The 278,830-nt window shown below is 42.0% G+C and overlaps 1 protein-coding gene and 1 long non-coding RNA gene across 7 annotated transcripts; both read right to left on the minus strand.

Annotated features, from left to right (window-relative positions):
• Positions 1-39,525: 39,525 nt before the first annotated feature.
• SVIL (supervillin) lies at positions 39,526-102,956 on the minus strand. 6 transcript variants are annotated; one of them, XM_061996407.1, is made up of 35 exons: positions 102,870-102,903; positions 97,380-97,437; positions 97,102-97,253; positions 96,124-96,808; positions 88,970-89,857; positions 88,467-88,637; positions 87,804-87,838; positions 86,595-86,656; positions 86,087-86,226; positions 83,724-83,976; positions 82,213-82,236; positions 80,527-81,010; positions 78,748-78,967; positions 72,543-72,672; positions 62,556-62,703; positions 59,885-59,974; positions 59,714-59,800; positions 58,532-58,709; positions 58,094-58,266; positions 56,736-56,891; positions 55,857-55,993; positions 55,218-55,365; positions 54,948-55,093; positions 53,911-54,086; positions 53,651-53,795; positions 53,040-53,316; positions 51,057-51,208; positions 49,838-49,943; positions 48,804-49,011; positions 48,031-48,164; positions 47,170-47,325; positions 46,633-46,776; positions 41,694-41,815; positions 40,615-40,770; positions 39,526-40,488 (listed from the first exon to the last, which is right to left on the minus strand). In XM_061996407.1, exons 2-35 carry the CDS (start codon positions 97,385-97,387, stop codon positions 40,402-40,404), a joined length of 6,378 nt encoding a protein of 2,125 aa, XP_061852391.1. In that variant the 5' UTR covers positions 97,388-97,437; positions 102,870-102,903; the 3' UTR covers positions 39,526-40,401. The 6 variants fall into 6 exon arrangements, with proteins under 6 accessions (XP_061852391.1, XP_061852393.1, XP_061852396.1 ...); XM_061996409.1 differs by lacking the exon at positions 97,380-97,437 and having other exon boundaries at positions 62,556-62,706; positions 102,870-102,956; XM_061996412.1 differs by lacking the exon at positions 82,213-82,236.
• On the minus strand, positions 102,949-179,997 carry LOC133625471 (uncharacterized). Its single transcript, XR_009818744.1, has 4 exons — positions 179,765-179,997; positions 151,541-151,629; positions 109,680-109,746; positions 102,949-102,961 (listed from the first exon to the last, which is right to left on the minus strand). It is a non-coding gene; the product is annotated as an uncharacterized LOC133625471 (long non-coding RNA).
• Positions 179,998-278,830: the final 98,833 nt, after the last annotated feature.

Below are 278,830 nucleotides of genomic sequence, written 5' to 3' on the forward strand. Positions count from 1 at the left end.
ATCCTCTCCTTCCAGGCTGCCCAGGCACACATCCATTTTGGCTGTGGCAGTGGGGACCTGGGTTCATCCGGAAAATCAACACAAGAGAAAAACCCAATAGTCTGGTTTTCTTCCAGTTGACTTATTCTTGCCCACGTTTCATAAATTGCTGACAAAATGGATATATATATCTATTCTTTTGTCTGGTCTCTAGATGAGGTGCACACAGCACTTTCACGTTAGGAACAGTGTTTACTGTGTACATGTGCACAATGGCAATGTTTTGTGGCCAGAGTTGCAGCTTAGCTGAAGAGGTGATACGTGCAGTGCTTGAAAAGACACATTTATGCTGGACAGAAGAGCCTGGTGATAGTTGAGCTCACACTCATCCATGTGCACGCACACTGCTGCTGCAGTTTCTCACCAAAGAGGCCAGACCCCACTCCAAACAGTACCTCTGTACTAGTGCAGTCACCATGGCTCAATTTCTGTAGCAGAGCAGGCACAAATTCTTGATTCCTCTTTCCTGGTCCCAGTTCAGGGTTCTAAAATGGTTTGGGCCGAGGATTTATTGTATTTTGTTGATTTGCCCCCTGCAGAGCCAAGTATTGGTACCTGCCAAAGAAAACCAGCAGATCCTAAGCCACCTCAATTAAGATTAAGAATGTTTCCTTTCCAGTTGGCTGAACTGTGTAACTAGGTAGGGCTCTTCTCTCTGTAGGTGCTGGGACTAAAGGATGGATATCAGTCTGAGCATTAGGAGGAGGTTTTTCACCCAGGGCTGTGTCACAGAGCCCATGTCACTCACTCCTGCTACTGCTGTGGCCAGGTCCTGCACCGCAGCGATGCCGGCAACCAAATCAGCCCTGCCAGCTTGGGAACACGAGCCACTCACCTTCCTGTAAGCTGGGCCACAAGACCACTTCTTTCCTGGCACTCTCTGACTTCTGATCTTATTCCACTGATTTTTCCTTTGCAAACAACAGGGGAAAAGCTGGGAAAGCTGTGGAAAACAGAAAGGAGAAATAGGTCACGCTAGAAATTCTGAAACCTCAGCAAAGCTCTTGTTTAAAGTGATTAATTTGGTGACCTCTGACCACAAGGCAGACCTTCAATTTGCCAGCAGAGGATAAAAGAGTCAAGATCTGAATGAGTAAAGAAGAGATGAAGGTTGAGTTAATCCAGTGACTGTGAAGGAATATTGGAAATAAAAATACTCAACATACATTCTTCTTCCCTTTAGTCCTTCTATTGCATGCAGTTTATTTCTGGATATACTGGAATATCAGGTACATTTATATTCTTTTTGATCTCTGCTGTTTGATCCGGATCCAGCCAGCTGAGCAGGCTGATGCCCTTAATGCTATTAAGCAGCACAGACTGCATTTATTTATATTTTAGAAAAGAAACTAAAAAACTACTTGCAAAATGGTACAGGGTTAAAAGAAAACAAAGTACTCCAGCCACTTGGAACATTTCTATCTGGGGTTTGGCTTTTTTTTGCCAAGGTTTCTCATCCTAAAATACACATATTTCTGTGATGGCAAGTGACATTGAACAATTTTGCCTGAGTTGCTTGCAAAACTCCCGTGTGGAATATAATCTTTCATCTACAGTCATAAGCCTATAAGCTGCTTATACTATTTTTATTCTAAATTCACCTTTCATTTGGTTAGTCTCCAGCAATTCAGACCAAATTTACACTCGGAAGTCCCCTAATAATTTCCAGTTAACATCATTAAAGTGAGAAAGGAGTCTTGAAATACACTGTCTCAGTAATGCACACAGTTTTGCTGCTGGAGAGTAAACAGTTACCTCATTTGTAGTATCTGATATCACAAAATCACAGAATCTTTAGGGTTGGAAGGGACCTCGAAAGATCATCTGTCCAGCCTCCTGCCAGAGCATAGAGTGGGTCACACAGGAACTCATCCAGGTGAGTTTGAATGTCTCCAGAGAAGGAAACTCCACAACTCATCTGGGCAGCCCATTCCAATGATCCCTCACCCTCACAGTGAAGAAATTCTTCCTTGTGTTTCTTTGGAACTTCTTGTGTTCCAGTTTATACCCATTGTCCCTTGTCCTATCATTGGCCATCACTGAGAGCAGCCTGGCTCCATCCTCCTCACACCTGCCCTTTACATATTTGTAAACATCAATGAGATCACCCCTCAGTTTCCTCCAAGCTGAAGAGCCCCAGCTCCCTCAGCCTTTCATCACAAGGGAGATGCTCCACTCCCTTCATCATCTTTGTGGCCCTGCACTGAACTCTCCAGCAGCTCCCTGTCCTTCTTGAACTGAGGGGCCCAGGACTGGACACAATATTCCAGATGTAGTCTCCTGAGGGCAGAGTAGAGAGGAAGGAGAACCTCTCTCAACCTAATAACCACAGCCCTTCTATCCTTAGTATGATAGCTTTGATTGTAAGAAGAAGACTTGTGTGAAACTTATTTTGAAAATACTACTGTCCAATGATGTTAGCAGCGTGAAGACCTCTCTGTGCTTGTTTATGCCAGTAGCAGTTTAAAATGAGAGAAAGACTCCTTGGAGTAACATAAACCACCTGACTGGTACCTCCTACAGTCCATTGCTTGGTTAAGGTTCATTCACTAAAGGTTCACACATTACTTGAACAATTTTCCACTTTCATGTGTGGTTTAGGTTCCATTTTGCAGCAGTAAAATGTCAAGCTATTACTGATTATTTGATTTTAATGTTAGGAATAAGTGAAGAAGTGAGGATAAAATAGCAATTAAAATCTCCTCTTCACAACATCATCAATGTTCTACACTTCAATCCTTTCCTTAAATAGAAAAACACTTCTTAAAGGTGTGTATTAACTCTCATTTCTTAAGTGCAGGGGTTTTTTATGGTCCTCAAAAAAGGATCCTGAGAGAACCAGCAACTCTGCACATCAAAACTACTGTTCAAGCTGTCTTTGATTAAATCATTATGTTATTTCTTCTACCTTATTCCCTCTGGAGGCATAAGAAGACATTAGTAGCAGAGATAAAGCTGTTGAGAATCCAAGAAACAAATATAGGAGATTATTTATATTCATCTGTCCAGTAAAAGGTTAGAAAACTGAGCAATTATTTTATAATATTCTAGTAAAAAATGAGGTGAAGTTTGAGTTTTTGACAAGTATGGTGTGATAAAACCAGAACTGCCTATAACTAATATTTATTGTTATGATTTACTGAGCACACTAAAGCGTGTACTGGTTTATGGGGACACACAGCTAAAATCCTCCAGACAGAAACTTTATGTAACAAAATAAATCCTTACAAAACTGATGAGGACAAGGAGTGTCCATGTGTCTCCCTCCCTTCCTGAGGAAGAACCCTGCAGCTCCTTGGAGTGCAAAAGTTCTTGCCTCCTGCTAATTAAGCCCCTGGCTGATGTGGGGTTGGTTGTGCTGGACGTGGATCACTGCCTGAATTGGAACACCACGGCATTACAGCTGCAAGGCACATTCTGCTTGTATCCAAAAAGAGGTGCCAGTATTGGATGTAATATACAGCATCCTGCAAACACAGTGGTAGGGATTGCACTGACTCTAAGTGCTGTGAGTGTGAGGAACAGAGAGGCATTAACACCATCAATCACAACAGAGCCGCAGCAGCAGTTAAGAGTTACAATGTCAACCCTATGATATAGAGCTGCTAATGAAAACAGAAGATGGAAACGATACTGATTGGTTGCATCAGGCACATGAAGGCTTTAAGGAGAGCTTCTTCCCACTGAATGGCTCCCCCAGTGCTGCAAGACCCTTGATAGTTACTGCCCTTACACATTGCCACTGTTAGCATTTTAAATGGAAAAGCTGAGAAGTTTGTGTTTTCCTCAAAACAACCCACCCCAGACTGTGGACATGGGGCTGCTGACCTTGAGATGTTTGCTTTGGGAGTTTAAAAACAATAGTAAAAGTTATAGATAAAAGACAGAAAACTGCCATTAGTGCTTAAAATGTGTGGTGGTCAGGACTAAAGTTAGCTTGGAAAAAAATGGGAGGAAAATCATCTATGCATAAAGCTGGCAGGCTGGAGGGCTTCTGTTTCCAGATATAATGATACTCAGGCTTCTGAAGTCCCCTGTTGCACAGCCAGAAACCTGTCTCATCTCAGCCCAATCTGATTCAGGAAAAGTTTGATTTGATATTTAGATCTCATTTGCACTCACTGCCAACATTAAATTCAGTAAAGAAGTAATGCCCCCTGCCTTAAAAAATGCTGAAAACCAGACAAATCCCCAATAGAGGCAGATGCCTCTCCCCTGCTTCCCTCACAGCTCACATGCCCTCGACTGGAAGGCCAAGGCAGAGCAAATGGCTGTGATCACTTTCAAATCCATTAAAAGAATTCAAATTAACAAAAAATCCTCAAAATTCATGAATTTATCAGCATAACCTGATAGTCTAAGAAGCTGTTTTCTTATTTGAAATACCATATTCCTAGTGTCAAATTTTATTCACCGAAACCAGGGAAGACACATCCTGCTTTTGAGTGTCTAATCATAGGTAGTGATAAATAAACACACCTGTCTCCCTGTTCCCCCAGAATTCATTACATATGGTGAGCAGAGTATGTGTGCACACTTGCAAACAATTTCTCAAAATAAGAGCCTCAATAGTCCACATCCACCTCATTTTGCATTCCCTTTGAGATCATACAGTCATACAACATACACAGGTCTGTAGCTAAGCACACATGCTCGTGCCTGCAAAGAGAGATATTAAAAGTGGGGCTCACACTTAAGACATACAACCCAGTAAAATGTGAGTGCTAGTAAAATGTTGTTAGTAGCCCTGAAGTGAAACATTTCTGAAGACTTAAAGCCCTGTGAAAGCACTGGATGTCCTCCATTAGTTTTGGATTATTCCAGGGGGATTGTTTTCCTGGCTGGTTCTTGCTCCCATCATGTGACTGCATTGTTAGCCTTTGGGCTCCTGAGTCAGCAAAGCAGCCCAGCAGTGCCCAGCAGCCAGAGCTCAGCCCATGCTTTCACAGACTGAACACACTGGGCTCAGGTTTGTACAACTCAGCAGGAGTCAGCACCTTGTGATTGCAGGGACCAGCGTGCTTGTTGGCAGCGTGTCTGCTTTGATGGAATGCCCCCCAACTGGGCAGAGCCATCCTGGTCCTGCTGCTGCAGGGCTGTAAAGCAGTTGGACTTTCCTCAAGCAGAGGTGATCTCCTGCTTTCCTGTGCTCAGGAGTTTCATCAAGTTTTGCCTCTGGTGTTGGCTCAGGGAAGGCTTTGTCACCTAAACCCAACATCAAGAGGACAAAGGCTCACCACCATGGACTCACCAGTGACCAGCTTACCTGCACCCTGATGAGGAGAGCATTCCCTGTGAGATCATTCCCAAAGGCTGTAGCTCACCAGGAATATGTGGACCGGTCAAGAGTTGCTCTCAAACCTCAGGTTTCTGTGTCCCCTCAGCTTTGTGCTAAGCAGCACACAGCTTTGGGCTCCCCAGACCGCCCTGCTGCTCCCCAGTGCACCATGGCTCAAGTTCATGTTCCAGCCCTGGCACGGACGAGTGTTACTTCAGGGAGCTGAGGTGCCTGGAGAAATGCTTTAGTGCTAAGATGTAATGATTTTCAAGGATAAGATCTACGGCCCCTGCCAACAAGATTCCAAACAGGAGGAACTGTGCTTGCCTTCCTCCTGCAAATCAGCACTGTAAAGACATGTCTCAGCACATAGGCCCAGTGTCCAGAGAAGAAAAGGAGAGCGTGTCCAAAGCAGAAGCAGCCCCTTTCCCCTCTGCACTGCTATCAGTGGTTTATCACTTGTACCTGCCTGTGATAGTGTCACTAATGTCTATCATCACATGGGTGCCATATCCAGCTTTTTAGACTGGAATCATAGAATCATTTAGGTTGGAAAAGACCTTCAATTCCAACCACTAATTTGATACCGCCAAGCCCACGACTAAGCCATATGTCTCAGCACCTCATCTGCATGTCTTTTAAATATCTCCAGGGATGGTGATTCCACCACCTCCTTGGGCAGCCTATTTCAGTGCTTAACAACTCTCTTGATGAAAAAGTTCTTCCTAAAGAAGGAAGAAGGAACAGAAATCCCTGGAGGCCATAGCACTCAAATGTTCATTTTCTTCCTTTAAATGTGTCCCTGTTGTGACACTTCTAGGAATCTCATGAGCTGTAAAGACCACTGCATGTCATGCAGATCACTGTTCCCTGACCAGTTCACACCTTGGTGCCCCAGGTAGTCCTGGCCACTGCCAAGGAGCAAGGAACCACTGGCAGGGAGGGCTGGCAGTAGTGGGAGGCCATTGCACACCCACAGGCCTCATGACTCAAAGATTGTTTTAAAGGAAAACCTCTCTGGATCAAGGTGAAGAATGGAATGTTTCCTTATTCCTCCATGTCCTTATGGGCACAGCAACTGCATGCAGCAGACTGGACACTGTTACGTTTGGCACCCTACACCCCGTGCCCCCTCTCCCTTGTCTCCATCTCAGATTTTACATGACTTCATGACTGTTTTCTTACCTTTAGAAGAGTCATGGTTAGTCTCACAGCATGTTTGGGGTGTTGGCTGTAACTGTGTTTGAAATGTGATGCTGACCTTGGAAGTAGCTGCAACACAGTTGCATCCCTGTAAAAGTGGTGTGACAGGCATCAGTGCTGTTATCTGCATTCAACAGCCACAGAGGTCGAAGCTGCAAAGACACAGAGAAACATGTACCTGATTAGACTTCAGCAATTCCTTCTTTACCAGCCTTACTATTAATTGTTGGACCAAGTTCTGCTCTACAACATGGTTTTTCATAGAATCATAGAATGGTAGGGGTTGGAAGGGATCTTTAGAGATCATTTAGTCCAACCCCCCTGCAGAAACAGGTTCACCTAGATCAGGTCACATAGGAACATGTCCAGGCGGGTCTTTAAGACCTCCAAGGAAGGAGACTCCACACCCTCCCTGGGCAGCCTGTGCCAGGGCTCCCTCACCTCAACAGTGAAATAGTTTTTTCTTATGTTTAAGTCGAACTTTTTATGTTCCAGGTTCATCCCATTACCCCTTGTCCTGTTGCCAGCTACTATAGAAAAAAGGGATGCCCCAGCCTCCTGACACCCACCCTTTAGATATTTGTAAATGTTAATAAGATCCCCCTCAGTCTCCTCTTCTCCAGACTAAACAGCCCCAGTTCCTGTAGCTTTTCCTCATATGAAAGATGTTCCATTCCCCTGATCATCTTGGTGACACTGTGCTGGACTCTCTCCAGCACTTCCCTGTCCCTCTTGAGCTGGGGAGCCCAGAACTGGACACAGGACTCCAGATGAGGCCTCACCAGGGCAGAGTAGAGAGGGAGAAGAACCTCCCTTGACCTGCTGGCCACACTCTTCTTGATGCATCCCAGGCTGCCATTGGCCTTCTTGGCCATGAGGGCACATTGCTGGCTCATATTTAGCTTATTATCAATCAGGACTCCCAGGTCTCTCTCTGCTTTTACATGCTTGGAAAACACATGGATTTTCCAATTGATCCTCCAGTACTTTGTCCTTGTGCACAAGACACGGCAGCGTGACTTGGGGATCGAGATGGATTGATTCCTTTTCATCAGCACTATTTACAAAACTGACTTCAGTTTCAAGGCACACACCTAGTAACAGTGAAGTCAAAGGGTGGACACGGGTAGGAAAGAAGTGTTTGATGTTTTGCTGATGTTAGGTTCTTCTATTTTAGTTACATTATAGCTTAGTTTGTTTTTTCAAATTCCCTTTATGTTAATATAAAAAGTAATTTGAGCTGAAATAGTTACCATCTGCTTGAAAACAGACAGAAAAACACGGTTACACAAGAATGTTTAAAGTGTAGACCAAAATATGGTCCTGCTAATGGCAACATTTCTGTCATTAACATTAAAGATTAAAGGCTGTAATATACAGGAAAATGTATTGCATGGCTTATCACATTTTTAATGAAGGGTTCAGTGTTACAGCAGGCAAGCCCTGGGAAGAAAAATGTACCTCTTGGGTTTTATTTGCTCTCTTGGGAAACTACCCTATCATGATTGTAGCCTGTAAGATCAGCCAAATGAATACCAGGCAGTAAGTCAGCAGTCCCCAAAAGGTTAACAGAGCTTCTTCCTAATGTTACAGCAATGATTAAAAAAATTAGCTCCCATTAACCTTTCACCTTTCAGTGGATGGTTCAGATCTGGGATGGGTTGGTAGTGATTGAGGACGGTTACCGTAAGCGTAATGGTTTTTTGGTGGCTTATGCAATGCGAGCGGGTGGTCTCGTGCTGCTTCCCAGGGGAGATGTGTCTGCTTGATTAAAACCCCAACATAACTTGCCTCAATTGGTGCTAATTGGAATCTTCCCTGGCAATTTCAGCAGAGACCCCTGCATGGGCACAGGCCAAGCTGCTACAGGTTATAGCTGCAGCAAAGGCTGCCCTTAGACATTCTGGCTTCCCAACAAGGTGTTGAAGTCCTGAATTTTTTATTAAAGCAAGTTTGCCCACCTTTGGTGCTGAGCCTCCCCTGGGACCTACTCTAGCTTTAGCCACTTCTCCCTCCTCCTTCCCTGCATTTCCCAGCTCCTCCCACAGGTGCTCCCTGACAGGTCAGACCAGACCTTCCTGCCTGAGCCTCACCAGACAGCACGTGAGGGTGAGGCCTGGCCATGTGAGATTAGAGATCTGCTCTCTTCAGCTAATGTAATTTAGTGTGGAGGTTACTTTTGCCCTGTTCTCACCGGCAATGAATGCAGCTGCAGCAACTCATTTACTCCCAGCATCTGTGCCTCTCATGCACCTCTAGCCCATGCCCCTCTCCCACTGCCCCAAACCACGATCCATGGTGAAAGTGTATCCATAAGGCAAGAGACTGCAAAGCAGCAGTTGCCATAAGGTAACAGGCACAGTATGGCCCACATAATTCCACAGCATGGAAGCTTGGCCCAGTGCTGTGGACTCAGAACTACAAGGTCCAACACACTCCCTAAGGCTTGCCATGATGACTGAGGCAACATCAGCACAACCCAAGGATGTCCTGATTCCCTGTGTGCCCTCAAAGCCTGTACCGACTGTAAATACCTAACCAATTACATATGCACAAGCTCTCTGCAGATCATGCTTGTTTGCCATGGAAAATCCTTTACCTGGTCTAACAAATCCCCCTTCCTCTTTGGTTGTATTTTGCATCTAGAAAAGAGTTATCCAACTCTGGCCATGTGTATTGCTTGCTTGTTGGGTGAGAAAGAAAGCAATCAGCACTCAGGGTTTCTTTCTTGAGTAAATAGTTCTTCTTAAACCAACCTAAGTAAGGTGATTTGCAGTATGGATTTTTCTCATCTAAGTTATTAGAATAAGTTCAGTCAGCACATTCAACCCTAGTCTCTAGTGGTACATAAATTTAATGCAACACTCAACTCTCCTTCAGTATTTTTGGTGTATATTCGAGTTTTTCTTGGCACAGAGAGAAGTGGCAGGTGGAATGATCAGAGACTTTTTCCTTCAAAGTGAGATTAGGGTTTTGTTTTTTAAGTTCCTTTGTTCTGTAAAAGCCTTGGTCTCATTCAGTACAAGCCATCTAGGACTGAGAGTGCCATTTCTTTACTAATTTATATGTTTGGTTTAAAGCTGTGCTCTGATCTCGGTGGAGTTTCTCTATTTTTAGTATCCTGCTAAGATTCTTAACCAGAGGGTTTTATGCACAAGAAGGTCAGGTTTCTTTGGGATTTTGCATTACACTGTCAAAGGCAAAAGGTTTTCTCAGTCTTCCCCCTGATAAAACCTTATCTCAGCAAGAGAAAGTGGGACACCCAGCCTAGCTCAAAGCACTTGAAACCCACCAGCATCAACGCTGGACAATGCTGGTTGGCTCGAGCCCAGGCTGGGATGGGTATCTTGAAGTTAAAATCCCCTGGTGCACGTGACGAAGGACAAATGGAAGGAGAAATAGGATTTGCAATGAGCTGTCTTCTCCAGGAATACACTAAATAGAATTCACCTGGCAAAGAAAACCAGAGAAGGCATGCAGCTTTCTTGGCAGGTGCAGGGAAGGCCTTTGACATGATTTAATGATATTTTAAAAGGCAAGCACTAGAAACAAATGGGAGTGCACTGGGATGAATTAGATGGATTAAGATTCAATGCGATAACCTACAACCTCAGGAATAACTAATGACCCACCCTAACAGAAACGTCTGCTGGGCAGGGAACAAGGCAAAGCTGTTCACTTTAATGATTTTGCTGGCACTGAAGCCTCTCATTTGGGACATTCAGCAAGAACAGCTTATAAAAAGTATTGGCTGAAGTCCTCAATTTGTGCAAACTGCCTTGGTTCCTTTGGCACCAGACGTGTGACCCTCTGCCCCATTGGAGCATCTGCCTCGTTCTGGTAACAAGGCAGAAATCGATGCAGGCCTCAATGTGAATGATGTATTGGTGGCTGAGACACTCTATAGAAATACTTTCATAATACCAGGAACAGGACAGTCAAGAATTTAACATCCAGAGGCACTAGGGACTGTCCTAAATGTTTTACACGTGAAGAAGTGGCAACAACAGTTAAACACCTAAAAGGGTGACTGGTGGACAAGCTTTGGCCTGACACCAGCACTCCAGAGGAGGAGGGATGCTTTTTACCTGTGACTTTTGAAGTAAGAAATGGAGGACAATGCAACAAAGAATTGTCCTTAAAATGAGTGCTTTGCCTCAACTTCTTTTCGGTCTGATGATTAGTCATTGCATCAGTTCAGAAGGAAAATTATCATGATCTTGGCTGAAGAAACTAAAAAGTCTCATAGCATGTCAATTAACAAATTATATAAGAGCATTGTGACTCATTTGTTTAATTGAAATCCATATTTCCTAGTGGTGCCAGGCTGATTTAGTGCCTTGAAGGACACAAATACTCTACAGAAATGAAGGGAATGCGCCAGTATGGGAATGAAAATCCCCTTTCTGCAGTCCTTTACAGAATGAGAACGCTAGGACAAGTGTCCATAAATCTCAGGTTGACTGCTTGACTTGCCAGCAAGTCAGAGCTACAGAGAATACACCTGAAAGGCAGATGGCTGTTAACGATGTGGTACATTCAGCACAGCTCTGAGGGGCTATGGGTGCTCTCTGTCAAGAGACCTCTGGGGAAAACATGGTCTCCTCTACATTCAGTGTGGTGCATATCACAGTAGCAGGTAAATATGGCTTAAATCTCTCCCACAGCTTTCAACAGGATTAGAGCAGCCCTTGGGCTCTAAGTAGCAGTAGGCAGCACCACTCCCAAAGAACCCATCTTATATTCCAAACTCAAGTGGGGTGGGGTGAGGTCAGATCCTCTCTTGTCCTATGTTCTGGTCATGTATATGCCCTGTACCAGCATCAGCTCATATTCCCTTGCACCACTCTTTTTTTCCCTTATTACAAAACACATTAGTGAGCAATGAAGAGCTGCACAGTCATCATGCCCTCGCCACTGAAACAGCGTGTACGTGTGCAGATGTGGGTGTGAGGCCGCCAATTGCAAACCATGACTGTGTACAGCACACACAATTTAAGAGGGGTGGAAGTTCAGAGCCTGACCTGCACAAAGGCAGCATAAAAACGCTTCCCTTGATCAACCTGAGCTCAGGATTTCAGACGTGGCGCCTCTGAGGCACTGCCCTGGGTGTGGAAGAGGTCTCTGTCCTGCAGCGGGGCCCTGGGTGACACTGCTCTCTATCAGCTGTTATCAGCTCCTTTAATTGCTAACAGGTATGCTAGAAAGCATCCAAATTGCAATCAGGCTGAGATGGAGTTCGGTGATATCCGATCTGGGAATTTAGTCCAAAGCTTTCCTTTTCCATGATGGTTTTCATTTCCTGTAATTTAGAGCTGGAAGCATTTATGGAATATCACATGGGTTTAGTTTACACAGGAAATCAGCTGCAGTTGCGGGAAGATACTGACTTAGGGGTTTTAGGATTTGTTTGGTTGAGGTTTTTTAAGGAACGAAGATTGCTTCAGAGGAAAACATTGCAGGCTTGTACCCCTGCTGCTTGAAGCCTGCATTCTGCAAAGCAATCTGTGATTATGTAGGAACAAGCAGTTTATTTCTGTTACATGATAATCACTTAATGTGAATGAAGCAATAAATGACCTTCTTTTTTACAGTGAAGAGATAAACCAAGTGCAGGAAAAGACATGGGGGAGGGGGAGGGGAAGGGATGCTGGGCAGCTGCTGCAAGAAAAACCTCTGAAGCAGGAAGTATCACATAGAGTGTGCATGAAAAGCCTGAGATGATCAAATCAGATTAAAATGGGAATAGGTGGCTGTGTTTCTTAAGCCACAGCCTGACATTTTAATCGCTCTCTGTGTGACTCCTGGGGAGGGGATGGAGTACATCAGGAATAACACAGTGAGATGCTGCACCACCCAGACCGCGCTGTAAAAGCCACCTCCATTCCCGGGGTGAGGAGCTGGTTCTCCCAGGGGTGAAGCCAGGCACATTTCTCCTTTGGGCTGGGATGCAAGTGCTAAAGTTTCAGTCTGAGCAGGGAAAAAGCACTTTTGAACTGCATTCCTTTTGGAATGACTCCAAGGAAAGCGTGCGTGATGTGCCAGGGACGGAGGGCCAGGCTGGGTGGGCTGGCACCTCTTGGGACACAGGCTGCAAACTGTTGGCATGGAGGTATCCAAAAGGAAGAAAGGAGAAAGGACAGGGAGTGGAAGCCAGCAAGTTGCAGTAAAAATTCATCTCTTCCCAAAGGCAGCCCTGCCCACTCCAAGGGCCTCTTTGGTGACAGAGCAGAGACAGCAGGCTGCAAGAAGAAAGAGATGGGCTGCGTAAGTCAATAGCAACTAATGAACCGTGTTGGAAACGCCATCAAAAGCAAAGCGCTGGATTTACAGGACAGGGAGAGCAGAGGAGTGCTGGCTGCTTGCTTTTTGCACACAGAGGTACATTATGATTTTAAATGAAGCCAGAACAGCTGAGGCATTTGTGGACTAAAAGCCAACATAACCATGACCATCTTAATCATCCCCTTGTAAAATGAGCAGCCATATGCGTGAAATCAGCCCATACATTTTATGGAGTATCTGTTGTATGCTGGACAAGTACTTGGACTGAGGTTTATTTTCTCAGGGCTTCAACTCCTGAAATATAAACCATGTAACCTTTCTCTTCATAAAACCAGAATTCAGAGAGGGAGGGGGAATTGCATGGCATTGCTTCCCACATGTTGCACTTGACACAGTCTAGTGCTATATGGATGCTACAAACAATGATTCTTTACCATCCTGAGGGAACAGGACAGGGAAGGGTCTTTAAACAAAGGTGGCATGGCTTGTAATATTTGTTAGTGAGATATCAAAATGTTTATGTGCACATTATTTCTTTGCTATGCCTCTCCAAATGCTGAGGTTAATCAAAAGGAGCCTGTTCCTTGTCTTACACAAGATCTTGTCCCAAGATGCCTACTCCTTAATCCCCAGACAGCAGTATTGTATTTCCTTACTAGCTGCTTCCCAGCTAATTGACTTAGTATTGGAGGCAATGTTAGGCTGCATTAGGATTTTTCAGGGCAGGAAAGTTCCTCCTTGACGGCATCTCTCCTGGGCTCTGGCTCTGCAAGCCTTTATACATGTGTTCAACCATCTGCACCAGAGTAATGCCTTGGGCCTCAGCAGGACCGTCCTTATGCAACGTTAAGCATATGCACAGGTCTATTCAGGGCCGTGGTCTGAATGCATTTATGTTGTACCATATCCTGCAGGATATCATATTGTCACTGGCTTTTACATCACAAGGTCCTTCAGCTGCCAGAGCAAACTGCTGGAAGCAGAATGCTTCATGATGGGCAGAGAGCACTCTTTGCACTCAAGGTCTCATCTTGGGCCTTTCCACTTATTTCCTTTTCATCTTGTTCCATTCTGCTTCTGCAGTGTTTCTGAAGACTTCAGGCTTATTTTGCTCTCTCTTTTCTCCTCACTGAGGTCTGTACAAAAACAGCAGGGAAAATAGTCTGTGCTACCATGTCTCAGCATTTATACAACCTGGCCATCATCAAGACAGCCAAGTGGTCTGTGCTAGATGGAGGCAAGAGTGGTGCATGGGATTCAGCACTTCAGATGTGGCCATAATTGAGAAAGGAGGAATATTTAGGTGCCACTCTTTCTATTTCTGACTCTTTCCTTTCTGACTATTTCTTCTTTCTGGGTTGTTTTGGGGGTTTTTTGGCTCAAATCCCAGAGAGCTCTTCACTTTTCCAATTGTTCTAGTTTTTTCTGAAGCACATAAAAATCTCTACTTCTGACCATACAAGGCCATTTTCTAGTTTCCCACCCCCGTAAAGGAAAAACTGTGGTAGGCTGAGGCTTTCTGGCCACTTCCCTGACCTGTCTGCAGAGAGGTGTAAAAGTGTGTGCAGACCCAGAGCTGGAAGAAGCAGGGTCCTCTCATGGTGTGAGGCAAGGTCAGCAACAAAAGCAGCCTATAGCATGCCATGGACAGAACTGGAAGGGAAATGTGGCCAGAGGAGGAGATCACACTGCTTCTGTGGGAAAGGAAGATGAGATTTTGAAAGTCAGAAGAGGATTTGATTCATATAGTGAGGAATGATTTTCCACCTGTGGTTGGTGAAAGGGGAGCAGCCAGGAGGGTGAGGAAACCACCTCCCCTTCTACAGAAGAGGACTTTTTTCTTACAGTAGTCAGCAAAAAAAAATCCTGCTCGAACAAATATTTGATTTTAGGCAACAAGCAAAGAGCAAGAGAGAGGAGCTGATCCAGAATATACCATGCAGCTTCACTACAGAGAGATTTTTGAGATGATGTTGAGGCCTCCAGGGCATCCCTCACCGTCCTCACGTGATGGACATGGGCTTGCAGCAGCAGCTGCCTGTGGCACTGGGTGTCTCAGCCCTGCATCAGCCTAGGGACAGAGCCTGGAGACAGACTCCTGCCCAGATACAAACTGCATATTCAGGGAACAGGAGGTGGATCTCAAATAAAGATCAATAGTATTTTGTGGTTGTCAATTTCAGGTTTTTTTCACCTTAAGGAGATTTCTTGGATGCTGCAAATGAAGACAGACTTGTGGGAAGTTTAATCACAGCTTCTTCAAACACGAATTAGCTCCCACTTTGCTCCCTCCCTTCTCTTGGGATCAGTCTCAAAGCTGGAGCCAGGAGTCCACACAGGACCTCTCCACTCTTGTCTCTTTCTCCAAGACCTGTCAAAGCACCTTGTCTTTAAGTAGTCTCTGTGCAAACAGCGTCTGTTGGAACACGATGAATTTGTGCAGATGTATTTACCATCCTGAACTAGGTTTTAAACAAATTGACATTTTAATATGCAGTTATTCCTGTCACATTAAAAAAACCCCGCTGGTATTCTGCCAGGATGTGATATATAATGATGTTGTTTAGCAGCAGCTCTGTCATTTGGTGTTGTTGACAGTAAAATAAATTAACATAATAAACATAATTTGTGCAAAAACAGCTAAGTAAAAACAGATGGTTACAATATTTTGGCAGGACCCGTTAGCCCAGGTTTACATGTGTGTTTAGACATCAGTTCTGTTTGCAACATATGTTACATATTTTCTTGATCACATTTAATGTGCAAATACACACCCTCTTCCACAGTTGTATAAACAGGTCCTTTACAGAGTGAGCGATGGGGAGGGTGGGGGAACGGGGTTTTTGTCTCGCTTCCCTGTGTCAGGACCAATTCTTGACTACGTAAATGGCAGAGGAAAGTAGCCATAGTGCTGTAGGAAACAAATAGGAGGGAAAGCACAGCATAACAACATATTTGTGTACTGACACAATGGATCTGCTGCTGGCTGCTCATACCTACTTGTGCAAGGCGCCGGTTTGTTGCTCGTTCTCCTGAGCACGCGGGAACGTGCTGTCCCCAGCAGGCTCCACAGCCTCCCACTTACCTAATCCTCACTGCATTGGCCTGAGCCCCGGCAGGATTAATGGTCACATCTAGTCCCATCCTTCCCTCCCTCCTGTTTCTCAGGGCCAAAGTGAGAAAAAAAACAAACCCAGGAGAAAGCAAGCTGCTCCTTTGAGAGAACTTGATGTCGGAATGTAGTATCTTTCATTATGGATGTCAGGAGGTTGGGGGCATCCTTTTTTTTCTATTGTATCTAGCAACAGGACAAGGGGTGATGAGATGAAGCTGGAACACAAAAAATTCCTTCTAAACATAAGAAAAAACTATTTCACTGTTGAGGTGATGGAGCCCTGGCACAGGCTGCCCAGAGGGGTTGTGGAGTCTCCTCCTCTGGAGGTCTTCAAGAACTGTTTGGACACGTTCCTGTGTGACCTGATCTAGGTGGAGCTGCTTCTGCAGTGGGGCTGGACTAGATGATCTCTAAAGGTCCCTTCCAACCCCTACCATTCTATGACTCTATGATTCTATGATCTTTGTCCTGCAAAAAACTAGGCACATCTTACCTGGGCATATTTTTAACAAGCTGTGTATTTTATGTAAAGCACATGTGTATGTGTACATGTACTTCATAAGCACCTTTTAATCCACAGCTCCAGAACAGACGGACCATGGACATATCGATGTAACATGCACCATCGGTGTCTCTGAGCACATAAGCTGCTGCTGGAAAGCTCTGAACCAGCACGCAAAGGAGATCTCCAGTACCCTCCTGAGAGAGTCTGGATGGGCTCATATCAGACTGCATACATCAACAACACAGGTTGATTTTTTTTAGTGTGTGGATTGGAGATAAAGATGGTAGAGAGACTAGTGCCAGTGGTGTGAGTTCTTGTCTTTAGGTCAATAGTAAACTGCTCACACTTCAGGGTTTAGTGTATATGCAAACTTCAGTACTAGATGGTCTCAGTTTGTCCCTCTACCCAAATTTGCAACTGTCTTTCACGCTCATATTTGCAGAGGGAGAACATCTGTTCATATCCCCTTCTCCACTCATCCTCCCTAAAATCCCCTGTGCCCACCTTGGAGATCTTCTGCCTGTCCCCTCCAAACACCAGCAAAACATCACTGCCCATTTCTCTCTCCCCTCCTGCCCCACATTCCTCCTGTCCCAGCACCTCCTGGCACATTGGAGGGCAATGCTGTGGAGGGATCTAGGCCACCTTTCTGCCTCCAGAGCAAAAGGGGATGAGAGAGAGAGAGGATAATGTCATTACCCTGCATACCACCCATGCTGAGCCTGAAAGCAGTGACTTAGGGAATTCATATCATGAGCAGTCAGGGCCTGGTGTGGAGGAGGGCTCAGGGTGCCCAGGAAGCACGGGCTGCTCTCTGGGGAGGGATGCAGCCTGTCCTTGCAGAAATATGGCACAAAATGTGGCACAAGGGAGTGTTTTCAGAGGTTCCTCGAAATGTCACTGTCCCTTCCTTGCGTGGCTGTGCGACATACCTAACATAAAATACTATTTGTGAAACTTCCTTTTAATTGCTGTTTAATGGCTCCTAATATATTTCAAATAGGCATCTGCAAGTTCATTTTGACATTTATTAGAAGCCATTAGATACCAATTTGATGGTGATTTTATGACAAACGTCTGACATCATTAAAAATGTGACGGTTGATAAATTATAATGTGCTGTGCTTTTGAGCGTCAGGGAATTAGTCTGTTTCCAAATGTGACTGTTTTTGACATTGTAAATTAAATTTTATTTCTAATTGATTTATGCTTGTGGGCTCTGAAAGTGAAGAGCATCAGAAGCTGAAGTGTTAGTGGTGAAGCAGGTTCTGAAGAGGGCAAATGTGGTCAGTCAAACCAGCATAGGTCCTGATGGCTTGTTTTGGGTGAAGGAAGATGGTATTTGGAACAAATTGCTTCTTAGAGGAATTGCTTGATCTCTCCTGCCAGTGTTCCAGTAAGTGCTTTCCCCTGCATTAGTCTGATTATTTGTTTACCACTTTTACTATTATCTCAGAGAGTATCACTCCTCCTGGATGATCATCTCCTTGTACCAAAGAAAAGACAAGTATTGGTCCTGCCCAGGCAGTTTTACAGTACAGCTAGGTCCAAGGCTGAGGGAACAGGGAGACAGAAGTACCATCATAAACAGCAAACACTGGTCTTTAAAAAGCTTTTCACAGACATGTTGTACATTTTACACAGATATTTTACAGGCTGCCCAAGGAGGATGTTGAGTCTCCTTCTCTGGAGGTTTTCAAAAGCCCCCTGGATGCGTTCCTGTGCGACCTGATCTAGGTGAACCTGCTTCAACAGTGGGGTTGGACTAGATGATCTCTAAAGCTCCCTTCCAACCCCTACTGTTCTGTGATTCTGTGATATCATGGCAGAAGTTAGACAAAACTGGTAAATATTCATAGGAGGCTCGTCTTGAGCATCAGAGGATAAGCAGTAGAGGAGAGAGCCGTGCAAGCTAAAAATGGGTGATAGAAGCTGCCAAGGGATCCCAAAGCCACAGGATTCAAACAGGTCATGGATGTGGTTACCAAAGGAAACCTCTGTCTCAAGTTGCATGGAAACACCACAGTCAAATTAACATGTGCACAAAGCAATGAAGCAAAACCATAAGTATATCTCAGATTTCAAAGTGAGTACAAGACCTGCAGATGTGGGAAAAGGGCCCCTGGCTTTAAGGAGAACACATTTCTAAGGCCACTGTGTATGCATAGATGAAAAACAGGACTCCTTGGAGATGGAGGTAGAAGTCAAAGGATATGGTGTCAGGAAGGCCAGGTCACCTGGGCCACTAGAAGTAATAAAGAAACTGGATGCAGTAGGGGAAAGGATGTCTTTGGGATTTGAGGTGGTTGGGATGAAAGAGCTGAAGCAGCCCTGGGATCTGGTGTAGTCCTGGGCTCTCCTGGCCTCCCCCATCTCCATATATGGAGGCAGGTGCTGACAGCCCTGAGCTGCTCTGCTGATGGAAGTCTGAACCATGTCCATCTGATGGCCTCATGCCTAAGGCACTCATTCTGCCTGTCTAATGACTGTGCCCATTGCCAGGTTCGTTAGACCTCATGGAGTGGCACAGGAACACTGAAGAGCTGCCTAGAAAAGGTACCTGTGAACTGAAGGATTATGTTTCCTTGATCATGTTTGCAAATAATGCCCTGAAGCATTCATTTTGAGGCTAAATTTCTCAAAGAACTTCATTTTTGTCCTTCCTGGTCCAACAGCTTGGCAGCCTGGTAGGACTGGCACAGGCAGGCATGACTGAGCGAGGGAAAACGCTGATGGCATGTCAGCATCTGGTTTGGCTCTATGTGCCTTCTCCCACACAGGCTCACCGCTGGCTGGGGTGAGTCTTGCAGCCAGTTTGGGTGAGAGAGTCATCAGGTCCTTCCCTGGAGTCAGCAGGCAGTTGTCATCCTTCAAACCTGGGCTGTGAGCCTTGCTCAGCTCTCTTACACACAGTGTGCAATGTACTTGCATCTTAGAGGGTCTTACACAGTGTCCTCAGTACAATTGTGCATCTTCCCAACTCTAATCTTGAGCCATGTGGCTTTCTGAAAAACAAGATTTTTGTTAAACCAGATGTCCTTTTCCATAGGTTGCAAGCAGAAACTGGAAGAGCTCCACGAAGAAATTATGCTATGTCAGATTTTTTTCAAATTCTCCTTGGCAGGAGGACTGAAGAGTCCTTTCTGGCCCATACCAACTCATTTTCCTGCCTCCTTTTCAAGTCTTTGAAGATTTTGTTCGTTTTCCTTTGGGTAAATGTTGTTTTACCATTGCATAGTTAAGGGTGGGGGTTACTTGAGTCAAGCTAGAGCAATAATGCCCTGAAAAGAGAATACTTTGCATTTCTACCACTGAGGTGCATCTGAAGGTTCTTCAGGTTTGATGAAGCTGAGCTTTGCACTTCTTGACTAAGGGCTTACCTCTGTCAGGACCATTCTACACACAACTAAGGTGGGACTTACAGCACATTCAGCATGACACACGTGCCCACGGTACTGTGTGCAAACTGCCTGTATACAAGAGGTCTAAGCACCTTTGGAAGCAGCCACTCACAAGTGCAGCAACCTGCCTTGCATTTGGGCTGATCTGGAGAGTTAGCTCAAGGTAGCTGGCACATGTTAAACATGCACTTAAAAAGTCCTGCCAAAACCTCCCCCAGGCCAGTAGATACGGGCCAAAGTGCTAAACGGCTCGTTCCAGGACACAGAGAAAATGGAAGCAGACCCAGGCTGAGCCTGAATTCCCCGATGCTGAGCCATGGTGCCCTGCAGCTGGCTGGAGCCTGGCTCCATGCTGCCAGCTTGCCAGTCTGCCCACGGTGTGATCCTCCACGGGCTCCCATGCCTCTTCCTTGCCTTGTATGGAGGTCTTCTGCACAATGAAATTTTTTTTGGTTGGGATTCTCTGGCCTTTTTCTCCCTCTCTCCCTCTTACTTTTCTGAGAGAGAGGGAGAGAGAGGTGCTGGCCAAAGCTGAACACACTATTCCAGGAGAGGAAATACCATTATACTGGCATCATGAATGAGAGGGATCCTACTGCTGTATTTAAAGCATGAGCCTGGGTACATCTGGGTTCTGTTCTCAGTTGTGCTCCGGGTCTTCTCTGAAGTTTGCCCTAAAGTCTGTGCCACAGCCTCTCTCCCTGTGAAAACAGGGCTGTAATATTTTCCCTGCATCTTAAAGGCTTGGATACTTGAGTGCAGATGTAATTAAAAATGCAAGATAGGGTGAATTAATTATACCCCAGGCCTCTGGTAACAGAAGCCAAAAGTCTTGTTCTGCGGTTTTATAAGGAAGAAATATGTGTTTGGGCTGTGCTGTGTCATTGGGGCCTCCTCCCTGGTGCTGCTGCGGGAGGCTACGAAGGCTGCAGTGGGGACAGCAGGGACAGGGGCTGCCCCTGGCCCGTGCTGCAGCTGCAGGGGCTGCTGCTGTGGTGGGCTGAGGCACCAGGGCGTGATTCAGCAAGCTGGTGAATGCATCTGGAGCTGCTGAGCGAGCAGGACACTGACTCCAGCCTGGCTCATAACCACTTCAGCATCCAACAGCCCCACTCTGGTGTACAGGGCAGGTGTGGGGGATAGGAGTCACCCACAGCCATCATGCTCTTTGCATGTATGCACGTGAGTGCACGGCTGCAACATGCACACCCTTCTTGGCCAACACACCAGATGGCAAAGGATGAACCTGAGCAGAGATCCAGCACACCAGGGTTAACCTCTGCCTCGCTGGCAGCCGGCACAGCTCCAGCAACCTTGCTTGTTTTGGGCAAAGGGAAAAAAACCACCCCAACCCTGTTTGATTTGTTCCTGTAATAGCAGCTGATCTGGATTGGATTTTATCCAAGTCTTTCTGTGATTATACGGCCCAATCCCCACAGTATGTACACAAAGCTATTAAAAAAAGATGAGGCATTTTAAAATACAGTCAGGCTTTAAAAGGGCTTGCTTACATTGTAAGAAACACTGAACTTCTGCCAGGGATTTTGGTATTTGGGCGAAAATTGAAATCCCCTTTGCAAGGTTTGTTACATTATTGAGCAATTATGAGTATCCCTAGTTAAATAATCAAGAACTCCAGTTTAACTGGTCTTCTGCTAGTGAGTTTTCAAGCGAAAATCAAACAAAACCTGCCCGTGTAGGAGCAGTGAGGCAGAGTTCCTGCAGGAGGGAGAAGCCTGTGAGCAGATTGATGGCCGTGCTGCGTCTCTCTCTTGTAGAAACACGACAACATAGAGAAAAGAGAGGACAGGGGAGCTCACTTCAGTGTGCAGAAGAATTGGCTGAGCAGCAAAGCCCTTATTTTCTCTGGATAATTTTTTCCTAAGTGAGCAAAGGCCTGCTATAGAAATGTGAAATATTTTCCAAGCAAGGTTCCAGGTAGAGAGTGTTGACTTGCATATCTGAGAATTCACTTAAAGAGCAAACTTCATGAGCAGATATCAGTGTTTTGAAGCTGTCTGACATTATTAAAGGTGCAGGTGGCACATTGGCACTACTGACTCAGCTCTGGGCAGCGACAGGCATTGCCTGGGAGACACAGTATCTCATTACTCTGGTCCTGCTCCATGAGGAAAGCCAGGCTAGGACGAACCATAAATCTCAAAATACATATTTTTAGTAAAAATTACGTGTGAAGTCCAGTTGAAAAAAAATTAAACTAATATTGATGTTACTGGAGTGAATGTCATTTTTCACGTGTAACAGGAAACACATCAGATCTTTCATGTCAGCTCAGGCCAAAGGTAGTACACTGTGAAACCCAAGAGGAGAGAGGGATTTAAAAATTGCAGTTTTGTCTCCAACCTCCTGTTTTCTTGCTGCTCTCAGATTTCCCCAGGTGCCTTCTCATTTTCATCAGCTCCCAGTGGCCAGGACCTTGTCATCTAATATGTTTTTAGAGTGTATTGAGTCCAAATGACCAAAACATGTCTGGTCAAAGCTGCCTTGCAAGGCCTTGTCTCTATGCCTGGCCCGATCCTGCAATGTGCCCAGCCCCCTCAGTATCCCCTCACTGGCTCTCTGCTGCAAGTGTCTCTCAGTCATAAGACAGTTTGGGTTGGAAGGGATCTTTGAAGATGATTTAGCCCAACCGTCCTGCCACAGGCAGGGACACTTAGCACTAGACCAGATTGCTCAAAGCCCCATCCAACCAAGCCTTGAGCATCTGTGACAATGAGGCATTTGCAAGTTCTCTGGGCAGCCTGTTCCAGTATCTCAACATCCCCACGGTAAAAAATGCCATTCTTTATGTTCAGTCTAAACCTACCCTCCTTCCATTTAAAACCACTGTCCCTTGTCCTGTCACTTCAGGCCCTTCTTCTCCACTGGCAGCAGCTTCTCTTTTGGCTGCCTCTCCACGACAAGGGAGAAGAGAGCGTGGCAGAACGTGGTGCCCAAAGGAGCATTCATTCCCTTCCTGTGGGCCCCTGGAGCACCTAACAGTGAGGCTGTGCTCCTGATTCTCCTGACCAGGACTGCTCTAACTCGAGCTGGGGCAGTGGAACAGACCTTTGCAATTCCTAGACTGGTGGTTTGAACGTCGACGCTATTCCTTACACCTAAAACAACTCATAGTGTCTCTAAAACAGTATGTAGTGGGGGGGCTGATGGGTTAGCCTGGTTTTTTTTGGTGGTTGTTGAGGGTTCTTTTTGCTATGGCTTTTTAAAAATAGGAGTGCTTTATGTCCCAAGTACAAATGTTTGCAGGGCAACAGAGGCTGCAGTAGGGGCGTGCCTGTTTCTGAGCAATGCTAGGTGAGATGTGTGCTCACCCTCTGGTTCCTGTGCAGGGCACTGCTGCTTGGCCCTTGAGTGAAGATGGCCCAAATGGGAGAAATGAGTGTGTGTGTGCTGGGCCAGCTTTGTGCCAGATGGCAGCTAAAGGACTGGGGCAGATGCCTTTCCTTAGGATTCTTTTTGTGTCAGGGCTGATGGAGATGGAAGAGATTGCTAGAGGAAGAATGTGAGGAGAAAACTCTGGAAAGCACAACAGGATCTCATAGGTTTAATCTGAACCCTCTCAAACCGTGTGAATTTGGCAAGTTGAGTTTCCAAGTTCATTTGGCCGAGACACTGAGGAATCAAAGAGAAAGAAATCTCCTTTTCACTTGGTTCCAGGTGGAACAAGATAACTTGTTCTGGCAGCCTTTCAGTGTCCCAGAAATGTGTCATGATTTATACCGACGTGCCCATCCCTCCCCTGTGGGGGAGAGTTCAGCATCTGCAAGAACCTTGCATGGTCTAACCCATGCCCAGAACAAGAGGATGCTTTTCAAAAGAAGCTGGCGAGTACTCACCGTTGCCTTCAGCAGTTGCAGTTCAGCCAGCTGATTTAACAAGGGACTTCAATGTATGTTCTGGTTCCAAAAAAACAGATTCCCCTTCTCCTATTCAAAAGGGTAACAATCAACCTAGGGAAAGGGAAGAAAAAAGAAAATATGATATTTCCCTTCAAACTGTGAAGTACCTGCTCTCCTGCTCAGCTGGCACTGTGCTGACATGTGCATGCAAGTATTTAACATGCTAATTAAATGCCCTGTGCCACACAGGCGCTGGGCCCTTTTAGCACACACCTGAAACTTCCCTGGGGAGGTCGCACCAGGACCAAACCCACGCCTTGCCCATGCCCTCTGCCATATCCCGGAGCCCGAGTCTGGTCTCAGGAATGTCTGGTGCAGATGTCTGGTGCAGCTGAAAGGGCAAAGTCAAGTACAAGCATTAACTCTTTGCTTTTCTTTGGGGAAACTCCAGGGAGAATAATTGTTCCTCGGTAATGTTCTGTAAGAGTGGCTCAGCTAAGGGATGTTGAGCAGCGCTGAGAATCACACTTTCATACATGATAAATATTACAATGATTTATTACATGAGAAATCTTTTGATTATATTTAATGAGCTTCCATTTAATCCATTTATTAGGAGAGAGATAATCCTCATTAAAATCATTTCCAGAATTAAACTGGAAAAGTTATCAGACATATTTGGGGATATGAGAGTGTCATCCATGGTAAAGGCAGGTGTTTGTCTGAATGTGAAAGGACAAAGATTCTTTTAAATATGTGAGGAAGGTGACAGGCAGCAATTGTTCAGTTTCCCAAACTGAAATTGTAGCTCCAAAGAATGCTTATTTTCAGGCTCTACATTACTTCTGGGAGCAGTCTTGTTTTCCTGTTATGAAATATGTTAGATAAGATTTGGAAGCGACTAGATGAAGAACAACTGAGTTTGCATTTGCTGCTAACTCAATTCTGTAGTCCAAAAACAAAGGATGAAGGGGTTTTGTCTCAGAGAAGCAGAGTGACAGCTTTGTGCCCAGCTTTCAGATCACCTCAGGCTTCTCTTAGAATGATTAATTTTTAACTTTACTCTGTATTTATTCCATGTTTTGTGTGATGCACTAGAGAGGTTGGGAACACCTCAGCAGAATCCACGTTCCTCGTGTACTGCCGATTGCCGGCGACCTGAGAGCCGCAGCACGGCCCGTCGGCAGCGCATGGGTGAGTGTCACACACATTTCACTCCCAAGTCACCCCAGAAGGCAAAACTTATTGAAATGTTTGTGTGCCTGCATTGGGCTGGACAGCTTGACAACTCTGCTTAATGACACGAGGGGAGTTTAAGGTAATTTAAAGCTACTCTGATCGCTAATCTCATCATAAAGTTGAGGGCTTTTTCTCCTTCCCCATTTCCCACCGACTTCATTGTCTGTTGATATCAATAGGAAGGAGCTCCCTGGGTGTGCAGTGGTGAGTCTGACATTTTAATGAGCCACAGGACAGAATGTGAGTGGCACTGAATACTCTGGCCTCTGGAGAGTCCACAGATTTAGGGGAGTGGAAGAAGAAGAGAGAGAGACAGAGAAAAAAGAACCCCCTTTCTGTTGAGCTTTACTCTGACTGCAGTGGAAAGGGCCATCAGCAGGTGATAGGATTGTATCCAAGTCTTGATTCTTTTTTTGTTTTTCCCTTAAAAATGCCTATAAAAGCCAGAGCCTGCAAAGGTCTGAATAAAACATGAGAAAAATTGTACCTCACTTCTTCTGTGAAGAAGAATTAGTGGTGGAACAGGAGTGGCCCTTTCCTGGTTTGATTGTCGCTGTAGTCCCAGAAGGTAAGTACAGCTTGGCCACTGGAGAGATAACTGGCCAACAAGTACTTCCAATATGTTGTATGGAGAATTTATTTCTAGATTTGTTTAACTGCCTGAAAACATATTTTCCTAAAAGTACTTGCTGCATTTGAGTTCTAGAATGCCTGGCCATTGATGGTATTCAGAAAACAAACACAGTGGATGATCGTACTGCATTTGTTGCAGTATAGCTTGGGCACCTGAAGCTGAGCACCTGAGCTGTCTGTGTGGTCACAGGATAACCACAAATGGCAGCCAAATACCAACCTAAGGACATCCGAGCTAGGTGCTGAAAGGCAGGAGTTGTGACTTCACCTTCTGTATCAATTCAAGTGGGAGGTGAAGGTGGACTGACAGCCATACAGGATGGACCTCTCAACAGTACACTGTATGTGTCTCTAAACTGGTCCAGCCAAGCTGGGAAAAGCTCCAGGATCTCTTTCCTTCCATGGATGGGGAGGAGGCCAACCAAACTTTCGCTCTTTGCAGGAACAATACTGCAAACTCATTTTTTTTATGTGCCTGACCACAGCATGGATGTTCCTCCTGGAAATGTGTAAAGCCTGTTTACCTCATTTCCCAGAGTGCAATCGACTGCCATGGGATAGGTGAAGCATTCTGTCACTATCACCCTGACTTAATTCAGGTTTCATTTCCAGGAAGAATGCAGCATGTGATGAAATCACCTCACCACTGCAGTCACACTGGCTGCAGCTGACTATCCCTTTTTATGTCCTCCTGGCCATCCTCAACAAAACCCACAGAAAGAAAGATGCTGCACTTCCTTCCATGTACAAGCAGGGAAAGTTCTAGGTTATGACAAGCAATGTGGGAAGAATCTTGTCACTTATTTTTGTACTCAGCTTGCTTCCGGTGAGAATTTTAAGCAAGGTATTGAATACAAGTGTTTCTTTTGTACAAAACAGCAAGCCTCACAGCAGAAGACCTAAAGCTAGAAGAGCTAGTTCATCTACTTCTCCCAGGCTGGGCTGCTCCAACAGCACACAGCCTTGCTTTCTTTTCATAGCCGGCGCAGTTTCATATGTTCCAAGGCGACTTCCACCCCTGCTTTGGGAAACTCTACCACCCACTATTACTTTTGTACCTATGTCCTTGCATAAAACACATTTTTTCCTATTCATAAATTCATCCCATTACATCTAATCTTATCCCAAATAAGCCACCCTTGGTGTTTACAGCCTTCAAATACTTGCAGAGGGTTATCATATCCTCCTCTTTTAGTCATCATTTGGAAAAGCTGTTTATACTGAATTCTTTCAGGCTTTCCTCATCCAGCCATTCCCTCCCACCTTTCATCTTTGAAAGTCCTCTAGCCTGTCTGTATCACCCAGACATAAGGTGCCAGAGCCCAGGTGCAGCCCTGGTAGAGTGTGGCTGCAGCCCCACAGAGCCTTACTCTGCCGTGTGAGACCTCGGTGGGCAGCCCCAGCTCACATGGGCTTGTCCTGTCCCATGCTGCATCTGTTGGCTGACATGCCTGACTCTGGGTTTCCTTGTCCTATTGACTAGCAGCATTTCAGATTATTTCTCCCCAAATGTATTAACTTCAGTTTTCCCAGGCATACTCTAAATTCAGCTATTTCCTGCTCGTTTTTCTAACCTCTCCAGCTTCCCCCATATTATCACTACATCCTCCCTCGTTTGCTTTCAATTGCTTGTGTCAAATCACAAAGAAAGCAGAGATGAGCCAAGGTGTGTACCCAGGCTCTCTGCTAGCTATTTTGCAAAGAAATCACCCAGGCCACAAGATCAAACCTCTCTCAAGTCACAGAGACAGACCATGAGTTAGCAAATGGCTTTGCTTTTTCCAGCCAACCTGATTCAAGGGAGAGAGTCAGTAGTAGTTCCCAGCCAACCGATGTGGTCACAAGGGCTTGAAGTTTTCCAGCTCCTACGGGGACCTACAATCATAGAATCACAGAATCACAGAGTGGTAGGTGTTGGAAGAAACCTTTAAAGATCATCTGGTCCACCCTCCCTGCAGAAGCAGGTCCACCTAGATCAGGTCACATAGGAACCTGTCCAGGTGGGTCTTGAAGACCTCCAAGGAAGGAGACTCCACTCCCTCCCTGGGCAGCCTGTGCCAGGGCTCCCTCACCCTCATAGTACAATATCCCATGTGTTCTCAGAGGGTATCAGGTATTATTTCCAAGCAGTTATTTGAGGTTAGACACAAAAATGAACATGTCCCAATTTTCAGATGCCAAGTGCTTACAGTTTTCATTGGTGATTTTGGCCATCATGCTACCCAAATAATGGAGTTCTGGCTGTGATTTGACCGAGAGAGAAAGGTTCACTACCTTTGAATTTCACCTTTCAAATTGTTTCTATGTAGCTGAATGCAATTCAGCAATTTTGGAATCATTTGCATGCATGTGTGTGCATTTGTGTATGTGTGTATGTTGTGGCTTTGGAGGCACAGACCAGGCAGAGACACTAGTATGTCCTGAGAGCCCAGGGGTAATGACAAGGGAACCACTTGGGAGTAGGATGGCCTGCACTTTAGCCAGAAAGCTGTCACATATTTTCCCTCTTCAGAAATAGCCTGAATTGCCTCACACCTTCATAAGCTGCTTTCCAGGAGGTGACCTTCTTTCCTGAATCCAGCCGTTTAATCAAACCGGGCTTTATTTCTCTTTTGGTTCTTTATGTAAAGTTCCTCCTGGTTCACGAACACTTTCAGCAGCTGTTCATGGCCTTTCATCATTGCACCTCTCACTTCCTCGGGGCTTTTTCCCACTCTCCAGCTGAGGCATGGTGCCTGTCAGGGTGCCTGTCAGTGTGAAGTGAGTGTTCCTAACCTTACTGCCTTCAGCTTGTAGAAAAATGGCTCTTTGGCAGGAAAAGGCTTAAATTTCACCAGGCTCCAAATGATTCTGCAAACCAATATTTACTAAGTTGGACTCAAACCCGTGGGGCATTCTCGGTACTCAGCTCCCTGATGCAATCTGGTGTGCCTTGTGCAGAAATTGTTAGTAGAGACCCCTGAGCCTTGGAGTCCCTCAGCAAGGCGAGGAGGATCCCAAGCTCCTGCACAGTTCTGGGAGGGAAGGAGAGGAGTCAAGCCTGTAACGGCAAGGGCTTGGGGCAGAACTCCTGTGCAGAGCACTTATGTTTCTGAGAAAACTTCAACATCTCTAAACTCCTTCTTCCTCACTCTATAATGGAGCCACATACCCCAGGCTCCTTTGTGGTCAGAGAGGAGAAGGAAAATCTTTTTGGATACAATTCCCCTGACTTGATATGCCTGTCTCCTCTAGGATGAGGTGACTCCAATCCAGGATCCAGCAGCTGAGCCAAGTAGAGCCCTGCTGACTATAGATCTGAGTGGTAGTAATTGCTTCCCCAAAACCTCCTCTCAGCCCCTGGGTGTAGCCATGAGTTGGATTCAGGTGTAAGATACTCTGCAAGTCTGAAAATGGACAAAAGGCAGAGTGGGCAGGCAGGACACTGCAGAGGTCACAGTGGCAAAACCATTTGTATCTACTTCTGTGCCTTCCCTCAGCTTCCCCATTCCTGGCTATCTCCTCTTGTGGGCAGGAGCAAAAGCTGAGGAACTATTGGAGTTTCAACTTTAGTAAGTCAAAAAGAAGGGAGATGTTGAATGATGCAGCTGTCCTGGCCTTGAAGTTGCCTATGCTTACCCAGCACCAGAGTTGGAAGAAATAGCCCAGAGGCGTCCCAGTTTGTGGGCTGAGAGCCAGCACAGGCTCCTTGACGTTAAAGTGCTGTGCCCAAGCTAACAAACCCAGGGCTTATTAGCTCAGGTGCAACGCCAGGTGATGCATCAGTATTGCTGTCAGACCCACTGCTATGGCTCTGTGTGTGTGACACCAGGCTGCACACTGTGCCATTACCAACACCCTATGCACACGCAGCCCTAGGCTGCTGCCTGGTTCAGAGCCTATGGGGCTCATAACCACTACTTGCTTTAGGCTAAATGTGCAAGAACCACCTCTCTCCTCCTTCTATATATACACAGTAATAAATCCCATGAAAAAGTCACAGTAAGTGAGAGGGATGGAAGTCCAAGCTTGCTTTTAGTCACTGATTTGGATCCACGCCTTGGCAACGAGCACACTGCCGACAGCCATCCAGCACGAGTAGTTTGCCCTCACTCTGGTACTTCCCATGCCCTTCACTTCTCACTTGTTAGAGACTGCCTGTTTCCTCCTCAGTGTAAAATGTGTCTTACAGGTTGAACTTGTTGTGGTCCCAAAATGCTTTGCAGTGACAGGATGTATGCAGGTGACAGCACACACTGTCACTGGTGTAATGGGGCAAGAAGGCTGCTGTTGGTTAGTCCACTTCACCCTTCTTAATAGTGTTTGCACTGCAAGGTAAAACCCACTTGAGTATTCAGCACATAAAGCACTTAAAAATGATAGTTTTGTGTGTGTGTGGGCTCTGGGAGGTGGCTTCTCTGCAAAGTGCTGTGCTGTGATCTGGCTGAATATTTCAGCAGCAGAATAAAAGCCCCTCTGCAACTCTTCTCTCCCTGAGCACCCAAATAAGGGTGTATGTATTCAACACAAGCACTGCTCTAAACCCAAGCCTCAAACGCTAGCAGGTGCTTCTCCCTCTCTTTTCATCATCTGAGAGTGTATGCTGTCTCCTGCCAGTTTCAAAGGCAAGCAAACACAGGGCCGACGGGGGGCAAAGCAGCTGGGGGGGTGGCAGGGTGGGGGCACAGGGGGCCCTGCTTGGCAAGGTGAGCCGTGCCTGTCGGGCTGGCAGGCGGCCCTGCCAGCTCTCTTTGTGTGGCTCTGGGAGGAAAGGGGGGAAGGCAGAGACGAAAGCAAGTGAGCGAATTCAAAGCAAAGCGGCTGGGGCCAGTGAGCCGTGGCTGATCCGTGCCAGCTGCGAGCCACTGCTCTTCTACTCAATGTGCCAATTATTTTGCTGGAGTAGGGAAGAAAGACATGTGTGTGCGGAGGAGGGTGGTGTGGATATATCTCATCCATACCCACTGACACGCAGCCATCACAAATCCCCTAGCACCAGGCATTCAGAGCGCACTCTGTGCTGAGCCGCAGCCCCGCCAGCCCAAACTGCTGCGTCCTGAGGGAAAGGGCAACCATACTACCTGTGCCTATCCCAGAGCAGGGAATGCCACAAAACCAAGCTGGTGTCTGCCAGGGAGTTGTTCTCTGAGCTGACTCAGCAGACGGGACTGAATTGCTTAGACCAGCTACCAGATAATCAGCTGGCAGGGAAAATGTTTGGCCCCAAAACTGCTGCTGAAATGCCAGTGTCAGCGTGGAGAGTAGCCCTGAGCCACTGTCTCCAAGGAGCTGCTCCTGCCTCATGGCCAAACGATGGCTTTGCCTTTTCCATGTGCTTCTGGATAGAGGAGTTCATGTGGTTCACGTCAACCACAGCTGCTGTGCCCAGACTAAGATAAGCAATGCCAGCATGGAAACAGCCCTAACGTCCCAGCAGAATGTCAGGACAGAAATGTGGCAGCTAAAGGCTTTCGATGAAGGGCCTGTGCGGAGCGAAGCAAGACCGTGTCGGGCCCGGGACTCCTGTGTAACCCTGCCAGGAGGCAGCGTGAGCTGGGCACCGAGGCCCAGCACCAGCAGCCATGGCAGGTGGATGGCAACCGCTTGGTAAGGCGGCAGCAGCAGCCGGCAGCGCTTTCTGCGCACTCCCTCTAGTACGTGACTCCTCGTACGCCGACGCCGTGGGGCAGCCGGCCTGCCGCACGGATGAGTTTAACTCCCTTCACCACAGTAAACTCAGGCGGAGCCGCGGAGTGAAATGCTACAGCCTTTGCCGGGACAGGCGGCAAGCCAGGCAGCCCGGGCTCCCAGCGCCGCCGCGTCCAGCCGCAGCTCCCGGCCCGGCCCCGCAGCCCCAGGGCCCGGCCCGGCCCGACCGCGCAGCCCCAGCTCCCGGCCCGGCCCCGCGGCGGCGCGGCGGCGGCGCCACCTGCCGGCAGCGGGACTCCATGTCAGCGGGCGGCGGGGCCCGGGCCGGCGGGCAGGGAGCGGGCAGACCGCGGGCAGGGAGCGGGCCGGGCCCGGGCTGCTGGGGGTGGATGCCGTCCCGCTGGTGAGAGGGACGGCTCGCGGGCGGCGTGCGGGCAGGAGAGGGCCCAGCCGGGCAGCCAGGCGGCGCGCTCCTGCTCCGTGACCCCCGGCTGCCTCCCCCGCTTAGCGCTCGCAGCGCCGTGGGACGGCCGCGCGGGCAACGCCGGTCCTGGTAGAGGGCACCCGGGGAAAGCCTCTGAGGAGTTCGGCAGCGGCTCCCGGCTCAGGTTTAGGCAGAGGACGTGAGTTCCTACGGGCATGACGTTCTCAGGGCAAGCCCGGGGCAGGAGGCGGCAGCTCGGCGGGAGCATGTCCTCCGGCCCGGGCAGCAGAGACGGAGACGGGGCAGGAGCTCAGCGCCGCGCCCGCCTGACCCGCGTTCCCGGGGGCTGACAGGCGCAGCGTTCGCCAGCCGCGCTTTGCTTAGCGCAGCAGCCAGTCTTCCGCACAGCCCTCTGCCCTCGTCATCTGCCCGGCCCTCGGCCCTCGCAGGACCCTGCAGGCGTGCCTCACTTGTGAAGATGGAACAAGGACAAGCTATTCAGTTCAGACAAGCCTGGCAGCCTTCTGCCACTTCTTAATATAAAATGAAAAGACAATTTAATCACTCTGTGCTGGCATTTTCCCAATGTTCTTTTCCTTGTCTGTTCCCTTCCAAGAAGGCTCAATCATTATCCCATCTACCAGGAGCACCTTGTCATTAGCAAACATCCTCCCCTGCTTTCAATGGGCTCTGCCTGCCTCTCTGCTCACAGCTCACTCTCTTCTTTGGAAAATGCTGCTCTAAGGGTTTCCTAACTTTTCTTAATGAGTTTGGCTAAGAAAGGTGAAGCTTTGGTGTGTATCTTTCAGGAAAAAACAAACCCGTAAGAGATCCCTCAAGGGACAGAGTGAGGAAGCCGAGTGCTCAAGTGTGTTTCCAAAAGCTCTACTTTCACACTTGGGTATGACTGATAAGGGCCAGCTCATTCTAGAGATACGACCTGGAAGCAAATCTGCTGCTACCAGGCTCTCACGGCCAACATCCTGTCCTATGCCATCAGAAATGAGGCAGCTGCAGCAAGAAGCTCAAATACAAACCCACATATTCTAGCACTTGCTCTTCTGGTCCATGAATATCAATAAGTGAGGTGTGTTGGATAAGGTGGTATCTTATTTGTCCAACCAAAACAAGCTTCTCGTAAGCCTTACCTTATGGAATCTGCACATATTTTAAGGATAAACTGTAGAACTTCTTCTGTGGTATCTGCTCTGGCCAAACTAGTACCAAAACTACTGGTAGTTCTGGAGGATGTTGTCTTCAGGGGTCATTCATGAAGGGCTCCAACTTGTCCCTCCGTTGCTCAGACTCTGGGCTCCCAAAGTTCACTCCTGTTGCTGCCCTGTGTAATTTTGGCCAGTGTCGAGTGCTGCATCTGCTTCTGCAAAGTTCACCTCACCAATCCTCGCTTATTCGGCAGTCATGGGTTGGCAGGATGCATGGCTCACTCTAAATAAAAAAGCATTGCAAAAATAAAGTCTGTTTTGCTGGAAATTTAGATACTGAAGTAAAACAGAAGCTTCTGGATAAAATCAAAACTTCAGACTCTTTCTGGTGGTTTTGCATTTGTGAAGTGTGCTGTGTTCCTTAGTATTTATTCCACTGTTGTGGTATAGTGCAGCACAGTCCTGCTCTGGTCTACAGTGAGATTCTGAACATCTTTTTTGAACTAGGGAATCATCTTTCCCAGATCACTAATAAACCACTTGGAAAGACTTGGGAGGAAAAAATACCCTCCCCAACTGTGCAGTAAGGCACCAGCCATCGTATTCCTGAAACACAGAAGTTAGAACCGTTGAAAAAAACAACAGCTCACAGATTTGAATGGTTAGACTTCAGTGAAATGGAGGCACCAGTTAGAGTTGGGAAAAGAACAAGTATTAGAAGTAGCTGAGGTTTTACTTGGAAACTACTTACATAAATGACATGAGTTCAAACAAAAAAAGCTATGGAAGGGAAACGATAAAATATTGCCTGGGTCCCCATAAATAAATCAAGCTAAATCAATTACTTTTCTGTCTATAAGTCATGAGCAATTTATAAAGCATAGAGTGAATGAACAGGGCCACTTCTTATAAGTATTACCACTTCAACAACATTATATACAGCACCCGATGTCTGAAGCTGGGAAGCAGGTGCCTTTCCAGCAGGTCACTATTACCAAGAGTAGCAATCGTGTCAAGGCTCCTCTGTGTTTACTGGCTGCATAAAGACAATTAATAGTCCCACATGTAAACAGTCACCAGTTTATAAGGTGCGTTTCTAAAGGGAATAAATATCAGAGTGCTGCTATCTCAGCACAGGTGGCTCAGCAATTGCCACTGGAAAATGAATGTGCTGGCTAGCACAGCGTGGAACCCACATGCTGCAGAGGGGGAGGCTGGGTGAGCAGCACCGCTCAGGGGAGTGTGAAATTGAAGCTGAGTGAGTCATATGGACAACAGTGAGTCATATGGACAACAAGGACAATATAGGTTGCTTTCTTCTGCCTCCTCTTGCTCTTCCAGCAGTGTGTGTGCTCTAGGATCATGTTCTGGTTCAGTAACTTGCTGAGTAGTTCTACAGAGAGGTCTCTGCAGAAGAGAGAGAAGAGGTTGGGGGTGGCCCAGGCAGTGTTTGCAGCTGTGGTGCAGGCAGCCAGGCTGAATAGTCCCTCAAGGGCCCTTGCAGCTTGCTTGAATTGGTAGAGCCACAGGCACAGAAATGCACAAGTGCAAGGGCTTGCCAGCACAGTGTCTGGGCTGTGTGTGAGACATGAAGCACAGCCAGGGACCTCAGATGGACATTCAGTAGCTTTTACCATGAATCTCCACAACTGACTCTATTTCCTATTGGAAAAGATAGTTTTCTTCACACTGCTCCCCCCGTCCCGTTTCCTTATGGTGATGAGAGCAGAAAATGAAGCTGTTTCTTTTTTGCATAAATACTGTACCTTTAGCAACAGAATGTAAGGAATTTTCCCAGACTCTGGTCCTTGCTGTGATAATATATTCCTGTGCTAGTCTAAGGGGCTACACTGAGCAGAAGTTACTTGCAAAGCTTTACACAAGCTGCACCTTCTGGATTTACCAAGGGAGCAAGTGTTGCTTTCTGCTTTGTCACAGCATCAGGCCTGCATGGGCACAGCAAGGCGTGGGGCTGCCCTTATGACTGAGGATGGAGGAAAAGGATGGGGTCATCTTTGCCCCTCGGGCTGCAAACCAACAAGGTTTGGCATGAAAGTGCGTGGAGATGTAGTGTCTGCTGCTGATCTCACGTGCCTGCTCTCCGGGCACTTGGGCACACCACAGCGATTCCCCAAGGAACAAAGGGCAGGGAGCAGCTGAAGGCAAAGGAGTCCAGCTGCAGGAAGGATGATGGTATGCACACAGCCTACCATGCTCCTTCTTTGTCACCATTCCTCTGAAATATGCTGCACTTCAGGAGAAGCACAAGCCAGAGATGAAGATTTACTTTGCTTCAGCTCCAGAGCAGACAGCTATGCAGGCTGCTTGGGGTTGCTTCTTCAGTGGCTCTCCAGCTCTAGGGACAGTCACTATGTGACTGGCTCCCAGTCCACCCCACTCTCAGCCACTCCAGCACTCAGAGGAACATAGAGTAGGGCTGTGTTCTCCATGGGACAGGGCTGCCAGCTGGTGCAATGCTGCCATGGGGCTGCACACTCTTCCCATCTACCCCCAGTGCTCACAACAACTCAAAAACCTCACATGAAACTTTCCTGTACAGAGCAGGGCCCAGAGCTGCCAAATGGGGAGCTGAAGACCACTAAAGTGAGTCACTTTAGCTAAACTGAGACACACTGCTGTTAAAGAGGCAGGTAGCAGGTGTGTGAGCAGCAGGTTCCCGCCCAGGCAAGCAGTGGCTGAACAGCACAGTCCCTGCCATCACTCTTCTGCCCTGAAGCTGCTGCTCTGTCCTTTTCTTCCCGTGACAGGCCCTATTTGGGCTGTGCCTCTGTCTATGAAGAGCTTTTGCATTTTTTCACCTTCAAGTTCAGAAGTCAGCACCCAGAAAATTATTGCTAATAAGAAGCCAGTACAGCACACAATCTAAAGCTTGACATGAAGGGGAAAACATTAATTACACATTTTAGCTGTTTTTTTAAACCAAGGTAGTTGGATTAGATAAACTAACACCATGACAACACCATCCCATGGTCACAGGCTTCAACAAAACTCAGCCACAACCAGTGTGCATGAGGAGGGTGCACTGACACTCCAGACTGTTCCTTGGGCAGTTTTAGCTACTAACTCCCATGGAAAGCAGCAGAAAGAGGAGTTATTGATGAGGAGCTCTTCTTCCAGGTGCTCATCTTACTCCACTGATTAATATACAGAGCATATAAATATAAGATCAGAGAAGGCAGAACCAGTGTGGCATTTCAAGCACTGCAGCACAGTCTCCTTCATCCCCATCAAAGATCATTTCACACATTCAGTCTCAGGGGAAAGGCTAAAGGTGTTTATCTACCCCTGGCAGCACCTCAGGCCTGTGTGGTCAACCCTGTGCTGTTCCTCTGTGAGAAGCAAAGGGGACCACACATCCCTAGAGCCAGGGCTGACAGACTGAGCATGATCCCCAGGGCTCCCTGAGCTGATGGCTCCCAGCATCGTAGTGGGAGAGCACAGCAGGAGATGAGGGACCTTGTGTTTGAGCAGCAACTTGGGTGTAGAAGCTGCTTTATTCTACTTGTGGGCAGCAATGACTTACTACTGCAAACTTGCTTTAGTTTCCACACAAGGGGATGTGGAAAGCAGGCACTTTGGAGAATATTATTTGAGCTATTTCTCTTCGCTTGTTACTTGATCCAAAAGGGAAATTTAGACTGAGAGTTGGTCTCAGAGACTGGTCACATTGTTCTTCCTGCCCCTCCAGGCTGCCCTGTGCCTCAAAGCCTCTCCCAGAGGGCTCCACAGCATTCAGATGTCACCCCAGCACCCTGCCCTCTCCCACAGAAGGGAGCAGCTCAGAATCAGCTGTCACCAGCTGTGCACATGGGTCCACAGCTCCTGCTCCCATTTGGTGAGACAAAAATGGAAGCAACAGGCTCGTCCAAGCTGTTAAAGATTAGATTGGGGTAGTTCTTCCCCTACTTACCTTCCATTTTCCATTTTCTTATGGCTAAAGCACAGAGGCTGCAGCTTTTTCAGACATAATGTTTAATTTGCTGTTTTGGCATAATGATATATTCCCGCTTCCAGCCCCTGTCACTGCTAACAAATCCTTACGTGCGCAGGAATGCTTGTGTAATCAAAAAGCAATGCTTTAAAGTCAGGATTGAGCAGTTTAAAACCACAGGAGATAAGGATCATGGCTTCAGGCCCAGAAGCTTTGAGGTCAACAGAAAATGCAGAATGCCATGTTCAAGGTACTGGCCTCTTCACATACTGAGTCCCTGTACCAGATACTCCATCTCTGCATTTGCCCTAGACATTAAGTCTGTTCTTGGGGGTCTATTGGAAACAAACAAACATCATCAGACAACCCATGCAAAATACACCCCCCACCCACCTACCCATAGCAGACACAACTCATTTCAGCTGCATTTCCCGTGTAGGATTGTAAAAACAGCTCAAGATAATTTTAAAGGCCTTTGGCCAAGAAGGCCAAGGGCATCCCGGGGTATATTAGAAGGGCTGTGGGCAGTAGGTTGAGAGAGGTTCTCCTCCTCTTCCATTCTGCCCTAGTGAGACCACATCTGGAATATTGTGGCCAGTTCTGGGTTCAAAAAGGACAGGGAGCTGCTGGAGAGAGTTCAGTGCAGGGCAACCGAGATGATGAAGGGAGTGGAGCATCTCCCTTGTGATGAAAGGCTGAGGGAGCTGGGGCTCTTGAGCTTGGAGGAGATTGTAGGGTGACCTCACTGATGTTTACAAATATGTAAAGGGTGGGTGTGAGGAGGATGGAGCCAGGCTCTTCTCAGTGATGTCCAATGATAGGGTATAAGTTGGAACATAAGAGGTTCCAAAGAAATACAAGGAAGAATTTCTTCACTGTGAGGGTGAGGGAGCACTGGAAAAGGCTGCCCAGATGGGTTGTTGAGTCTCCTTCTCTGGGGCCATTCAAAACCCACCTGGACAAGTTCCAGAGTGACCTGCTCTAGGTGGTCTTGTTCTGGCACGGGGCTTGGACTGGATGATCGAGGTCCCTTCCAACCCTTAAGATTCTGTGTTTCTAATTTCCAGCCGTAAATGGCATCCCCACAGAGGAGAGGGAAGGGAGCAGCAAATTAAAGCATCACCCACAATTCTGTCTGAGATCTCACCCTGTCTTGCTTTGGGTTGTCAGATTCACATTTCAGGAAAGCATTTTGATAAACAACAGGAATATTAAGGACAATAAAACTATATTTTGTGTAAAACCTTTAAGCTTTCCTAGGCAACATAATGAGCAAAGCACTCCAGTAGGAACTTGTTTTTCTGTCCACCGCTCCCTGCAACTGACACCTGAACAAGATACCAGATTATGTAAAAAAATGATGAGAACTTGGATAGCCAACATCATCACATCATGTTTCAGTGCCTGCAGGTGTCCATGATGGCTCCTCTTGACTTTCAGCTGAAGTTCTAAAGGCTTTGAGGGTGGGTGGATGTTGTCCTTCAGCAGCACTTGGAGGACTGACAGTGTTCTCAAAAAAACCAAAAGCAAATGATGCTCTCCTGCCAGAGGGACAAACAAGGTCAATCATGCTATGCAAATCATCTCTCTGTTGGAGAGAGAAATCAAAACAGAGGAACCTGCTACCCCCACCTTACAGACTGAACAAACATAAATAAACAAAACTTAATTCCTGCTTGATTTTATCGCCACGGAGGGTGAAAGAGGAAAATGTATGGGTGCAAAAACACTCAGACGAATGCAGCAATGACTTTGGAAACTTCTCAGTGCTTGAAAAAAAACCAACTTGTCACTAGGAAGCCCTGAATTTTCCATCTGATAGTGCATCCCATGCAGAAGGCATAGCTGAGGACCTCTGAGGAGGTGTCAGGCATCTCAGTGTCCCTTTGCTGCAGGCTGTATAAGAAGCATTCTGGCTCTGAATACTGTTACTAACCTTTTTTTTGGGTTACCTAATTTCAGGTTTCAACAAAAACCAGTAATGAAATACTCTGATGCTGACAATTCACCCGTAGTACCTCAGGTCAGGCGAATAACACTTGGCTCTTTCTAAGCTTTCTGTTTACTTACTTAAAGGCTAGATTACAACATTAACCAACCTGTCAAAACAAGATTCATTTTAACCACAGAACAATACTGACTGCACATCTTGATGAAAGCTATACCTCACACATTCAAAGATCCTCCTTCCTTCCCCTGGGCCTAGGGGAAAGGTAAAGGCAGCAACAAGCTCCACTAGAAGTGACCACCTTTTACCCAGGCAGGAGAAAAGTTACACTGGCAGGAATTAAAATGTGAAGTCCATGAGGCTACCAAGAGGGGAACCACTTGAGATGTTAACAGAAACACCAAATGCCTGAAAAACATGCCAAACAATAGCAGATTTGTACTCAATTACTCTATTCAATGTCTAAATTAGCTGAATGAAAACGACGTTGGCTCTGGTGCTTATAGAAAGAACAGACACGATGCCATACTCATTTTCAGTTGGAGTTTTACTGCCAATTGCACAGAGGTTGAAAGGATTTTTTCAAAGTTTTAAAACCAGCACAATAATTTTGGTTTCATGTATAAAACAGGGAAAGCCAAAGGACACAGGAGTTGTGTGACTGTCCCAACTTTCAGCACTAAAGTGTCTCACAATCTAATTTTATTTCTTACACAGATCATTTCCCACATTATCTGCTTCTCAAATTCCAGCTGTATAACACCAGCAGATACCCAAGGTTAAAATACTTTGATAAAATACTGTGTTATGGAAGGTTCCAATGACTTAGTACAAGATTACAGTACGAAATGATGACAAGATAGAGCATCGCTAAGAGTTTATTCGGGAGCTTTTACTTTCGGTTGTTATATCACAAAAGACATGTTTAATGTTTACAACAAGTATTAGAAACTGAGATGTTTTTAATTTCTACTATTACAAAAGTAACATAAGAGACCATTCTAAGCCATCTTCAAAATGCAGACCAATCTTGGTTTGTTTTGTATATAAACTGTACACAAAAAACAAGGCACTATACATTTTTGGATAGTAAAGTATAAAGGTCGAGTCGCATAGTTTCTCAAGAAATCCATGCTATAAATACAAACACTTTGTTCAGTTTAGCACCTGAAGCAGCACTGAGAACAATTCATTAACTATTGCAAAGAGAAACTTTTCAGAATGCGGAGGAGATACATACTGGTGGTCTAGCTACTTCAGTACAAGCAACTGCCATACAGCTACTTCTCTGTAGTTTTGACATGAAAGTCTTGAAAGTGAATATATATTGCATTGTTAAATACATACTTGTTCTATGTGTTTATATAAATATAAATTCTTTGTAATCCACAAACTAACAAAATAACACTTTACAAAGAGAACTTCTTCAAAAACAAAAATGGCAAGTATTGTATATAGCCAAAGGACACCTGCAGCAGTAGCTCAAGAGACTACTGTTTAAGTGCATAGGAGGGCAGAGCTTAAACACGTTACCTTTCAGAGTCAAAACTGAATTCCATTTCCAAAGAGTTCTCTTGGCCTTTTATAATATTACACACCTCCAGATAGGTAGTCACTAGTAACTTCAGATTATCTCTATTTATTTTGTAAATGTGGGGTACAATTCTTCTAAAGGGCATAGAAAGTGAAGACAGACATCCCTTTAGTGCTCACTCAAAGAAACACAACTTAGAAAAGTCCTTTTGCCTTCTTCAGATTGACCTGCTTCCAAGATGGCAGTGCATTGTACTCTTCTCTCGTCATCTCTAATGCAACCTGCAGTTAAAGCAAGAGGATATGCCATTCATAAAAACACTTCTAATCAGCAAAACTGCCAGATGACTTCATGGTATGGTTAGACACAACATGCACAGAGTACCGGTGCCCCTATTCTCTCCTTACCTCAAAGTCTGCATCTGAAAGATAAATTTCAAGCTTCAGTGGATCAACTCCCTCAGGCAGAGGCCTAGCTACGAGGTCTGCTAATGGATACACCGTTTTACACAGCTTGGCCAGCACGTCCTCTACAAGGATTATCTGATTAGAGACATCAGCGTCCTGTAGGGAGGAAAGGAAAAGAGAATTGGATCCCAATGCTGAAAGCACCAGGTGCTCCCATTGCCACCTGCAGACAGTATGGGATCATCCATTACCCGCCTGGACACGTTCCCATGTGACCTGATCTAGGTGAACCTGCTTCTGCAGAGGGGTTGGACCAGATGATCTCTAAAGGTCCCTTCCAGCCCCTACCATTCTATGATTCTATGATCCTGCCCTGCCTGGCTCTGGAGCACACGGCTACACATCCAGCACCCAACTCAGGCCAGTGGCCCTGCCCTGGGACAATGCCACAGCTGAATAAAGGTCTGCACTTAGCCCAAGGACAGACAGTATTCTCAGAATACTTAGTTTCTGCGTCAGCCATGAAGCCAGCATTTTCCACTAAGGATGGCTGGAGAAGACTTGCAAACCAGAAAATGCCATTTGCCTTGAGATGCCCCTTTACTGATGGCTTTTGAAGCACATGAAATTTGACTGATGCTCCACTTCCCAGGTGGAGAAGGCTGTGCTGGACCTCTGGGAGCCAGCTGATCTTTCATAAGGCATTTTACTCCCCTGCACTTCCAGCCTGGAGGACAGACCAGAATTGCATGTTGCTGCTTGTTTCACATGATTGAAACTGTTCTGCTAAACTCTAGCACATGTCTAAGAGATGATTCAGATAATATTTGCCTTTTGTTTGTAACAAAAGAAGAATGTGAGGAGTTACACCAAAATCCAACCAGGAATACCTCAGGTATCCACACTCCAGTCAGAATTTAGCTACATTGTTGTTTTTCTTCTGTGTGGACTCCTGAAGTGTAACTTGTAAATTCAACCTCTGGATTTGGGGACTTGACAGCACAAACAAGCAACATTACTGACAACACAAGACACAACTACTGGCAATAAGAAACAGTCCATGCAATGAAAAGATTTACCATTTCTGTGATCTCTGCGATGTCTTCCCTGTGTTCCCAACTTGGGAACATATTAGTGAAGGTCAGAGGTTCTAGGCCAGCATGAATTAAATAGGATTTTGGGGGCTTCTTTACATTTTTTCCTAAAACCAGTCAAAATAAATTTGGAAAAAAAGAAAGGAAAAAGAGTTACCAACAGCACCATATTTTACAATATCACCCACCATCCAAAGCTAACTTGTAAGCATGTTTAATTGATCCTTTCCTGAAAAGCTGAAGTAATTTAAGGCAGTAGTGATAAATTTCACCAGGATTTTTTTTAATGTAGTATGGCACCCTTTAACATGTTTTTCAGTGTTCTTAAATCTGCCTTTTACTGTATCTGATGACAAAGATCAAACCATATATGCTGAAAATTCTCTTCCCCCCCAGTTACTTCCTAACCCAATGTTTTTCTTATCTTACAAAAATAAAGTAGAGTAAGCAGAGTGTGATGGTCTGCAATTAGCCAAATTCAGGCAAATGAAGCCTTCTGGTGTGATCAGCAGAAGTGTCCTGCCAGCAGCAAATCAAGATTAAGCTTGGCAGTTTAAGTGAGAATGTTTAAGATGTTCTTAACGTGGAATACTGAGGTCTAACATCATAGGTTTTTGTTGTTATAAATTCAAAGGAATGAGATCTGAAAGTTAACAGAGGTATTGCAATAGCTGCATGGCAATGACTGATGATTTTCAAAGACAGTCTTGCTGCTTTAAAACCCACACGTGTGCACGCTGTGTCGGACACAGACATAACTCTGCCCAGGAGTGAGGCCATATCAGATTAAATGGCTAAAGTCATTATACCAAGTATTGGTAGAAAAAGGCTCTGTTGACTGAACAATTTAATTCCCTCAAGACTCAAAAGCACTGATCAGCTCCACATATTATTGGAAAGAAGTGGAGAGGGAGTTGGGGGCTGTGAGAAGCTCTCATTCCAAAAAATATCATGCCCTTATCTTACTTGGATTCAAACTCAGTCTAACCAAATCTTTCTTCCAGATAGGTAAGGGAAAAACAGAAGATGTTGTAAAATCCAGAATGAGGTGAAACTAACAGAGCAACTTGACATCACCTCACTTCTGCCTGATAGAGAACTTCTGGAGAGAGTCCAGCGGAGGGCTACCAAGATGATCAGGGGACTGGAACATGGCTCTCATGAGGGAAGGCTGCAAGACCTGGGGCTGTTCAGCCTGGAGAAGAGAAGACTGAGGGGTAATCGTGTCAATGCTTATAAATACCTAAAGGGTGGGTGTTGAGAGGATGGAATGAGTCTTTTTTCTGTGATGCCCAGTGACACAACAAGCAGGGTAATGGGCACAAGCTGGAATGAAAAAGTTCCATTGGAACATGAGGAAAAACTTCTTTCCTGTTCAGATGAGGGAGCCCTGGCACAGGCTGCCCAGGGAGGATGTGGAGTCTCCTTCTCTGGAGGTTTTCAAACCTGCCTGAAAACGTTCCTGTGTGACCTGGTCTAGGTGAACTTGCTTTAGGAGGAGGTTGGGCTGGATGATCTCTAGAGGTCTCTTCCAACCTCCCACCATTCTGTGATTCTGTGGCTGTAGCTTCCCTAAAAATTGCTTCTTGCAAAATTCTGTTGTTCCCTCCATGCAACCTCAGAGCATTTTTAATGCACTAAGATTTGCTCCACAGCATACAAAGCCATTACAGAAGACCCTGTTTTATACTGCAGTCCCTACCTGCACTAGATGCCTGTAGGCTGTCAGGCAGGAGGGTCTAAAAGAACACGGCCCCCTCCTCTCCTTTGCTGAGGAGCAGCAGAGGGAAGTGCTGCTCTCACCAGCCTGTGTTGATGCAGTGGGGGTCCTTGGCTGGGCCTCTGGGCTCTGACTGCTCTACAAACCAGAGTGGTACTGGCTTGGCTCTGCATCAGGTAGTGGAAGCAAACCGATCAGAGAGAATATGTTCACCTAAAAACCGATACTAGAGATCAAAGCTCTGTAAATGGTCCAACAAAAGTATTAGAATGTGAGTGCTTCAACTACACAATTAGGTAAGAGATTTATCATTTAAAGCCTTCTCTTCCATATATTTTCACTGTGGTGTATGTGTTCATTCTACTAGGAACGACTCAACAAGCACTTCAAAATTCTGCATTTAAAAAAAAAGCTGTGAATCTGCTCTAGTTGTGCTGCTCTACTCTCAGTAATTCAGACAAGAAATAAAAGGAGAGTGGCATTTGCTAATGTTCCAGTACAGGTAAGATGTGTTTGTATGTAAGTGAAGAAACATTTTAATTGCATGAACTCTGTCCTCAGCACAAGCTGATCTCCTCACTAAGAATCACTGAAGGGCAAACGAGATTCTTCCCTCTCCTAGCAGTCTGCAGCTCAGCTCTCCAGACTGCTGGTTTACAGAATCACAGAATCTTAAGGGTTGGAAGGGACCTTGAAAGATCATCTAGTCCAAACCCCCCTGCCAGAGCAGGACCACCTAGCAGATAAAACTGCAGAAAAACTTTCAAGACATTTTGACAAGTTTAAGATTTATGGACAAGGAGAACTGCTATGTGTATTCAGTGGATGTCCAGAGCTGCTAATCAATGTTTCATGCTATCATGTAGTTTAATACTACAAGCCAGGACAAGAAAAAAAAAGCCCCAAAACAGAGGAGGGAGACACATAGATGAAGAAAGAAATGGGGATAGAAAAATAAAGCATTTTAATGCTTCTGATTCCTCAGCTATAGTCTGGTAGTCAAAATAATTGCAGCAGCATTAGTATCTCCTGAAATTCAATTTTCCCACCTTGATAAGTAACAACACACAAGAGCTGATCAGCTCTGACAGCTTGATGCAATGAAATTCTGAAGTGGTTGTCAGAATCCCAGATGGCAAAAGTGACCAAGCTTTCCCTGCAAGAGGACATGGTTTGCACCAATTAACCTCTAGTAACAGTGGGAAATTGCTCTGAACAGCATAGTCTGAACTGTAAAAAACTGCTAAAGAAGTTCACATCAATCAGCTTTAGCATTCAAACAGTATAAGTAGAATGGGCCTTTAAAAAACTTGCTCTGTATCTATCCAACCACACAGCACAAAGCTCTTGAGAACTCATGAGCCCACGACAAAATGGGTAAAAGCCACCACTGCTGCAAAGTCATGACCAGAGGCAAAGAGAGCACTCAGCAAAAAACCCTGTCCTATGATACATATGCTAAACTTCAGACCCTGGAGGAGTCACTGAAGAGCTTTCCACTGTGCATGAAACTTGGATGCAGCAAATTCAAACCCATGCAGAAGGCATTTATACTTTTTCCCATCATTGAACTTGAAGTTCAAGAAATCCAGAAATGTATCCAAAGCTCAGCATGTGTATCTGATTCCATCTCTGTTTGGGGCCAGAAAACATGATTTTCATTACCAGATTACAGCACTGCATAAGGAACACTGAGACTGGAATCTTCCGTCTCTCTCAGTAGCCTGCTGAGCAACTCTGGGCACTTCATTGCATGGGGCTCTGTTCCTCTGTGCTGACATTCACTTCTGCTGTGAAGCACATTGTATGAAATGTTTTCAAAGAAAAGCATCTTATCACTTCTCCTGGCTTGCAAAAGAGTGGGGGTGGTAGAGAACATGTAACTAGCCTCTTCTTTAGGAATACAGCAGATTTTGCCAAAGACTTTTCCAATTACTGCCCCATCTCTAGCACTCTGTTCCTAAGCAAATGCTGCTGTTTGGCAGGGCAGTGCAAGGGAAACCAGAGGATGAACCACACAGAGCAATAATGAAGCCCAACAAAAGTCACATTTCAGTGTCTCCAGTACTGGTTTTCAGCTCTCTCCTGCCAGATGTTACCACCTCCCCCAGTGACATGAGACAACTGAGTAGAAACACAACACTTGTTCCTATTGGATCTGCAGATTGTGAGGGAGAGACTGGTTTATCCTCTTAAAAGTGGAATCCAACTAGGGTATCTCTTTCCCTCCTAAAATACACAAATATCTACAGGAGAAGATGACAGTTGTCACCAGCTGTGTCGCAAGTACTAAAGTTGATTTGCTACAGAAGAAATGAGTGGCATCACAAGGCCTGGAGGTCTGTAAATCTTCCTTGCAAGAGGACACAGTTGGCACCAGTTAAGACCTAGTGACTTTTTCATAGCGGGAAACTGCTCTAAACTAACAGAACACGGTGTTACTCATGTCTGCTTTCTGAATGGTTATCCCTCCACCTTTCTTTATTCATCCTCCATCAGAAGACACCAGGTCTACTCCCAACCTCACAATAACCTCAGACCAAGTGAGAGAAAAGCATGATGGTGTCTCAAGGAAACTCTGCTAGTGCAGAAAATAATCTTGTCACTGTCTTATGTGATCATTAAAATAATCTTACATGACCATAGACTGCAGCTTGAATCACTGAACACTGAGTGGCAGTAACTCTTGTCTTGTAGGAATGAGCAGAGACCCTCAGGCTCTGTGAACTGCCATTTCCAATGGTCACTTGTTTCTACATGAGACTTGTTCTACATCTGCAAAGTCTTTCCACCTTCCCCACTAAATCAAAACCCAGTCACACCAGCAAACAGTATCTTTGGTCAGTCTTTTGGTGCAGAAGCTTATGAAATCTGAGAGGAGCCAGACAGAAAGCATTTGGGTTTAAGAGGCTGCGTTCTTAGAATTCACTTTTAGGGATCTGATGTCTGAACTGTTTTCCCACAGTGATGGCACAGAAGAGAAGGAAAACCTTTCCTCCAAGAAATGAGTCCGTAGAGTATCTTGGCAATTTGGGAAGAATGCCATCACTAAACAAATGGTTTGCTAAGAAAGAGTGGAGAATGTATCTTCAAATATACTGATGTTTATGGATACTTCTCAGGTAGCACCTGAGTGCTCTTCAGCTGGGGACAGTGAGGCATGGGAAGGTATGCACAGAACAGCCAGGCACAGCAATCTGTTACCTTTGCAGTACTGGAGCACTGTCTCCATGGCGCATTTCCTGTCTGTAGCCCACCTGATTCGCGCTGATCCAGCGATTTTGTTTTCCACAGGCCACCAGCCTTGCCACAGGTACACTTCATGGTGATTGTCAACAAGGAACAGTGCTATGTAGTCAAAAAGTAACAAATCCACCATCAGCCACTACGTAGTTCTTTAAATCCCCAAAACAACCCCAGTCTTATATTGTCAGCATCAGGACAGGATCTTTTCAAAGCTTACCAACCCCTTTTGTTATTCATCCAGATGAATCTCAGATTCTCTGACACAAACAATATGTTTTCATAGCAAGTTTGGGGGATACACATATGTTTGATTAGTTCTCAGCATCTTTATCACAGAAAAATCACTGTTACTGCTTAATGTTGTACAAGCATCACATGCACACATTATCCTGTGACAAATCAACTTACTAGTGATTATAGTTACTGAATCACTGCCCAGTGCAGGATATAGTTATCTGTATTTTTCTGGTTACTTAAATATTTCAAAGCACATACCTGGCTGTGGGGCAGTATAAAGATCCTCTTGCAAGAATGGCATGGAATTGATGACTGCAGGGTCTCTGGAAGGGTAAACGTACTCAGTGGCTGAGAATTCTCCTGAAGAACTACTGAGGCCAAACAGGCGGGGGGTGAAATTAAACTTTCCAGGATCTTTAAAGAATTAAAATTAAGAAGATTTTCAACAGAAAATGCCAGAGATAAATAAGAAAAAAGGTAAAAAAATGAAAACATTTAAACAAACCAACTTTTAGAGTAACCACAGAGTTATCTGTTTTTTTTTTTTACAAATTCAAGAAAGATGACCAGATGTCTTGAGGGACTAACAACAGCTGCAAAGAACTTGAGCTAAAAAGCTGTCTGCCATCAGTTTGAATGGGATATTGGCTAGTTCCTATCAGCCATTTCATGCCATTTCATAACTGGCTGCTTTGCAGCTTAAGTGAAGCAAGCCCATCGTAGAGTTCACTTTTAAGCTGACAAATTTTCCACTTGGTAAATCAATCCCCCTGCTACCTTTGTTGGCAGTTACAAAGCAAAGACTGGACAGGAATGCATGCAGAACTGCCTGCTAAATCCCTTCAGAAGAGAAGCAAAATACATTGGTAACAGCGTTAACTGTTGCTCTGTGCTGCATGAATACGGAGGGGCTGCAGGAGGGGGAGAGAACAAAATGAAACACTTCATTTTCCAGCAACTTCTAGAAGAGTATTACTTAAATGAGTATATTTTTGGAAGCACCTCTCTGAAGAGATCATCTCAATTCCAGGAAGTTCTTAAAAAGTTTTACATTAAATCTCACAGTACCATAAGAGCAGTAAAGTAAAACGAGTGCCAAATCCAGCAATGTGGTTCTACCTTGCAACATGCAATCATAGGCCTTTCGATCTCTCCTTCCCAATGCGTCCCAGAATCCCAAGGGCTCTGAACCTTCATCACATTCATGTATGGTCACCTTGCTGCTGCTGTGCAGCCCTGCCTCCAGCGGACACCTACAACACACAGAGACAGAGTGAACCCAGCTTTCCTGCTCACGACACAGCTGACACAAACCTGCTGGCCACTTGCATTATCAGAACCCCAAAACAACCTATAGGCTTCTTGTATGCTTCGTATCACCATAGGCTTTTTGAAACTTATGACAAAACTGATCAATAAACAAGACAGGGAATTTCAACAACCATTCTCATAGCGTTTCTGATCATGCACCCAGAATGGAGGAGGTGCTTGCATGAGCTCTCACTGCCTGCTTTGGTAACTACTGCTGTCCTCCTTGCCTGCTTTCCCAAACACATTTCCTCTTCTTTACACACAAGGCTTGATTCTAATCCTATCAAACAGAATTTAGTTTCCTATTCAGATACTAAGCATCTCCCTCTAAATGGAGACTGGTTTCTTGCAACTGGAATTAGTACAGTAGGAAGTATAAGTGCATTTGACCTTAACTGAAAGTGATTACAGACTTCCCCACTCCACCAAAACAAGGACCCATCACTCCTCCTCCTTACCACTCATGCACATGCTGCAGTTCAACTCAGAGGACAGCTTTATTTACTTCAACTTTTCTTTGAGGCAGAATATTTTAAGTGAAGCCTGTATAAACATCTCCAAAATATAGGTCAGACACTCACTGTTCTTTTATTTTATTGGCTGCTGTTCTTCCTACATCCTTGGTGTGAGACTGTGCTTTGCAGCCATGCCACAGGTAGATAAGAGCTTTACTTATATTGAGGACAATCATGGATGTCCGGGAGCGCAGGCTGCTGCAGTGACATGCTACTTCAAGTAAGTTTCCTTCACTGGGAACTTCTCCTCGCACGCAATACAGCCTCCAGTCACCTGGAGCAGACAGGAACAGGGCAGCAGTATTATACAGTCACATGGGATTGAAAATTCAAGACCTTTGCTCTGGAACAGCTCTGTTCTGTTCTCATATTGAGTGTATTTCACATATCACATGTCTATATCGTCACAGAATAAACTAGCTAAGCAACAGGTTTGCCTAACAATACTTGAAAAACCCTGTTGCAGAAAAGATGCCTTCTGAAACCTTGCTCCAAGTGTTAAGAGATGAAAAGCTTAACAGAGAAGAAGAGTTAAGTTTCTGCTCTGTTTCTTATGGAACAAAACAGAAACAAATACAGTATTCCTTGCATTCATCTTCTCTTCCCCTGTTCACCTAAGGCAGAGGAGGTCACACTCAGATGTGAGCCAAACACGTCCGAGCTACACCTGCATGGAAATTTTCCTTCCTCAACTGCAGCATTCAAGGAATATGTTGCAAAACGTAATGAAAAACAGAAGCTTAGAGTTCTCCTTGGAGCAGGAGAACTGCTCATAAAAATACTCTTTTTACCCAGACTATGTAGAAAAGAACAGCTTTTAAAGCAAACGGGTACTTTGCTTAATTAAAAAACAACTAGAACAATTTATATGGATATCAGTACAATTAAGTCAGTTTGCTCTAGGGGTGACAAAATCCATTCTATGCTCTAAGATGAAGCAAACTACCTTGAAACAAAGTGTTACAAAGCTGTCTCATGGGTTTCATGGCATTCCTTTCTCTCTTTTCTACAGAGTATGGTACTTGAGCCTGAATTCAAAGCCTTTCGTAACAGGTAAAAAAGGATTTTGGAGCAGAAGCTCTTAACTAACAGTAATTTACTTTGTGCATTTTCTTCTTCCTCTTCCCTTCTTCCAGCATGCACAATCATCCCTCCTTGGAAGCACTGCAGGAAGCATGGCGGTTCTTTCCCTTGAAGCACTTGTACCTGCAAATTGAAAGCACCACTCTTCATTAAAAAATGAAGCCAGTATACAGACTCAGGAAAACTAGTCTCTATGGATCATTAAAAGTTATATAGTTCCAGCCACCCAGGAAGGTGGCTTTCCTTCTACTTTACAACTGCTGACTATTGTTTAAATTACCATATATATATCAGCATGAAATGGGTTTCATATTAAAGGAAACCTCTAGCTGGAATCCAAGAATCAAGAGTTTCAGAGGATAAGGAACACCAAATAAGATTTAAGTAAGTTTAAACTAACCATGATTTGAATTCTTTACAAGACTGGGACATCTTGCCTGGTGTTCTTTGGAACTGTTATGGAGATAATGTAGGAACTGAAGTAGGTTCAATAAAACTGGTTTATTAAGATGCATATTCTTTGCTCATTGACCATTGCACTGTGATTATGAAACAGAATCCCACACTCTCGATCAAGTGTATTGATGTATCTTCTCTATGAAAACCTGTCATACTGGTCCTGTCTATGCTGACATTAAAAAAACCAATTACAGCATTATCAAGGTACAGAAACTAACTTTAAATCTTTCATCTTGTATGCTGCAAACAGTCAAGCCCACCTAAACAGAGCTAGCCTGTCCTCTGTTTGAGCTTCAAACCACAGTTGCTAGAATCTGTACAGAACAAGGCAATTTAAGATGTAATTACAGAGTAAACAGGTGGAAAATTGCCAATGTATTTTCATGCCTTGGCCTGGCAGAAGGTGCTTCCCCTGTTCTCAGCGAGAGGAAGACAGTCCTATTATCTGAACGTGCACTTGAAGTGAAGGCACAAATGTGTTTAACCATGCTTCACCTATTCCTGCAAGGAGAGAAGAGAAGAGAAAATCTTCTTCATTCTCAGAAATACCATATTTGCAAGTGGAATTTGTTAATGACAATCCATAAAGAAGCTTTTGTGTCTCTGGAAGTTGGAATAAAGCCAAAAGTAATTTTGAAGTCTGGGTATTTGTACTGTCAAGAACACCTTTACAGAAAGAAAGGAGGTAAAACAGAAAATAAACCCACATTTACTGTTAGTGGCTACTTGGGCAGCAAGTCTTACCAGGACTGCTGCCTAGGTCTGTAGGAAGCTCACCTGTGCTCCTCTCTCTTCATCAAGTTCCACTGTCATCAGTGCCGAGGTCCCCTTCTCACTCACTGTGGAGTGTCTTCCTTGCCAAAAGAAATACACGCATTTCTCTTTTCCAACAGCCCTTACTTGTTGCTCTCCCTTTTGCCTGCTTCCAACTGCAAAACAAAAAGCACATGTTGAAGAAAGCACTCTGGCTATAGGTTTAAACAGCACGTGGTTTAATCTCATCTGCCAGCTCAGCAGTATCCCAGCCAGAACAGGAAAGATAAAACGTCCAGTTGGAGGAACATTAGGTCTCTAAGCCAGTATATCCCCACATAAAGTTGGCATTATCTAGTCAGATGGATGTAAGCCGACAGACAGAGATGCCTGTGTTGGCCAGAGAAAGAGTTGTAGAAAGAAGTGGTGCTATCTGGAGAAAAAGAACTGACATTACTTGAGCCAATTTTGCATGTGAAATGGTATGTCCAGTCATGTTACCAGAAGAGTCCATTATGGCTCATTTTCCACGACACACTGTTCTTTGGCAGCAGGCGAGTAGCTGGCTGCTGAGTGGTACTGGAAACAGCAACAGTTGAGAAAAGCTACAGGCACTAAAAAAAGCCCTTCTTGGTACAATGATGTTAGAAAGGAAAACTACAGAGCAAAAGAACACCAAGGCAGTATTCTGTAGCCATAAAAAAGTACAGGATTAAGTAAGCTTTATTAATGAATTCAGTATTTCATGTTGGTCTGGAGAGTGGGTTAGCAGTAAATTTTTTTAAGAATCAGTATTTAGTTGTTACAATGAGCAACTCATGTTTACAGCAAGTGAAATTCAACACTCCAATGGAGTTATGGAATATTTGACTTTTTCCACTGAATACTGAAAAAGCAGATATAATTAAATCAAAGCTTTTAAAATACTCTGAGAGCTTTAAATCAGACTCTTAAAAAATACTAAAACTTCTCAATTTTGCAGTGCTGAGCAGCATCCAACTGAAACACTTAGGAGAAAATGTCCTGTTTTTCTCAAGCTGAAAATACTCAAACTCCTAGTCACTTCTAAAATTTATGGGTTTCACTCTTATCTGTACATTCAGCCCATAAAAGTACTGCTCCCTACATAAAAACTTACTCTCTTTTGGAGAGATGGAATATCATTTCCATCCAACTGGACGAGGAGTCTGTTTACAGTTCAGTATTACTGTTACTCACTTCTCCTAAGACTTACAAACTTGTGTATTTTTCTTGGATTTGCCAGTATCTGAACTCAACAATCCTGAAAAGGATCTACCTACATTTTTTGGCTAACAGCTGTAGAGCTGTTATACTGCTTTCAACCAATTCTAGTACTTTCTCATTTGGAACAATCGTTTATAGACTATTTCCATTTTACTTACCACAAAAGCCATCTATTCCTAGCTCAAGGCCAGAAAGGAGAGTTTCAATGAGCACGCTGAGCTGACTGATTCTTAACATTTTACCTGCTGCTCTCAGGCTCTTTGCTGGCCAGAAACAGCAAAAGGGACAGCAAGGGCGATGAGTTGGCAAGGGCTTTCCTGTCATTGTGACTGTTCACCACCACCCAGCAAAGGCTTTTCCTTCTTGCTACACCTGTCTCTCTTGTAAGACATTTAGGACCACTATCATTGGTTCAGCTGCCTAATTATTTTGGTGTTAAGCTGTAGGCACAATTCTGGCTTAAGGAGCTGTCCTGTGAATAGATAAGACATTACTGTTGGATAAAAAGAGAAACAGACACTACTACATTTGTTGTATGAAAAATAACTACAGATTGTTTGTGTTTTAATGCTTTCTTTGAAACAAACTAAAAGAATAAGTTCTATTTCTTGATGGCCTAGGAAGGCTAAGTTACCATTTCTAACTTTTAAAACAGTTTCACATCCAAGGAAGTCTTGGACTGGATCTCACCACTAACAGCAGCAGTTTTAGCTGCATTTCTCCATGTTTCAGCAGGATGAAACGGAGCAATTGTTCACTAACCTGTAGTGCTCACCATGTACTTCCACTTCACCACATAAGTGTCTCCCTCATGGAACTGCCCTATGCTTTGCTTAGGCAGTCTGCTATAATCAAATTCCAAGATGTGCCAGACATCCACAGATGCAGTGATAATTTCAAACTGCCTCCCATCTTCTCCTTCTACAAGTCCATAGCCCCGGCCAATATTCATTCCATCCAAGACTGTTCCTACAGAAGTTTGGGGCACAGCTACCATTAGCATGACATCATACGGCTTGGAATCAGATCTGGATTCTTCCTGTCAAAAAACACAGAAGAGATCTCTTTGAGCATAGCTTTTTTCTTCTTATCCCACCGCTCCACTCAAACAGTCCAATTCCTGCGTATTTCACTACTTTGATGTTTTGTCATCATTTGGTGCCTTATCCAAATCACCTTGTCAGTGTTCATTGAGCTGCTCAGCACTAACATAAAGCAACTCTGTGGGCTCACTGCAGGTGCTGATTTTCTGATCCCTAGGTCAAAGTGTGCAAGATAAAGAAAGTGCTGTGGATCCTTGAGAACAAGCTTCCCTGGATTTCATCCCAGCTATGTCACTAGGCTGAAATAACTAGTGTGATTATAACATGCACCTTATGGTGAAGGGACTCATTAGAATTCTTCTCATTGAGTTTCTTCAGCTCTGTCCAATCCAGAAATTTTTCTTTGAACAGTATGGTCTCATTATGTTCTGTGAGTCTGCCAAACACAGCCCAGTCTGGTCGTCCTTGGCCCTTTCTGTACAGGGTAACAAAAGAAACAAAATCAAATTAAACACTGTGATAAAAAGGCAAGAAAACTAAGCTTCTGGAATGAGATCAAACTTGATACCTGGGTATCAAACTTTCCATACCTGGGGATGAGGTGATTGCATTCTCCTGGGTCCAGAGGATTTATGTCACAATTGGAGTAGTCAAAGGTACCATTCCACAAGTGTTTTGCCAGCTGGAATGCCACTTTTCTTTGTGCTAAAGTAACTTCCTTTCCATGCCATACATATACTTCACTGCCAAAATCAAACACCAGTACCTAAAAATCAAACCAAAACAAAACCAATCCTCCCATTAGGTTAAGTGACACCCTGATCCTCCAGTTCCTTGGTGCTGCAAACTGATAGCATGTTGAACACAAACTCCTCCAAACACCTGAGTTTCTGCAGTGGCATTGTCAATTCAAGTAACGTCCCGCAATGCACGTAAAGGCAGGACAGTGGCCTGCACTGCGGTGTTTCACTGTTGAGGATGCCTGGAGGCAAGTATAGGGAATGCTATGAGGTGTATCTTTAGGTAGTAGTCAGGTCACTAGCAGATTGGACAGCTCTATATTACTAAACCCCCGATTCTGCTGCATGGCTGATGGCAGCCCAGTTACAGCAGCTTTCACTGACACTCAGGACGCTTCGCCCTGCAGCTGGGGACAGCCACAGTGTGGGAAACCACTCAAACAGCCCACAACTGCAGTGCCTTCAAGCAAATGCACTGCAGCTTTAGTTAGAAATCTGCTCTCATTTCTACTTAGATGGATGAAATGGTTGTTGGAAAGGGAAAAGTCTCCTAAGTATAGAAATAAAACGCTTGAAAGGGAAAACAGCTTTTTGTTTGGATTTGTTTTTCCAAAGTGGTACCTGTTGTGCACTTCATGACTTTGGAGTGAGCCACTGTTGACAAAACGACTTACATTTCCTTAAATAGCATCTCAACTTTAAAGATAACATGATCTAATTTCTTGAGACCTGCAGCAGGGCCTAGGCAGTAAAGCATTCAGAAGCTTTTCAGAAACACTGAGGACTCAATTTACAGTAAGCCTCTCCAGGAGCATTCACAGTTACCAAAAGCCATTCTCAGCTGTATATTCCTGCACTTACCACAGGAGCAGTAAGTGGCACAATACCTCTTTTGGTTGCAGGAGGGTACATTTTGGCACCTTTCCCCAGTAGTCATCCTCAGGAATGAGTTTATCCTCTACGAGGCGGTAAATGCAATTTGTTTCTATTATTGCCGCTTCATACATTTCATCTTCTTCAGGACTTCCAGCAGCTTAAAGAAAAGATTGGCATAAATCATAACAAAATTTAACATCCAACTACCTTTACTAAAGAGAATAGACTCAACTATTTTACTGTGGTAAAACATCAGATACTGTAACTGTAAGAATGCTTACACTGGTAATTTGTCTGTCCACCAAGGAGTTTCCAGAAGTCTTTGGCTGCATGGGTATGGGTATTTATTCCTTCTTCTATAGTCTGTATATAAGAAGCTCTACAGCCAAGTTCCCTCTTTGTCTGAATTAAAGTTGCAAGTTCCGAAGCCTAAGAGATTAACAGTTATCTGAACAGGATTGTTTAAGTCTTTGGAATACTTGTGCATATCTTGTTCAGGGAGAAGGTGAAAGTAGATATGATATAATAGAGTAAATAACAGGAGAAATTATTGTTATTTGTTGCATTAAACAGACACTAGAGAAAATGTTAAAGAAATGCATTAATTCTCTCATTTGCCGTAAAACAAGACTTGATCTTCATGAATATGGGAATAAAAAGGACATCCTGCAATTCAGTCTATTTTTTGTTTGAGTGTAAATCTGTTTCCTGAGGATATCCTCTTTTCTCTTGCAGCTTCACAACCTACACACTCCCACATCAGCTTTCATTCAGTGCACAGCCTAAAACATTTACAGGAATCCTGTATTTCTACCTGTCACCGACTATCAGTTACGTGCCACTTTCTGAGACAACTGGCACATCAGAAATATATGCTGTGACAGCCTAAAAATAAATAAGAAACCCCAACCAGTGCTAACCTTTGCTTTTTCTATGACATTTGCAAACTCTCCTATCCATAAGAAACAGAGATGGGGAGTTAATAACAGGAAACAGTCTCCGCTGTTGAGCGACGAGGCTCTTGGTTCAACTAATCTTGTTTGAACATGTCTTCTTCCTAAAGAGAAAACAAAGCTAATTATATTCCTTTGACTACTGCTATCAAATGCCAAGATCTAATTTGTTTTGAATGAAATACAAACAATCCCAGCACATTTATCAAAATACATGGAAACAGACTGTTAAAGAATAATTAAATGACTACTACTGTGGAAAAAAGGTTTACTCATAGGAAGCAAAAAAACTCCCCTGTTGCCTCCTATCAACTAATCTTTCTATTATTTCCTGTTCTTGCTTTAACAACTTTGTGTCCTTCTGGAAAGAAATGAATTCAATAAATGGCAGACAGCAGCCAAATCACAGAATCTTCCACATTTGCTTAAGTGAAGCTATGGCATGGTTTTATTGGGCTGTAAAACATTTTAAGAATTTTACCTTTCCCCAAAAAGTAGCTTTTGTTTTGTAGAATCAGCTACATTACTACACACAGTAAGGGGAAGTGGAGTAAGAAGACTGACATGTCACTTCCAAGTTATACTGAGCGCTGGAAGAATAGGAGAGTTCAAAAGTTTCCACAGGAGATGGCTACAATTCCTGAAATAGTTTATTTTTTCTTTGGAAAACACACAACAAAACCTCTTTGTAAGCTTCTGCATTTGTCACACTTCCCATTCTTTAAGGTTTTGGACCCAAATCTCAGGCCGGAGATTTAGAACAAGCTAAGCACCAACTGTGGTAGCAACTCCCATATGTTACCATCAGCTTATCGTGTAGGGAAAGTAAAAGCTGTCCTAGCATACCTTTAATTTGCAGCAGCATTAGCTTCTTGTATGGCACAGCACTGTTGTTAGAGTTTTGCTCTGTTAGATTCACACTCCGCAGACTAACGTTGCTGAAGTTCTCTTTGCTTGCCAGGCCAGCAAGTGCTACTTCTGAGAAATTTGAGTTTGTAGACACTTGTACACAAAAAGAAATTGGAGAAAAAAAAACCACACAAAGGGGCAAAAGAAAGAACAAAATTACAAAAAAAAATATGGTTATTGTCTTAAAAATAATAACTTCCCCCCATTACTTCCAGTTTTCCTCCTTCTCAACAGAAACGGCAGAAGCAGGTTGAACTCAGATTAACTGCTAGCCCAAAAGCTTTGTAGGTTTAGTAGTATCTACATTTCTAGACATCATCCAAGAGTAGACAAACTGCCAGTGTCAGAACTATGTTATTTGGCAGAATTACAGACTTTGCTAGAAACATGTTTTACCCAGTGTTTTGTAAAGCACTGTGTAGATCTTCAGTGCTTTACAATTGATTAAAGACAGCAGAGTGGCCAAGGCTAATTACTGAAATTCTCTTCAAATTTGTCTCAGCCAGTGTGATGCAACAGCCATGTTTTCCTGTAAACTTAAAGCCTAAATTCTTGGCTACCTTTGCTTATTTCTCAATCAAAGATGAAGCACTTTTTGAATTTACAACTCAGGCAAATGCTTCTCATCAAATGGCAACAAAGCATTGCACACATAATTAGTGTTGGCATCAATACAGACAACATTTAAAGATGATCTCTATTTAAATTATAATGAGGAAAAACTTGTGCCCAAAAGGGTCAAGTGGCTTCAAAAACCTTTGAATAAACCTTATAATAATGTCTCTTGCTGTTTGTCTGGTTGTCAGGAGAAAACGTTGTCACAAGTAAAACACAAAGCCCTTCCACAGGGCACTGATCCTTTAATGGGAATTAATCTTTTGGAGTCAAGAAGGCTAATTCCAGCTTTTGAGAGAAAACTCAGACCTAAAATTAAGATCAATGTACCTAACCAAAAGTTTCCCTCTTGTCAGCTCTCCCCCTCAGCATAACGTAACTCTCAATTTACTTTCCTTTCTCTTCTGTCCTCACCCTGCAGGCACGGTGGCACTCTGTCTGCACAAGGTGACTGTGCTGAAAATAACTCAACCTGCACACAGAAGGCAGCTGTATGCATCTTTCCTTGGGGAAAGCCACATGTGCCCTTTATAAGACCTCCTAGATGGTCTACATTCAACCTTTTGCCTCTCATAGAATATGTCCAATTCCTTCAGTTGTAGTTTTGGTGGTGGAATATTTTCTTTCATTTAATTAAAATAGCATGACAGTGTATTGTACAAATCATCTTGTTAACTTACTTTTTTCTACTTTCATCCGCTTTGACTCCATGAAGGCAACATTCAGTCTTTGTTCAGTGTATTCATGGAGAATATCTTCTCTTGCTGCCAGCATTTTCAGGGGGTTTCTTGAGGACTGAACTCTGCGTGTAGGCCTAACTGCACGTTTGTGCTCTGCTACAGAAGATATTAACCTGAAAGGCAAGCAGTGTTTATCATCATCAGCTCATTTTCCTAGTCAGGGTCATCAAACAACAAGAGATTTGCTTTCATTTTGGATGTGACATCCATTAGGAAGTTAGGACCAGTTCCCTGATTTCAGCAACATGTAGAAGTAATGGAGGTGCCCAGTACTAAGGTATCTACAGGGTAACTTAAAGCTGAACATTTTGATCACCACCCCTATGTCTGTATTCATAACAATGGTAAAAAAACCCACCCAAACTCAATAGCTCTTACTTTGGTGCGTAGGGATCAAAGATGGCATCAAAGTCCTCATCAAGGTCCAAAGGCACAGAGGAGGAAGGGAAATCCACACGGCGGTAAAATTTGGAAAACGTTTCATCATCATCCAGCTTCATCACCTCTTTCACAGATTTTCCTGTAACTGTCAGCACTGTCTCTTGCATCCCAGCAACTGCAGGAAAAAAAACACCACCTCACTCAACAAATCATCATACTAGAGTTTTCAACTCTAGAAAAAGTAAACATGGCTTGTTTGGTAGCGGTGAGGGTGGGGGTTTTGGGATGGTGGTATTTTGGGGTTTTTTTTAGTGGTTTGGTGGGGTTTTTTTTTCCTCAAACTGATGGAATTTGAGGAAGAGATGGTAGAAGAGTCTGTTGGAGAAGAATGATAACAATAGACTGTAATACAGATTGCTGCATATGAGCAGCAGTGAAATTGGCTTGGAAATATGGTTGAATAAAAAGTCAGGAACTATCAAAAATGAGTTGTTTTGGCAACATGACATAAGCATTTTATAGTCTTGCATATTCCATTCTTCCTTTGGAAAGACCTACAAGAGGAAAAGTGACTACTTCAGACTAGCGAGAATGGCATAATCACTACCCTATGCTGGTGCCTCCTCTGCTGAAAGGTGAATCTGTTTAAGGTATTTGACTCTGCAAATTACAAAAGGATTTTTGTCTTATACATAGAGGCAGAGAACTCTGTCCAGCTTCATAGGTAGCCAACAGGCCGTACAAGGAAGCTGTGTGAGCTCGTAGGGAGCGTCAGCTTTCAAAAACACAGGAAGGTAAATGAATTATGTTTGGGAGTAGCTTAGTGTCCCATCTTGATTTTGGTAAGGTTAAACTGCAATTTAAACTGCTTCACTGTATATTGCAATATGGTTCAGACTGGCTGTCTGGTTTAAGAAATTCTGCTCAAGAATGTGTACATCATGTGTACGAAAGATGAGAGTCATTTTGGCATTTGTGATTTATTCTATTGTACATGTGTAATATAACAGCATAAGGCTTTTTGTCAAAATTTAACAGACTGAATCACAAAAACTGTCATCAGTATGTGCAATCTGAACAAAGAAATATTTACTTTTACCAGACATTTTAACAAAGTAATTTAAGTGATATACTGAAGTTGGAGAGTGGATACATTGCCATCTGTGTTACTCTACAAACCTTTGTTATTCAGCCTTCCCAAGAACGACTCCAGCTTGTCAAGCTTCATATCTGATTCTAATTGCATGTCAGGCCTGGCTTCAATCTCTAGGCAAATCAGAAAGTAAAAACTTGTTAAGTGACAGGAAGTAAAAAATGCCTAAATGTATTTCAGCCATTTTTATTCCTTACCTTCCAAGGGCTTTGTCACTGGAGTGGTAGACTTCTGCCGGTTACTGAAAGGAGATGCTACTGGTGTTAGTGCGCTTGGGGAAGCCAGACCTGCATAACAACAGAGAACATAGGAAATGCATTCCTGGGTCAGACATGTTTCCAACAGTGATGACAGGGGAAGCTATTTAGGGAAAGCAAACGAGGCTGTCCACTTGCTACAGTCCCTCACGCTTCCCCAGACCTGACAACTGTTGTCTTAGGGATGGCAGAGTACATTGCTCTGGCCTGCTTCTTAAATCACAATGGCCTCAGAAACCATCCCACTCATAAGAACAAAGCTTTGTTTCCAAGTGTCTGCAAGCAAGATAACACGAGATCCACACCTTCTCTTGAATATAGTAATTTCGTTTGTTTTCAAGGTAGCAGCAGCTCACTTGGTCTTCACATTTTGGACTCCAGGTCTACCACAAGCAGTATTGTAAAAACATGCAACTGTTCTGAACAAAAACAGGATACTACCAAGATCTTGGCTCCTTCACTACCACCACCCCTCACCTCTCTTTTACCATTTAAACTCATCTCTACTAATAGACATAGCAGGATGCATCTGACATGTGAATGCTGTCCCTGGATTAAGCAGTAATTCTTGGGCTCTGTTGTGTTTTTAAGAACATGTGGAAATGAAAGTCAGTGTCCCCACCATATCAAGCAGTACTCCCTCCTTTTCAATAACTATCATAAAGCAATTAATTCTGGACTCAGTGGATAAAATAAGATGACTTTTGTTTAATTCTTTTCATGTGAATCTATGTTTCCCCAGTAAGAGAAATAGTATTCTACAGGTTTCATGGTTTTTGTTAGGTATAAAAGCATACTGGAGCAAAGAATTGCATCTATTACCTCTTGTTGCCTGGACTTTTAAACAAACGTTTAAACTTTCCTCTAGTAACTATTTTCCATTCAGCCATAGCTTACTAACTAGTAAGCCATATCAATTTAAGCCTTTAGCTATTTTGATCAGACTAAACTGATATTGTGTTCTGAGAATACATACTAATCACCTTTCCACTATTTTTACTGCAACTCCTAGCAAGTCATAATTATCAAACACCAAGACAGATTTAGAATATAATTGAGCAGCTTTTCCACAAACATTTTTTCCCCTGTTACCTAAGGGACTCAAAATTGCAGCAGATTTTAGTTCAACTGATAAAGCCTTCATCAAGACGTACTTGAGAGGTCACAGCTCTTAAGCAGCTCTCCCAGGACTTAATCCACAAGACCACACTGAGAAGAGATATTAGTAAAGGATCATCTTCCAATGAGGACTGGAAAAATTTTCTTCCATAAGAAGAAATTAAAAATACAGCATCTGTGTACATGTATATTACAATGATTTAATTTTGCATTGCTTCCTCATCATCTCTTAAACTCATCATGATAATTTATTCTTTTAGGCAACAAAAATAACACACACCTGAATAAAATCTCACTTAGGCTACTTTTATTGATGTCACTGTCACTGGATTACCTTGTATCTTTCAAGGTATTTTTCTTTGCTCATTAAGAAGCACAAATGCTATCATCTTCTACTCCTTTCAAAAAACACTTTATTGGGCAAGAAAAAGAAAATAATCTCAAAAAGCAGTCTGTGAACAACTGAACACTTTTTTTTTTGGCTACCCTCCAAAACATGTTGGTCATTAACCACTGACCACTGATGTTTCTAGCAGCAAAATAATGTAACCAGCAGCTAAAATAGACTACTAATAGATGTAGTTCCTAATACCATATATCTATCTATCTGCCACAGAATGTGTCTTGGATTGCAATGGGAGTTACTTCTTGTTACAATACTGTCCTCACTCCACAATGATGTTTTGGATGGTTATCATTTAACCCATGGTTCATTGTTGTTGTGTTAATAAGCAAGTTCTTGTAACTAAACAATTTAGTATTCATCAATCACAAGAGACCAGTTTAGGTGCCTTTCTCCCAAATCTATCATCTTCCCAGGCATATTGCATGAGCAGCCTTATTTGTACCATGTACAGCCTTCAGAGACTCTGATCCACTTCAGAAGAATGATTGCATCTGGAAACAGTGACTGAATTCAAGAGATCCCCAAAAATGTCAACATTGTCCCCTTGCCATTTCTACTCCCTGGTTCCATGCAGAAATCTGTTCAGTGGTTTATTCAGTCAAACACAACACTTCAAGTTGTTGTCCAAAACAACATCCACAAAAATAACACATTTGCTAAATATTCCCAGTGATCCCAGCAGTGGGGAAAGTGCCAGCAATAGCAAGGTCTAGGTTTCACAACTTTCTATAGACAGTGCACATGGGTTTTCAAAGGAAGAATAAATAAGAAAGAATAATCTAACTGTGTCTTCTGGGTTCCATTAGAAGGGAAAACAAAATATATGACCATTCAAATGATTGACTCTCACCAGACAGATCTCAGTAATAACTGGATGATAGTGCAACACTGCAGAACAAAATGGATCAGTACCAACAGCCACAAGAAGCTACAGCAGATGGCATCATGACAAGATACGCAGTTGAAGATAAACAGTCCTCCTCTTGCTAAACATGGATACTGTTTCTGCATAGCTTTAGCTTGACTTTATTTTGACTAGACAGATAAGCAGTGGCTTGTTTATATTAGGATCATTTCATCACTGACCTTTTTTTACCATTCGGCCAGCTACAGTGAACTGCGTGGAGTCATTGGCTGCTCCTTTACCCTTGGACTTCCAGGCTTCTTCTCGAGCTGTAATCAAGTGTTTCCTTTCTTCAATGGTCATCTGACTTTCCTGGTTATCTGTCAGTCTCTGCTTTTTTGGGGGGAAAGAGAGAAAATGATGTTACAAAACACCCCATAAACTGACTAGGATGTAGTAAAGGACTGGCTGAACATTTCAACTGCTAGCTGTAGAGGGAAGAGAATAGGAGAACGAGCTACTAAAGTCAAGTCACAGACACAGCTTAGTGACCCTCACAAGCTTCACTGCCTTGCTTCTCCATTGCACTGTGAAAACAAGGTTCTGGTCTGTGTTCTTTGACCTTTTCTTTGAAACTACCAGTCAAGGCAAATGGCATCCCTCTAGGCAAATCAAATCATTTACTCTGTATATGACATAATTTTCCAGACCTCAATCTTTTGAAGCAGGACTTGCTTCACTAGTAAGATCACTAAACTGACTTTCAGCAAACGTTTTCAAGTGTGAAAATCTGCAGGTGGCACAGGGAATAACAATGAAGTGTAACCTCAGTTTGTGATTTCTGAATCCCTCTTACAGCAACTCAATTCTCCAGTCAGAATGAGTAGCCTTATCTGTCCAGAGGCTGCTCACTTTAGTTCCTATGTCAGCGTGCTCTACTGAATGTTTTTCCAATGACTGTGATCATCTTAGGGGTTGTTTGTTTTTTTTTAAGGTCACACTCAGCTTTCGCTGCTTGCTTTAGAGAGTAGTAGCCAACAAGTTGAGTAATTAGAAGCAGATAAGAGCACTAAGTATCTTAGTGCCCTCCTTGTGAAAGGATCAATGATGGTATATGAAACAGGAAAGGAAAGAAACTGAATTTACATACTCTGCTTTAGTTAGGTCAGTCCAAAGAAACATTGCTCAGTGCACTTATCTTTAAAAAGTAGCAACATTTCATGGATTATACTACATAGAAACCAAGTATAGAAGTATTTTTAGTGCATGGGACTGTCAGCTCTCGAATTACTTCCAAGTTGTATGGCATTTGTGCAAAACTGAGCTGCTAGAATTAAAAAAAACACATGAAAAACTAAAGCTTTATCCCAGCTCTAGCTCATACAAGCAGAGGGGGGAAATGAAAAAGGATCCAAAAGCTTGTGAGCATAAATAAACACTCTTTTCTGTTTCAACACACAAGGATAAGATATAAACATTAGATATTTGTATTTATTTTCTTAAAAACAAATGGGCTAAATAAATAAGTCACTTTACCTAGAAACTCTTGTGACTGCAGAAGACATACCAAAATAGAGATTTCGTAACTCTCAGCATTTACCAGCTGAGAGATGGTAAATAATAATCAGTCAGAAAAGCAAAGACAAGCCAAGAAGTGGCTTGTGCAAGGACTAGGCCATGAGAGCCCTCCACTCCTTCCTCTGGCTCCACGTAACTCTGCAGCCTTCTGCAGCAATGCTTGCTCTCAGTTTATTAGGAAAGACAGCTGTGCAGCCAGACACTACGACTGCAAGTCATGATAATCAAGATAAAATTCTGATTTTTCACTAGAACTCCAAAACAGTTTTGTTCAGTCTATTCAATACTGTTTCCTCCTCTGCAAAAGCACCTGAATGCTTTAAATAAAAATGCTGGAAGTAATCAGTTCACTTCCTCCAATCTCTAGCCATTTCTGTGTCCGAAAAGGCAGGCACCTCTAGGATGAACAGCTGGTAGAGAAAAACCCACAGCAATATAATCAAGGAAATCTTGGCAGGAAATCAACATACACCTAATGAAACCACAAAGTGAAATTTCATACTCAAATAGTTTTAACTTTGCAAGGACGCCAACTTCAATTACAGTATCGAGGGCAAATGAGGGAAAGGCAGGAAGAAGTAGAGTCATATGGATTCTTTCATACTTTTGTTTTGTTTTTATAAGTGTAAGGGCCTAATTTTTAATTTTGTCTCCAGCAAGTACCCAAAGCTCCAATCTGTGTAGTTACTTGAAATTCTGAAGAGACAGACCTTGAATGTGTACGTGTTAAAACACTATGCACGTACATCGTGAGAAAGATTGTGTGTCATTCTGGAACCTTGTCAAAGGACAAGAGAGAGTAAGTAGTTGTCTAATGGTAGTTACAAATGTTTTTTATTTGAGTTTTTTTGTGGTTTTTCTTTTTTTTTAAATGGAAGATGTCAAGCTGCTCTATTGGACAAAATATCCTTGGAGTCCTAAAAAAAAGTCAGTCTAGATATGTATGTTACTCAGAGAAATCCCATATGAGATCTCCTTCCCAATGCACAAAGACTCCCCACTTTACTAATAAACAAACAGAAAAGAGTTATAAGCTGAACTGACAAATCAAAAGTATATACAGAGCTTAAAAGAAAGAATTCTTTTCTATAGCTGGAAAACTAACATGAGCCAGCATAATCATCAAAAGAAATTTCAGAACAAATACACCTGGTAATTTGAAGTAGTTTAGAAAGCTTTCACAATTGCCAAATGACACCAATTATGAAGGAATAAGTTGGTCAGAGTTGATTAACATTTTGACTGGGAGAAAATATGGCACAAAGGTAAAACTCAACAAGCTTTTAAGTGCAAATTTTATCTCCAAGTTAAAAATAATTAAAAACATTGAATAAGAAAAAAAACCCCTCAAATTTGTAGTTATGACATTTTGATAAGGGCAATGAAAGACTCCAATAAAAAAACAAAACAAGAATGATTTTACTGTATCAGAAATAAACAAAAGCTTAGGAAAACCACAGCTCAATGTTGCCTTTCCATTAAAAAAAATCAGTGAAATATCCTAATTGGTTATGAAAAGATACATCCATTTGTTGATTGATATCGCTTGTTTCAGACCAATGATAAATTCCTAAGATGAAGTGCAGCAGAAAAAGGGTCAGCATGAAATAACTGGGATAGGAGATGCCCCAAACTTGAGCAGTCATTAAAAAAAAAGAAAGACACCTTTGAAAATGAGACAATGTATACAACTCATAAAACTCAGATGAGGACAATATTTAGAAGCAGAACTAAAGCTTCTAAGTGCAGGTTCCAGTGTTGTTCCAGATACTCATGGGAAGACTGCTGTAAGACAATCAATAAAGAATCAAAGCAGAGGCACGTAATTAATGCCATTCCACATGGCATTATGGAAAACAGGTTTAATCAAAATGGCAAGTTTGATGAGATCAAGTATGATTAAATATGTTAACACAGTTACCTCTGATTTCTTTAATGTATTTGACTTAATCATAGATGACATTCTGAGGGTTTTTTGAGCAAGATAAAAATATCAGTGTAGCTTACAATCTGCAAAATAGTTGACTGACTGGAAAATCATTTTTAAACAGAAAAGAGCCATGCAGTGATCTGGTTCTTCCTGATTTTGATTACAATGTTTTCATGCACATGGAAAAAAGACTTTTGCTGAGAAAACCCTCAAGACGACATCAACATACAGAGAGTGATGAAGATAAAGAAGAAATAATCAGTTGAGTAAAAAACAGGTTATCAGTAAAATTTGGTAAAACAGGCATTTTAAGAAAAAATGCTATTTGAGATGGAAAACAAACAAAACCCAGCTAATTAGAGAAGATGGAAAAAAAGGAGGAAAAAAAATCCAGTTGAACAGTTGTTCTGAACAGATAGTCTATACTGCAATAGCTCATCCATTTCCAGCTGCTACACTTCCAACCATTACAAAAGCTTTCAGGAAAGGGCTAAAATATTTTTTCAAGATATGAAAAACACCTACTTCTAATTAAATCAGATGAGTATTTTTACTGAAGAGAAGATTAAGAGGTAAGTTTTACCCAGCGAGTAATTACAAATCAAAACCAACTTAATATTGTAGTGTATTTTCTGTGTATTGACAGTTTAGAATAAAGAGTGTGTATTTTTCCAAAAGCACTGTTTCAAGACTGAGAAGGAGTTATAGACTCAATGGAAGAAGAGCTAGAAACAGGGATTACTTTTCTCCCATTGCTTGGCTAGGTTGGATGATGATGTTTTTTTTCTAGCACTGCAAGACATTTCTTGAGGGTATGCACAGACACTCCACTGCTTTTGCAGTGTCAGTTCATAGAATCACAGAATGGTAGGGGTTGGAAGGGACCTTTAGAGATCATTTAGTCCAACCCCGCTGCAGAAGCAGGGTCACCTAGATCAGGTCGCATAAGAACATGTCCAGGTGGGTCTTGAAGACCTCCAGGGAAGGAGACTCCACAACCCCTCTGGGCAGCCAGTTCATGGTAAGGAAGAGCCCACATGTATGCCATGCTCCATCTTGTACCTTAAAATTTTCCAGTCCAAGTAGTCTCTCCTTTAGGTCACAAGAACAAAACAGAATAATCTGTTTAGCATACTGGTTTCTTGTTTGAGGTTTTGTTTTGTGCTGTTTTTTGATGCAAGAAATATGATAATTCATGGTTTTTTGTGTTCATCTTCTCCTACCCTGGGGGAGTCCAAACCAAGAATGAACATAAGTATTTTTCAAAAGGGGGATCCATTTAAAATCAGTGTTATAAAAGAAGAATCCAAAAAGTATCTATTTGCTTTTTATAGTAGCTTCTCTGGTTTAGGCTCCTAAAACAAAACCAGCACAAGAAGAATCCAGCAGTTGTATGGAAAAATTTCTCCATTGTTTTCCTCTGCAACTTTATATGGCTCTTGTTAGAAGGAGTAAACTCTGTCACAAATGCACAGTTTTCTGTTTGAAAGTGATTTGAGCAAAATAGAACGTATTCCACTGGTGTTTTGTGTAAACAACAAAACAATTAATGTGCTAGAAAAAACCCAAACAATTCTGTATGCACCTTGATTCTATGGTAGAAAGAGCTTTCTAAGAGGGCAGGATGTAGCTCACTGCAGTCAATGGAAAGATAAACACTTTTTGGGTGTCCCCCTCTAAAGACAGATGGGATGAACAGCCATTGGAGGGCCGCCTCTCACTACTGGATTAATACTATGTTATTAAGTTAGCCTATATCTTTGCCTTCTAGATACACAGAGCGGCTGAACTTCGTCACAACAAAATGAATAGGTTCTCTCAAGTAAATAGTAACTCCTTGTTTTCTCATGTTTTTCTTCAACTTGTTTCTTTGCCTGCTCCTGCCTTTGCTTTTATTTTTACCTCTGATTATGTGAAACAGGTACCATTTGCTCAGATAAAGAGCCAGTATTCTACTTCAGCTCAAAACAACTTTGCTACATAGCTCTAGCTCAAGAAAGTTTATATTTGCATTATCTATTAATTCTTCATAACTCAATCCATTGTTTAGGATGGAATGACAAAGGTATGGACATGACTTTGAAGAATATTTCACATGAAGCTTCTCTAATACGAGTTGCTTTAGCAATGTGTATCCTGGATCTGAATGTAATTTTCTGTCTCACTCCTCCCTCCAGTAATTAATAACAGTTTATACAGCATTTCACCTTCCATCTCCAAGGATGACGTTCACCAGAAATCAGAGAGCTTGATTCTTTCAAACTAGTACTAGAGACCTTAAAGAAAGAGAGAGAGAAGTAGGAAGACGGGACAGTCAGAGAATAGAAGCACAATGTGCCAAGGCAAAAATCCTTTAGACAAGGACTAGGGAAAAGCACTACATGAAAGTCACCTCTGAACAAGAGCAGCTTGTTTTTTACAGTCAATAAATCAGATTATTTTATGTCCTACATTGTTTACGTGCATTGCTTACAGAGAAGACAAGGTTCTAAAATAAATGCTGTGCAGTTACATATTGTTCTTTTATGCACCCTTTCTACCAAATTGAAAGTTTTCAGTGTTTTCATCTCTGCAACAGTGTCTCCTTCATTTACTTTCTCAGCTAAATAGTCTAACAGACACAGAAGCTTTTAGAAAAGCAACCACAAGAGAAACACTAGCAGAATGCATATTGAAGAGTACACAGCATAATGCCATAATTCTGTGCTTCTTTAAAGCAGCATGTACTAAGCTGGTTATCCAGTTAAGAAGATTACTAGTTTTCCTATGTACAACAACACTGTCACAATGTTCTTACTAGAAACTGTTGAGCATTTAGATTGTGCGGACTTTTGCTCACCTGATTAATAGGTAGAAAAGGGTGAAATTTATGGAGAGCAGGTATAACAGGAGAGTAAGTAGAAGCATATACAGGTTCCTATGACAAGGACAGAAGAAAAGCAAAGGAATTAGAAAAGAATTGGACTAACAGAAATGGAGATAAGGGGAAATAACCCATCTTCCCCGAACTCTGAAAATGAAGGAAATCTGAAGTGTTTAATCTTTCTCTATTGGAAAGATAGAGGTCAAAAATGTTGTTGTAATACAATAGCATGTTTATTAAATCCACTCCATGCAGGAATTTAACAAGTTAATAACAATATCACTACAACTCAACATAGAATGGAACAGCACATCCAGAAGATACACTTTTTGTATGCTGATAATTTCTACGTGTCTGTTTTCATGCACCATTAAATTGATGAGCCACGTCAACCACAATATGAATAATTCTGCAAGAGGTTTAATCAGATGCTGCTAAAAAACAAGCCATCTATTTTCTGGATGAAAGAATGCTTACTAAACCCAGGATACTCAAAAGCCATCTGGAGGGAATTGCTAAGCCCACAGTGCTCAGCGAAGTTGAGTTTACCATTCTAAACAAAGCCTCCAAATAACCCCTGCCTCAGAGCTGGACTTACCCAAAGCTGATTAGACATGGCTTTATCATATATAATTCTTCTTTCTCTCTATAGGTTAAAGCAAATGTGGAACATGGTGCAGAACATAGGTAGGTGCAGCTGGTTAGAATGGCTCAAAATGAAGTCTATTCATTAGAGTTTCAGCTTTGAACAGAACTGGATACAGGCGCCTGGTGGATGCCACATATGAAATGGATCAAACTGCAAGGGAGTAATATTTTGCCTAAAGGTCACTTTTTAATGAAGCTGGTAATCACATTAATTAAGGACTCTGTTCAGAATGACTAACTGTAAAATAAGAATTTTCATTCCAGTAAATCTTATCATTTTAAGACTACGGAAATATTTTAAATTAGTTAATTTTTCTACCCATGAAAAAATGCAACAAAATTGAAGTTTTCCATCTAACCTAAGACGATGTATGCAAACATACTACATTCAAAATCCTTTTCCCAAATAAAAGCGATGTTTTTGTCCAGCAAGACATTCCTCAATGTACAATTGTTCCCCTGATATTAGAGGTATTCTTTGAGTTGTCCAAGTATGTTTCACTATACATATAAATAATTTAAAGAAGTCTCACAGCTTCCAAATAATTTTTCTCCTATATGCAGCAATCATCAGAACAGATGCAGGACCTCCAAGTGAATCTCAACTTCCTCTTTGTTCTGTATCTCCTTGGGTTAACTCCTTAGTCCCCTTTTTATCCCCCCTTCTTTATTTGTGGCTGCACTTACAGCTTTTCCATGAATTTTATGCTTTTTCTACAGTTTGGCCTACACAAATGACTGTGACACATTTAGAGAAATATCTCACCATGCAGAAAACTGTGCTGAAGCATTTTGTCTAGAAGTGATCAAACAGCACTAATCAACTAGTTTATTCAGAGTATGAATCTTTCATAGGAAATCTAAATGTACTCCTAACAGCTTCTATTTTATATAGCTGTGCTTCAATAATCAAATCTCCAGAACAAGTTCGATAACTTTTAAAAGAAACACACACAAAAGAAACCTTAAAGGTATCTGACTACATCCAACTAAAAATATCAGGTATTATTTGGAATCAGCAGGGCATGACAGAAGTTTACACTCCCTTGCTGTTGATGCATGACTGCCAAGTGTGGAAATAGTATTTTAACTAGCTCAGAGCAAAATAATCAACACAATCCCTCCATTTTTATTGCAATCTAGGAACAGAAAGCATTAAAGTTTGCAGAGTACATTGTAGTCTCTAAGTTTTTCTGCAAATAGAGACTTCAGTGGCACACTGCTTTATGGTCCTCAAAGGACATTAGCTATTCACATGGATTAGCTATCAATAACAGTATTTGCAGATTTAAGGGCAGGTGTCATGGTGTGTTGTACACAGTATGGTCAACTTAACGAAGCTTTACATTATTCATCGAGCATCACATAATGAATCAGCATCAGAAATATCAAAACAAATCAGGGAGTTATGTAGCTTAATAAGACTAACTTTTTCTTATACATACAAGGTTTCACTCCTTGGCAGACATGCAAATCCTTTGATTTAGACTCTAAATAGCCAAGAGCTAACATGAACCAACAGAGTGAATGACCCAGTGTCACAAACTCCCACTGCTAGCAGTTACTTCAAAGCTTATAGCCTTCAAGCACTTCATGCTTGCTTACTTGCTTTAAAAGCCTAACTTGTGCTATGCTGAGTGAAGTTGCTGCACATGGTAACACAGCAGGGAGGATATGGGTGCTGGGAGCAAGAAAAGAGAGCAAGGTTTTGCCTCTGCCTAAATCTTGGCAGCTGCTTAAAGCTTTTTTCTCAACCCCCTTGTCCTTAGCGGGAGTACATTTGTTATCTGATCTCAACAGTTGTCATTTTGGAGACTAGCCTGTTAAAAATGTGACTGCAATTTTGCTTTCCCCACTGAAACTGGTTTTGCTTTAGGACATCTTTCAAACTGGCAATTGGTTTGTTGAGCAAGTCCACAGGACAAAACCAAAACAAACCCCATAAACTGAACTGCAAGATTCAGTTTTCTTGCTTTTCTGTCCAGTTAACACACAACCTTTGATGAGTCACATGTTCAGATTTTCTAACAACTCCTTGCTTGTAATAAACTGCTGGAACAGTAGACTTTGTTACTAGCTAATTAATAGAAGCAGCATTTTCACAACTAAGTAATTGGATTCAAAGATTATTGTTCCCACTAGTAAAATTTATACCACAAATTTTATCTTTACTTGTCCTCTGTGAAAATGCTCCTTCAAAAATCAGAGTCTTCTGAAATAACCTATTTTATCCAACCCTTGTAATTTTCAAAACATTAGACTCAGTAAGGAAGTAAGTCTATGTTAGTTTTGTGGCTTGAACCAGAAGTCTCTTTTGAAGCAAATCTTCAACATACACTAACTTTCTGTCCTTTGGTTCACACTGCAGAATGGACAGACTTTTGGATGAAAACAAGCCCTGAAGCACACTCCTGCACTCCCACATAAGGCCATAGTTGCCAACAGCAGTGGGGCCACAGGAAAAGACTAAGTTTAGCCTGAAGCAAAACTTCATTGAATGGATGGCAGGTCCTCATAGCAAACGTTATTCTTTACAGACTCACTCTGCTCTGCTGGGCAACTTAACTTACCCACATACAGATGCAATTGGAATGTGCTAACAATGTGGACTTCCCCTTCCTCTACACCTTTCTATCCATCTCCCACTCTATTCACCAACACTGACAAGATAAATAAACCCCTTGTCCAGATGGTTTTGGCTATCCACAGACACCAAAGATCATGCAAAAAGCTGAAAGGCTGAATGCTCTGGTACCTGCATTTCCCCAGTGTTTCTAGGATCCAAAATTACTGCTCAAAAAAAACCAAGTGTATGCATAGAGAAAACACAGCTTTAGGAATTTGAAATGTTTACAGGCTCATCCATACTACAGAAAACATCTGAACTTAAAGTCTGTAAGTCAACTTCATTGGGGGGGAAAAAGGCTTAAATCTATACCTGTAAATGTTCCAGAAGCCTTACAGCCTCACTCATTGGTTCATACTCTGCTGATGTAAAGATGCTGTAACCAATACACATCCCAAGACAGTGAAGACATTCTTGTTTAAAGAACTTTCATGTTGGGAGAACTGTTTTTTAAACAAGCCTGACAACAAGAGGAATAGCAGGAGCTAGTGGCTAATATTAGGCATGCCTGTCTAGTTGAATGCGTTTTCAAAAAGCTGAAGCATCTCAAGCAAGATGTTTTTTCCAAAGAAAGATAGAGTTACCTTCTTCAACAGCTGCTCAACTTCTTGCACTTGCATGCTACGATCAGTGACAGACACTTTTGCATACTCCTGCTTTTTGCTGAGCCTGCTTTTCCAATCTTCTTCGCCACTCTTCTTCAATAATGCCAACCTAGAAGAAAAACCATGGCAACAAGTAGCTTTAAACATCATAATTCCCATTATCCTCAAAATCTGCCTTTATTTCAGTGATGCTGCATTCAAGAAATCAAGTTTTCTAACATTAACTACAGTTATTTACATTTCACACACATATACAAAGCTCAGTGAATACAAATATTTGTATTCAAATACTCATATACAAACAAACACCAAGCCTTTACTGAACATGTTGAATAAACTCATCTGTTGAAACAGACACCTAGATCTGAGACGGGCACCTCAGTTAATTTATAAAGTCAGTGGAAATTGCCAGTACAGTCAAAGGAGAACAAGGTACAACACAGATCATCTTAAATTAAACAAATAAATAGGTTAGAATAATCACTGCTTTTTTAACTCTCCTTCTGAAGATAAAGTACAGAGAGGGGCCAACTCAGCCATGGATGCTTCTACTGCAGATGTCCAAAGTCAGTAAGATGAATCTTAACCTTGGTCTTTATTGCACTCAGTAAAAGAAGATTAAAAAAATTATTTACTTTAAAACTTGAGAAGAAAGAGGTCCCTTCAGCAGGTACTCATCAATTAGGTCTCATCAGGCACATTAAATGACAGCTCCAGATACTGCTTTCACTGTAACTACAGCAACTGAGGTTACTATCAGTCTCCTAGGGATCACTTAGTATCTCTGCTTAGCTCAGGCATCACTGTGACACAAATCAGTAGCACCAATGCACAAGTAATTTGGTGCTAACTGTACTACAGTTGTGAAATCTATCTGCACGATCCAACTCATTTAAAGGACGCCTTCACAGAAACACCGAATGATAAGGGTTGGAACAGACCTCTAAAGATCATCTAGTCCAATTCCCCTGCTAAAGCAGAACCACTTCGACCAGATCACACAGGAATGTGTCCAGGTAGGTTTTGAAAACCTCCAGAGAAGGAGACTCCACAAGCTTTCTGGGCAGTATGTGCCAGTACTCCACCACATAAGTTTTCCCTTATGTTTAAGTAGAACTTTTTTGTGTTCTAGCTTTTGTCCATCATCCTTTGTCCTGGCACTTGAGACAACAGAAAGAAGTGCTGACTCATCTTCTTGACATACACCTTTTAAATACTTGTAAGTATTAATGAGATCTCCCCTCAGTCTCCTCTTTTCTAGACTAAACAGCCCCAGTTCCTGCAGCCTTTCCTCGTATGAAAGATGCTCCCGTCCCCTGATCATCTTGGTGGCCCTGCGCGGGACTCTCTCCAGAAGTTCTCTGTTCCTCTTGAGCTAAGGAGCCCAGAACTGGACACAACAGGACTCCAGATGGGGTCTCACCAGGGCAGAGTAGAGGGGGAGCAGAACCTCCCTTGACCAGCCACACTCTTCTTTATGCATCCCAGGCTGCCATTGGCCTTCTTGGCCACGAGGGCACATTGCTGGCTCATGGTTAGTTTATTATCAACCAGCACTCCCAGATCTCTCTCTGCAAAGCTCTCTCCGTCAGGTCAATCCCCAGCCTGTACTGGTACATGAGGTTGACCCTCCCCAGCTGCAGGACTCTGCACTTGTTGAACCTCATGAGGTTCCTGTCTGCCCAACTCTCAAGTCAGTCGAGATACCGCTCAATGGCAGCACAGCCTTCTGGGGAATCAGCCAGTCCTCTCAGTTTGGTGTTATCGGAGAACTTGCTTATGTTTAAAATGTACATTACCATTAATCTCAGGTAAATAGGATCTTTTAAATGTGCTATTTCATAACCTTGAGCAAAATTGTGAATTCAGCACAAAAGCACACAGAGTGACTCTGGTGGGGACAACATGTCTATTTCCCCTCTTCCTGCCAGGCAGACTGCACTGGCAGGCTTCACAGTGCCTGGCTGCTCCATACCTCACAACACAGGATGAGTAGGGGCGAGAAGGACTCACAATATGGAGTTTAGGCCACAGTCATTGTTTCCAGAATGTATGCAAGATTTCATTGCCCAGAACTAATGTTCTGCAGTGCATCTGTGCACATGTGAAACTGTGGAGGAACCAAGATGGGACTGAATTGCCACTATGCAGATGAATTACCTTCAGTAGCTATGTTCTCTCAGGTCAGTTTTGCTTAGAAATGATCTGTGGTAATTGAAGCTAGAAGGCTTCGGGTTAGGTTTAGCCTAAGATGGGTTTGTTTTTAAAAAATATCTATAGCTGCTCAGCATAGCAGGCAGGAAAAAAGTATTTATTGTTTTTTTAAACTGAGATTACTGCAGCATATTTGCCCTGGACCTTTGCCCCAAACAGCTTGCTTGATCAGGAACAGAAAAGCCATAACTCTGAGAATGCTTCTGTGTCTATGGAGACTTTGCTTTCTCTTCTGTTATAAGGATGGATTCACACTAGACCTTCACTCTTTGCTTGTATATGTAATGAAACAGCTTGTTCCTAGAGCAAGAACACACGCTTGTCTGTTTTTAGCAACGAAATTGTCACTTACAGAAACATGTGTATACATATATACCCTATATGCCATTGAAAACTTCTCTGCTGTGTAAAACCTAAAGCCATATATTTGTTCTCAACAACAGAAACAGCAATAAACTCTGACTGCCCTGACTCAGCAGCACTTGGAGGGCACTCTTTTGTACAAATATCAAGAACTACTAAATTGGTTCACATCAGCAAGGCTGACAGCTCAGTAGCCTAAGTCAAAGTAGACAGCAGCTGATTTTTTAGAAAGCCACAAAAGTAAGACAATTGTTTGGTGTAACCCTTGAATTTAAGGCCTGCTGTCTACTAGTTTCACTGATGCCTTTCATTTTTCACTTTCCATAAATAACGGATAATCATTCATTATTGACCTTCATGGTTCTATTCATACTGCTTTTGCTTCCAATGCTCATTTTGCTATCTGAAAAAAGGGTACTTTTCTTGAAAGAAAAAAGCTTTTTATACACCTACCCATTTTTGACAGCTTGCCCTGTACCCTTTTACCTGCTAGTGAGGTAGATATCTGCCATCGATATATAGAATGATCATCGTGCTAGAGGCATCAGAATGAGTTCAAAGCAAAAGCTTCCACAGATGAAGGCAAAACGTTGGATTAATACTGAATGGAAATACAAACAAGATTTGAACAATGGTTTTGCCTAAACAAGGAATGTTGTATGAAAGGCCTTGGCAAAAATCCTCACAAAAAAAGGTCAATAACTACACATATTTCTTCTCTGGGAATACTTTAGTATCTTCACTGCTAGGGTTATCCTTGAGACAGATCAAACTGGACACAGGCTTGACTTTCACTTGTACTCCATTAGTTGCACTTTACCAGTTCTTCTCAACTATATCATAAATCCTGGAGGCCAGTATGAGAGAAGTAACTACAGAAAGGAAGGCAATTGTTACAGAGTGCATAAATTCACTATAGTGGGGACTAGTTTGCAAAAGAAAATCTTGCTCTGGTGTCCATACATCAAAAAAGATTGACAATTAAATTTAGGCTGTTTTCCTGAGAAAGACAGAAAGAATTTGCATCAGAAATTGATTGATTATCTGCATTTTTTTAAATGGTGATCATGGCATGCAGCTGACTTCTGAAGCAGAACCAATAAGGCGGCCTTCTAGCAACTTTGGTCTCCCTAAATGCACAAAGATACATAGCTACACACAATTGATGTGTCATTCCAAGTCTTCCAAGACATTCCAAGAGGAATCTCTTTCTGAAGGCAAGACAATTAAAAAACAGGTTTCCACCACTCTTATATAACACATCAGTGGATAGGCTCTGGCTGCCTAAAACAAAACACAGCCAAAATAACTCAAAGATAAGAGCCTTTGCTTCCTCTCACTTCCAAGCTTCATGTTTGTGGAAGAAAGGAACATAGATGTCTCTTTTTCCTTGAAAAAACATGACTTTCATTCTTCCATATAATCGAGGTAATTCTGAAAATGCCAGGCTTGCACTCATGCCACAATAATAATATTAGTTTAGGAAAATAAGTCTTTGTGGAAAAATCACTTTTGTCCAGACCAGCATGCATGAATCCTGCCCAAATATCATCACATCTATGGAAAAGCTGTTCTTCTATAAGGTGAAAGAATGTCTGACACGACCAGAAAAATCCACTGGTTGGGAAGATGAAGTTAGTGAATGTAAAAGGAAAAAAAAAAACCCAAACAATCTGAAGTGTAACCTTAACTTCTGTTGGAAATGTTCTCTGAGGTTTATAAATATTTGGCCTCACCTACAAGCCAAGCAAAAGAAAATTACTGGTTGTGGCTTTTTAATTCCAGGCCAAGTCACAGACTACTGTGGTATTTTGGAAGGCTGAAACACTTTGATACTGGATCTGCCATTTACAGACATTTGTGGAATCAGGATATACAAATTCCTGACAAGACAGCAGGTATTTTCTTTTGTCAGCTTTGAGACTGACTAGATGGTCTTGGAGGCGCAAGGAAAGCAATTTCAGGTTGTGTGACTGACAGTCTTCAGTTCCTCAAGAGACTACCTCAACTGAAGCATTAAATTTAGGACTGAAACAGATGCTAACTTGTATCTATCCTTCCCTTTCCTTTTCCCCACCAGGATCACTGAAGATAGCTTACCACCTATAAACCAAAAATTACTGGTCTTAAACCTTATCTGCCCAAGCAGATGACACATTTATATAGGTGGACTGGGGAATGAAGGCTGCTTTAAACAAAAATACAGTAAATTGAAAAAGGTAAGTACATCCTTCAGAAGGAGAATTAAGACTGCACAGCTGGTGCAGCTGCCCCTGCACTCCCTCTTCACCTTAATGGGATAAGAGTGAGTGGGGATGCTGTATAAACAAGGCTGACTCGCAAATTTGTGTATTTCTTAGGAGGCAAGAAGCATCCTTTGGAATCATGTTTCAAAAAATAAAAATGGTTAGGATTTCCTGATATCACACCCACCTCACCAAGTGGGGGAATACTTTTATATAGTGAGAGTTTAATCCAGCAGCTATTTTTATCTACTGGTTCTGCCTTCACTGCAGAAAAACTGAAGTAAAAATAGGCCCATTTGTCTACCTAAAGCAAATGACAATAATTTTACTCACTGGAGCGCTACCAGATCCTTTCAGAATTTGTGTCTGAGTATAATTCTCAAAGTTTTAACTAAGTTAGAGTGACTTTTACAACTACTACAGCAGCTATTGGAGCTCACTACTGTGTCACACAAGTGCAGAACACTTAACGTTTTGTTTCAGATCAGAATGATGTTTGGTTAGATAAGACATTTATGATACTCCCATAAACCTGTCCAACATGTTACCATTGTAAAATCCCTACAGTAAGTTCTCAGAAGGACAAGGGGTAATGAAGATGAAGTTGCAACATAAAAAGTTCCATCTAAACATAAGAAAAAACTATTTCACTGTTCAGGTGAAGGAGCCTTGGCACAGGCTGCCCAGGGAGGGTGTGGAGTCTCCTTCCTTGGAGGTCTTCAAGACTCACCTGGACATGTTCCTGTATGACTGATCTAGGTGAACCTGCTTCTGCAAGGGGGTTGGGACTAGATGATCTCTAAAGGTACCTTCCAATCCCTACCATTCTATGATTCTATTCTACGATTCTGATTCTAAGTCAAGTTAGCAACAATGTATTTCTAAAGAAAAAAGGGGAACATCACAGAGTTAATCCCTATCTCCCTGTACTCAGCTTATTTAAGATTAGAGAGACTTCCATAGATCAACAAAAAAAATGGCTGCTCCTGAAAGTAGAACCTGGGGAAGTAGATGGAGTATATCAGTACAATGTGATCAGATGATCTCTAAAGGTTCCTTCCAACCCCTACCATTCTAGAGCATGTATTTTTAGAACTTTCATTTTCTGAATTTATTGATTATTCATGTGGGTCTTTCAAAATCAGATTACCACACTCTCTCCAACAGGAATTCTCATTCACCACCATCTGCTTTATAAGCATGTCAGGCAGATTAACTGCACATTTCTGCTGTTAGTATTTGACATCTAATAAAGCTTAATAATCACTGCTTAGCTTTTTCAGAAACAGGATTAAAGCTGCTTTTTATACCATCACTCTAATTACTGTATTTATCATTTTCAAAAAGTGAAATTTCAGTACCTTTCCTTAATTGACATGGTTTTGCCGGAATTATCAAGGACATCCTCAGTTGCTTGTGTTTTGTTCTCTCCAACGGAAAATACCTCACTGGAATTCTTACAAAATTTGCTTTCCAGTTGTTCAGAGAGCTCCTGCAGCCTACAGGATGCCGAAGCTGCAGACTGTGAAACTGTCCTCATTGCTGATGTGCTGGTGAGTTCAGAAGTAGGCTCAGTGTGGTCTGCCCATTCAAAAGAGAAGCGTTGAATTAGACTTAGTGCTATTCTAAAATACATTCTATATTATTAACGCTGAAGCAGCAAATCTGGTTTTTAACATTCAAATCACATGCTGCCTCCTAACAGAGAAAAAACATCTGGCCAAGCTAGAGTACAAAGATTAATCATGCAACATTATCTGCTGCCTAGACTGGCCACTTGTGACTGAAGTTCACAAAGTCACAGAATATCACGTTCAATACACCATTCTGAACTTCATATGGATGAGGCACAGACTGCCGCTCCCATCCTCACACCAACAGGAAAAGAAACAGACGGATGAAAGTGAGAGGGGAACAAAGAGCAGGGGAAGAGAAGCAGACAAAATTTAAATAAGAAGCTAATTTGTTGGTAAAACAATTTGAAGCATAAGAAGCGTATTAGGAGGACATTTAATAGCATAATAAAGTTATTTTGTATAAGAGTGTTGGGGGCTTTTTTTGTTTTGTTCTTTTAAGCAGCAATTAAACCTCAGGAAAAACTGCCTTGATGAAATGTAAATAAACCATTACAGTTATCCTTAAGGAAAGTGATCTTCATCTTTCTTCTTGAAATTTTACAAGCACAACACCCTTCTGATACACAACTGCTCCTGTTTTATATTCCAGTCTCCATTTGCCCTGCATTCACTGAAAGTTAATTGGCTAGAATGGACACTGCTTTTGAGGAATATAGGCAGAACTATACTTTCCTCATTACGCCTGTTTGAAGACCATTAAACTAAAAATAAATGAACTTCACAAGATAAAAATTCTTCTAGCACTACAGGGTACTGTGGTCCTGTACCTCATCACAATAAACCAGAAAACTAACCCAACAGCCTTCTAAATTCAACAGAATAGGAAGCTTTTATGCAATGACCAAATTGGTTATTTCCAAAGCACTTCAAATAAAGATCAGTAAGTTTATGTATTAAGTTTATGCTGCACATTTAGAAAGGTAATTGCTCTGAGATTACTTGGCTTATATTTCATCACCACATTGAAGACTAAATGCTAAATGAGTTATCTGAAAGACATCTACTACCAGGCTACATATGTACATATGTAGTTAATACATAACTGTATACGCTCAAGAAGGCAACAATTAAGAGCAGAAATTTGACCCAGAGCAACAAGTTTAGTTTGTTCAGCACTTTGGAGGGCAGGAGCAGGGGTGAAAAAGGAAAGGATAAATCTTAGCTTCACCATATGATATCCCTTTTTTCAAAGTAAGAAAATCTGAATAAAGTTGAGTCAGCTTTAAAGGCTGAAGAATTAAAAGAATAACAAAGAGAACACTGTAAAATTTATGATTTCACACATCTTTCTCTACTTCTAAGCAATATTTAAAAAAAACATAAGCAATCTTAGTATTGCTTGAAATGAAGATGTTTAAAACTAAAGAAATGTCACTATTTGCCCAATGAGATTACACCCACAACAACTATACACTGCACTTCTTTGCAAACTCCTGCTTCTCATAATGTTTTCCAAATCCATCTTTTCTTCAAATGACTACATTTCTTGGACTTCCCATTTACCTTGCATGCCAGTATCGATCTCCTGTTCAAGAGGCTGAAAAAGTGCTTGTGAACTAAAAAGTTCTGTGCTGCCTTTCCTCAGGAAGCTGTATGTTGTCTCTTTATGGTAGTCTCCTGTTTTTTCAGGAACAGGATGTGTGGTTTCTTCTTCAAAGGAGCTGTACTTTGTAATTTCATTAGCTTCATGTGCTAGAAACCTCTTTCTCTCTTCTTCATGCTTCTTTGGTGCTCTTTTGCTTTCTAGAGCTTCCACCGAGGTCTGCCACTGTTCTGACTTCTGTGTGTGTTTTCCTGAAGAGTCTGAGATTTCTGCTGAGGACTGGAATCTCAAATCAGCTCTAGCAGCAGCATTGACACTTCCATCGCTAGCTGGCTTTGTGTGCAGGTCTCCAGCATACAAAGGAGAAAGAGCAGATGTCATCGTTGAAATTGATGTTGCAACTGCAGATGACAGGGGAGTAATTTTTCCACTTTCATTTTGCACCTATGAACAAACAAACAAAAGACTTAAAAGCTCTGAGACTATCAGTTCCCCAAACCAGGCTAATCATACTGGATCTTCAGAGGTGTGCTTCCACATGAAAACAGTGCTCTATAAATACAAATTGAGATAATTTGGCTGCAGACAGATTAGTCCACACAGGGAAGAAATGACTGCATGTGAATGGCAACATCTTTAGTAATCAAGGGTGTATGTGTAGCATGCTCAGGACACTGTGTCAGGGCTCCATGAAAAGGCTCCTCCTGGCACGTTACTGCACAGCACTCGGGACACACGTTAGTTCAGGTTCCAGATGCCGGATGACATGCCATGTGCCCAGGCTAATCAACTCTGCATCTCAGCAGGACTAATTAGCTTTGGCACAGCTCTGCTCTGATATGGTTATGCAGCTTCCAGCTCTGTAGCCAGCTTGGTGCCAGAGATTCTGTTCCGTGCTATCCTACATAGGGCAGACATTCCTGACGCTTCTGCCACATAAATCACCTTCAAGTAGGACTGTGAGTCTAAGACTTTTTCAAATATAAACATTGGCTGTCATGTACATCTTTGAACAAAGTATTTGACTCTAAGAAACATATTAAAAAACACCTGCAAATTTGCTTTGCTGGCCTCCACAATGCAGCAATTGTCTTTTCTAGTCTTAGAATCACAGAATCACAAAATGGTGGGGTTGGAAGGGACCTTTAGAGATCATCTAGTCCAACCCCCCTGCCAAAGCAGATCCACCTGGATCAGGTTTCACAGGAATGAGTCCAGGCGGGTCTTGAAGACCTCCAAGGAAGGAGACTCCTAGTCTCCTAGTCCTCTAACAATAGTTCTGTAAAGTTTTCCTAGAGACAATTAAGATGCAATTTTTTTTTCTGAAATGCAGAGCTTGACTTTGTCTTTTCCAAAGGAGGCAAAAGCTATGCAAGACACTGACAAACATGCCTTCAAACACATCAGGAGAGATGTTGTGTTTGGCTTTTTTTTGTTGCTGTTTCCTTAAACTGAGGGCTAGTGAATAGCATGCAAAAGGAATAGACAAAATCACACCAGTAGGAGGAAATCAACTGAAATCTTAAAATGCACATGCAAATTCTGTAAAGCATGGACAACAGTTATTCCTGTAAACAAATGGGAAGCAGAGCAATGACCACTATGCTAGATCAAAGATTCCAAAGAAAGATTAAGAAAATAGTTACCAGTTTACTCTTTTTCCATTGCATCTATCAGAATTAGAAATTTAGAGGAGATCAGCAAAAGGATTTCAGCTTTAATTACAAGACATTTACATTTGCAATTATGTATTTTGGTAACACAACTTATAGTTCTCTATTTTGATACCTTTCTTTTGTTTTTTTGCTAGAAAAACTGTAACTTTATCTCAAAACATCCCGACATTCCAAGTGATCAGTTCACTATAGAAAGTCTTTCAGAAAATACACTCCCATTGAACTTGGTTCGGAGTTAACTCAAGATTTTTTGCTAAGTTCAGAGATGACAAAACACGTGTTTCCTCTGTGTTTCCTTGCTTGAAGAGCAAGTTTGTTCTGTAAAAGTCTGACAAACTAATGTGACTGTCACTTTTTCCCCCTCTGCTTCAGCCCATCTCTGTTGATCAGCTTCCTGATTCCCAAACAAGAGTGTGACACAATCAATAAAGTCAGGCTGTGACAGGGGATGGTATAGGGATAATGAATGGGAAGAGGACTATGTAAGGTCTGGAGATCTTGCTAAAATAAGTTCACTAAATATTTACTATGTCTACTTAGGCATGGAGTAGTAAAGTACAACTATATATCTGTACAGCTTTGCAATAATATGGTTAGAGAAATCCTGTGTTATAATGTGGAAAATGTATAATCATGAATGAAGCATATAGAAAGAGAAGGACAGGAGCTTCCTAACACTCAGATTGATCCAAATCCCTAGAAATACGACATGCATTGGAGTTGCGGTTCACTGTTGAAGTGATTTCTTTTAAAGCTATAACACCACGGGACTGATGTTTCTGCTATTGCGAATGTCAGCTCTGAAAGACAAATATTAAGCCCTCTTATGCTGAAACTTAACAGAAAAAGGCATTCCTTTGCACTTGCAATGATATGAAGGATTCCAGAACAGGAAGCCCAATACCACTGCACATATTAGATAATTTCGTTTTGACCATGACTTCCTGAATTTTAAAAGTATACTGCTTCTAGGGAAAAAATAACAATAGAAATAAAATCAACACCCCCTCCCAAAGGAAAATGACAGAATATGTCCTGACTAGTGATGGCAATATATTATAGTGCTCTCAGGAAAGTCTGAAATTGCACATGACAAAGCTAAAAGCCCTCTGGAAAACAAAAAACCCAAAACATCTAAAGCATGATGATGTGTGTCTCAGTTTTTACCACTTTGGTCAGGAATTTACTTTTAGAAGACATCTTATTCCACCAGTAATGACAGAAACTGTATGGCACAGCATGCACTAATCAGGAAGATGATATACTGTTGACCTACTTAAAGAAAAACACACCAGTGAAGTTGGACATTTTAGAGGGTGCTGTTCCTCCAAATCAGAAGGCTTCTTCCTGACAAGCTTTTTCCTGTCAGTATGTCATGACCCCAGTGTATAACTCAGAGCAAAGAAAAGGTCAGTTTCTTACACTGAAGCTGTCTCTCCAAGAAAAAGAATCAAATACAAAAGAGCTAAGATTGCACTTACCTGTTCAACTTCTCCAAGAGTGACTGGCTGAGTCTGGTAACGAGCATTCATTCTCCTGTGCCTAATATCTCCTCGACTCCTTGTGGAGATGGCCCTGGATACTGGTTGAGACAGTTTGTTAAACAAAGCCATCTTTTCTGCCAAACTTAAGGTGGAAGAATCTGGTTCTTCAGACTGATCTTGCCCCATTGCCTCTTTGGCTGCTCTTATCTCCTCTTTTGCTAAAATTTTTTGGTGTGCTGATGCCTGCAAGCTGAAGAAATACAACTGGAAATGAGTTTTGAAGAAGCCATGATAAAGTTTTAAAATCTCAACCTGATAGAAGCAGAACAACTGCACGTGAAGCACAATAGCCAATGTAATACAGCAGCCTAAGTGATTATGCAGTGGTTCAACATTGGCATGATGAGTTCTAATGTAACAGCTGAAGAATTAAAACAAGTTAAATTTTCATTCATCAATTCATTTTATTAGGAAACAATGATTTTTAAAAGAGGAACTCAGGATTGAACGGAGACTTTTTAGACCAATCTCTTGATATACAGGGCTATGGAGAGACATTTAAGACGTCTGGTGTAGAACAAACATGGGTCCTACAGCCCAATTTACACTAAATTCAATTTTATTAGAAAGTATTTGTTGAGCACGCACAATAAAAACATTTAAGAGACGGATTTAAACTCCAAGTTAGTGCTGATTTTAGGTTAACAAATTATAACATCTTCTATGATTTGAAGTGGAGCAGAATTCAGGTTTTCTTTTGTTTGAGTTATTTGAGGTAACTCAACAACAAAAAATCATTTTGAAATGTATTCCATTATTTTTGAAGATTGTTTGACCAATGCTGAAGGAAGACACATTCATTCATAAAAGCTGTAACTGCATTTGTCTCTACAATAACATATTAGTCACCTCTACCATAATATATTTTATTCACTTTCAAACACATTTATGGATTAAGCAGTATTCTTTTTTTTCTGTGTTGGACTGCTAAAATTCTCTCATTCAGAACAGGCAAACAGTATTCTGCAACTTTACCTATAGGTGGTGCAATTTCTTATCTTTCCTTTAATTTTGCAAGCTTAAACAAAAAATGTATGTAGAGACAGACAAAGAACATGTACTGCTTGCGGAATCAAGCACCCAGCTTTGGTGTTTTCATCTCAAGGTGATGTTACTGTATAAAAAAAGTACAAGAGCAAAGAGGGCTCTTCTAGCTTTGCTCACATGCAAATTCATGTATTTCACAAAGAATATGCTTCTAGAACAGGTTAAGTGTGGTTAGAAAGTTCCTGAAACAGATGCTGGACAAAAATAAAAGTTGCATTGTTTTATCATGCAAACATAAACGAAGTTGACAAATGCTTTAAATATACTTGAAATGAGTATTGACTTGACACATTGAAAAGACATTCAAGACTAAAGATGCATCTGCTATTGAGGATTCTTGTGCTCCATGTAACATGCATGTTTATCCCCCCCAGTACCTGATAGGTTGTACAGTGCTCTTAACTACAGTGGGACTAGGTACTCTTGTCACTACTGTGTGGGTATTCACAGAACGTGAAGCAGGGGTAGATTCACTTTAAAGAATTGCCAAGGATGGAAAATTCACAGAGAGAGAGAAGAAAAAAGCATTAAGAAAAGCAATACATTAAGTGTTAACTACAGAAAAGACCAAAAATCAAAACAAAACAAAACAGAAAAAAACCAAACAGCAATGATTTTTAATTAACTGTGTCATCTACTGTGCCCTTCACAAAATAACTTCAAATACTTGGAAAGATCTAAAAACCTAGAGGAGCAAACAGGTGGTCTCTTGAAGTTACTCATTATCCATAATGTAAGCTTTTAGGAGACCATTAGATGAATGACTATTCACCTTTGTTTCCTTTTTGCCCCCAGATGACTTCCTTTTTTTGGGAAAACTGCATGATGTATGACCAGTTTGCAAAAAGTACATTTCCAAAAGGTCCATTTGAGATTTCAGAGTGTAAAAAGCTCTTCCCTACATTCCATAAGAAATAGTGCAGACTTCCATCAGCGCAAAGTATCTTTTCCATTGGAGTTACAAACCGATTCTATGATTAATCCCATTTACCTCATCTGCAGGTTCACAAGCTTTCTGCCAAATCACAGAATGTACAAATTACTCCTCACTAGTCCCTCTTCTTCTAAAAAGTAATTCAGTACAGGTTCCCTAGAGCGTCTCAAGGAAGTTGGCCCTTTGGAATAAACGTTTTCCTTGCTACAAAGTTGTAAGCACCACATATATGGAACGTATTCCCAGGTTTAAAAGCAGGAACCCAGGAACCTGGGTTCCCAGGAACCAAAGCTAGAGTCAACATATGTACAAGACTTACGTAGCTGCAATGACCACTTCCTCACTGGTAATTGGCTGTGTGTGTGACCTGTCCTGCAAACGCCGCAGCCTTCTCTCTACTGCTGAACTTCTTGTAGGTGGTTTAGGAATATTTTTCATTTCAAATGATTTTTCCATTTCCTAAGACGACACATGTTGTAATTAAAACCATGGAAGAGAAGTTCCACAACACTATTTTCTTTCTAGTTTTCTTACATGCAAAGCAGTAAGTTTCCCAAATGCCCATCTCTAAACAAGAAGCAGATGTAATTGTGGAGTAGGAATTACGGAGTTAAAACTATCTACAGATCTCTCAAAATGACATGCTTAAAAAAGGCTTCAGAGCAACAGGTCTACTGTGTAGGTAGGCAAGACAAAGTAAAGATAAAGTTATGCAGCTTGGACTTAGTTAACTGCATTACACTTCATTCTAACACACTTTGAGTTCTTCAGCATCCTGTATATGAAATGTTTAACTCAGCCTTCTATAAAGGAAATGTCATACTTACTCTAAAAAGCAGTCTCTTTGCAGCCACGCTTAGTTTGGCTCGGTCATCCATCTTTTCTTCGTCTACACAATGGAGGAAAAAAAACCAAACAAGGAGGAAGCTGAATGTAACAAATCAAGCTCATATTAATTGCAGGGTTTTTTTGACTAAATGATTTTGGAACACCTCAAAGATCATGTTTTACTAAGGCAAGAAGCACCACCGGCAAATATGCCATCTGTTACTCCCTTTTAAAATGAAGGCTTGAACCACATTGTGTAAACTTCATTTCTATTTACATGTATTGCATCAGAGGGACATTCTTAACAGAGTTTGAGAAAAAGAGACTTGTCTTCAGGACAGTTCATGTACTTTCAAGTTATCCAAACAGCCTTTTATGAATTATCAGACTTCTTACATTAATCTATGATAACACACAGACTAAGAAAATAATTGGACTGAAAGACTGTCTTTAAGGGTCATTATTCATTTTGCTGTATAGGACAGCTGTTTTCTACTACTTGACCATACAAGATGGTCAACTGGAAGCTCTCCTGGAAGCTAGTCATTCTAATTGTCACCTTATGTCCCCATTTTTCAGATGCTCAACTGGTATCTTAAGGAGCTGAAATCAGCATCCCCCAGATCCAAGAGCCAGCATCTCAAAGCTGCAGAGAATATCAGCTTTCACATAGCATAAGGCATTAAATCTAAATGTAGCTACTCATGAGATTACCTACTTAATTTGTGCCAGACTTGCCAAGGGTGACAAGAGGGAAAACGAAGATGGTAGACTGAATTATATAATTTAAGAACCAGCATCTTGCAATTTCCTTAGCTAGAAAATATGTTACCAATATCAGTTTCACATTGTAGTAAAGGCTTTTTTAGTTATTAGTCCCTGACTACTGATTAAAATAATGCATTTTTTTCCCCACTAACTAGTGCTTTTTTCTCCCCCTTGATTTAGACAATAAATAACCACCTTGATGTTGGAAAGTGTCAAGGCATTCATTCCCTCAGTATCCATAGACAAGAATTTTGGACTTCAATGAATTTGAAATCAAGTGTGCAGTAGATATGGCTCAAGGAAAAGGCATACTTCAAACATATTGTAGGTAATTATAGTTATTTTCAAGTGGATTTTGTCTGCATTATCAAGTAGTTCTTCAGTTAAAACAAAAGACATTTGCTCCTGTTTCTTCCTTAGGAAACAGCATAGGAACGTACCTTCAGCAGTTGGTATTTCGGCACTCAAAATTGACCTAGTGAAAAATTACCAAAAAGAAAGAAGTTAGTTGGAAGCAAGACATCAAAAATGAAATTCAAACTCCATCTGAAGTAGCAGGACCCTCAATACTCCTTAAGAGTGGGATAACTTGTATCTATTTCTCATTTTTCAGTCTCCACTTTGATATCCTTTAATAAAGCAGAAAGGCATGCAATTGCAGCCAAACTTAAATACAGTAAAGGAAAACGATTTCCAGATCATCTTGTAGAAGACAAGAGTCTAAGATTTGCTGCCAGCTCTTTTAACATGAAATATGTAGATTTGGTTGTTTACAAAAAAAGTAAATGATAAAGCATAGCAGACGGAAAGGAATCTCTCTAAAAACCCAAAAGCATTTACCATTAGACAGAACCAGACAGCAGTAATACTTTATGATGATGCACTGCTCACCATTTAACGTGGGGGGTACTTGCAATGAATTGGTTTTGCCGGCGGTGTTTTGGCTTTTATTTTCTAAGCAGCTGTAATGAATACTTGATTGTCTTTAAAGGGAAACAATAACCTTGCGAAACATTTAAGCTAATACATGAACAAAGTCTCTTCACAAGCTGGTTCACGTCTACCTGCATCAGAATGCTATACAGAGTTATGTGCGTGCCTACCTATCTGTCTCCTTTCGTTCTGCTGATGTTATAGGTTGAGTTTTAAATCTCTCAGAAGTCTTTCTATTTTCACCAGGAGTAAAATATCGCCTCGGCCTTCGTGGCCCTCTTTCACGGTCACCATTGGCAGACAAAGCACTGCCTGCTGTTGACTTCTCAAACAGAGATTCACTTTTAAACCACGTGATAGAAAGCGCATAGAAAAGAAAATAGAAGAGAGAAGTAAAGCATAGATGTAAGCATCTCAACAATTCGCTAGAGATCACTCTGCATGCTCCTCCGATAACATGCGCGGACGTTCACATTCCAGCTACCCCACATCACAACCTGCACCAGCAAGCAGAAGCACAAAAGCGGGATTCAAACCATCTCAGCCTCCAGTACACACTGGTGAGAGCTAAGCTGTGTGCTTTAAGTGCCCAACACAACTGCTGTTGAGTGTGTGTAATTTTTGCCAAGGACGTGCAAGTTTCACACGAAAATACGTCTGAAATGTCACCTACAGTTCCGTTTTCTTGTTGGCATTAGCAGTCTCCAGAAAGACACTACGGAGCTGGGCAACAGAGACTTTTGTGTCAACCATGCCAATCTCACCGTTTGGTGCATTTGCTTCCATGCTCTCCTTACTTTTAAAAGCTTCTAGCTTAGGAGTCACAGTATAGTCAGACATTGAGCGAGTCAGGACTTTATGCTTTGTTGTCGACACTTTCCAAACAGGAGCTTTGGCTTTGGCTGGCTGCGATACAGACCCACTCTGTATGTACATAACAGCTTCACTCCTTTCTCTGTTCTCAGGGGCCTTAAACTGCTGCTCAGGAGCCTGCCTCTTATTGCACTCCATCTCTCTCTGAACTTCTGAGCTAACTTTCTGCTTGCTTGCAAAAGAGGAACTCCCCACGGAGGTATCCAATTCTCCTCCTCCAAAGAGGCCTTCGTGGTTCTTCCCCTGCTTGCGAATCTCAGATGGCAAAATTGGTCTTCTGCCTTTGGAAGCCTGGTCACCCTCCAACAAATCTTCCTCATCAGGCTTTGCTCCGTAACCAAGTGCCTCTTTCTTTTCATTCTCTGATGCAGTGGCTGCTGACGACTTTGTTAAGAGGCTGACACTGTCGGGTAGGAGGAGGCTGCCAACAGAGATGTTTGATGGTTCTTCTGTTGCCATCAGCTGAGCTGTGTGAGCAATGCCAGCAGGCTGAATATAGCCATGTATTGGTTGGCGGACTGAACTGACGGGCTGATTTATAACCCTATCAAAGGCAGATGTTTCTGTCTGAAGAGGCATGTAGTGGGCTGGCACTGGATGGGATTTTCTCTGAGATATTGTGTCTGTGACAAGTTCAGGGCTTCCACGAGCACTTTCCTCTTTCACCAGTTTCTCTCTAACTTTTACTCTTTAAGAAAGAAAAAGGATTAAAGCTGTGAACAGCAATACCCCATCTTGGAAGGAACACAGACACCTACTGTGGGTACAGAAAGCAACATCGTATATCAAATAAAAAGCAATCGATATATGAAAGAAAGCAAGCTTATGATGCAATCCCTTCCTCCCACCCAAATCTCAGCATAACATTGCTCTAAAACATTCACGTGATTCACAGGCCTTCAAACATGCGTGACTCCTGAGAAGGTAACTGAGCAAGCTCTGAAAACATACAGCATGTTCCCATGAGGTCACAACTGCACCTGTTAAACAGCACATATCCATAGTCTCAAACAAACAAGATAATCAAAACTGCTTTTTATATTATCAAAGTGTTGGGTTCAGCCTGAAATTGCCAGTTCCACTGGCAATTGTGTATGTAGTTAGATTTAAGAAGTCTAAATCCCAGGCAGCTTCTATCACATCAAGATGCTGTTGCATTGGAAAAAGAGATAAAAACCTCCTATGTTATCTCCACCTAATCCTTCAGATGTTTACCCAGAGGCTTTTTAACTTGTGTTTTTGTGTATCATACAGGACACCTGAAATGGTACATGTAGCGTAACCTGTTCCAGTAAGTGAGGAAAAAAACCACATTGAAAGTGCAAGCCTTAAACCCCAAAGTGAAACTATGGCATGGCTGTTGCTCTTCAGAGGGCTTGCAGGGGAAAAATAAAAAATTAAACTAAAACAAACCTCAAAAAACTCAACCCCAAAGCCAGCCCCCTACAAAACAGGCATTCTATTTAAAAACGTTTCATTACATTCTAACATGCAAAACATAAAAGGAATGTTCCCAAAAGTTACCTTACTTCAGTGTATTTTCTAGAAACACTCTAGACTTGTGTGCCATCCATGCAAAACAGAGATGGAATTCTACCTTTAGACACTTAATGCAACTGCACTACGGGAAGGTAAGCACGTGCAGCCGGAGGCAGCTTTGCTCCACCACTACAACTGCAGGTAAGCTCTGCAGCAGTTTTACAACCACGCTGAGAGTTCAGAAAGCTTACAGGGCGGGTGGTTGTAAATATTGCATACACAGGATTAAAAATGAAGGCCTTGTAAGTCCTCTCCCTCCAAAAAGGAGAGAAACTCGAGCACAATAATCCAGCTCAAAGTCTGTATGATTACAGGCCCGCTGCCAACAGAGTTTTTGGAGTTTACATTATTTTTAACACGCAATATTTAGAAAAAAAGACAAATGAATACAGGAGAGAATAATTCAGGTTATCCAAAGCTATCTGAAACACCAACCTTTCTAATATTTTGGTGTTTCTCCTCTCTGAGTGTTGGTGGACTATCAGCAAAACGTCTCAAAGTTATCTAAGCACAGAAAGTGTGTTCAGGCTGAAAAAGTGATTCTTTAATGTACCAAGCATCCTCCAGAACATTCACACTGGTTAGTAGTGGGTTATAAGAATGACTTTAATCGAGAACATGACAAAGAGTCTTCCTTCAATGCTTCTCATGGTGGGCTAACTGTATGTGTTATGAAACTAGGAGAAAGCAGCTGCTTGTAGCTCTGACCAAGATCTTGCTTTACTTTCCAATGTAGTTTTTTCACTTCTCTTGTATCACCTCCTTTGGAATTTATGGAATTATTCATAGGGAACAGTCAAGATGGATAAAAATCTGCTGGTATGCAAAGTACAAAGTGGCATAAAATAAGATGTTATAAAAATTAGGGGAAGCCAGAATGACAGTAGCTCTGGAAGAAGCTTGGGGCTTCTTCATCAAAATACCAATTGGTCGTAGTTACAACAAAAGCAGCTGCTTAGAAAAGTTTCAACAGCTGTTTATCTGCAAGAAACAACACTTCCTAACTTGCTGCTGTTAAAGGAAAAGTCAAGGCAAGTGTTAAACAAAGTAAAGGGAAAGAAGGGTTTGTAGTCTGATTGTTAGCCACACAGCTACATTTTATGATACCTGGAGGGCCAGCTGATAAGTGAAGGTGTGTCTCCTTCTGAATCTTTCTGAAGAAACCATTCAGGTTTTGCTTTCCCTGCACTACTACAGAAAACAGAACTTCAGGTAATTTTTGAGACCTCAACACATGCTCCCATTGTTTTTCCCAATCTTCCCTCCCCATCCCTTCTTTTGTTTTCTAATTACTCAGTTACAGAGGACTGTTCACCAAAATAAAAGCACAGCACATTTATCAAATTGAAAGGTGATAAACTATGAAACAACCTATCATAATAAAACCACAAACATCTAAAAAGTGTTTTGAATGTCAAATATAAAGCTAACTTTACCAGGTGTATGTTACCCAAAATTTGATAAGTGAAAGCAACTATACAATCTTAGTTTTGCAATTTGCTAATACAGTTCAGTTTGAAGGGTTTATGAAAGTTTTTAAAACCACTCCTTTATCTTGTGGTTTAAAGTGATAAAGATCACTAGGTCCAAAACAAAGTATCAGCATGAATTTAATGAAGTTAGAAATTCAGAGGGCTATCTCATTCTTCCTAACAAATTCTCAGGAGCATCTGGAACCCCTCTCCCCTCTTCAGAAATGCAAACCCAGTTAGCAGAAATAAAACAAGCTGTGTCACTTGCTAGGTGACAGGGAAAAGGAAGAGGTAAAGAAAACCTAAGCAACCCTCAGTTTGATCTTCTCTTTATTCTGTTTCCATTTTGAAGTTGAAATCATGGAAGAAAATCCAAAAGCACTGCAAACTTCCAAGAGCCTGCAGGAAAGGGTCTTTGCAGTCTACCTACATATACTTTCTTAAATACTTTTCTAATGCTCACCTTCATCTACAGCCCCTCAGCGACAGTAGATCACATCAAATGCTTTTAAACTTTGCAAAAACAGACTGTCTGGCCACACTAACTTTTACAAGCAAACTCCTTGGAGGTGACAAGTAGACAGGCTACTTTCCATTACCTATAGCTACATCTGAAAGAACTTACTGCATTGCAGTAGAGCCATTTGGGATAAAAGTCCCAAATTAAGCTCCAGGTCATCTACTTCAGTTTGTCTTAGGTGGTCTTTCATTATGAAGAAGGTCAAATCAACAACTGCTCTTAAGATAAGAGTGCATTTACTGCAAATAAATCTGAATTTGAGAACTCACCTATAGTTGTCACCTTATCCAAATCAAGCTTAGAACAAAGTCAAACCCAGACTGCTAAAAATACCTTTTGTTTTTCCAAATGTTCCTGAATTCCTAAAAGAACTGACCAAATAGGTAAGTTAAAAACCTTTCACAGTACCCGATGGTAGATGGAATTGCTTTGAAGCAAGCAAGCTTCCTTCTTGTCTCTTGATATGTACTTTGGCACATTTTTATGGTGGGCATGGCCCAAGCAGCAATTATTTGTACTTGATCATTCATCCTTTGAAGAGAGCAGTCAGAAGAACACAAGCCATGTTTTGAATTCAGAGATAATCAGCCACTTCAGCAGCCAAATGCAGACAATCCCAAATGATACCTTCTCAGCACTTTGTTGTCTTCTCAGTGATGGCTAACAGGATTGATTATTAAATCTTCTTAGGACCGAAGGCACAATGTTTTCACATGTGTTCCAAAGGAAGCTGCATTTATTTTCCAATTTGAACTTAGCAAATTCAAATTTAGTAAAAATAATTGTGCAATCTATATAATGTGGGATTGACTTCCAAGCAGCGGCTACCTGAAAAGCTGGTATTAGCTCTTCTTTGGCTTGTGCAAGTGGCCTTCTAGGAAACTATCACATAGGAACTTTAAAAAAGATTGCATGGAAGGCAAACAACTTCTTTACCACTCAAAGAGGGACAAGAGTTTCTGAGAGGTTATACTTAAATCTGAATACCACACCAGTGAGTAGGGACTAGCACTGGAAGTTGTCAAGAGTATTAAAGTGAAGAATGGGCTCTTGGCAACTTGGCCTTTAAAACACCATCTATTGTCTACATGTGTTTTCAAACAAGAGAACAAATCCTAAATTTTAACTCCTGGCTGCTGTAGGAGCTACACCTTAACTTGCAGGATGCAGATATTTCCTTCAAAAGATTAAACAGTACTCATGGGAAACCTGTTTTATGTGACTGATTTGATAATATTTTGAGCCTAGTCAGTCTGAACTTGTAACTAGTTTATAAAGATGCATCAGAAAAAAACACACTTGTTATCTTAAGATGTAAGATCTCAATAAGGACACCCAATTTATCCACATTAAAGGTCAATCTGCGAACAAGCAGATTCAAGTGTCTTTTCTGTAGCCAGCATTCTGTTTCACCAGGGCAGTCGCCATCCCACCTACACTGGGAGTAGCACAGCTTCTTGAGTTGGAAGAGATAACCTAGAGGGCGTTTCATTGCTCAGTGTTTCATTACTTTCCCCTCACATAATCAGGGACTAGGATTGTGTTTTGAGAATAAAGAAAATACAACTTGTTTTTACATTGCAGTGGACATACTATTGGCTAGAAAATTTGTTGGACTATTCTCTTTCCTTTCATAAGGCTGAACACTACGTCCCTTCCTTCAACTTGTCAAAGACCCATTGCTCCAACATACCTTCTGGATTAATCAAGAAGTTTACCTCTAACTGACCATTTGAGGCTAAGAGATACTATTTTCTACCATTGGAGTTGAGACTGATTCAGAGACAAGTGGGTTTTTTTAGCATGGAATAGCCTAGTCAGATCAAGGAGTTTCAGTACAACTCTGGTCTCCATTGTGTGGCTGACCTTGCAATGACTGTTTTCCTTACTGGAGTAGCAGAACTGTAAGCTAAACAGAAGATAGTACTTTTCAAGTATGCTGGCTTACTTTCCCTCAGATGGCTTTTTTGAAACGACAACATTCCTTTAAAATTTTAGTTTAACTGGGAAAGTCCATAAAGTTCATAAAGGCACATATCCATGCAAAAGAAGGTGAGCACATTTAGGAGTCACCTGAATGATGAAAAGCTATGAAAAAAATATTAAGGGACTACTACTGGTTTGTCCTATGCAAAAGTGAAATAAAAAAACGAAGGGCGAGTACATTTGAGCAGTTTATAGGCCCTGTAAACAGATGACTCAATCCACCACGTGGTTAATCCTTGATGTGGAAGATTGCTTCCTCATTTAACATTAAGGTATGCTTATGAGAGTGACCAAGAAAAGCTACCACAAATAAGAATCAAGTTTCATGATTTTGATGGCAAGAATAAATAAATCCAGTCAAGGCAGCTTGTTTGTGAACCTACTGAAAAAAAATGCCAACAACTGAAAATGGTTCAGTTTATGCCAGTTCATTTCAGTTTTTAGAAACAGTACTGCTCAGCATGATGCAGGTGTGTTTACAATTAAGTTCTCATTTCTTTACTGGTAACATTTTAACTTCAGTTTTTACAGTTATTTTCCATCTCTCCACCTACCCAGACATTTAAGGATCACACTTAGAGAAAACCATACTTCTAAAATATTCTTAGTCACAGGTTGCTTTCGGTCACAACACTTAGTTTGTTTTTGCACACTACAGTGTGAAACTACAATGTGGAACTAGTGAAAACTATACCTTTTTTTTCCTTCTGGAAGAATCTGGATACCCTATTGCAGGAGTAAATTTCTCACATCTCAAGTAATTCAGCATACCACAAGGGAGGTTACATTTTTGAAATTCATGATGGAATTTTAACTCTCTCTTTTACCCCTTCACATACATATGCCAATATTATCTGGAAGATTAACTATCACAGTTGAACTGGTTTTTTGAACTTTCACAGCAAGAAAACAAGCCAGCTACTATTTAAACTAATTCAAGACACTTTTCAGCATTAAATCTGAGAACTCTTTTATTTTGGCAGAATTTATCATGAAGCTGTTGGAACCTTCACTGAGAAACAATTTGCACATTTACTTGGAAACTCTCACCCAAACAATTACAGGATACAGAGGAAAAACGTTAAAAGGCTTGTTTTAACAGGTTATAGGTTTTAGAACCATAACTGCTTCAATTTCTAGTTTGTGCAATTATAGCAAACATCGGTTATTCTACTCTCCCCCCCAAAGGCCTAATTTTAGCATAGTTCTATATTTATAAAGTGAAACCCAGGACACATCTAATAATAGAAATAGATCCTTACTTCCTTATATTAGAAACACACTGTGATTCAATAAACCCAAGCAATGCAGCCTGAGATGATTCTTTGAAATACACTCTTCAAGAGTAATACTTTCTCATCAATACTGTAGATGTTATTGTTGAAGATGATTAAGACAGAGGAATCTACTGTATAACCTGATAAAAGTTATGCTTACCTTTGTCTGATGTTACTGTGCAAGGGCTGGTCATTCTGCATTTGGATTGGTGAGGCTGCCCGCTTTGGTGAAGAAAGGGAATCTCTGGGGGTTTGCTTTGCTGATATTGGCACTTCATTATAGGAGGAAGATTCTCGTCCAGAAAGTGAAAGGGAGACAGAACTATCCAAGGTTGCAGAAGGGTCAGAAGCCTGTCTAATGGCACTATCATCATCTGCTTTTCTATCACTCTTATCCTTTGAGAGGTCTTCTTTATCTGGAGCACCATCTTTTTCATGGCTGGAGTACTCTTTGGATTCAGAAATCAGAGTCTTTGATTCCTTCGTCTCAGTCCTGGACAAATACAGAGAGCCACAGTCCTTGTTTTCATCATCTTGCCTTTCGCTTTTCACTCCCTTTCTTTCCACACTGTCAGGATCTCTCCTTGACCGTGTATATCTGGATGAGTAGTCAGAATCCAAATCAGAATCAAGAGATAATCCGTATTTCTCTGCCAGCTGGCGTCGCCTCTCAGCCTTGTACCTAGCTATTCTTTCTGCTTTTGACTCTAGTTCCTGGACATCCATGTTTCCTGTACTATACAAGGGCTCGGTATTACCTCCTGTGATTTCTGCTCGGTATCGGGATGATCTGGGTTTTTTTTCTACAGAAGTATCTGAGGTTTCCTCTTCTTCATTTGATCTTCCTGTCCAAAGTACAACATACATGAGCGAATTTATCCCAAAACTACCTTACTCATCGTTCACATCGAGTGAACAAAACCTTCCCATTTTCCCATGGATGAAATGGACATATTACATTTTTGCACTTATGTCTTTAAAACCACATACAAATGATTCAGAAATGGGTATTAGTTATAACTATTTAAGAGCCTCATATAAAATTATTCTTGCTTTAAAATAATATGGATAATAAATCTTTTTCAGACAAGACCAACTGGAGAATTAAAAGGCAAGGTCACTGTCAGGTAGTACTTACCTAAGTGGGGGCTGTAGGGATCAGTTGCACGCATATATCTTGGTGTATCTTCCTCTAGTAACCGGTGAGTGACTGAGCCTGGGCAGTTTTGTAGGAGCATAGGTTGTGTATCATTTTCAATTCCCTCTAAGCGCCTAGCTATCCTCTCTTTCCTGAAAAACAAGTGAAAAATGTGAAATCAGGCATTTTTTAAGATTTGAGGGGAGAGTTTCTAAGAGGAGGTAACAAAACAAGCTGTGTGTTTTGTTTTACAAGCCAAAGACTTTTTCTTTTTTTACCTTTTCATTTCCAAAAAATCTTGGTTGTTTGGCTCAAACAGTTTTCTTAATTCTGAAACTGAGACAACAAAAGATTATACAGTTTATAAGCTACTAAGTTTCAGTAACTCAAAGAAACTTGCTAAAATGCTTTAGAATAAGAAGGAACGGTCAAATAAAGAGGTTTGAAATAGCTTTTGTTGGAGAAAATGCATTTTTGTCTTGTTTTCCTACTTTATTAAGCATGTGTTACCATAAATGCATGAGGCACACAGGTGTAAACACCAAGGAGCTCTCCCCTTCAGGTACTTCCAGGTTGAGCTAGAATCTGGTATGCCATCCTAGCAGTTTTCAGAATTTAGTATTAACTGGTCAAGTTGTAATTTGATTAGCTGAGGTCAGGCTTACACACCATAGTAACCTCTTTCAAAATCAGGTAGCATGGAATCACTGCTTACCCTGTATATCCAAAGGCTGGGGACTGACTGTGTTTAAAGAGAAACAGTGACCCCTATTCCACACTTTCCTCCACTCCCTTATATTGAACAAATCCCAAGAATCCCAGCGACTCGTGGTTGGAGAGAAAATTACCATGCACCCTCATGATATTTCTGCATGGTTAATCACTTTCTACATTGCTAATTTTTGCATGTAGTTTTAATTGGACATACTTTCCTTCTCTCCTCTCAAACTGCTTGGTGGTGTTATGTGCTAGCAGACAGCTGTCACAGTTCACAAAATAGTAGTGAAGTAACAGGAGGCATGATAGATGAAGTAATTCCTATATATACACACATATGTGCACAGTTATCAGTGATGTTTGCAAACCACACTGGAGCAGTGAGTGCTACATAAACAAGTGTGGTGTGACTTCTTGCCACCAGGAAGAGAAACCACACAGGCAGTCAGAGGATGCAGTGGGCTGGGGGGTGGTGTGTGTCTCCATGCCTAACATCTCCCCACACACACCCCCTGTACAGGTGTGGTGCTAAAACCTGCATCCTCGTGTTCTGATGCAACACACCTCAGGGCCTGATCCTGCTGACCCAGGGTTCAAAAGTTAAAGCAAGCTGAAGCCTACAGCCTGCTAAATCAGCCCTAGATTGCCATCAGAAACACCCGATGAGTCAGGAGTGTCTAGCAGACACTGTTCCATGCTGCTGCAGAACTACATCTATCAGCGTCTTTCCTTACTAGACTTCATCGCTCCAGATACTTAGAATGATAAATACTACTGAAACACCACCCTTTTAAAGGTCAGATGCATCTTCTCTCCCTTTCCTCTACTGCAAGAACTTACATGCACAGCTAAATCAGCTTCGCTGACGCATATTCAGGAAGTTTGCTGTAGTCAATACCAGTGCTCATACCTCATAGATAAAGATAGATACTATTGACATTGGCTGTCTTATCAACCTTACGTGCTGAAAAGCCACTAGGACTCCAGGTAAAATGTCTTGGATCAGCAAGAATGAATGTATTCTGATGATGACTACTCGGAGGAGCAAATGAATGAGGTGTGAATATAGTGCCCGAGGCTATGGATGAGTGCCTACTGAGAATGTGTGATTAACAGGGGAAAGAAATCAACTGGGCCACTCTCCAAAACAACTCCTTCAGCCTACATTTTTATAGAAAGCAGACTCAAGCTATCAGCTTCAATTTCTCAAGCCAGGTTTGCTCAGATAGTGATTATGTCATGAAAAAAATCTATTTAACAGGGCTAACCCAAGGAACACCTCTTCCATACCTAGTTTTGGCATCTGCAGCAAAGCTTATTGAAGCCTATGCTGTTGACCAGGTTGACAGTGCAAGATAGTCACTGAAAATCCTCAAACTCCAGATCTCTGGAGAAGGACAGGAACTGGGCTTGGGCAATGTAAAATTTGCATCCTGAACCAAACACCAAAGCAAATATGAGCCCTTATCATAGAATCAAGAATGGTAGGGGTTGGAAGGGACCTTTAGAGATCATCTAGTCCAACTCCCATGCAGAAGCAGGTTCACCTAGATCAGGTCGCATAGGAACATGTCCAGATAGGTCTTGAAGACTTCCAAAGGAGACTCCACAACTCCCCTGGGCAGCCTGTGCCAGGGCTCCCTCACCCTCACAGTGAAATAGATTTTTCTTATATTTAAGTGGAACTTTTTGTGTTCCAGCTTCATCCTATTATCCCTTGTCCTATTTCTCTCAATGCATGAGCAGTTCCCACTGCTGCCCTGCCTACTCAAGCAGAGCTAGCAGTGGAACTGTGTTGAACAGAGAACTTATCCATATCAAACCAGCCTTCATCTCACATTCACACCAGAGGAAACGATTTCTCAAAAATACTTTGCTTTCTTTTGCCAAATCTACTTCTGTGTTTGTTCCTCTGGCTATTAGAGTTTTCCTGTTCCATCTGTTGACTATACATACATACAACGGTCAAAACAAAACCCATAGTTGTTCTGTCATTTCAGACAGGTCAAAGGCCACCACAGCTCACAGTTAGTAAAACCACATTCCATCTAAATCTAAAGAATTTTTCTTCTCTAGTCCCTGTTTTATACAGTCCTTAAAACCATAATCAGAGAACAAGTCTTTTACACAACTTTTACAAGCTCTAAAGCATGGCTTCATATACTAAAGTCTTCCATTTTTTCCCTCCAAAAAAGGAATCTTGACTATAAGTTGCCTGTGTATAAGAAATGTGGAACATCCAAAGAACTCCCAGCAGCATTTGCTCAACACCCTCTTGCTACGTGTTAGTTGAAGTTCCAGAGATTCTACTACTGCTTTGCAGCCCTAAAAAGAGCAGTGGCCTCATGAAGCATCTCTCCAACACCTTCCCAAACAAGATGGGATAAAAATAGCATGGGACTACTCTATGCTGCCTTACACTTTTTCCACACTTAAGATTCCAGACAGTAATTTCAGATGGATTGGCCAAAACCTGAAGAGCTTTTTTTTGTGAAAGCAGTTTCTGTGGTAAAAAGCAGCACAAGGGAAAAAAGACAAAATGCAGGAAGTCATCTACTTGAGTGATTTCTTTTTGCTGAGTAAAATATTTGACTTCAAAACATGAAAGATGGTTGGAGAAATTTCACTCCCAAGAACACTGGTTGGCCCTTGCCAACCTAGGTGATCAAGCTTCTCTTTTTAGTTGGCAATTTGATATGTTGGTGCCAAGTTCGCAGCTGTTAGTGGGATGTTTTTCCACAGGACCACCAGAAATTACACCCTTTCAAAGACACCCGTGACAGCATTAAAGAATATCATTTCTACCTAAAATGTAGCACAAAGATCTAATTCAGCACACGAGAATAGACTAAGAAGCTTAAAATAATTAATTTCACAGCAAAATCTCCTTATCTAAGCTACTTCACGCCAACACATTTTGTAAGTACTGTTGGTCAGTACAATTAAGGGCAACAGGAAGAACAGTCACAGTTCAGGAAAAGCTCTGAATTTCAGGCTTTACTTTAGGATGGTGAGCAGGATGCTATGGCCAGATATCCTCTACGGTAGACTGTCAAGAGGCATCTTACTTTTGGTAACTGTAGAACTTCTGAGCACAATTTATCTTTTAATAATAGTGTTTACCAAAAGCAATATTGTTGCATGTCTCATCCCAGAATCAAATCCAAAAAGCACATTTGGAGTGCACCTTATAATAATGTTTTAAAACTCCTTAAATTAAGGTGAGACGTTTCTTATAGAATTCAGAAGTCTTTCAGAAGCATTTGTTACAGAATAGAAATGTTTTCTGCTGAAAGCCCTCTTTGGTAACAGCAAAGGGGATACATGTGGCTAAAGTTGCAAGCATGTGACAATAGTTTTAGTTTTTAAAATATAGAAGCTGTAAAAATTAAATCAAGCCTTCCAGAAGTAGAGAGTGAGCACATACATTTTTGAAGTCTGAATAGATGTGGATTAAAAGTGTGCCTGCCACAGGCTTAACATTTCAGAGATGGTAAATAACCACTGCAGTGCAGGTATATACATTTTCATTTTGAGGAGAATTTGACACAATCACAAAGCCTACCAGCTTCGTTCCTACCTCCTCCTCTTGTAGGAAGGTGATGGTCTACAAACCAGGTTGGAGAAGCATCTATCTTCTGTTTATGCTAGCAGAGGCATACTAACATGTTCAATGCTTAACTGCAGGCAGCAATGTGTGAGACTTCAGCTGGAGTCTTTGAACCTCAGTTCAGTCTGTATCAGTTGAAAATTAAATGTATTCCTCTGGTCTTCCACCATATGCAAATCTAGATCAAAGTTAGGCCCTGGATGGGACAAAACCTGGACTTTCAGAAAGCGTTTGGCCTCAAGTAGTCCTCTCAGAATATAACCATCAGCTCCCACTGCTAACTTTTGGTGTGTTCCAGACTTAAGGAAATCTGATCTTTTATTACAAGAATAATTTCTAGGAAATAGAGACATCTTGTAATAGAAATTAGTTCATTGAAAAGCAATTTAGAGAGTAGGTTTCTCAAGTGAAGACTCTCACAATTAACTACTTGGCCAGTGCAATTCTTAGGCTAAGTATATAGAATGAGACACTATATATTCTTACTGAGTAGTGCTCTCAGTCAAACTGTATTGTATAAGTGCATATCACTCTGTTCCATCATTCTGTCCTTTTCTGAACATCTATAATGATTATATTGAAAAAGCAAACACATTACTTAAATATCACTTAAATGTTATGCTGGAAGAAGGGCTCCTTTCAAAGGAGCTCTGGGCAAAGGTTGTTAAAAAAAGCAAGTCAGTTCCTTTACGTTGGGATTAGTGCATCTGGCCTTGCAGTTTGTCTGAAAAGGATAAATACCATCAGAACACACACAATTTTAATCGAAGTTCTGAGATACACAACATCCCTGAGGAAAGGGAACATCTTCATGTCAGTTACACATAGTTGTATCAAATGCCACCCTTTACTGGTCAAGAACTATTTCCTTTAAATAAATCAAGATAATTAGTTCTTGTATCTACTTTAACTGTGTCAAAAGATAAAGATGGAATGGCCAATTACTTCTTAAGTTATTCAGACTAAGACAGAAGTTTAAAAGAAAACTTTAAATCCCAAACCTCATATGTAGTGCAGGTCCTTCAGCATGCAAGACTAAAATTGAGTGTGCAGTCTGTTGGTCATGCAGACACAGTGATTCTACCAACCACCAAAGGGGACTGGAAAGAGCTGTAACTACAAGGCAAGGTACTAACTTTGAATTCAGTATAATTTCTAATTGTACAAAGAAATATCTCTGAAGTTTGGAATTTCACCTACTTAACCTATTGAACACCAGGTAAACAAATCTGAATTTTATGAAGGAGGGATGTGTCAAGGCCTTGTGAAAGAGCACTGTTGTTCCTGCCCTGTTTCATCCTCTATGCATACTCGACAGTGGAAAGAAAACTCATTCACAAGCCACCTGTGCCTGACTGATTTTAACTGTGCTTTGCACTTGCATAGACTAAACTTCATATACTCTTAAATTACCACTTGATAACGTGCCTCTTTTACCTACCTTTTGGAAGTACTGCTAAGAGATTAGCATCAATATCCTTTGTGCTGTTTGCAAGTTCTTCCTTATCTTCAAATGAGAACTCCTTCTGAAAACTGAAAAGCAACACCTGGTTTACAGAACTGGGGATGTTTCTGCTACAAATTAAATAAAGCCAAGATGTAGCCAATTTACTGCAAGATTTCCATAAGAATGAAATAAGAAATAACATCAAGAAACTCACAAAGCCAAACCCAACATAATTTGAAACTTGTTTGCAACTGACTGTGACACATTTTTGCATTAAATTACTGACTGGAGATTACCTTCAAAATGCTCTACTAGCAATTACATTTGAAAGAATCTGTATCAAATGATACATCATAAATATTAACATCCTTCATCAAATACAGTGCTATATGTACACTCCACCTAATATCCTCCAGCATGACTGCCCTATTCTTGTTCCTGCACTCATCTCTAGGTCTTACATGGCTCATAATACACTAACAGAAGTAGCAGATGATTTAGTTAAATACCTTGTCTTTTCAAAAAAACAAAGGTGCTCATTTAGATGAAATAAAATATTTCTTTAACTATGTTCATTTAATATACAAATTTTAACTGTAAAATGTAGGTGTCATAATGGTTTAAAGTAGATACTGTCTACAGAGATTTTTTTTGAGAAGTGAGAAAACAAAGAGATTTTATTTCCTCAAGTTATTAAGAAAAGAGAACTGTTGTATTCTGCCATTGTGACTTCTAAACTGTTTCAAACAAGCCTAAGAATACTAAAAAATTTAAAAGCAGTGTAAGTTAACTGTATAGATAGGTGTAACATACAAATCCCCACATAAAAATCCTAACCTCTTCATCTTGCCATGGTAGTGATATAATTTACTGTCATTCTGATAAGAAGAATTGCACAGCCTTACTGTTGGAAAATAGTTGCCTATGACAGTTGTCAAATGTCTTTTTAAAGAACTGAATACCCTTTCATCAAGGGTATTTGATAAGAAAATAAATTAATAAATACATAGTCTGCTCACTATCCCAGAGGAACATTTCTCATTGAAAAAGGATTTCATATATGACAAAACACTTTTTACAGGACCTCCATGAAGAATTTGCTTCTTTATAATTTATAAATAATATTTCTGGTATGACATTGAGAAGAGAAAAAACCCTTGAAATGACAATAAAGAAACTGGGCTGCATCACATTCAGGCACTATGCCACCTGCTGCAAATTGTCTCCAACAACTGCACTTACAGAAATTATTTCAGGTATTGCCAAGAAAAGCAAGGTTAGCCACTCCAGAAAATATTAAATAGAAGATGAAGAGCTGCAATAAGATGTCCATTAAAGAAAGCTGTGTATCCTTGCAGGATGAAAACACTTTAATGGAACTAAGTAAAAACTACAATAAAATTAAAAAGAGCACACAGAAGCCAGAAGCAAATGTGTGTGTGTGTGTTATCTGAGACTGGGCAGAGGCTCAGACAGTTAACTGCATGTTTCTATATGCCTAACTCCACACTGCCAACACTTTGATTCTTATTAGCCTCACAATATGTTATTTTCTTACAGACACACCTTCTAAAGAACTCCAAGGTGGAGAGATTCCCAGTTTCCATTTTAGAGTATTTTCTACTCTTTTTAGCCAAAGATGAGTTTGAAAAATTAGAATAATGTTGGCCTAAGGCTAAAAAGCAAAACTGAAACTGGTTCTGACATGTCAGTTTGAATCCTCAGACTTGTCTATAAAGTGTTGATGGATCAAGCTCAAAACTTTTGAATATCTGGGCTTTATTTAGCAGTATCTCCAACTGCTTCCATAATGTTTGTTACAGTGCAGCAGCTTAAGTTTCCATAAACATTGGACTCCATACAGAAAAGCATTCACTCATACAGCAAAATCCTTGTTTAAATCAATTGTGCACTAGTAGCCACATGAATTAATAGAATCACAGAACCATTGAATTTGGAAAAGACCTTTAAGACCATCGAGTTCAACTACTAACCTCATGCTGCCAAGCCCATGGCTAAACAGAACCATACCCTTCAGCACCTTATCTATGCATCTTTTAAATATCTCTAGGGTACCACTCTGGGCAGCCCATTCCAATGCTCAATGACGCTCTTGGTGAAAAATTTCCTCCTAATGTCCAATCTAAACCTCCCCTGGCATAATCTGAGCCTATTTCCTTCTGTCCTATGATTCATTGCTGGAGAGATGAGATTGACCCCCACCTCATTACAAACCCCTTTCAGGTAGTTGTAGAGAGTGATCATGTCTCCCCTCAGTCTCCTCTTCTCCAGACTAAACAACTCCAGTTCCATCAGCCACTCATCAGACTTGTTCTCCAGACCCTTTAGCAGTTTCAGTGCTCATCTCTGGACATGCTCCAGCACCTCCATTTCCTTCTTCTAGTGAGAGGCTTGAAACTGAACACAGATTTTGAAGTATGGTCTCACCAGTGCTGAGTACAAGGGGACAATCACTTCCTTTGTCCTGCTGGTCACACAATTTGTGATACAGGCCAGGATGCTGTTGGCTGCCTTAGCATACTGTTGGCTCGCATTCAGTCAGCTGTTAATTAACACCCCCAGGTCCTTTTCCACTAGGCAATACTCCAGCCACAAGCCTGCCTAGTCTGTAGTGGTGCATGAGGTTGTTGTGACCCAAGTGCAGGACCCAGCACTTGGTCTTGTTGAACCTCATGCAATTGGCCTTGGCTCATCACTCCAGCCTGTCCAGGTCCCTCTGAAGAGCCTTCCTGCCCTCAAGCAGGTCTATGCACCCGCCTAGCTTGGTGTCATCATTAAGCTTACTGAGGGTGCACTCAAGCATCTCACTGATGAAGATGTTAAGCAGAACAAGTCTCAACACTGATCCCTGGGGAACACAACTGGTGACCGGCCGTCAACTGGATTTAACTCCACTCACCACCATTCTCTAGGCCTGGCCATCCAGTCAGTTTTCTATCCATCTCAGAGTAGGTCCATCCAAGTCAGAGTCATCCAATTTCTCCAGGAGGATGCTGTGGGAGACTGTCAAAGGCCTTACTAAAACCCAGGAAGACCACATCTACAGCCTTTCCCTCATCCACTAAGCAGGTCATCTTGTCATAGAAGAAAACTGGTCAAACAGTACCTGCCTGGCATAAAGCCATGCTGACTGGGCCTGAACCCTTGGTTATCCTGTATGTGCCTCAGGAAGGTGCTCAGGATGATCTGCTCCATAACCTTTCCTAGCACTGAGGTCAGGCTAACAAACAGGCAGGTAGTTTCCAAGATCTTCCTTCTGATCCTTCTTGTAGACAGGTGCCACATTTGTCAACTTCCAGTCCACCAGGGTCTCCCCGGTGAGCCAGGAATGATGGCAGATGATGGAGAGTGGCTTGGCGAGCACTTCTGCCAGTTTTGTCAGCACTCTCAGGTGGATCCCATCTGGCCCCAAGGACTTGTGTGAGTCAAGATGGAAGAGCAGTTCACACATCATTTCCCCTTGGACTAATGGGACTTCATTCTGTCCCCTGCCTCTGTCTTCCACTTCAGTGAGCCAGGTGCCCAGAGAACAGCTGGTTTTACTTTTGAAGACTGAGGCAAAGAGCGAACTAAATACTTAGCCTTTTCCCCATCCTTGGTCACCAAGCTTCCCCTCACATACACTAAAGGATGGAGATTTCCCCTTTCCCTGCATTTCGAAGAGTAAAACCATAGAAAATCAGGACTGGCACTAGCTTGCTGGTTCTAAAAACAACTATATTATTGGATTTCTTGTGGATCTTCAACACCCTTTTAAGCACTGTAAACTAGTTAGGTTCACTCTGGCCCCTTCCTCCAAACTCCAGGGAGTTCCAGGGACTCTGAAGCCAGAGATCCTCTAAACCCAGTCTAAATGTCTTTCATAGGGTTTAGTTCTGGTTTTAGATTATCCATTGGTTCTCATGCCAGTGTTGTTGATTATCTTACTTTTCTTATCAGAAGGTTTGCACATCTACTCAGCTTCCTCAAAGCAGGTTCTTGATTTTGTTATCTCTAAAAATGTTCCCTACGCATTCCAGTTTTAAATCATTTTTTAATTATGGTGACCAGAATTGGACAGTCTTGGTTCCAAATTTGGATCTTAGAAGTGTCTTATCAAAACAGGGATCTACAATATTTGCCTTTTTATATTTACACTATTTGGTTGCTCAATCCTGAGTGAGCAACTAATATGCCAAGGCTTTGCTTTCATCACTTGCTAGTGATAGAAAAATTCATCAGCCCCCAATGCACAACTGTGCACTTAGCATTATTACATTACATCCTTTTTCTATTACTCCTCAAGGTCATTCAGTTCTTCCTGTGTGTGAGCTCCCTCCTCCTTTGTACTGAGGGTGGCTTCCAACTTTTGCTCACTGGCAGATTTCATTAAAATTCTTTTAATAATCACAAACACCTTGAACTTAACCCTTGCTGGGCTACATAACATCACAGGTCATCTGCTTTATCAAAGTCCGTTCACAGTTTCCCTTATGTTCTCATTTTCTGTTTTCCTCTCAATAAATTTCTTTTTACTTGTTTATTTTTAAAAGATTAACTATTTCCAGAGAGTGACTCTTTTTGACAATAGGTGAGATTTTCCTCTTGTTTTCAACATTTCAATGTAGGAGACACAAAACGTTTTAAACTGATGTATTCATTACATTGCTTTCACTTGCACAGAGAATTCAGAGAGAGCACTGCTCTGAAGATGATAAAGTCAAGCCAAACAATTAGGTATTTATAGATACATGTATAAAATTAGTTCTAAAAATGAAAGTAGGCATATTTAGGACATGTCAGAGTTATAAGAACATTCATTAGAAATCTAAATTGAGTTGCAATGATGCTAAAGCAATTCTAAATAGTAAAAAAACCCAAACCAGGACACTACTCATAAGAATTTTTAAAAACTATGCCTTATAAGTAATTCCTCACCAAGATCAGCCTTCTTCCTCAATGGGATCTATCCAGATGTCTCCCTGCTTTATTAGTTTCTCTGCTAAAGGAGCAATTGCAGCATCAGTTTAGCTGCTTAAGCAGAATCAGATAGTCAAGCTTGGACTGCCAAGCATATTATACCTTCAAACTCAGGCACAATCCTGTTCTAGAAGTATCATAACTGCATTTACTCACCTTTGTTTTTCTTAATTTCTCGAGTGATGCTATAAATTTAGGTGCAGACTCCAAGCAGCAGCACCAGGAGTTTCTGCAGTTAACAGCTAGGCTATGCACATTCATTACTAAAACAATTTGAGGAATATGAATTTCTCTAGACAAAATAAATAAACAAATCTGTAAGTTTGCAAGGATTCTTTCTTCTTAAAGTCTCTGTTAAATTGGGATACTGAAAGATGTACTCCTCTTCCTTTGCTTGCCTGATATATAGCCTGTGATTACAGTTCCTGAAATGCAATCAACAGCATGAGGTCCCACAAGCTTGTTTCACACAGGATTTGTGTGTGGTTTGGCCTCAGGTTCCCAACAAACTCATTATACTCTCTAGTGCTCAGGGAATCCTATTCCTGATTCCTATAAAACACGGGCAACAATATTCCACCAGCTCAATAGTTTTTCTTTGAAAGCAATGTATAATGTGGTATTAGTACAGTACTTGCCAGTCTCAGTAGTTATACTACTCTTGCAACTTCCAAAGTGTGGGCTGCTTCTATACATTAGGGATTCCAGGCTGAAAACTTCATCTGCTGCTGCAACAGCAGCATACAATTTCTAAATAGCTGTCCCACTAACCTAGTTACATGCCCAAAAGCAAGCAGTTTAATCTAAATGCTACTGGTAACACTGCCCTGCCATCTGGATTGAAGCTACGGGACATACTGAGGTCTTGTGATTGAAACAATGGGCATGAAAATCCACTTTTATACCTGCAACCTAGGTGCTTGGCATTCATTTTTCTTCTTTCTCCAGAAGAATTTCCTTCCCTGGACTCTTACTCAAAAGTGTATTCTACAGTTACATCCTTCTCTACTTTCTACTCTCATTTCTACTTTCCCCTACCTACCTTCCACAATACAATGCCTCTTGTACACCTATTCTCTCTACTTCTCTACAGTACCTAAGAAACAAGAAGTCAGGGAACCAGATGCACTCCACTGACTAAAAAGATGCTTGCAAACACAATCCTGAGCCAATCCAACAGCTAGTTTCTGGGCAAGAGTCAGTTCCCAGCACCCTGACTTCCTCTCTGTGCCATTATTAATGGGTCCAGCAAGCACAGAGGACTGGCAAAAGCAGTTGGAAGTGAGGATGGCAAGAGAGAGGGAAACATGACCTGCCACTTTGCTTAACTGTGAACTATATCCCTTTACTCAGCGGTGTGGAACTGTGCCCCAAGATTGCAGGCACAAGGCAGCATGGCCCTGCAAGGGAGCAGCATCACCTCTCTACCATCTCCCTCCCATGTGCTGACAAAGCTCTCTGCACAGCTGTATAATTAATTCACCCACTTCAGCCACCTCCTTCTTCAGATAGATCAGTTTTCCAAGCTAGTTCACTAAATGTCTGTACTATTTTTGTGACATGCAAGGAAAAATGGGCATTGCAGTGGCAGGAGGCTCAGTGCAGAGTGGAACTTCTCCCTTGGCAATACAAGCTATTTTCACAGTAGTTATAAGATAGATGGTGTTTTCTATACCTGTTCAGACTTTATGTCAAAGCTTGTTCCTGTAAAAGAATCAATAATCATTCTCCCTGACAAATGAAAACATGTAGATTCAAGCAATAACTTCAAGTTACAGTTGTGCAACCAGCCATTTTCACCGGGCAACAAAAATGCAACCTTACCTTAATGCTCTCTTCCTTTGGAGCAATCGTGAAGGTTTGAATCTGACTGGGTTTTCTTTGTCAAAATCTGTGAAATGAAAAAAAAAACAACAACCCACCATGGTGAAAATGCTTTAATAAACAGGGAACTTTTAGAAACCTACATTACAGTAGTCCTTTTCCACTACATTACATAGTCCTTTTCCACTACAGAAGACTGTACAAAGACCTTCCCTCTAGTTAAAGAAGCATACGCATGTCCAAGGTGGTGATAAACTAAAGACTTGCAAAAGTAAGTACAGACAGTAAACATATCAAAAGCATCAACACTTTATGGAACTGCCATGTTCTAATCCCAGTATTCATGGTGCAGCACTGGATCCTGAGGCCATCATTTAATCTCCTTGACTCATTTTCCCAGCTTATAAAATGGATAGTAGACATGTTTATGAAGTATTCTGCAAACGAGAAATGCTGCAAGCAGCAAGAGCCTTTTTGGCTGCAGCCTAGCAATACTATAAAAACTGCATATTCATTGCAGAAGTTGGAGATGCTCAGATGAGAATCTATTGCAATAACAGTGTTACAGTATTTCTGAACATTGTCTACAGTTTGGAAGCTCCCATTTTCTAAGTAGCCTTAGAATATGCTTACTTTTTGAGAGGAACAAATATTTACAAAGAGTAAAACTGTCAGATACAGCCTTATATTCAAAAAGTATCTGTTAAAGCCAAATGTTTAAAACTTTTGTGGACAGTAACAAGCAATGGACAATCTTTCCTCTCTCCCTTCAGATTTAACTTTTTAATTTCTGCAGTCAAGAGCATCATCAGAGGGTCTAAACCATGACCTGTGGCAAGGGGGACCAGAGGTCCAAGTACCAGCTCTCTTCATTCAACAATGAGGATGTTAAGAGAACTTAAGGAATTGCTGGCCAGGATGCAGGGGAGCACCTCAGTCTGTGACTGCTGTTGAAAAACACTTTAAGCTACTAATAATTTGCTCCCAATGGGAAAATAGCCTTCTGTCCCCATCTGTATTAAGTCAACTAACCCAAGACCCTAAATTAATAAACAAGTGGTCACTGATGCAGTGTTCATTTTATTTTTCAAGACAAACATGAATATTACACAACCTGGACTTTAGAATGGTTAAAAAGCAGCAACATCCCTTCTATGCTACCTCAAGAGCTGAGACTTAACTATTTAAAATAAGTACTAACTAGCAAAAAGATTAAGGTTTTTGTTTATATAAAGTATTTTCAAATCTAGGTAGGATGTTTCTCATTTTTGCAGAAAGATTTTAATGAAACTTATGATAACTGACAACGTGGATCTTAATCCAGAATGTATCTTTTGTCTATGCCTTTCAAAACTTTCCACCCTCCTCCACTCTTCAATTCTTTCTGCTACCTCCTCAGGTAAACAGACATAAAAACAAAGAGAGAGACCATTTTAACAGCTTGATAAAGAGGCTTACAATGCAAAAAGGCATTTTTTTAGGCATCTGCTACAAGTCAGTGCAGATATCAAGCGGCTTTGCTAATAGCATTCTTCAACTTTAATAGGCAACTTTTTCCCGTTTTTGTTAACATTCATTTTCCATTTCTGAGTAAATGGAGAATAAAGCAGACAGATTACACAGAAACATTGTTAGACCAAAACAGGGTATTGCAAGAAAAACAGTATGAATGTTATATAAGTCATAATATTTCAGAGAGCACCGTTAAAAAGAATACTCCATGTAATGAGTAAAAAAAGGTCAGATTTACGTTACTGTGAGAAGAGTATGCAGTAACTTAAAAAGCTCAGCTCAGTTATCAGCTTAGCTAATCAGAAACAGGCATATCTTAAATTTATAGCCCTTCTAACAGGATACAACCCATCCTATAGTTTTTGGCACTAAAACAGCTGCCCACCATGAAAACCACAATCAGACCACAGAGAAATTCTCCCTACTCTAGCCAAAATTGGAGAGGGGATATGAGAAAGGAAGAAAGTAGCTTTGCTGGGAGAAAGGGGGGAGAAAGGCTTTTAAGGGGATACAGAAGCTGATCTGACTCTTGCTACCCATTAAACACATTCAGTAACATTCATACATACCACATTTATAATGCCTCAAAAACATCGTACAACTTCACTGTATTTCACAGGGGCAATTTCTTTTCTTCCCTCCCTCAAATACAGAAAACCCAACCAGATAATGATGTTGTTAGAGTTTTGTTATTTCATGTATTTCCTCCTCTTCAAATTAAACCCCATATGTGAGGATTGAAGTCCAATAAAACTTACTTAGTACAATGTGGAAGTCTTAAAATTAAATACAAACACAGGAGAGAAAGTAAAACAATTCTGTTGCAAAAGAAAATAAATTTGCCTACAAAAGAAACAACAGTTTAGCACAGTCTTAATTCAATGCTTAATTTAAAGAGAAAAAACCCCACCCTCACAGTACCTGAGACACAGAAGGAAAATCTTTGCAACAGCATTTTGTTCTTTCTTTCACTGAAGAATTCTAAACATGCTCGTAACCACATTAAAACAACTTTAAATATTTGTATATCGTAAGATTATATTTACTGAAGCGTAAATCAAACTTGCTCACAAGTTTAACCATTTGTTCAGTCTAGTTCCCCTCCCTTTTAGGCACTAACTACAGGATAAAACCACTATCCATAATTTAATGAAAAATGTTCAATTTAAAAAAAAAAACCATAGATGCAAGCTTTCAGTGTAACTTACTATATTTAAAGGCCCTAAATCGGTGGCAAGCTAAGCTAATTAAAAGATCCATCTAATCGGATCATTCAAAAGTGTCCTTTAGGAAATAATGAAACAGCCTAGGTGACTAACTGCATACTGATTGCTAAAGTAGCTAATGTAACTGCACAAGATCCAGTCAAACAATATTTACACATGCATACACGAGAGATGAAACACACACACATGAACTGCATTTTCTTCTGCCTACTTGGAACTCTTACCTTGCTCCTCTGAGTATTTAACATTTCCCAAATAGCTGGAGATCCACGGATTTCTGAACATGGTTGCACAAACAAAGGATTCCGCAAAGAGAAACTACAATAGCAGCTAATTCTCAAGCAGCCACAGCCCTAGGCCTGTCTTAGCAATATCGTGTGGAGATTTTTCATAGCACAGGACTGGAGCTGTCAGGCTATCGCGTCCCAGGGAGTACAGTAAATGCATAGCAATAGGCTGCAAGCTGGAGCAGCTCAAGCCGGTAATCAGATTACAAACAGAAATTAGGCACATGAATGCTAAAACAGATTGGGCAATGGTGATTGGGAGATTTATAATATTACCACTTCAAAGATCCAGCTAAATCACACATTATATTCCTGCAAAATTAATGCAGAACCTTTAAATCCTCATATTAAAAAAAAAAACCCACCAAAATCCACAAAAAAACCTCCAGCCCTCCAAGAAGAGGACTAATTCTTTCATATCTCTAATCAGGATAAACTGTAATGCTTGCTTAAGAAAAACAGTATCCAGGCTGCCAAAAACAAACAAACAAAAAAAGCAAAGGGAAAAAAAAAAAAGGACTCTGTTAATCATATCATTATGCTAAATGTTTTGCCTAACTATTAGTTGGAACATTTGAAACAGACAAGATTTATGGATAACAGATGAGCAAAAATACTGGTGGGGGTGGGAAATGAAGAATAGACACTACAGCTCCAAATATTTTAATTTGAGACAGAAGGTGTAAAATTGTACAAAAGTACTATCTAGCTACCATATTTTCTATTAAACAGATTTTATGGGCTTGGGATTGAAGATTCAGAATCCTTGTAGTTCATTTCAAAAAGTATTTGTTTGAAATAGTGCAATAACCTTGTTGCAGCCTTCCACACTGAACTACCTGATCATCTAACACACGATTGGTTGGACTAGATGATCTCTAAAGTCCTTTCCAACTCTACCATTCTATGATTTTATAGCACACAAAGAAACATCAAATGTGACTGAAACAGGTCCATGCACTTAACTCCATTCAACCACAGGCAGTAACTGCCTACTAGCTTCACTCCAACAGGCTTCTTCCCTCCAAAAACATTTCAACTACTATCAGGAGAAAACTCAGCACAAGGCTGCAGTTATCAGGATCATGAAAATATAGTCTAGGAACACAAGACTTAAGTTCTTGACTTTTCTCACCTGTTCTATAATACAATGGGACCCTGACCTATGCTGGGAACCAATATATACAGGCAAAATATAAGCAATGATGCTGTAATAGAGAGTGTTTAACCACAATCTAGCAAAAACCTCTTAATTTCTGTTGTCTCACCATGAAGTTGTATTAAGCCTGTCTAGGTCATCAAACAACTGGTTTTCATTCTAACAAGTCCTTAAAATGGATAGAAGAATATGCATCCCATGCTATTTGTATTCATTTGTTTGTTTCTAAACAAATTCTTAACCAAAATACATTTTATTACCTGATCTTTAAACAGTCCAGAGCTCCCCAGAACAAGTGACTAGGCACAAGGAACATGGCACTGAAGCCCCTAACTCACCAAGTAACATCCTCTCCTCAGAAACTTTGGATGTTACACAACACATTTCTTTCATAGAATCACAGAATCATAGAATGGTAGGGGTTGGAAGGGACCTTTAGAGATCATTTACTCCAATCCCCCTGCAGAAGCAGGTTCACCTAGATCAGGTCGCATAGGAGCGTGTCCAGGTGGGTCTTGTAGACCTCCAAGGAAGGAGACTCCACAACCCCTCTGGGCAGCCTGTGCCAGGGATCCCTCACCTCAACAGTGAAATAGCTTTTTCTTATGTTTAAGTGGAACTTTTTCTGTTCCAGCTTCATCATCATCATTTATCAACATTCTTTCTTTGCCTGTAACTTTACTGGCTCTCCTGTTTAATTCTAACCACTTCACAGCACTACCAACAGAACACAAATCAAACAACTCCACGCTCTCTCGAGCAGCTGTGAAGACCTCCATGTCCTTGAGTCCAATGCATATAAAAGTAGTAACAAACAACTGTAATCTGTCAGCAATGGTCCAAACTTGCCATTAACCTGAATATCTAATTGATGGCCTATACAGAAGTATGTGTGTGCTTAAAACATAAAACTAGGATAGCACATTCTGGACCAGTATCTGTGTGAGTATATCAATAAATAAAGACATCCAGATCTGAAAAAGTCCCTTCTTTCCAAACCCTGAATGTGTGAAGACTGCTTACTTGATCTTGTTAACACAGGTATGGAGCACTTTTAAGCATTTGCAACTCCTTATTTGATAAATCTCACAGCTGCAGTCTTTACCAAGTTTGAAGTAGAAGTTACACTTGACAGCTGAGCTGATGCAATATTTCACAGCTGACAAGACAGATAGTCCTACCTATTCCTCTCTGCAGAACTTCTTCTAGGTCCTGCTCCTCTAGTGACCCAGTCAGATGACTAAACTGGTAGTAAATATTCTCTTTTGTTTTTGCTGGGTATACTTTTCAGGAGGTGCCAGAATAAAGAAGGTGGCACAGGATCTTATGATCAGGAAAGGGATCAACCCTTCTGGTTAACAAAGGAGGTTAGCTCATCTTGACTGTCACCTCCATGCCTGGCAATGTCCCATATGACAGAGGGGACAGGTGTGTTTGTATTTGTGGAGGGAGAGGTCAGGCTCTCACATTCCTTATTTGCACATCATCTCCAACTTTTTGTACTCAGCATCCTCCTGGTGAACAAGGTGCAGAAGGTAAAGCACATAGAGCTTCAGAAAGACAGAAAAACTCTGGAGTGCCTTACATAAATGTGTATATTTTAAATCATTTCTTGGTTGTGCTGTAAAATTTTCTTCACAGAACACAGTTAAGAACAGTTAAGTTTCTCCAACATCTCTAGCTACCACCTGGAAAGGAGTATTTGTGATAGGCATTAGTGTCTCTCCTTTCCCTACTGCTTATGGCTGTCAGATCAAGAATACAGGAGCCATCTCATGAGATCAAGGGGAATTATAGAGGAAAATAAAATATCCAATAAAAGCTATATCTGTATCAAAGTCTTCACAAAAAAAACCCCAACCCTCAAAGAGTTTGGCTTCAAGCTCTCTCTGTGTTAGGTTGGAAGGTGATCACCAGTCACTGCTCTGGGCATCTATGAATTCACACTAATGTCACTGCTGCTAATACTGAAACTGTGCAGTAATACTATGCAGAATCTCTGACCCCAAAGTTTGTTCAGCACCACTTCAAGACAAGAGGTATGTACCAACACTACTTCCAATATTAGAACTCTTAAAGCCATGAGATGCTGGGGCCTTATGGTATTTCACCAATGATGTATACTTCACACGGATCATTGAGAAGTTGTAAGTGTGGGTAACTGAGAATTTCCTTTCCTCCTTTCCATCAAAAAGGGATCATGTAGTGCAAGACGGGTCTCAGTGCTGTCCCTTAATCAGCATTGGCAGTGTCATGGTTTAACCCCATCCAGCAACTAAGCACCACGCAGTCACTCGCTCACTCCTCTCCCAGTGGAATGGGGAAGAGGATCATAAAAGAAAAAGAAGAGTAAAACTTGTTGTTTGAGATAAGGACAGTGTAATAACCAAAATAAAATAATAATATGCTACTTCTACTAATAGTAATGAAAAGGAATACAACCAAGAGAGAAAAGACGAGATGCACAATGCAATTGCTCACCACTCACTGACTGATCACTCCCAAGCAGTGATCCGTCCTGTTTGGCCAACTACCCCCAGCTGACAAACTAGGCATGACATGCTACGGTATGGAATAGCCCACTGACTAGTTTGGGTCAGCTGTCCTGGCCAGGCCCCCTCCCAGCCTTTTGTGCACCTCCTCACTGGCAGAGCATGGCAAACTGAAAAATCCCGTTGTTAAGAGCTATTTAACAACATCTAAAACATCAGTGTTACCAACATTATTCTAACACTAAACCCAAAACACAGCAGTGTACCAGCTGCTAGGAAGAAAATTAATTCTATCCCAGCTGAAATCAGGACAAGAAAACACCTTGGTTAAAACAGTAAGTCAGCAGGGCCCTGCACTGGTATAAAGAAAAGACATCTTAGATTCATCTTTTTGCTGCTTGTTTGGAAACAGTGCATTTAAGAGCAAGTCTTTCCCAGAAGAAAAGAAATCCATCTCCAAGTAGCTGATGAGGGAAGGAAGAAGAGTATTTTGTACTTCAAAGAGATCCAGTTAGAAAGTATGCTCAGCCAAACTACGTTATCAAGGCTGTGTCACAAATCAGTAGTAATGCTCTTGTCCTCCTCTGCCATCATTAATTTCTGAGCATTAGCAGCCTCCAACATAAGCAAACAAAAAGAGAACAACGGTTCAGCCATTGGAAAGGGGGGCAGCCCAGCTGGAAGTTTGCAGTCATCTGGGCAAAGAGCTAGAGGTTAAGCACGCATACATTTCAAATCTGAGACTGCTCATGAAAGACCAGCTGGCAGCTAAATGTTGTTCTGAAGCTTCCCACAGGAAGACAAGGAAAATATCTTGCTTTTGTCTGGCAAAACTAATCACTGTAATCAAAGCTGGGATTTAAACAGCTCGCAAAACTGTTCCCAACTTACAGGGCTGCCAATCCCAAAGCACTGAAGAGTTATGAATCAAGTCCCACCAAGATCAAGACTTTTTTCCTTCTGAATTTTGACCACTTAAGAATTTATATTTAGAAGTGTTCTTCTGTGATAAGAAGAACTAGATCCTTTGTTGTGCCTTGCAGTTATCATAAAAAACAAAAATCAAAGCAACCCCTGACAGCTGTTTGAAGAAAGCCTAAAAATAAAAGAAAGCAAGAATGCAGAGGAAAGAAAGTCCACAGCGACTGCAAAGAAACATTCAGCACATATGGTAGTTAGGTGAACAGGAGTCTGAGCAGCATAGAAAACGGAGTTGATATGCACAAATAAGTTGATGAAATAATATTTTTATCCACATTTCATAAGTAGAGATGTAAAGGAGCTGATGAATTTTACTCCTCTGCTCTTCTTCTAGACAAGGAGAGTACCCTTGGAATAGCAAGTCAGAGTGAGCTGTGCTAAGCTCAGAGATGCTGTGGATGATTATGGGAATGAAGGTCAAAAGAAAGGGCTAAATAAGACCACTCTCCTGCATCATTTCATCTCACCCTTCCAAGTTCTAGGTTACTTGCCGATTCCAAATCACCGTCAGTTTTTGTCATGGAGGCACACGCTTCTGATAGTAAGTGGCACTAAGAGAGCCCCCCCTTTTCTTATTTCCCTTTGCTCACACTCTACAGCAATTTCTGCCAAGGTGATCAAGAAATAATTTAGCCCAAAGGTAAAGGTCAGGTCAAAAATCTAACAGATGACTTCAGCAGTATAACCACTTAACAGAAAGCTACTGTCTCAAGTCACATTCAAAAACTCTACTTTGCAAACACAGCACATATTCTGGGTTGGCAACAGCACTAAGTTTTGTCTTCTCCATTCAAACCCCATGTATATGGGCAAGCAACAGGCTCATGAAGCTATTCATATGGACTTTTAAACTATGATTATTTCATGGTATCGTCCCTCCAGTGGAAAGCAAATATAATCTTTTTAACTTTGCCTTTTCTCCCTACTCCCACTGTGCAATAGTTTTCAAACAACAATCCTGGAAAGAAGATTTCTGTTTTAGGACAAGTCTTCAGCTAAACTTCAGCACAGCATCTCCTGTGCGGTGTATTTTATAACAGGTCATACACAAAGAGATCAAAAAAGATTAATAGAAGTGTTATAAAGGGGGTCAATATTCTTTAGTACAAGATGTCAAATGTATTAGAATACTGATGGTCTTTTTGTACAGGCTACTTTCTCTTGTGCTCTGGGAAAAGAGAGAATAGCAGGTATTTTTTTATGCAAACCAAAAAACCCCTCAAAACCTTCCAGTCTCCAGATTACTATTTCAGATGTGAAGAAATATCACTCAAGTGGCTAATTGTAGCAATGAACTGCTCCTAAAAGGAGAGTTTGGTACTTTTCAATCTTGCAACACATTTGCCACATGCATGAAGGTAACATGCCCTGAAATTCCTACATCTCCTGTCACTGTTCACAAAACTGTATGGCAAGCCTGTAGCATAATTAAATGATCATCAAGGAGTAGGATCAGTTTAGACTAGTTTCTTAAAGGAAGTTCAAAGGCCATACAGCCCTCTCCCATGTGGTAATTAGATATACCAGCGAGGCTCATTATCTGAATTGAGTCAGACCTATTTGTCTATGGGCCTGAAACAGTTACAGAAGATGTCAGGCATGCACAGGGCCAGGGTTAGGCCTGGACTAAGCAAGTGGCTAGAAATGAGGATAAGGAAGGAACTCATCTCCCAGCAGTATGTGCAATTTAAATGATTAAAGAGTCCAAGGACTTGAGGAGACATGGGTTTTTATCTAGCAAAACAGTATCTGAGAGCATTTCACACCATGGCTCACTGTATAGCAGCTGCAGTTCAGATTGTGAAGGCACAGGGTTAGCTACAGCTCTGTAAAGTCATGACACAAGCGCCTTCTTTACTACCCCAGTGAACAAGAGCTTTGCTGCTGCAAAAATCAAGGGCTCAAATTACTGTCGGGAGAGACTGTCTGCAAAACTTCTGTCCTCCAAGCATGATTGTTTCCCCATCTTCTGACACTTCTAGTCTCTCCAGAAAACTTTCCACCAAAGTACAATGCTACCAGCACAAGACTGTCTCCTTGCCTGGAGAAGCAAGTGGCCCCATGCAGTGAAGCAATGCAAAATCTCAGCCACGCTACTGAATTTTCTCCTGGCTGCTCTTTACCACTTTGAGATCTCTGCACGCAAGTGAAGGCCCAATAAGGCAGCGGAGAGAGGCACGCATACCACAAGGAAGAATTTATAACAAAGTTCTTTGGCTCTTCCAGATAGTCATCTAAGGAAAACATCAATTTTGTTTACCACTGTGATGTGACACTTCACAGGCCACATCGTATCCCTGGATACTTACCTTGAAATATAAATGTCATTTTCAAGCCTTAGGCAGACAACAACCTTGCAGACAAATTCAGGACCCCAGCTCCCATCCTGTTTATACCATGTTGCAATGCTTTCTCAGAAAAATAAATATTTACTAAAAGAAGTAAAGAAAAACCCTGTACTTTATTCAAGAGCTGACAGTCAAGGTAGGACAGCTAAACTGAAAATATTGTCACTGAAAAAAATGTCAGTACGAAAAGGCACATGTACCAGGCATAATTTGCATCCAGTATGGCTAAGCAAAAATTCATGAGGAAAGAAAGTCTGGTTAGCACAGTGATGCTGCAGTTTTGGAGACTGTTCTCTGGAGAGAAGGTTTAAATTCACAGTAGCCATGGCCTTTTCTCTTTATTGCCCTCATATACTTCCAAGGTCCCTGCAAAAAAATCACACATGCCCACTGCTCAGAAGGGTACCAATCATTAACAGCAAGTTAATCACAAGTCAGATCTGAAGAGCTTTCACAGAGCTGCCCTGGAAAGCTTGCACAGCATCTGCCTGTTGTGTACTTGTCTTAATCTATGGGGATTTTCCTAAAGGAAAACCACACAGGCTTCAGGATTTTTTAAAGCCTTCTTCCATGTGAAAGTTTTTATGAGGTGAGTATGAAGCGATCTAGTCAAGCACTGGTCCACACACAAGGCAGTGGGTGCCAATATTCCCCTCTCCTGTTTTAGCCAGTAACAGTAAGTCTTCCAATAAAGGGCACAAAACTGCATTACAAGAGAGAAGAAACAAGACCCGAAGTCATACAAAGAAAAAAACATTCCTTTTAGTTCAGGTGAGTCTCTGAAGCCAGGCAATGAAAACACACTTCTTGGCAAGGGCCACTGCAAAGCATTCTAATATGTGGAATGACAGCATAAACTGGCATCCTGAGGTTATAGACATGAGCACCTGAAAAACATGTTCAGAAAGAGAACTGTAGTTATCAACATTTACACAAAAGGATTTTATTTGTTTAAAGCCATCTCCAGCATAATTCTTACTCTGTGCTAAGCAGAGCTTGGTGTCTCTGACAGCTGAGCTCAGAGAGCAGCAGCTCCCTTGCAGCAGGCTGTCAGCACCACAGTACTGGGTCGTATCTCCCGGGGTCTGGGCTGGATCCTTTCTGGGCTGCACGCTTTCCACTGCCTGTTCTGTCCCTAGGCACCACTGCCTCAGCTTGCCTAATAAGGCCACGCCTGAGTTGACTGGCTGGCTTATAGGTCACACAGTGTTTACCTTGCGAGCCGGCAACGCGGCTGAAGCCTACCTACCCGACGTTTGGCAGGCAAAGGGGGCTCAGCCAGCCCCTCAGCAGCCAGGTCACTGGTCTGCCACCCCTGTGCCTCCAGGGCTGTGGGCATCCCAGCAGGGAAGTAGCTCTGGCTGCTCCTGCCCGAGAGGTTCAGCTCAGCCAAGAGCTCACAGCTGAGGGAGACATATTTCAGCTTTACCAAAAGTAGCATGAAACAGCAACTGTTCAGGTACAGTTTTCACCACAGCACATTTTAGGACCACTAGACTGAAAAAATAATCAGGATTCTCACTGTATGAATTGCTTGAAAGTAGGCCAGCAGCATGGGTATAAACAGAGCTCCAAGACAGCAGACAGGTACTTGTCAAACACTAGAACCAAGTGAACTAGATAAAAGCAAAGTACAGATGCTCATTTGAACACTACCATTTAATTATTTAACACTCCTGAACAGTTATGGAGAGATTCACTGCTATTCAGACAGATGGCTTCAAAAGTAATGATTTACTCTCCCCAAAATAGCTATCTGGCAAAAAAAAAAACCCCTGCTTCTGCTGCTTGCAATCTCCCTTGTGATTCAGACTAGTTTTTCCTTTATACCTCTCCCAGGGTAATTTCAAGATGTTAGATTTGGATCCCCATCCTATCCTCTTTCCCAGCACAGAGCCTGCGAGGCGAGCCACAAGACTGCTCTGTGGTTAGAGCCAGCAGACAGAGGGGGAGCAGTGCGGGTCACCTCCTCCTGCAGTGCTGCTGAGCCCCCTTCCAAGGGGCCAGCTCATGGTGGCTTCTTCCAGACAGGTCAGTACAGACAATGCATTTCTGTCCTTTGTTATCCCATGCCTGGCACCGAACAGTGAAATACCAGGACAGTTCAGATGTTATTTGTATCCTGCTATTTCTAAAATTGGCATACAAATTTCTAAGCACTTTGCTGCTGCTGAACGAAACATCCCTAGCGAGTGTGCTGCCAGATGGCTGGCAGAGACTGTCCCTAGTCAGCAGTGACAGGCACACAGGGCTTAGGTCTACAGGACAGCGTTGGAAAGCAAACTGAAAATGCTACCCCTTGCCCGGGACACTTGTAGTTTGTAAGCTCTGTATCACAGCTCCTTAGTAATAGAAAAATGACAGCATCCTGTAAGGTTTAAATACCTATGTAGTAGTACCAGAAATATTGCATTTATGAAATTATTTTCTCAGCTAGAAAAATCTCTAACAAACAGAGAGCAAAACTAAACCATGATTTTTATCAGTCCACTGAAAGAGATCTAACTACCACAGTTTAGTCCTGTTCCTGAACCCAGGGTTCATGTTGTTATAATTAAAAGTGATGGCATGTACGCCCAACTAGCTCTTTAAGTACTGCACATTAAGAAATGCAGCTGGGAATCATGCAGACAGTTTGTAGGCTTAGCCATTATCATTTTGGGTTGAAGCTGTGCCCAGATGCACACACAGATCTTGGCCAAGAACTGCTGATTTTCTCCAAAAGTCTCTTCTCTCCCAATACATGCTTCATTGACACAGAAATGGGGCACACACGTTCAAAAAAGGCCACGTCAGACACAATTACACACAAGCAGTCCTAAAATAAGCTAACTCACTTTGCCTCCAGTTTGCTTAGATCAGCAGCCCAACATGCTCTTATGACTACCCAATATCAATAATGAATGCTGTAGGAAACTAATGGACTGCTGCGTGTGCATTACATCCATTAGCAGAGAGCTAGGAAGAAGTCAGGACAGTCTTAAACTGTGCAAGTCAGTCACACTTCACAGATATCCAGGCTGGGACAAGATAAAAACCTACCCAGCTTGCACTACCTGCTAGAAGAGGTTCACCCATTCGTTTCTAGTGTCTCAGAATACATGCAGATAAACTCAAAGTACCAGGGGAAACACTTGTCTCAGGCCCATACAGAAACTTTAAGAATTCTAAAAGACAGGCTTTGGGAAGGAATTTCTGGGACAGCTTAGAAATACAGCAGTATCTTCTCCACTGTGATAAAGATGGGAGAAAAATGAAAAAAGAATTAACATTTCTTTGATCTGTATTTTGAATATCTTAAATGCAAAAGGACACCTAAGTGGTGGTCACCCTCACAAAGATGCATGGCTTTTTTATTGCTCAGGACAAAGCAAAGTACTCAGTTATACCTGACTGCTGCAGAGTTAAAAGTTCTCATTGAATTCTTCAAGAGCAGGTTAGGAAAGTAATTTCAGCAAAATCTATGCATATCAAAGGTGATGATGAAAGAACAAAGTAATGTCTGACATAAGACTTCTACTTTAAACTAAGACTGAAGTATTTTTTCCACATAAACTCTCCCAAACAGGCCACTTTCTCCAGGGACCTCTCAAGAGCTAATTGTAACCCTCAGTCACACAAGAGAAAAAACATCTACCACATAATCAACAATAAAGTGCTGCAGATACACATTCACTGAGTAAACAAATGGGGTTTCAGTGAGGTAAAGGAGGTGTTCTTCCCTTGGTGTACACATGATCAGCTCAAGCTCAAAAGCAAGAAGTCATGACTTTGTTCAAATGAAATGCAGCAAGCAGAGAAAACAGCCTACAAGTGAAACAACAAAGGTAGCTGCTTGTGGAGCTGAGAGGTTTGTTATAGTGCAGCCTCTCTGAGTCACCCTGGGAACATACAGAAGAAAGTCTCCATGGCTGGTGCAACCTTGATGCTTGTGATGATGGCCACAAAGGACTGCTTTGCCCTAACACAGCTGACACATGGGAGAAACTCAGTTGTACTTGCCCAAAAGTTCATGCACCTTCCTGAGACTAGAACTGCTAGTTTCCTGGCTCTCAGCCTTGCCAGTCTCTCCTGATTTTATTGCTGCTGCATTCTGCATCCTATCCTAATCCCAGAGTGCACATATTCTTCAATGTTTCCAAATCTACTTCATCTCCTCTGGCTCTTCTCCAGCTTCAGCTGTAGACTCTTCCATTACAGACCCAGTTTCACTCCAGTGGCTCTCTCCCCACTCCTTCCTCAATGTCAAACCAGGCTACCTTCTTGAGCAGGGTTCTGTTGTTCTCTTGGATACTTTTCTTTTTCAGGTAAATTTCCTTCATCGATCAACTTGTTTATCCCATGAATAGCATCAAAGGAATGCTGTGCTGTCTGAAGAGAGGCACTGAGTGTGTGTAATGGAAAATAAATAGACACCTTTTAAAAGAGAGAAGAGACAGGCAGCTTGAACAAACTGGAATTGGAAAGAATGGACTCCCTAGATGCCTTGATGGTCATTGGTTATTACAGAGGTACACTAACAGCCGGTTACAGAAAGCAAAGCAGGCCTTACAACCCACATTTTGAAAATATACCTACAGCAGTATTTGTCCAAAAGCAAGGTAAATACACTGCACTTCAGTGGTGGTTTATCACTGAAATCACAGACTTCATGCACAGTGCAATGCTTCTTAGCCAGCAGGTCAGTGTAGGGCACAGCCCCATGCCAGGTGATGCTACAAAATCCTCAGTCACTAGGGGCCTGTCATGTGCAAAGGCAACCTGGTGCTGAGCTAAACGTTCAGCTAGCTCAGACAAGGCAGCAATGATACATTCAGCTGCTACAGGAAAGCAGCACTTGGGGGGTTGCAAAACCCAGCAGGGAAATGGGGCAACTTCTGCAGCAAGACTTTACCACCTACATCACACCCTCTCCAAATGAACAGTTCTCAGGAGCATCAAGATGACACAAACCTTGGGGAATTTTGGGGTGCACAGACCCTGAAAGCTTCATTGTTAAAATGCCCCATCATCCTCGGAGAACCCACAGCCACAGTTGATGCTGGACCCATGGTTTGTGATCCAAGCAATAATCAGCAATTCTATATGAGCTTTGACACCTTAACAGAAGTAGTACAGGACAAGTACGTAATAAATTCACTGAAATGCACAAAGTTTACTGTCAGCACAGTGTCCTGTTCATAAAGTCTGCAGAAATGTATTCTTATGACATGAAAATAGTCCTTCCTACAGCAGGAAACCTCCAGAAGCCATTTGGGAAGTTTATTTCAGCACACCAGCACTACTGGCACATTCACTATTAAGTTATATTTCAACACTCCACACAAAGGACTTTGAAGTCCAAGCAAGGTGCTTGTTTCCTTGTTTTCCTCACTGCCTTTCTATACCTGGCCTGATTTTTCTAAGTACTAAAGGAAAAAATTGAATAAAGCAGTGAAAGAGCTAGGTAATCCACCAGCTTCTCTAAATAAATGGTTTAACATTTTGTATTGCACTTCAAGATACACATATTTTGCTTTGACTTTTAAAGAGAAATCAATTTCTTAAATTGTCAAGTAAACAGGAAAAAGCTCAGTCAATTTCAGACATTCAGACTATCTTATAAGTGCATTGCTTGCCAATGGCTTTAAGTCAAATTACAGCAGTATTTTAAACTCTCATGGAAAGAATGTCTGCATTAAAACCCAGTACAAGAAACTTAAACATCCTGACAGCATGCAGCCATGCGTGAGATCACTGTGAAAAGCTGCAGCATTTTCTTCAGCTCTTCATTCTTGTTTCCTGGGAAGTTTGAATCCATAATCAGCAGCTTATACCCAAAGTCTGTATGTCAAGACACCACAAATTGGAGTAAGTCCCGGACTTGCATTAGCTCACAATATGCGGTAAAATAACAAAATCCTATCCAAGGAGATCATTAGAATGCTATTTAATGAAGGCTGAACAAAAACTAAAGGATTGCTCCTAGAGAGGACACTAGATAGGGAATTCACTTGGAAAGCATAATTTCATTTTTGTAATCAAATTCTCACTTTCTTCCCTTAAGGGTATAGAGAGGTGTGTGTGTGAAAGTATTCCGTTAAACAGTTTGGCATATATAAATTCTCAACTAGTTGCATTTTGGGGAGCTTTTTGTTTGCCAAGAATTACCTGTATTTTTTGCAGGTCGTGAGGAATAGATGTAAAAACTATTTGCATAGAAACCAGATTTTACAGTGGGTTCACAGGATAAAAGTTTGTTTGGCTGGGTTGGGTTTTTTTTTAGATTTTTTTGTCATCTATTGACTCTAAGAAAATTTTCTGTTAGAATAAACACAGAACTCTTGATTGAGAGGCTCTTATTTACCTGTTCTGTAATCAAGAAGTGAAAAGAAGCAGCTTGGTAAGTTACCTTAAAAAACGACTTCCAAACATAGACAGTCAGGGAAGATAGATGAGACTAAGGGATGCCAAGGTGAATCAGCATCAGGAATGCCAGAAGCCTACAGCAGCATAGACCACTGCCTTGTTTAATTTAAGAAGTCAAGCAGTTGTTTCTCTGTGTTAGTGATAAACTATTAGTTGTGGTGCCGTTTATCTAATTGATGAAGCATGCCACTGAAAGTTTTCCATGATTATTACTTTGTGGCAAGTATCTTAAAAGGAATAGCCAGTAACACATATTGTTAAATAATGTAACAAATTTATCCTCCTCAGAAAAATAAAGTTTAGATTTGATGTCTATTTCCTTATCTAAATTCCTAACTGCTCTTGTTCATAGACATTTTCCCTTTTTTTTCCCTTTAATATCCTAGATTGTCAAGAAAATAAACAAGTGTGGGCTTCATACAGGGTACTTCTGTTTTCACATTTAGAGACTGCAGCAGAACTTAGCAAGATAAACCGAAAGGAAGTCAAAGAGATGGCAACAACAACTGGAACAGATTTGGGGTCTCATTATGTTAGAATAATATATATACTGGAATAGCTATAAAGACCTTTTTTTCCCCTCCTCATTTTTAATCTCATCATTGTATGCCAATTTATTTGCTCTTTTTCCAAGCACTGGTGGTATTAATGCATCAGGACAGGGTCCTACAATTACTCTTGTTACAACTTCATAGAGCATGTTGACTACCTTGCTATAAATAAAAGCTTCTTACACGATGCACAGTCAATGTACAAACAAAGTCTGTGACTATTAGAACTGAGTCACCACACTTCAGTAAGTGTTTCTGTAACTTGTTTAACATCAAAAATTGAGTGCCTAGTGCTGCTGTCCCTTTTGAGTCAAATATTAAATCAATATATTAGTTTTAGCTTCTAATATTAGTTTCTGTGTGAATTTGCTACACAGAGGCCATACTCAAGCCATCTAATGCCTCAAGACCAGCCTTAGGGTGACTTGGTGTCCAACTTAGGAGTCTCAGATTTCCTAAAAAACCTAAGACAGGTTACTAAAGCAGTGGTGCTACTACTGAGCGGTAGTGGTGGAGGGCATTCACAACTCATTACAAGCAAATCACTGAAAAATTTGACAGCAAAACACAAAAACCTTTACTCCAATGGCAGGTGTGTGACCACAAGGTTTACACGACTGAAGCACCATGTGAAAAGGTTATTTTAATATACCTTAATCTTTGAAACTTTCTGTAAAGTTGCCTTCAAGGAAGCTGAGACATAGATATGCCATAGCCTACAACACCAAGAATCACAGAAGATGCTGCTATCTCTCTCAGTATATTCCTACTTGCTGCTAAACTACTCACACTAAGTGACATCTTTTTCAAATGGTTGGTTCAGCTGGTTGGAGGAAGTTGTCTGGTGGCAAAGACAAATGCTAGCACAGCTACACTCCTTTCCTGTTAAGTAATTTATCTAAATTAGATTAAGCTTTTCTGACCTCCTGCACCTACCCAGAGGTTGGGTTAAATGCAAGGGTTACCTATCCAGCCCCTGTGGTACTAACAGGACACAGCTGAATAAACAGCTCTGCCCTCTTACCATGCAGCAGTGGGACTTAGGGGGTGGGAAACAAAAAGAGAACAGGCTGTTTTCTGGGACTCCAGACACCACTCAAACAGCATCAATCGTTTTGAGCATTGTAACTGATATTGTAAGTCAGTTTTGCATTATAAACCCATAACTTTAAAAACAACTAATGTATATGGAGGTTAATTTTGAGGGCATTTGTACAGACAGACCATTAAAAATATGTCAGACAAGCAAGTTAGAAGATAATGACTTCTACTTTAATATGTTTAACCTGACATTGCTTTAACTGTAGTATTAAACACTTTAGGTTATAGCCCTTCAGAAAAACAGGGAACAGCTTTAGAAAAGGAGCACCACATGGTTTTCCTCTGCTCTTCCCATATTGTGCATCATCAGATGTGTATTGAAACAATCATCTTGATAAAACATTCTAATTCAAAGCTTAAAACCAGCACACTGCCAACTACACTAACAGCACAGGCCAAGCATCTGTTGTTCTGCAAAGCATTAAAAACCATTCTCAGGATTTCATGTCTGAATTTTGCTTCTGCTTGAGGAAAAGCACAGATTAAAAAAAAAAGCACTGAAATTCAGAGCTTCTTGTTAGAATAGATTTGATCTGATTTTGGAAACAAATACTTTGGGCTTTTGAAATAAGAGAGACAATAGAGATATTTTTTTTCTTTCTGCCATTGTTTTTAAAGCAATAAACTGACTACTAGGTAACTTTCAAAGTTAGCACTATAGGCTAATGATGGAAGCCACTTGACTAAGAATGCCTAAAACTAGGATTTGCCTGATGAAGTTCCTTTATGTAAACCTGGCTGTTTGAGTACAAATGACTGATCCTGCAATCTCGATTCTCAAAAAAAAACCCATACAAATAAAACTTTCCAAAGAGAAGACAAAGAACTAACATTTCTTAATTCCCCTAGATACAGAGAACAGCCATCAGCTACTGGCTTCATAGCTTTCCCCTGTTTAACAGGTTATAAACTCCTTATTTCTTTCTCCAGGTGAACAATTACCTTCTCAGCCTCCTCTCTCTCCTGAAGGAGTATTGTACCAGCACCTTCTTCTTTGACAGTTCAACACACGTCCGATTAAATTGAATAGCTTTTTGTTAACTTCTGTTTAACCTTGAAATCTCTGTTTCTATTTCAGACCTGATGAAGTGCTGGTGTGCCTGCAAGCTTGTCTCATTTTTTCCCCCCTATACCAGCTGGTCTAATAAATTACCTCTTCCTAACAGCCTCATGTTAGCTATGTCCTTTGATCATACATGGCAAAACACCAGTATGTCACTTCAAACTTGCATTAAACCTTGATAAAGGAGTACCTCTAGCTTAAGAAATCATAAAACCTGAAGTCACTCAACTACTACCTTGCATTATAAAGGTAGCCGTTCAACTTTTCTACTTATCACATACATGAGAGTGTATATGTAAAGAAAGGCACACTTACTAAATACCTTGCAGAACTCTAGCATATTCTGTTAAAACTGCTCTAAATGTAATGAAAATTTAATGACTGGACAGTATGATAAGTTTGAGGTGAGTCCAGAGCTGACAGTCAAGTTCCTAAACTTTGTGCAATAGAGCAGGAGTGTAAAAAACAAGTAGTTCACGTGATTTAATGTTAAAAGTAACTTTTTCACTTAATTTGAGAAAAAGAAGGGGAGATGAGGAAGGAACAGTTTGCTGCAGATAAACCACCTCTTTTCTTTAAGGTCTGGCAGTTGGAGGCTTAACTCGCCTTTCAGACATTTCTTTATTTGGAAACAATGCCGGAGCAGGCAGGGCAGGGCTTTTTCATAAATGCTGCCTGGCCACATGCAAACTAACAACTTGGGAAACGAGTGTCAGCCCTGCAGGACCAATAGAGCTATATGCTCCTCTAACTGTCCCTGCACGAAAACAAAAGCAGAGTTTACAGTCTGAGAAAGCAAACAAATAAAAAGCCCTTCATAACTGCTTATTAATCATTAAGAGGAGAATCCAAGTGTTTGCTTTTAGGCAGAGACCAGAGCCCCATATAAATCCTGCAAAGCTTGAAGCTCATACAACTTTCTCTTTAGGACACTTATTGCCTGTGTCACAGTGCTATCTTCAGGACTGCGACTTATTTGCTCTTGGGAGCAAGGACTAGCTCCAGATAAGAGGGCGCAGTCACATGAAACACACAGCAGCACTGGTTATGAATGAGAGGAAGACAGGGAGCTAACTCAGGTACCAGACATAAAGCTGGGCACCATCAATGCATCAAAACATGGGAATAAGATGCAGCTCACACACTGGTGTTAGACCTCATCTGTTTGCTGCAATACTTGCAAGATGCCTCCTTGAGATCACATCCCCTTTCTTCCCACAGACACAGAGAAAAGACTATTTTTACACAGGCATTGATCAGCCCACTTTGACAAAAATAAATGGAACTAAAAGTTGAAGCCAACCCTCTTCCCAACAGTCATGTCTCCCAGGAGTCTCAGAAACGTCAGCAGCAGAGAAGACCAAGTGAGGAGACCCCAGGAGTTTGAAGTTAAAGCCTGCCCTCAACTGCAACATCAGGATCTGTTTGCATTTCCTTTGTTCACCCTGCTTTCTCTCATATCAAGAAAGATTCTCAACTAGGAAAGCTACCATATCTTCAGCAATTTTTCTTTGTTTTGTTTTTTTTAAGAAAAAAAAAAGACTTGATCAATTTCCATTCAGGTTTTCTTCCTCATCTTCTTCCTCTCAGATATTTCCGAGGTCAAATACAGGAACTATACAAAAAGGCATTAGAACAAAACAAAAAAAGGAGGCATCTATTTAAAGGTACTTTTATCTTCCTCAGAAAAAGACCTTTTGTTCCCAAAGTTAAAGTTCACGTTCTGTACAATTCTTAGCTTGGATTATCCCCCGTGCTGCTCCTGGAGCCTTGGCTCAGGGCTGTTGAGCTGAGAAAAAAGAAAATCACTTCATTGCAGATGCCTAGCACTGGTGCTGGGTGAACTGTCACCACCAAGATAGTCTCTTACTTCCATCCTTTCCAGACCTATGTTCACCAAAACTCCTGGCTTCGATGACACAAACCATTTGCACCTATCGTTTGGTGGATAGTGGATTTGACTATATCAGTCTTTAGACCCTGTGGTTACTGCTCACCTTGGAAGGGTACCCAGAGAATCTCTTGAACCATTCATGGTCTGCATCTGCATGAAAATGAAATTGCTTACCTAGAAAGTCTGAACAACTTAAACAAGAAAACCAAATACAATAGCAGCATAACAACAAGGCAACTATGGCAGAAAGAAGGGGAAGTATCTACTAAAAAAATAATTTTCTAAGGAAAAAGCCTGGATTTAAATAAACAAGGCTTTTATTCCCAGAGGACAGACTTGTGATGAAGGTTTGGCATCTGTTCAGTTCTTCCTCTATGGCAAGTGGCCTTGCTGTCTCCAGCAAGGATGCAATCAACACAGCTTTGCTGCCTGCAAGTTATATTCAAAAGGCTCTCCTCCAGAACAGACTTGTTTCCCATAATGAAACACATTTTGCTACTGTGTATTTTTATTTATCCTGTCTCATCTCATACAGAGAGGCCACACACTTACAGCATCTTTAAAGCAGGAATGGGTGGGTGGGGGAAAGACAGTTTCTACAGCACAAGCCCATAGGAGCAAAAGGACTCAAGAGTGAACAGTAATTGTGGAAGAATTCATGCTTACTTAATCAAACAAATTGTAAGATTAGGTAAGTGATAAATATGTTTTACTCTCAGAGGACTCTGAAGGCCTCTGTCCAAAAGGCAGCCTGTGTTTCACACCCAAAAGCAGATACTGCCTTTTTAGTCACCCTACGATGTACTGTGACAAACGTTAGTGATTTCCTGTTGCACATCCCCCAGCTGGCGAGAGCTCTTGGGAGCATTATTTCTGAGAAAGTATATTTCAAAATGGAAGAGATTTTACATTTTTATGGCCATACAGCATCTCTATTAGATTTACTGACTGCTGAAGAGCTGCATTTTAAGAAGAAAGACTTCAATTTCAAAACACGTTGGAATGATTTTCTAAATCCTCCCAAATCTTCAGAAGCTTATTTAGCATGTTTAGATATTCACAGTTGTTTTCACAGTTTTTGCTAGGATTTAAGACTGCTTTATCTATGTTTGTAGTGTTTACTGTTTCTTGTTCTGGTAATAGGAAGGAGATGATCAGCTGTTTCAGTTCCTTGACCAAAACAAATCACTGGTTTGGTTTAGATTTTGCTTTAGACCACATCCAAGAAACATTCCAAGCATTATTTTGCTCTCCTTCCTCCTACAGGTTGCATTGTTAAAAGGGTTCTGTCTTGCAGATCGTGATCCAAGAAACGCAGCAACACGCCTTTTCACCCTTTCTATTTAAGAAAGCAAACATGTATTATTTGAAGTGGAATAGTAACAATTTCAGTAGGGCCCTAAAACTTAGGATTTTACCTATCCCGAGTCCAGGGTAGCTAGGATCATGTACAGTATTTTTGCCCATCATACTCTTACAAGCCCATGTACAAAGCATTTGCTTTAGCATTTCTTCTGACATTTCAATAGATAGTGTGGAAAAATGCATTAGGAAAAATAAGAGTACACTGACCAGCAACAAAAGTAAAGTAATTTTTCAGTTCATTTCTGTTGAGGAGGACTAGAATTGTAACTGCAGCTCTCTCCAACCCCTCAGCAATTGTGAAAGCATTATAATATCCTGCTATCAATATGAAACAGAAATCAGATATTTTTCATAACTCTCTTGAGAGGAATAGAGTCTCTTAAAACAACGCAATGAGCCTCAAAACTGATTGCTACTTTAGGTAAGTAAAGTTACTGTAGTATCAGTATCCACTCCTAATAAGTCCAGTGAATGCTACAGATTGCTTTTAACAACTAGCAATTTTCAAGAGAGCCACCACATGCTTCCCAGCCCAGCAGGGTATTTTATGGCAAGCAAGCCAGAAATTGGGACCAATTCCATAACAAAAATAAGCACAAAAGAAGCAATCACCAATTCAACTACTTGAAACTGATTTATTTCCACAGTAGCTGAATGTAAATACTTCTTTCCTATACTGGTAGACTTTCAGTTCAGGGAATACATCAAGAGCTTCAGAACCTACAGGCAACATTGTGGCTCCCTCTGATTGTTGTATCGTGTAAAAACTATTGTGAGAGCACATTCAGCCTAGTTAGCCAAGAGTTTTACCATCTCTATAATTAACTCAGAGTCTGACATCATCACTCCCTCAAGGTTCTCTTAAAATTTTAATAGCCTGCTTAATGAATATTCATTTGCCAGTATTACATTTCCAGGGATTTATGAAAATCCAATGGCATGTCACTTCCCAAATAGGTTCCATTATTCCTGCAGCTTCCTAAGCACATTTATTACAAGCTAATTTTATGCTGTCAGAAAGTGCAACAAGCCTGCAGTTGGTCCAATTCTATAGGTCATTTCATAGAGATTAAGGGATACTGCAGATATGATATCCAAGAGCTAGTACTAAAGATGCCTATTAATCCCTCCACTGGATGTGATGCTTCTTCCCAGGCCTCATCAGTTCTAGGCTATAAAACCTGTTTCTCCCTTCTCTCCTCCTACATGCCACTGGAATTACAAGTCAAGCACTCAACAACCAGCCCTTCGAAGATCTCTTCTATGTGAGAGAACAGTAGTCCAAACCACAGAGCGTTTATGTGAACAGACAACTATTTTGCACAGTCAGCTTGCTTCAGCAAGTGCAACAAGTCTGATGATAGCGGCACACTGCAGCAGCTAAAAAAAGTTTGTGACACATTATTCCATTACCAAGAGGCATAAACATTTCTTCTGTACCAAAATGTATAATTGCTTTGACAGTTGTTTCTTTTTTTTCAGAACTATGACAGTACTGCAGTTTTAAACTACTGGCTTGGACATTACTTCATTTCACAGATGTATGACTCAACCATTCCCAGATGTAAAGCATCTCCAGTTTTGAAATAAGAGCTCAATTAAAGTTCATAGTGCAGGTAGATCAAAAAGCTCTTGTGAACTTGAATCGACCATCAAATATTTAGAGCACAGTTTGTATGGCATGTGAAATTGAAGGTTATGTTAAATGTATTCACCTGGGTGTATTTTTAGTCAATTGTTTAGAAGCCTCCTCCTAACATTCACGCAAACTGGAAAGCAAAACTAGAAAGGCAAATAGTATTTGTCATTTCTCTTATATGTTCCTTGGCTATACTTCTCCTTCCTCAGCGGAGGCAGATCAGTCAAGCTCAGAACTGCTTTTGTTGTTTCCTAACAAAACAGATTTAAATAGCTCTTTCTGAAGACACCCTCAAATATTACCTTAGAAGAATTGATGCAATTATGTGATTTTCCCCTTACCACCATCACTTCAGAATAAAAGCAGCAAGAGGTTTGATCTGTCATAAATGAGCAGTCAAAGCTTCTGTTTTCTTTTTCTGCTCTAAATATTTACAAAGCAAAAAGTTCTGAGTTTGGAAGCCATTTCCAACAGTACCCTTTGGCAAATGCCATATTTAAAAGTGTCTCCACCAAATGGAACCTGAAGATAGGTTAGCAGGAGAAAAAGGGGGAGGGAAATGCAGATAAAAGAAATTACTTAAGTAATTTAAAAAGTATAATCCTTGAAGGGAAAGGGAAGGGAAATTGGAGACCAGCAACTGAGACAGTAAAGAAGAAAGGTCAGAAGTTATGAAGGATGTAATCATGATCCTGTTTTAAAAAGGGAAAGGCTAAAATTGTGCCTGATACAATGGTCTGTTGGCCAGAAAGTTTGAAGTATCATAAATAAAATGGCTTTACAGAACATAATCACTTGCAGTTTTTCACTTGATGCTTCCCCCAGCTCCCAGGCCAAAGCTCTGGCCAGAGAACAGAGTTTGGGAATAGAACTGTAAATTCATACCAAAACCTGGTGAAAAGCTTGGCACTACAGGCAGTCCTTTCCACAGGTCAGAATACAGCAATCACAGCATCCCTGTGCTTGAATTACAGTACTTCTCGTTTGCTTCTGTAGAGAAACCAGGCTATTAGGCCTTGTTTTTTAGTTCCCAGTCTTCTTTTGGGAGGAGAGAGAGTAATTTATGCAACGTCCTCAGAACACAAAGAACTATTGTGAAAGTCACAAGCAGCCTCATTGCCCTAACGGGGATAGATCCTTTGTGGTGGTGGGGGAAGGCGGACCTTTCATTTATAAGAGAACTCTTTTAGAAGCAGAATGTGGGGAGTTTGTTGTTGTTACTACTTAAAAAATCACAAAAAACAACAGAAGGCCAAAATAATTTACTTAAAGAATCCCTGAGCTATGAGCTCAATTTTTGCTTCTCTAGGAGCTCTAAGAGGAGGGGGGGAAAAAACCCCAAATGAAGTCTGCCCTGCAAAACTCTGCTCTGTTTGTTTATTTTGTGACTTACAAGCTAAATCTCTAGCCCGCAACAAAATCAGGCTTGAGTAGCTGTCAACCCTTAAAGCTAAACAGCTACGACATTTGGGAGGTGACTGTAGGATGGACTTTCAGCTACAAGGAAAAACATGATGGACTGGGTAAAACTGAATGCCCAATAGTTTTTTGCACCCAATACTCTTGTATTGATACACAGCCACATTGGCCAGGGCCCTGAATTTTGTAAATGTTTCAAAACATTTAGAGCTTGTCTGCCTTGCCAGACCACCCACAGGGAGTACAGCTTAATGACCATGGGAATAGTACCACCAAGTACTCTACTGAATACACTTAACCTCCAGTGAACTGACAAAATTACTCTTCTGCATCAGCAGGATTCACACGTCTGCCCAGCAGAAGCTGCAGTAAAACATCCCTTTGCAGGCAGAAAGATGCATCTCGGCTGCATCAGCTTTCATAGTCAGGTTTCAGTCTGTGGAACTTGCAATAGCCACTCTTAAGTTTTGGTCCCCTGCTAATAGGGAGAACCAAAATACATGTTTGTGGAAGCAATGCAAAGACCAGAAAGTTACCTGGCAATTCAATTACTTACTGCAAGACGGAAGCAATATTATAATTATAGTGTTAATCAATCCTGACTTGATTTCAACTCAAACCATTTGTTACACTGAGGAGCAGGCTGCATTTTCACAGCTGCTAAATCAGAGATTTTAATAAGGAATAAAACAACGTGAGTTAAGGAACAAGGCACTGTCAGGGTGCACAACATGTAAGTTATGTCAAGAACTAGGAACAAGGCACTGTCAGGGTGCACAACATGTAAGTTATGTCAAGAACTAGTCATTTACACCTCTTAGGGTATAACCTCATGATGCAATACTCATATTAAATCTTAGACTATTATCCCAGCATATCAATGCTGTCTATTCTCCACAGAGAGGTCAAGATCCTGTTTAAACTAGCCAATTTATCCAATCAAGATAGTAAAAACAAAAGCATGAGAGAGATCCTCTTCTCTAAGTACTTTCCTTAGTTCTTCTTGAAACCAGTTCTAGGTTGCCGTCTGAAAGCCTGGTCCCTAATCCTTCATTTCCCTCAACTCCTACTTTCAGTTTTCTCTCTCTCTGTCCCTCCAAAGTCTTGTATAGGGAGTAAGTCATCTGCTGTTCAAGGCTGACTGTGACACCAAGGAAGACAAGCCAGGGTGACTAAGCCTAACAGCTCTTGATTTATCTTAAGTGTTTGCCAAGAGGAGTGTGTGTGGAGTCACTTTTTTTCCCATAGAATTACTTCCACAGAGTGGTGTTGTCATGTCATTTTGTTGTCCACATTCAGTCTCGCATCAACACAGGCCATTGCAAGTCACTCCTAAAAGTCTACTCAATTATTGGCCCTAGGCTTAATTTGGAAATATTCATCCATGTTTCACTATAGCTGCTCATGTGCTGGCTTCAATCAAGTTGTAAATATACTCCCATATCAAACATCAGGCTTTTGTAGCTGCACTTCAAAATTAGTCCCTAGCTTTACTTACACCTATTTTTACCTAAGTAACATCCCAGCACAGGCAGCAAGGAAGCCTTTTTAATCCATGACAAAAGTTTACTTACATCTCAAATGTAAGGTGCAGAGCTAACTAATTTCAAGTAGAAGACTGGTTAGACTTAAATGCTCTTTCAGAAGCACAGCACAGACACAAGTAGGTAACTGGGCAATCTTAACACTAGGCTAGAAGGAAAAGCACTAGGCTTGGTCCCAGAATCATTATGGTGTCTTAAAATAAGAAGTTCTCCGTGTCGTAAGAATAGTAGCACAACACATCGTTCTACCTGCCTTGCTGTGGCTTGTTTAAGCCTCTAAATCAAACAAACAGGCTATCATGAACATAGTATGACAGACCTTGAGTAGCAAATATTTAAACATTGACATAGCACTTAATATGGTGAAAGCAATGCAAAGCACTGAGGTACTTCACAGCCCATATGGCCCTAGTTTTTGTGCCTTCTCCTGCCATCTAACCAGAGTCAACACAGTGTTCCCTTCTCATCTGTCTTTCATTCTCACTCCCACACTAAGCAGCTCCTTTCAAACCCTGACTCCCCCACTAAATCAGCACCCACACTGGCACAGGCATGGTGAGCAAGCCTGGGGAACCCACGGGGCTAGAGAGGAAGGGGAAAAAAGTCTTCTCAGAGCAGTTTCTCTGCCTAGGAGACCATGTAGCCAACTGATGCACATGGACAGAGTAGTTCAGAATCAAACTCTGAAAAGGATGCTGACTGAAGGGGATTCCTAAACTACTGTTTTAAAGCAATGTTGCCGATTCCACTACTCCCATCTGTCAATCCAAACCATCAGCTGCCTAAAGGACTCAGAAGAACTCGGTATCCCTAGCCTTAAACATTTGCAGAAACACGGTGCACTAGGTGTGCTTGAGTATGTAACACAGGTGGATAACAGCCATCATTCCTGACAGCAGCAGGAAAGCAAGGGATCAGCCTCATCAAATGGTGTCTGACTTGCCTAGGCATTTCCAAGAGAAATGAGGAGACCTGAATTTGAAGCTCACAAGCTGAGCCCATTTCAAGACAGTCTTACACACCAACCTACGAGAAAGTGAACAGCAAAGCTGCTCTTGACCTCTCTGTTTTAAAGCAGGGCAGTTATGAAGAACACAAAGCCTTATTGATGATGTTATGTTTTTCTGCCATTAGTAATTGCTATAAATCCTCCTAGTTTATATGTCTGGCACACGTTACTTGCTCAGAGAACAAAATGTTGGACTGAAGCGTGTTGATGCTATGTTTTCTCCATTGACTCAACCATTACGAATCCTTATAGCCAGCAAACATACATAATCCAAAGAGTCCAAAACATGATTAACACTGGAAAAATTAAGAGCCTTTATAGCTCTGAACAAGTGCCAGGATAGATCATTTTTCCTGTGCCCACCTAAACAGAACCCTTACACATAAAGGGTTGTGACTTCATCTAATGACTGAGCAGCAAAGGCTTCCAAGCCTCTGGTCAGAAGACAAACACCAACTATTTGCATATATGGGAGCTTTTTTTTTAACTTCACAACTCAAAATTAACAGAGGTCCCCTGAGCTGAACACTGATCTCTCTTACCTGGCCCAACATTTAAGCATATAATCATCAGATCTCTTTTTTTTTTTGAGGTCTGAGATACTTCAAGACAATAATTTCTTTGCTATTCTTTCAACAAACCTAACCAAGCTTTCTGCAGCTTAAATACCCCATATCCACCTCTGTGGGATCTCTGGCTGCACAGCTTGCTCTTCAAATACACATAGCAATCTACCTAGAATAAGGCTTGGTATAGACTCGTACATGCTAATGGTTAGTTCAGTTAAATCTTTCTTGCTCTGAATAAGCCAAAAGACCCTTATCCTTTCTAGAAATTTCAACAACAATATCCAAGTTGTGCAAATGCCAAATACAAACTACGTTTGCAAACAGAATACGTTTCTTCCAGAAGCTCTCATTCATTACTGTTTTAGGTACAAAATATCTATAATCAGTTGAAGAACAAGTTAATATGATAGCAATGTAAGCCAAACTGACCACAAAAATCATTTTAATGGCTTGGTTCATTCATGGTACAGTTGTTAAGTTTGACTGAAAGTGCAATGTTCTTGATTATTTTGCAGACGTATAGGAACATTTTTGTGTTAATTGCTCAGTTCAGTTTTAAATGGCTGAGAGGCAGGACTCACCCTACCTAAATACTAAGAAAACAATTGTTACAACACCCCTAACACCAATATTTGCACATATAAACTGACAAATGGATTTTGACAATATTTAAATTGCATCTGCCACAACTACCTTTAGCATACCTTTAGATATCTGTGTACCATTAACCATGTAGAGGTCTATACCCAAAACATATGCTGTGCTGTTTTATAAGGTATAGAGTTTTTCTAAGAATGTAATAAGAAATGGAAGAAAACATGTGAAACCTCAACCTGAGAATTTGGTATTTAAACTTGTAACTGCAATGCAGCCTGTAAAGCCTTCAGTTCATTTTACAGTTACAAAATCTAGTTTCCCATTCTGAAACACAACCTCCAGCTATGACTGTAAAGATTCCTTGCTTGCAAAGACCACCCTTACACTATCTGATTAGAATGAAGGGATGGGAGTTGAGCTAAGTTTTCCAAGTCAGCTTGTACAATTCATACAGGTTTCACTGAGTGCAATTCAGGGAGTTGTCATATGTTTCTTGTTTGAAGTAGTTTTAGTATAAACTAAGTCTAGCTATGGTTGTTAAGGCATGCAAGTAAGCTTCATTTTCCCCAGCTTCCAGAGTTTATCACGTTGCTTAGGATTATCACCATTGAATCTTTGAGTCTATTTCTTTCAAATGAATTACATGCTCTTGATGGTTTAACTACAATAAGAAATCTCATTCAAGGTTAGCTCTACTCACTGCATAAAATAGCTACTTATCTTCACAACAAAGAGGAAGAAAAAGTGAAATCCAATGCTGCTGGAGCAACAACTGCCTTAGTTCAGCTTCAGCTGCCTGTGTTAACAAATCAGGCAAGTTTTTTTATTAGACACTGAAGGAAGGCAGGCAGGTGTTATGACAACTGATATTAAAAGCCAAGTGAACCCAGGTTTCTCAACTCCCAGAGCTGACTTGAGGATAGAGGGTTAGCATTACCAACCCCTAGTCACCACTGGAGTGCCAACAGCTGCCTGAAATGTTGATTCCAGTAGAGTCTTACTTTGGTTTTGGGGCCAGTTGGCACTTAATGGAAAATGAAATTGAAATACTGTCCATTTTTCACCCTAATATAAACAGCTGGGGCAATTATTTTCTAAGAGTTAGATAGTTATTCTAGCTGTCTCTGAGGCTTGACTGGGCTTCCTGTCAGAAAGGGCAAGACTGAAGTCACATGTGAAGCACATAGACCTCGCATATTCCCTAGATCATTTGGTGCAACTGTTTTGAAACACTACTCCACACTCTTCCCTCCTCCTGCAGCGATCTAATAGGAGACAGTGCTAGCTTTGCTTATTTTAGAGAACAGACAGTAATTTTGTCTAATCTAAGGCTGATATGATGGAACAAGAGTGAAATCCTGCAGATCTTTGCTCACTGCCAAGAGTTTTGCAGGTATAAGCCTCGAGGAGCACATTTGGCAGTCATTAACTCCATGAAAGTATTATTAACTTCTCACAGTACTTGGCACACAATCTCTCAGCTAACACCTGAACCCAGTTCCTTTGTAACAGACTACTAGTAACAGTATGGCAGCTTTCAGCATCAAATGGCTCGATTCTGTTGGGAAATTACACACTTCCTGTGTAACAGTCAGATGAAACCTTAAGTCCTTTTAGAAATGTACCTAGCCTTAGTTATGATGATACACAATGCTTCATATCCAAGTTCATCGTAATGCACTTTTGTATATCTGAATAGAGATAACCCCAGAAATCTGAATTATTTTAATCTGGGTCTTTGAAGCCTTACTTCACAGATTTTTTTTACTATTGGGGTTTTCTTTAACTCTGAAAACTTTAACTCATTAGAGCAAAGACAGACCACCCCATCAACTAAATACAAATAAAAATCACAAAAGATTTCATCTCCCTTCAACACACCACCATGTGAGCAAGTGACATCAGAAGCATTTTTATCACCAGTTACCCAATGCATTCTTATCTGCTTAAGGCAGATTCCAACTAGGACATGTTTTGTTCATTAAAAATCACGACCTTCCAATGTGCCTTTTAACTCTAAACTGCCTAGTTGGGAAAGTCACAAAATTAGTGACTTAATTAGTGGAGAGAATTTAGCCTCTGCTTCCTCTGAAAGCACACTTGCCCCTACGTTATACCAAATGGAGGCTTCTCGGTGGAGAAACAGAAGCCTGTGCATTCAGCAAGAAAACATTCTGCAAGCCATGATGACTCTGCAAAGTGAGTAACCTCAGCCACTCGGTTACTGCAAACTCTTCCAGAACTTTTGCCTCTTTAGAACTGTAGTGAAATTGCCATGCACAACTGCCAACATGTTGAGGAACAAGTGTGAACTCTGACAATGGCAATTTAAACTAAACAAGCTTGTGCAATTTTCACCTAAGTTCATCACATGAATGGCTTCACAGATAAGAGCCAGTCTTTTGAACTAAGCAAGGAAATTGACAATGTTGCCTTTAAAAAACCCAAACTCACAAATTCTAAACATTGTTAAGAAATGTTTTGCATAAACAAGTGTACTGAGAATATACAAGGCTTTCATAACACTCCATCGCCCTAAATCTAAACAAGAGAGAAACCTCAGCTCATCGTGTGTTACGATGCGTGCAGGATAACACATACACAGAAAACTGGCAAAGGACTCTTCTGAGCTGTCTGGAAATGGTCACAAATGGCTCAACTTCACCATTTATGAGTCTACCTTGACTTGGTGTGAAGAAACGTGTACTGCTGTTTCACTTTTCCTCAACTAGATGGTTTTGGGGATCTCTATGTACAGATATATCATCTCTGTTCTCTGTCTAAAAGTTAAAATAGCATACCTAGGTTAAAATTACTTGTCTGTCCCTACTACTTTTGTCTCATATAAACTATCAAGTAAAAGGAGCTTACCAAGGAAATGCCAAGTACAAAGCCATAGCTTGAATGTGAATAAAGCTCTCGGAAATCTGAAATCCTCCTTCCCACTGGAAATTTTTGCCAAAAATGTACTTTAGCAAACCAATCAAGACAAAACGTCATTGGAAGAGGCAGAACTAACACTTAAATTGACTAATCCCCAGAGATAATAGAGAAGAAAGTTTACAAATTGAAGCATCTGCTGCACAAAGAGAAGCCTATAATGTTACCTCTCATCAATCAAAATGTTTCCTGTATTACGCCCTTAGAGCATTCGAGCCTGAAATTCAAGTTCAGACCTCTAACAGTGTCTTCTTGCTCTTGTGCAGATTCTGGGGCACCTAACCTCCATATCTGATGTCTTTGAGGTCTTTTTTAAGGCATTGACATCTTCTAACAGGTTTACAGAAGCATAACACGGGCATGCTAAAATGGTGGAGCAATTTATGTCCACTTGTTTTTTAAAACGCAAAGGAAAAAAAAGATCATATATTAAAAAAAGATTGCCTACTAAACTGACTAAAGTGTTTTTACGTTGTTTCCAGAAAAATGAAAGTCAAGTCTTAAGCTGCAGTACACATCTGCTAATCCAAGACAAAAATGAATGGGCTATGTCAAGAATATTGATCGGGCAGTTTCTTTCTAACCCTCGTTGTATCTGCAGGTAGAAGGATTCAATCTCCTATAACATATGCAGATAGAAGTATTTAAATGTGTATCTTACAAGCTCTGTGTGAGAAATATTTATTATATATATCGGGAGCTTTATTCCAATAAAATATTTCTATCCCTAAATTGATAAAATCATTTTTAAACAGTAACCCTCCAGACAAGTTCAGTCTTCTGGTATTCTGTAGGCTAAAAGCAAAAGCATGTATAGTTCTGATTAAAAATTTGAGGTACGTTTGACAAAGAAATACAGATTGCTAATAAAAAGAAAGTGGAAGATGACAAACTAGCAGCTCCCAAAAGGGAAACTGAAAACCAGAAAATTTATTTCTATGGCAAGGTCACTATCCTTGAGTTTCTAGACATTCAAATACACCTCCTGGAACATCTTCAAAGCAAGACCTTAACACCTCCCTCATCCTTTATGCTCCCTTTCTTTAACAGCTGATATTGCTGCAAAAGAGGAAGGTAAAATAGTCCAAGTAACTTTCACCTGTGGTGTCCTGGTAATGCTTAAAAATAAGAGAACAGAAAGTTGGAGGAAACTTTCTTCAGAATCCTCCAAGTCTCAAAAAAACCCTATTATCCAATGAAATTATATTCACATGAGTTGATAGAACTTCTTAAACACAAGAGAAAATGACCGCTGAAAAACTTTGTTTTCACTGAATTGTTCATATAGCTGCTTACTGTGGCTAAGGTTAACACGTTAAAACGGAAAAAGAAAAGAGAGACACCTCACATGCAAACCAACCAGCGACAGGACTTTCCATTCATAGCAGAATGAACTCATCCTCCAAGCAAAACCACAAGAATAAAAACACAAAATGCCTTAAGGAAAGCTGAATGACTGGCATGCCCAGGCTGGAATAAACCCACTCACATTTCAATCTGACAAAGCTACAAATATTCTCAAACAACTGGCTCAAGCGACTGCGTGCAGGCTCTCCAAATGAGGTGCTACTTACTTCAGAATCCTGTAAAAAAATCCACTTGTCTGCCTTTATACAAGGGAGGAAATAAAGAAGGTATAGATGCAGTAGAAGGGGTCAAAGTCTTCTCAAAATAGTTACTGATAATGCCTGAAGCTCTCTTTAGCCAGGAATTTCATAATTCTTGTTTTAGAGAAGTTTCTCACTTCAGCTAAGATTCCTTTCCAAAAGGACCTAACACTCACCCGCTAGGAAAACAGAAAAATGACTTCACAAAAATTACCAAATATCAACATGCAAGGCTGGCAAGTACATGTGCAGTCAAGATGATTCAGATAAGTCAGATAAATTTAGAACAGCGCTTTCCTAAAAGCATGCGTTCACCAAATGCTGTAAATATGCAGGAGCTATATCCAAGTGCTGATTCCAAACATTAGAGAAAAAAATGTATTAGTGAAAACCTCCTTTTATGAGTTCGCTGCCATCTGAAGTCCTCAACAATGTTATTCCTTGATCTGCGTTTAGCATTTCCATCCATCACTGGATTTATCCACAGAAAAAGCTATAGGCTCTCCAATCTCAGAGGACTAAGCCAAATGCAGTGTGGCAACTTCACATAGGACCAACCTTTTATGGTTGGAACAGTAGAGCTTTGATACAGCTAATCTACCATAAATAGCTCTTGAAACTCAGAAGGATCAAATCAGCTGTTGCAAGAGCCCCAGCCTGTAGCTGCTTCAAATCCAATTACACTGTCAACCCTGTCTTGCAGCTCTTTTTTTTTTTTTCACTCTTCCCATCCAAAACTTTTTTAGTCCTACTCCTGTGAGAAATTAAGTGCTGCAAAGACCAATGCAGCAGGACAAAATACATTTAATAGAAACTGAGACAAGTGCACAAATATGCTTAGAATTACCTTAAGGAATAGAAGGTTTGTACTGTTAAAAAACAGTTTAAGATTTTGATATCCATTAAAAAAAAACATTATCAGCCTTGACTTGTAATGGAAACATATAATCTGAAATAGGTAAATAGTTGCAAGGACAGCCAGCTGAACTTTAAAAGGTGGGAAAAAGCAAGCAGATAAACTATCTGTGTCCCAGATTAAGGCACAAAGCACTGAAATGCTTGCATATATTTTCTGTAACTTAAATACAGTTAAGAAGTACTACAACTCACTGTTATAAATCCTTGTATTACAATGTTTGCTTTTAGGTAGTTCCAACCATTTTTCCTCAAAGAAGCTGTGAAAACTGTAATTTAAGATCTTAAAAAACTGGGAGCTTTCAAAATGTATGTTTACTAACTATGCATGTCAACACAACTGAATATTATCATGAGGACTACTAGAGCCCAGCAGTTCCTGAGAAACTAGTGCAGTGACAATGTTCTGGGAAAAGGTACACAGGTTAGGATCTAGTGAAACACAGGTGAGCAGCATTATCTTTATGGTTCACCTCACAGTGCAAAGAAACCACACAACACAAACACCTAAGTATACACAAATAAAAGAGGGTTTTTTCCTAAACCATATATTATTAAAGTCTCCACAGTCTTTCCAAAACAAAAGGATAAACTACTCCAGTGCGGTACAAGTACTCTGGTGCTTCAAAGGGGAAGAACTGTCTTGTGGGCAAGTAAGTAAATCATGAACATTGCCAGGGCATCCTCCTCTAACACTGGGCATGACATCTGTCATCCAGGCATCTAGTCCTACTTGTTGAAGTGGGGAGACAAGGGATTGCTAATTCCAGTACTCCAAGTGCTTTAAGAAGGGCCTGAAATTTGTCTCCTCTAGAAACAACCCTAAGGAAAGGGTGAAAATGCAAAAAACATCATCCTCCAAGTAATGGAAAACTGTCAGCCATATGCCATTCTGCTTTTCTCTGAGCTTGCATTAAATCCTATCATTTCTGTTACAAGGCCTGAGTTTTAACTGATTTTCAAAGCATGTAACAAATGATGACAAAGCAACTTAATTAAGTGTAGGTGGGTTCAATGAAGTGGCTTGCAATCTCCTCAATTGTGCATGAAGAACCCAGCTGCGTCACCTTCTGGAAGTCTCAAAGAAGTCAAAGAACTGGAAGAGGGCATGCAGAGTTTTCCCTTCAGGCCCTAGCAAATGCCTAAGCAAATCAATTCAGATGCATAGGGGACAGTGAGCTTTTCATTACCGTGGAATAAACTGAGCATGTGACAAAGAATAAAAACAGAACAGCAAGATCTGCCTGAATAAGTTTATCGCTTTGAATATGGCTGGTAGAACTTGTCACATTATGCATCTGCACTGTGGAGAAAAAAAAAATAGCTGAACCAACTGCTGACAAAAGTTCAACAGAGCTCTTAAAAATGCAGCAGGCATGCTTGCAACTGGTAGAAAGAGCAGCCGTGAGCATGCTGCCAGAGCACAACCAATGGTGCTTTATGCCCTATCTATAACCATTTAAAATCCAAGGTCTTTTTATTACTGTGGAATTTGAAGGATGCAAGTTATGACATGGAAACACACCCCCTCTCAAGGAGCAGGACTGGGACTGCTTGTTTCTTTCATAGAAGCAACTGTGCATCTTACTGTTTGCATTCATTCTCCATATTGCACAGGGAACTATGTTAAAGATTTCACTTTCCCTTCTAATTTAGAAAAAAAAACCCAAACTCCTGTGTGCACTCATTTTAGACAGACTTCAAGCCAGACCTGGCTATAAACACACAAAGCAGAACTGACTACTACAGAAATGCAGCATTTTTTTCCCCATTTCTTCCCCAATACAAAATTTCTGTAATCAGAATAGAGGAAGCCACAGCCAATATATTAGTTCAATATACTAGATCTAGAATGTATTTTCCAGAGACTACCACCTCTATTACCAGAGGCAGTGAGACATCATGCACTTCTCAAAACACAGGTTCCGTCCCAATTAAGACAAGAAGCACAAATTAACTGACGAACTTTTGATACCAAGGTCTTGCACTGCAAGAGAGGCTATGTGCCTCAGGAGTAATAGCCAAGAAATAACACCAGTGTAACACAGAGTAAAGTGCACACTGTTTGGGAAGTCTGAAGTAAGCATGTATTTAACAATTCAGCTTCCCAGTTTACAGATATCTTCTTTTCAAACTTGGGGCAGGAGGGGAGACTTCCCAGAAAACAAAAAGGGCAAATTTAAGAAAAAGTAACTCACCAGCATCCATTGTTAGAATCATGACCCCACTTCTGTGTCTCATGAAGCAAGAAGCCTTACCCATCCAGTGCATGCGAATGACTCAGAAGGACAGCATGGCTTTGTTTCAGCTTATATCTAGTAGCTCATTCACCCCTCCTCCCTCTCGTGGGATAAAAGTGTTGCCTGTGCCTGGCCATGCCTATTGGCTCAGCAAGGGAACCACGCTCATTTAGCATATTCAAGTTTCTGTGAGAGTCTACAATGACCCACGGAGGGTTTTCTATTTAACTTTTAAGAAAGAAAGAAAAAACCATAAACCTAAAACCAAAAAGAAAACAACACAAATATATTTCTTCTTTCTGGAGAACAAACCATTCATTCTTTCACTATCAGATGCATATTACCTTTGATGTTATTGCCACAGGGTCAAACAATTGCCAGGGCTCTAAACTGATGAGAAGGTGGCAACTCAGAGAGTACAGTCATAGACTTCAGTAATCATAGAATAAAAGAATGGTAGGGGTTGGAGGAACCTCTAGAGAACATCCAGTCCTGCTAAAGCAGGTTTACCTAGATCATGCCACACAATCCCCAGTTTGGCTGCAGTATCTGCCTATAACAATCAATCCATGTGTTTTATGTCTAAACCTGTGCCCTCCAGCACTGCTGTCTTCACTGCTAACTGTATATGCCCCCAAACCTCAGGATGTCCCAGTCTGCCAGGCAAGATTTGCTCTTCCATTTTATTTTTAAATAGGGAGAACAGCAATAGATTGCTGTCTTACTGAAGAAAAACAGCAGGACTCTACAGGTTTAACTCTATAGTGAGGAAGGTCTTTTTATTTTTTCTTAACCTATAGCACGCTCTAAACATTAGTGACTGGTATAATCTAGGCTCCACCTGAAGAATTTAGAAAGCTGTTATGACTTGTTTGTGAACCACCACTCCAGTGTAAAAAAAAAAAAAAAAATCACCACAAGGTAACTGAAAAAAAAAATATATCTGATCAAGGGACAGCACAATCCTTTGTTAACTTAGACTGCAGGGGGGTTGGACTAGACGATCTCTAAAGGTCCCTTTCCAACCCCTACCATTCTATGATTCTATAAAATCATAGGACAGCCTAAAAAGTACATTTGGAAGGAGATATGGTGAAGGAGAAGAGGAGTTTGTTTCTTTCTGGACAGCAAAATCCTCAAGAACTTGAAGTCAGTCCCTGAAAGGTGAACTTCTGCATCTTGCAGCATGAACTGCTGACAGACTTGATATCCATACTTAGGGACTCAGCAAACACAGTGAATGAGACACTGGTGTTCCTTGTCTCTGATAAGAACTACCTTTTCTAAATAAAGCATGGACATATTAGGCTACTGTCTCACCATGTTAGTCACTGCTAGATAACCTAAGATTCATAACTCTGCGATAGGACCACATGTGTATTTTGGAAGTGTTGTATGTGGTTGTTGAAATAAACTGAGTGCTCCCTCTCCTGTTTCCCTCTGTTTTCAGAAAAGGTATCAGTTGCAAGTCTCAAACACCAAAGCCATTACTGAAGTTAGAATGCACAATACAACGAAATTCACAAAAGCAGTACAATTGAGTCATCACTTTTCAGATTTCTTGACCCTCTCTTGCTTTGCATGGCTTCACATCAACACTCTCGAGTTATTATAGTTTGGGGGAAATAAAAGATTCCTAAAGATAAAAGGCATGTCAGACAATGGATTAGTGGTTTCACCCAAAGTTTACAACCTTCAAATAGCCAAGATATTGTTTTGTTGATCATAATAAACAGCTAAGGACATCTGGCAACAGCCCAGGCTATGTGCATGTTAAACTTCTGAAAGTGACCTTGGGCATAATTTCCTTCCTTACCAATAATTATCATTTTTGAGAGAGATGCAGCAGTAAAGAAAATGCTTTTACACTGTCCCTATCCCACCCTTCTTCACCTGTCAGCATATTTACTAAAAGTTCCCAATGCTCTCAACAAAGAGAAAATTAATGACAGCAAAAACCAAAGCTTTGAGTATGCCTTCAAGTAGTGCAATCCCAAAGCCTAAGAGGAACTGTATGGAGAAAAAGGCAAAAGACCAGCCCTTACCAACAATATAGAAGGTGAAGAGCTGATACACTTTAAGCACAAGTGAGGACATCAAATCTCTACACAAGATGCCAGGCTAATCCAACACTAACCTCTTCACTCTCAGCCAAACTGAGCATGAGTGATATTGGTAGAGAACACTAGGCATGACAGGTACTACACCAAACAAACTTGAACAAAAGCACAATCATGCATTGTATCAGAGCAAACTACTTCCAACAGAATGACATTCATTGTAGGCTTGCATTTTGCATTAAGTCTAGTACTACAATTCTGTAGCAGTAAAGTGAAAAAGTTCAAGCAAATTGTACTCAAAACAGCAAAAGAAAAATGTTTCTGCTGTGTGGTTTTTCTCACTTTCACTCTTCCAATTTCCTCCCCATCCCATGGGGTGAGCAGCTGTGTGGGGCTCAGCTGCCAGCTGGGGTAAAACTACAACACTGGGTCAGCAAGAGGCAGTGATATACTGCATGGCATTGTTTTTCAAAATGGTGTGAGCATTAATAATTCAGCTTACAGAGTATTCAGAAAGCTAGCTGAATTGAAACCATAGTAGAAGAAAACAGTCTTACTGACATATGAAGGAATAAATAGGAAAGAAATGGTTTTGCTTTTATCCTCAGAAGGGAGAGAATGAAGTTTCCAGCTAGGTTAGAGAGAGTATAGCACGAGTATTCAATATGGGGCATTAACTTGAAGGGTGCTGCAGCACTGACAGGGGATTTATAAATCCAGGTATTCTCAGTATTTTAACTTAGCAGAAATTAAAGAAATCACTGTTTTCCAATCTATGCTAGACAGCAAGAGTTGGCTGAAACTTCTGTAATTAAAAATATACCAGTATTAGAAGGAACACTGCGTACACTAAAGTGTCCAGCAAGACAGCACATGAAGTTATACATGAAGCCTTGGCTTTGCTGTCTTTTGTGGAAATTACACAATACAGGTAGTACATGTTGCAAAGGCAACACTCTGTAAATTGAAAAAAAGAGCCAAACAATAAACTACCTTTTCATAAACTATCTACTGGAACAATATGAAAGAGAGTATAAGTGACCCACGTGACTGTGCCCTGCACATTTCCCAGCCTCTAAAGTCAACTGGACAGTCTTACTGAGATGTAATTCCAGCAACAAAATAGAAAGCTAGGTCATGACCTCCTGCAATCACCAATTTTCTTGTATCATTTTATGGGTAGATAATCTGGAGTCTACATAATTGCTTACTGAGTATACATTAATCACACAGAGTAAATACTGCATGGTATTGCAAGATACTGTGGAAAAACTCAAACATTCATCTGAAGATCATATATCCAAATAGCCTGTGGTTTAGTTATCAGACCTTTTCAAGCTATGTCTTATCTCAATCACACGATCTCAGTAAATTGTGGACTGTTAACAATCTCTGGTTATTTAAACTGTCTACTAAAATAATCCTCATGGATTTTAGTTGTTGACTTTTACTATTTTTTAAAAATACGGCCAGAATACCCATCCACATGGTCTGACAGCCTCATCTTCTGAAGACTATAACCATTTTACGATTGTATATACTAAGAAGCAAGTTCAGCAAGAAACTCTCTGGAGGCTTGACTTACTTGAGCCTTTGCTGGAAGAAGTTATCTAAGTACGTATTAGCTTTTAAAATCTAAATTCACAGGACTGTTCACATAATTTTCATGAAATTATTCACTGCACAGAAAGTATATAGCTAATAACTATGATGTGAATATGCTTCCTCTAAGTATTTTGGAGGTGACTTTATACAAATGTTTTAATTCAGAATTGTTGAGTTTCAGTTTTTTTCCATGACCATGCACCAAACCCAAATCTTTGGGAATCAAAGTTAGGTTTAGCTTTTCTACAGCAACTCTTTACAACTTTAAGCTAAGAGTAAACCCTGTCCCCAGTGCCACTTTTTATTAAAAAACGGCAAAATAAGCTTCTATTCAACCTTCCACACTTTACACTGTGTTCCTCCAACCTTCAGAAGCTATAGAAGCTTCAGTTCCCATATACTTCTGGAGGAACAACTGAAACAGCACCTACCATACCTCCACTGGTTGCATGTGGCAAAAGAAATAGTAGGATGACAGCTCTTTACAGGCACTATGGCTAGAATTAGACATCAGTTCTGTTTAAGGAAAGTTAAGAGACAGCTCATCTATATTTATGTTGCTGATACAAAGTAGTGAGACCTTCCTGATCATGTCCAAGAAATCACATCTCTCCACTCACAAAAATTACACAATTCTCAAAGAGCAGTATTAATTTCATGTACTACACAAGTTATGGGAGCTCTGCCTATGGGACTGCCAGAACTCGCTACACAAACTCACCCACAAAAAAAGTTCCCTTTTGCTCTTGGTTCGTGTTTGCTGAGGGAAATGCAAAAAACTGAAAAAAAAGTTAATCAAATCTGGAAAGTAAACACATCACCACAAGTCTGGAAAATGAAGAATGGGCATCATGAAAGGTAGACTACAAAGCTGTGTTTAATTGTTACGTTAGAAGGAAATGTCTCTAGAATGGCTAAAGGTATTTTGTTAAACAACAACTGGAAGACAATTGGAAGACTGGAACGGGAGATTCATCTGCCTGCTCCCTCAAAGTGTTTACAGAGATGTTTTGAGAGCTCTTATTGTCACTTTGATATTGAAAAAAATTTCTTCTTAAAGCAGCTTTAGTGTTTCCCAGGTACTTAAATACCATCCAGCTCTTTTGAAGGTCCTAAGGGCTATTCTTGGACTTTAATTGCTATATCCTTGCATTTATTATTTATTTTATTATACTATTATTACTAGAAGTACACACAGATTCTTCTTTAAATGTTTGGTACAAACAACTCCAGAAAAAAATAAAGAACCAAGAAACCAAACAAAAGAATCCCACCAATCAACCCATAGTTCATGGTTTTCATCTGCATCCATTTTCCAGTGCAGGCTCACCTTAAATCCTAACCGTCCAGGTCTAATCCTCTAGGTAGTTCTGCACCACCACATCAAAGTGTCTCAAAATCCAAAAGGCAGTCCTCCTCCTAAAAGAAATAAACACAAAAAAAGGTATAGGTCAGAAGCACACAAATGTATATCCCAAGGTATCAAAACAAGTGCAGAACTACCAGGCAGTTGCACCTGATTAACTACAGGGAATTAAGCAGTTTAGAGTACATTGCTGTCTTGGACACTCATATAGACACAGTCATTAGCACAAGCAACAGCACTTTTCAGAGCTCAGCTGTTGATGAACTGTAGCTATATTCACAGAGAAAGGAAGGTTTTACAGGTTTTGCTAGAAACCCCAAGGAACCTGACCCTTTAGTTACTACAGTCTGAGCCTTCAACATGTGACATTACTAAACTACCAATTCATCTAGAAATGCTGAGCTTTTACTTAACCACCTCATAGAAACTAGTCTGTATTACACTGTTCAATAAGGTTAATCAGCACTGAAGACAAGAACAAAACAGTAGCATCTATTAACAGAAAGTTACCCTCAAAATCTTTAATTTTAAACTTTATTGGATGGAAACAGAAGAGCCAGGAGACAGACTGAAGATCTCTCCCAGTGGAGAGCAACTGACCAAGCAAACCAAGCTCTATGGGCAAAACCTGCCATGTGGCCTAATTTTTGATTCCCACATCTTGAACCACAACTGCTTTTATTTTCTTCTTTGTCAAAGACAGAACATCTCTGGTTCTTCCTGTAACACTAATTGCTTTCCCACAGCGGGATTTAGCCCATGTGTTGATTCATGTTGATGTATCCAAATTAGTATCCAAGTTAGGTTGTTTCAAATTAGCTGAATTACCACAGCACCACATAATCCTTAAGGATGCTCATCCTCTCAACTCATAACACCCCAGGATAGTCAGCTACTCCAGGCTTGTTACTCTACTCTGTACCACCAATGCAGTTTCTTTTCACAGAGCAGTGAAGAGTTCTCCAGTGCAGACCTGAACTCCATTAAACAGTCAGTGCTGTTCAACAGATTGTCTCCCTCCCATAATACAGCTGGTAGCTAAAACAACTTTTTCACTCTCGTTAGGGTGAAGTTCAACTCACGTGCATATATTTTAGGTGACAAACACGCTGCTTTCACTGTCACAGCTGCTTTACTAAACATTTTTAAGCTATTAAGAGGCACAAAATTAAGTCATGATAGCCTACATGATCTGAGAAAAACAACTGCTAAAAGCAGCCAGGTCACTGGTCTGCTTCCACTGCAGCTGCAGAACATGTCAGACACTAATAACAGCATCTAGAGAAGAGGCCAAAACAAAAAATAATTCATTGAAAAGACAGAAAGAAAGATAAGATAGGAATTTTCCCCAAGTTGGAAAAAACATATTATTTTAGAAAACAAGCATAAACTACCTTAGTGTCCATAGGGATAGATAAGGAAGCAATTCTGTTTTCTCCCTAATGTTATGCAGCTATTCACACACTCTAACTAAAGCAGTTCTTACACTCTGTTCACACATATCTTAATATTTCAGGTAGGAAAGTACCCAGAAGCTCCCAGAATACAGTAAACACATGCTATTGTTTTCCTGTTTCCAACTTGAATTCATGTCAAATGAGCATTCCTGGACTTTGGAAGGGTAAATGAGTGGAGACTCAGTTCAGCCCAGCAGGAAAGTTGAATTAAAAAAGATGGTTGGCTAGGGGCAAGGTTGAAAGAAAGATGAACTAGTTTCTGTGCCATCACATAATCTCAGTTTTCAAATTCATTCTTGCTACTTAACTAGAGGGTTGCCCGATTACTTCTACTGTTCTTACCTTCTTCCTCTTTATGTATTAACATCTTAAAAAGACAGAGAAGGAAGGATTTGAAATCCAGCTTTAGTTTTGGTACACTAAAGGTTTCCTGGAAGCCACTGTGAGGTGAGAAGAGGTGCATTTATACTGCACAATACTCATTAAACCTGGCATGTACTACCAATGTCCCACTGGCATATTTCTCTTTTGGCAAACACTACACTTGAGTACTGGAACAAGAGAAAGACCATGACAGTGCAATTTGAAGGCCTGTATCTTTGAAGCCCGTCAAATTCTATCCTTTTAGAGGAACTTTGAACATCTGCTGTAGGATAAAATATCTTGGAGTTTGTTTTTGGGGTTTATTTTAATATTTGTCACTACGTTTGACACATTTTTGTTAATGTCAGAAGTCTTACAAGAAGTTTTGGCAAGAACACACAATGAGAGAAACACAAGGCCTAAGAAATACAGAGCACCTGTCAGGGATCATTTGAGATTGAAATCAAAACATGAGAGCTGGCAATTGAATTCCAACCTTCTAAAGGCTGACCTTGGCTGCAGTTTTTTTGCACCCTTTCATCAGATCATCTGAGAAGTGCCTGGCAAGCCACTTGAACCCTATATCTGATAACACCCACATTTTGAGAGTTTAGAACAAAAGCAGGAAAAGACACTTCAAATATTAGGCTTTGCCTTTTCAATGGACTCTGCCTAATTTCACAATAGATAGAAGCTGGAATCAGTCAGTACATTATGAAGGAAAGACAGAGCTCACTCAACATATCATTTGGATACTTGGTATTACGAACTAGGAAGAGAGGCTAGTGAGTAAGCACTTCTGCTTTGCCACAAAGATCCATCATTTCTGACCTAGGAGAATAGTCAAACTTATGGTTTTTACAGATAAAGATTCTTCTGGATGCAGTTTACATTAATATTTAGATTAATTTAAACACCTGACAGCTAACCCGGGAAAGACTGTCACTACGTGCTCCACAAGAATCTGTGGTGACTCATCAGGTTATTCACTAGGCTGGCTTTAGGATAGCTACAACAGCTTCTCTTAGATAAGCCTTGTCTTTCTGGAGCAGAAAGAACATCCAGAACAGATTTTAAAAGAGTTTCACTGGAACAAATTAAGGTTGTGTCACTTCAATGTCAAAGGACGGGAAAAAGAAATAAATATTTAGGATGTTTTATTTGTTACTTAATGACTTATATCACTTAATGCAAAGCCATCATCTTCTCAGGCTCTTCATACCCAACCCAATGATGCCTGACACAACAAAAACTTAAGAGCTGTTTTGATATGCCCCCTTCTGCAAAGCCCTGAGTACATCTCCATTTCTTATAGCAGATTAAAAAAAGAGGAGTCTGGAAAGTTCTGGGAAAGAGGTAGAGGAGTGCAACAACTTTCCTACTAAGCCAGAAATCCTCACCTAGAGGATTAAATTAGAGTCTAACATCTCCCTATCTCAACTGAGGTGCCATCCTTCTTAATACTCCAGAGGCACATAACAAAACATACTGGGCAGCTGCCAATTGCAAAGGAGATTTGCAGACTGCTGGTTATGCTTTTACAGTGTCTTCTCCTTCCATCCCACCAAAAAGAAAGACCACAAAGACTTTCATAAGTACAGGTCCTTCTTAAACACTCAGAAAAAGAGTCTGTAAACTCTTATCACATTCTCATTTTCTTTCCAGGTATTTCAGAAGAACCTTACACAAGCACACCATGATAAAGACACTTCTGTTTGTAGCCAGTTCTCTTAGAAAATACATTCAAGAGCTCAAACACACCATGCTGTTATTTCTTTTTTCTATTCCACCATCTTACTTAAATTGTCATTTGCGATATAATCTGCTCCAATCAGCAGGACTCTCCTTCAGTGCATTTCTCTCCCATTTGACCTCACATAACATTGTCATAGTTTGACCATCCTGTTCTAGTCCCCCTGCCCCGAAAATGATGTTTTCAGAAACAACTCTTGCACATTCCAAATATTTAAAGAAATTACTTTTCTGGAGAACTGGACAACCTGGTAAGGAGACAATCTCTACAAGTGTCATGATAGAATCATGCCTGATACTGCCTCCCTCAGCACCCAAAATAAACTGAAGCCATTCACCTGAAAACTACCAGCCCAGGAAATTGATATCTACACTAAGAATAATGGGCACATGTGCAACTCTTCCACTATGTCATAAATAAGTACAATGCAGAGTTAAGGATTACTCCTATAAATAGCAAGACATACAGAAATATCTCTCAATCTCATTGTTAAAACAATGTAAGACAAATGTTTGAGGTGCACATTGGAGCAACTGAGTGTGCATATTCATGCTTACCACGCTGAAGTGCTGTTATTGATACTTGCCAAATACTCCTCAAGCAAGAATTAAAAGCAAAGCACTTTAGCCAAGAAAGTCACGAGACATGTTAATGTGAAGGTTTTTCCCACAGTAGTAGGCTACAGTTTCTCTTAGAATCTGGTTTCAAATTTGATGAAATAGTATTCTGCAAGAAACCCTACACCACCTAACAGAAGCTCCCGTCATACACTGACCTCTAGTGTAATAAAGACTCAAGACATCAGAAGTCTCTTCAGAGCCTTAGCAAAATTATCAAGTTATTTTTCCAGTACTCTGAAGGACAATTTCATGCAATAAAACAGACTGAAGTCAGAAAAGCCTCACAGAAAAGCTACATAACTCTAACAATGTGCATCTGCTGCGATGTTTATGTAATTTACATCAAAGCTGCATTCAACTTACTTTGAACACCTGCTTCATTTAACACCTAAATATTCTGGACATACAAAGAAAAAAAACACACAAATACATTTAAAAATTTGTTTCAAAACTATCAACTTAAAACCCAAACAAAAACATTCCCTCTCCCAAACTTTAACAGAAGCTACATAACTCTAAGAATGTGTATTTATTGCTGTGTTTACATAATTTACATCAAAGCTGCATTCAACTTACTTTGAACACCTGCTTCAGCACCTGGACATACAGAATTGTTTTCTAGCTACAGGTTTACAAAGCTCAGTGAAAAAAAAACATTTCAAACAAACACTTAGCTTTGGCAAGTACTGTACCAGACACATCACAATTAGGTCAGCCCAGATTCTGTATCAGACTTCTGGAGTGCACATGGACAAGGCCTAGAATTTTGTTATGAGCTAAGTATAGTTTTATGATAAAAACTATTTAATGAAAGCATAACAAATTCTAAAACTGTATTGCTGAACAAGACAAATGGATTCCAAATTATTTAGGACTTTGATGCCACTTCTGTTCGCTCCCTAAGCACCTGTACTAAGCACCCAAGTCTGGACAACAAATCCCAGAGATGTTTCCTTTACTTCTCACCATTTCTTACACCTTTTAAAAAGCACAGCCTCTTTCAGAAGCTGTTTCCAAGTGAAGTGACATTTTCAAAGCGGCCAGGCTTTCCAGTGTCTGTCCACACTGTCTCTGAAGTGCAGGCGTACGTGGTGGTGTTGGAAAAAGAGATTTTACATGCTCTCTAGAGTAGAAAAGTCTTAAAAACTGAAATTCCCTCCAAACAAAACATTAACTCTCAAAAAGAGTTAAGCTCAGTATGAAAACAGTCCTCACAATTTCAGCATCTACTACCTTTGTCTTCTACACATCACTGAGCTTCTTCCCATGCCAATAACGAATTCCACCTCAACATAAGCTGTGACCTGCATCCTGAAGTCTGCTTTTTGGATCCATGGTATCCTGCAATCTAAGCCTGGCAGCCTCTCTTGTCAGACTGAGGTGACAGCACCAAGTATAATGAGGTACATAATGAAGTACAGCACCCTTCATGCAATTTATTAAGCAGACTAGAAGAAATGAGATTCCTAACTACTGGTCCAGAAGGCTAAAGGTAAAAACTTAAGACTTGCTTTGCTTTTCTACATCACAGTCATTTTATATCCAAAAATTCTTATTTCAGTTATAGTATGGAGTCAAACAGTAGCACTTGGGATCTGCAAGGATATTGGTCAGTAAGCGAGGCAGAGTTATTAATAAGATCTGTACTTTAGTATGAGAGATCCTGGTCAAAGCCACACACCCACACTTTAGTTCCAATTCAAATATGCCCATTTGGACAGCCACTTCTCTCACATACATCACTCGGACAAGGAACTATATCAAGAAATTCCTGATCCTGAACTGCAATTTCTATTCAGAAAATTGGTAGTCCCTGACCAGGAAAAGCATGACACCACATCCTCAATCCAAAGGAGGCAACAGTTAATACACAGAGTACATCAGACTTCTGAATAAGAAGTGAGTGAATAAGTGCACGAGTGAGTTCTGATGGCTTCCACAACAGATTTTTGCCATTATATTTGACAGAATGTGTTCTTCCAACTATTTTTCCCCCTAAATACTTGTATTTAATTCAATGCATATGGTGATGGGAATGACTTTTAGAACAGTGATCTGCATCAGTACACAGATGTTCCACATCTGTCACGTCACGTGAATCTTGTGGCTAACGCTCAAAAATCAAAAGTCTAAAAATCCTCCTACATAAAAATCCACATGATGCACTTGGTTGTAGAGAAAAATTAAGATAATATATTAGATTGATAGAGAGAGATTCCTCCAATATTGGGGGGTGGGTGTCTTTTTTTAAACTGCAATAAGCTTTCTTTGGTTTCAAGAAATAAAAACATTAAAAACAATCATCACAGCAATTAAGTCAAATGTAGCTTGACAAAATTTGCAAGAGCTAGGAGAAAGCCATTCAGATTGGATTAAATGTAGTACATTATACAAAGAATATCCATGTCACATAAAATCACGTCCACTTCTTTTTCTAGAGAAACTGTAAAAATGCAGCAGTAATGCAGACAACTTCATAACCAGCACAGAGCTCTAAACTCCTCACTCAAAGAAGTTTCCTGGTTTAGGACTTACCAAATGAATCCAAACAAAAAATATGGCACAGCAGCTGATGCCAGAACATGACTTAAGCTCTGCCCTCAGAGCCTTACCTTAATAATAAGGAAAATAGCACTAAATGCTTTATCTGTTAAGAAATGTGTCACAGATTAGTGAAATACTGCATTCTAAATTTGGTATTAGGCCATTGATAAAGTGTCCTGCTGCAGGTGGTGTGAGTGAACAGGCAATTGTGCACTGACTGATTTTTTTACTGGGTTGGCAATATAATACCACATAAGAATTTCTTCCAGCTGCTAATTCTTGAGTAATCTTTATTAAAAGGTAGTAGCCTTTAAATATGAACACACTGTAATAGACACATCACTGTCTGTTCAAAAAAAAATCACATTGTTAAGGGAATGTAACCTGAAGCTAATTGTAACCCAGCTCACACATGTGTAATGACCAGCTCAATACCTTTGGATTTTGGCATACACTAGAAAATGCTTATTAAGTTATATTTCAGTATTTGCAAGCAAACAATAAGTTTCAGTAGAATGAATCTAAAGCCACTTCCTACCAGTTTCTGCATGTGACATGCCTGCAACCAGCACCCTATAGCACAAGCGAGATGGTTTCAATTTCTTGCTGACAGAAACTTGTATGACCTTGGAGAAGTTACCAGGGCTGGTCTGTGGCTCCACAGCAATCTCAGCCAGCTACTGCTGGCTACCAGATCCCCACTCCTCTTCCTGGCTGCATGAGTCTATCTCTTCCCTGTTCCACAACACGTTTCACCCTGCACTGACTCATTTCAGACCAGCAACCATAAAAATAATTCAATTGCTTCCTTACATATTGAACACAGATGACTCAGTATGGGGTCAGAAAAGCAGAGAGGTGCAAAGGGGGAAGCTGGTACATGTGGGTGAGAAATAGTAGCTAGCCCCCATAATCCAGTCCATCATTCAAGATAAAGAGAAATTTCCAACTTCCCAAGGGTCTGGTTAGGATGAATAACTAAAGGTTAAAAAGACAGAGACTTGTGTTAATTCACTAGAGCAAGTTTTTAGATTAGATGCCTAAAGAAGGGAATTTTCTTCTACATCCATTTTGGACAAGTCTGTGGCTTCCATCACCCAAATTTCTAAGTTGTCTAGGGACTTAGAGTCAAGAGACTTACTGCAGTAAAATAAAGCTTACACAGAGGGATCCATGCTGTGCAGGAGACTCCAGGATAAGCCTCTGTTTTGCAGGAAACCCCACTGCAAGGAAGGTAACAGCGAACAGACACAGAAGGAGCATGCCCCTCTACAAGTCTGAATTCTTAACAAGATCACCATTTTCTGCTGTTTCTATGAATTCTTCTGTGTTTGGACATGGGACATCACACAGCGGATTTATCTGAGCAAGTGCAGATTCCTGTATTGGAAGTACACTTGCTGCTTATCTTCATTAGACAACACTTAACCATAAAAAAGGAAAAGGCAAGACATGGTCTTCAGGAGGTTGCCTAGATAAGATGTTCCCAAAAACTGAATGTCATTTCTCATCTCTCAAGAAAGAGAGGAGGCCCAATCTATTCTTAAGTACCCCAAAGAGTTTGGTGGCTGTACCTCTGTTGCTATTTGGGGCTGGCTACCTCAAAGACCAGGACAGACAATCCAGAAGAGGCTGAACATCTCTGCTATCTGTCCTCCATCGCTCATATTCTGGGAAGCATTAGCACTTTTTTCTAGACTGCTGCATGTGTTGTTTTCTTCCCCATTCTTCTATTGGCACAACTGTCTTAGGTGGCAGAATTAGATAAGATGCATGAGAGTGGAACGGGCACGTGTTAATAGTATCCAAAGCAGAACCAGAAACATCACTTTATTAGCACAATTAGAACACAGCAGATAATATATGTTGCTAAGTATTTTCTATCTAGCAAAATAAGTAGCAGAAACCTCACCCAACAATTAAAGGCTATTTCAAACAGAAGATTATATAAGTGATCTGTTGGAAAAACAGCTATATTCACACACCTAACAGTAAGTTTCTTTCCTAGACACTCCTACAACTGCCATGTATCTCCTCAAATATACTTTAAACAACTAAGTAGTAGCCATTAACTCATAGCAAAACCTTAAGTAGTCTCTGGAGCCTTTAGTCTCCTTGTTTGTTTTACAGAATTACATCACAAACAATCCAGTCTCATTCTTGAGCTAAGCTATGGAAATTTTACTCAGCAGATTGCATAACTATGGCAGAGATTATCTAGTCCTATGGGATTTGCATAGTTCCTTGCTAGTTGTCTCTGCTATTAAAAAGTTTATGTTGCTTGTACTTTATCAACTTGGGGACTTATGAAACAGGCATCTTAAAACAAATCATTGCCTATAGCAATTTTGTGCTGTACTTCATTGTAGGCAATAGCAGCCTTGCAATAGAGCCCTGAATCCTGTCTGTAGAATACAATACTTGGAATTTAATGGAAGCAGTGCCATTACCACTTGATTTGTCAGTTCTGCATACATCTGTTCTGAAGATATCTATGCTGTTTGGCAGCCTCTTAAATAAACAGTGGAGAAAAAAAGGAAGCTCGATATGCAGCTCTTGTTGTAAAGGAAAGTTACATATGTTTATTACAAGACAAGCAGCATTTGTGATAAGATTTTATGAAGTGGTCTATGCCAACAAATTCCATTTTGTAAATGGAAGCAAGTGCCATAAGTCAGAACACAGTAATGCTAGGAGAACCACAGTTTGATTGCTCTGCATGTCACTTGGAAGCTTCTTGCCACTAGCAGCTAACAGCACAAGTGACAGAAGTACATCCTTGTAACTCCTGGGAAAGCAGGGCGGTGATTCTCGCAGCATGCTTACTGTGATCACCACCTGGAGGCCTTATCACTGCTGGCAAGCTCAGCCAGAACTCCTCTCTCTCCTCCCGCCTCTCCCCTGGGGAAGGCATCCAAGCGAGAGCAGACCTCCCTGTTTCAGATGCTTGTGAAATCCAGCTCAGTTCTGCCCTGCACTGAGGTGTGCCCACTCACTTCTCCCCAGGCCCATGCAAATTCATAACCTACTTGCTTGGGGTGGAGGTTCAGTTCCAGGTAAACCAACAGCTGGTAACTGCATTTTCTGAAACACACAAAGGGCTACAACATAAAGGGTAAAACTGGTTTCTTTTTTAATTGAGTTTTAAACTGCCACATTTCACTGTAAATGACTGAGAGTGAGGTGTTTTTTTTAGGCTGGTAGCAAGCTTCTGAAAAGCTAGACATATCATAGAAAGATAATTCCTTCTCAGCTAGGGAACCCCCTATGCTGAATGGGAAAGGGTAAGAACCTCAACGAACACAAAAAGTAACTACTTGCATCATCTTCTAATTTCATATAAGTTCAAGAGTATTTCCCTACCTACAGGCTAGACAATGCAGGAAAAAACCAAACCCATGAACAGCAAAACAGATAAACAGTTTAAAACTAGGTTTATTGAAGTAATGGACTAGTACAGACTGCAATTGACCTGCTGGAGAGCAGCTCTGCAGAGAGAGACCTGAGATCCCTAGTTGACAATAAATTAACCATGAGCCAGCAATGTGCCCTCGTGGCCAAGAAGGCCAATGGCATCCTGGGATGCATCAAGAAGAGTGTGGGCAGCAGGTCAAGGGAGGTTCTGCTCCCTCTCTACTCTGCCCTGGTGAGGCCTCATCTGGAGTCCTGTGTCCAGTTCTGGGCTCCTCAGCTCAAGAGGGACGGGGAACTGCTGGAGAGAGTCCAGTGCAGGGACACCAAGATGATCAGGGGACTGGAGCATCTTCCTTACAAGGAAAGGCTGCAGGAACTGGGGCTGTTCAGCCTGGAGGAGACCAAGGGGGGATCTCAATATTTACAAATATCTAAATGTTGAGTGTCAGGAGGTTGGGGGTATCACTTTTTCTGTTGTACCTAGTGACAGGACAAGGGGCAATGGGAAGAAGTTGGAACACAAAAAGTTCCATTTAAACATAAGGAAAAGCTATTTTACTGTGAGGGAGCCCTGGCACAGGCTGCTCAGGGAGGGTGTGGAATCCCCTTCCTTGGAGGTTTTCAAAACCCACCTAGAAGCGTTCCTATGGGACCTGATGTAGGTTGACCTGCTTCTGCAGGAGGGTTGGACTGGTTGATCTCTAAAGGTCCCTTCCAACCTCTAGCATTCTATGATTCTGTGAAGTCTAGGAATCAACTATTGTTTTTAACCTCTTTCTTCCAATTTACAGGGAATGTGCTGTAGAACACCCTCTTCGCGTTTCACAGTCAACTGTCAGACCGAAGTGTTTTGGATGTATGTTATCTGAGTGGCTTCTAAGCTGCACTTGCATAGCTCTGCTCAGTCAGACCATGGTTAAAAAAAAAAAATCATGACTTTGCATATTTGCAAAGTGAGCTTTTACTGAAAAGAGTGACCTCTGACGTGTGAGTATCTAAAGTGGGACACACTTCTCAGAGAGTGCCCTGGGACAGAAACAGTGGCCAGAAACATCTCCTGTAGTTAAAGCTTTAGTCATGAGTTCAGAGGCCAAATCACATTGCTTGAGCTTTCTCAGGCATGCTCACTCCTTAATCTTCATCTTGAATTCCTTCCTTGTCTTTTACATATCAATTAGATATCCTAAAATAAAAGCCAAGTACTAGCTGCATAAACTAGTTCATCCCTCAGATCCAATTTTAAGAAGTAAAAAGCAGCAGTTGCCACACGCTCTAGACAGTAAGTGTGGCTATCCCAGTGATAAACAGTCCAAATTCTACACAAAAGTCTGTGACAGGCTCCACTGACCATACATTCAAATAACTTCAGCAACTTTGACTAAGATACACCTGGCAAAGAGAAGATTCCTTCTGTATTTGTAAACCTGTTGCCATTGATTCAAATCACAAGAGTCCATCTTGAACTCACATCCTAACTTAGGATCTGTTAGGATATAACACTGACATCTAATAAGACTTGCAGTAAATTGCCATACTCTGTAACCGAGTAAGAACATTTTCAACTTCCAAAATTTTATCATAAAATGCCTGTAATGAAATAAATGCCAATCTTAGCCAAAATAAAACATGATCTTATATTTAAAGGTTTCACTATTTAATAAGCTCCTATACAGCTGAAACAAGGCAGAGGAGGTTCCATTACAATGTCTCTCTTAGCTGCTTTGGCAGGGGCATCAAATATTTAGGACACCTTCTAAAAGGGCTGCAAAATCAAATTATAATGTTCTCAGACTTGTCAAGTACCAATACTTATAAAAGAGGTATTTTATCAGCATGTAAACCAATGGCTTCTACCAGACTACTAAGTACTGTGGAGCAAATTTCCACATATGCTCATTAGATTGTCTTCTGGGCTCTCCAAAAGAAGTTTAAGCACTTCTTCAGGCTCAGAGACATTTACATGTTACGGTTTTATAATAACAGTATTTTTTTTCCCTATGGAAGACACATTCAGTTATGCTGCAGATCATAGTTCTTAACTACTTGTTCAAAAAACTCCCTATACATTCAAGACTTCATTACCACAAGGAAACTTTTATTTGCTTTGCCTAGTTTCTCTCACTTGTTTGACTCATTTTGCTGCCATGTTATCTCCTTATAACTGTCTCCTATAACTAAAGTCTATGCTGTTCAAAGTACGTGAAGTTTCAGTGTTAATACCAAGCACTAAGGTCTAGAGAATCATTCTTTCAAGCCAGAGTGCATTCTCCTTCTCCAGAGGAAATGAGCTTTTATCTGCATTCCTCAATTTTGATACTTTACTGTCTCCTTCAGCACTTCAACATAGAAGAAATACTGAAAGTCAGATGTATCATTCATCTCAAAGAGGGTTTACAAACAAGATGTTGAGCACATTTTAAGTGAGAAACTGATCAGTTTCCACTTAATTGTATTAGTCCAAAACCATTAGTTGCATAAAGTATCCAAGGCTTTAAAGATGCTGAACTTCCTACATGCTGAGAAGTAGCAGTTACCACAACTGTTCACCACAGGACTGCCTCAAGCAGAGAAAGCAGCAGGTGAAAGGGAGCTGACAGCAACATCAACAATAGAATTCCAGCTCATTGCAGGCAATATGTGGAGTTTCAAACTTGCCAGCACTGACAAAACATGTGTCCATTTCTACACCTCAAGTATTATTTAAAAAGAAATAAAGCAATATTTTAACAGACAGTTCTACATGTAGCATTTGTTCAGTTTTGAGCATGAAGCTTTTCAAATCAGCATGCATGTCCCCAAACTAATCCTTACTGAGCCCTTACCTGTAGAGACAAAATTGGTGGATACAACATTCACGGAACACATGCCTTCCTTCCAAACTCACATTGCTGTCTCAGTCTAGTAAAATTGAGTGGTGTACAAACCAAAAAAATCAAGTAAGATGCACATGCTTTCTTTTTGGATAGAAAAGAAAGAAACTGAAAATATGGCTAAAGGAGAAGATTTCATAGAGGTTGGGCAAAGGCAGAAGTGCTAGATTGGCCAGCAATTCCAAGTGCTTGGCCAGCCAAAGTGGAAGTGATAAGTCCAGGAATATTCTATACAAATAATAAGTGGAAGAGGGAGGGAAGGACAAAATGCATTTAAAGTCTTTGCTGATCTCACTTGAACTGGGCAATTAGGGCTGATATCAGAGTGTTCAGTGGTACCATAGACCACATTACCATTAAATTGGTCTCCATGTGATCAATCATATATAACACTATAAAATTTGGCAGTTAGCTCTGATCTCCAGTTACATTCAAGCTATGCTGTAAGATCTGCTTTGCACTGGAGTGTTATCATACACTCCTTTTCAATCTCGACAAAGGAGTTCAATCCAGGTTTGGCAAGGACAGTAGTGATACATTCACCACTTTCTGCCCAAGTTAGACTATCAATTACTACAATTCTGCACTGAAACAGCATCATTTGGCAGGTCAGCACAGCAATGACAAAACTGATTTGTGTATTTGGATAAAACCAGGAACAGTAGAGTAATCTCAAAAGTTTTAAATGTGAATTAGAACTGTACAGTTCTTGAGTGATCCATAATAGAAAAGCAGTCATGCTTTCCAGCAGCTCAATCCCTGAAGCTAACAAGAGACCATCCAATTCACAGTTCCATTTTCCTCTTCTTTTATTTTTTTTCCTACACAGTCATCTCTCCTGGTCGTTATTATACATCATCCTAAATGCACAAGCAGATCATCCAGCTCCAACAGAATGCAAGATATCTTGGCTGTTGTGACTCAGTGGATCAACTGAACATGGCCTGAGTATCCAACAATGAAGCCTTTGTATCAAGTTAGGGAAAAACAGTCAAAAAACTCCCCCAAACACCCAAGAACAGACTAATGACAGAAACAGATCATAAAATCCAAAATAGAAACAGTTGAATATCCTACCAAAGATAACAGTCACAACTAATTACAGTCTCCAGAAAGGCCAAGTTCAGAAAAAGAAAGAATATTAAACATTTATCTCTCTTAGACAAGGCAGAAAGACAAGACAAATTGCTGCATGGTCATTAACCAGCAGGTCGTGCACTGGCCTATTCAGAACATCTCTTAGCAATATATATTCAAGACACATTCCCTATGTATAGATTTATCTCCTTAAGCATCTTGTGAGAGCATGACACTCTTATTAATGAAATCAAGCATATTAAAAAATATATTGGAAAAAATATAAGAATTCATAAAGTTTAGAAGAAGATATTTTTCTACTGAAACAATGGCTTTACATAGTGGCCTTATGTAGCTTTATATGGCTTACTGCACTTCTGTTCACCTATGTGAATCTTCAAAAATGCTCTGTCTGCTACTGACAACAATATGTTACACTGGAGAACAGAGGAACTCTTACAGAACCATAACCATCTTCTCATCTGCAATGCTCCAAAGCATCTCAGCTTCCTCAACAACTGATATAGCTCTCTTCACTAAACAGCTAAGGAACAAGATTGAAGACTGACTTACATATCAGAGCAAGAGCTGTAGTCAAAAACTCCTTCCCAAGGTTTGTAAATGGGTAGTGTCATACAATAAAGAAAGAAATGGGCCAAAGGCAGTAGATAAGATGAAATGAGACTCTTCAGAGTGAATCAGGTGCACACACAAACACATATTTGTTCTAAACAACAGCACTCAACACAAGAGATATTAAGAGGATTTAAAAAACCCAAAACACATTACTCTGGTTGCTATGAACAACCAAATAATATCAGATCTTGTGCTCAAAGATCAAAGGAAGTTTGGTTTCTTTCCTTTCATTTAATTCAAGCACACTATTTAAATACGATGAATCAAATAGATGACGCAACCAAACCTGGAGAAAATAGAAAGTAACATTTGTGAGCATAATCCAAACACTTCCAACTAAGTTCTAGCAGCACATTTCTGGATAAGGGTCCTTCATGTCACATCTATTAAGCAGAATATGTCAGTGCTGTGAGACATCAAAAATAGAACTTGAACAACTAGAATGCTCTAAGCAGTGCTCAGCAAAAAACCCAGTAGCTCAGCTGAGCAGCAAAGGCATCTCTGTTAACAATTAACACTGGAACATCTCTGAACAACATGGACTTTGCTATGGAGATGTTACCTCAAGTCTAAATCTCAGATCTGAATTATGTAATATTTTGGACAATAAGATCACCAGATAATAAAATATTGATGAGAATCTTTTCAGAACACTCCTCAAAATGAAACCTGTGACAGAGGTTTGTTTGTATAAGTGAAGTTCAAGGCAGTCAAGAAGTTGCATTCTGCTCATTGCCAGATGGCTCTCAAATTTATTTCATTCACTTGTAATGCAGACCACCCTCCCATGTCTAGAGCTTAAAACAACTATAAGTCTCTCCTTTACACAGTGAGTATCTCAACGTGAGACAGCTATGAGTCTCTCCTTGCCCCAGTGCAGACTGCAGATTGACCTGCTGAAGAGCAGCTCTGCAGAGAGACACCTGGGAGTCCTGGTTGACAATAAACCAACCACGAGCCAGCAATGTGCCCTCATGGCCAAGAAGGCCAATGGCATCCTGGGATGCATCAAGAAGAGTGTGGGCAGCAGGTCAAGGGAGGTTCTGCTCCCACTCTACTCTGCCCTGGTGAGGCCTCATCTGGAGTCATGTCCAATTCTGGGTTCCCCAACTCAAGAGGGATAGGGAGCTTCTGTAGAGAGTCCAGCGCTAAGATGATCAGGGGACTTATGAGGAAAGGCTGTGGGAACTGGGGCTGTTTAGCCTGAAGAGAAGACTGAGGGGGGGACTTCTAAGTACCTAAAGGGTGTATGTCAAAAGGATGAGGCAAAACTTTTTTCTGTAGTGTCCAGCAACAGGTCTAAAGGTAATGGACAAAAGATGGAACACCAAAAGTTCCACTAAACACACATTAAAAAAACCCCTAATTAACTGTAAGGGTGAGGGAGCCCTGGCACATGTTGCCCAGGGAGGTTGTGAAGTCTTCTCTGGAGGTTTTCAAACCTGCCTGGAAGTGTTCCTGTGTGACCTGATCTAGGTGAACCTGCTTTAGCAAGGGGATTGGGACCTCTAGAGTTTATTTAGTCCTTCCAACCCTGACCATGCTATGATTCTATGATGCTCACACACACTGGAGCTCTGAGAGCCTCCTTGGTTCACTAGCACAGCAGAACACTGACGTGCTGACCCAGCAACCAAAACCTGAGTTAAAGCAGCTTAGAAAGCTGAAAGAGTGGACAAAGAGCCACCCTGGAATAATCAGCACAGGCATACAGCTGGGAAAAGGAAGAAGAGAGGGAAGCAGGAGGAGCAGGGAGCTATTACACTCATGAAACTTCATCTCCAAAATGAAGAAATTGAAAAACCACACACACATAAAGAGTTGGCCTGAAAAACACAATACAGGTTTCAAAAGCTCATTAAAACTGCCTTTAAAACAAACCTTTCAGAGTAGGGTTTCAGTGGGAGAAGTGAAATAATTTCTCTAGATTACCCTGCAAAGTCTGCCCCTTCTAGAAATGAGTTGAGGCTCCACAGAGTAATCTCACTATCCTGTGTAGGGAATAGTCAACAATACTGTAATAACGTCATGAATAGCATTTGCAATGAAAGTGTACAAACTCTAAGGCTACCACAAAGGGAAGGTCCCAAAGCCCATGGAAATAGGTATGCAAGCCATGATTTCCAGAAGCAAGGGAGCAAGCGGGAGGTAGCACACCAACAGGATGCTGCTAGGGCTCGATCCCAGAAGCTTTGGTGTGTGCAGCATGAGACAGCATAAACACTCTTTCCATGACTTTGATACATATCCTTCTGGTGAGGCACCCAGAAAGTTATGCCTCACCAGAAAGGAAAGTTCATTTGGTCTGGTTTAGCAAATTCTTAAAACTCTGCCAAAGCATTGTCCAGACAACACAAGAGATAGCTACTGGCAAGTCCCTCTTCTCAGAAATCACAGACTTTCAGAGACATTTAACCTCTCTGTAGCTTTATTTATTTGCACTATTTTTAGGTTATAGAAGGAGCAAGAGAAAGGTAGAGTATAAAGGCAAGAATTGTTCAGGCTTGGGGAAATCAGACTCGAGACACATCATGACAGATGTCTTGCCTTAAATAGCAGCAGTAACGTTCCAGTACTTAAGAGCCCAGCTAACACTCCAAAATAGTAGAAAGTATAAAACACTAATGAAGTTGATGTGATAAATGTGTTTCAAGCAAGTAGCCTGCTCTGCAAATAATAATAATAAAAACCCAACAAACCACTTTTATCACTGCTAGCTTAGGTAATTTGCTACATCCCCGCTCATTGTTCATTCCTTCTTGCATTACAAAGAAAGACAAGAGGAATGTGCTGTGTAATTTGAGTTATACTCTTGATCAAGTACTTGAACAAATTAAGGATGCAGTTCTCTGTTAAGAAAGAGGTTTATCTCAGGTGAAGTCTGAACAATTAATCATTTGAAATCCAGACTAGGGTTGGTTTGTTTGTTTTAAAAAAAGATTGAGAAGATCAGGTCATAAAGAAAGATACCAGCATAAAGTTAAAGGAAGCTCAGTGTGGTGTCAGTGAAGTGATACAAGCAATTCTTCAAGTTACCTGAACCTGAAGCTCCTGGCCTGTAGTACACACATCACACACTAATGGTGTGTTAAGTCACACTGACACCGCATACAAGTGTTGGCCCAGCGTTGCCAAAGAGTGTGCACAAGCACACATATGCAGGTTTTTGCAAGCATCCCTGTGTGCACACCGAGTGTCACTGATCCAGGAGCCACCCAACCACCACAGGCAATTCCAAGTACACCAGTTTCAGAAATGCTACCAAAGCAACTCAAACACATTGCTGTATGTAAGATGATGGGATCATGTTCAGTTGCTACAACTGTCACACTTAGAGACTCGAGGAGATATAAATAATAGAGGAATAAAGATGGTCTCAAGCTTGTAGGTATTTGACAAGTATCCAAGCCCCAGTAGCATGCCCAGTGAACACAAGTGACTGGAAACATTTGAGCAAGTGATCTTCTGTTTACCAAAAGAGTAGTGTTTCTTATAGCAGCTCTCTAGAGGCCACACCAAAAAAAGCCTAGTACATTCTGAACAACTTTAATATACAAAACTAATGACTGTTTTACAAGAGTTAGAAGTTTTCCACAATAAGAATTTGTGGTTTCCTGTGTAAGAAAGAATGCCAATTCACACCAGCTTGTTCATGGAAAGTTTTTTTCTGGGCTTCCTTAAGAAATTAACCTCTGTAACACCAAGATGACTTGCTTTGTTTCAGCAAAGATCCGCATAATTATAACTTCTCATGTCACTCTTTGCGTAAGAAACATTTAACGAAGTAGCATTTCTTTTATTGGAAAGACACTGTCTGCTATTGCAACAAGAAAGTACATTTGTATGTTACTCTAGGAATTTTACAAGTAATCATAACTGTCAAAGATGGGATTTAAGGTGCTCCCTCTCTTTATTGTAATTGGAAAGATCTTTTGGACAAGCTGAAGTTTAGCATAAAACCACTCTGGTCCTTGGCTTCCTTATATCACACACATATATGGACCTTCTGGGGTTCTGCTTTTGCTCTCAGCAACTTGCTGCTGGCAAGCACCTCCTGGGAGCCCAGGAAGGAGAGCATATCCAAATACTGCTTTAAAGATTCATTTTAAAAGGCTACTAGGTCAAGACTCAGATAGTAGGTCAGATGAAACAAAATCACCGGTGACTTCTTTTTCACAGCTCCCTACGGGAAGGCAGATTAGGTTCCCAAACCAGGGAATGGAAATGTATACCTTACCTGGAACGTTTCATCTGCCTTCTCTCCACCCACACAAATCCCTTCAAGTTGTCTGTGGCTGCATTATCCCATCAGAGTATGGTACTCAGTGCATTTCAGACATGAAGTTTATTACAGAAGCATTAGCTGAGCATACCCCTCAAACCACAAGGTTTAACAACCTGAATTGCATACCCAGAAGTACTTAGTTAAGCTGTAGTTAGTTTTTATTAATGTAAGTCCTAGGGAGTTGTTTAGTTGGGTTCAGTGCCACTTAAATTCAAAGTTCGTTTTATTTAACGTAATTTAAATTTCAAGCTAGGAGAACTAAACTTGCGTTGCATACCAAGAATCCATATAAACAACTTGTTTCCATACTCCAGGCTTTTGCTTGCAGCAGGAAGCCAGAATAACTCTGTTGCCAACCCACAAAAACAATATAAAAATAGGCATTTGCATGTAAGTTGTAAAATCAGGCATGCACCAAATATTATGGAAACAAGACAAACAAGTGCATTGAAGAAAAAAACCGAATCCTTTGTCTGTCAACTACTGGCACTCTGTGATGTGACAGGAAGGAAGAGGATAGGCACCGGGAAAAGCATTCAGGAGAGGTTTGGTGCAATCCCACAGTCAGGGTGTTTATAGAGTTCTGGGGAATCTGTACTTGTCAAGCTTTGCAAAGGTCGAGTCTTGTACAAACTCCTTTGAAGTAATATCTGTCACAGTATATGCTTTAAACCACAAATGACAGAATATTCCAAAGTAATTTAAGCCTAAAGCCAACAGTGTGAGCTAACCAGGAATACATAAGCAAAGTAGTCCTGTGGATCCAGCTGGGAGAAAAAGAAACTGCTACTTTTTAGCAGATAACACCTGTCACTGACTACAGATGACAAGGCAGCCTCACATGCAGCACACAAACAAGGCAAAGCATCTAGCACAGAAGTAACTGTAACAGGCAACCCTAACAACAGCAGCCTAAGCTAGATCCTTACCCATAGATAATACCTCAGTAAATATACTTTCTTTCCTTTTGTTATTTTGTTCATTATTGCAGCTTTTACTTAAGTAAGTTTATTTCAAGTCGTTGAATCTTTCCAGTAAGACAATTGTGTGCAAGTAGGCTCCAGGGTGCTGTACGCATGGCTGATCAGCTACATACAGGGCAGAGTTGTGAACTCCGTGACCTGTGAGATAGGCACCCAAGCGTGCCAGCCTGCAGGACAGCCTGTGGTAAGAGCTGCAGAAACCACCCTGGAGAGAAACAAATTACCAAAGTTGGAGTTCTCATCACACTTTAACCTGCAGCTCAGGGAAGCAGCTCTACCTGCTGCTGTTCTATTTCTATGTTTAAATTCATACATACTCTAATTTTTAGTTTCAGTGGAAGAGTTAGTGAAATGAGGCAGGCAAAGCAGCACCTACCACTAGCTGTGCAAAGGAAATCATTAACAACAGCTAAAGGAAACAAAGGTTGAAAGGATTAATTCAAGATACATTTTCTGAACAGTCATTTCCCTGCTGCTGGAAATACTGCTCTCCTGTGCAATCCACAAGGTCTCCTCCTCCGCTAAGCCTTACAGTTGTCAGCTTTCTGGAGCTGGAAGGCATTACAGGGACAGACATGTCTTTAAATTAGCTGGGAAGCCAATTTAAGTTTAGAGGAAACTTTAAAATAAATATTTTGCCCTGCAGGGGATGAAGCAAATTTAAACCAAGTTAGCAACATTGGCAGAATCTTTCATTTAAAAGTAAGGAAAAAAACCCCACCCTAAAGAATATCCTTTTTCAATGATCTATTTTTATGCCTTTCCAGAATTTCCACCAACTTAGTTAAGAACAGTTTTTGGAGGTGGGTACAGGGATGCTCCCTTTTTCCCCCCCTTTTAGGCATGTTTAGCAATTTACTGTCTTATCACTGGCCTTCCCACTACCTTCCATGAGAAAGAAATATTTGTTTCTCCTAAAGCCTTTAATAATTGAACATCCCTTATTAATCAGATACTGTCTTCCTCCTCTGATAAACTGAGGATTAGCCATCACATTCTTACTTTCATACTTCTCAAATTCCACTCCTCCCTATGTACTCTATGTCCATTCCCTAGTCTCAGTCTGAAGGGGTTTAAGAATTAACCAGCAGCACTTAAAAAAAAAAGACATCCTCCCTAAATTTCTCTGTGACAGATATTCCTCTTCCATTCCCCACTCATCTCTCCCTGTCCTCTGTATCATACTGAGTCGTTTTCCTCTTTTTTTTTTGAAGCATGGACAGTTTACTGGCCTGGATGAAAACCCCTGTTACCTGTTTTCTGAAGAACCATTCATGTATGTACTTATTAAATCCAGAATTCACATTTGCTATATTAACTACACTACTATATTAACTACACATTTCAAGCTAATATCCACGACCTTGCTCAGCTAATATAACTATGTACCTAATATCATCATTTGAAACTATAAGCCTGTATTTCTGCTATGATTTCAGACAAACACTGATTCAATACTCCAATACTCCAACACTGAGTCTACAAGAGTAGTTTTCCAGAACAAGAGCAAGCATCTAGCCAAAGACAGTGTTTCACCTTCTTTAAAGAAACGAGCATTTGAATGGAAAAGTTCAAACTCTTAGGTGCTTGGAGATACAAAAAACAGATCCTGAAATATACTAACTTACATGAAGAGGCTTCATGTTTTTTGTTTTGGTTTTCTTTTTACAGGGCAAGGCTCTCTTATTAAGCCAGAGTCATCACCTTATTACCATAATTTAGGTAGTGTTGATGTTTAAAATGAACACGAAAGCTACAAGCAACTAGGATGGAGTAGACCTGCTGAAAGGAAAGAGTATTAAAAAAAGAAATATATCTAATCACTTGAAAAATTCCTCAGTGAATAATAGAGTTTTGAGAGTAGTTACAATGGGTAGCTGGGGCCTGGGGCAGAGGCAGCCTTTTCTGCTATCAACAGCAAGAATGCACAAGTGATTCCCTTCCAGTTTCCTTCAGCATGAAATGATTCATGCAGCCAGGAAAATTCAAATCTACATTCTTCAACTAGAAACTGCATTAAATATGTTTTCAAGAAAAAGCCTGTCCCCTTGTATAGGATTATGGAATGCTAGTGAAGTCATCTCAAGCCTCTGAAAACTTTATCACTATCTTTAACAATCTCTTACAGTGCCCAAGTATAAGCTCCTTCTCACAACAAGTCTTAAATTGACATTGTAGAACACTTTAAGTGATAAAACAGTAACTTTAGTCATTAACAGAAATAGTCTTCCTTTTCCAAAGGTGCTTGGATTTAAAGTGTTCAAAACTTTCACTGAAGCTCACCACACAAAGCCAGGCTGCCTTTTAACTTCTGTATCTCCAGGGAGATAGTTATGGATTCACTGCTGCTGAAAAGTTCAGCCATACAAAATGTTTTCTGGATGTTTTTCCTCCCTCTCATGGCAGGAACAGCAGTCTGGATGAAAGAATCCAGAAGGCAGGGCTCAGGCTATGCTCCCTCACCTGGACTGAGCACTTACTGCAGATACAAGGTACTTCAGAGCCCCTGTTCTTTCGACATCTGATCTGAGCAGTGGCGGCACTGAAATAAAACTTGTTTCAGTAAATGAAAAGGTTGGTTGAGGAGAGCAGAGGATGCCTTGTTAAACTTAGTATTGTTCAGAGAAGTGGGGAAACAAAAGAGCTGTTGACAGGGCTTTAGGCAACACCTTTCCATGCCCTAGATCTTTTGGATTAGTTACTACCACAGGCTGTGGATGTACATGTGTATGTAAACACAATTCCATTTCAACTTTGTGGCAAACCTAAGAAAATATGATTTTAAGACAATCTATCCAACTAGTGGCAAAGAAACCCTTTGACAACTTTGCTACAGTAAGAACAGCCTGCTCTTTATTTTTTTAAAGTCCATTAGAAGCAGGAGAAAGCACCTAGCATTTAACAAGAAGTCAATTTTATCTCCACTAATACTTAACACCAGAGAAACAAATGTAGCTACAGTTGCCTGCATTAAGCAGCTGGCAAGCTCATAGATGGAAAAGTTGTGGAACAGCTGGGGAATGTGAGACCCTTTTGAACAGGCTGCTATGCGATCCAAAATAATGGTGCGTGTTTACACACAACACAATGGTAGCGACAGCCAAATGCAGGTCTGGCCAACGCACTACAGCTGCTCCTTCCCTCAGACAAGGCCCAGCGAGCAGATACAAAAGAGTTCATATTCGCAAAAATATGGCTTTCATCTTAAAAGGCAGCAGTCTGATTTCCAAAATAGACAGCTGGCCCTCCAACTGGACTAAACCATACAAGATTCTGTATTAGAAGTTACCCTTTAAAACAGATCTGGATTAGGGTCATAGAGCTCTGCAAACTGCTGCTACTTCACCATCAACAGTTAGTTATTCAGACAAACAGGCTGCCATCTAACATAAAAAACCCTTCCCTCGTGACAGTATTTTCCAGCCAGTGTCAGGAAAACAGCCATATACAAACTCTTAATATAGACACTGGTTACACTGAAGTTAGCTACCCACTTTAGAGAAAGATGTTCAGTCTGCTAGAAAGGAGGGTTTGAAAAAAAAAAATGGACTCTTTTCCTGCTTTACACTAGTGTTGCACATTCCACTGCTCACACCTGGACAGAGGGAGAGTCCTATCTGCTGCTGCTTATACAATGACTGACAGCAAGTTGCAAGGAGTGCTCAGTTATTTCACAGTTGTCATCTGAAGACAACAAAATTTTGCACAAAAATTGCATCACCTTATTTAAAGTGATCTTCCCAATCTTCAAGTCTCTGAAGCATAGTTACCAGTGGCACCATCTATCTTGCTCAAGATAAACCATGATTAAACAGTGATAACAAGCTAGCTACTGCTTTATACCATAACTGTACCACTCCTACCTATGCTAGGCACCAAAGCAGAGTTAGTAATGGAAAGTTTCAACGTGTTGCATCTTGATTAAAAATACTGTAACTCAAAAGAAACACTTTTTTGACTGAGAGAAGGATACAGCATTGAAAGATTTCATCTTCTATTACTTCTGCACAGAGCCACTAATGTTACAATCCCAGTTAAGAGCTATTAAGAATATGATAGCTAAAACTGGACAAAGACAGCTGTCATAGCAACAATAACAGATGCAGGCACAATTTTTAACCTCTTTCACTTTCACAAAGAAAAATGCCACTAATAGCCATCACGGAAAGGAGGCTTCTGAAATACAGGTTTTAAGAGTCTGTCTTGTAAGTAATTGGGCTGTCAATGGTAGGCATGTCTCAGCACACTTAAGCAACGAGATGCCACATCTGTACACTTCAATTTCAGTCTTCTGATACAGACTTTCTAGATGGAATACATTCACGAATTAAGCAATACTTGTGAGAAATTACCCATATAAATGAAACATACATACTGAGTAATAAGGAAAATAAGTAGAGCCTTGACTCACACTTCCAGAAAAGATGCTTCTGATACCATAATACTATTGTGCTAAGTGCCTTTCCTGGGGGCAAAGCAGCAAGAGGCATGCTACCCTCATATCCTACCATCGGGAAAAGTAGCTCTTCCAGCTGCACTGATGTTGCACTTCCTAGGAGCAGCTCCAAGTGCTGTCATGTCATGGCAGAGGGAGCAGTGGCTTGTATCCTCCAGGGACCTCAATAGAAGCTCTAGAGACCCACCTGCACCAAGAGCTTTTTCTCCAGAGTTTTGACCCAGTTCTGCTACCCAGATTTATCCAGCTTTGAGTACGTCCCACTACTCATGTGTCTATAAAGTCTTGTTCTTGAAAGAATAAACTAAGAATGGAAAGTTGAAACAAGTGTAGGATGTTGGAACGGGTTGTGACACCAGTGAAGCTCAGCACAGTTCAGCAAACAGATGATTTTTAACAATTACAGGTAATGCACGGTCAGCCTACATAAGCAGGCTAGATGTGAATGATTTGGACCATCCATAAGCTGCACTGAAACTCTCCCAGATTACTCTCCATACTTACCATGATAGATTACTCTTTCAACCAAGATCATAATAACAAGTTAAACAAAAAAAACAAATCCAGAAACAAATTAAAAAACCCACAAAAATAAAACCCAAGGAACTCTAGATCCTCATCAACTGAGACTCCACTAAATTAATTACTGTTTAAAAGGAGAAGATATTTATCTTAAAATTCCAATGTTACACTTACCAGTATAACAAAATAAGTGCAACTTTACAGACAAAATAAGTGCAACTGGAAATCATTCTTTTGCTCCTCATTCTTTGCAGTCAAATGAGATATTATAGTTTATTTCCAATTAAAAGACCTATCAGTGTATTTGTGTGCATGAATGTGAGGGTGAGTTTCCATTTTCCTGAGAAAGCATTCCTAACAAGCACTTTACATGTGAGTATAAACTCGTCTCTTTCACAAAACAATTACTGGTGTTATTATTTGCCATAGTGGAACTAAGAAAGCAAATATTTTAATAGCTTACTCTTGAGTTTACTATACCTGCACATAGATAAGGTTTTCTTTAAAATTATTAGGAGGCACATCTACACCAAAGTTTACTTGCCATAAAGATTTCCCTACCATGTAGATCTCCTGACAGCCATGTCCCAACAGGCTCCAAATCGTTTATACACATACCAAGTATTGTTCAAAGCAGACTTGCTTTAAGCAAGATTAAATACCTGTTCAGTTTGAACTGTCCCAGTGCCAGGATAAACTACACTAAACTAGTTCAGACGGTAACCCTGCCGGGCACCAATGGCCTTTGAAACTCCCAGTACCCCAGAATCTGCTGCTTCTGGGAATTATGCCAGGAGCTGTGGGATAGCTCCCCACAGAGGACATTACAAATTAAATATTTTAGAAGTGTGCTTGTGTTTACATGGAGCAAGGCTGCAACGGTTCAGCGTATGAGTCAGCATGGTTTGCATCCACACAGAATCCAGCAGCACAGTAGGGAACTATAAATTTTGTAGTGAAACAAAGAGCATGAAATGACTCCCCCACGGGAGTACAGTCAGAGGCTAATACTCACCTGAAGACAGGAATTTTGTGCAGAACTTTACTTCTGAAAAGCCCATGATATTCTTGCTGCAAGTTCAGAAGCTTCTACACAGGACAGACACTTTGGTCCTGCCTGTATCAGAGAGGTTAGTAATGATATCACGGCCAGATAAACTTACAGGCATGCGCACCCATGCTAGGATACAGCTCTAAGTCATATAATTAACAGTCATCACCTTTAAAGTGAAAGCTGAAGGGTATTTCCTATCAGGATGGCAAAAAAACCAAACCCAAATACATTTCACTTGATACAATAACATCTGACAAAGTCTGCAGACAGGTAAGCAAAGGAGAAGTGAAAAAGCGCAAACTACTCTAGCGCATCTCACTCACCATGCTGCTACCTACACCCAGACACGCTTAAGGATCAGAGCAACACCCTTTTATTGAGGCCTCAAGAGGCACAGGAAAACAGGATGACATATCCAGCCTTGGAACATTGCACCAGGGAAGAATTTCTCACGGAATGGCTGTCAGGCCTGTGTTTCAAGAGTTGAGCACATTACCACTATTCCTTCCTACTGTCTCCACAACAGTACCTCTGTCTAGTTGGGGCTCAATGTAGACTGTCAGAAACCAGGACTGTTTCTTTGTAAGTGCAGGCTGGACCTCTACCACCATTGGTTACACAGAGCAGCACACAGAAGCAGAGAACAGCATGTCCCCACCTTGAATGGAACTTCTGGGTTAGAGGTAAGGGCACTTCAACATAGTAACACTGCACAGTTCTGTTTTCATAAACCTCACTAGCCATGTGTATCAGTCAAGAGAGGTTTCCATTTTCAAGTGGCATTTGTTTTCATTTTGAACACAAGAGATTAAGATAATTACAGGCTGCAAACATTTTTCAGTATGATATACTTTGGTTTACTCTTGAAGAAACACACTTGACACGACAAAAATAACCAGACTAGTTCAGAACATTTTCCATAAGCTATCGGAATGACTGCTAACACACCCAGAAGAACTAAACATCTACCAGGATAAGAGTACTTATCTTCCCGCTCATGAGATGCTATCTGAGCTAAGGTCAGTCTCTGATGACACTAACAGCTGTTGAAGACCCAGAACAATATTAAAACTAAATGAATAACTTTTACTTCCTATTTGCTTCCCAGGCCTCATGCTGCTACCCCCTGCCAAGTAATAAACTTGAGTACACTCACTCTTTGCAAGACCACTTACATCTCTCTTAAGAGAGTCATAAGCTGCGATCACGTGCAGGCTTTAAGAAGCATTATTAGTAAAATGGATCCAAAGGTGTCACTGAGCGGTCAGCTCTGCAGCACGGTGTATCAATGCTCTATGGAAAACCCTACAAGTACTGCACTCACAACTATCAGCATTCATCATTAATCACAATACTTCATTGTTTCCCACTTTTCTAAACACACCGTCTCCTAGAGTTGGGACAAGTTGCTGCAAGCTGCAACCCTGCTGCTGGCCCACTTAAGCCAGGCAAGGTGAGTACTCCACCTCTCCAACACAGCCATTGGGCTCTGGGCCAAAGAAGTTCCGTTCATCAGCAAACAAATACCCCGTTGATTTTGTCAGCCTTTCCCAGTACCCTACTGTGCTCTAACTAACCAGCATCATAAAGCCCCTCTTTCTTTACACCACACGTGCACGCTGCTGCTGCTGCCGCCGATACCTTTTCTTCCTCCCTCACAGCTGAAAGAAGAGACAAACTCCTTCAAAAACCTCTCCGCCCCGCTGCAGAGCAGCCCCGGCGCCGAGGAGGCAACGGGCGAGCCCCCTCTGTCGCGCCTCCGCCTCCCTGGTCCCGCCGCCTGGCCAGCGGGTGCCCCGCACAGCGCCCGCCGCTCAGGGACGCGGGAGCGGGGCCGGCGCCGCCGCGCTCTGCCCTGCAGCAGGTGCTCCCGCAGCCCCCGCGGGAAGCCGCGGCGGGACCGCCGGCCGCCCGCAAGCCCTTCATCCTCACACGTTGCTGCGCTGAGAAAGCCCAAAGCCCGACTGACAGCTCGGCCGCCGGCGAGAGAGAGAGGAAGCGGGGAAGTTTCGTGCAGCACCTTCGCGACGGAAACCCGCTCCCCGGGGGAGCGAGGAGCCCGCGGCGCCGCCTCCAAAGAGGCGGCGGTGGCCCGGTGGTGGCCCCGCTTCTCTCCCGCGAGGAAGGGGCGGCGAGAGCGGGTCCGCCACTCACCTCACAGCCGGCGGCTTGCGAGCAGCCGTTGCCTCCGATAGCCCCGTCTGTCCGTCCGTCCGCTCCTCGGTTCGGCGGGGCGGAGGGGGCGGGGGCAGAGCGCGGGCCCCGCCGCAACGGGCCGCCTCCTCGGCGGGCGGGCAGCGCCCCTCGCCGCAGCGCCCTGGCGGGGAGCGGAGGCTCCCGACCCCGGCCGCGCGTGGGGGAGCAGCGGCCGCCCGGCGCCACACGGCCCCACGCGGGACGGGACAGGACGGGACGGGACGGGATGGGATGAGATGGGATGGGACGGGACGGGATGGGGCGGGACGCGCCCCTCGCACCGCCCCACTCCGCTCCGCTCCGCTCCGCCCCGCTCCCGCGCCCCCTGCCCGGCTCGCCCCGGCTCCGCGCGCCTCCTGGAGGCGCTGCTCCACTCCTTAAAGGGGCCGCGCCCGGCACGGACCGGAGGGGGACTTTGCGCCCCGTCGGAGCCACCTGCCGAGAGCCCTTAGCAAAGATAACGGTGACCAGCACTTGGGCTAAGCTCTGCAGTGGAGACTGAAGTAACGCAGCGGCATCAGCTCGTCCTCGTGTCGCCGGGCTAGGGCATGGCGAAGGCCTGAGGGCTGCGTTGGCCGCTGCATCAGCCGCCGCCCTGGCCGGCCTCGAGTGCCAGTGCCCGGGCAAGCCCTGCGGCACAGCGTGCAGGTGCGTCGGTGCCTTGTCTGCGCGGTCCTCGGCAGAGGGGCTGCGGGCTGCAAGCCCCCCAGCCGAGGGGCATGCGGAGGCAGCGCGCTGCTGTCGCAGGAGCCCTCTCACACAAGTGTCAGGGTACCTGGGACCCGAATCGGGGGCTTCCACTTGGTCGAACCCTGCCGACCTCTCCAGCCAACCCGCTGAAGTGTGGTGGGAGTTTTTTGGGTCCATTACATCGTGCCCGTCCAAAAGAAGTTTAATTATTTACTTTAAGGAGACCAAGCGTAATGAAGGAGCTACAGCACCACAAAGGAGCTAGGCAGGGCTCAACAGCATCACTCACATGTCAGGATAAGTGCATGGATGGCTCCTGGATTTCTGGATGGTGTTTCGTTGTAGCAAACAGAGTCATAGGATTCTGCTCTGTTTAGTAACTTGTGCATCCTTTCTAGGCTACCTCAACTAAATGCAGTTTGTTCCTGCTAGGCTGGAACAGATCCTGGGAAGACCTTGAGGAGAAGGCTCTCTAGGGGAGCAATTCAACAAATGTCCTGCTTTCTTCCTACTACTGGGACTATGTGAGGTAAAAGCTGGGGGAAGCAGAACATCCCCCCACTTGTTATTTAATGGGAGAAACTGTGGGGTTTTTTTCAGATGTGCTTGTTTAAAATCGAGGCATCATTAGGAAGATGGAGGAAATACAATCGTGATGTCGTAGACTGCACTGCACTTGGTGGTGCAGCAAAGGTATTTATCCATATAATAAAAGGGAAACAGAGCATTCAAATTTTCTGATGTTTAACAGTCCAGAAGGTGGAATTATCCTTTCTTTTAACTTCCTCTCACTTTAGTCTTTTACTTTAGACAAACATTTGTCTAAGCAAACTACATGAAGAATTCAAGGCTTGCTTCACTTGATCAGATCTTACCAAGCAACCTGAAACATGAACACTGCATGTATCACACAGAGAATTACCAAAGGGAGAATAATTTCAAGAATATATTGAACCTGAGAGCTTAGGTAGAGAACACATGAAACTGAACAGAGTACATGATTCTGTTCCGTTCAGTTGCATATGCAAGAGCAGAGCTATCTTCCCCTCTATATATGCATGAAGTCTGTGCAGAGAAACAGGATCGAATCATAAGATGTGTAAACCTGCTAAGATGTGGCAAACCTGAAAATTTTCATATCAACACCTAACAAGCATTTCACAAGGCACATTACAAAGTACCTTTATCTGCAGCACTGCAGCAGCTTTTTGCTCTAGATAGTTCAGAACTGAATATTGAGGGCTTAGCTTGAAACATTTCTGGGCTTTTGTAGCTTTGTGGCAGGCATAAGTTTCTTAATTGCAAGATAATGATGTGGTGTGGGTACACGCCTTTTGCCTAGTGGTTATGAATTACTTTATGCAGATAGATGAAACCCACATCAAATGGAAAGCATAGATGTATCCTTCCAGTCTGACTGAGGGAGAGAAAGAGGAAAATTAGCACAGGAAGGAGGTCAAACATAAACCATAGCGAGGTTTAAAATCTTGCATTAAAAGAAGTGACCTTGAAAACATAGTTGAGCCTGCTGCCTTTCAACCCAATTGCTCCTGTTGTCCAACACCCCTACTTGAAACTTTCAAAGGCCTTCCTTTCCTTAAGGAAAAAAAACAGAAGCAGTACTTTCTCACTAGAATTGTCAACGTTTAGAGATGGAATTCTAATCCTGCAAAAAACAATGCCTTGTAACACAGGCCTGAGACAATTGTGTGAGTGGAGGGGGGAAAAAAGTAGTTGAAATCTTAGATTTGCTTTTGTGGTGATTGACATGATGCTGTCCTTACTTGTTTTCAAACATCAGAGTGATTTCTTGATGGAACTTTTACAACTGAAAACCTGCAACTCATTTAACAAGAACTCTGTTTTCACCCTAGTTCAGAACTGATTCGTCTGTCTGGATTTAGCTTTAGGCACAGTCCCTGCCATCTCCTGCCAGAGAATTTTCTCCTGCAAACTTAATCCATGATCCAGATACATGATAATTTCAAACTTACATTTAAAAAGGAGTAACCAATTGATTTGAATTCCAAGGCAGGAGAGGGAGGCACATTGATGTGTTGAATCTTTTGTTCCCAGAAGAACCAGCAAAGAATTAGGATTGTTAAATAAGTATCATTTGGGTCAGATTAGCCATCTTAATCCATGTCAGTTAAAAAGATGATTTTCCCTACTTTTTAAAATGTATTAGACACAGGCATGTTTGATTTATTATAGGAGTCAAAAACATCTGTATTTTGGGGCATAAGCAAATGCTTGCTTAAACAATGGACTCCCCGGGGGGAATATAGGAGAGAAATTACATTCTTTTGCAAATAATTCAGTGTTTTTCACTCCATGGAGCATCTTGCTTTGTTTTGAAAAGCTTTCTGCAGAAGACATAATGAGTCAACCTATTGCAGCAGCTTTCACCTTTATGTGACTGATGTGAATGTGAACCGGGTTAGCACAGATGAGATGCTGTTACTGTTTACTTGCCTTTTTCACCAGTGAGAAGACTTGATCATTTTGGTCACATTGGCAGCATACAAGTATTCACATCTTAAAAACATTTGGAACTAGTTGGCAGTCTGAGGCCTTGCCTGCACTCAGGATCAGCTCTGATTTCAGGAATTATTTTAGCTTCTGGGACAAACCCACTGTAGATAAAGTTGTGCAGATTGTGATCTATACAACTGTCTGTACCATCCGAAGGCACATGTGGGGACTAGTTTTAAATGCAGACGAGACTGAAGGAAAAGAACTAGTTTCTGAATAGTTATGCATCTGAATCAAGTCTCATGACTTACTTGAGTGGTTTATTGAAAGTTTTTCAGGACAGCGATCTTGAGAGTATCAGAAGATAAACATATGTAGCACCGTTTTAAGTTAAAGCCTGCGCTGGGTGGAGATTCCCTTTTGCAACCAGATCCTGTGCCATATATGCATGGATGTGATTAGAAACAGGCTTGAAACCAACATGGAAATTTACTAGTAAACTTCTCAGACTCTAGTAAGCCAGGTCTGTGAATGAATGTCATACTCACTCCTTTTAAATCCATAATCTTGAATCCAGACATCTGTACACTTTCTTGCCAAGCTTCAGAATGAACCTCTGTAGCTCAAAACAGTCAATATACCATAACAAAGATATGCCTCACTGTAGAGCCCAGTGTAAACTATTAATGTCAACAAAAAGGCCAGAGCAGGAGATAAAAATATGTCTGTTCCTATGAGGTTTCCACATATGGAGAAAGCAGGGAAAAAAAAAAAGTAGTCTACATTTCATCTGCTTTTCTAAATGAACGTTTTCAACAATGTGGCAGGCTAGTAGCTTTCTCTTCCTGTGTAAGACTGTGCCAAGCTAGTGTAAAGAAGCCTAGGGTCTTTTAAAAGAAGGTGTGAAAAACTCTGGGGCAAGTGTAGAGTTCTAGAAGAGAGCCAAAGTCTGTGGCCACCTTCAGAAGACAAGATTGACAGAGCTCTGGCAGCCATTGCAGCCACCTCCGATTTATTTACGAGTTCCTGGAGTCAGTCCAGTGTAATTATGGACCTGAACTCCAGATCAGATTCACTTGACATTTGAGAAAGTCTGTGGAAAAATAGTAATAATAAACTGATAGTAACCATCCGTCTCATAAGCAACAAAAAAATAAAGGGAAGAGAAAGGGCAGGTGGGGAGAGAGGACGGCAACACAATCCCTACAAGATCTTGTGCTCGTCAGGAGATACTTTCAGTGTATACCCCTATGTATTTTCTAAAAGGAGCCATGGAGCATTTTAGAGTAAATCCTGACTCATGTCAGTGCTATTACAATTACTACACTGGAAAAAAATGAAAATGGGGGGTGCAAATGAAGCTGGGATAAGTTGGGACAGTGGTTTCTTTTGGTGGAGTCATAGTTCGTGGCCGACATGGCACTTGTCCAAGCATGCTCGTCACCTAAATTGTATTATCCTGAAGCTGTTGGCTTTGGAAAAAGATGCTTGAAGAAACTATGCTGTAGCATATGATTTGTTTTCAATTTCATGCACAGTATAGAAATAACACTTTTTGTACTTTACTGCAGGTCTCTCATTCAGGTTGTCCAGGTAATTAATAAAACATGAATGAGTATCAGGGTTAAAAAACTTTGTATTTAAAACATCTGCAGTCTTATATCAGGATTTATATTCCACTGTTCAATCCTTTCCATTTCAATCATTCATAACATTTTCTATTAAATTTCCCTAAGACCATCTTAAAAACCCATCTCTTTGGGCATTTCCCAGAAAACAAATACACTTTCAAGTAAGGTAAGTTGACTAATTCTGCTGAATGGAAAAGGCATCTTCTCTGACAAGAGAGGTTTGACATTTAGTTTACAGTTGTCTCAAGTATTTTATTTCAGGTGATGGAATTGAATTGCAAGTTATAAGTGAACAAGCAAGAACAATTAGCTATGTTTATGCTACACCAAAACAGCACGTTGGGACTTTTCCTTATGTAGATTTCAGAACATACCTCCCACATATGCACAGGTACAAAGGAGTCCATACATGTGAGTGGATTTCCTCAGAAGAATTAGCTGCTTTTATCAGACAACAGCAACCAAACGTCAAGTGCCCTGGCAATCAATACCGAGAACAGTAACACTAGACAGTGTCTGAAGGAAAAGGAATCCCGAGTGAATGAATGGGGTTATTGGCCCAGAACATGTTGTCTTCAAGTGACCTGCTTTACCACGCTCATCTGACTTCTCAGGACCTTCCTACTCACAGCTGGAGTGAGTAACTGCAGTTCTGAAGGAGAAAGAATAATGAGAAAGGAATGGTCACAGGTCTGTGCAGAACAAATTCAGTTCTCAGATACCCTGTGAATTTACACTTTTTCAGATTAAGTGCACAGAATCACACACATTAAAGTGGTTCAGCTCATCCTCTGTGATCTGACAATGGTATCATGGATTTCTCCTTAATATGTAACTCTATGTAGAACTGGAGTTATGTGTTATTGAAGTTTTGGGACATTTAATTTGGCTTTTTATTTAACTTTATTTAGCTTCTTTATTTAACACTTTAGGTTATTGTGTTATTTCTATCTGCTCTGATACTTTCGTCTATAAATAGGTCACAAATCTTCAGGTGATAACTCAGCAATCTGAGGTGCTGGTGTAAGGTTAAGAACAAAAATGTAATAGGTACGAGTGGATTACATTTTTTTTCTAGTTTTTTTTTTACCTACCATACGTCTGACTCTCACCAGACACGTCTTTTTTTTATTCCTGGCAATTTTATTGAGGAAGAATTTGAGAATGCTGACAATTGTCTGGAACAGCCATACCAGAATAGCAACTCTGCCTGGACTGCTGGATATATGGAAATCCTAGACACATTCACTGTGCATTGCAGATCAGCTCCACAAAGTATGCAGTACTTCCACAGGGTTAGACCTTCTGAGCATATGTTGCCCAGATGAACTGCACAACCCACAGCAAACTCACTTACTGTGCAAAGTCATATTAACTGTATAATTTATGCACTGTACATCTGATACTTTGGCACGCTGGATTTACAGTTATTTTCTATTCTGCCCATTCTCATAGATCTCTTCTGGGTGTTTCTTGGGTGCAAATCAACTGACTTTTTCTTTGTTTGCATGTCTTTCAATGATGAGACACTGTTACCTGGAAAAAACTTGGTTTTGTTTGGGATCAGCACATAAAATTTCAGCAAGGCTGTGTTGTAGTTGGTCAGCTGAGATTGCATCCAAACCACTGAACTCTGTGGAATGTTGGAGCACAGTGCCACACTGAATGAAGCTTTCAGCTGCTGATGGCATCTGATGAACATCAAGAAAAAAGTTGAAAGCTTTGGTAAATATCCTTCAGAAAGTAGCTGGCACTGCTGTATGTATTTCAGCAAAGGCAGTAGGCTTGTCCGCTACAAGAGTTTTCTTCATGTAATAGTCCTCAAATTGAGCTCATAGTTGTTAAAATAAATAGCTGTTCTGGTATAATATGTGGGAATTTGAAGTCTGTTCCTCAGCTTTGGCTTCCAGTACCATTTAACAGTCTCAGAGCAGGTATTAAAATGTGCAACAGTTAACATGCAAGAGGAACAAAATAATAATTATATAATGACCATTAGCAATCCCAGTTTCCTGCTCATAAGAGTTTTGAGTTATTGGCATGAAATATGCACAGATTGTGATGTCTAAAAGCAACTTAATGGTGATGTTCCAGAAGTGCTGCCTTCCCTTGACAATACTGGTCTGCACAAAAGTGCATCTTGGTGGCTTCAGAAAGGTACACATCTTCTGTGCAGACAATGATACAGTCATTTACCTGTGATGTGACTGTGACAATGAAGACTTACCATCTATAACGTTAAGAGCTTTGAAACTCGGGTATATGCCAGGGGCATAAAAGGAATTCTTCTGCCTTCCAGGCCTTGGTAGACTATGTACTGGAGTTTGAAGTCTGTTGTTGCTTTTGGGAATGACACATGTGGAAAAGAGATGGAAGAAAATCATTGTCAGGCCATTCACATGCAGGGAAAAACTTGCAGATTCCCAGCCTTGTTTTAAATCCTTGCACTCCTGTGATTGAGCTTACCAGTTAATTGTTTATTCTTACACCCTTTCAACTCCTGTTCCCACAGAGATATTGTTCTGCATGGGTGTGCTTGTGTTTCCATACTTTGAGAGAGTATTCAAGTTTTAAACAATGATGTAAATAAAAGTACAAGTGCTTTCAGCAGTTCACTCGCAAAGTCTTGACATATATTGGCTTTTATGAAAGCTTTACTTACTTGCAAACATCTACAATTAGAGCTTTAACAGCTTCAGCGTGTGCAACATTTGTTTGCTGGTATGGAATGGTATGAAAGCGGTCTACCCAATGAGAGTCCTTTTGCTGCAGAACTTCTTGGGTTTAGAGAAAAGACTGCTTTGCAGTAACAAGGATTTTATTTTACATAGTTAAGTCATTAAACAAGTTACATTCCACATTTCCTCAGGGCTCAGTGTTGGGGCCTGTTCTGTTTAATATCTTTATCAGTGATCTGGATGAGGGGATCAAGAGAACTCTCAGTAAGTTTGCTGATGACACCAAGCTGGGTGGGAGTGTGGATCTGCCTTAGGGCAGGAAGACTCTTCAGAGGGACCTGGATAGGATGGAGCAATGGGTTCAACAAGGCCAAGTGCTGGGTCCTGCACTTGGCACAACAGCCCCAGTCAATGCTACAAGCTTAGCACAGAATGGCTGGAAACCTGTCTGGTGGAAAAGGACTTGGGGATGTTAATTGCCAGCCAGCTGAACACAAGCCAGAAGTGTGCCCAGGTGACCAAGAAGGCCAGTGACTTTCTGGCCTGTATCAGAAACAGTGTGACCAGCAGGACCAGAGAAGTGAATGTCCCCCTGTAATCAACTCTGGTGAGGCCACACCTTGAATACTGTATTCAGTTCTGGGCTCCTTACTCCAAAAAAGATGACGGGATTTTGGAGCATGTCCAGAGATGGGCAACGAAGCTGGTGAAGGGTTGGGAGCACAAGTCTGATGAAGAGTGGCTGAGGGAGCTGGGGTTGCTTAGCCTTGAGAAGAAGAAGCTGAGTGAAGACATCATGACTTTATGACTACCTAAAAAGGGGGTTGTAGTGAGGTGGAAGTCAGACATTTCTCTCAAGTAACAACTGATAGAACAAGAGGAAACGGCCTCAAGTTGTGCGTGAGGAGGTTTAGATTGGAAATTAGGAAGAGCTTTTTCACTGAGAGGGTTTAAACACTGGAACAGGCTGCCCAGGGGAGGTGGAAGAGTCACCATCCCTGGAGATACTTAAAAGCCATGTAGATGAGGTGCTAAGACATGGTTTACTGGTGGGCTTGTTAGTTTTAGGTTAGTGCTTGGATTTAATGATCTTAAAGATCTTTTCCAACCAAAATGATTCTGTGACGAGAATATTTGGGAACATCAATTTAATTTTCTGAATTGTTTCAGCTGGGAAAAAGGAGAGGAAGAACCAGAAACATTACACTTTTAGTTGTGATATTTTCAACTGAAACATTTTGACTTTGGATTTGGAAATGGCAAGTCAATTTCATATTTGGCTTAATTTTTAAAAGAGCTGAAAAACTATTATAATAAATTTAAACATGAAACGGAAAACATTGGAAAACAACTTTTTTTTTCTTGATTGCATCTCACTGAATCAGAAATCCATGACCCATTCTCTTCATGGGCTAACTTCTTTGAGCTCTGGCCCCTACTCAAGGAACCAGTAAAATTCTCCACATGAAGCTGTTTCTTGGTCTCATGAGCTGCAGTGGGTGTCATTGCTGTTGAAGCTAGAAGGTGGAAGTGAATGGTTCTGAATGATCCACTGGCAATAATATTTTGTCTGGAGCACTCTGGTACTTAAACACAGGCTTCCCATGAAGACCCATGATTGCAGATACTTAGAGATATGTGAAAAGAGCAGCATTTTTAAAATAACTCCTTCCAAGTCTTACTGCTGCCAGTCGTACAAACATACAGCATGAATCATGTTAGTACTCCCAGGAAAAGCCTGAGTTTCTTTTACTGTTTCACTAGGATTCTGTAGTTTAATAGCTTATCCTTGTTTGTTGCTAACACATTAAGGTACGAGAGGGTCTAGGAGAAAAAAGAAAACAAAACAAAACCAGAAAACAAAGTAGTAAAGATAGTTCTTAGAGGCAATCCACATCAAAGGATGCAAAGACTGTAGAAGGCAAAACTGGAGCTTGGAGTGACTTCTGTCTACAAGACTGAAAATATTTGCAGGCTCATTTGCCATGTTTGCAGTCAGAAAAGCTATATGAAACCTATCCTCCTTCAAGCCAGTGTGTTCACGTTTCATCTGTGTGAAATAAAGATCCCATTTCTGTCTTGCCTAAAGCAACTTCTCAGAGAAGAAGAATAAGGTTATTTGAATAAAAACCCCCTAATTTAAACAAGTAACACTCTGTGCAACTCAGAGCTTTTTCATCAGACTGAATTCATGAAGGGAATAAAAGACCGAACAGAGATGTTTTGTCTCCTAATGAAACCCTCCAACCTCTTTTAGGTCTAAATAGAACTTTCAAGGCAGGACTTTAGTAGAAAGACAGAATTTATGAAGCAAGTTCTTGTTTACTACCAAGTGATATGGTGAATAGTTTGGTGATGTAACATGATCGTATTGTGATCCTTCATCACTGTCAATGTGTTGTGTCTTTAGTTCAAACTGATTTTGCTAATGCTGTTATATATTCACTAGTTGCCTACAGCATGACTCAGATAGCAAGATTAGATAGCCCATAATGATGGGTCATCAGCTACAACTCACAACCACCAAACAGGAGATCAAGATATCATCAGCTGAAAACTCATTCTCACAGATTGTGTGAGAACTACTGCACACATTTCCAAAGCAATCCAGAATATTGTCACTATGTTGTAGGCAGCAAGGCAGAAGGTATAAAAAAATGTTTTAGAAGATATGTTTGTAAGTTAGTTTACAATGCTGACACAATTTTACACAGATTTTCCCCAGCCCTGAAGATATTGTTGCCAAAGATTTGTGTCTGATAGTAAGAAACAGCAAGATAATGAAGACAGCAATCCCAGCTCTGACACTGTGTCAAGGGGCAATTTCCTCAACAGTGATCTTTTGGCAAAGATAGTTAGAAATTATTTAGTGATAAAACACATTCTCCAAACTGTCTGTGAGAGCACCTCAAAGACGAAATCTTTTCTGCTTTATATTTTATTTATTTATTTGGGCTTCACTAGAACATACCAGTGAAGCAGCTGAGAAGTCTTAAAGAATGTAGTAGTAACACTTAGATAAAAATAGTCATAATTGAAGATTTTAAGTTAAGCATATGCTGAAATGATTTGCTGGATTTACAATGAGGGGTGATCTTACAGCTCACAACAGAGGTTTGTGCGAAAAAGGTATTAGTAATTTAAGGTCTAGTTTTGCTTCTCCTTTTCTTCAAATATTTGAAGTTCTAACAAGAGCTGTATTCATAGAATCATAGAATCATAGAATGGTAGGGGTTGGAAGGGACGTTTAGTGATCATCTAGTCCAACCACCCTGCAGAAGCAGGGTCACCTAGATCAGGAACATGTCCAGGTGGGTCTTGAAGACCTCCAAGGAAGGAGCCTCCACAACTCCTCTGGGCAGCCTGTGCCAGGGCTCCCTCACCTCAACAGTGAAATAGTTTTTTCTTATATTTAAGTGGAACCTTTTGTATTCCAGCTTCATCCCATTACCCCTTGTCCTGTTGCTAGCTACTATAGAAAAAAAAAGATGTCCCAACTTCCCGACACCCACCCTTTAGATATTTATAAATGTTAACAAGATCTCCCCTCAGTCTCCTCTTCTCCAGACTAAACAGCCCCAGTTCCCGCAGCCTTTCCTTGTATGAAAGATATTCCAATCCCCTGATCATCTTGGTGGCCCTGCGCTGGACTCTCTCCAGCACTTCTCTGTCCCTCTTGAGCTGAGGAGCCCAGAACTGGACACAGGACTCCAGATGAGGCCTCACCAGGGCAGAGTAGAGGGGGAGAAGAACCTCCCTTGACCTGCTGGCCACACTCTTCTTGATGCATCCCAGGATGCCATTGGCCTTCTTGACCACGAGGGCACATTGCTGGGTCATGGTTAGTTTATTATCAACCAGGACTCCCAGGTCTCTCTCTGCAGAGCTGCTATTCAGCAGTTCGACCCCCAGCCTGTACTGGTGCATGGGGTTGTTCCTTCCCAGCTGCAGGACTCTGCACTTGTCCTTGTTGAACCTCATGAGGTTCCTCTCTGCCCAACTCTCAAGCTGATCTAGATCCTGCTGAATGGCAGCACAGCCTTCTGGGGAATCAGCCAGTCCTCCCAGTATGGTGTCATCAGGGAACTTGCTGAGGATACACTCTGTCCCCTCATCCAGGTCATTGATGAAGATGTTGAACAAGACTGGCCCCAGAACCGATCCCCGTGGAACTCCACTGGGATCCACTCCACTGTATTAGCTGAGAAAAAAACAAAGCTGGAGTAGAGCAGCATCTGGCAATAAGTAAGTCTTTACTGATACACTCTAAAGTCCGAGTACTGAAGTGCAGATGAGCAAGGAAGAACCTATGCTTGGCAAAATCCCCGGAGACCAATTGCATTGACTCTGAACCCCACCATGTTGCTATAACAGTTGGGAAGGGCTAGAGCAGGAACAGTCACACATCAAAAGATTTTTAAAAACTCAATGGGCTTAATGTCTTGGGAAATTCATGACCAGTGAGCTGCCAAACTGCATTCTGAGACCTTTCTCCTGCTGCGAACTAATGGCCACAGAAGGTATAAGGCAGTGGAAAAACAGGCTCTAAAGCCATCTTTCATTAAATGTGAAATGTTTACATTTTAACCACTTAAAATATTTTAATGTGTTCAAATAATCTGTAAATCTGTGATCCTGAAGCCTGTCCAAAACCAATAAAAAAAGTCAGTACCTGCCACGAAGACGTCACAAGTCGAGGAACATTAGATGTGCTGCGCAGGTCTATATAATGAACACATTTGGGTGGGGTTTGCTTGCAGGTTTGCAGATTTGGCCTGGCTTGAGCAGGCTTAGTTCATTTTATTGGAAACAGCATCCTCTTACATTAGGATTGGATATCCTTCCTGTGCTTCTCTGGTTTTCTACTGAGCCTAATTATCAGCTATCTTTATGTCCAAGTTCAACTCCTTATATCCTTAATCATCGTCACCAAAACAAATAACCCTCCCCAATCTGATGTGAGTATAATTGTATTTCATAACTTCACAACTGAGCCATCAAAGAGCCATAAAATGTTATATTTTATGATAGAGTTAGTGAGGAAAACACTGAATAATACTACTTCTCCTTCATAGTGCTGACATCTATGAATGGATGGCATTCATGGTGCCTCATGTGTGCAGATCAAGTACAGAAGCACAGAGAACATTCAGATAACCTAGGGGAGACTGAGCTACCATAATGAGAGCAGTTCTGTGGGGTTACCAAGTTATTTTCTCCTCAGTGGAAATAATGCCAAAACCAAGAGAAAGTGTGTAGATAAATATTTCATTGATGGGGACAATGACTGCCTAAGTTTGTTCTTCTGACATCCACTGTTGTCATATTGCCTGCTTCTTTGTTAACATTTGAACTTGAGTGAAAACAAGCAATTTTGAAAGTTGATGGAGACTTGAAGTGCATTGAAGCACAAAGAAGTTGGTGAAGTCTTGCAGTTCTTTAAAGCACAAAGTGAAGAAGGAGCAGCCTGCTGCTAACAGCATTGCGGGTGAAGATGTTCTTGTTGGAGACCAGGAGGTCATTCCAACCCAAACTTCTTTCCAGTCCCACAGAGCCAAGTGACCCTCAGATGTCTGTGCTGCTAAGTATAAGATGTAGAGGGCACTTAGATTTATAGTATTTTTTAGTAAAATTTAGTAGGAAATTGTAACCAAGGAATCAAGGAACTCTGAAGCAGCTCCCCAACCTACTCTTAGCGTTGGGCAAGCTTTCTAAATCAGCATAATGAAAATGCTAATTCGCCAGTGGGAATATTTCAAGGTGGTTATTTCATGTTGGAAATCTTCATAGTTAATAAAAATTAATTTAAATAAGTCTCATTGCAAAGGTTTTGGAATGGTATGCTTCTTATTTATTACTCCTCTTTCAGAAAAGGTGTTATTCTTTAAAAAAATAACCAGCCAAGCAAGGAAAATACTAAACAGCCTCTATTTGATTTCAACAAAGTGATATATTTCTAGTGACATGAATTTTTGGGAACATTTTACTTTACAGGGTTTACAAATTCTCTAATTATTCTCCCCTCCAATCCTGGTTGTATTTCAAAATGTCAGAATTTCCTGTGAAACAGAAGTTCCATTTCTGCCATAGACCTCTCTGGGGAGCCCTTAGAATGAGGAATCATAGAATCATAGAACGGTAGGGGTTGGAAGGGACCTTTAGAGATCATCTAGTCCAACCCCCTTGCAGAAGCAGGTCAACCTAGATCAGGTGGCATAGGAACATGATGGTTAATCTCTGTAATTATCCCAATAAACTGAAACCTGCAGGAGAGAGAAAAAAGTAATGAAAAAACATTTAAAAATAACTTCTACAGGTTTTTGTAATGAACATGTCCTTTTTAACTCAAGTGTACATGCAGTTGTCCCTCTAATAGAATTCATTCTTCTTAGATACAGGAGCTTTCTAGCAATTAACCTGTGTCTGCCTTCTGACACTGTTGTATGAAGGAGACATCAGTGGTATGGTGCAAGCCGCTCTTCTAGTTACTTTTTTCAGCAGAGTGGAATAAGAAGATGGACTTTGTTTAAATCTGTGGCAAAAATAATCACTCATAAAATCGTGGAATCTGAATGTAACCATTTGGGACCTTTTAAAGCTGCTTTGGTTTCCTCAGCTGTACTATTTCAACTGCTCATTATTGGCATACTTAAGTATTCATCTACAAACTTGGAAATCCCAGTTCTCTTTGTGAACTGTGTTTGATTTATTCACCCAAAGCCTGAGACTTTTAGTTTTCAAGTGAACTTAACAAATGCTTTCTCTCTCTCAAATCCCTTTTCAGGAGGTTAAAAGAGGAAATATCTAAAGAGGATATAATATCATAAGACATTCATTTAATAAGATTAATCCTGCCTAAGAAGACTATGCATAACTCAAGCCATCTGACCAATTCACTTTACATTTCTAAAAATGTCTTGGTCAGGTTGTATACAGTAAAATAGACAAAGGGAGAGAGATGTGTAGGCAATAGTAAATACAGCCAGGTAGCTTCTGGTAGACTAAAGTCCTGAGAGAGAACTGCAAAGATTAGGAAGAAGGTTCTGTGCTACTGTAGCTTTTCTTTTATCAAGTCAAAAAGGAAACAAAAGAAAGTTTGTGGCATTATTTATTCCATGGATCTGTAAATCTGGATACACAAAGAAGTAACATATTATCTACAAAAATGCCTTCCATTTGCTGGCTCCTCCCACCTGGATTTACTGGATTTCGGCCAAAGAGTTATAACTGCCAAATTCTTCTCTAACAGAAAATCCATCTGAGCAGAATTTAATATTGGCAGAGGATGATTGGAGACATGTGTGAAAAATTAGGAACCCTTTAAGGGAAGAAGTCACCCAATTAAAAATGTGCAGAAAATAATCTATCATACATTCCCATCAAATCCCTTTTGATTTCAAGTACCAAAATAATGACTGGATCAGTTCGCAGTTGAGCCTAGAGCTGGCTGAACTGTTTGTTATAGATTTACCATTATTTTTGGAGAGAGAAAAAAAATCTTAATTGAGCTTTTTAGTGTTTTTAGTTTTGCTTTTAACATACTTTCCCTGTGGAAGTACCTTGTACAAATAATTTTCAGCCTTTGGCTCTTTGAAACAGCTTCCATTGAGCAATTCAGCAAGTTTATCTGTATTGTGTGTTTGTACTTTCAAGTATTGTTTTTCCCTGACTGGATGGCTCTTAAATTTAAAATAGAGTGGTAAATCAGGGAATAAAAATACCAAACTGTAGCATATTCTGTTTCAAGAGGATAATCACTTTCCTAAAATGTATGAAGCATTTGCAACTGCCAGCATTTGCAGGAAATGCTAAGTAAGGCAACAGATTAGTAGTATTACTAATTAACAAATCACATTCTTCAGCTTATTAACAACCATATTTGCTACTTAAGAAGTTTTTTTGTCTTGCTTGAGTACAACTCAACCTTACCACGATCTGTGTGGTACTAGAACTGCAGAACAGAAATCAGTGAGGTACAATTTTTCTATTTTGTAGAGAAAACCAACAAAACTAAAAATTAATGCTTTGAAGGTCTTTTTCCCCCATCCTCCCAAAATAGATCTAACTGTTTAATTTGGTAAGTATTATCAAAACACTTTATTCTTTAAAGAAATAACCCTCTTTTTAAAGAAAAAAGTCAACATAACTTCCTTATTTCCAAAGAAAATATTTGATTTTCAGCATTCTGAAACAAAAACCTTTGGGTGGCGTTCGTTAGACCAGCTGTAAGCATCACAGTCATAAAAGTGTATATTGAATAAAATCAATTGATATCCAGACAAGCCTGTTTCTCTGAGCTGACTGTAGCTATGAAGTTAGGCAAAACACTTAAGTCAGATTTGGCTACAGACAAGTATTTTCCTCCAAAATAACCCACCCCTCCCAAACCTGTCTTTTTTCGACTAGGTTTGAAATTACTTCACACTTTGAACTCTTAAATTTGTGATTACTGGTCAGTTCAAACCTGAAATCTTCCACATATTTGGTTGAACCCCACTTCTGGAGAGTGCCCCAGAGGGAAATCACAGAATCACAGAATCTTAAGGGTTGGAAGGGACCTCGAAAGATCATCTAGTCCAAAATCCCTGTCAGAGCAGGACCACCTAGAGTAAGGCCAGAGATGATAAAGGGAGAGAAAATGGCATTGACTTCTCTGAACAGCTGATGTGGTTTAAGTCCAGCCATCAACAAAGCACTGTGCAGCAGCTCACTCACTCATATCCCCCAGTGGTGGGATGTGAAATGATCATACAGTGTTTATTTCTCCATGTTGATGTAGATTTGAGTTGTATTATTTCACCCCAAATAATATTTCTTTTATCATAGCTGTAGGGTGTGTTATAGAATTACTCTCTGCTAATCAAGAAAAATGTCTATTGTTCTCCAAGTTTCTTTTGTGGAGTCAGTCACTATATCTGGGCATATGCAAGCAAAATATTCACCTCACGAGACATATCACTGGAAGCCAGAAGAGAAACAACCCAGTGCATTTCCAGCCTTGTGGCTTCTGTGATTGATTAAATAGAGATCTATGCATTCCATAATGAAAGACAAACAAACCCACATCCTTCAGGAGCGTCTTCTGTAACCAGTGTGACACAGAGCTGAGAAATTATTCTGGTATTTGGTAACAAGAATTTAGCAAAGTCTTGGCTTCACAAGCTTCAGGCATAGACTGTCACATACAGCATCCCAGACACAGCCAGTATAAATAACTTCATGATAAATATACATTTTCTAGGCTATATCCCTATATTGGCAGAACTACTTGGCACAATGAAAATTACTTTAGTTCTTTCCCCTCGTGCAAGTTGTGGTATGCCTGTCACCTTGTGCCTGATTTGGTAACTAGTTGGAATATTTTTCATAGAATCAAAGCACAATTCAGGTTAGAAAGAGCTTCTGGAAGCAATCCAGTCTAATCACCTACTTAAAACAGGGTTACTTCGATTTTAGATTAGGCTGCTCAGGGTCTTGTCCACTTGACTTTTGAGTATCTGCAAGGGTGAAGTCTCTGCTAGTGATTTGGACAACTTTTTCTGGTGTCTGGCAGCCCTCAAGGTATTTCCTTCTTGCAGTTTGTTGCCTCTTTGGCTGCTGACCTGTAAGAAGACTGTCGCTGTCTTCTCTATAACTACAGCTTTTCTGGTCATCTGGTCTCTGGAAGAGTGGCTTGCTAGCTTTACCAAGGAAAAGAACCACATTTACCAACCATATTGAAAGCAGACATTGTTTCAAGGGACTTAAGACTTCTATTCCATGCAAATACCAGCCCAAGAGGATAGCATAAACAAATTCCTAACTCCCTGTTTTAAGGTGGATGGAGAATGTATTTCCTACCTAAAACAGTTAAAAAAACATAATCATGAGCATGTTCATAGGATTAAAAACTACACATACATTTCTGGAATTATGCCAGGGAAGAGCAATGACAGTGATTGAAATTAGGACTCAGAATCTCTTTTTGCCAGCAAATATTAAGAGCTAACATAGAGTATCAAAGGCATGGCTGGAACTAAAATACGGATTCCTCTTTGATTTCAGTAGAATGACACTAAGACTGACAGATTTCTCTCCCTGAGAATCTTTAACAGCACATTCAAACCAGAGGACATCCCCTGAGCTCAATCCTACTTCCATGTTTGTGAGAACTATTTAAAATACTGTAGCAGAATCTAGGCCTCTGCTCCTGGCTTTATCCATCACTTGCTCTTGCCCAGGGAAGCTCCAGAGTTAGTAGCAGTCCAAAATCAAACAGGTTATGAACTGAAGTGAGGAGTAAGCACTATAGTGAGGGCTGGGGTGAGTGCCTGCTGTTCTCACCAGCCCTTCTGGAAATAGGTCAGCAGCCAATTTGTGCTGTCCCCTGGCCATGAGCACAGGCTGCCGGCAGGGAGTGAGTCAGCTGAGCTGCAGGAACCCTGCGCAGGCTGGCGGTTAATGCCTGCTGGTTTCCTTCCCTCAGTGCTTCACCCCCTCCCTGCAGTGGGGAGAAAGTTAACCACACTTTCTGGAGGGTCCCGGGATGGATGTTTGGTGTTCAGGGACATCTGGGGACTAGCAGTATCAGCAGCCTACTGGCCACTGTTGTGCTTCTGGGAGGGAAGGCTGAGCAACATCCCCCATCCCCAAAGCTTCATCCACTCTCTGAGGCTGATTCAGTGCCAGTACACTTCCCGTAGCTGATATGTTTTTGTCTCATCCTAATAACCATCTGCACCACACACTGCAACACCAGCTGCAGGGGAGAAGAGAACCTCTGCCAGGTATGGGTTGGTATTTTCATATGCAGACGGATTTGACTTGTTTCCTGAAGGAAATGGGGTTGATTAGTCACGTCACAGGACTCCTGCCTGTATAGGGACCTGTGGGGAGAGAGTCCTTTCCCATCTATTTGGACTACTGGGGCAATGGGCACAAGGAGGAAGTCAACAACCTCTTAATTGAGCTGGATTAGTAGTGGCTTAATCTGACTACATTTCCAGGATTTCTGGATTTATGCCCAGAAAGCAAAGCCAATATACAATCTAAACTGTTGAGATAAATACTATTGTAAAACAATATATTGTAGTAATTATAATAAAATCAATTGTTATTATATTTTAGAACCAAATATGTAGGCAAATATTTGTAGCTAGCTGGGCCTGAATTCATCCTCTCTCCTTCTTTCCTTCCTTCCTTCCTTCCTTCCTTCCTTCCTTCCTTCCTTCCTTCCTTCCTCCCTTCCTTCCTTCCATTCTTTCTTTTTCTTTCTTTCTCTTTCTTTCTTTCTTTCTTTCTTTCTTTCTTTCTTTCTTTCTTTCTTTCTTTCTTTCTTTCTTCCTTCCTTCCTTCCTTCCTTCCTTCCTTCCTTCCTTCCTTCCTTCCTTCTCTTCCTCTCTCTCTCTGTTGCTCTCTCTATTTGTCTCTCTCTTTCTTTCTCTCTGTACTCTTTTCTTCATCTCTCACTGTCTCTCCATAGCCTTGCCACTCTGCCCGTTTTGTTTTTAAAAACAGTTACTGCAGAAGTTTCCAAAGGATAATTATTTGGGGAAATACTTGTGTTCTCTGGAAGCCAACATCATCCAACCTGTGGGTTTGCTTCAAAGGAAGCATAAGTTTAAATACAGAAACACTGGCAAATTAGCTCATTTCTATTTTTTGTCTGCCTATTTTAGATATGTAGCTACAGACAAACCTTGATGTAGGATAAACTTTGCCTTAAGGAAGCACCATTATTTGCAATGACATGAGAGTCGTAGACAGGCTCTGGAAACCATTTGTCAAGAAAACCATGATAAAACTAGGAAGCTATTCATATGAATAGTGAGTCTTGCAGAGCACTCTTTATCTGGGTGCATCCACCCAATCTCTAAAATATAAAAGGACCCTGCTAAACAGTTTGAAAACAAGAATGTTGAGTTGGAGTATCAGATACTCTGCTGAGCCATGTTCTGGGAAGACACTAGAAATATCTCATAGTCACTTAGTGAAGGAAAGCATATGGACTCCTGTAAACGAGTTTTACTACAAAAGTGATGTACCAACAAAGTAACAGATCATGCTTGCCACCTGCCCAGCATGAAAGGATACCTTGAAATTAGAGGAGGGTGAGAAAAGGAATCAGACGTAAGGGATACTTTTTCTGAAGATGGTTTGCGGTGGGTTATTGTCCCTGGAGAGGGATGGATGCATCTTATCCAGGCAGTGATCCTGCACACAAACAACAGTTGCAATGTTAGCACCATGCATGTTTTCCTGGTATGTTTAAAACATTAAGCAGTAAAGTGATGAGTTGGTCATGGGAAGGAGAGAGCCAACAGCACTTGTGGCTTTGAAACAGCAAGAGCTCTGAGACCTGGAAAGCTGACAAGTCACCTCAAGATGGGTGGTTAATGAACTGGGTAGGTAGAAGACTTGGACTCTGATTCTCTCTGGTGGTTTTTTTCCTTATTGAATAGCATTGGGCTTACTCAAATTGGCTTGGTTTTTGGGTGAAAGGCCTGGCTTCCCTGGCCAAAGTTAATGAAAGTGCTCGATTTCCTGTGAGGTTCTTCACCAAAAAAAGTCTGTGCCAGCTACTATAGCATTTTCCAGGCTACTGTGGTTCAAGGTTCTACAGAGGCTGCTCAGAGGAGGCAAGCTACATGATTCCCTGTCTGATTCTTTTCCCAGGCCAGGAGAAGAGCCAGTACAGATCCCTTCCAGCAGCTGTGCAAAGAAGGAAACTGGAGAGGCTGGTACCCAGCATTCCTTTTCATAAAGATCTCTTAGAAGAAAGAGAAGCCATCAGTTTCTTGCTCTGTTGCTGTTGGCTGAGCGAGCTCAGCTTTTCCTCTTGCTTGTCTTTTGCTCCTTTTGTTTTCCCTCTCCCCACATCTCAGGGTCCTGAGTGCACCAACAGACTCATGTTGCCTCCACCTTTCTTCCTATTCCAATAGTCCCTCTTGTCTCCTATTTCAACAATATTTTCCCCATGACATCCCCTGAATCCAGCTTTATGTAATATAAGTAAAGCAAATGAGTCAGAAAGAAATAGAGCTAACAAACCATGCATCTATCATCACCGCCTCCCTCGATTTGTCTCTGCTCTTATATCCCACAAACATGACCATTGTTTGTCCTTTCAAGTTACAAGTTATTAAGGCCAGGAACTTTATCTGTGCATGCATTTGGGCAGCACACCATTCAGTGGAGACCTAAGTTCTACTCAAGGCATAGCTATAATATTAATTACAGTAATTGAGAGTCTCAGGTGTGCTTTGGCTGGATTTAAACTGTAACAAAACGAAAGCCTGTAGACTATAAGCATGGCAGAGGAATACTCAGCCCTGACAATGGACTTCCTCACTTTTGCCAAAAACAGAATAACAGTTTAATGTTCTTTTCCTGAAATGATACAGCAGATTCCCTGTAGGAAAGCCCAGAGGTTTTGCTTAGGGATCTGAGAATGGAGCTGAAAAGTACCCTAGAGACACCTTCATACATCCCTTCTGTTATACATGGATGAAAGCCATCCACCAAGAACCCCTTAACACCACATCCCTCCTCATCCACCTATAGTCAGAGTTTTTCTCTGAGTGACATGCTCCAGGCAGAGTACCTTGGCACATCCATGTTATGCCCAGCCAGCTTGTTCACAGAGCTTTTAACCCCAAATGGGGGTCTTGTAATTCCTTTGTATTTTCACCCTGGATACAGGTACAACTAGAGTTTCTGTTGACTTTGAGAGCTCTTCCTCCAAGGCAATTACACAGTCTGTCATCAGTTTTTAGGCAAATACTCTTTTGTCCATACATGTGCATGTATTTCGTCATGAACAGTGCATCTATTGCTCAGCTAGGCAGCTATCTCAAGCTTGCACCTTGTAGACTGAGATGTATTAAGTGGCATTTACCTTTGTACACTGACACTGGTCATTTATATCCATGTATATGGCAAAACTGCCTGAGCAGCAAGTGGTAGCTCCCTGTCTGTGTGACGATAAGGCAGCATTTTAAGATATATCTAATGCTCACAAACACTGGCTTCACTTGGTTTCCAGCTTCAAGACCGTGGCTGTCCAGCTGTCAGGCTGTTTTAATACAGCAGAAAGTATCAAGACAGAGAGCTAATATGACAGGAATGCATAAACAGTTAGCGGGTTCATTAACTCACAGACATTACCTGGAAATCTGGCTCTGGACTAACCTAGAACTTGGGAAATCTGGCTTATTCCCATCTCTCTTTCACTGCCACAGTATGTGAGCTTGGGCAAAAGGTTTCACCTTTCTGTTTCACCTCCTACTCATGTTTGTTCTGTAAATAACCAGATCTTGTTACTCCATTCCCACAGAATTCCTGCTAGGTTAACTTCTTTTTCAAATATGAAAACACATTCACAGGGAGGTTGTAAACTGGTCTGAAAAACTTGCATGGAAATACCACCCCAACACTCTTACCAGTCTAAGTGAGATGGGAATCGCTCCCTGAAAGATTTCACAAGGTGATGTGGCAGAAGTCCCTTCCAACCCTTAAGATTCTGTGATTCTGTGATGAGTTTTCATCACAGGAATCATAGACTGGTTTGGGTTGGAAAGGACCTTAAAAATAGTCTAGTTCCAACACCTCCCACTAGACCAAGTTGCTCAAAGCCACATCCGACATGGCTGTTAACACTTTCAGTGATGTTGCATCTACAGCCTCTCTGGGCAGTCTGTTTCAGTGCCTCACCACCCTCCTTACACCTCATCTAAATCTACTCTCTTTCAGTTTGAAGCCTGTGTCTTATCACTACCTGCCCTGGCAAAAAAGTCCGTCTCCAGCTTTTTTGTAGCCAAGCTTTTCATGCACCAATATCCCCAAGTCTTTCTGCAGGGCTGCTCCCAATCCACTCATTGCCCAGCTTGCATTGATACCAGGGGTTGTGCTAGCCTGTGTGCAGTATCTTGGGCTTGGCATCTGTTCTCTACGTGCTCACCCCTCAAAAGAAAATGAATAGTCAGGAGCAGTTTCATGTAGTCTTCATAGTTTTCAGAGTCTGGGTTTAGTTAAGTACCTGAAAGCTAATGTTTAGTTGGCATTTACATATATCCCATATTTCAGCAGATAAGGAACCAATAAAACATTCATATAAGAATTCCCAACTCTCTGACATTTGGCAGTGGCCAAAACCCCTGCAAAAACAGCTTTTCTTTGTGATATTTTGTCCTTTCTGATCCTGGTCCCAGGAGGAAATGGGAATGTAAAATACATCTGAAAACTTATTCATTAAATCATTTCAGGTATTTAGAATCTATCTTCAGACAAGATTCTTATCTAGAAATGTCTTTATCTGATGACACTGGCAGATCCTGGGCTATGTCTTTTGGATGGGGTATTTCTCTTCAGCTAGTTGCTTCTACTGCTTGTGGCTGACTGAAGTCCCTCCATGTATTTGATAAAGAAGCATACAGGTTAAATTTCTTTTAAAATGTTTTCAATGTAACTGTTACCATTTATTTACTTCCTTCATAGCTTACATCTTTAAACAGGCATTAGCCAAACTTGTATGCTTGGGATAGTGTTCTGTCTTACACTACAATTTACCAGTGTAACAGAGTTACAGAGAGGGCAGTGCCTAACATAGTATGCATTCATGTTTTCCAGGCCAGTTAAACAAGCATTCATTTGTTTTAGGAGAAATCTATTCAAACTTTGGCAGGGCAAATCAATAATTGTGTGGGTTTTTTCTTCCTCCCACTTGGAATCCAGTCTGGATCATGCTCAGACATGGTGCAGGGGGAGGAAAGAAAGGGACCTCCAAGGGGAAAAATGCCTCCCACCATTAACTGAAACAAAACAATCCAATTTCATGCACTATCCTCCACAACAACTATATTAATGCAGCACTTCACCCTGTAACAACAAAACAGAGAGGCCATCAGTCACTCTACTGTAGTCTCAGCTCTGGCCCTACTCAGACAGACCCTCAGGCTGTGGCTCCTGGAGCCATCTGCTCCAAGGCCTGATCCAGATTTCTGGCCTTACGGCTCCTTCTGTCACAGAAGAGACATCTGCTTTATCTCCATCATGTTTTGGGTGTTACTGGCATTCAGCTGTACATTTCATAGGACACTGGTTTATTCTGCAGTTGCAGCAGCAGCTAACTGGAGCTCTGCCCCGTTAGCAGCACACCAAACCACAAGTTTCCAGCAACATTTAACTGAAGGGAGCTGAATCCTGAAAAAAATGAAGCAGACTGCATGTGAAACAGTGACTACATTTATATAAGCTTGCCAGTGGCTTACAGTTCACAGGTGAGTGGAGATGGAGCATACAATGCCTGGGAATGGAGACTCAAGGAAATGTGGGAAGTTCTTGTAGGACACTCAAAAGGCAATGTCTGCTCCCCAGGCTTTAAATGAAGCCTAACAATAAAATAGATGGGGCAGCAGCTTTCTTACATGGAAACCCTGGTTTTAATCAAATGCCCCAATAAAGTGAACAATACATATGCAGAGTTCATATGAGTCTGATCTTCAGAGGATTTTGTGAATATGGTGTTGAGCTCTAAGACTCTGATAAAGTCTTCTGGGATAAACCCTAATTCATGGCCCCGATCCTTTGCCTTATTTTAGTCACTGAATATTCACACTTTGATATAGCAGCAAGTTAGGAAAAGAAAGTACACTCAAGTAGCATGCACAAAAGTAAGATAAACTACTGTTACCCACTGGACTCTTAAGATTAACATCACTCTTAACTCCTAAAGGTTAGCAGCAGTGACCAAAAATGTCACCCTCAGTGCTGGGGAAGAAAAACAAAAAGCCCAGTAACAAAGTTTTATTACACCAATTCTCTCCTAAATTTGATCTCTTGCAGGTTGGATCCTCAGTTCATCTCCGTTGTCTGTTTATCCCTCAAGTGTAAACCTCTTCAGCTCATATTGTTCTGCTTGGAGAGCTAATTCCACGTGAGTCATGGTGCTGGTATGCCGATAAATATGGCTGTAACCATGCCCCAGTTTGTTGCTGCAGATCACTTTGGCACAAAATTAGGCTTGTTCTTATCTTTATTTGTGCAGCTCTTCTCAAAAAAAAAAAGAAGCTTCAGCCTGGCTGTAGCCTTTGGGTGCAAAAATAGTAGAAAGGTTTAAAACAACAGAAATAGTTGAACTTTGTTGAAGCAACCCACAGAGACAGATGGGCTTCCTAGCTTCTGAAACCCTTCAAAATGGGGAATTCCATGGTTCCTCCTATGAGGACTACTCCCTATTTCTGTTAACTCTTGCTAATTATGATAGGATTGGAAGAGACTTCAATGTGACTGGTATTAAGTACGATTCTGTTTCTCAGAATCTATTCCAATGATATTTGTGTGGTTAAGTTTATTGCCCATTAATTACTTATGGAAAGAAATGTTTAATACTTAATCCTTTCTTTCTGACTTCCTACCTTCCTTCCTTCCTCCCCTTGTTCTTTCTCTCTTTTAAGTACATCCTAAACCAATGTTTTTTGTCTACTATTCCAGAAGAATAAGTTGTCAAAAAGTCCTTCAACTAAAGGCCCAAGCAGGCCCATTGCAATCCCCTTTCCTAATAAGGTCGTCCACATCATCTGGGTAAGGCTGTCTGATAAGATCCATGTCCCTGGGGCCTGGAATGCAGTGCAGTAACTAAGGCATCTGATTATAAGCTAGTTGAGAGATAATTGTGTTTATCTAATATTTAATCATCTGTATGAGGTTTTACAAATAAATCAGTCTCTTGGGTATTGTCTTAATATGAAGAATTTCTACCAAAAAAATGCAAAGCAGGAAATGGCAGGCAGTGCAAAATGCAGTTGAAAGGAGTTCTGTAGATCCCTCTCAAAGTCACTTTGGGTTATATTACATTAAATAGAAGCCAGACTGTGTAGGCTGCAGGGTTTTAGGCCTGACTAGTAAGAGCATTGCATCTCAAAATACTGTGAGATTCTACCATACCCCCTGCTCTGCCTTGATCAAGGTAACTTCAGCCAGTAGCACTCTGCATAGAGGTGGCAGGTTGTTCCCAGCCTCCAGCCCCAGCACAAAGGGAATTCTCTCTCACATCACCCTTGCTGCTTCACTGTTGTGCAATACTTCTTAATTAATGAGCCATTATCTTGAAATTGCTTCAGAGTGAGTGCCTCTGGCTGGGAGCCAACAACACTTTCCTCCTTTACTGAAGGGTGTTATTTTATTTGTGAACTCCTTCTTTTCCATTTCTTTTTAACTCCACCAGCTTCTTGTTTGTAACTGAAGCAACCCAGAGTCCCAAGGGTAGTTTTTGAGCCTGCATTCTTAAAGCTGCATTTATTCCCCTAGCAATAGCTATGTCTGGTGAGTAATGTTCAGAAACACTTCCCAGGCAGGTCCAGGTACACACCAGCCCCGCTTTCCAAATATGTTTTCTGCCAATAGCTGAGTGAGGGAGGTCAGATGCAGGGCAGAGCCATCCCATCAAAACAAAGGAGAACATAGATTTGTGTGTGTGTGTTTTGTGGGAAAAGAGAATTGCTTCATCCAAGATTTCACTGCAAACTGCAAACTCCTTGATAAGAGTCAAGTAAAGCAAATAGACTGTATTTGTGGTTACAGCACATGATGAAGGAATATCCCTTCATGCCAGGGAAAGATCCCATTAAATCTACTTACACTGGGTTTATGCTTACTCAGTACAATGCATATACATTCCTCCCCAGGGTAGTGTGCTGAGACCGTGACTGATGTAGTCAGTGCCCTTTAAAATGCTGCACTGACAGAATCCCATTCCCAGCAACTTGAGGGGACCACTAAAGTGAAACAAACCTCCAAAACATGTTAAAATTGTAAAGGAAATTATCTTTTCATCCTTCTGCTGTGAAAGCTGAAGCATGTGCAATACAAAGAGCATTAGCTGAGGTATCTTTTGCACTGAACTAATCTAGTGCGAAAAGCCTTATATAAATACCAACAAATATGTGTTAAAGTATGCACAGTATATATTTATACAGAAAAAGATGTATTTGTATGCATGATTTTATGATTCTATGTGCATGAATGTATGTATCTACAGATGTGCTGTGATACGTAATGTGGTGGCACTGGAATTTCTGTCCCACATAAAGAAAATCTGTCTTTTTTGAACATTCCCTAAATAAACCTGCCCCCAAAGTGGAAAGTTCCTTAGAGGGAAACTTGTTACCAGCCTTGGCTCTATTAACAGTAACCACCATCTTTCTTGTCACTGACAGCAGCAGCCTAAAGAGATCCATAATTCACTGACAAGAAACAATTTAATTACCTTCCCCGTTGTAACTTGCAGATCAGTCAGCACAGCCCCAAGATAAGGTCCATATGGGTTGTGGCTGAGAACTCCTTGACTTTGCCCAGCTGAGCCCAGGATGTTGTGATGTGGGGCCAAGTCCCCAGAGCCCGGCTCCGGAGGCCCTGCCCACTGCCCTGCAGCAGCAGCCAGGTGAAGAAGAGAGGCTTCTACAGCACTCAAAGCAGAGCTCAAGACTGCTTTGGCTTGATTTGTTTGATGTGTGAAACTCCTCCTGGCATGAGTCCCAAGTGGCTCCAGAAATGTGATCCTTCGGTATCCCACCACCTGTCGCGTGATGTATGGAGGTGCTCTGATCCTGCACTCATCAGCAGGGGAGTATTTTCAGGCATCGAGGCTTTGATCTGTACTTGGATTATGCAGATGTTTCGAGATTAGTCTAAATGTGATGCTGAGTGTTTAAGAATATAGGTTTTTGTTTTGTCCTGGAATGAGTTGAGCTTCTTTCTTCTTCTTGGAGCCTCCTCAGGAAAGGACCCATGCCAGATCAAAGTTTCTTATAGCACACAAGGATCCATTGTTTCAAGAACTGCTACAAATTAGCAGCTGCAGTTAAAATAATGGGTGGAGGTGTTTTTCTTAGCCTCGTTTAAAATAGTTGAGAGTAATTATCACAAAGTACATCGATAAAATAAAAGTCCCTTAGGGGCTGCCAATTCCTTGGGGATCCTGTTCAGCCACACATTGTTGTCAGATATCTGATCAGGACATGATGATGACTTGGAGGCAGGGTGTAGCTAAACTGCTCTAACTGCTCAAGGAAGGACAGCTTCTGATGCCTGTGGCAGCTGTAATGAGCTTTAGTGGCGGCACCCATGGATTTCTCCCAGAGTTAATGAGGAGAGAGGACCCACTGTATACTCAGACAGCACGAGGTAGGAGAGGCGTCATCCCTTCGGCATGCAGATGTCTAAGCTAGATCCTTGACCCATGCCTGAACCCCTCTGTGCTCCAGGCAAGCTGCAGATTGCATGGACAGAAAGCCCAGAGGAGGGTTTTGTAGCTGCAGCAGTGCTACCCAGTCCTGTCCTCAGCCCTACTGCAGCACAGGCAGAGACAACCAGCCCTCCTCCTGCCCATCCAGTACCCCCTCTCTGGAAAGACAGCGTAGAAATGCAGAGCTGCTGTGCTCACCAGTGTGGTGGGGATGGTGAGTTAGGGAAAGAGGGAAAGCTGTAGTTGGCCTTGTCTGGCAACTTCACAAAGAATGCTGTTTCTTGCCTGCATGGATTGAGCCATATCTAGGACTTCCCAGATCCTCAGGGATTAGGATACGGGCAATTTGTGTGCCCAGCTGGTACTACCAGTAACCTGTGCCCAGAGGCCTTGGGACTCTCCTTTTATGTTGGGTTTCTGCTCTACCTGCCACAATGGCCAAGCAGCCCACACATGTGCTCTGTAGGGAATTTTGCTGTTATGGATAATGGGAAAAAGAAAATGTAAGTAGAGAGAAAACAGATTCAATGCCATGGAGTTGTCACAGCCAATGCCTTCCCTTTGCTGTCCTGGAGACCTTAAGCAAGGCTGCCGAGAAGGGGTATTATTCCATAGCAAAGCCTGGGCTGTCACTCAGAGCTCAGCTCTTCAATCTTCACATTTCCATATTGCAGGAAATATGAATGTTTAAAAACGAGCTTTCTGAACAAATATAAAATTAGCTACTTTTCAAAGTATCTGTACAAGAGGAAGTCAGGAGAAATCCACCTGGGAAAAGTAATTTAGGGTTTTTTCTTGAAATACAGTTTTAAAAAATTATATTTTACACTTTCTTAAATGTTATTGGTTTATTATTTTAATAAAGAGAGAGCAGAATGTAAAAATATAGCAGTAAAAGTATTATCTCATGGTCATCACAAAACCACAGGGGAAGACATTGCTTATGTTGTCTCACTGCTCATTTCAGGACAATAGTAACAACAAAGCTGAGGCAGCCACAGCTGAGCATACATTAGGGCTGTATTTTCTAGCTCAGAGTGTCTGCAGTTAAAATTGTTTGGATGCATGTGGGCCCACAGTTTTGATGATAATTACTGTAATGCTTTATCCCTAAACTCTCTCCTCTCCCGAGGGAAATCTCACCCACAGAAAATAAGTGCCATTTTCCACTAGATGTAGCTGGTCTGGAAAGCAATGTGAAGTCAAAATGGTCAGGGAGGAGGTAGTGTGTCCAGCTTTCCCATGGCACCATTCCCCGGCGTTCCTCCAGGCCAGGACCCTCACCCACACCTCATGGCTGCAAAATTGTGATGTGATCCCACTCTGCCACCCAAAGAAATAGGAAATATGGTCCAGGATGTCCCAGGGACACGAGGACAGAGCATAGAGATGGTGAAAAACAAGTCATTCAACTCAGTGCTGTAACTGTGGCCCCAGTCAAGCCTATCGGAAAGACAGGAGATGGGAGATCACGTTGCTGGATAAAGTGGGACCCCAGCCTTCATCACACAGAAAGCCTTGTGCTGAAGTGGTTTAAGGACAGTTGCATTGTCCCTTTTGGGTCTGGTAGGTACTGCTATGGACACTCCTGGCCACTCCTTCCTTTCTGAGGCTTGGTAAGCAGACTGGAGTGCATGGCAGCACCCCACATGCTGCAGGGGGTGCAGTAGGTGCTGTGTTTCCAGGGATACTGAGCACGCTCAGCATGGAGAGTTGGACTTAGAGTGCCTCTGAGACTGTGCCATTCAATATACGACCAGAATAGGCACTTGGGTAACATCCTGGGTCCAGAAGAGGGAGAGAGTAAGGGATGCCTCATGCTTCTGCTCTATTTGTGGGCAGTGAATTAACGTGCACCAAACTCCATTGGGCTCACTTATTTATGAGAAAATCACTGACTGAGCTCTGAAGGCATCCAGAGCACTGCTGACCTCTACTCATGGTGATGTGAAGTTTCATTCCAACCTTTGATACATTCCCCACTCCTGTATTATTTAAAGTATGGTCTTACTCTAAAGATTGCCTGTATGAAATTGGCATGTGCTTCCTTAGCAGATATATTCCATGTGTGAAATCAGAAGACCTGTCTAGTGACTTTAGTGGCAAGAATTATTTTTCACATACTCCTTTTTCATGTTGATGGTGCAGAGGCTGAGTTACACTCAGGCAACAGCAGTGCTGCTTTTGACCCTAAGCTTTTAGCCAAATGAAAGACTGGTGGACTATATCCTTTAAAAGGAAAAGCAGTGATGAGGAAGGCACTTCTTTTGATGCGCCTCTGTTAATGTACTAAGGGTATGCACTGGTCACAAATCACAGTAGAAACCAGACAAAAGGGGCTAATCTCTAACCCAGTCAGACGCCTTTTCTTTCTTGCATAGCTTTTTATATTGTGCTATTGGGGTGCTTTTGTTTCAAGGGCTTCTTTTACATCTCTGCTAGCTCCCCTTGGCTGCTCAGCCTCTTTCTCAAACACATAAGCCTTTGTAAAGCAGAGGCAGTAAAAGCTTCTCTGCCTCCTCTGTACTTTTATCTGGGGTAGTGACACATACTTGTGTTTGATGTGGAGGTTCCTGTAGGTTTAATTATATGGTTTCTTGTGGAATGTAATAGTTTCTTCAGCTATCAAGTGGTGGTCACTTTGGCTGGCCAAAGAGAGTATTAAACTTCAGTAATACCTGCCTGGTAAGATTCTGAGCTTATTCAACGCTTTGCAATCCTGCCAAAGACAGAGATGGTGGCTGGAGTGGAGGGTTGGGTAAGGTGGCAGAGCCTGTCTTGCAGGCTCTGTGAGGCTGCGAATCAGACACAATGAGGGGAAACCTCAGCTTCACTTTCAGACCTAAAGTGAAGCTTTTTGCTAAACAAATCAGAAAATGGTGGAAGTCTGAGAAAGAGCTTTGCCAAAAAATTCAGAATAATGTTATTTAATAATTCAGATATTTTCCCACATTTCTCTGGACAAATCTAGCCCAGGTTTTGATGAAGACGGTTGTTTTCTCTGGAAAGAATAAGAACTTTATTTATTTAGAGCTAAATAAACAGAAAACATATGAAAAAAATATGAGAAATTCTGTCTGTGTAAAGACTTGAAGACCTGACAGCTATAAACCTGGGTTCAGCTCCATGCCCACCACTCCCTGTTGTAGGAGAGCATCCTGTGTGATGCTGGAACCTCCACGTAGGTCACCTCCTCCCTGCAAACCTGGTAGTAAAATAGATGCCCTTGGCCTGATCTGCTATGTAGCTGCCTGAGCCACTAACAGTTCCCTTAGGTGGTGAGGGGCTTACAGCTGATGGGGCTCTGACTAATACCATCTACACTAAGTCCCTCTCTTTTACAGTCCCTGCCACTTTATGACAGACTTTATTACTGCAGCTGTGTGCTTGTCTCATGGTTTCAATGTTTTTTTTTCATAATACTCTCAATCCCTTCCCTATTCATTGCTCTGAGTGATTGGTTCCTCGCCCTCATATTAAATTATGCTACACTTTTCTGCAGCAAACTGCATTATAGTGTATTGCAAGCTGGTATTTACCATCTGCTGGCCCAGTCTCACTAACAAGTCAAACCATTGTGAAAAAAAGGCATTTTTACTTGGAGTTTGTACTGCCTCCAATGGCAGTATACTTTTTGGACCTGAAGCACACCATGATTTCGTGGAGTATCCTGCAAACAGATCCAAGCAGATGACAAGGTATCCTACAAAATGTATTTGTGTCAATGCATTTGCAGGGTTTGGCCTTTCCAAGGCAGACAGGTAAGACAAGCAACTATTGCAAGTTTTTTTTTTTTGCTGCCCTCTTATAGTAATTTAAATCTTCTTTCAAAAGTGCAGCTTGATTTCTTCTAATCTGGTTTTTGGTGTTGCTCCCAGTTTGATCAACTCTATAAATCTTCCGTAGGCTTTCCCCTAGAGGGCCATTAATTGCTGAGTGCCTCAGAACCACTGCACCATTACACTGATTCTATTTACTTAGGTTTCTAAAAGATGCTCAGTACTAGTGTCCAACAGTTTGCTACATCTGAACACAATGGAGTCCTACAAGTTATAAACATCTCAAACCCAGGAACCCCTTTCCAACTCTCCCTCCACCTCCCTCTGCAATGCCTGGGAGAGCAAATGAGCCTCACAGTCAGCTTCCCACAATGGGTAAAGGCGACCTCTTTCACTGCTTGATTGCTGCACTGAATCTGTTTTAGCCTTGTTGCTTTCATTGGTTTTGAGTTTGAAATGTAAATTGGTCTAAAACTTAGTCTTTGACAATAGTAGTGGAAGAGAAGAAAGGATAGTTATGATGCTCAGAAATGACCCTGAGAGTTCAGGAAGCACCTAGTTATCCCTGGCCAACCTAGGTTGCTGTGAATTGGGGCTTTGGGAATAAATTAAGAAAGGGTAAAGGTGGCCATAGATTAGGAAGATATTGAGAAGTAGATACCTCAGGCTTTGTCATGAATCTACACATACAAAAACTGTAAAACATCACACCTTGTTTTAAAAGCAGATAACTGAACCCGAGTACCCAAGGAATATGTGTCTGAAACTTGATGCAGATTATTTCTTTGTGTTAACAAATGTGCATTTTCTCCCATACATGGGAATGTGTAACTCTTAAGTCTTGCTTTGCAGCTCCTTTACTAAAAGGAGTACCTCTTAATCATAGCAGTACACACAGCTGTGCACAGAAACATCTGTGTGAGCCCCCAGCCTTGGCTGTTTCTCTTGCCCTGATTTCTGCACTGCTCCACACCCCTTAACAGTGCTTGCAGTACGGATTTTTAAATGGCTTGAAGTGTTATTAAAACAAGGCTTGTAAGGAAAGAAACAGCTTCCACGGTCTGAGGAATATAGTGTCGGCAAAAGAAAACTATATCCATAGGCAGCATAACTCTGTGTGTCAAATGGTTTCTTATAAATATGTCTGTGCCATAAGACAAAAGCACTTGCATAGACTTCTGATACATTGCAAATATTTTAGGGCTTCTGAGTTCTAGTCTGGTGTTTCCACCAGTTGGCTGAAAAAGATAAACATGCACATTTAAATATAACAATGTACCATTATATGTAATAACAAAAATTACTCAAATATATTATATTATATTATTATGATACCACATTATAAGACATTGTTACAGTGTGTAAAATGATTGTAAATATGTAAATAAGAGCATGGCCATGCTTTGAGTTGTTCTGCATGCTTCTGCTCAAGAACAAAGGCCTAGCCTTCCTCCTTCAGCTCTACAGAACATGGACAAACAGTAAATGCATGATTTTTCTGCTCATTTGAATCTCAATACCTGTGAGTGACCCAAGGGATAAGGAAATGGGGTAGAAGAACCTGGGTAGAAACTTGGGGGCATGAAGGCTAGGGGATTTCTAGAGGCATGTGCGATACACGTGTGAGTTGGCAAAGGACTTAAGGTTTCACGTTAGTTCTCTCAATCATCTGCAGTTTGGGAAATTACAAGGGAATACTGGAAACAGCAGTGATATCAAGTGTAATAATCTCCACAGAAAATGTGCAATCAGCTTTACTGACAGAAGTAACATGCTCCAAAGGGCTTAGGAAACCGATTCCTAAACTTATCTCTTGGTGAGGGTAAGGCATGAAGTTGTCATGAGTCCAATACCCACTGATCAGGTTCTTTCAGGTGTTTCATACCAGGAGGGTTTGATGTTTAATATCAGATTTGCTTATTTGTAGAAGTTTGACATTATGTGGGATTCTGATTTAACAAAGTGACATGGCAACATACTGAAATCACAACACAAACACCATATAGAAATTGCAACGTACAGTTGGATCACAACATAGATGTGATTCCCATTACTGGCCAAGGGCAGCTCAGGCCCATTGCTTTCTTCAGGGTTGGTTTTGTTGGTTAAGTTTTGACTCTGTGTTAGATTGAGCCACAGATGCACTTCCCTCGTGCTGCTCTGCCTATCTCCAGAAGATACTGCTCCCTATTGATTATTTTAGGGAAGGCCATTTATACAACCACTTGACCTACTCAACAGATACAGCTGTTTATCTAAAACAAAGGTCACTCTCCAGTCCTTGTTGTGTTGACATAGGTTCAGTTTCCTTTACGACAGCTGTAGTCACCTCCTACATGCTTCTCTGAGCTTCCTGAGCACATCATCCTTGCCTTCTTTGAGCTTTCTTCCTCTGAGGGCCGCAGAAGTCTCTCAGGCCTCAGGGCAGGCAGTGGTTCAACCCACGAGTGGGCAAATGAATTCACACATAAAGCACTCCTGTTAGCAAAGGACAGTATCCATGCTTGGATGTTTCAGAGGCAGGATCCCATCATCTCCACCTCTGTTTTTCAGTTGCTAAATTCTTACTTCTGGTGGCAACCAGTGACACCAGGGCATAATGCAGCCTGACCACGTGCCCCAGGCAGCGAGCTGCTCTGCCTGCCAAACCATCGTGTTAAATTAGCAGCCTCTTCTTCTGTAAACTGTGCCATACGCTGCTTAGCTTGAGTCCTTGCCATCAAAATAATAGTGTCCAGCATTTTTTCAATGGGTGGTCATCTTTCTGGGTTTTGTAAGACATTTTCCCCGGCTGGAGACCATACATGGCTAAGATTTATGTGTATTTATTTTCAATGGCCTATTCGCTAACTCTACAGGATTGTACACGAAACACAGGGCATCCAGAGCTTGTTTATCCCAGAATGGGGACCGACCAGAGAAAGAGATTGAAGATTAAACAAGTGAAACCAATATTAAGTATCATTTTTCATAGCATTCTTTTTAATGAATAGGGTTTTACAACATATTTTTCTCCTAAATGATGTGCTCAGGCAGAGGCCCAATGTTGTAAAAAGACACATAATTGGCACTCAGACAGGTCTGAGTTATTGCCTGGTTGGTGTAATTTTACACCTGTCACTGCCCATATATTTAGAAAGAGTGGAAAAGCCAGACCTGGGGTTGTTTCCCCTCTGCTTGCCTTTGGGCTGTGCTGACATGCTCGCTGAGTTTACAGAGTGCCTTTGTGAAATGCAGGGCCTGCAGAGGCAAAATCAAGAGCTCATCTAAGACGCAGCTTGGCGGGGGTCAGCTCAGAGGGGCCTCCCATTGCAGCTGCCACAGGGGTAGAGTGTCTTTTCAGGGCTGGCCCTGCTTTCCCATCCCCTGTGACAGGATGCATAATCCCACCCCACGGGAGCAATGCTGATCCCTATGCCAACGTACCCCTCCCCATCGAGCATCGCTCAGTGCCAGTGAGACAGACTCCTTGTAAGGGAGTTTTATTACACAGTTTTGTGTTGGTTTTGATTTTGTTTGGTTGTTGTGGGTTTTTTTCCCATGTGATTTGCTGGAAGTACCTAACTGTGGTCTCAGCTGCTTTTCTGGAGCTTAAAATATACAAATATAAGAATAGAAATCCCAAAGCTCTGCCAGCCGAGGCTGCCCAGACATCAGTAGCATTTATCCAGAAGAATAACAACACAGCTCCAATCCTCCTTAATTTACCTTTTCATGGCTGGGAACAGAAGACTGTCATCATTTTTTCAGCCCAGAGGCAGCAGCACTGCAAGAGCCACAGAATGAGCACTTGGCCACAGCACTCCCAGGGCCTTCTGCAGGTGTCCCAACCCGGTGGGGGGAGACAGGGGAAGCGAATCGGCTGGAAACTCAGCTCATCAGTCCATCTGTGCTAGTCCCCTCTGTGGAAATGCTCGTTTAGGTACCTTGGGGCCCTAGGCATTGCTTCTTAATCCTTCTCCTCCTTCATTTGAACCAGATGGATTATTATTTTTTTGATTCTTCTTTTTCTAGTCCATCAGTGAGCTAGAAACAAGGCAGTTGTCTGCAGAGCTCCAGTCACAATTTTCCTCAAAAGCTTTTGCACACTACAGGTGAGCCCAACAACTGCTGCTTGCTAACACAAACTGGGACAGACCTGCTAAGGACAGCATGCTCAGAGCAGTCACAGCAACCCTCTTCTCATGCCAGGCTGCCTGACTATCCATCACAGTCCACCTGTGTTTCCTATACAGGCTGTGGTCCTCCTTTCTGATGGAGCTCTGGTTCGCATGCCCTGAGAAGAGATATAATCAGCATGACTTTACAGCTGTTTAGTTGGAAGGTTTCTCCAATAGAGGTTGGCCAAACTGCCTTACTAGGGTAGAAAATCAGGATTTCATCCATTTTTACTGGTTTTACAACACTGGTTGAAAGACTGGCCTCTCAGGCAGTGTGACTGACACTTCTGAACACAGGCTAGTCAGTCAGGTCCAATCAATTTGATTTAAACATTATGGTACTTTGTATAATAATGTACTAATGCATAATAATGCATAATAATGTAATAATGCATTAACTGCATTCATTTCACGTTTTCTGGATTGTTTTTACCCTGCAGTGCTGATATCAGGAAAATTGTGTCTCCTGAACTGCCATTTGCACTTCTTGCATGTCCAAATGGTAAGTTGCTAAGTACACCTGAGCTGGCAGCACTCGTGTGACAGCAGCCATGTCCCCTCAGGCCAGGGACTGGCAACGCAAAACAAGAAACAGTTCTGTTATATAACATCTTTTGTCCCTCCTCAGCCAAAACTGTTTAATTTCCTGAGTCTATAAGTCACGTAAGGAAAGGTCTCACCCCACCAGGCTGGGCACCTTAGTGTTATATTATATTCACACCTGTGATAAATACTGAAGACATAGATCTGGTTTTTAATTTCTATCTGTCCATTCTAGCCCCTAGAAAGGTAGGGAGACCTGCAAGCCCAAACCACCCAAGGTCAAGAGGAGGCCTTTGGGAGGGAAAGGTTTTCCAGAACAAGCTTTTCCATTGTGAAAAGCTACAATTATGCTCTCCTGTGATTTATAGTGCAAAAGCCCTCAGTCTTATAGAGCATCTGAAATATTCAGCATTAATTCAGAAACAGAGCCATGTGTTGTTGATAGAGCATATTACAGCAGAACATATAGTATCAAAGTACCTGCACATACTTAACACACCAAGAGATTTTCCTGGATGTGCTACTAGTGTGTGTAAATATATTTGCTGTTGATGGCATAATTCACAAGCACAAAATGAATGTGGCTACAACAAAGCCCTCTGGCTGCTCCACCAATTACTCCTCATTTTCTAGCTGTGTCTTGTATTTACTTGTATCTTCCCAGAAAAGATAAGTGATGAGAGATAAGAATAATTTCATTTATGGCTCCACAGGAGATTAAATCTTAGGTTACAAGTATGTAATCTCCAACACTGTAACAAAGCTACTCCTACAGCGTGGCTCTTTACTGAACAGAAAGAACTGGTGTTTACTTCTGAGTACTTCTCCCCAGTGAAGGGCTGGACAGACCCATGGACCATTTCTTATATGCTGCCTGGAAAAAGAGCCCAGGCCATGTTCCCTCACCCGTGTCCCCTCACCCAGATGTGTCAGCTGTTGAAGCGTTCTTCTGAGCCAATCCTCTTCTTTCTCCCTGAACTTTAGTTCAGCCCTTGAGGCATTTCTGCCTCTCGAGTCTGCAAACCCATGCTGGGCAGTGTTTACTCACTGGTTTGACAGAAGGCTGCTGTCTGCCAACAGAGCAAACCAGCCCTGAACCCTGTACCCCTCTGTTCCATTAGTTTCCTTTCTTGTCCCAAATCTGTGTGCTACGTCCCTCAATTCATGGCATGAATGAGAGTGTCAGTATGAATAAGATATGGGACCAAGGCTTGAGAGACTTGAAAGTGGTGCCTGCTGTGCTCCTGGTCTACTTTAGATGTGTGGACACTCTCTGGACCTTCAGTCTGGATCTGGGTGTTCTGTATTCCTATATATCTTCTATTTTGGTCTCCAGCTTAGTCACTGGGCAAGGACTCTGACACCTTCAGGTATAGGTGGATGTCCATAGCTCTACTGTTCTAAACCTGAAGAGATATCCTGAGTGCCCTGCCCTTTAAATTTAAAATCATTCTCCCTGTTCTCTGACCTCATGGGATTGCTGATTAATTGTTATTCTTCCAGGGACACTTAAGCACCGAAGTGAGTATGGCCAAGGCTTTGTTGAAGGGTTTCCAAATGTGAGTGATATAGTTGCAATAGGAAGCAGTAGGACACCATTTCCATCTGTGACCTTGCACCTCTGTGGTTGCTGTTGTGCATTTTCCACACTGCCTGTGTTTGAACTTATTTCTGGTGTGCAGGCTGTCACTCATCTTTCAGGTGACCTCTCAATGTCCAATGTATCCAGACCCCATTTCAGATACCTCTCATAATACCCTACATTTGGATTACTCCTTTTTGCTGCTACTTCCTCTTTCTTTTCATCTACTAAATGAGGAAACTTGTTTCTCCCTGCTTACAGCCACATCATAGTCTCAGATGGGTGGGAGGATGACATTTTTTGAGCTGTGCAACCACCTTTGCAGGGGTAGAGCACACATTCCCTTTCCTTTAGGAGGGCATATGATGAAGATATATCAGAAGGACAACCAGAACATAACAAGAGATCAAGTCCCTATCATCTGAGCCCCTAGATCCTTGTCGTGGCAGCCTGTGCAGAGTTACTGCCCCATAAGAAAATGGATCTATGGCTGTATCCATCAGAGATGGAAAGTTTAGTGAGATGGACCAAATACGGTGCTGGGAGAGGCCAAGGAAGTTCAGGGTTTATGCATCTTTTTTCCCTGCCAGTCTCATGCAGTTTCTCAGCAGCATTAATAAACACCTCATGCTACTGCAGGAGGATTTGACATCCCAGAGCCTACTCCTGGAAAGCACTACATGCCCCTGGAGCCAGACCATGACTAAGATGCCCTGTCCTGAGCAACACTCAGGATACCACAGGATTGGGCTCCCCACCTTAGATCAGAAGGGACAGTCCAGTGTAGCACAAAAACCAAGCCATAAAGCTGGAGGAATGTATACAAGGGATAAAAGGCAAAACAGTGCATTTCAGGATAACTCCTGACTGAGGCCCACTGAAAATGTAATCATGACCCAGGCAATCTCGCCAGCACTGGTAGCTGAGACAAGTGTTTGGTCTCGTTTTTTGCTATCACCAAAAGCAGGCATGGTATTCTGTGAGGAATAATATTAAGGACTGATTGATTGCAGATTAAGGGCCTAAATAAAAGCTTAATGACGTCAATGGAAAGATTCTCATTGGCTTGAGCCAGTCCCAAGACATTGCTTGGCTGATGCAACTGGATTATTTTTTTTTTAAATGCAATTGTTATAATGTAAAAGCTTCTGTTGGACAGAAATATCTCATAGAAACAGAATTAAAGAGAGGCCTGGAACAAAAGGACAGATTTAGCTGCCCAAGATGGCTGTTTCAGTGTGGGTGCATGTTTATGTGATGTTTATCAGTGTGGGTGCATGTTTATGTGATGTTTCACAGCAATGTACTCCATTCTTGCCTCATAGAGAGGGAAAGCTCAGGTGTGCTGGGGGACAGTTAGCATTTTGTGCCTAGGAGTTTCCCTGTGTAAACTAGAACAGATCTCTCTAATAAAGTAAATGAAATGTTCTTTATAAAGATATTTCTGTACCTCTAAGGACCTGCCTGCTGTTAGGGAGTTCTTTACCAGCCCAGAGTGATTCCTTTAGCCTCTGTGCTCACAGGAGCATGTCATGCTTGGCACATAGTATAGGCATTGTTTGCAGGAAAGATGAGGGCCCTGTGCCCTCTTGCCTGTTATATATATATTACTCATGAGAAGCAGACATATAAATATATCCAACATTCTGTTACATGTTATTGTCCTCTTTCTTCAAAGCTAAGGAATTTTCATGAAGTGTGCATACATCTGGTATCGAATCAATTCAAGATTTCGATAAAAAGATTATTTCTAGCTCTGCATTGCCATTTGTTTATTGTATAGATGACATCACCGTGCCAGGCCCTTGCTTTAACTCAACATTTCCCACTTTTATTGCAGTTGTGATCCTGTATATGGCCACAGAACAAACCATTAAAGAGGACTGAGCGAAGGATAATGAGTACCATAATACTTTTAAGCTGCACATACACTCTTTATCTGCATTCAAAATTCTTTTGATCTATTGAGCAAAGTTGCAAGAAAAAGAGAACAACGGATGTTGAATGACACATTTGCTTGTAATCTTGGATTTTTCAAATCCCCCTGGCGTACCTGTGTTCCTCTTTTCCTCACTAATGAATTCTGACACTGAAACAGATGTTGCCCTGTAAATACTCTTACATTGTTTTATTTCCCAGCAGTGCTGCTGCTGCTCCACATTAATTCAATAGGAGGTAAGTGCTCAAATATGCTGACCCCTTGGTCATGCCTTTCCTGTTCTCCTCCCCTTGCTGTTTGCCAGGTCATGGTGGATTCCATGTTGCATCATGCAAGAGTGACAAGGGAATTATCAAGTTTTTGATATAAAGCAGTGTTTGAGTTTCTGTTATTTTCTACAGATAAAATATTCTGTTGGGCAATTCATTAAGGAAGGCAGAAAAAAAGATCAATTTTTTTTTACAGTTTATGTATTTCTATATTATATTTACGACTTTACCACCAAAGTATGTAGCTGGAGCCAAGCCTGAGCACAGTCACTGCTCTGTCAGGCTGCTGGTCCCTGGGAGCCCTCCAGCAGTGCCTGTGCATCATTAGGCCCCAAAGCCACCCGGGCCCACCTGGCACAGCACGGCCACCCTACTGGCTGCTGATTCCACCAGCATTGTGCTTTCTATCCACACCAATTTGCCACAGCACAAGCAGTGAGACAGTGTAATCCACTTCATTGCTGAGGCTGGAGCCTTGTTTTATATGACTTTACAGTTTTCTTGCAGAACACCTGCTTCTGAGTAGCTGCAGAGAGCAGACTTTTTACCAAGTGGGTTTTTTTAGCTAGTATTTTCTTTCTGGGTTAATAATTTTAGGGAAAAGAGAGGTTTGCTTGTGCAAAGTAGAACATGGATTACATGGGCTCTGAAATTTTGTATAAGGGGTTTCACTGGCCCCGGTAAGAAGTTTCATTGTGTTTAAGCAGAACATTCTGTGTTCCAGATTATGTCTGTTACCCCTAGTACTGTCACTGGAAACTACAGAAAAAGTGTTGCCCCATCCTCCTGACATTCACCCTTTAGCTACTTACAAGTGTTGAGGAGTTCCTCCCTCAGTCTTCTCCAGGTTGAACAGCCCCAGGTTTCACAGTCTTTCCTTGTGGGAAAGATGCTCAGGTCGCCTGATAATCTTGGTGGTCCTGTGCTGGACTTTCTCCAGGACATCTTTCATATGAAGAAAGGCTGCAGGAACTGGGATTGTTTAGTCTAGAGGAGACTGAAGGGAGATCTTATTAACATTTACAAATATCTAGAGGGTGGGTGTCGGGAGGCTGGGACATCCCTTTTTTCTATAGTAGCTAGCAATAGGACAAGGGGTGATGGGATGAAGCTGGAACAGAAAAAGTTCCACTTAAACATAAGAAAAAGCTATTTCACTGTTGTGGTGAGGGAGCACAGGCTGCCCAGAGGGATTGTGGAGGCTCCTTCCTTGGAGGTCTTCAAGACCCACCTGGACACGCTCCTATGCGACCTGATCTAGGTGGAGCTGCTTCTGCAGGGTGGTTGAACTAAATGATCTCTAAAGGTCCCTTCCAATCCCTACCGTTCTATGATTCTATGATTCTAAGTTCCTTGTCTCTCTTGAGCTGGATAGCCCAGAACTAGACACAGAACTCCAGATGAGACCTCACCAGGGCAAAAATTCAGCCTTAGAGAGTACCTCCTGTAGAGAGGAGTATGGATTTTGACTTGAAAATTCATTACAACTGGAAATGAAAGAAAATTCAGATGACTAATTGTTAACTTTTCTTTTAAGTTGCTTCAGGCTTCTTCAATGTATGATATGAAAGGCACTTGTAATTAAGGCTCAAATGTTGTGGTGTAAAGTCATTTCATGCCCCTGTACAGCGGATCTGCAAGAGGAGTCAGAGGCTACACAAACTGAGTCTTTTCAGATTTCTAAGAAATAGCTCATTTATTAGAGCAGAGCCTGTTGATGTTTTCTGGAGTAACCCTTGTTCTTCTCCCTACTCATCACTTTTCTTTCTATTTTCCTTCTGCCAGTGTCTAAATCTTCAGAACTTCCACTTTTTTGTGATGTCTTGAAAGCTCAGAGTAACAAAGAGAAGAATGAAAAAGTAGGGAAAAGTGCTACCATGTGTCCACCACTTAGTTTGTTATATTTGGCAGCAAATAAGAAACTCAAAGCTAAACTACCAGAAAGTTGAAAGACTTTGAACACATTCCACAAATTGTGAAGAATGTAAAGAAATGTTCAACTCAGACTTTGCAAAATGAACATTTTTTTATTCCATTCTGGTTATTTTTTTGTTCTGTTATGGTTTCTTTTTGCATTCACTGAAAGTCACAACTGTTTAGGCCTGAATTATCCTTCCTGGTGTGGGCTGCAAGAGAAAGGTTCACAAGCATCCTTGTGAGTTTTGCTGGTTGGTTGTCGTTTGGGAGGGGAGACATGGCTGTTTGTCTCTCTCTCCCATGGGAAAGGCCTTGGTGTCTAAATCTGGTGGTTCCCCAGGGAAATACATGAATTCGTGGAGTTGGCCTGCCCTTTACCTCATGGCCGGCTGTAAGTCCATGACCTTTTCTTCACCTCTGCTCTAACTGACCACAGTGGAGTATGACTAACAAGGACCTGCAATGATGGTGGCCTTCAGTGGTCCATTGCCAAAGCATCATATGGGAGTGACAAGTGAAAGTTCCCTGTCACCTCAGACTGTTCTACCTGTGGGACTTGTTTAGTCTGGAAAAGAAGTGGGGATTGGTCTCTTCTCCCAAGAAAGGAGTTACGGGACAAGAGGAAATGGCCTCAAGTTGTGCCAGGGGAGGTTTAGATTGGAGATCAGGGAGAACTTTTTGACTGAGAGAGTTGTTAGACACTGGCACAGGCTTCCCAGGAGGGATGGAGATAATTGAAAAGCCACGTAGATGAGGTGTTGAGAGACAAGGTTTAGTGGTGGGCTTGGCAGTATGAGGTTAGTGGTCTGACTTGATGCTCTTAAAGCTCCTTTCCAACTAAAATGTTTCTGTGATTCATGAACAGTGGGAGACCAAGGCTCTGCACTGCCTTTGGCACCCTGGTTTGCATTTTGCTTTGACTCTTCAGAGGTACATAGCCCTGGCACGCAGACCACTGCTGGCTGTGGGGACAGATCTCCTGTGTGAGCTGAGTCTCCCTGTGCCTGGGTGTCTGCCATGAGGACTTCTCACCTCTTTAAACCAAGGGAGCTGGAGATGCAGCACGTGAGGAGGAGACGTGCAGAGGGCTTGGCTCAGTGCCACTGGGTGTCAGAACTACCAGCACGAGCTGACACAGAGCTGTTTTCCCTCTGACCACTGCATGGCTCCACACAGGCAGTGATGGGCTCTCTCAAGCGCCTGGGGCAAGTTTCCACTCAACACACAGCAGGATGAGAAGTAGCGAAGCTCAGTATTAGCATCTCCATTGTAAATAGGTGACACAGAGTGGATCTTCCCTCAGGGAGGCTTCTGGATTCACAGTCATCTGCCTATAAGCACCACAAATCCATGCTCCGAAGCCTTTACTTCCCTAAAACCAATGAGAGTTTTGCCTGAATCAAGGGTTGCCATAAAAAACTGAACAAGCGCCTCAGGATCCGCCCTTCTGGTACCTTTTCATTTTCTCTTGGCTACTGCCTACATGTGCTCAGGGGATACCTCCAGAGCTCAGTATTTGCTGAGTCTGTTAACTGCTAGCTTTCCAGCTTAAGATCATGTGTAATTTGGCCTGAGGACACATCACATGAAGCTTTGCGTCAGAAATGGTAGTTTGCCAATTGTAGGTGTAATTAACAGACCAGAAGAAAACCCTAAACAATAGCTTCAAGTAGCCTAAAACCAAGTTGTGGGTAGAATAATAAATAGGCTACATTTTTCAGACTGTATAGAAAATTAAATCTGTGGCTGGGGAGTGGCTCCAGACAACCTGAGGGGAGCTTTGAAAGGCTCATTAGGTTGCCATGCTGAGATCTAAACTTTGGATTTGTTGGGCTGTTTGAGCTCCAGGGCTTGCACAATTTAGACAGTCCAATTGCTCCTGAACTCACTCACCTTGAGAGAGAAATAAGATGGCAATTGCTGATGTGAGGTTCGTCAAGGGTTCACAGCAACCTATCCTGCCCTCAGGATTAATAACATCATCATACACACAAGATATTCTCGGGGGCTACAGGAGATTTATGTTCAGATACCAGCTTTGCTATGATTCCCATGGAGTGTGGCTTCTCCTGTCTGCAAAGTGAAGATAAATAACAATTCTCTTTCTCTGCCTTGTGTCATTGAATGTAATTACTTTAAAGGAAAAAGAAATTCCTCCAGCAAAAGAGATGATCAGATCTTGATGCCACTTAGAATTAAGAAGAATGATATAACTCAAAAGGCACTCAGAACCCAGTATCAATCAGACAAGGAAAACCAGCTTGGGACTCATGGCAGCACATGGACAGAATGGAAAAGAAATATGTCATCATAATCATTTGTGGGCATACAAAGTCATAGAAACATAGAAAAATAGAGGGAAGGGTATCCTACAATAGTCCTCTAGCTGTTTCCAATTCTCCTAAACTTTTGTCATTCCCTAAGGATACTTGTCTATCCTACTCTCAAAGTTGTCTGCTCCCTCCACCATCACAGTGATTTGCCTTGCTTATGAAAATGGTGAGATGCACAGTCAGTATCTGGCTAAAGTCAAGACACTTGCCCTTGCCAAGAGACCCACGACCCCAGCACAGGATATTATTCACTTTATTTCATAACTTTGTTCCTGATAAATCCATTCTGGGTGCTATTTACTGATTAACAATTTTCCAGGGGATTAAAATTAACTACTAAAGGCCAAAATCTTGCCTCTTTTTCACTATTACGGATCACACTGGTTACAACAAAGACTGCTATAACAAATATACACTACCTTTCAAGCTTTCACCAACAGCTACAACCTTGATGAGCTGTGAATCAATGGGTTCCTTGGCATTTTTCTCTCTGTGAGTGCACCTATCAAACGGCTTCCACTTCCTCTAGGTGTGTCTTGGTAGTTACTACTTGATGTGTGCTGCAGCTTTTTTGTTGTCTCCTCAGGAAGGACCTGCATGTCCAACAGCTTTGTCCAACATGTCCAACATATCCAAGCCTGACCAACATTTTGTCAGCCGCATCAACTCGTCTAGCAAAGAGGCTTTTTCTCCATACGAACTCAGTGTCCCAAATGCTGTAGGCCACCACCACTTTGAAAACCACCATGGTCGTGCATCTTTTTGAGGTGTTCTTTCTTTGTTTTTTCTTCTCTTTTACTTCATCCTTGCTTTTTCCTTTTTTTTTCTTTCATACACAATACAGTTTCCACTTTCTTTCTTTCCCTGTAGTGCTCAAAGCCACTGTTTTAGTCAAACCAGTCACTACCCTAATTGGGATGTTTGCCCTTGTGCCCTTACTATCACTCCTTTGAAGAAATTTCAGCTCTCCTTGGCTTCTTGTCTTTCTTATCTCTCCTAGAATCTGTCAAGCAGTCTTTTTCTCCACTTATTTATCCTCAGATATGCAGTCTCTGATGATGTATTGTCAGAGAAGTTCTGTATGTGTCCTGAGGGCATGATTTTTCATTACTATTTCCATAAATAAAAAAGAAAACCCAGACATATGATTAAAAAATGAAAATCTTTTGCTTGTCTTCATTAGAGATTCCATGTAGACTGAGGAAATGTTCAGTCCAAGCCTTAGGTATGAACAAAGAAAATAAAAATTAAGTATAAATTCAGCCATTAATATGATGCAGCTTTTCAAACCTTCTGGCAAAGTTTAATAAATCTGAGTTACTTAGACACATGTTTATCATATAACTATTTGTAGAAACACAGTATATATCAAAAAAGTAAAATTGTCTTCCATTCCAGTTGAGACATATTGTAAGGTGTGAGAAGAATGTCCTAGTCAACAACTGTGCTGTGCTTGTAATAGCTGAAACATATTCTCCTATAAATAAAAGAACAAGCCAGTAAGTGAAGGTTATTTCAGTGGAGGAAAAGTAACAGCTAATCCAGGAGTTAGATTTTTCATTGGAGACAGCACTTTACAACTTTGAAGTTTCTTTCATTCCAGAATGAATATTGCAAATGAATCCTAATTGTGAAAAAAAGACAAGATGGTAAAAACATCTTGTGCAAACAAAAATGAAGACTTTGGTTGAAATAAGCTTTTGGGAAAAGGTTCTAGTTTACAGTACAAAGAAAAAGAATGATGATATCCAAATAAAAAAGTATTCAGTGTTATTAAAATTATATTTCCTTTTTTTTTTTTTGTTCAGTTGATTTATTTTTTTATTGGAGGCCAAAATTATCCTCAGGACAGTTAACTGTAGTCAGCGTTTTGCAAGAAAAATCTTTCCATTGGAAGCCTTCCAGACAGGTCTCCATTTCAGTTCTGTTCAACATATAATTGATGTTTTTCCATCTAGTTCTAGTCTATCAGATGCATTTAAACCTGTATTATGCTGCCTGTTTAATGTGGGAGGCATATTTTATTAATTTTAAAGGACAATTTCTTGTTTCCAGTTTTCTCAGTGCATTGCCTGACTTCCAGACTTTGATGCTCTTATTCTTGCTCTTGCACTGTGACACAACCTACCTGAGGCTTGTAACTACAAATTTGCTAGGGTGGCAGCATGCACATGGACAGCTAACCTGGACTATGAGAACACAAGTGTTTGTGCCTCAGGGTGCTCAGTGCTGGCCATTGTGTGTGCTCCAGCCTCCAGGCCCTATTGGTGACTGCACACAAAAGGCAGCAAGACCTGTCTGTGAAGCCTGAGGTGGAATTCAGCACCCACAGCCAGACACCTAAAAGCAAAGGTGAAGGTGTCTTAGATGCTCCTACTGTTAGTGGCCATCTGGTCAGCATCTCAAAGGAGTTGGAGGGCCTTTGGGGATCACATGTAGGTCTCTAGCTGAAATGCCTCTCGACTCACCAGTGTATTGGCTAGGTCACTAAGGACCACAACGGGGCTCAGACATCCAGATATCCTGAATCCCAGCTGTAGTTTCTTCATAAAGTGCTCAGATCTAGTAATCACAGACCTGTTTTGTACTGCAAACTTGTCCCTTGCATGCAGTGAAAAGGCCCAAAGCATTCTGAGAGCCTAAAAAGGAGCATCCCTTCCTCTTTTTTAATTCCTTTATTGTATGTGTTACCCAGGATCAGCTGCAGAGCCACCCTGGAACGCTGGTTTGTTATGATGGTTCCCATGAAGACACAAATGGGAACTGAGGACTGAAGAGCTAAAACTTATTCAAAGTAAGTTGCAAGGAAGTCCTAAACTTTCAATGGCATATTAAAATTGATATTTCCAGTCTGTGAAGACCTGTGAAGACTCTCTCCTCTTATCATTTCACCATTTCAGACAGGAATAACAGTACAGCACTTGGGGGAAGTTAGATTGCAGTATCATTAACCTTTAAACAGAGGACATGGCAGCATTTGGACTGAATACTATGTTTCTTACTTCTTGTTCTCACTGATTCAACTTCCTTTCCTCTTCCCTGGCAGTGCAATCACTGTGCTGTGGACCAGCGGTGGAAAGAAAACAGCAACATCAAAATATCAGAATTCACATATGTACAAGTTACTCATCAGGGACCTCATCAATGCTTATAAATACCTAAAGAGTAGGTGTCAAGAGGTAGGGATGAGTCTTTTTTTCTGTAGCACACAAGAAGAAAACAAGGGGTAAAGGGCACAAGCTGGAACACAGGAAGATCCATTTGAACATGAGGAGAAACTTCTTTCCTATTCAGGTGAGGGAGCCTTGGCACAGGCTGCCCAGGGAGGGTGTGGAGTCTCCTTCTCTGCAGGGTTTCAACACTTGCCTGAACATGTTCCTGTGTGATGTGATTGAGGCGAACCTGTTTTAGCAGGGTGTTGGACTAGATGATTTCTAGAGGTCCTTTCCAATTCATACCATTCCATGATTCTGTGATTTTTGACTGACTCTTCAGAGTTTTAAATGTCATCGGCTTAGCACAGTTTTGATGTTTCTCTGGTCTGATGATGAAAATTTCTGAGTGACCTGTAATCTGCAAGCAATACAGGGGAGACTTTTCTTCCACTGCAGACATGTGGACAGTCTGTCTCAGCAACTTTAGAGTTCTTTGAGAAAACTCAGTGCCAGCTGTATGACTTGGCTACAAACAGTCTCATTACATCTCTGTGTGGACCAGCTCCAGGTCTGATTTGGAAAGCTGAGTGATCATCCCTTCAGCATCTTTCACATCAGAGATGCTTATCCTACTAAGGAAATCTTAAAAGGAAATGGTTCTTTACTTGTTTGGTTGCTCATCACTTGTGGGAAGGAGTGATCCTAGGACACCCACACAAGCTGTCGACATGGCAGTTAACTGCACATTTGGTTATTTGAACAAACTTTTTTTATGACTGACTAAATGCTGTTTAACATGAAATCTGCAACTGTGTCAGCTGCTCATTCATTGACTGCATCATTACTATTCTCATGTCATTTGGTTGTAATGATGAATGAGAGACAAATCGTTTTATCACTGGCAGAAAGAATGATTGTAGCGCACCTAAAATCTGATGCTAGTTGGTGTGTAGCTGTGGCTGCCTACTGCCTGAAAGAGAAACAGGCAGCAGAAGGCTTTCTTGCACTCACACCCTGCTGGAGAATTTCCAAATGAATGACAGGAAAATGGCACTTGCATGACACTGCCACAGACCCTGCTCAGGGAAATTCATTTCTAAGACATTATAAGCATCAGGAACTACAGATACGAGCCAAGATCCATAATGCTGACTCAAGACCTGAGATGCATAAGAGATGGCAAAAGAAATTCTAGTTATGACGTCTGTGGTAAATCTTTGAGTAACTATCAGGTTATTAGGAAGGTTAGCACTTCTTTTTAGGAAAGTTGATGTCTGAAAGATGACAGGATTTTGAAAGCTTATGCAAGAAGACCTATCTGAATAAGCCCTGTTTCATGGAGAAACTCCTGCACTTCCAGAGGAAACCCATGTCCCCAACTAGAAGGTAGGCACAAAACAACTCACTGTTGATACCTGCAAATACTTGCGCAGTACATAGCCTTGGGCATGTATGGGAAAAGCACTGAGTACCCAGCTCACTGTCTGAAATGCACATGATAGCAAACTTTGTCCTTTACTGTATCAGAAACACGATTCCACAGATATTTCATCCATCAAGGTATTTGTTTTAATGGGCTTGTTCTGCAAATTTATAAACAGTATCAACTCAAGCAGCTTTGCCATCTCAGTAAAACACAAGAAATATGTTTTGCTAACAAAAAGTACCATCCAGCACCTTCTTGTACTAAACAAGCCTTTCACCACTCAGAGGGGAGAAGGAAAAGGTATTCATGTTTCTGACCAACGCAGCACTGACTTTAACATTATCTCTCTTCAGTGTTCATTGAGCAAAAATGTAGAGAGGGAAGTGTTTATGCTGAAGGCTGCACCTTTGAAGAGGGTCTTGCTTTGCACTAGCTAGATGTGGTCCCATGGAAGGTCCCATGGAAGGTCCTTGTGCCATTGAGTGCATGGCTGGACTACATTCCTGTTTGTTTTAAAGGGATTCAGTTCACATCCTCCAAAACTTCTCTGTGATCACACTCAAAGCACAGCACATGGAGATGTTTGCTTCAAAAGTTTCATTGTGATCTGCACTATGTTGCTAATGGAGACACAGTCAGCTCAGGGATATCCCACTGTCTGTTTACCTGGCACTGCAGAGATCCTTGGAGAGTCAAAGGGTCCAGTGAACCCCTACTTTTATAGCCCATCTGGCAACACCTCCACAGCTTCTGACAGCTGTAGTACTGACGGCATAATTTTGCAGCTTTAATGGTGATGGCCTTCAGGTGCATGAATTCTGCATCTTTTTACCACTTGAGACCTACAAACCAATCACAACTGCACGGAATACACATAAAGGCTATTCCATGTTCTGCATCCATGTAAGGACATTTGTCTCAAGGTCTCCCTGTGCAGAAAGCAGGGAGATATAGGCACAGACCTGAGTGGAGCCAGCTGTCTGTCCCACTGGCACTTCGGGGCCCAGCCGTCACCCCGTGCAGTTGAGCCATGCTAGTGGAGACCAGACACAGCAAGCACTTAGACGGTGACTGATTAAATAGGGGTTATGGAGTATCTGAGGAGGCTGCCAAAATGCCTCATGATTAATCAAAATCATTAAAAAATTCAGGGAATCTGGGTGCTGCAGAATCTCACTCTGTTTTTAATCTCCCAGGAACGTAAACAAATTAGCACACTCCACACCAGCAGTTAATTGGCTTGGGAGACCCTGGAGCTGACAAACCTTGTAGCCATTCCCAAAGCAGATCCCTGTCTTTTTGCTAGTGACTGGTCTTTAGCTAAAGTGTACCCTCTTCCCAACACTTTCTGGAGCATCTCACTCAGCCTGGCTACCTGTCCCCTCTACTCCTGGACTTCATCAACCATCTCCGTGCAGATGTCACCCCGAGAGTCCTGTTGAAGGTCTCCTCCAAGAGGTGCAGTGAAAAGCACATAGCACAGGGGGGATAGATGCCGAAACAGACAGTGTCAGAGGGACAGTTCTCCTAGAAGCACGCAGAGGAGCTCAGGCAGGGGAGAGGATCTGTCTTGTTGCAGAAGTGAGAGCAATTGAGGTAGGTCAATTTACAACACAACACAACAGGTGAAATCCAGCTCTTTTCATTCAAACGTTTCTGACTGCTCTGCTATTTATTCCAAGACATTTAAGAGCAGAGATCCAGCAGCCAGCATGCCTTAAACATAGGGGAAAGGCAGACAGGAGCTAACCTTAAATTAAGAATCCAAAAATTATAATTTTGGACAGGAAGATGATGCTGGTAATATCTGTGGTGGGATTGTCTGAAAACCAACGAGAACATGATGCTTGCAATGTTAAGGTCCTTTGCCTGGTCTCTTCTTGCACCCCTGACTCCCTCACAGTATTTCAGGAAGCCTGCACTGTGCTGAGCAGGCTGTTAATGACTATGGACTGCTTCATTTTACCTACATCTGACTTGCAATTTGCTGAATGTGCATGTTTGCTTTCTCCCTGCCCAGCGCCATCAGTCATGGGCTGCTGGAAGCAGCTGGGAAAGCAGCATGAATGCCAGGCATCACTCAGGGCCAAGGGCCTTGTGGGGTCTGTCTCTGCCCACAGTTGCCTGAAATACCCCATGCTGGAGCGCAGGGAAACACCAAAACAGCTCTGGCACACAGGAGCTGCTTTTTCTGCTTACACGAATGGGATAAGCAAGGTGAGACAAAATATGGCAATTTTAATAATTTAAGTTCACATATCAATACTTTGAAACTTAAAACAAACATGATGGGGAGGTAATTTTCTGCATGGCAATGCATATGTTGGAAGAACTTTGGGCTTGAGACTAAATGCCTTATGCTCATCTGCCAGTCCACAAACATTGACATGTGCCTGCAAGCTGTGTCTCTCTCTGGGCCCAAAGCTGCAAGGAGCAAAACTGTGTGCTCCAGCATCACAGGCATTGCTGTGGGTTAGGTTATTTTCGTTCTCCTGTGTGCTCAGTGTCCCATGGCAGCCTCTCAGGCTCAGCTGCTGTGACAGCTCTGTTTGGGGTGCATCTTCCCCTCACGGAAACAGAAAAATGAAATGAAACGAAAATATATTCTTTGTCAAAGTTTTGTTAATCTGCAGAAGGAGCCAGACAGGAAATTTGTTCATTGGTCCTCACTGACATTGCAGATAATATAAACTCCTTGTTTCCTCCACAGCTGTCTGGAAGCTCTGCCTCTTCAACACAATGAGGGGAAATGTGATTTTCTGTTTGTTGTGCTGTTGGAGGTTCTCGTTTTCACAGCTGTTATTTAACTCCATCTACTTTTTATAAAAGGGTCCTGTTTCTCCTCCTGTGCAGGTTACTCCCCAAAAAATAAACCTTTGGAGGATCTGCTGCACAGCCCCAGCTCTCTCTTTCATGCTCACAGTGGGCATTGCCCCTGGAAATCACAGATGAGCCATTGGTCCCGGGTGCATCTCAAACCCCAGCCCTCTTCTCCTCCAATTCCCAGCACAGCCACCTCCAGGGACTCTTCTGAAAGATGAAGGAAAACAATAACAACAGCAGCAGCTGATCTGGATGTGCCTCAAATATTTGCCCCATGATAGAAATGCCTGTGGTTATCCTATGAACCATCCTCCAGACAAATGTTTTGAATTATCTGTTTCTAGGAACTAACTCTCAGGAAGGTCCCAGAGCAGCTTTCCCAAACACACGAGCTCCCCTGGGCTGGGCAAGTGGCTCTGCCACCCAGGTAAAGCCCTGGCAACCCAGAGGAAGGAACCCTTATAGGTCCTGACAGTCTTACAGGTCCATTCTCATTTTCTCCTCAGGATGTTACGATGTCTTATTATCAAACCTCTCCCTGTGGGAAACTTCAGGCTTTTATCATTATCACACCTTGGCTCCACTCTGCAGACTGTTAACAATAGCCCAAATTAACAAAGTCCTTAGTGCCTTGGATAATAACCTTGGTTAATAAAACTGGGGGAAGTTTTATTAACTAAGGCTGCTATGTTATACAGAAAGGCAGGATTAGTACACTATTGTTGAGCCAAGGTTAAGTCAACAAAGTGCAACTGATTGGGAGCCAGGACAGTGGGCAGGTAATTATTAATCTGTATGTGTGATACTGAGTTTAAAGACCAGATGTTACTTGAAAACCATATAGATTCATGGGGTGTCTGGGAGAGCACAGCAGCCCCTGTTACCTTACACCCCTGCATGCAGAGCAGGAAGAGCTGCATTCTTTGTGATTAACCCAGATTGAACTTTGAAATCCAAGTCCCAAATATTTGCAAGAAAATTGCAACTAACACCAAGGACTGGGGTGTGAAAAGTTCTTTGGTTCTACAGCGTGAGACAAACTTCCTCTGGGGCTTGGAGGAAGTCCCTTCACCTCCTGGGACCTCACTTTCCCTCTTCAGAGCACAATTCTTCCCCAAAAGTATTTCCTTTGCATATCTTATTTCCAGGAGGATTTAGTGCTGAATTTTCAGAAGGGAAAAACAAGAAGGCCAAACTTAGAAATACTGAACCATAAAACTAAAAGTCTGAGAGAGCTGTCACTTCTTTTAAAGAAGAAGAGCACAGCTGGTCACAAAAGTAGCAAACATTTCCAAGTTCTAAATAAGTCTTTGCCTAAGTACCTGGGCAGTGCTTTGTTAGCCAGCTCATACTCACAATTATTGCACAAGAAGGCACCATGTTTCCATCAATTACAGCTTCGTAGCTGTAAATTTCGTATGTTGAAAAAGGTCTTATAGTATGAGAGCTTTAACAGAGCACTTTCCCCAGGACTAGCTGGACAATTAAATAATCCCCTTTACTTTCCTCATCCCAGAGCAATCATCAGGGTCTCCAGAGGACAGGGAGAGCAAAGGCTGCAGTGTCCTGGGTGATCTGATGACCTAAAGTTGCAGCGTGCCCACCCCAAATGTCTCAGGAGGGCCCCGCAGACCATTCCCACCGGCACACCTTGCTTACACAAGCTGCAGCCAGAGCAGACTACTTGTTTTACCCCTGTGAAAGTGCCTTAACTTAAGAATAAAATATTGTTTTACCCTCTGCCCTGCTGCTCAGTGTAGCTCCAGTGTTAGCTTCCACAACTATAACAAACCTCCTAAGCAAACAAGTTTTAAGCTGTGCTTCCAAACTGGGTTGGCGAAGGAGCAAGAAAACTCTGTTAGGCACAGTGGCCAATTAACTCCCCTCAACACTTAGCTGGGGTTTAGTCCTCCTACTTTACAGTTTCCCCTGAACTGAGTCAACAGGATAATCATCTCCTCGTTTACATGGATAAATTAATTGCTTGGAGCCAGCACAAAGCCTCTGCAATGTCTAAAGGTGTGAAGTTTGAGTGGATCATTTCCCCAGAGGAGGGTGACCATAGCCCATAGCAAGCAGCCTGGGTGTTCCCAGCTGTGTCACCTGTCTGGCAAATAAGGCTGAAGAAGTTGATTCTGCAAGATGGCAGTGGTTGCTTAGACTCTTTCCAAGGTAAGAGCAAGTCTCCTCATCATTTCTCCAAAGAGCACAGCCTTGGCAGTACACAGAGCTGGAGGGAGGGTAGGGAGCAGAGAGGGGATGGAAACTTCCCAGGGGAAGCATATTGGGTTTGTGAGACTGAACAGACTCTGATACATCCAAGCACAAGTAAATGTAGCCATGTCAGCCCTGAGTGCCCTGCTTTGTCTCATGACAGCACCTTCACAAACATCTCAAACATTTGTTTTCCTTTGTGCAGCCTCACATGCCACCACCCAGCACCAACAAATACAAGCTCCTCACTTTTAAAGCACAGCCTTATGAGGAAATATTGTTACAATGAGCTGCAGCTCAAGCCTGGCATGAAGATAAAAATGAGCTCAGGAATAGCAGGGAAGCGAGAGTGCATGCAGAGCAGAAGTTGCAAGGAGAAATGGGGCAGGGAGCAATGGCAATGACCCCCAGCAGCCCCATGGGGAGAAGAGGCCTTCAGATACTCAGAAATTCAGGACAACTCCTAGGAAGAAGTGGGTGTGGAGTTACTAAAAGCTGTTTTATGACTCTTTGGATTGAGAGGGACATCAAAAATGTGCAGGTACATTTTCTTTGAAGGTGCAGTGAACTATGTTGCTGCTTTAGTACTGCCTTCAGCAAAAGGAGCTGCTGTGCCACAGAGGGTCTGTCCTATGTGGCAGGAGTCTTGCAGAGCTGCCATGAAACATTGGGCAAGTAACTCTGAGTCCTTGGATATGCATCTGCTTTGCCTGTCATCCAAACAGCCCTAACCACAGAAAACAGGTGCTTCATATCTGTGGAAAGACATCCCCACCAAGCATCCCAAACCACCCATGGGTTTACACATCCCAGCCTCAAGACAGTCTTCTCAGCAGACTCTAATGCAGAGAGAAGCAGTTGATGAGAAGATCATGTAGACCCACAGCCATGGATTTCATTGAGTTGAAGGGCACAAGATCACCAAACTGCCTGTAGGTTAGGCATTTAGCTGGTAAAGTTTTGCCTAGTTACTTGTCACTGGAGCCTGTAGGCACAAATGAGAGAAAAGCACATGAAACCTCAGGGAACAGAGCTCCCAACTGCCACCAGCAGATCAGGATTTACCCTGCTAACAGCCACACTGCATTCCTCAGCCAAAACTTCCTGGGGGGGCCTCGCGTGGGAGAAAGAGCTTCACTGTAGTTCCAGATTAGGCTGCAGCCATGTGGTCAGGGAAGCTCGGGAATTTTCCACCCATTTTAAACCCCATTTTTTCAAGACTTAATAGTTTTTTCCTATCTCTGTGTCATCCCCCAACATTCCTCTAGAAGCACAGATAAGGAAATTTTACTGCACCGATCCTTCCAGGACTACGTTGAAGAAGGAGAACTCTTTCTTTATTTCTCTTAGATGAACCTCCAAGACACCCTGGTAGGTCCAAGATTTCCTCAGGATGATGTTTTGTTCCAGCCTGATGCTGAACTCCTGGTAAGGCCCTGGGAATTGCTGCTGGAGTGATGACCTCAGCCCTTGCCTGAGCCACTACTCTCCAAGGCCGTGCATCCCACCTTGGGATTGTCATCAGTGTTTATCTCCATTTCCATTTGCAAAATGTGACTGATTTGAAGGAGGGGAAGCTGAAGCACTCATGCCATCAGTGGGGCCATATGTTGTCTGTGGAAGTCACAGTCTGATACTTGCACAGGAGCTGAGGGGTTATCCTGGGCCTGGCCACTAACAGGCACTCTCCTGGAGACCTCCCTGTGCCCCAGGCCTCTCGTGGTTGCAGACTTGGCAGCAGGCACAAGCTGGCCCCCACACACATCTTTCCCCAAATATTATGTTTTTCAGGGTGTTGGTTTTGGCTGTTGTATTTGGCAGGTTTCCTTCACTGCCTTTAGCAGCAATGACTTACTGATAGGAAGAAAAATTTGAGGACATTAGTGGCTTATTCCAACTCCCCTACTTGGTCTCCTACACACACACACACGCCACCCACTTACTGCCATGCCCAGAAACGGGGCCAGGTGGTAAGAACTAGTGCTCAGGGCAGTATATAACTTTATCTTCCTCCTTCCAGGGTATGTCCAGGATCAGACTTTCTCTCTATGGGTTTTTTTTTTCATAATGTTTACCAGCTTCTTGGTAGGATGACATGTGGGGTAGATGAAGACGTTCAGATTTCCTTGTTGGGAGACACATCCAGAGTTTTTGTCCTTCTTAACACAGTAAGCTAGCATTTCAAAACTCTCTCTAAGATGCCAGAAGAGCAGCTACTGTCTCAAACAGAATTCAGATCCTGTGTGCTGCCTGTCTGTAGGGACCCCAAAGGATATAATAGTTGCCTCCTGTCAATTTCTGAAATACTTATTTACTACAGCTACATTTGAATATTTCAGCCACACAAATGCACGGTCAGAAGAAAGAGGAAATGGGAAGTGGAGGGAGTCAGGAAGAGGAGAAAAGAGGAGATTCACTTTCCAAACACAGTTCTTTGATCTGTGCATATGGGTTGTTACCCTGGCATTAGGATGTGGGCTGAAGGTTTATAGCACAGATATGTAACCCCCCCTCCCGTGTTCTGAAGGAAAACACGCATGAGTGGAAATAAATACAGCAATATTCATCTGAGCCATCAGATGCTCACCAAGGCCACCCAGTGTGCTGGCTTTCATTCCTGATCCTTTCTGTTCTGTATTTGTGCATGCCTTTCACCACAGGGCGCTTGGCTCCAAGGGGAACCACGACTCACCACCACTGAGCAAGGCTTCGTGTGCTGAGCTTTGCTTCACTCACCTCACCAAGCCTCCTCCAGAAACTGCCAGGAAGCTCCTCATGGTGAAATATACAGGAGAGGAAAGCTTTGGCAAGGGTCATTTCTGAACACAGTGGATGGGCTTCCTCTTACACAACACTAGCTGCTGGAAGGTAATTACTGAGCCACTCATCCTTCCTATTTCCATTCCCACTAGACCAAGTAAAAAAAAATGGAAGAAGAATCATGTACCCTGAATCTTCACTGACCCAAGGCTTCCTGGGAGGTAAGATGAATCACCCTGAGGAACTTTACAGGATTTGGTCCAGTTTGCTGAGAGCAGGAGTGCAGATCCAGCCCTTGTCTCTCAGTTTGTTCTACAGACCTTGACTTGCCTTTTGGGAACTCCCAATGTGGCCCAAATCATTGTAATCTCCTGGGCTTTACTCTGAAAATGATGGGCTGTACACAAGGGCTAGTTATTCCCAACTCTTTGTGGTTTAAGACCAGCTGGTGAGGCTCTATAGAAGTGAGGAGCTGTGCCCCCTCCCAGGTCCACTGCCCATTGTGCACTGAGCAAGCTCTGGAGTTCAGCCACGGAGACATCCAGATCCCCTGTTTATGTTGTGGCTGACTCTCAAACACCATTTGAGGATCCAGGCGAGACAAGAGCACTTCTTGTACTGTAGGCAATATATACAAGTTACAGCATAATTTCTGTCTCCAGGAATTCACAGTCTAAATTAAGACAAGACTGAAGCGAGAGATGTCACAAGAGCTGGCAATGGGGAGAGAGGATGGGAAATAGAAGACTTACTACAAACTCATCCTTCTTTTTAGTACACTGCCTTATTGTTTAAAGCAAAATTTCCTATTTTCTGGAATGATCTGCCAGCACATCCCACTTCACTCCTGTTCATCTCTGTCCGTATCTGGTGCTCATGTTGCGTCTCACGGTACATAATGCATCAGCTTCACATATGGTATTAATAAGCAATGAGTATCTGCATGGAGTGGTTGCAAAGAGCAGCTGACTGATTGCACGGCAGAAGGTCGCCTGGAACTGGGGCTATTTTCCCAGATGAACACAGGCAGGACATATCTGAGACCATTTTCCCTCCATTCCTTCTCATCACGTAGATCTTTTCAGGACTCAAAGTCTGGACAAGCAGAACATCACAATGTCAACCAAGGGAAGATGTAAATCTCCTTAAGTAATTTTTAATGAAAAAAAATATTGAGTTACTCAGAGTGCCATAGTTTCTGGGTGGTTGGTTTTAACTTTAGCAATCCATACTTAAGGGAAATTTTACAGTCTTAATATATTCCAGATGCTCTCCTAGTCCCAGATGAAAGCCCTGTCGTCGTTTACTGTTAATATTTTTGTCAGCAGTAGAATTGTATTGTAATACTCTATCTTATTTGTAGTCACTATTAGTCATGAGAGAAACTTCCTCTACAAGTAATCCCTGGGTCACTTCTTGAGTGTTTCGTCTCACTGTATTTAATTAGAAACCAGTAACCGCTTGTTGTGTCCAAGACTTTATATAATGCATGTATACAATGACTTTTTACCTGATGAAAACCATTTGCTTCTAGCACTTAGACACAAAAAACCAGTTTTACTCCAAAGTAACAATAGTTGGCTTTATAACAGCTCTCTGGTGGAACAAAAACAAGAGATTTGCTTTGAAAATAAACATCCATTCACTTGGATCGACAACAAGGGATGTGAAGGTTTACTGCAAAAACAAGAAACGTATTTCACGCTGTTAAAACTTTGATCAGATGTTAGTTTCTCACAAGGAGAAGAGTGTTTAAACATGGCAAATTTGATCCTTTGTAGTGACCGACAGTTCAGAGGGAAGGGGATTTGGAGGAACACAATAGAGCAGATTATCAAAGCACAAGTCCCCTGGATGGACCTCTGAAATGTCCCTACATGATGGGCTCCATATGATATTCAGTTAGTATGCTAGTTGGAAGCTGCTATGTTATTTTTTCCTCACCAGTCTCTGAAGATTAATCTGGATTTTGAAAAATCAAGTCTTATTGCTTCTGCTCTTGCCTCATTACCTTCCTCACAGGGTTGTGGAGCTGCTGACAGCAGCTGAGAGGATCCACAAGGACACATACACTACCAGTGCTGTGGCCAGTTCTTGGTCCATCTCAGCACCAGCACCACAGTTCTGCTCTTTGGAAAAAAGTGTCTGCTCTGGCTAGAGCAGCGGTAGAGATTCAATTTGCTCTATTTTGAGGTGCTGCCTGGGGACTTGACGAGGATGAAGCATGTCTTTTAGTCCTGAGCTGTATTATCAACATGAAGGTACTAGGCTATGAGCCACAGCAATGGTAATCTCTCTGACACATCAGGCATTGTCATGTTGGATCCCAAGAGGCAATTGTTTTACATGACAGGAGTCTGTGCAACTCTACTGAAGCAACAGGAGGTGGTTATGATTTTGAGGAAAGTCAAATTTGTGCGTCTATGTGGGCAGCACAATTCCAGGCCATGGCACTGCACACCCTTCGTGTTAGCCTTATAGATGCCACCAGTCAGTGGGGCAGTGCGTGAACCAGCTGTCTCAGACAGGGAGTCTGCGCATGGCTGCAGGATGGGGCGCAGTGAGACCCAGCTCTGGAGGTCTCACATACACATTCTAAGTGGGATTTGGCTGGGAAAACTATCACTGAGATGTTCAAGACACAAGATGTGGTTGCCTTATTCTGTGTTAATTCTGACAAATCCCAGTGATGCTGAACCTCACTCAAGTGAAGCAAGGGCCTTCTAAAAGAACTGAGTTGTGCACTCTGCTGTAGCCTCTAGCAGCTGAGGGTCTCCTAAGAAGGAGATGGCTACTGGAGTCTTGCACTCCAATTTACCAACCAGTGTTTATTCCATAATTACTGCCTTCAAATCTTGATTAGAATCTGGTTTCGCTCAGTGATGGACATATTTTATTGTGGAAGGGTTCCTACTCCAAAAACCTAAAACTAGAAGATTGGTAGAGCACCTAGTAAGTACCGGGGTGTATGGGCTTTGTACTGAACTCTGTACCCAGGATCTCACCGTGAACAGGAGCTGTAACTTGCTAACTTAAAGCTGTGTCTGAAGCTATGTGAACTGCATTCTATGTGAACTGCAGATAGAGAATACGTCTGTAAGAAAATTGGGATGTGGATCTCTTATTTAAAGCCACATATGAATTTATCCTTGACAGGTGCAAGGCAGTGGTGGAGGGGAAAGGAAATGTTGTCTACTTAAGCACGACATAATCAAAAGGGTCTAATTGGACTGGAAGTCCTGTATTTGGTTTGCTCTCTGTGTCTCATCTTCTACATAAGCAAAGCTGGAAAAATAGAATAGAATAGAATAGAATAGAATAGAATAGAATAGAATAGAATAGAATAGAATAGAAATCATTATGGTTGTAAAGATTTCAATCACTAACCTCACACTGCCAAAATTTTGGTGCTGGCACACTCACGTTACTTCAAAGCCCCAGTACTATGGCTAGAAACATAAGAAGACTAATTCCAAAGCCCTTGTTTATATTGTCCAGGTGGATTTGACCAAATGTAGATTCCTAAAAGGATGTGAAGGTATGTAAGGCTTCCAGTCTTTAGGTGCCTAATCTTCCTGTGGAGTATGATGGCACCTGAGTGTGCAATCAAAGCTTTGTTTTAACATTTTCAAAGGTTTCCTTTTAAGTTTAAAAACATGCTTAGAGAAAGCCTTAAAGTGCAAGCTAAAAAGATATTAGCAATATAATTATTATCTGGAGGCAGTATTCAGGTCACAGGAAGAATGTGATGAAGGTTCGTCAGGTTTCTTCTGTCCCGTGGTTGTGTCTTCATGAAGTGGCCAGCAGAAAAGCACTCTCCATTCAGCTGAGCTCTTAATTCTGTGAAGCTGTTCACAAGAACATAACAGAGTCATGACCAAAGAAAGACAGAGGAGGATATTCTGCGCTCCAGTGAGTGTAATGAGCCTTCATATCACAGAGGTCATCTGAATGTCATGGAGACACTAATGTACTGTTTCTGAATTTTCTTTTGTTCAGCAGTACCATGAGCTGACAGTAATATCAGAGAACCACATTGAGTTATGGGCAGTACAGCTATATCTGATGGTGTTAGGCTACAGGGTGAATTTCAGAAAGACTTTAATTGGAAGGGAATAGACTCCAGTAAGTACCCTCCTTTCACTTTGGCACTGTTACCATCATCTAGGTGTTGTTATCACAAGCAAGCACAAAATCTCCTACAGCGCTTGTATTTAGAGAGGGATGATGACTGGCAACACAGAATGGGCACAGCAGCAACTTCTGGAAGCAGTCTCTGCTCTTTCCTGATGTTTGTGGTTGAGATGTTCATTGGAAAACCTTATCTCTGGCTACATGGAAATTTTCTCTTCAGTGTTTACTACTGACTTAAAATCTACCAGATTACTGAGTCATCCTCTGACACTGGACTGATGACACCGTCTCTGGACATTATCTATTGCACTGTCTTTGACTCCTTTATGGCTTGAATTGCTCTAGTATTTTTGGAGAGAGCAGTCTTCTAGCTAGTTGAAGCCTCTTACTATAATCTTCCTTTTCTTTGTGACTTTCCACAAGCACTGGTCTGTCAGCCATAAGCTGATAACCACTGGTACTTACTTGACACTGCAGCTGGTATACAGTGTGATTTGCACTGGATTAGGAATGAGACAGAAGAAATATCAGACTTTACTGGCTTAAAGGTCAGATAACTGGCTGAACTACACGTTGTTTGGTGGTTAGCATCACCTCCTGATACATTCATAGACCTCTACTCAGCAATCCCATATACCAGCTTTCTCTTGCTCTTTTCCTTTCTTGCTTCTCTTCCCTTCCCTGCCCCCTCTCCCAGTTGCTTATGGGATCTCTTTTCCTGAACTATCTCCTTGATTCCCTCTTATTCTCTTTTCATGAATTTTGCCTCGGGACCCTACCCGTGTTCCCCAGGTGCAGGCTGGGTGACTATGGCTGTCAGCAAGCAAATACCTGTTGTAGCTACTGTGGAAGTTCGTAGTTAGCAACAGAGCAGTTAGTACCACAGCCTGTGTTGGATGGAAACAAGACCTAAACGTGGATCAATTCTTAGTTCAAGAATTGTTGGGGAAGTCTGAGGCACTGTATTTCTACTAGAGATGATACATTTTTCTCTGAAATATACATTGCTACTGCCCTTCAATATGTAATTCAGATCTTATTTAAGATGGCACTTACAGGAAATTTTAGTCCATGTTGGTTTTTTTTCTAATCAAGTCATAAAGCTCTCTTTATGTAGAACTCTGCCCCAGCTCGTTTAGACAAGTAAAATATTCTTTCCATTCCTGCATATGAAGAGGGAAAGGGTGTAACAAACTCAATGTGTTTTAACAAATCAAAGAATATGGCTCTGAAGACAGACCTTAAACCACTTCCTAGTACAATTCTCCTTAAACACACACAGCCTACTTGGTCATTCACTTTCAATTTTTTGTCAACAATTTTTTCCATGAAAGTGTTTGAATTGATTAATGAAATTTTGTTTGCTGAAATGAAAATGTGAAGCCAGGTATTTAAAAGCTAATGTATACATGGAATGATAATGTTTTTCATCTTTTCTGTTTTGCCGTTATACTTTCAAAATGAGAATTAAATATAAGATAAAGGAATTTGTTGACAATTTTTGGTCTCTGTTCTTTCTATATGTTGTGTGAAGCATGACAGCTCACTAATAGCTCTTCAAGAACCTCTCCCGTAATACCTATAATAAGCCAAATGACAATTCTAACTACTCTCAATTATCCATACTATATGATTTCTTCAGTCTTTTTCAGGAGTGTAGAGTTCTTCTGGCTATCTTTGGGGGTACGTTTCTTGATGGATCAAGGATATTACTTCAGCAGCTACTATCATGACAATAATTTACAGGAGAGGTCACCTGAATAACCCAAAGTGCTTAGATCCAGTCTCAAGTCATGTTGGCTCTGTTTCCTCTGCACTGCCCACGTGATGGGCATCACAGCTCCAAGGAGCTGGTCCATAAAAAAAAGCTGGTAAGCTTTTAGCTTTCAGCCTTGATGTTTTGGGACACCAAAATGTCCCACATAGAACTCCCTGAACACAGGATTCGTTGAACCTTTGCAAGAAAACTTGTCAAGTGCATGAGTTACATACCTAGCCAAAATTTTTTTCCTACGCATCCATTTTCCTACCAGTCTTCCTTCTCTAAAAACAAAGTTCAGCAATATTATCGTGTTTTAACTGACAAAGCCTCAAGCCCCAGTGATTCCCATTTCAGGTGTGAAAAATGTGATGAAAAGCAGAGAGCCCTGTTTTAGTTTTGCTTTGCTCTACAATTAATATCTGATAAAGTCCTGGGATTTTCTCCCTGTTCAACACTACCACAGAAAATCCAACTTAATCAGCAGCTGAGCAGTCTGGTGTCACCCTGTGATGTCCAATCAATTCCCACTTCTCCTCTCATGACACATATTCTCTGGCATAAATACTGAGTCTCCACCTACATGGATAGTCATGAGCTGATCTGTCAACAGGTCATCTAAAGGAGCATGTGACTACTAAGCAATTACTGGGGGATTTTGCCTCACAGGAGGCACTGATCTGGATCTCTGTCCTTTGTGCAGCCCCCAGGTCTTATGGGACAGGGAGGAAGAGCCTCTCTGGGCCCCTCATCCTGCTCCAGCCTGGCTGAATTGGCACACAGTCTGCAAAGGCGCTGGCTGGATGAGAGGAAGGGAGTCTGACAGGCAGTGTGCAACCATGTGAGCCTCATTTCCTTTGGAAAGCAGGCTTGGCAAAAAATGTACAGGCCCTTTTTTTCTAGAGAGATTTCTTTTTGGAGTTCCTAGAAACCTTAAGAAAAACTTCAGCCCCCTTGGACTCCTCTTACTTTACAGTTTGGGCACTTATGTGTATGAATATATGTGTTTAAATACCTGGCTTTATATTTTCATTTCAGCAAACAAAATTTCATTAATCAATTCAAACATTTTCATGGAAAAAATATGTTTAGTACGGATAGGTATAAGTGATGGGTTGAACCAGGACTTTAGGACTCAAGTGTGGCGGGATGCTGCTCTGCCAGGAGAGCAGTTGTGAGGATGTTTGCCCCCATGGGAGCAGTGAGCTTCCTCCCCAGGGGTGCAGCAGCCTGTCAGTACCCTGGTAGGGACTGCTCATGGTCCAGCCTACCGTCCTGCTCACAGAGCCTGCAAGAAAGGCTACTGTTGCTGCTTCAGAAGTCCAAAGGCTCTTGCCACAAATGCCAGATTGATACATACTGTTTGCATACCACAACATCTAGATAAATCAGGCTGGGGACTGAGTTAGAGAAGCTGCTCAAGGGGTGAGCAGGGACCCTTGGTGGGCTCAAAAACACTGCCTAAGGCAGCTGCACAAATGTCACATCCAGGTTGCTTGAGAAGATCTTGGATGGACATCCCATCCACTCAGCTCAGCCAACCAACAACCTTCAGGAGTGGTCACTTCAGGTGGACCCTGAAGAACTTCTCTTCTTTTTTTGCATACCCTGAAAGAAACATTTTGTTTCTATGCCAACAGAAGTGGAGGTTCAACACAATCTCTTTGGTGAAATGAAGTCAATCATCCCAAGATCCTGGCATACAGTACACACTCCCTCCCAAAGTGAATTGCAGCTTTGGAAGCACAGCACCTTATCACAAACAAGCTATTGTTGCCTATATTTGAGTGCAAGCAGATTAATGATGAATCAGCTTTTTATGAATGCCTCTTTTCAAGCCTTCCTTATCCCTCACCTGTGTCTTACTTTTAAGACAGATGGAGTAACTTTGCAACTTCAGTTCCCACTGCTCACTTCTCATCTTGCCTCTGGGGAGCACTCCCAGGTAGGGCAGCTCATAAATAAATCTTTCCTTACAATTGCTCAGTGACATGTGCAGCCTATAAACAATCCAGCGATGTTGAATAAGGAGCTAATTCAAACTGGTGACCCTTGAGCATGAGCTGAATACATTGAATACAGGCATCTGGTTTTGCTACTTTTCTAAAACATGCTTTAAATTAAAATAAACACATTAAATGTGAACTTAGATTTGATCCAAAACAAAACTCGTGTAGAAGAGAAACATGAATTTCCAGGTACATAAGAGTAGGAGTCAGCTACTTAAACAGGCTAAGCAAATTGATAAGCAATTGTCATTTCAGGATTTAAATGTATAATGTAATGAAATTAGATGCATTACAGAAGATTCTGCTTCAGCCTTAGTCTGTTCAAAATGAATTGTTCTGAAATAATATCTCAGATTTTCTTTTTCTGAAAGTACAGATAAGTGTGATTTGCAGTATGTTTCTACAAACTGCATATGCAGTTCCTCAGGACTTGCATCATTAGAGTTGTGTTTAAAAAGGCCAGAGTAAGGAATTTTGTACAGTATGGAGCCCTATTAAAAGACAAACATTTCTTCCTCCCTGAAGGTCATGGGAACTGTTTCCCATAGAGCTCTACCCGGGAGTTTCTAGTTAAATGGCAGCCATTTTAGTAAAATGTCTGTTTTCTGTCAAGGAAACTTAGGACATCTTTAACTGTCAGAGAAGGCTACACAAACATGTGCTATAGCAGAACACAGAACCCATATACATTTGCTAATAACATTCTCTGACTTCACTGATAAGGACAAGTTTATCAAGTAATGGAGTTACCACTGTCATTATTAAGGAGCCTTGCACTCAGCCACAGCAGTCCATGAAGAATAATAGCATTATCTCTACCATCACCTTAGGGTTAGGCTGCGGTACCTGCCATTGCATTTGTTACTGCTGTCTGATTTTGAATGGTGGCTGCTCTAGCAGGAAGATATGGGGTATCTTTTCTTCACTGCAAAACCTAGTCAAGACGAGAGCCTGGAGTCAGACCTTGTGGGGTTCCTTCCCACATCAGTACAAAGTCACTTCTTAGTCCTGACAAGACAGGCAGCCACTCTGTCCTTCCTACACTAAAACTTATACACTCCATCACCACATCTGAGCACGTCTCTTGCCTGGAGTCCCTGCTGGGATTAGCTTCTCATGTGTTTTCTCTCTTTTACTCTCTCTTCCAGTGTATACAATGATTTGAATTTTCTAACAACACACACATGTTATTATACATTTAAGAGAAGGTAACATCAAAGGAACAGAGTTTATACTGTGGGCAGAAGGTGATGAGGTATTTCCTGAGGAAGTTCATGCTACGGTTTTAGAGCTGCTAAATACTGTTGTTCTGAGGAGTTAAACCTGTGGTAACTGTAGGAGTTTATGTAAGTTTATGTTATGTGTGGTATTCTTTAATCAATGTTTAGTATCCAGTACAAGTTATTTGGCTGGGATTTGTATGGCATCTCAGTGACAGGAGAGAAGAACACAGGCCACAGATCTGTGGTACACACAATGTTCTGAAGTTCCCACTTGAGAAGGCAAGGCTCTGTGGTACAGCACAGGCACTGCCACAAGGCATTTTGCTGAACACACCTCTGGCAGCTCTTGTTGTGAGGCCACAGATAATTTCTCTTTGAGTTTGTACAGCAATTCAGTAAAGTCTAAATGTTTGTTAAGATGCTAACATGAGATAAACATTTACTGCTGTTACTGGGTTTGAGGCACAACTACTAAGTTTACAGCTATGGATACATGGAAGTGGAAAAAGATGCCCTGTGGCTGCTGGGAGATCCAAGAAGCAACAGAAGAGAAGGCAGGAAAGATGGAAGAGATTCTGAACTAAAACAAGGGTCTGGAGAGAAGATCTGCAAGGAAGTAATTTGGTTTGTACAAGACTTGACCAGGAAGCACAGGAGAGATGAACAGGAAGGCAAAGGGAGTTGGGGCTCAAAGCATGGGCAAAACCATGGAAGAGAAAGAAGAAAGAGAAGCAGGAGCAGGCAGAAGCAAAATTGATGCAATATTGAAGCAGAGCACTCAAGCCCCATCCTATAGATGGACAGGTTCCAAGTACTGCCTTTAATGTAGGATGAAGCCATGTGTAAGAAAGGGCATGCAAGAACATACAGCTTGAGGTAGAGTGAGAGCATTTTAACACCACAGAAGGGGAGAATTTTTGTAATCCTGCAAGAAATTTCATTTAAAAGAGTATATAAAATAGTCCAAACCCCCTCTGGCAGGGGAGTTGAACTAGATGATCTTTTGAGGTCCTTTCCAACCCTTAAGATTCTATAATTCTGTGTGATTCTGTGATATACTCCTTTTCTTATTGCAAACAACGGAAGAGCTGTCCAATAGGCATATGCTGCTACATGGCACTACATAAACACTAGAAGGTAAATGGTTAACCAATAATTAATCCTCATATTTGAAGGTCTCCTAAGAATAGTACTGCATTCTCATTAATTACTGTACCATAAAAAATCTATTCCAAAGTGTAGAAACTATCATGTGTAAGTATTGTTATTTCTTCAGTATCAGGAATTCACACTTTCTCTTTGGTTTGCTGTCTCAAAGATGCATTGTTCTAGTTGAAGAAGTTATTTCAGGGTTAGTTGTAAGAAACATCTGAGATAATTGCTGATTGAGACATAACCCAGCCCAGTTTCCACAGAAGTTCCTGCTGACCTTCCATTAGTGCTTTCTTTTTATTATTTAACATGCTTTCTTTTTCTAGTAAGAGACATACATTTTATACTGGCTTTATATGTTTTCACAGAGATACTTCCTTAATGCTCTGGATGGAGATCTTTGACTCCTGTCATTATCTATGAAGATTTTAATCTGAAGTTATTATTTTTGTTTCATTTGATATTTATATTTTGGAAAGAGCCAAGGGAGGAAGTGACAAATCCATCGGCTTAAGAGAGGAAACGTTGTGATTTCATAACTGCTCATACCTTGTTAGAAGTTGCTTTTCCCTTTGGATATTTCATATCAACATCCTTTCATGGGATAGTTTCTCCATTCACATCATTATGACACACCATCAAAATATTTATTCATCAAAAAATTACTGGAACAAGTCTAATCTTGCCCCTTATATCCTCTACCATGTTTGCACAGCACCCAAGACAGCAGACTTAAATGAGACATGAGGGCATGACTGTATATTAAACATAACATTGCAATAACAGCTCTAGAAAAAGAATGGATCAATAATCTAATTGCTATCCTGCTTATAAACTATTTTGCCTGGAAGATACTAAGTCAATGATGAGTACCACCTGGCATGTATGTGTTCTTATCATACTACTGCAACATCTGTTGCCCAAGGCACAGTGGAAACAAGCAGCAGTCACTCCCTCTGGCTCCTTCACGATGGAAAACATTGTGTATTTCAGCATCAGAGAAAGGGAGGTTTTCACTTCTCTCAGAAGCAACTCTCTAGGTCTCAAGGTGCTTATTACAGCAGAAAAACAAATGAGAATCACTGCACTGATTATGTTGTGCTTAGCACAAGCCTTGGATAAAGAATTATTCAGAATAATAATAAAAATTTTGCAGAATAATATCAATACTGATGAGATTAAAAAGCCTCCCTCTAAAGCAAGCAAGACAGAGCACACAGGAGTGTTATAGCTAATAGAATCATAGAATAGTAGGGGTTGGAAGGGACCTTTAGAGATCATCTAGTCCAACACCCCTGCAGAAACAGGGTCACCTAGATCAGGTCACACAGGAACATGTCCAGGCGGGTCTTGAAGACCTCCAAGGAAGGAGATTTCACAACCCCTCTGGGCAGCCTGTGCCAGGGCTCCCTCACCTCAACAGTGAAATAGCTTTTTCTTATGTTTAAGTGGAACTTTTTGTGTTCCAGCTTCATCCCATTACCCCTTGTCCTGTTGCTAGACGTAAGAGAAAAAAGGTATGCCCCAACTTCCTGCCACTTACCATTTAGATATTTCTAAATGTTAATAAAATCTCCCCTCAGTCTCCTCTAAACAGCCCCAGTTCCCGCAGCTTTTCCTCATATGAAAGATGCTCCAGTCCCCTGATCATCTTGATGGCCCTGTGCTGGACTCTCTCCAGAAGTTCTCTGCCCCTCTTGAGCTGAGGAGCCCAGAACTGGACACAGGACTCCAGATGAGGCCTCATCAGGGCAGAGTAGAGGGGGAGCAGATCCTTCCTTGACCTGCTGTCCACACTCTTCTTGATGTATCCCAGGATGCCATTGGCCTTCTTGGCTACAAAGGCACATTGCTGGCTCATATTTAGTTTATTATCAATCAGGACTCCCAGGTCTCTCTCTGCAGAACTGCTCTTCAGCAGTTTGACCCCCAGCCTGTACTGGTGCAGGGGGTTGTTCCTTCCTCAGTGTAGGACTCTGTACTTGTCCTTGTTGAACCTCATGAGGTTCCTCTCTGCCCAGCTCTCAAGCCGGTTGAGATCCCGCTGAATGGCAGCACAGCCTTCTGGGGAATCAGCCAGTCCTCCCAGTTTGGTGTCATCAGGGAACTTGCTGAGGGTACACTCTGTCCCCTCATTCAGGTCATTGATGAAGATGTTGAACAAGACTGACCCCAGAACCGATCCCCGTTGAACTCCACTGGCCACAGGCTTCCAACTCGATTCTGTGTCATTTATCACCACCCTCTGGGCTCTGTCATTCAGCCAGCTCTCGATCCACCTCACTGTGCACTCATCCAAGCCACACTGCTTGAGCTTTCTGATGAGGATGTTCTGGAAGACAGTGTCAAAAGTCTTGCTGAAGTCAAGGTAGATGACATCCACTGCTCTCCCGTCATCTAGCCAACCATTTATGCACTCATAGAAGGCTATCTGGTTGGTCAATCAGGATTTCCCCTTGGTGAATCCATGTTGACTCCCCCTGATAACCATCTTTTCCTTCATACATTTAGTGATAAGATTCAGGATGAGTTGTTCCATCACGTTTCCAGGGACGGAGGTGAGGTTAACCAGCCTGTAGTTTCCCGGGTCGTCCTTCCTGTCATTTTTGAAGACTGGCTTGACATTGGCCTGCCCTGAGTTACAGAATATCTAACATCTCCTATCTGAAGTTTTCACCATCCCTCAGAACAGTCTTCAGCAAGTGGAAGGCATTTCAGTCCTCAGTCACCGGTTTCAAGAGAGTTCAGTGCCTCTGTTGCACATCTTTTAACTCCTCCTGTTGCATTGCAACACTTGCAGAGGAACTGCAAGGATGCCAGCATCGAAGTTTAAAGTGAGGCTGCTTAAAAGAAAGGGAAGATTAGGATGAGGGCTGCATTGAACCAGAGCCAACCAGTCAAACCATGATACTTAAACAATAAATAACCGTGATGACAACTTCGCTCACTCTTCAGCACTTGCTCTTTTTAAGCAATTCTGTAGTATCTTGTGCCCTTACTCCTAACAACGTATCACTGTGGGTGTTGACATTCAACCTGTTTGTCAACAGATCCATTTACATCTCATTTCACTGGCACCCCATGCAAGAGGCGGTTAAGCAAAGAGCATTTTAACACAAGTGATGAAAGATGTCGTTGCTGGTGCCCTTTAGCACTGCCTGTGCTGCCATGAAGTATAGCTGTCATTAGTAGCGGGGATTTGACTCTAACATCTACTTTCACCCAGCCAGGTCAGAAATTTATGATTTTGACCTTTTCTCTCTCATTTGATGTTGGAGTGGGCTCAGGTCATGTTTACAACGAATGATATAGATTCAAACAGAGTTGATGCAGGTTCAGCAGGAAGTTATGCGGAGAAAGGATTCCCTGACAAAAAGTTACTTCAATGACTTTAACAAGGGTTATGATGTTTCAGAAACTTTGCAGAAGAGGTTCTAAGGGATGTTTCAAAGAAACACACAAGAGACTGCAATTATTCCGAGAAGACTTACATTTCTTCTTATCATTGTATAGTTTCTTAGATGCATTTCCCAAGGTCTTAAATGTATGTTTCAATTCTTGTTATGACATAAGGGTCTGTGTTAGTCAAACCAGTATCAATTTTAAGTGCTGTGCTCTTAACAGTCTGTAAACTGCTTTGAAGTAGTTTGAGTTGGTCATTTTGCACATGCAAGCTAGAGAGACACACAAGCTCTTGTGTTGCATTCCCCTGATTTGACCAAGTTGGCTCAGTTGGACTGCTGTCTATGATGACAAGCCTGGGAACTTTAGTGGACTCATACTTTTCCCTGATTCTTATTTTTAAGGCCAGCCACAGTTGAACTATTTGGCTATTTGGCTGAGTCACTTTTAACACTGGAGTCCTCTGACGTGCAGAGCTGCCTTACAGCACTCTTCCCTCACCCTATCACCGGTAGCTTGGCATGCAAAAAAGCAGCAGTGCTGCTCTACGTGCACACCAGCCGGGGCGGGGAAACTGCCCAGTGAAAGGAGGGAAGAGATATTTTGGGGACTGTTGGCTCTTCTCTCACTAAACCTGACAGACTAGAGTCACAAAGTTCAGCCAAGATCAATCCTGATAGCATTTAGGACTGAGGATTAGCTCAGCCCATTGCAGCTGTGGTGGCTCAGTGAGAAACCATTTTCCAATTAAGACATTGCTTTGTGGTCTCATTATCTGAAATTATTTACTCCTTTTTTTCCCTCTTTTTTCTCTCCCTTTCCTGCAAAAGTCAATGCTGTGTACAACCATTTAAATGCACGTATGGTAACTATGCAGAGATTCAAACAAATATCTGTAATGCAGTAGTACAGCTGGCACAACACATTTAATTTCGGTACAGTTTGGTTTACTTATATTTTCTTACTGTTTTCAACAGGAGTGAGACATCACTTTGACAAGGAAAGGTTTAGAGCAATTCTGGACACTCACAGATCATGCTGATATGAGAGATCTGCATATATCTGCAAATTTTGTGTGCTGGGTATTTTTTTGCTATGTATCTGTAGATGCTCCCCCCTGGCTGCAGTACCTCAAGTCTAAGCAAATGTAGCCTTCCTTGGAGGTAATCTTTCCCAAATTTTCTGCTAGGATAAATAACTTCTTCAATTCCCCAAGTTTTGCATCTGAATTTGGGAATTCTGCCAGAAAATGCAATGTCTATTTGCATTCAAGCTATCCATTTTAATGTGCTTACAAGCTGTCCTCTGCTGCCAGGGACTTCAGCAAGAATTGTTGCCTAACAGTGTCTTTGGAAACATCAAGTCATACATAAGCTATGAAATAGATTGTTATTGTTATATGGATATTTTTAACACCTTTGAGCATTTAATACAAACAAATTTTAAGTCCTGTTAGCTAAATCCCCTGGTATCTAGCATGTTTCTTCTCTGGCTTTTGCAGCTTAGTAGAAAGAGATATAATTTGTGCCAGCCCACACAGGGCAAGAGAGTAAGAAATGTGTTGTATGTTGCATACCTTTTCTTGCTTCTTCTCACTGCTACGGTGACCTTTCTCTGCTGTGAAACTTCATGTCCAAATTTCCTCCCCAACACCACAGGATGCTGCAAGTACTAACTAAAAGAAATGGGGGAGGGAAACAAAGAGAAAGAGCAATTAAACAGCAATCATCAAGGATAATAAGACAAATAGGAATAGCTGTTGCAAAATGGGTTCTAACCCCAGCAAGACAACTATGAGAGAACATTATATCCACTAATGTTCCTTGTCAAACTTAATGGATTATAGGTACCTTGGCTGCTCCTTATATAGATACTTTAAATTCACTTTGTAAAACCATGAGACAGACATACCAAACATCTACCTCTGGCCATCTGCTTGTTGTCATTACAGCTCGTGACTGGCCTTGCATTCCACTGTGGTCCACTGTGTTTGTACTCAGCCTTTTCTTTCTCATCAAGAAAATCGAGGGACAGAAACTCTCCCAGTCTTCAGATGTGTGGGTACGTCCCCAGGACCAGTGCAGCAGTGTGGGTTCTTTGTTACTAAAAGTGGCCAACACTTTTCCAGGCAGTTTTGTTCCTCTAGGGAATATTGTGTTTTTAATGCCACTCAGTTTTCACAATGTTGACTTTATATGGAGTGAGTTGACACATAGAAATTACAAGAAACCACAAGAAATCAGAATCTTTTAAGTTTTGCCATTCCTGAATCATAAAAATCACAGATTCATTATGGTTGGAAAAGACCTTTAAGATCATTGAGTCCAACCACTCACCTCACACTGCCAGGCCCATCACTAAACTAAACCATATCCCTCAGCAGTCTTTTGAATATCTCTAGGGATGGTGACTCCACCACCTCCCTGGGCAGCCCATTCCAATGCTTAATAACCTTCTTGGTGAAAAAGTTCTTACTAATGTCCAATCTAAACCTCTGCTGGTGCAACTTGAGCCCATTTCCTCATGTCTTATAATTTTTACTAGAGAGAAGAGATTGACCCCCTACCTCACTTCAACTCCCTTCAGGTAGTTGTAGAGAGTGATCATGTCTCCTCTTAGTCTCTTCTCAAGGCTAAACATCCCCAGCTCTCTCAGCTGCTCCTCATCAGACTTGTTCTCCAGACCCTTCACCAGCTTCATTGCCCATCTCTGGTGTCTGGACATGCTCCAGTACCTCAATGTCCTCCTTGTAGTGAGAGGCCTGGAATTGGACACAGTACTCAGGATGTGGCCTCACTAGCGCTGGGTACAACGGGACAATCACCTCCTTGGTCCTGCTAGTCACACTATTTCTAATACAAGCCAGGATGCCATTGGCCTTCTTGGCCACCTGAGCACACTGCTGGCTCAAAAAGTAGTGTTTGATTAAGCCCTATGCTTCTATTCCTCTGGGTCCTCCTCAGCCCAGTGAGCTCCACGGGCTCAGTGACATCTAAGGCACTGTGCCAGGCTCAGCCCAGCATGGGACATACATCCCTGCAATGGGACAGGCATGTGAGCCTCAATGCCTGGAAGTTACTGCAGTAGAATATACTTACTCAAATGCTTGGTTTTGAGAAAAAAAATAAGGATAGATTTTGGTTAGCTCTTTGTGGGGTTCCATTTTTACATGATTATGTATTATTTTTGCATTATTGTTTAATTATCTACCTGCTTGCTGGATGCAAGCAAGCACTACAAACCTCCCCACCACAGTAGCTGCAGAGCATTATCACTTGTACAGGAACATGACACCATGCTCAGAAATACAATCTTTAAATCAAAGCTTACCCCACTGAATGCATTATGCTTTCGGCTTTGCTTTTTTGCTTAATAATTAGAAAGTGTCCTTTGTTTGTGTTTTGGCAGTTATTGTACTAGGACATTCTACCAAAAAAGGCAAGAAAAGAGCTTTCATGTCAGTCAAGAGTTCTCTTTTTGTTTTTCTAGTAACAACAGAGTCACAAAAGAAGAGTATTTCAGACATGGGCAATTTGGAGTTTGGTTAAAGAGAAACGAAACAATATCTACAAGTGACAACTTGCTTTTGTAACAAAGATTACCTCAAACCCAGGAAATGTTACACAGTAAACCTCTCCTTGTTTGCATTTCAAAATAGTTGCTAAAATACCTCTTCTCAGCACTTGCAAATAGCCAGTGCCTGTACTCCTCTGGTGCCCTCCTCAGCAGGGCTGCAGCAGCGGGTGGGCTCAGCCCCGCTGACTCTGCAGACACGAGCTGCTGCTCATGTTTGTCAGTGGTTTCTCCCCCTTTTGGTGTCAATCTGGAAGGGAAAGGTGGAGTAGCTGGGTGAAGCCAGCTCCATCCCACTCCCCTAACCACAGCCAGTGTAGCCCCCTGAGCACACTATTTTCTCATCATCGCATGACTAATATAACCACAGGCACTTGAACTGCATGGGAATTTTTCCAGCCAGCGTTCAAAGGGCAGCAGCAACCTTCTGCTGAGGAGGGTCTCATGACATAGTTTCTATTTGTTCATTTCATTTCAGCACAGAGTTTGCTGGCATCATCTGTGCAGCAGGACAGAACCCAAACCTGCCACCACTGAAAAAGTACTCTTCTTGGATCCTTCAGCTTCATGGCAGCACAGGCGTGACACTGGTGACAGGGACAGTCCGTGCATTTCCTCAGGCATGTTCTCTCATTAAGTTCTGCCAAAAATGACTGAACTAATCATTTCATGGTTACTGAACAAGAGCTCACAAGACAGAAAGCGAAGCCTTGTAGGCTATGGATATGTTCCACAGCACAACCCTGGCAGCATGTGGTGGCCATTCACGAGATTGGTAAGAGTCATTTTAACTCTTGCACGTGCTGATGCTGCCTTTTCAGGTTCTCCTCCTCCCATTAGCCCAGAGCCTGCAAGCCTCTGAGCAGGGTTAACTAGCTCCCTGCTGGGGCTCTTATTAGGAGCAGCTGAGGCATTGCTGTTTCTTCTGTGCCTCTTTTTACATCTGTTTCTATGTTTCAGAAAAGCCTTGCCAAGAACACCCCAATTTATTTTCCTCTCATGTCTGTTTTGATTTGAAGCTTCTCAGCCCCTCACCCTTGGGTCTGGCCACTGGAGCAGAAGTCATAAGATTTCTTAAAAAGAAAACAACAATAAAAAAGCTGATTAGACAAAACTGTTGAAAATCTCCAAGAATTAACTTACAGACTAGATGTGATCGCTTCCCAGAATGGCACCTTTCCAACTGCAGTATCCCTACCACTCCAGTCAATGATGGGACAGATTAGGCACTGAATTCCCACCAGCTGATACACTACAGCATTTTTCTTTATGAGAAATGTTGCAATTGGGTAGGCTTTGACCATTCCTTTGAACTTTGGATGTCCACATTGCCTGATTTTGGCAAGTTTGCATCTCAGTGAATAGCTGTGTGCTGGTCATAGTCTACATGACTGCAGCAATGATATCTTTTCTTTACAAATGTCCCTCACACAATCATTGGCTACACAACGTCTGGTAAGAGGAGAATGCAGCTACACTTCAGCCTGAGAAGAGACACAGCTGGACTGGACTGGAGTGGGATGGGGTGAAAATGTTTTGTGTATTTCAGTTTCAATGCTGTCTGACCAAAATCCCATCTTAGCCACAAAAAACTGAGCATCCAATTAATTACTGACATTTTCTCAAATGCCTTCTAAATAGAGGAGAATGTGGCTGTCTTCAAGGCTGACATTTTAGGTACAAAATTTGGTTTCATGTCAGAGATCCAGCCCAACTGCTGGCACTCTGCCATGCCAGCCCACCGGGAACTCCCTTCTGCAAAAACCTCTGAGTGATGCTACCAGCATCAGCCCACAGCTGATGTCTGCAAGCCAGGAGCATCACCAGCTGGTCCATAAGACAGATATGTCAGTGAGTCATATAGAAACACAGAAAAGTCTCCACAGAAAAGAGGGCAGAAGGCAACTTCTAGCTTTGAATTCTCTATTGCAGTGACAGTGTGTGGCTAAAAACTCAACTGTTGGTGACTAAAAGACACAGGCCAAAACCGAATCTCTGTACTTTTGAAACATGGGGGAATTAATACTTAAGCCTTCAGGCCTAACTCCTGCAGACTGGCATTTCTAACTAGCTGCACAACATCCAGTCCACAATAAGGGGGAAAAAAGTCTTTGGTGAGCAAGGAAAAAATGTCCTGTGACTGGCTCTCCAATTTTCACAGAACAGCTTATGAAAATTACAATCCTTTCCCTTGGTTCAGTTTAGAACTATACCTTTGGAATAAAAATACAGATTTGGGATCAAGCTCTGTTTCTTGCAATGGAAGAGGTTGTTTTGTTTGACTTCTTTCCTATAGAGGTCAAAAAAGGGCAGTTATTTTTTCACGAATCTAAATGGGTATTGAATGATAGTTAAAATAGGAAAATACTCCAGGAGCTGCTGCTCTGTAGAGGTGCAAATCTGTAATTCAGCTGAATTCATTCCAGAGCTATATTAACCTGAGTGCAGGTCAGCAGATGGCAGGCAGGACACAAGGGCAGAGTGAGGCAGGAGAAGGGACTTGTTAAACCCTGAACTTGCAACTGGTTCTCTGCCAGCGGCTGTTCAAAGCCTCCAGAGACTGCAAGCAAGAGGGGGGCAGGCTGGGCTCTGTGCTGGCACAGGCAGCCACCCAAGCAGGGCCTTGTGCATTGGTTTATTTTAGAAAGTCCTGGACACAGATACTGGACAGTCTAAGTATAGCTCTATCAAAATGGAAAACCAGTCTGGATTCAGCTGTGTACAATCAACAAGCCTCCTCTCACCTCAGGCGCAGGGACATGCTGTACAACGTGTGAAAGTTGGCCCTTTGTGGGCACAGAGGAGGAAGGAAAGGGCCAGTGGAGGGAGGACAGATCCTGAGCTGGTGCTGGGTCTCCCCTGCAAACACAGCAGCAGGTAGATGCAAGGAGACTTCAGCCTGCAGAGCAAGCTGCCTTCTATCAGAGCAAAAAACAGCAGTACTCCAATGCCAAAAGTGAAAAAAGAGAAATCTGTAGGGAAAGCAAATGGTAATTACATGTTTCTAGAGCTCTGGTTCTCCAAAAACTTACTCTGAAGCAAGATGTGGAGGAAATCTGGTTTTTACTTGTGCAAGCAGTCTTGGCCAAATGTCTTCTTTTCCCTCCCCCTTCCACTACTTTGCTAGAAATCCCCTTCATTACTCACACACAAACAGGGCTGTTGCCATAGAAGTCTTCCTGACTTGGTTAAAAAGTGATTCAAGAGGATCACCCGGCGGCTGAACCGGCTTGTGCTGGGAGCAAGATGGCAAACAGCAGGCCCTCCCTGGGGGCTGGGGCTGCAGGGAGAGCCCCGACTCTCCTGTTAGAGCTTGCCAATCCTCGGCTCTGGTTTTGCTCAGAAAGTGAAGCTGAACAGGAAATCATTGTGCTGCGTGACACGGAGCAGCGTATTATGCAGTATTAAGGAGATCATATTTATGAAATGTTATTTTTCCACTTTAACAGTTAAACCTTTGGACTTGTTTTCTTAACATCATTTTCATTTTCTACAGTTATTTATGTCTTTATGCTCTCCTCCTCCAAAGGATAGGATTCCCTTCTCTTGCCCTAATGCATAAACTCTGTGTCTCCACGGCAGCCCCGGAGCCAAGGGAAGGGAAGGGGAGTCCTGACACAAGCCAAGAGTGAGGTGGAAATCATCCCCCTGTGCCTCTTCACGCCAACTTGATGTGAGAGCAACGACCCAGGTTCCTGGGCACATGTGTGGTTTCGGGGGCACAGTGTGGGGTGCAGTTTGAGGCAAAAGGAAGTGGCTAAGTGGGCCCTTCCTCCAGTGGGTAGAGATGTGGTGTCACCTCCTTTATCTTTAAGAAATGGTCTGTAGCAAACTGCTGGTATTGTAAGGGGCCCTGTGACCCAGAGAGTGTAGTACTAAATAATTAATCCATTTCCAAGAGTAAAGTTAAAATGAAATATATGCTGCTCAGCTCATTGTAAAAGTTAACAACCGATCTGGAGGCCTTTGTGGTGAGCCTCCCCTAGCTCTCACCGTGTGCTGGAGCATAGTTTGGCATGGCCATTGTAGATACGTGTCCTCCTGGGAACAGTCTTCAAATTTAGGATCCCTGTTGCTTAGACAACTTGTACTTCTCACATACTTGTTGGAAGCAGAAGGTGCCAGGCTCCAGAGGTGCACAGCAGCAAGCCATCCCCACTGCCCCTTCACAGCTGCCTGGTGCTGGCCCAGTAATGGGCTACTATGGCTGCTGAGCAGGTCCCAAGCAGCCACAGGCTGCCCCATGGCCCCTCTGTGCCCAGTAACACACCTGCCACAGCTCCCTCCTGGGCTCCCAAACCTCCCTTTGCCAGCACAGTGACAAGGGGTGGGATACAGCATCCTGCCTTTAATGGGAAGAGAAGGACAGAGAGAGACTGGTAGAGTCTGCTGCCAGGAGGGCGTGAAGGGTGACAGAGTAGAAGGAGGCAGGTGCATTGTGGGGGTGGGGATGCCTGGAGAGGATGGGAGGACATCCACAGCCTCACCAGTTCCTCTGAGTAATAGCAACTTGCTGTTGAGCTCCAGCTGCAGAGTGTGCTCTAACACTGCCCTGGGCTGAGCAGGCTGCTGTAACCAAGGTGCTGGGTTACCCTCTGAGGAACAGGACGAAACCGATCTTTTGACAAACTGATGGTTAAGTAACGATACCTTGCTGTACCCTAGGTGAGTCCTACAGAAGATGCAGCATCTTGCTGTGCAACCAGAGGCTCTGCCACTGTGCAGGACGTGATACAAGGAGGATGGACATGGATATTGGACTTTCCTAGCCCAGGGGCTTCATTTGGTAGCTTCAATATTTAAGACAAATATTTTTGTGTTATTTTAAAACACACCCTGGTGTTCAACATAAACCACTGTCATAAGCCTCAAGTTGGAAAGCAAGACAGAGCTCATGGTGTATTGTGTTTGCATATGGGTCTAATTATCAGGGGAGCATTAACAAAATGATCTCTCTCTGCTGAGGCTTGCTAGGGCTCCCAAGACATTGTTTGAGAGAAGCATCTAATATCTTTAGAGTGTTAAGGCTAAGAATTTTTCACATTTCTTTAGAACTAAACTTGTAGGACACATACAATATATTTTTCCATTCTAAGTAAAATTTTCGTTGGCTAAACTGTGCCTATCATTGATACTTCTAAGAGACACACTGATTCCACATGCCACAAGGGTCAATGAGGAAAACATATGCTAAGAGAGTGTAATTATGCAGAATTTTAAGCAGCTCCCAATTAACAAGTAAATGGTGTAGTACCAGTCTAAAAGCTTCATCCAGCCTTCAATGTAAAATTTTACTGGTGAAAGAGAGAAAAAAAAGAGAAAAGAAAACCCTCTGAACAGACTTTGCAGACTGAAGCTGAGTGAAAACTGCTAATCAAACACTTTGGTCAGTTGAGCACCATGATTTGAACAGAAGAGGAGGAGAGATGAAAAGTTGTTGCAAATTGTTTTCTCTCCAGATAAGAACTTAAAAGATCGCCTATCCACTTGGTATTTAATTTGCAGTATTGATGCACTAAGCTGGTCTCACTGACAGTAAATCAAGGAGAAGATAACTGCCAGCCCATATGGAGAGTGACTCGCTTCATTTATTACTCAGGGAAGTGTGTCCATTTTGCAAACAGAAGTGGCATTTTCCTCGCTCCGCAGCACTAAGTGTCTTATTACAGCAGGACTGTCAGGGCAAGGGACTTACTGACAGCTTGGGTTAAAAGTGCCAAGTGCCCCTTGACTTTCACTCAGTGAAAGTCAGCCTGATGCAGACGTGGCCACTCATATCTCTTTAAAGGACAGGAATATGCTGCAGTGATGCCAGAAGTTCTCAGGTGTTATTTATCTGGGAAACACTGTGTATGAAAGGGAAAAGAAATGAATTTTGGCAAGTTGCCGATGCCAAATGTGAAGTGTCGTGCTGCCTCCTGGAAGCAAGCAGCAGTAAGCCTGAGGAGGTACACCTTCCCAGCACTGCTGGGATGCAGCTGGGCTGCCAAATCCAGCCTTGACCTCTGTCAGGTGTTCAAGAACTCAAGAGACAAAAAGCAGGAGATACCTGTTCCATCACTCACAACAGCCTCTCTCCACTAGCAGCTTTCAAATAGCTAATCAAAAAAACAAGCATGGGTTGCTATAACACTTGAAACACACTGTTGCCTTTGCATGTCTCTGCCATCCATCCCTGCATGCTCTAAAGCCCATGATCTGGTGTTTAGGTGACGTGCTGGAAAAGCTATTGCCTGTGATGCTGAGCAGCGATGCAGCGATGTAGCCCTGTGGTACAGCGCTGCCGTTCTTGAGCCAGAAACTCTGTGCTGAATTTGTAAGGCCTCAGAACTGAAGCTTTCAGGCTATGATTAGTCTGAACTTTTCTTGACCTGCTTGCAGCTTTGCTTTACTCTGTTTTGCTTCATTTCACTCTGGAAGCAAGTTCTCCAAGTGACTGTGTGTGCAAAGCTGATTTGTTTTACTCTGGTATATCTTTGCATGCTGCAAGCATAGTTTTATGGAGATTGAAGTTATTCAGTGCAGAGTAAGATATTTCTGACTACTACAATAATGCAGTGTAGGGGAAGACAGGTCTGCTACAAAATCCACTGAGAAGTGGAGAAACAGGACAAGATGCAAAGGGGATGTGGGATGATGATGAGAGGTGGGCCACAGGCTGGCACTGGTGGTCCCACTGCTATATACATCTCTCCTACAGTCAGCTCAATAGCAGTGGAGTTGCACAAAAATGGTTTTAGGGTAAAAATGGGAACAATGAAAGAGTACCCAATGTCTGTAAAAGGTACCACACAGTGTAAATGCCAATGAAACGTGGAGCTGCAGACAAGCAGAGAAAGTGAATGGGTGTAAAAAATGCCACATTAGTAAACTTACAGAAATGATTCCAAGTGGATCCTAGATAGAGGAAAGAGACACCATACACCAGAACATCACACCCTACCCCACAAAGCACTCTAGATGCCCCTTATTCACTTCAACACCCCCAGCTCCACCAGTGTGTGTGAAACGGTGTTAACTGCACTGCTATTGCTTTTTTTTCCCCTTGTAGCAATTGAATTACTTCAATTCAAAGTACCTTGAATTACTGTCAAGGTTTCAGGTACTATAAAGTGAGCTTCCTTGGCACCTGTACACAAGATTTTTAATGTAAGAAATGCTGGAATTAATGAGTTGTTCTGACATCAAAAAGGTGGAGAGGTCACAGATAAGAAAGAGTCTGCTTGTCTTCTACGGGTTTGCTGTGAGCTGTCAGGATTCCTATGAGTGAGCCGTGGTATGGGGTGACTTCTGGAGGTCAGAGGAGGCATGGCTGGGAGCTGCACAGCACACTGTGTTCCTGAGCAGGGGACAGCTATTTCAGCAGAGAGCAGCCAGTGTGGCAAGTTTTCAGCTATCATGAGGAAACCACTACCTCTCCCAGGAAAGGGAAGATGGACAGATCCCACCAAGGACACAAGAATCCTGGGACAGATGAATGGCAACACACATTGTTTATGTTAAAATACTAAAGATCAAGATAAAATTATAGCCAAACTGATTTGGAATGGTCAAGCTGGATTCATGAGCAGATTAGCAGAGGATGGCATGTGTATCACTTGTAACTGAAGCCAGGCTGCAATGATATGGAGACACCAGCTGTCATACCCTTTGTGGACACATAGAAAACATTTAACATGATTTAATGGGACTATTTGGATCAAGTGATGTTGAAATTTGCTTTTCACAAGACCTTTGCTGATAGTGTTTTCTTTATGGACTTTCCTCTGCCAAACTTGCTGAAACAGCAGGATGCAATTTCTTCTCCGTTTTCCCTGGGAAAAGCACTGCAGTTCATCAGGGCTAATCATACTAGCAGGTATCAAGTCATTAAAAGTCTTTAATCAAGTCCCTTTTAAAAATTTTCTTCACAAAGAGGGAAAGAGGTATTTACAGTTGCTAGGTTAAAGCACCTGGGAAACACTAACTTCAAAAAAATAGAGGCTTGGGAGACCTTGGGGCCCAGTGTGCAATGCACTATCATGCTAACTCCATCACATAGAGTGCTTACTACCAGTTCTGTGATCACAGCTTTTGTAAACTCCAGGAGCAGCAATGTGCTTTGAAAGCCTAATTTTTGGATGGACGTACCTGGACCTAACCAGCTCAGTGGAATGAAGGGTATCACCAAGCTTTGGATCAATAGAAGAACAAGACTCCAGCAACTCTGTTCAGACAGGGGCCAACATTTTCAAAAGTCATTGCCAATCTTGCAATATCAGATTTTGAGTCTCATGCTCAGAGCTATGCCACCTGCTTCACAGATACACAGAAAAGTTGTTCTTTACTCCAAAGACCTTACTTTCTAAACACATGGATCCCATACAACTAAGGCTGCTGCTAGAATTTACAGCCAACTAATCATGTTAGTTTTTACTTTTCAGCATATGCTGATGTCGTACTTCTGCAGCCAAGTTATCTATAACATGATGGATAGTTTTGTCTGCTTCTAATTTTCAAGTAATAGTGGGAAAATTTTAGATTTAATCAGAAGAACCTGACATTATTTGATGACTTGGTTCTTGGCTTTGCTTTCACCATTCAAAAACAATCCCAGTGCCCCACTTTCAGACTCTTAATAGCAACAGGGGTGGGTGTGCCCAAAATTTCCTGTCTCCATCATTGAGAATGGGACTCACTTAAGAGGTGAGTTGGTTTCTCATTACGTGCTGCAAGGCCTGGACCTCCCATGTGGCCAGACCGGCACCAGGGCTGCTCTCACAGACCCCAACTCAGCAGCCACCCAGTGCCTTGGGCAGGGGTTGCAGGGCAGGAGAGAGCCTGCTGCTAAGCAATATCCCTCCTCGAGGTTTTCTGGAAAGCCATCTGACTGTAAGAGCTGCTGTGCCAGCGAGCTGCCTTCCAAAGGGGCTGTGGTGGGGAAGGCAGGAGCCTGGGCAGGCAGGGCAGCAGGGAGGCTGCAGCACCCTGTGGCATTGCCATGGCCCCTGCCTGAGCTGGTCTGTGTGTTGTCAGAGGAAAGTGCTGGGGATTGTTTTGCTGCAGTACGTTCCCTTCCCCATCCTGGCCAGATAAGTCATGGAGTGGAGCGAGTTCATTATGTTCCATGTTTGTTGATCTAAGCGAGAGGGAATGAACTAAGGCTGATTTTATTTGGCTGGAAAGAGCTGAACAGCAGCTAATATTAAACACCTCTCATGTGGAGCAGGGACATGGGTATTGAAAGAATTATAATGACTTAATGTGAACACTAACAAAGTGCTCATGAATAACAAATTTTAAACGATTACCTAGCTATTGGCTGACTGGAACTCCAACCTTAGCCCGTATTTCTCTGGCACTATTTAACCTTGTCACTAATTTAATGAATTAGGGGCACTAGAAATCCCAATGGTGGGGAAATATGGATCAATTTCATACTACTAATAATAATCCTTGTCTCCTTTATGCATTGTTTCTTTTTTCATAGAATCATAGAATGGTAGGGGTTGGAAGGGACCTTTAGAGATCATCTAGTCCAACCCCCCTGCAGAAGCAGCTCCACCTAGATCAGGTCACATAGGAACATGTCCAGGCGGGTCTTGAGGACCTCCAAGGAAGGAGACTCCACACTCTCCCTGGGCAGCCTGTGCCAGGGCTCCCTCACCTCAACAGTTTTTTCTTATATTTAAGTGGAATTTTTTGTGTTCCAGCTTCATCCTATTACCCCTTGTCCTGTTGCTAGCTACAATAGAAAAAAGAGATGTCCCAATCTTCTGACACTCACCCTTTAGATATTTATAAATGTTAATAAGATCTCCTCTCAGTCTCCTCCAGACTAAACAGCACCAGTTCCCGCAGCTTTTCCTCATATGAAAGATGTTCCATACCCCTGATCTTTGGTCTTGTAAAGGAGAGTAACTGATAAGGCTGTGAAAGAAGTCCATAAAACAAGGTCCATGCTGGATCTATGGCCTCTCCACACAAGGAGATGGGGTTTCCAACAATCCAGGCTGTGCACTGTACATGAGACCTCAGAAGCCTCACATTTTCCTGTGAGGCTTCAAGGGCCTCCAGCAAGCCCCTACTAGTTCCACGTGCATTTGACATGGCCAATAACTGCAATTGTGTCTGATGGAGCAGAGAGCAAGTTTAGGTAATGTCCTTTTGATTGTGAGAGTCAAGATTAAGCTTAGTTTCGAAAACATCCCACTAGTCAGAATTTTCCATGCAACGGATGGAGGAGGCAGATAGCACTCTAGTACATCAGCTTGTCAAGTGACACAGTGGACTGCTCTCCTCTTTCCTCGTTGGCTGATCAAGAAGCTGTGTCTATTTCCAGTACTCATCCCACTCCCTCTGTACATACCTCCTGTATGGCTGCTTCTGGCAGCCATGACACTGCATCTCCAGCATGTGTATCAGTGACACACAGTACAGCTACTCAAACAGATCACTCTGAATGAAGCAGCCAGGGATTTACAGACTCAGTGGCAACTTCTCAGAGGAAGCCTCTTGCCTTGGGGCAAATTTCCCCTTATGGTTAGGCAACTTTACACTTACCACAGGCTGTAAATATGACCTTGCTGTGGAAAGCATGATGTGATCTAAATGTACATCCTGACAGTCACTTGTTTGTGCAGCAGTACCTTTAGAACTGAGAGTTGCAACCAGAGCAGAGCTTGGAAAGAGCCCTGTTGCTGGCAAAACAATGCTTTCAAAGGACTTTCAAACACTGCATCATGTGGGATTTGTAAATTGTTTTGCTGTATGAATCACTGTGACACCAGAGCCCACTTCGGCCTGAGTCTGAAGCGTAGTTTATAAAGAATGCCATGCAGCTGTAATACAATAACAAAGCAGTTCCTCTGACTAAAACTGGCCACAGTCCTGGGGGCTTTTCTTATATTTTCTCAGTCACACCCTTCCCTTAAATCTACTCCTGGGTCGTGCAGCTGACCCCAAGTCTGAGGCCTTTAACAGTTAGTCTAAAACAGCAAAGTGATTTTCCAGACCAGAACGTTTAAAGTTTGATATATAGATAAAGAGGGAGCTTTAGTACTGTCTCATTCTTGAGTCATGAGCAATGCCTGACATCACTGATGTGCCCCCAGTTGGTCTTCAGAAACTGAGCTCTCTGAGTGAATACTCATCCCCAGATTCTCAGGCACCACAGGTGCCACGTGGCTATCACCTGAAGGCCATGCTGAGTGTGCACTCACATGTCTCTTCTCTACCGTACCCCAAACTATGGGCAGCCCTTCAGCAGCTTAAACCTCTGCAGCCTTTCTACCACTCTTGGGTTTGTACAGAGGTGAAAGCTTTTGGACTTCTTCCACCAGTGTGAGCACTCAGAAGAGGCAGCCAGCAAGGACCTGCGTGAACAGCCTGACATGGCCATCCCTCCCAAGCCAGGCAGTGCTATGCAGGACTGTTGCTTTCACAGAAACAAAAGCAGTGACAAAGCTGGATCGTTAACTTTCAGTAGAAGCCCAGTTTCAGTGGATTGCGTTGAAGATTCTGACGCTTTGGATATCTTTTTCTTTTTTACCAATTCTAATAAACCTTGTTACTTAGGGGAAGGAGATACTACAACACACAAAAACCTTCACAGCTCTCCTCAATGCTCAGCAAACTCTCTTTAGCAAACTGTCTGGTTTTGTCATCATCCCATCTTACAATCCACAAGACTATCCATGTGCTGTGCTAGCTCTACTTAAGACCAGGATCCATTTTAGGTGTTGAAAGTCCATAGGACCAGGTGTCTCTAGGCCAGGCACTCCAGTAACTGAAATTTATTGTTTTAATATTCCTTTCTCCATCAAGGGATCTTCCGTCACTAAATCAGCATGACTCAGCCTGCTGCAGGAAGACAAAAAACAGGTCAAGTCTAAAAATAAAATGGACCCAAAGAAGTCCTCTGCAATACTGAGTTTTGCTACAGCACCAAGATGACTTCAGAGAGCTACTCTGTGAGGCCAACAGGAGAAGAAGGTAGCAAGAAAAGCTTGAAATTGATGTCAATTTGTCAAGAATGGTTGAAAATCATCCTGGTTGCTACATTAAAGATGAAATTCTGAGATCTTGCACAGAGCAGGAGCAGGCAGTCAGGTCTCCTCAGCCCAGAGCCTGTAGTGTCACACTGGTCACAGAGGAGGGTGGGAAGGTTTGAGGGTGAGAACTTGCTTTGCTTCTGTTCTCAAGGCCAGAAGGATAAGAGCATCTCTTATCTCAATATCCACTGGCAATTTCTCACTGCCAGAGAAAGGAGAATTTGGCTCCACAACACACTGTTTATGAATGGTCCAAATGTGCCACCCAAGGGAGGGAACAGAAGTGGCATCTTCAGCCTTCCCATATCAGCTGCCCAAGTAAGAGCCACTAGATCTGTCCCTCTCTGTAAGTGGCTCAACTAGCTCCTACTGAGTAGCTGGAAGTGCTCAGTTTCCAAGAATGTTGAAGGAGAATAGTGTCTGATGGTATATGCAGTGCACAAAAACTGGGTAAAAATACATTCCAGAGGGTTTAAAATCTAATTAAAGAGTTTAATTCTTTATACACACTGTAAAACTGAAAATCCAGGGTAGGTCCACTTTGAAAACAAAGCAAGCCAGATAAATGTGAGCTGTTTCACACTGGGCTATGGGCATATTTACGTGGAAGACTGAACAAATAAATTAGTGGTTTCTTTTCTGATAATGTAAATACTCCCAAGAACACTGGAGATCTCAGCAAAGTCGTCCAGATGGGGATATAATGCAGTGCAGATGTGAAAGTGCTTGAAGGGAAAGAGGGGAGCGTCCAAGCCTTTCCTGAGACTCTCCTAACACCCTTATGACAGTGATCTGCCTCAGTGTTGTTGTTGGCATGGCTCACTCTGCAGCCGTCAGAGCCCAGCTTCAAAATTGAAGCTACAGGCCCAATTCATTAAAAGAAGATTTACTGGTGTTAAGAGGGTTTTGTTATAGATCTTGTTTTCATAAATGGGGCTCTACAGTGCATTATGTGTGTGATTTACAGAGGAAAGTAAAAATTGAGTTATGGGCAGAAGTACACATGAGCAAGGTTGTTGGAGTGAGAATAATTTAGTATGGAAATGAGATATGGATCTGGGGAAAGAGGAATTCAGTTTGCTGCTATCTGCTGGTGTCTCAGGAGATGTCCCAGCAAGATGTGAACTGTGCTGGGGGTGTTGCTGTGCTCTGTACATCACTGTGCCCCTGCTGCTGTCCTATGTGCCCCAAGCAGCTCCTGAAAGGTAGCAAGTAGCAATGTATGCCCAGCTCCCATGGCTCACTCCTTCCACAGTGAAGTCTCTCCTGCCTCAGAAAACTGCTCAGCTAAGTGCTGAGGCCTTGTAGATGTAGATGTCTTCTATACTTAGAATGACTTTCCAGCCAGACTTGCAAGTAAAGCCTAGCATGGTTAACAAGGGGAGCTGCAGCTATATGCAAGTGACTATGGGAGCTTTAGTGCAAGAGACATGCCAGACACCTCAGTGTGGCATGATAAATGATGGTTAGTAAACAAAGACCTCATTAATATGGCTAGCAGAGCCTTGGGCATGTCAGGTCTCATCCTAAAATGGATGCCTCAAAAACCATGCTCCTCAGTTGGCTCCCCTCTTTCATTGACTACAAAGGGAGCCAGAGTGACTGGCTGCAATCAAGATGAAGTCTCTCCACAGGATCTGATTTAAGCCTTAATCCAACATTCAAATCCCAGTTGCCCATGTGACAGAATACAAACAGTTTGGCTACCTGCAGTGGCCAGGAGCACAACAACAGCTGGATTCAGATGTGGAAAGCTGGAGTACAGACCAAAATCCTTCTAGTCCCCTTCCTTCTTCCCTTAAAACAGCTCTCTGTTACCCTTTATGTCTAGAATGCAAAAGAGTAAAATATCATGTTCCTTTATTGAACCCTTTAGGTTTCTCTTCTTAAAATAGCAGCTAGATTACTTGATCAGAAAACTGTGGAAACTTCTACTTTTTATGGGTTTTATCTCTCAAAATCCATAAAAGGCAATTGTGTAATTAACAAATTTAATGAGTAATGCACAGCTTAGTATCAGTCCCTTTGGAGCTGCTCAAAATTCCTGACATCCAGGAGTTAACAGACTTGTAGCAGTCAACAAGAGAAATTGCTGTGTGTTTTAAAATGCTATGCTGTAATTATTTTGCTTTTGCAATACCTGATATGCTGTAGTGACCTACAAGTGACACACAGCTCTTCCAGAGGGTGTCTTGGACACAGCCAAAGAATTTCCCTGGCCAGATCTCGTGCATATAAACCATTTTCTGGAAACATTCATTCACATCTTTACAAGTGATTCACTTACTACAGGGATATCATAAAGGCCAAAAATGTAGGCATTTTAATAAAAGGGAAGTGTGAGGTGAAGCATTTATTGCCTTTAATCTAAGTTGTTCATCTTTCTGCAGCAATCAGAAGCTGATTTCCAGAGGCTCTGCAGGTGTTCAAGCGCACATTGGCTTTGACAGGTTCTATTGTTTGTGCCAAGTGGTAGATTTATAAGGAACATTTTGAAATGTTCACAGAAAAGGGCAATTTTGGACTTGTACAATGGGAGGGACCATGCACAAACCCTGAAGCTCAGTTTACTTGCCCAATGGGAGAACAAGGAGCAAACCCATCCTTATGAGCCAGGAACTCAGTCAATTCAAGGCAGTGTCCAAACTCTGCATACTAGATACAGGCTGCTCCCAAGTTGCTCCTGATCAGCAGGTTATCCACTGAGTAATTTTGATTAAGCAAAAATGTTCTAAATGGTCATAACTTGCTTGTGGCCAATTCAAAAAAAAAAAAAAGGAAAAGAAAAAAGATAAATCATCCAAGTACAGTCTCTACTACAAGAAGTTTGTTCTGTTGTAGACAGCCAGGTCTATGTAGTCAGACACAGCCCATTGGCAAGCCATCAGCAACAGGACACCAGGAAAATCAGCCTTGGTGCTTCAAAATCATGTTTTTTTCTTTTGCAGACCTCTAAAGAACTATGTAGTGGAGGGGAAGAGCCTGAATTTGAAAGGCAAACTGGCTGACAACAAGCAGTTAACTTGTACAATCCCCACAGGATTCGTTCCAGAGATCCACAGGTGACAGCTGAAAACCATAACTTTCGATCAATCGTATTTGACAACCCAGTTTCAAGGCTGGGCTTTTTCCACGTTGGAATTGTAAAGTTAGAAGGAGATTAAGAAGCCTGCCTAATAATTGGCATTCCAGCCTGTCAGGATCATATTATCACAAGTAAAATTTCTATTAGATAAACAATAAGAAGGTTGCCAAGATGAGTATTCAAAAGCTAGGAAATACCAGAAATAAGGTCATTACACTCTGTCTTAGCATTTTGAATGACATAGCCATGTTATCCTCCTGGGGCAGTCATCATTGTGGTGTCTGTCTGCCACAGAAAACAATTATTATTTTCAAGAAACCTGTGAGATTAGTATTTCCAAGAGTAAAGATCACATCTATGCTCACCCATACAGAATCACAGAATCTCAAGGTCTGGAAAGGACCTCGAAAGATCATTAGTCCAAAATATAAACCCTGACAGCCACAGTTTGCCAGAAAAATGATTGCTGTGTTTGAAGCAATCCTGATTTTTCAGGTTTTTTAAGCATGGCACCTTTGAGCATTTGCTCAAAGCGCAGCTCCCACTGCCTTTCAGTCACATTAGTGACCTCTTCAAAGCATATTTGAATTATGTGCTCTGCATCACACAGGGACAGAAGGACAGGGACAATCCAGCTTTCTGAGGTGATACTGTCCTTCCTATCCCTATGTTTCCTTGCTGCAATATGTGCTTCTCTTCTGTTTGTGCTCAGATGGAATGGACCCTGGGAAGTACTAAACCCTCACTGCCCTGATGTTTCAAATGCCATTCTTCTACTCCATGCTCTTCACTATAGCCAGTTCTTTTGCCACATTTTGAGCCCTTTCCAGAGTGTGAAAGAACTCTCACCCATCCTACCCTTCACCCCCAAAAAGTGCCCTACAAGAATTACAGGCCATAGAAAAACCTCAGAAAACAACCAAACAAATAGAACTCCCAAACCCCCAGATATTTTTCATCCTTAACTTGGATCTTGGAAGTATCTCAAGCTGGATATCTGACACAGAAAATGTCCTTAACTTGGATCTTGGAAGTATCTCAAGCTGGACATCTGACACAGAATATGTCCTGCCTAAATATTTTTCAAAACTTGTCAAAACCGCAAAGAAGACTGGGGTATTATAACAGGGAAAACTGTTAAACCCAAATAATAAGCAGAGCTGCTAGATGTCTCCAAAATAGCAATTGATAAAAGATCTGTAAGAGTTTCTCTACATAGGGTTCAAAGCTAATAAGCTAAGGACTGGTTTTTTACAAAGACACAGAAGGACCACAAGGAATCCTCTACGTTTCCTGTAGACTGTTCACTGAGATTAGACTGACACCAAGAGTTGTACTGAACTAAATCCACAGCCAGAAAGTGATAATGTCTCTTGGTTAACGTCAGTAGCCAGTCTCTTCAGATTGAACTGCTAGATTTCTATCCTATGTTAGCAACCTGTAAAACTAATGGACTGCAATTGATCACTTACTCAATGAAAGTGACAACAAGCATTCATACAAATCAGTTCCTTTCTTCCTACAGATGGCTTCTTCAGAGATGTTACTGTTCATTTTTTAGACAGCCCTGTTTGGAAGAGAAAGGAAAAGCATTAGTTTGACACTGACTGTGTGAGCATTGCCTCTCTTTATACGTTCATCTGAGGGCTAATATGTGGCAAAGGAAACAGTGACTCAAAAAAGGTTCTGATTTAGATACCTAATGCTAGATAGATGCACCTCAATATTTATCAACCCAAATTCGGTTTCAGGTTCTTTGTTTTACACTTACCTCTGTTCTTTTGAATTTAGTTTTCACTGATAGATTTCTTTTCCCTAAATCTTCTTGCAGTGCAGGAAAGAAGAGCTCCCTGAAGACAATTTGTGTAGATCTTTAAAATAATATTGGCTTACACATTAAAAGACAGACACAGCTGCAGTGAAGGGCATTAGGCTTTTGATCTTTAAAAAAAACAACTTGGATTTAAGGAACATTCACTTTATGCAAATAAATCTGTGCAGAAAACCAGTGTAAGAGAAATCTGTGCCCTTCAGAGACTGTGAAAAGCAGCTGGCCTGGCTCAGGCAGGAAGCACCCTGCAGGTGCTGGGAAGTGGCTAGGGGATAAAATTCTCAGCTGCTGGGTTCAGACCTGGCCTGACTGCAGCAGGAGCTGAAGGATGTGCTTGAGGAAAGCAGGACTCTTGTGGTAGCTGTCCCTGGAGAGGTGTTCACCCTCTCCTGGTTTCAAGTGCTTGAAGAGAGCTGCTTGGCTTTTTGCCTCTATCAAATACAGGTATCTATTAGGCTGGATGTTGTGTTTGTGTTTTCTTGTGAAATAGACTTAATTTGAGAAGTGTTTGTTCAGAAGTGGTGACGGGCATGCATTTATTTCTCTGTGGTCAGCCTGTGCTTCGACTTTGGTCAACTCAGACAGAAGTTAAGTAGGTGCTTTTGGAGACCCGCAGAGGAGAGTCTGTTCTGTTACTCATTTGAAACAAGAGGATTTTCTATTTGCAGGACTTTAAACCTTTTCTGTTTATTTCTCATTTTTATATCCTACTTTCATGACTATGGATATTCTCTCCAGTGACTCTTATATGTATACTCTGCCTTATGATAGGCAGTATTGGAAGGTAAGGGGAGAAAAGGAGATAAGAGGAGTACATTTCCCACAAATTTCTTCCCACTCAGATCTGAAGTGTTTGGCTTTTAATGTCCCTTCTATGGCCTGTCACATCCAAGGGATCAGTGTAGGTAAAACAGTGCTGTGTTGTGTGACCTGCAAAGAGCTGGCAGCTCCAAGGACTGTGTAACGAGATGAGGCTGACACAGCACAGGCATTGCCTGCCTTCTGTGTCACCACAGAGGGCACAGATCAAGGCCTCTGCTCATCTCCCAGCTAAGACAGGAAAGAGAAGCTGGAAAAAGAAACATTTTAATACAGATGAGAGAATGGAAAACATACCTGTAAAAACGTAGTGCTAGTACAACCTTTTCTTATGTTCAGATCTCAAAATGCTTCACTATTTTCTAAGAAGAACACAAAGCCCCTTGTCAAGTTCACTGAACCCACTTACACCAGAACCAAAGATGAAAAACTGTGTTCATGCTACTGCATACTTGAAATGTTCCTCTTTCTTCCTCCCAGATCATCTTGTGACATGGCTCAATATAAATGTCTCTTTCTCCACAACAAAGGTTCATTGAGTTAAAAGGTTGGAGGAAATCTAAGGGAAACTTAGGATTGAGATGGATTTCAGGAAAACAATTGAGTTAATCGGTCAACATCTCTGTCAAACTTTGAGGAAAAAAATGTATAAATGATGGGCAAGGTTAGAGAGCAGCCAATTAATTGTTCCATTCAGTGGGTGTTCCCAGTCATCCTGAGACCCAGCTCCCCACAAAAGAAATGCCAAGACACAGCTTTCCTCCTCCAGCATCGAGCTAATGTGCCTAATCCCTTCCCAGCTATTCTTTAGCCATCTTGACACAATCAACAATGAAAACCAAAGCCAACATCTTTAGACTTTCGTTCTGCTCACTGCCTTCAAGCTATATTCCATACAAGTGTGAAATGTCAAATTTGCCTACACTAGGTCTGAAACCACAGGACTGGGATCAGACAATTCAGTTGTAGTATCAAAGTCAAATGGGACTGTGGGTTACATATTTGTGACTGGGATATAGGATGGCTGGCATGAAAAGAGCTGTGGAGTTCTGGCTGCTAGAGTTTGGCAACCAGGGAGAAATTGTGCTTAATCCAATTTTGGAAATAGCCTCTTATTGCTTTGCCTCCATGAGAACCATCACTAGAGTAAACCCCAGGTCTTTTGAAATATACATTCAAAAGTAAAGATTCTTCCTTGCCAGAAGAGTCCAGCAGCCTGGAGTATGTAAACTCAACCTCATAATCTAGGTATATACCAGGCAGAGTAGAGAGCTTGGCTTTTATTCTTTTTTTGAGATTCTGGGTTATATCTGACTCTCCTTCCAAAAAGAATCCTGTTTTGTATAAGTAATTTGATATTTGGAAAGAGCAGGAGAAATTGTGTCTGTATAGGCCCTTAGAGTAAAATGGGAGTCCTGATTGATAATAAGCTAAATATGAGCCAGCAATGTGCCCTCGTGGCCAAGAAGGCCAATGGCATTCTGGGATGCATCAAGAAGAGTGTTGCCAGCAGGTCAAGGGAGGTTCTTCTCCTTCTCTACTCTGCCCTAGTGAAGCCTCATCTGGAGTCCTGTGTCCAGTTCTGGGCTCCTCAGCTCAAGAGGGACAGGGAAGTGCTGGAGAGAGGCCAGTGCTGGAGAGAGGCCAGTGCACGGCCACCAAGATGATCAGGGGAATGGAACATCTTTCATACGGGGAAAGGCTGCGGGAACTCGGGCTGTTTAGTCTGGAGGAGAGGAGATTGAGGGAAGATCTCATTAACATTTACAAATATCTAAAGGGTGGGTGTCAGGAGGCTGGGACATTCCTTTTTTCTATAGTAGCTAGCAACAGGACAAGGGGTAATGGGATGAAGCTGGAACACAAAAAGTTCCACTTAAACATAAGAAAAAACTATTTCACTGTTGAGGTGAGGGAGCCCTGGCACAGGCTGCCCAGAGGGGTTGTGGAGGCTCCTTTCCCTGGAGGTCTTCAAGACCCGCCTGGACATGTTCCTATGCGACCTGATCTAAGTGAACCTGCTTCTGCAGGGGGGTTGGACTAGATGATCTCTAAAGCTCTCTTCCAACCCCTACCATTCTATGATTCTATGAAATGATTACTAATTAGTGGCATTCCAGCTTAGAAAGAGGAATTAATGAAAAATAGAGGCTTTGGCCAAAGTGGAAGGTGTAAATGTCACTGTCTCTTTCCACCTCTTGTCCATGCTGCAGTTTAATAGGACTTGGAGCTCACCAGGTCCTACCTACCGTATCTGTCTTGCACTCAACCCTAACCTAGCTCTGAATGCTCCCGCTAAATCCCATTGCCCTATCACAGCCTGTTTGTGTTTTGTCTGTCTCACAAGCTCCTTTAATCTTCAGTAAAAGGTATCTGTCCAGCATACAGCCCTCTCCCTGCTGCACCCTTTCCTATCCCTCTTGCTGCTCAGGAACCCCAAGGCCAGGATGAAGATGAACAGGGTCAGGGTGGCAATTGGCCTGCCTGCCAGCTCTGCCGGGCCTGTCACCACAGGCCTGGCAGTAGCTTTTAAGAGACTACCCCACTCTGCCACAGGGCCAAGGTTTCTCCTCTGTCTGCTACTCAGTCAGCTCCCCAGGGACCCTCAGGACCATCAGGCATCCTGCACTCTCTGCCTCAGCTCACCGGGGTGCCTGGGAGGGGCTGATCCCCCGCACCCTGCCCACGGTGCGCCTCATGCCCGGAGACCCTGCCGGCTGCTGGCTTCCTGTTCCTGGCTCCTGGCTCCCCGCTGCCGGCTCCCCGCTGCCGGCTCCCCGCTGCCGGCTCCCCGCTGCCGGCTCCCCGCTGCCGGCTGGGCCGCGACGCGCCCCGCAGGCGGCGCTGTTGCAAAGGCTGCGGCCGGCCCGGCCGAGGCGGCGGGAGGGAGCGCGGCTGGGGAAGCGCCGCCGGTGGCAGCGGGGCCGGCGGCGGCTCTGCCCGCTGGGCTTGCGGGGAGGCTCTCTGCGAGGCCGCGAGGGTGGACTCAAGTTACTTGTATTTCCCGCTCTGTAATCCCGAAAGGGACTGTGCAGAGCGTGAAGCCCGCAGGGTGGGCAGCAGGCTCAAAGACTTGACAAAGTGTGTCCCCTTCTCGTCATTTTCTCCTGTGATAAACAAACGTGTGTGGCAAGTCTGAGGGCAGCCCTTTCCCAGGTGACAGACCTGGAGCCCGCTGGCCACAGCATCAGGGCAAGAAGGCACCAGCCCCAGCTGTGGCACAGTGAATCCAGGTGTGGGAAACCCTGGTGTTTCCTCAGAGATTTTGGCCTAGGGTCGGGAGACACCTCAGGAAGGATGAGGACAATGTGGCAGCCCTGCCTGGGGCAGCAGTGGCTGCCGGCTCTAGGCGGCTGCAGCAGCTTTGTGGCTGTGGCTTAATGGCCATGCCTCTGAGGAGATTTGCAAAGCAATCGCTCCTCGTCTATGCTTGGCTCTGCTGTGTGAGAGAGAAGTGGAGATCTCAGTCCTGCAAGGGCTGCTGCAGGCTGACCAGACAGGAGGGGAAAAGGCCAACTCCCTGAGAGGCTGCAGAAGCCCATGAATGTTTGGTGTGCCCTGCTGTGTGAAAACAGGATGGACACTGAAAGGAGGAATAAGTGTTTGACAAAGATAATCCAAATTTAAGGGGAAGATACAGCTGTGATTTTTGCCTCTTCTAATGATTTCACCTTTGAAGATGGAGGTCTACACTCTCATGGGTGAAGAGTCTTTGAGTGGGATGTTGGAGAAGGAGGTCTGCTGCTGTCTTCCTGGAGGTTTCCACTGAAAAGCACAGTCAAACCCAACTGTCAGAACAAGAGTAGTGGTTACTAACCACCTGTGAAGGGGACACACAAGCCAGAAACTGTACTGCAATGAGGTTCGTGGGCTGACAGGAGATCAGAGTTCAGCTGCAGCCATTTTAAACCAGCAACTCTCCTGAAAGGAGCTTGTCCTTTTTCACTGCCCTGGCTGCTCGTAATTGAGTTTTTTTGTTACACTTCTCAGCTCGATCTCCTCGCTTCACTGCTCCACGGCTATTAGAACTCCTTCAGCTGTTTATATGGTTCAAATGTACCGACACTGCTTAAAAAAAATCCTTAAGGCAGAGTTTTAGGAAATTGGTCAGAGGTCTTAGAAACTGAGTCATTGGGAATGGGTTGAACTTTGCTTTTCTCTTCCAGCTGCCTGCTGTGTGTTTGTCAGATAGGGATTGAACTGAGAAAGGGTCTTGGAGTTCAAACGCCTTCCCTGCTGCAGCAAGGTGGAGCATGGCACAGGATGCAGCTTATCACAGATAACAGCTGTGTGTATCAGGGGTCTCTGCTTCCCTCTCCCATGCTGCTTTTATGGCTCCCTGCCTCTCCCGCGCACTCTTCGTGGAGGGAGGCTGGGGTAGGATATGATTTTCAGTCCCATTAACAGTTCTTCAGCCAGTTTAAGTCTGTGTCACAGGGCATATCCTGCTGATTCAGCAGTAAAAGGCAGTTCCTATCTCAGGGGGAAGGAAAATAAAAGAGAAATAGATCTCCTTTGCCTTAGGAGACATGAGTTATACCTTTCAACCCTGAGTGAAATGCAGACCTATATTACAACACTCTACTGCGTCACTCATACAGCCAAAGCAGTATAATTTCTAAGCAGTCAACGAAACCATCCAAAAGTCAATATAGTCACCAATGTTTACCAGCCACTGAATTATAACTTCATCTGGAGTAGATACTCTGCTCTGCAGAGCTATGTGCACATGAGGCTTTGGTGTTTGTGATGTGAAGGGAATAAGGAGGTGACCAGATCTAAAAAAACCATGAAAACTTACTTGGAGGGAGTTCAGAGAGCATTTCAGAAGGTTTGAAATGTATCTACATTGTTTCATTACTCCCACTCTCTCAAAACCTTTTTCTAAATCTGTTATCAAAACCATTATCCAGGGGTTATTAAACACCACCACCATAGCCAAATAATCATTTGCTAATAAAAATGCAAAGTACACAGCAATACAATGCACAAGGTGCTCCAAGAACATCCCCTTGTTGCAGCAGTTGACAACATTTGCAAGTTTTGGTTTTTGCTTCTCCAGGGGAATAAAGGATGATTTTTACATGAGGAATGTTTCTGTTTTAAATCTGGCCCAGGAGCTTGGTGGCCTCTGTTTGACAGTCCTGACTCACCTCCCTGCAGTGACTCTGATTCTTAGGGGCAGGGGAAGAGGCCCTGTATTTTTGGCTTGGTGCTGGTGTCCTTCAGGGGACCTTTGGCTGAAGTGAGTAAATTGTATGAGAGCTGCTTAGGGTAAAGAGGCTGTTGTAGGAACATGGAGGTGTGTCTGCACTGAGAAGGAAAAGGAGCTGGAAGGCAGTACAGAAGAAGAAAAAAGTTTTATGGATGCTTTTCAGCCCTGGACACCCAGAAGGAGGCTGAGAAGGGAAGGAAATAAGAAAAGCAGCATATCATGAAGTGAAGAGAGCGTTGGTGTTTTACAGCACCTGAAGATCTCCACCACAGTGTTTGTACTCCTTTCATCTAGTGTTATCCAAGTTCTTTGCAAGAGTTTATTATCATGTTCTCCCAGACAGAACGCAGACAGCCATCCTGTGACCCACATCCTGAGTTTTACAGCCCTCCTTGTCCTGTGCCATCTGGGGTATTTGTAGCATGACCCACCACTGGGAGAGCAGAGGACTTCCTTTATACTCTAAACATTATGCTACAATAATAATGAGAAACTGGGACAAATGACAAGCCTTCCTGCCCACAAAATGTCATAACCCTGCCACAAATGAGGTGAGCTGGCTGGGTCACTGTGCTGTTCGCCCAGCAGGTTTCAGGTTACTGGCTGTCACTGGTGCTGTAGTGAAGCAGGCTAAAGGCAGCAGTGCACAGAAAGAGAGTCCAAATACTCTGCAGGCAAAATGGCATAAAGAAGGGGTAAGAGGAGAAGCTTAAGCTCCCTGGTTTGAGCAACATCTGCCCACCCAGAACTGGCTGTTAAATCATTGGCAAAGCAAGCTACAGCTAGCCTTTGAGGTGTACAGCAGCAGTTCAGCACCTCAAAGAGATTGAAGAGCTTTTTTCCTGTTGCTTTTTTTTTTTTTTGCAAACATTTGCCATGGCCTTGATTATCCTTACAAGAAGTGTTCTTAAGGGGCGAAAGGAGGGAGTTGGCTTCCTTCCTTTCTGCATCACCCCCTTCGGTGTGGCACTTCTGCAGACTAGTGTTAGCACCTCACTGCATGAATAGCTCAGAAGGATTCCCAGGGGGCTGGTTTTCCTTCCATCAAGAAAGGGAAGATTCAGAGCAGAACAGAGAGAGAGAGATAATACAAGCTTTAACTAAACCTGGGCATGCATACCATTGTTACCCAGATGAGGTCAACATGTTCTAGGGCTGCAAGAGGTCAGTAGGAGAGATAAAGAAATGAGATGTGTGTAGAGTAAGATAAGAACTAAGGGTCTTATGTGATTAGCCAAGGGTCAGGCATGTGTGGGATAGTGTGGCAAAGGGCGAGTGAGCTGGTGGCTCCCTGAGGAGAGAGGGAGAGAGGGTAGAGGGAAGCCCTGCAGCTGGGAAGGGTTTTGGCTGACTTAGCAAGAAACCCAAGTGAGGTCTGAGCAGCATTTGCTCACCCTTAGCCACCGTCATGTTCTCCCACTGATTTGTTTTGCAGACTATAGTGGGCCTAAGCACATATAGATTTATCTGCAGGGAGAACAAACTATGTTGGCCAGTCCCTGTCCCTTTCTGGTGGTAGGCAGCAGAACATTGTGGCCTGAAGCACATCCTGGGAGTGCTGGCCAAGTAACATCCAAGAGCAAAAGTAAGTACTGGGCTAGAGATCCTTAGACTTCAAGCACATGGGGAAGGAGAGGGTATAGTGAGATCAGATTGGCTGGATGATGGAAAGAGAAGAGTAAAACTGCCACTAATGATTTTCCATCTTAAACCTTCTCGGATCTGTCAGGTGTTCTGCTCCACAGGTTTGCTGGTGACAGGTGAGGACTATCAGGATGAATCCATTGCATCTCCACAGCAATATATCTGACCCTGACAGTAAGGCCTAACTGGCTTGTGAGCCAGTGACAAAAGACAGAGATGCATATTCTAGACAGGAGCAGCCTGTGCTTTTGCCTGGGGAGGAAAAAAAAGAGACTTTTTTTTTCTTATAACTTGATAATTTAGCTCTCTTGAAGTCCTATCAGCACAGATACAGAGCGTACCATTCTTTACTGCAACGTAGCCAAAGTAAACTATCCCAGTGCCTTATCAACTTGTGCAAAGGGAGTGGAAGATACTCACATGGAGCAGAAAATGCTGTGACACTGTAGGTTTACCCAGGGCAGATGGCTGGTTGCCAGGCAGCAAAGTAGGAACTGGCTCTTTCACAGAGGCAAAGCAGACCCTAAAGGTAGCAAATAAACAGAACACAA

This window comes from Colius striatus, chromosome 5, assembly GCF_028858725.1.
Source record: "Colius striatus isolate bColStr4 chromosome 5, bColStr4.1.hap1, whole genome shotgun sequence".
NCBI lineage: Eukaryota > Metazoa > Chordata > Aves > Coliiformes > Coliidae > Colius > Colius striatus.

What these genes read in the sequence shown, in the direction of transcription:
- SVIL (XM_061996407.1), bottom strand. An exon ending in GAACGAAAGGAGACAGATAG is followed by an intron (nt 87,839 to 88,466) that starts GTAGGCACGCAC and finishes ATTTTTCACTAG; the next exon opens with GTCAATTTTGAGTGCCGAAA. An exon ending in TGGCCGAATGGTAAAAAAAG is followed by an intron (nt 59,975 to 62,555) that starts GTCAGTGATGAA and finishes GTTGTTATGCAG; the next exon opens with GTCTGGCTTCCCCAAGCGCA.